General features: G+C 35.4%; 1 protein-coding gene and 1 non-coding gene across 3 annotated transcripts; both read right to left on the bottom strand.

The window, feature by feature from the left end:
- Positions 1-130,833: 130,833 nt before the first annotated feature.
- On the bottom strand, positions 130,834-247,308 carry LOC120625099 (homeotic protein distal-less). 2 transcript variants are annotated; one of them, XM_039892025.1, is made up of 7 exons: positions 246,823-247,217; positions 228,242-228,429; positions 136,242-136,371; positions 135,400-135,587; positions 134,711-134,794; positions 133,122-133,258; positions 130,834-130,989 (listed from the first exon to the last, which is right to left on the bottom strand). In XM_039892025.1, the coding sequence occupies exons 1-7, from the start codon at positions 247,151-247,153 to the stop codon at positions 130,971-130,973; spliced, it is 1,077 nt and encodes a 358-aa protein (XP_039747959.1). In that variant the 5' UTR covers positions 247,154-247,217; the 3' UTR covers positions 130,834-130,970. The 2 variants fall into 2 exon arrangements, with proteins under 2 accessions (XP_039747959.1, XP_039747960.1); XM_039892026.1 differs by lacking the exon at positions 130,834-130,989 and adding an exon at positions 131,538-131,622 and having other exon boundaries at positions 246,823-247,308.
- Positions 187,699-187,817, bottom strand: LOC120625484. Its single transcript, XR_005658811.1, has one exon. It is a non-coding gene; the product is annotated as a 5S ribosomal RNA (ribosomal RNA).
- Positions 247,309-281,153: the final 33,845 nt, after the last annotated feature.

Here is a 281,153-nt window from a genome sequence, read left to right as displayed (position 1 = left end):
ACATTTTAATATGTTTTTTTTCAAATTCAAATTCAAATTAAAAATTCATTTATTTCAAGTAGGCCTAATATAAGCACTTTTGAAACGTCAAGTCTGTCTGTGTGTAGTGACTCTACCACCGGTTCGGAAGGCAGATTCTACCGAGAAAAAGCCGGCAAGAAACTCAGCAGTTGCTCTTTTCCAACATTAACAATTTACATGTTACATTTCAAAATTCATTTTTCTATCTTGTGAGAGATGAAAGCGGAGCCGGATGCTTCCAAGCAACCTTGTCATTAAGAAATTCATCAATTGTATAATAACCTCGCTGTAATAAATGTGTTTTAACACATTCTTTAAACTTATGCAAAAATTACCTTAGGAATCATATTATAAAAGCGTATACTCAGTCCCACAAATGACTTCTGCACCTTTCCCAGACGATATGCAGATGTCACTAATTTATGACCATTTCTTGTAAGTCGACTGTTTATATCCACTTTTTGTTTATAAATGATGTGATTTTATATCTATGAGTCGTTGTCAGTAAAGGGATGCGCTGTTAGCGGCAGGCCAGAGCATTTTTTCTTTTTGGTGAGATCTCAGCTTGGAACCTGTTTCCTTGGGCACGATATCTAAACATTTTTTTTTAAATTATTCTGCGAGGTACCGAAACGTTGCACTGTTACGTTGTGAAAATACCATCAACACGTACGAAGCGTTTTGCTTCTCCATTACTTACCATCAGCTGTGATTGCAGACACTTGTCTATATATATTTAAAAAAAAAAAACAATATTCGGTTAAGATATTGTGCCCAAGGAATCAAAGGGTTTTGGCGGTTGAAAGTCCACCTTAACTATATTATGTATGTGTAATATTTAATTGAATTGTAATTCGCATAATAGTCTGTTACCGACATAATAATATTAATTCTTTAGTCTTTTAAAAAAGGACTATGTTCTCAATTATATATCTCAATCAAAATACAGTCAGTATTCTTTTTGTCCATGCTACTCGGTATCTCGAATCATATGTAATTTGATATATATTTCAATTTTGAACCGATTTTTATATTAAATACTAGCTGTTGCCCGCGACTTCGTCTGCGTTTGATTTTGTTTTTAAAGTATTCAGTATCGCTAAGCCTTACATGAGTATAGTTGTTTATACATATAACATGTGACTGTCAATTAATTATAGACAAATAATTTGCAATAAAATAAAATTGTGACTTTACTTAAAGATCTAAGCTATCCTATCTCTTAAGTTGGACCAGACTGCTCACGGTGTGCCAATTTAATTTAAAATCGGTTCAGTAGTTTAGGAGTCCATCGCGGACAAACATCGTGACAGGAGATTTATATATATTAAATATTATGAAAAGAAACTATCTATATAGGAAGTTATTCTGCTTCCTATATTAGGAAGATATTCTTAATGGGAATACCACAGAATTAAGAATATACAGAATCCTCAATCTGTATGCAAAAACAGTATATACGCCCCGCGCACGTTTCAGATTACACCCGCGGAACGTTGCTAGCTCACAAAATTTTTCTAAGTTTCCCATTTCCCATTACCATTTAACATTAGAGGTAAAATAATAACAAATAATAATAATAACATTCAACTGCTAGATGGTATGAAGCGACTAACAGTTTGTTCCAGAAACACTACTAAAGTGGAGTGGTTTTTGATGCTTCAATATGAGTCGTGTACACGGTTTCTGTATGTTCTTTATTCTGTGGGGAATTATGTATCGGTATTAATACATTGATTGAATTTATTAGTATGAAGACGTTGTTATGTTATTTCAAAATCTTATTAAATAAGAACTTAAATGGCTGAATCGAAATATTAAATGGTCGATTTCCTTGTAAACAAGATTATTTTCGAACACAAAACAGAGTAAAAATAACTTCCGTTTTCACTACATATTTTAATCGACATGCTGTCACACTTTACTTAACTTTGTCGTTGCTGCGTACATCATGAACGTGCCGATTTAAAGCTATAAAGAAGTTAAATCTTAAACTTAAACCATAGACTGAAAACTGACTGCCTTTTATACTTTATAATCTGTTAGTGCTAAAATTAACAATCTTATTTTAGTTTGAGGGATTTAAAACACCAGAGACAATAAATTTCCATGACATGTAAACATTTCAAACTGTAACCATAGACTGAAAACTTGATTTCGATTTTATACACTCCTAAACATTTGTCTTTGCCTTAGTCAAAAATATCAAAGAAAAGTAAATTCCGTAATACTCAAACAAAATAAGTACATTTAGATAATTATATTATTCGTAATTATAAGATAAGTTATAAATAATACCATTTTTGTAGTCATACTTTATGTGCATAATAAAAATTTTGGCCAGTGCTATGCTATTTTTGGCTTTAGAAAAATCAGTATTATTTTAATGAAAATTGTACCTTCGTGCTATTTTTGGTTGTTTATTTTTAAATTAAGAATATATTTGTCTCAAAATTTTCATACTTATTGGTATTAATTTTTATTAAAAAATATCCAGTTTCATAAGAAATATTATACTATTATATTAAAACTCAAAGATAAATGTATCAAAAGGTATAAACTTATTTTGGGTTGCTCGGTATTCTAAGAAAATTCTCACTGTGACATTTAATATGTACATTGATGTTATTGTTGACAATGTGTATTTTTATTAACAACTTTGTACAGTTAATTCTCTTAAAGTACTGATTTCAGGTAAGTGTTGTTGAACAAAAATGTTTCATTATTATGAAAACTGTATATTCTACATTGCCTGGCTTCAGTACCTTGTTCTTTTACAGATAGATTTATATATTCCTTTGAAAGTATTCCAGTGACTAGGAATGTCTAGCTTATATATGATATATTATTTGATATTGTGTCTATCAGCTAAACTTTAGGATTTATAAGTTAACATAGGTATACATCAAGCGGTATAAGTAACTCTAAAAAGTGCCTCTATATTAAAATACACTATTTTTTATCAATATAATACATCTACGAGATATATTTATAAGATATATGTTAATTTGTGTAGAAACAAGTAATTTCGCATTTATGGTTGTTGGCAGCCCTGAACTATGCGGAAGCTGACTTCAGGGCTGCCAAACTGTTTGTAGACTTTCCGAAGGCCTTGAACTAAATGCTTGTAGACTTCAGGGTTGCCATAAAGTTTTCAAACAACACTTTCAGAACGGCTCGATCTAATCGGAATTTAAATTCAGAACTGGCAAACAGTTTGCAGACTAATCTTTCCGAAGGCCTTAAACTAAACACTTGTAGACTTCAGGGTTGCCATAAAGTTTGTAAACAACACTTTCTGAATGGCTCAGCCTAATCGAGAGTTCAGTTCAGGGCTGGCAAATAGTTTGCAGACTAATCTTTCCGAGGGCCTTAAACTAAACACTTGTAGACTTCAGGGTTGCCATAGAGTTAAACAACACTTTCTGAATGGCTCAGCCTAATCGGGAGTTCAGTTCAGGGCTGGCGAACAGTTTGCAGACTAATCTTTCCGAAGGCCTTAAACTAAACGCTTGTAGACTTCAGGGTTGCCATAAAGTTTGCAAACAAAACTTTCTGAATGGCTCAACCTAATTGGGAGTTTAGTTCAGGGCTCGCAAACAGTGGCGTGCATAGAGGGTATGCACAGGGCATGCAGATGATATAAGATGAAGAAGATCTCCAGTATGAGTTATAAATACTTGAGGGTAGGCTTGTTATAACTCTTACAATGCCTATCCTTAAGTTTTTTATAACTCGTACTGGGGATTTTCTTCATTTTATATCATCTGAATACCTGAATAACTAATCTTTCTGAACGTATTGAACTAAGTGTTAGTAGACTTCAGGGCTGCCGGAAAGTTTGGAAACTACTGTACCTAAGTATTTTATTATTATACAATAATAATTGATGTGCTAAAACAAATAATCTTTATTAGCTAAGTATTTAATAGGTATATTTATTACCTATAAAGGTGAGATCCTGGCTTCGATACCCGGGTTGCCCAATCGTTAGGTGTAAGGTGCATAAAGAAGGAAGTGGAAAAATTCTTCTTTATGAGAAATACAAAAATTTTAGGGTAGGCAGTGCTTTCACGCATGTATGATGTGCACGCCACTGGGCGTAAACCGCCTTAGTAAAGAATAGATTTATAAAAGCAACTATTTCTTTAGCAAAATATACGATTATATAAATCTATTCTTTTATGGCGCGGGTCGTATTGAGCTTTCTGACCAGAAAATCGCGCCAAGTCGTGGGTCTCACTGCTGGACATCGGCCTTCGCTCTCATTGGAGATGGTTAACGAGCGTATACGCTGCTTATATGCGGGCTAGCGACCGATTAGATTGTACCGATATAACATTTGATAATAATCGTGAATGCCAACCAACCGTTGCTCCGGTATATAAGCTGCACATATAAGCTAAGGAAAGCACTATACCCCTTTTCCTATGGGAAGGGGGCTTGTGTGCAGGGGGATAGTAATTATACTGATGATGATGATTATTTATTTTAAGACTAACCGTAGCGTAAGTATAACATAAATATTTTATAATTGTACTATTTTTGTCTGTATTTTTACACATTTTTATACTCTAATATATAAATTATACAACAACATTGGTGTATTATTTTTTCTAATTTTTTTTTTAATTTGGTTTAACGAACGAATAGCCTAGTGGGTAACGCTTCATCTTTATTTTAGGGGAGACCGAATTCGATGCCCGGCACACACCTGACTTGATCTGACACCCCCTAAGAACGTTATGGAGGACTCTCAGGCAGTGGCGTGCACAGGGTTTTTCACCCCTTTTTCGGTTTTTTTCAAATGGAAAAATTCCCCTCCAATACGAGTTATATAAACTAATTTGGGTATACAGTGCTTTTGTGCATGTATGAAGTGCACGCAACTGTTCTCAGGCATGCAGGTTTACTCACGATGATTGCATGCACCGTTGATATTTTTATTGCTTTAAAAATAAACAATGCAAGTTCGTGGTGCGTGGCAGGGATCGATTCGGTCCTCCCCAAAGAGAGGTCGAAGCCCTAACCAGCCAACCTCACCAGTAGGCTATCACCAGTGGCGTGCCCTTCATACATTCACAAAAGCACTGCCTACCCTAACATTTTCATACAATTGGCAACCGTATTGTAAAATAACTAGGATTTTACCTGGATCGACGTCTTACATGGAAGGATCACATAAAAAATAAGTGCGACGAGCTTAATAATCCCTTTAGGAACTTGCTCTGGCTTCTGGGCAGACAGTCTACCTTGTCGCTTAACAATAAATTACTGGTGTATTGCTCCATTCTTAAACCCATCTGGCTCTATGGTATCCAGGTATGGAGTAGTACCTGCAAATCTAACATTCTGTCCATTCAAAGAGCGCAAAATAGAATCCTCAGAAGGATTGCAAATGCTCCGTGGTTTACACGCAACACTGAGATCCATCGTTACTTAGGAGTGCCAACAGTAATCGATGAAATTAATAGCTAAAGCCCTAAATATCGGGAACGCTTGGTAAAACACTACAATCCACTGGCACACAGCCTACTGACTGTGGAAAGAACCAGACGTCTGAAGCGGGCAGAAGTGCTCGATACGAAGTGCTGTACAGACTTGAGGACACTGGCCCTCATAACTGTCAAAGTCAATGAGAACTTCAAAAAATCAACTTATAGTCTATCAACTGATTGTAGATGACAAAAAAAAATATATAATTGGCAACAGAGGAGGATTTTGTCATTTTATATCCATTATATACCACTGGCTATCACCTTATTTAATTATTCACTTTATTAAACTACCAACAAATAGTTTCGAAACGGCGAACTTAATGCTAAAGCATTCTACCAGCCCTCATTCGAACGTGCGATAAAAATGAGTGAGGTTGTAGCTAAAAATTTAAGGAAGTAAAAACAAATTTTTTAAATGGGTACCCATTCAGAAATTACTCTGGATAACGAATTAACGACTTCGTATGTTTGACATTCATTTAAACATATCCTTGTTTACACGAACTAGAATTTAACTGAATAGTCAAATGCTAGTTCGTACTACTGTGCATCCATTTGGTGCTCTTTTTACGTTTTCGCATTAGCCGTAGCCATTATGTTTGTTCAATGACCTATCATAACGCTATCTATCTTATATCTTTAAACAAGCAATTCCTGTATATATATATATTTATAATTGGAATTATATCTCGATTCCGAGATTCCAATTATATATAATTGGAATCTCGGAATCGGCTCGAACGATTTTCATGATATTTAGTATACGGGGGCGATAAATCGTGTTTTATCGATAATCAACTTAAACATAAACTTATGAAAAAGAAAAATAACAAAAAGTTGGCGTTTTGGTAGTCCCTATTTAAACTGAAAAATATGACTCTTCCTGACATCTATTGGCGAATAATAATACTATTTTTTTAATTTTGATACTTTTTTGAATAAAAATCTATTTATTACGAAAGATAAAAAAATATTCGTTAAAAATCTCATGTATTACTATAGGTGTAGACGATGTAGCAGTACGCTGCATTCGAAATTTAGGCGGGCGAAGCCGCAGGGCATATCTAGTCCGCACTAATATAGTAACAAGTCTATATAGTTTTACCGTCATTTCAAAAGTCACAATATGGCGATGGCGACCAATTCATTATATATGCGAGCCCCTTAGTAATTATACTACCATATCGACGGGTAAGTTGGTCTATTTTCCGCCAATTACAGGACAAAATAAGTAATAACTACTTACCTGTTAGGTAATTTTACGTTGCCTTTCTTGTTATGATATGATTTTATAGTCAGAGAGCAAGGAGAAACGTTTACGGAAGTGCTTGATAAGGGATCGGTTGAAGTGTTGATGATGACGATAAAATTAATGACTGTATGTTACCATACATAAGCAAAATATGCAACAAAACAGTCAACGAAAGTCATTTATTTTCACCTTTACAAAAATAAGCATTAAATATGGCGTTGGCCGTGTCGTTTCGTAGTGGTCGATCGCTCGAGTCTATCTGAGAACCCCGTAGTATGGAAGCTGGCCCACACCGGTTTTCAGTCCCCGCGTTCCGCGCCTTCACACTAGCGGCCCATTTGAACTAGGCGCTAACTATGACAACTATCACTTTCATCATTATCATCACTTCAAACGACTGAGGTCCACTGCTAGACATAGTTTTTTGTAGGTACTCCCAAATCCAAAGCCATAGTCCTGTGCCGCTTGTTTCCAGCGGCTCACAGCAACTTGTTTTTTGTCGTTTGTCCATATCTGCGTTTGCCGATGCGGGTCGCTTTCCAGTACGTTACTACCCCAACATCGATCGGTTTTCGACTCTTTGAGTTATGCAGGTACTTCTACGGATTTCCTCATTTCTGATGATGAAATAGCAACCGCTGAGTTTCTTGCCGGCTTCTTCTCGATAGAATGTGCCTTCCGAACCGGTGAGAGTCACTACAAACAGACATAATTGACGTTCCAAAAGTGCTTATATTAGGCCTACTTGAAATAAATGAATTTTGAATTTTTGATTTGATCACGTAGATGTAGGTACTCCCAGCATAACTCTCTTCATATTCATAAGTGAATCTGAGCCTTATTATGAGACCTATAATAAGAAACCACGTTATTGAGCCGTAAGTCGTCACTGGCAACACCCATGTTCGAAGAATTCCATACGTACTGTATGAAATTCAGAATCAGAAATCAGAGATGAAGTATTTATAAAACATCAAACAGTTATTTACAGTTGCCACGAACAACGAATGAATTAGTTAAGTACATATTCGAATGTCACGGATTTACCCAGTCGTCGCAGAATTTTGCATTTCAAATTAATAATCAGCCTTCAGCATTCTTGCGAACATCTCTTCGACTATTTTATTAGTTAATTTTAGGTTGTCTACCACTTTATACATTATGACATTATATGTGCCGCCATTTTCAAATTATTTATAGAAGAAAACTAGAGGGTTATAGGTACAGTTTCAATTAATAGGCAGAAAATTAGAAATTTAATATAACGTAATGAAAAATAATTGGTTGATTTAAATGAACTGAAATTGGTATCCACATTATTTTATATGACATATAATACAGTACCTATCTTTATTAATTATATAAGAAATTATGTTTTTCACATTAGGGATTTCCACTGCTAACTAGTAGAATAATGGTTACTTTAATACCAGGGTTGTTCCGGATATCAAAGTGTAGCTATTGTAAGTAAGGGATCATTTAAATCAAACAAATAAATACCACGCGTGACCAAATATCATCACATCCCCACAATGAGAAGGGGTTAAGGCTGTAGTATACCACGCTGGCCAAGTGCGGATTGGTGGAATCAACACACCTTTCAGAACATTATGTAGAACTCTCAGGCATGCAGGTTTCCTCACGATGTTTTCCTTCACCGTTGAAGCAAGTTATATTTTAATTACTTAAAATGCAAATAACTTAGAAAAGTCAGAGGTGCGTGCTGGTATTCCAACTCGGCCTCGTGAAAGTGAAGTCGAGCTCCAATATTATGTTAACCGGCGATACGGTCACAATACCTATAGCCAGAAACTCTTTACGCGAGTCTAGTTGCATTTGGAAACGCGGCTGGTTGCATGCGATCTCGGAAAATCGCGAAGCGAAGCATTGCAGCTGGTAAAGACCCTTTAATTCCAGGGTTAACCCGGAAATTAAAGTAATCTTTAAAATAAAATAAGGAATAATTCAAATCAAACGCATAAATATACGTGCGTGCAGGAATATGTTACCTAAATCTGTCTTTGTTCATAAGTGTCATGTTTTAATTGAGTTCTTTTATATTTTTATGGCACTTTTTGCCGGGTACACAGGATCGCTTTAAATATATAAGCTAAAATATTTTTACTTTTGTAGGGTGGTAAAAATAAAATATAAACAAATACTCCGAGTATAGTTCTTCTGATTGCCCGCTTGCCCCGTATTTTATATTTTAGATTAATTTGTAAGCGACCCGTAGATACTGTTTGAATATTTTGATACTGAGGAGTTTTGGAAGGGAAATTTCAAAAGTTTTGACTTTGATATGTAGGTATAATTAGGTAGATATTCTATATTATAGATAGCTACGTTCCAACTGCCAAGTTTAGTAAAAAGTAAAGTAGGTAAATCAAAGAATTTATCCAACAAAACGTTCGATTTTGAAAATGGCCGCAGGCTAAGAATTACAGAATCAAAGGGAAAAATAGAGGTTTTGATTGATGACTCGCCCGGGAATCGAACCCCGAGGAAACGTCAGTGATAATCACCGCTCTTGCACGCGTGATTGATTTACGGAGTCTGCTGGGATCAAGAAAAATGTAGCATTTAGAGGATCTATACGTGCTTTTAAGCTTAAAAAAAAATAGGAAAGTTCGTGAAGATGTTATGGGTTTAAATAAGCATAAATAAATAAAAATATGCTAAGTGAAAACGTTCACGCTCTGACATTTAAAAGGTGCTGTCTTTTTAAGGACATAAAGCTGCGTTAGTATTTTGACGTAACGCCACGTTAATTAAAAAGGAGTTAGTTTTGTTTTTAAAATATCTTTATTAATTAAATAATTTTATTACAGTTCATATCCTAGTGATTAGCCTAGGTTAAAAAAATAAATAATAGATTACTTACAGTTTAGCAGGTACCAACACCTTTTAAACACTTGACAGCACATAAACTAAACATTTTTAACAACTTATTGAGCCACATAACAGATGATAATAACTTGTTTTACGTAGAACTTAGTACAGACGTAGGTTTATTAATAAAATTAAATGCATTTAATTGTTCATGATATTAATCCTATATTTATAATTTAAACGAGGGTAGAACTCGGAACTATCCAACAGTTACGTACAAAGCATTCACTCAGTCGTCGAAGAAGTAGTTATGTGGTAGTCGGTACCTATCGAATTATCGATTGTTCTTATCGATATATGATAGATAAGTCTTTATACTGGCTTTTGCGAATTGCGGACACAAGCGAATTTTTATGTTTTTTATTACAAACTATATAGAACTTTTTGGATTGTCCCAGTATGAAAGCTTTCAAGGTAGGTAATAAATAAGGAGTACCTACCTTCGAGTACATTATGGTGAACTTTCATGCTTGCAGGTTGCATGATGACGTTTTCCTTCACCGTTATGTCAAGTCATCGCTTAAATTGAAAACGCACTTAACACTGAGACGTTGGGTGCCGGGATCGAGCTATATACATTACCTATACTTATAATAAAACTGTAACTGGAAGATTTATGTGTATTTAATATACTTTGAAAATTTTGATCGGGGGATGCTTTATAATCGATACTGAGTCCAAAACAGATTTTTATTTATTTGAAGTTATACTTCTTTTGGCACGATGGAGAAAAATTATAAGAGTGAATTTTTACGATGCGCGCGCACACCTACACCTGAATTCTACATCTTAAAGTTAGTTCTAGATGGCATGATAATCGATAACTATGTTCAAGTTGTATATTCTAGTATTACGTTAATACTAGAATATACAACTTGAACATATTATAATATTATTACGTTAATATAACCTTTAATATTTAAATAAAATCTTTTGGATTCATTTTAATATTTATCGTTAATCACTACTGCATTTTAGTTATTTTTTTTCCATACGCCAAAGAAGTATAACTTCTAACACGCACTCCTTTTTTTTTGTGTGTCTGTCTGTCTGTCTGTCTGTATGTCTGTCTGTCTGTCCGGGCATCACGCGAATACTACTGAACAGATTTAAATAAAATTTGGTATAGTTAGTGATCCCGGTCAACATATGGGATACCTTTTATCCCGATAAACAATAAGTTTCCTCCGGGAAACGGGATGAAAAATTTTATCATTTTTACTTCATAGCGCCGTTACATTTGTACCGATTTTAATAATTATCTTTTTACTTTAAAGTGTATACTATAAAACATGTAGTGTCTAATTTTAATGAAGATCTGATAAATACTGTCGGAGATAAAGGACATAACTCTTCACAAATGGTAGCAGCAGCAAGTAGCAAGGGATATGGGACAACGATCGAATACATGCGTACCATACTACTTAATATTATAAATGTGAAAGTTTGTGACGGTGGATGTATGTATATATGTATCAATTAAAATAATGACAACTTAACTCAGTATACCACGTAAAATAATAGTAGGTACATAGTAACGATGTTTATGATGTTAGCATCTCATCTATTCTAGCTTCTCGATTGACTCATACGCGGACGAAGTCGCGAGGGTCCGCTAGTGTGTTATATGTATATTTAGTATATGTAAGCGGTGTGGCATATTAGAATACAGTTGTCACTGCACCACCTCGTTCCATAGTTTAGTCCAGTTATGGACTTTATGTACGTATACATATATACTTAGATATGCACCAAAACATAGGTAAGTCTAAAAAAAGGAACCTAGTAGGTAGTCTAGGTAGGTAAGGTAAAGGTAGCGTAAAGGTAGGTAAGGTTGGTAGGACAGAGCTATGTTTTTTACGCAATCTGCCTGGGAATCTTTGTAGCGATGACGTGACGTAGCCAAATTGTCGCAAAATATAGGCTGTCTTGTGTTTTTTTTCTATAGGTACCTACTTTTATTCGATGTACAATAAAAGTCTAAATTTCCTTTCATATATTTAAGAGTCGTCTGAAGGACTACTACCTATCTTTGTGTGATGGCATATGAAGTTGTTACTTTACTATTGTTTTCAATTGTGTATTAATAAAACTACTTTTATATATTTTGTATGTTTTGTGTTCATAAATTACATTTTTTTATTTAAATTATCTATGTATTTGTATACAATATTCATTTTTGGTATTTATGTATATTGTATATGTATATTAAAACACTCTTGGCACTATCCCGTTCTCTTGCTGCAAGTCCTGTCTACAAAGGTTGCCTGTAAGAGATTGCTTGCAGCAATAAGGCCGCCTTAGCATGTCTACATTGTTTACTGTATACTCCTTTATGTTTCTTTTGCTGTGTGTTTATGAACAATAAAGTGTTTCTTCTTCTTCTAAATTCATTCATTCATTTAACAGTGAAAGTATAACGACGACCTCCCTTGCGCAGCGGTGAACGCTATCTATGGTTTTAAGTTGGAGGCCTTGGGTTCGATTACAGGCAGGGGCAATTTGTCTTATCGGAGAGGCTAGTTACTACCGTACCGACAAAGACTAGCCGCTAAGCGATTTATCGTTCCATTACGATGTCGCGCAGAAACCGATTAGGGGTGGGGGTTAAACATAAAGGCCATACTCGCTTACAGGTTAGCCCGCTACCATCTCACACTGCATCATCACTTACCACCAGGTGAGATTGCAGTGAAGTGTGATTGTAGCGGCAGAGAAACCACGCCCTACGCTCTCGTTCTAAATTTACATACCTTCTTGCTCCTTATCAGCATTCTGAACCAGCAGCGGTATTGAAGATAGTTATTCGACAGATGCAAAGAATATCGTTTCAAAAAACGCTTATTAAAAGTCATAACTATTAAGTACCTGCATACTTATAAAAGTAATTATATTTTTTTTGTCCAGCCACATGGCATGCCGAAACCCGAATTATTGTGACCGCATCCTTTTGTCTTTTCTTTAATAACGCTTCAACGTGTGGTGCGAAAGTAAAACGGTAACCTGTCAACCTTCCTGGCGTAGTAATGTCTTATAAATGGGAAGTTTCGAGTTCGATTTCCGGCAGAGGCAATGCGTAATAACGAATATTCTTTTATCTTCTCTGCAGTGCTAGCACAGGAAAAATTTTTGTCATCCGATTATATCCCTTGTTACTCGTAAAAGCACGGGAACATGGAATATGAGAAGTTCACCTCCGTGTATTCACTCATGTATTATTTGGATATTATTTCAACTTGTGCGTTATTGTCTCCTGCACGGCTAGCATGGACAGGAGACAATTATATCCCCGGGGAACGGGTATAAATTATCTTCTCCCACAGCTTTATTAACTCTCAGAGCGCTGGGGCACAAATATCCAAATAATATATGTGTTATAATATACGGGGGTAAACTCCCCTATTCCATGTTCCCGTGCTTGAGCAAGTGGACACGTTAACTAGATCCCTTGTCAGGAGATATAATCGGGGGATATAATTTTTATCTCCCGCCCGTGGTAGCCCTGTAGCTCATGCTAGCCGTGCTGGTGGGAGACAGGTGGCTAGTTACCTACCAACTAAAATGGGATTATTATTTCGTGCCGCTAAGCGATTTAGCGTTCCGATACGATGTCGCGTAGAAACCGAGTAGCGGTTTGGATTGAATTTAACTCACATATGGATATATATATAGGTTAGCCCGCTAATAACTAACCACCAGTTGAGATTGCAGTCAAGGGCTAACTTGTAGTGTACCTAAAAAAAGGTAGTAAACCTCAATTGGCAGTGAATCTACCACTGATAAGGAACGCTTTAGGCCCATAAATCATAACACAGATTCACAGCTGAATTATAACACCGGTCGTGGATTCGATTCCCGGTAATTGCAGCCCCGAGGCACAGATTATCCACTTGCAATTAACCGCTTTTCATATAACCCTCTAAATGGGGTTTTTTTTCGAAATTCCTTTCTACGTCTGCAAATTGCTCTTGGTGATTTATCCCCTTTTTAAGCTCACACTAGAAATTAGTTATCAAAGAAAGAAAGTGAGAAAACTTCACGCGTATATACCAAACTTTGAAAAAAAAACGTGTGTGTACTTTTGTACACGCGTAAGAAGTTATACCTACTTTTTTGGCGTGACAAGATAAAAATCTTTTCAAAAATTTTATCTTTCGCCTCTACGTTTGTAGAAAAAACTACACTAACAATAGAATAAAAGGTATTTAATAAGTACATTGAAAGTTATCTTATTAGCGGACAACCAAGTTTCACTTAACATTAAAATTTAAGATCTTTGTACAATTGACCCAATTAAATCACCGGAATGGGCTCGCAGACTTTTACAATTAGAAGTGTACACTGTCAAAGATTAAAAAAATAAAATTGGTCGGTAAAGTCGGCTTACTGACGATAGTTGAACGTGACAACGTCGTAAGAATATACTGATGGAATGGTTGCATTTTTGAAAAGAAAATTTTAATTTTATTTTTTCGATAAATATTATCGTTGCTATAAACAATTGACACCACATTCACTTTTCACTGCACTTCATCCTTGCCGAAAACATGTAAATATATTATTGTATAGAAGCTGTCCAGGCGGACGCATCGCTCAATCATGTAGGAGAGAGACAGATGTCGAACGCGGAGGCCGACTGTGCCTCTTTGTCGCTCGTTCCGCGCTCTCGCTTTCACTTCAAGCCTTGAATGGAACGCCTCAGAGCGAGGTAACGCCGCATACGCCATGTTTATTGCGTGCAGCCGGCTCCATCGAATTATAAGACGTTGTCACGTCAAAAAACTAATAGGTTGACTATAGCTAACTTCAGCGTGTCGTTTTTTTTGTGACGGTGTGCGCGCATCGTAAAATTTTACTCTCATAATTTTCCCCTAACGCGCCAAAAGAAATATAACTTAAAAAAAAACACAACAATAATAAGTACGATGTGATCCCAAATTGTTGTTCACTCAGCATGTTTTCTATGACTGCTAAGACCCAGCGCTGATCTTCCGTTCAGCCAGACGTGACTTATATATACGTGATGTATATATTATATTTGTATATATAGGTTTATGCATGTTTATTTAAATGCACCACCTACCTCTCTTCTTGAGCTGTTTTTAACGCCTTTGGTTGCCTGGAAGAGATCGCTATGTAGCGATAAGGCCGCCAAATTGTATACTTTTTGGTAATTTTTTTTACTTATAATTTGTTATGTTTATGTGGTGTACAATAAAAGTGTATTCATTCATTCATTCATTCATAATAAATAAAAAAATAAACAAATATACTAAGACAATACACACATCGCCATCTAGCCCCAAAGTTGAAAGATGAATATTTGTATGAGTACATACATATAAACTTAGATTATACATATAAACACCCAGACACTGAAAAACATACTAATAGCGATAATATTTAATTTTCAATAATTAATAGCGATAGTAGTTCCCCTAAGCCAGGCCGCACTCCACACGCCATTGAGAACATTATGGAGAAATCTCAGGCATGCAGGTTTCCTCACCGTTTTCGTTCACCGTTGAAGCATGTGATATTTTAATTTTTTAACACGCACATATCTTATAAAAGTTATGTGCGTAACGTAGAGGTGCGTGTCGGAGATCGAACTGGGCCCTCCTAGACGAGAAGCGGAAGTATTAACCGCTATGCTATCATCTCTTTGGAGTACTGATCACTATAAAGCAATAGTTTTATTGCTCTAAACCACGACTGTCAATCCGAGCCCACCTCTATTTAATTACAGCACGGACGGTCCGTCCGTCCGTACGCACGACTAATTGCGGAGCGATTGGTTGATTATAGGGGGTTCGATTCCGCGCAATTCTCACGCGGCTGCTTGATATATTGGGGTGAGTGTGTAGTTTGTAGGGGGAGCATATATTACGAAGGTAAAGTGCATTTTTTTTAACAAGTAATCCTATAGAATATACTTTTAATAACGTAGTAGTAGTAATAAAGCTTTCTGTTACAGAGCTTGTCCGGGGAAGTACTATCGCTATGCTTATTGCCGCGTAGCAGCATTGTTGCAATGCTTGTGTATATTATGTATTGGATTTATAGGCGATGGTTTTCAATTTTTCTTATTTTATAGTTCCTATCTAATGTCAAATTAGAGGAAATATAATTACTGTCAACTGCTACAGTCAAATGGAATGAGGGAACTTACCGCCTGTTTGAGAAACACTACTAAAGTGGAGTGGTTTTTGATGCTTCAATATTAGTCGTGTACACGGTTTATGTATGTTCGTTTCACTTTTATTATGCTTACTTTCTTTAAAAACGAATACTGTGATTTTTCGGCGCTTAACGTTTTGTTTGTAGCTCGTGCGAGTTTGTTAAAGTCTAACACGATGATGTTAGCTTCCTGAAATGGGCTTAAAATGTATTTAATGTATTGTAGTGGTAGGTCGGCAGAAAACAGCAAGTGCCAAAGGAAACACGTAGTCAAGGGTGTAATAACACAGTATATTAGTACTTGTTTTTCTCTGTTAATGGTCCGTTCACGACAAGGGGGGTCCGCCTGCCGCAACGTAGGTACACTATTTAACAGTTACAATTATTATTAATCTATTCAGTAGCACTTATTGCCTGTACAAAAAAAAACTTTCAGAGGTAGCAACCAATAAATGGTGATAGGTCCGGTAGAACGTACACAGTCACATTGGGTTACATGACGCAAAAGATAAATTTACTCCATATTATATAGTTAGAACACAACGATAGCGCGAGACAAAGAACGAGTGGTGCCATCTAGTTTAAACTAAGGACTGCAGGAACGAAGTCCGTTACAGTATAATTTAAATAATATAAGCTGAAGCGGTGATAGCGATTTGGGTAGGAGCTCGACTTCACACCCGGGGGGCCGAAATCGAATCCCAGCACGTACCTCTAACTTTTCTAAGTTACGTGCTATTTAAGTAATTAAAATATCACTTGCTTCAACGGTAAAGGAAATAATCGTGAGGAAACACCGGTAGAGGCCGGTAATTGGTTGTTGTGATGAAGCTGAAAAGTGCCGAAAGGTTTCCACTTAATATTGTTTTTATGGGACGATTGGAAATCAATGAAAATGATAGCCACCCTAAAAAATCTGCTCGGCCGAAAACACAACGGTTTCAAATGCATGTTATTTCGGAATCGTGAAAATTTTTGATCTCAATAAATTGAACAGTGCAACACTCTTTTATTTTCCAAATAAATTTTCACGTTGCAGCTTCGATTGCTACAGTAATAAATGGTGGGTAACAAATAAAACAGATAATAAATGTGTGACCTATTTATCTTGGCTATCTTTAGCGTGCGATCTCTTAGAAAGGGCGAGTAATCAGCTATTAAAAGGAAATAAACCGTCTTGTCTAAAGTTAAGATTTCCCATTTTAGACCATACAATTTTCAAATATAAATTTTCTATTCCAGTCGCTGCTATTTTTTATATTCAAGTTTTCTGTCGCAAAAAAAACTGTTGTCAATTGCCCTTAATCCCTCTAAACAACTGACTGGCTGACTGACTGATCTATCAACGCCCAGCTCTAACCACTCGACGGTTCGGGCTGAAATTTATCACACAGATAGTTGATAAAACGATTTTTTGAAAATTCCAACCCTAAAAGGGTTGAATGGGGGATGAAAGTTTGTATAAAATCCTTCATTTATCAATTTATCTTTTAGACACAAGATACATCCATGTTTCCCCTCTAAGTTTGTTTTGCAATAACTAAAAACAAGGCTCAAGGACAGACTATCAAAATTGCCGGAATAGAGAGAAAACTGCGACTTTCAAAATTGCTGGAATAGAGAGAAAACTGACATGGGCAGTTTTATGTAGCTTGCTCACGCGTTAGCTTACCCAGTATTTTTCTAATAGCAGTAAGACATTTTTTTAAGTCTTTGTAGTTAATCTTTATCAAATTTAAAATTGAAGTTAACAAAGACAAAGTCAAAGTCAAAAATATCTTTATTCAAGTAGGCCCATAGGTGGCACTTTTGATGCGTACATAAGAATTACACGGTTCTGAGATGATGGCGATAACCACATTCGTAAACTTAAAACGAAAGCTACGAGGGTTCCAAACGCGTCCTGGTCTAAGAAGAAGCCCACAACAAACTTAGCCGGGTGTTTTTTTTTTGTTATCACCATCTCACAATGTCATTTTAAATTATTAGCAGAGCAACCTGGTTAGAGCAATAATTTACACCCAAGCTTATTTATCGTTTACGTAGTCCTTTATACTATGATAGGACTTTTCTATAAGCTTAGCTTTAATACAAACTTTGAACTTTTTAAGAGACATCTCCAACGTGAGTGAAGCCGCGGGCAAAAGCTAGTTCGATTATATCAAGAAGGTTTACTTCGTAAGTACTTTTTAAACGTCAAACATATTTGTTTGTTGTAACTCTAACACTGGTTCAGAAGGCGGCTACAGTGAAGAAGCCGGCATGGTACGATACTTTCTAAATCGAATGGCTTATTCTATTTTAAGCTCTTAAATGCATTTTTAATTGTCAGTTGTTATAATAATAGGTTATGATACCTATGTAATAGCACGTATGCTTAAATCTATTGTATAAGTAATAGTTTAATTGTTATAATCAGAGTAAATGGCTTCTGAAACGGTAGAGTGTTTTTAGAAAGTTGTTTGATTAGGAGCTTTTGTATCTACTTTATGGATAAGATACGTTTAGAATTGCATCACAGTGCGTTATGCGGTACAACTTAGTAACAATTTTTTTACGCGCATGTGTTTTTATAGCTCCAAGGGATTGAAGATTACAGTGCGTCATAGTATTTGATAATAATTCCAAATTGATACCACAACGAGTTTTAGCGAGTGAGGTCTTTATAGACATAAGTAGATACATTTATTTATATAGATATACAGATAAACAACAAAGTAATATTAAGGGTACATTTTTTCTTATTAAGGCATAGTACTCTACACATTGTTTTTATTAAATATGCACCTCCTATAAAGTAAACCGAAGATATTAAAAATTCAATTTGAAAAAACAATACGGGTAATTTTTTTTTTGTTATCACCATCTCACAGTAAATTTATATTTCGCTATGAAGTTTCGCAATTAACACCCTAGCTTTGTTATTGTTTAAGCTACTACTACTACCTACTACAACCGCCAACCCTACACACAGGGTAGTCCAACCCTACTTTAATCCAGCAGTTTCCTGTTTTAGGCTCTTTCCCCCGAATTAAGAACCCACAGAAACCGTGTACACGACTAATATTGAAGCATCAAAAACCACTCCACTTTCGTCATATTTCTCGAACAGGTTTTTCCTGCATTCCATTTAGCAGTAGACAGTAATTATTTCACCTCTAATGTTCTTAACGTTTACTATAAGATGGAGAAAATGAGAAAAGTTAGTGAGCTAGCAACATTCCGCGGGTGTGAAGTCAGACGTGCGCGTTTTCACTGTTTTTGGACACACTGCACTTCATGTAATCATGACTGAATGAGGGTTCTGTATTTTCTTTATTCTATTGTTTTAGGATGTACAATGTATGTGATTATTTACATTTAAAAATCCAAAAAAATTTGGAAAATCCAAAAGTGCACGACTACATACATAAAGATTAGGGTAGAATGTATGTATAATGCTCATTTAATTATCAAATATTGAAAAAAAAAAAAAAAAAATTTAAAACAGCTGTACTAGGAAAGTGATGTAAGTGATTAAAGTAGGGTAGGCCTAGCATGTATGTATAATGCTCATTTAATTATCAAATATTGAAAAAAAAAAAAAAAAAAATTTAAAACAGCTGTACTAGGAAAGTGATGCACAGGCGCCCCTGGTGGAATAAAATGTACATAATTTCTATAGATATAGATATATCACCATCCATGTTAATTTTACATGGATAAATATAGATATACAGTCTTGCAGTTTTCGTTTTTTATTAATTGCAATTAAACTACACTGAATTAATTAATCATTTGCATTCAGTGACCTACAATCGTCGATTAGAATTAAAAAAAGAAAAATTTAACTCAAATAATGGATTTTTTCACAAGTTAGAGTGTTTTCGGGTTTCACACATGACGGACAGGAAAATTTTTTGACTTATTTTGGTGTTTTTTTCCAATTCTATTGCAGTAAATCAATTTTTTAAAAGTATGGAATTAATCTTCATTAAATTATCTCGACAATAGTATGCAAAATATCTTGATTCCGTGAATTAACAAGGCTATAATAATAAAAATAGCCGCCGAAATGAGGCGAAAAAATTTTTTTGTAAAGTACGTAAAGCACTCTCTGGTGCTTCGCATCATGAGTCGTGCAATTCATTTATTTCAAGTAGGCCTAATATAAGCACTTTTGTAGTCTGTCTGTTTGACTCTACCACCGGTTCGGAAGGCAGATTCTACCGAGAAGATTTTAGCTACATAATGTAACTTAGGAAATGTTTTCGCAGCCATCTTGCGTAGATCGGATCGGGCGAGTAGGCAGAAGGTAGATAGCGTGTGTTGCGTGCATACCCGCAATTACCTTTGGAATTCATCATTCTGTTTCATCCTTACCTTTCTTTTATCTTTTAGTTTTGTCTTTTATTTGTATGACTTAGCTAGCGTAATATTACATTTATTCGTAGAATTTTACCATCCGCGTGTACCTACCCAGAATACGGTTGTAGGTCTTTATTTTTTATTCCGCTACAAGTTAGCACTTGATTGCAATCTCACCTGGTGGTAACTTATGATGCAATCTAAGATGGTAGCGGTGTTTGGGATTATGCCAGTTATACCAAATCCATATCCCCAATCGATCTTTACGCGACATCGCATCATTATGCTAAATCGCTTAGTGGCACGTTTTTGTCGGTAGGGTGGTAACTAGACACTGCGGAAGACTCCCACCATACTAAAGAAATGTCGGAAATTATAAATTCCCAAATAACCCCTGAAATTAACACCCGGGAATCGAACCCGGCTAAGTGAGAGGTAACTTAAAACCACAATCAAAAACTTTAAGCCTAGCTAGGCTAGTGAGGCAGGAGACAAACATTTTATACCCTGATTATATCCATTCACAAGATACAATTTACTTGTCTTTTACTTCTACTTCAATCGGGTTGTTATAAGTAAACTAAGAAAATTTTAAATTCATTTGTTCGGAAAAAAAAAAAATTATTTATTTATTTTTTGATTAAATATTTTTATGGGTGATCCCTCATGCAATATACTTATGCATCCTTCAACAGTATTTCGTAATTCAGTTACACATTATATATTATACAGATTTATTAAACATCTTAGGGCATATAGTTTGTAAATAACTACCGTATTTCAATTAAAAAAAATGAGGTGAGAGCGAACTTCCTACTTAAACAAATCTTATCAATAAAAAACATCTTGGGCTAAAGACAAATCACTACAGCTATGGGTTCTTACTTATGCACATTTTATTTGGTACACATATGTTTTTTTTAATGAAATTCGTGCCAAAATTAAAGAAATAGGTATACCTACTTACAGTAGCCTCGCAATATATTCATAATAATATAATCTTTATTAAACAAAACATAATAATAATTATTATAAACAAAAGTCAATATAAATAATCAACTTACTAGAAACGGACATAAATAAGTGATATCTGCATATCGTCTGAGAAAAGAACAGAATGCCTTTGTGAGGATGGGTACATGCTTTTATAACATGATACCGAAGGTGGTCAGATCTACCTTTACCCATAGTTTTAACAATATGTTAAAACACATTTAACCAATAGTGGTTTCCACGCGATGGCAGGCCACTCCGCTCTCATCACAAAACAGAAAAATTCGAAAGATAAACCATAAAACCAGATAATCCAAGAGAAACTATAAAATTATGCTTCTCAGTGGAATTTGCCTTCGGAACCGGTGGTAGAGTCACAACCAACAGACTGACTTGACGACGTCAAAAGTGCTTATACACTAGGCCTACTTGAATTAAATGAATTATGAATTTTGAATTTTTCAATTTTGAAAAAAAAATATTTTGTTCGCAAAGAAGGTTAGCTAGTCTGAAAAAGATGGAAACCTTCTGTCCAGTATAAAAACTCAGAACGTCTGTCTCGCTTATCCTGTATAGCGATACATATTTAAAATAAGGTAAGTACCTATTTATGCCAGCAATCATCAATAGCCCATAATAGACCACTGCTGGTCTAAAGGCCTCTCCGAACGGGGGGGTTTGCCAATAATCACCAGGGATGCAGACGGGTTAGTGATCGCAGTACATGGTAGTACTAGACATATATACAGTGGACTTTGCTGCCCGTTTTTCCTTATCTTTCCCACTTCTGCATTTTAATTGTATTTACATTCTGTATATAACTGTCATAATCTTTTTTTTAATAAAATATATTATTCTATAAGAGATTTAAACAAATAATAATTATAAACTAAAATTAATATTTACATTAATATAAGCCGTCTAACTGTTCACTTATGGGCATGGTACCCAAAATGCTGGCGCTATTGCCCCTTTGAAAAGCTAGACTTAGCCGTTGGGCTAAATAAGCGCCAGCTCTTGGGTAAGGACCAATTTTTGGGTTACGATGTTAATAACTGTCTTTATCTGTATGAATATCTGTTCTAGGCCAGCTCGTCTCCTCGATATGGGTACTATGAGTCAAAGCACAAAAAAACCACCGCGCGATATGAAACAAAAGGGAAATCCGATATCTACTATCGCTAGATCAATAGTTGATAATTATAACTTTGTATCGACATTACGTTCAAAAATATAGATTTATTGCTCCGATCCTTGATTGATCGGTGATGAATTCCATGTTGAGGGCAGGTACAGGGAAATACGTAGAGTCGCTAAAATATTTATTTTAGAAACTAGTCTATATTAATATTATAAATGCAAAAGTTTAGATGGTTGGATGTTTGTTATTGTACACGTCAGCACGGCGCAGAAAGAAAGAATCCCGGTTAGTATGAAAATTGGAACACAGCGAGAGTTTTTTCCTCTATCTCCAATCATATTCATTAGACCGATTACCAGGATAAAAAGCATCATAATATGTCCTACTCCTACCAGGTTGTATAAACTGAAATTTATGACAGAGATACGGACAAAAAATCAAGAAACGGTTTGGCCACCGATTAAAGAGTACCGTCCAAAAAATATCTTCAAAATATCTTGCATGTACAGGATTCGACCCGTTACAGTGCTGTTATAACTACGAGTATAGATATTTCTTACATTATCTACAAAAGTTTGTACTCATAGGTTATATACAGAGGCACAATATTTAGAATTTTTTTTTACAAAATCAGCTCTATAGATTCCTCTGTGAACATTTTAATTGATCGCCGTTTCTTATTTTCCGACATATTAATGCTCCGATTTCGGTACACCCGGTTGATTTAGAGCCCCGAGCGGCTGACGCGGTTCTGATAAAATTCATATCGGGAATTTATTAGTTCCACGAAAATCTGTTAATAACATCACGCTATGGAGCTGATAAATATTTAAACAAATTACTTAATTTTTTTTTTGTTATACCTGCGTGGGTGCCTAAAATTCATAAGTTTTTTATACCTCTATCTAGCTCTTATGGCTGTAATATATCTTTTTATAATTTTTTTTTTTTAAATTCACAACAGATTAGCCCATGTCTGTAATCTCAACTGTTAAGTGATGTTGCAGTAAGATGGCAAACGGCTAACCTGTGGCAGGGTGTAACAGTTATATCTATTAATCGGTTTCTACGCGGCACCGTACTGGAATGCTATATCGCTTGGCTTTGTTTTTGTCGGTAGGAACCATCCTAGTTACCAAACTAGCAACATTGGATAAAAGCAGGCGTCATTTTGCGAAATTCCATAATATATTATTAAAATTAAGCTTAATTCGCTTTACTCCGTGAAAAGCAGGGAAATCTATATGTGCGAAATTCCATGATGTATTATTAAAATTAAGCTGAATTTGCTGTACTCCGCGAAAGGCAGGGGAATCTATATGTGCGATATTCCATGATATATTATAAAAATAAAGCTTAATTTCCTATACTCCGCGAAAAACAGGTCAATATAAATGTAAAAATGTGACTTTGTGCCAGAAGAGGATAAGTGAGTGAGAGAGGGTTTAAGTGCCGTTACACAATTTAACATAAATCGAAAGTATTGAAACCAGGAGTTTGTTTAAAAGTTGATTGTATTAAAAATGTTTTAAATATAAATATTATAAATAATTTTGGAAGTAGCCCTTATTCATATCTTACCTACCCAAATAAAAATAGAAGATGAAACAAAACCTCTAAACCGCACCGAAATTTTTTTTTTATTTAAAAATCACGTTCAAAAAATGGCCCCTGGCATTCGGCAGTTCAAAAGTACGGTCAGGGCAAAAAACTGAATTTCTTTTATAGTTGTTACTTTATTTTTTTAAATATTGTATGAAAATTAAATTAAAAGGATGTTAATAAGTAAAGTCAGTATTGATGGTATCCTTTGGATGGTTGAAAGTAGCCTTATCATCCGTTTTGAAAAGCATGATAAACCTTTAAAGAATCTTGTAAGTAAGATCAAAATTAAGCTTAATTTGCTATACTCCGCGAAAAGCAGGAGAATCTGTGTGGTGTAATTTATAATTTCTTCAATCCTTATACCCCACACCAAACAGATCTTCGGCAATATACCCTCTACGCACGTTTCTTTACAATGAATAATTGTTAAGACATCATCATCATTGTAAAGTCAACATCTCCTGATGATGCTCCGGTTTCGGAGCGAAACGTGCGTAGAGGGTATATTGCCGAAGATCTGTTTGGTGTGGGGTATAAGGATTGAAGAAATTATAAATTACACCACACAGATTCTCCTGCTTTTCGCGGAGTATAGCAAATTAAGCTTAATTTTGATAATATATCATGGATTTCCGCAAAGTAACGCCTGCTTCTATCCAATACTTGTAAGTAAGATTTTCTGATGCACACTTTGATAACCCACTCTTAGGGTTGTTCAAATATAAATTTTGCAGTATTTTCTTTAAAACTACAACGACTGTTGAGCTTTATACAAAATTAAACACACTACGTACCTACTGATTAGTAGAGTTGGCGAAAAATGGCATTCAAATGATCTCTGTGATGTATCTACTCTCGGGATTTTGTAGTAACACTCATACAAATAATATGCACGGTACAATTTTATGAATTCGTCAAGCTTTAATTGTAAATATAAAGCCTATAAATCTAACCATTGTATACGAAAATTCCCCGAAGTCATCAAGCATGCGCAGAGGTTGCGTCTGGGAAAATCAGCTGTGATAAATATTGAAGTAATTAATAACTGCACTGTGCAGATTTGACTGGTTTCTAATTAATCACATGAGCGTTATCACAAACTCACGACAGAAACATCACACAGATCATTTAAATGCATTTTTTTTTGCCGACTCTACCAATCAGTACGTGGTGTACGGAATTTTCGTTAAGTCACGATTATAATAATTTTCAAAATTTGTAATTACAGTATCGGGCTACCGTTTTCACATAAATAATATCTTTTGAGTTTTGACCTTTGTTTAATATTATGAGGGCTTCATTCATTTAGTCAAAAAATATTGCATTGGGTAATACCAACTGAAAAAAGTATTTTATTAGAATTGCTAAGATATTATTTACTAGCTGTTGAATGCGTCAGCGCGAGATGGAGAGAGTCAAGCGGTGATAGCTCAGTGGGTAGGACTTCGACTTCACTTTCGGGAAGCGGAGTTCGAATCCCAGCACGCCTCTCTAACTTTTCTTAGTTAAGTCTTATAGTGTTTTAAGCAATTTATTAATATCAAAATTCAAAATTCATTTATTTCACATTTTACATTTTAACATTCATTTTTCTATCTTGTGAGAGATGAAAGCGGAGCTGGATGCGTCCAAGCAACCTTGTTATTAAGGAATTCATCAATTGTACACATACAACCTGCATGCCTGGGAGTGCTTCATAAAGATGTTATCCCATAACTTAGAAAAGTTAGAGGCGCGTGCTGGGATTCGAACTCGGCCCCCCGAAAGTGAAGCCAAAGTCCTAGCCGTTGGGCAATCACCACCTAAAAATACATATATAACATAGTTCAATCACAAAATAGATACCTAACCTACCGGATTCTTCCCAACATGACTCAAAAAATCTAATCGTTCTTTGTAAAAACGACCAACCCAAAGATAATTTTGTTCCGATAAATTCATAATTACGGGTTAGAGCGTATATTTATCGAATTAATCGATCTTCAGGCATCACATCAGGACGGGCTTCCGATGGCAGACGTGAGACTAGGCTTTACACCGGTATGCGTTTGATCTTTAAACCAATTTCTAAACCGAAGGTCATCAATACGACTATCTGATAATTCCTAAAAAGATTTTACGTTACACAAGCGTTCGGTCAACGCTTGTGCTTGCCGAATATACATATAACATTGGTATGATTATATACCTATGTTATATGTGTACTAGCTGTTGCCCGCGACTTCGTCTGCGTTTGTTTCTGTTTATCGAAAGACATGTGGCCTTCGATTTAGGTGTAATTCAACACATTTTATGTATTTAGGATAGCTAAGCCTTAAATGACGGGTTGGCTGCCGTCCGCTGAGGAGTTGTGTCCTCTATCTCCAATCACATTCTTCAGATCTACACGAAATTTGGGCAAAATTAAACAGACATTATAACCTCTAAAGCATTTATTTAAAACGGTTATAATTTCACGGCGTTATGTTGTAAAATCGTCAAAACTTCTAAAAAAACTGAGCTTAATTTCGGGATAAAAAGCATCCTATATTTAATTCTAATACCTTCAGAAATATGTTTACAAAGTTTCATGATGATCGGTTTAGTACATTCACATTACTTACATTCACTAATAATAATAATAAAAATATTTATTAACCACAATTGTGTAGCGTCAAATATTCTTAGGAATACAGATACAGCCACTGATAGACTAAAGTTCTCTCCCAACGGGAGGGTTTACCAACAATAAATAATCACCACGCTGGGCCAGCGTGTTGGTGATTGCGGGAGATCGTGGAAGTGGCTCGGAGGACGCTACTGCCAAATCTTCGTTATTGGTACATAATAGGGCAATACCGTTGCAGTGGCCCGGTAATGGGTCGAAAATGATGAATTTTGCCTTTAGTCTACTTTTCATCCCGGTAATTGTATGGTTACCGAGGTACAGGTTTTTCACAGAGCAAACATTTTCATTTCATAGTAACAGTTCAGGGGCCGGAAAATAACATAGGAACCTACGCATAAATCAAAATTTACACGAGATCGAAGTCACGGGCAACGACTAGTATCATGAAAGCGGACGTGTGTTTGTTAGTTTGGTTACGTTTTTTCACACAGCAACAGAGCAACTGAGCAAAATATTGGGAATAAATAATCATTTTTGATTATGATATTTGCCACTAGTAAGTCAAGAAGTTGGAGTATATGACATATACTTACGACCAATCCAAATTATTATTTTTAAATAGCGGAAACTACACAGACGTCTGACGTAAGCGTTGCTTCCACCAGAAAAAAATCCAGTCCCTAGTCGCGCCTAAAGAAGTTTTACTTTAAAAACTAACATGTGAATATTTTCATCATATTAATCCATTACCCAAAATCCCCCAGTGCCTGAAGACTAAAGTCTTCGAACAGTGCGTGTTGCCAGTGATGACTAACGGATCAGAGACACGGTCGCTGACTATGGGCCTCATAAGAAGGCTCAGAGTCACAGAGCGGGCGATGGAGAGAGCTATGTTAGGAGTATCTCTACGTGATCTAATCAGAAATCAGGAGATCCGTAGAAGAACTAGAGTTACCGTCATAACTCAGCGAGTCGCGAAGCTAAAGTGGCAATGGGCAGGGCACATAGCTCGGATACCGATGGACGTTGGGGTCTTAAGGTGCTGGAATGGCGACCCCGCACCGGTAAACGCACCGTAGGTCGGCCCCAAACGAGGTGGACAGATGACATCAGGCGATTAGCTGGGAGCCACTGGAGGCAAGCGGGTGGACCGCGTATTGTGGAACTCCTTATAAAATATCTATGTCTTTTGAAGAGAGTCAGAGTCTTTTGGTGGTGATGATGATGAGGAATCTATTACTAGCCGACTATAAGGCTCTGGTCTCCTCCCTCAGTGAGAAAGGTATTACTTATTATGTACCAATAACGAAGCTCGGGCAGCAGCGTCCTCCGTGCTACTTCCACCATCTGCTGCGATGGCGATATTTATTTGCCCATAGTCAGCCCAACGTGCTGATGATGGGCAAATAAAAATCAATAATTTATGTACCTACTTTAGGTAAGTAGGTACATAAATTATTGATTTTACAAAAAAACTTATGTACAAAAAAAATTCGTTGACCCATTTTGAACCCAAATTCTAAACCATCGATTTTGTGACTTACGCCATTGTTACTACTACGATATGGTGCCATGACTTGCGGTCAAAGGCACACATAAATTATTATTGGTTTTCAAAAAAAGAATAAGTCAATATTTTTCTCTTTAGTCCACAATTTCGTACTTTATACTTACTGTCTTAAAGTACAAATTAAAACAATACAATCGTTCGAAATAAGTTTCATTGGATTCCCTTATCATTTGTATCGTATAAAAATCTAGATACAAAGTGGCGTAAGTTATCCTTCGTTGTTTTAAAGTGTTCTTTATTTCTAGGGAGGTAAAGTTAGTTTTCGTGTGAAATACAGTACTTTTCAGTTCGGGTTAACTTGCGTTTGCTACCTCACGAGGTGTAGGTTCGAACCCCGCCTCAAGCGTTTTATGTACGCATGTAGCCATGAATTATTATAGAAGGGTGAATATTTTTTTGCTACTACCCAACGAGGGAATGACTAAGACTCTAAGAGAAGACATCTCTTTCGTCGGATACGCAGTAGTTATTGTATTTCACACGTAGCTAACAATTTTATTAAACTAGTGGTTTGCTTCGTTGGTCTAGTGGTTAACATGTTTAAAAATAGATCACAAGGTTCTGGATTCAACGCTCGGGCCAAGAATCTGTGTTTCGTTTCAAAAATCTCAGTACCAGGCTGTTAGAATATTGGCTGTGTCAAACCTCGTGACTTAGACAGCTTAGAACCGTTGGTTTTGCCTATAATACTAATATGTAATAATAAGCGTGCGTGGTGGGTTTATGTTTTGATACTCTTTCTCATATAAAAGAGGAGGTCTATGCCCAGTTCAGCTAACTGTGGTACGTTAATAGGCTAACATTAAGTGGTTTGTATTAACAATGACCTCACGTTGTAAGTTTTACCTACCTTTTAAGCAAAACATCATCCATCGACGTATAAGATAAAGGAGATTGCCGGACGTAGTATGGGATTTGGTTTCACATAGTACATAAAAGGTGTCTTCTTGGAATTTATCTCATTTCGAAGGTTTTAATAATTACAATACATTACCAAAAACATTAAAACTCGAGTTCGCCGGATTTCAGAGAAACAAGCAAATGAAGTTCGTAAATTAAGGTTATTTTTGACACATGCGTTTATTGTACCTTGTTTAAAGATATTGTTCACAATATGTATTTTTCGTTTTGTTTGCTTTATTTTTGCGTACACAAGTGACGTATCTCTTTTGATTTTTTTGTGTAGATTTAAAAAAGATGACGGAAATAATAGAACCACTAATTTATATCATTAAAAGATTGTTCAACCGTCGAAGCTAAGGCTTGGGATTTTAGAGGTTTTTCTATAAAAATAAAAACATAATTTTTGATACCAATTTGAATGAGGCAATCAACGAAACTGTGTTCCGGAATTCTCCTTTGTACTTATTCGAGTACTCTGTACTCGCTCCCTATTACAGAATACTCGAATATGTATGATGTTAAATTTGTAGTTCTGAGTACAGAATATCTATAGCATTTGTGATGTGGATTGTGGTCCAAGTGGTCTGATACTGTGGCGAACGCGAACGCGTTTAGCTTCTCCCTCTAAAGAGACCAGCTGAGTTTCTTTTTGCTACTTGAATAGACGGTAGTTTTGAGTTTCTTGACATGATCACAACATTATAATAAGCATTGACTGGTGGCTTGTCTAAGCGTTTTTGTTTGATTTCTTCGAAGGATTTAAGATTCTTAGAAAATAGATCGATAGCATAATATAACTAGATATTAGTGTCTATAAGAATTTCCGTTCCGTTACTACTATACTAATGTTATAAATGCGAAACTTTGGATGGATGTTTGTTAGTTAATCAAGCCAGAATGGCTGAACGTGTTTGAATGAAATTCAGCTAATCGATAGATCGATTATAGTCTGCAATTTAGCTCAAAAGCGGTGATAGCGCAGCGGGTAGGAGCTCGACTTCACTTTCGAATCCCAGCACCTCTAAGTTTTCTAAGCTATGTGCGTTTTAAGTAATTTAAAATATCACTTGCGCGGTGAAGGAAAACATCGTGAGGAAACCTGCATGCCTGAGAGTTCTACGTAACGTTGTCAAAGGTAAGCGGAGTCCACCAATCCGCACTGGGCCAGCGTGGTGGACTACGACCTTAGCCCTTTCTCATTGTGGGAAGGGACCCCGTACCCTGCCCTGCCCAAAATAGTGGGCCGGTAATGTCGGTAAATCGGTAATTTCAAATGCATATAAAAATAAATATATATTTTTATATGCATTTGAAATTTATAAAATTGATAACTCCTACAAGTGTAGGTAAAAACACTAATAAAAATTATAAAAATGAGGCATTTCGCTTATAGTCTACTTTTATCCTGGAAAATGTATGGATTCCGAGGGATAGATTTGTTTTCGTTTTTACAGAGCACAGAGATCGACATTTTCATTCCATAGTCGGAGAATAACATAGGTACATACTTATTTATATCAAAATTTACACGAAAACGAAGTCATGGGCAACGATTAGTATCATGAAAGCGGACTTGTGTTTGTTAGTTTGTTCACGTTTGTTCACGCAGCAACAAAACAACTCAGCAAGAGATAGTTTATGTATCGGAGTAGTTTACTTTATTTTGTGGAATGGCTTAACTTGTAAGTACAAAAGTGAATACTATGGTTTGTTTTAAATGAAATTCACTACAAGTTGGTCCTTACACCCTATGGTATATAGTAGCCTTGCCTGATAGCGCCACATCGTACTGGAACGCGTAATCGCTTGGCGCACGTCTTTTCCGGTAGGGTGGCAATTAGCCATGGCTTTGGCTTTTAAAAATTCCTTAATGTTATAAATTATTTATTGGACTTTTTTTCTTTATTTGAATTTTGTAATAGGTAATTGTAGTTTGATATTTATTTAAAATTTTGTTTTTTTATTTATTATATTGTCGTAGTCTGTATTTAATTATCCTCACACTTTTTTTTTGCTCATATGGGTATTTGGCCTGAATTAAAAGCATTTATCATTTGTTATTATTATTTATTATTACTAATGGGACCTCCCACTTAAAAGACCTACAAAGGATTATAGGATATTATAGGGTTTTATAAAATCGAAAAAACGCGAACGAAGTAACGGGTTACAACTTGTTATAATATAATATTATGTATGGCTCAACGGGTTATGGGCGGATTGATGTTGTAAAGGTCGTGGAAGGGCCTCAGACGTTGGTATATTAGCATATCTAGCACTTCCCTCAAATGGAGGGGAAACGGAATACGTGGGTGCTTTTTTAACACCCGACGCAAAAACGACGGGGTGTTATAAGTTTGACGTGTCTGTATGTGTATGTGTGTGTCTGTATGTAAAGCTGAATTGGTCTAGGGTGTTCTTAGCTATGTTTGTTTAAATACGGTCCAAAGGGTCGGCTCTTTATAACTCTCACAAAGCCTATTCTTAAGTTTTTTTTAACTCGTACTAGAGAATTTTCTTCATTTTATATAATGTGCTTACTCTGTGCATACCCTCTATGCACGCCACTGGCCGTAGTCCTTTCCGGATTGGTGGACTTCACACGCCTTTGAGAACATTATACAAAACTCTCAGGCATGTAATTTTCCACACTACGAGTAAGTTTTCCATAACCGTTGAAGCAAGTGATATTAATTGAAAACCCAGATAACTTAGAAAAGTTAGAGGTGATGGGAATCGAAATATAAACAGACAAAGGAGGTCTTTCCGAACCTAAACACACGACTAACAACCAAACTACTAAAACTAAGTCGGAAAAAACTAAGGACGGTAGTAAGTATGATAACAGGGCATTGCTCACTAAACAAACACCTTTTCATTTTAGGTATAACCGACAGTCCTCTGTGCAGAGCATGCATGGAGGCAGACGAAACACCGACTCACGTACTACTCCAATGTAGAGGACTCCCCAGCATCACTCCCTGAAGCACTTGGCGACCTGGGCGGCCTGCTAAGCTTCTGGAGTGAGCTCGGCTGGCTGGAGTGACCCAGCGGGGAGCCGCACCAGTGGCACTACGTACAACGGAAGGTTCCGGCCGACCAAGTACGGAGACAAGCCCAGAGGAAGAAGAAGAAGAAGAAGAAGGGAATCGAAATCAGCACGGAATCTCGATCCGAAAGTGAAGTCGAAGTCCTGACTACTGGGATAATACCGGTTTAGTCTTACCAAGATAATTTCACTCTCGGATAAATAGGACCTGTACACTGTAGGGAGTAATATATAAATATATAATATAAATATACTACGACAATACACACATCACCATCTAACCCCAAAGTAAGCGTAGATTGTGCTATGGGTACTAAGATGACTGATGAATATTTTTATGAATAATATACATAAATACTTAGAATATACATATAAACACCCAGACACTGAAAAACATTCATGCTCATCACACAAACATTTTCCAGTCGAAGTCCTGACTACTGGGATAATACCGGTTTAGTCTTACCGAGATAATTTCACTCTCGGATAAATAGGACCTGTACACTGTAGGGAGTAATATATAAATATATAATATAAATATACTACGACAATACACACATCACCATCTAACCCCAAAGTAAGCGTAGATTGTGTTATGGGTACTAAGATGACTGATGAATATTTTTATGAATAATATACATAAATACTTAGAATATACATATAAACACCCAGACACTGAAAAACATTCATGCTCATCACACAAATATTTTCCAGTAGTGGGAATCGAACCCACGACCTTGGACTCAGAAAGCAGGGTCGCTGCAAACTGCGCCAATGCAGTAATGGGTTGATAGGATGTAATTGTCTAGAGTTTGAATCGAAGATCTTTGGGTCACTGAGCCAACGGGGCCCGTAAACGCTACATATGCGATAATTATATCCAAGAAGCCGAAAATATCATTATAATATATTTCAGTTCGCCCCAAAACCGAGGCGTGGATGTTACCATACAGTAAACTCCCGGAATTTTCGTATACATAGTGTTCTGAATTCGGACCATAAATATACGTACTTAATTTTTTCTTTCTACTACTACTACTATTCGTTCTATATACCCAAAAATATTAATTTTCAACATTGTTGCTAGGCCCGTCAGGCCGCGCTTCTACACAAACTTTAAATACACGCAAAACATACACACACATTAAATACACACATAACATTAGATTACAACACGCAAGTGTTGTGTGTTACACACACTCAACAACATGCATTTACACATTTATTGGTTTTACAATTCCGTCGGTTCGGTTTGAATTATGCTATATAAACACGTCGATTGACATCTGTCAACGATAAAGGGGCGCGATATACCAATAACGTCACTCCTCCGGGGATGCGCCATATTGTTTATAAAAACACCACACATTCTACAAAACATGCTTCCGAAGCACGTTTCGCTACTGCAACGAAGTATCCTCAGGAGATATTGAGTTTACAACGCAAAATGTCAAAACGCACGTACGAAGTTAGGTACTTATACTCTTTGGGGTTCTCAAATACTCGCATGCAAATAAATTGGAATTGAGTAAAACAACATAATCGATTAAAAACATAACATAATTTATCTTTTCTTTATCTATACTACTATCCTACTAATATTGTGGATGTGTGGGTCTTTGTTACTTAACCACGCAAAAACAGCAGAACTAATTTGGATGAAATATGCCATGCATGTAGCCTTTGACATGGAAAAGAACATAGGTTACCCTTCATCCCGATTCCTTGGAGGAAGAAGTTCCTGAGGGAAAATTTGAAATTGTTTACGAGCTACGCCGCGGGCAGCTTTGAAATTTGGTATGCATGTAACCTATGCTATGGAAAAGGACATGTACTATCTATACCGATCTCTCAAAAAGTTCCCGTGGTAGGATTAAAAATTGTTAACGAACGAAGCTTTAGAAACAATTCTGAAGTCCATGCAGACAAAGTCGCGGGCAGAAGCTGGTTCCTATATATAATTGCAGAGTCACGATGTTTATTTGGAATGAACTCTAAAGCTACGGAACCGATTTAACCTTTTTTTTTTATGTATTTTGTTCTAACGTAAGAGATAGGATTGTTTATATCTCAATTTATAATTGCAATATTTGCATTGCGAGTTATTTGCTTCGTTTTTTTTCAGTTATAGTTGGCGTGGGAAACCATCGCCTTTAAACGTAGTAACACTTCACAGGACATGCAAGGAGCACGTCCTGCAACATGCCACCCTGTGCCCATCAATTTGAGGCGTAGGTGTTAAGCCTCATGTGCAGAAATATAAAAGAAAATAAAAGAAAACCACAGCAACGCGTGGCTGGGTCTTCTAGTAATTGTTACAGTAAATTTATAAACTGGGTAAATAATTAAACGTTAGATAACTATAAATTCATATTTGCCACATATTTTATTATATTGATTAGGATTTTTACAAAAAATTATTATTTTATTAATAGATAATTTCCAAGAAACAATTAAAAATATATTTGATTGACAACCAATGTTCATGACATAGTATTATGAATACATACGACTGCATTATCGATACCCTCCAGTCCTACATGGACTTGAACGATGCAAAGATACATCCCAGTGTGTTTGTTTACTTGTTTGTCCTTTTATTACGACCTAACTTAGCAACCAGTTTACTCTACTCTAGAATTGTTTTTTGGCAGAGAGTTGGGTTAAACGATGTAGGGTACTTTTTGACCAGGAAAACAGACGGTACGTAAAAAAAAAAAAAGTGTGTGTCAGCTCCGACGCACGACTGGAGTTTACTCCTTAAGTACGATTGTCGAAACATACACAAAAAGAGTTTATTTAACTGAATAAAGATTAATACCATATGAAAGGGTAAAATAAAAATCCTGTGCAATTTATTCGCACACGGCGGAAGTGTAACTTCTTAAAAGTAGCCTACGGGAGATTGAGGTGGATGTAGAGTATCAGAACTATTAGGATAAATGTAATGTTTATTATTAAGTTTCCATGGTAACTAGAATAGGAAAAAAAAATGTATAATGTTTTCTATCTCACTGTGTCCCATACATATATGTGTTTGTTTCTTTACCTAGATAATATACGTTGTCCTTGGTAACTTAAATAGGAAAATAAGTTAATTAAACGAAAGCGACGTTACATGTTTGCGCATCACAGTTGCCGGGCATGCAACGTCGCAAAGCGAAAACGTAACGAGGTCATTCAGTAGATTTTACTCCTCACATTTTTCTCATACCTGGATTCTTAAGGAGTAAACTCCAAAAACCATAACAATGTAAATGATGATGATGATTTATGATTATTTTCCATCTTAGACCGCACCATCACTAACCTCCTACCTAACCTTTTAACATTATAACCTTATTAACTAGTAAAATATTTTTAGACATTTATTTTGTAATGCAGTTAGGTATATATAAATGTAATTAATTTTGAAATTATTTTTAAACGTTGTGAAAACCTGTAATAAGCTGAACATTCACTTAGCTCGCAACGTAAAAACTTGGACAAGAAAAAATGTATTAGCGGTTAGTTTTCCTAAATAAATAAATAAAAAACCTCCAGTTGAGATTGCAGTGGTGGTGAAGTAAAAAAAAAATCTATTTACTAATATTCGGTACCTTAGAACGTTAATAAAGCACTCTGTATATAAAGTTTTCGCCTGCGGCATCCTCGTATGATACAGGACGGTATAATTACAGCTCCTTTCTGGGAACAGGCTTTGTTTGCTACCGTGATTAGATGCTGCGGAGATACCAGCAGGAATATTATTTCACCGACAGCATAAAAATGGTTAAACACCCACAAATGAGATGCATGATTCGAAATCATTGTGTGTCCACACCTCACCTGCGAGTGCGTATTTTTAAGGAAAAAATTCTTCTTTTTTTTAAATTCCACTACAAGTTCGCCCGTGACTGAAATCTCATCAGCACGGCTAGCAATGGTCAGGAGACAAGTATCACATCGGGGATAGGATAAAAATGTATCTTCTCCCACAGCTTTATCAAATCTCAGAGCATTATATTAATAAATAAATATACTACGACAATACACACATCGCCATCTAGCCCCAAAGTAAGCGTAGCTTGTGTTATGGGTACTAAGATAACTGATGAATAATTGTATGAATAACATACATAAATACTTATAATATGCATAATCACCCAGACACTGAAAAACATTCATGTTCACCACACAAACTTTTTCCAGTTGTGGGAATCGAACCCACGGCCTTGGACTCAGAAAGCAGTGTCGCTGCCCACTGCGCCAATCGGCCGTCGAATTGGCGCACAAGTGGAAATAATATCCGAATAAAAAAATATTATAGAGGTAAACTTCTCCTATTCCATGTGCCCGTGCAGGGTAATCGGGGGATATAATTTTTGTCTCCTGCCTGTGGTAGCCCTGATGGTAAGTGAAGATGCACTAAGGTGGAACTATTTTACTAGGTTCAACTATTAGGTTAGAACTTCCATCTAAGGTGGAAGCGGGCTAACCTGTTGGGGAGTATGGTAGGCATACCGATGCTTAAGTGCAAAAAAGATGCAATTGCTCTAACCAGGTTGCTCCTTAAATATTTTCTAATGACAATGTGAGATGGTGATATCAAAAAGAAGACCCGGCTAAGTTTGTAACTAATTTGGGTATGCAGTGCTTTTGTGCATGTATGAAGTGCACGCCACTGAACTCGTAGGTGGAGAATTTTTGCCGCTTTATGCAATTTTACTGCTTTATGCATACCCTGGTAAGAAACCCAGTGCACGCCACTGCTAAAAAAGCTATGTGAGTTATTTTAAATCCGTAACTCCTTATCAGCTTATCAGCCCATCGTACTGAACGCTTGGCGCTGGGCGGTACGTCGTAGTGGGTAGGATAAGTAGCCACAGCTGAAGCCCACCAGACTATATTTCAGATACTTCACACAGACATATATTGCACCCGGCTAAGTTTGTTGTGGGCTTCTTCTTAGACCAGGGCGCGTTTGGAACCCTCGTAGCTTTAGTTTTAAGTTTACGATTGTAGTTATCGCCATCACTACTCACTGCTATGTACACATTTTTTATATAATCAACGTATCAAAAGTGCCATCTATGTGCCTATTTGACTAAGAAATATTTGACTTTGACTTTGACTTACTTCATAACCAGTATTCACGCCACTGACTACAGGGCATGGGTCTTCTCCCTGAAGGAGAACGGGTTAAGGCCGTAGTCCACCACGCTGGCCAAGTACGGATTGGTGGACTCAATATACCTTTGAGAACATGGAGAACTCTTAGTTATGCTGATTTCATGATGTTTTCCTTCACCGTTGGAGTGAAATATTAATTGCTTAAAACGCTCATAACTTAGAAAAGTTAGATGTGCGCGCTGGGATTCGAACTCGGCACCCCGAAAGTGAAGTCGAAGTCCTACCCACTGGGCTATCATCGCTTCCTATCTTATCTTAGAAATACACATAGCATCCATTCATCCATTTTTTTACACACAAAGATTTAAATGGATTTATTATTTTAATTTTTATTTTAACTCTTGTAACTCTTACTAATCCTTATTTATTAGGATGTCCTGATAATTTGATTCGAACAAATCCTGGTTCCAGCAAAGTATGGAAACAAACGCTTACGAAGTTAAGGGCAACAGCTAGTTTAAAAAAATATCTATGCTCGTTTTACGACAGTTTAAAAACCAATAGATATTTACTATCAATGATTTGACCTTAATAAAAGTTATGAGCGTAAAGCATTAGAATAGTTAGACATCGATTACGTCGTAAAAGGCAGGTGTCCACCACGCTCCACGGCGAGGGGTCGTGGGTCACAAAAAAGGTGTATTCAAGATGAATTTTAAAACCCTCAGACTGCAATGGTATTTTAACTCAGAGTAGTGGTTTACTAAAGTTTTTTTTTGCAAAACTAGAGGGTAAGTAAACCTTTCTTGACATCGCTGGCGTAGTGCGGCTGAGGTTTCTGAGCGAGAGATCCCAATTCCCGGGTACCATCCATAGACACCCCGCAATTTTATAATTACACATTTCTTTGTAGTAATATGTAAAATTGTGATATTCTCGAAACTTTGGATAGAAGCAGGCGTTACTTTGTGAAATGCCAAAATTAAGTTAATTTGCTATGCTCCTCGAAAAGCAGGAGAATCTGTAAGGTGCACACAGATCTTCCGCGGAGGCTCTCTACGCATATTTCGCCCCGACACCGGAGCATCCTCAGTAGATGTTGACTTTACAATGAACAGTTGTTAAGTTCTTATTGTTAAGAAATTAAAAAAAAAAGGAATTAAGCATAGAGCGTTCACTGCGGAAGATCTGTTTGGTATTTTTAATATATAAGGGTTGAACAAATTGCCAATGAACCTTTTGCCACAAATTACTTCTGTACCTTTCGCAGACGATATACAGATGACACTAATTTGTTTATATCTGAGTCGATTCTATTCTTTTTTTTCTTTCTTTTGTTTAAAAAAAGACTGATGTTTTGTCTTTTCCTCATTTATTACTACCCATTACTGGCTCACTACACGGCGCGGGTCTCCCCTCAAAACAATAATATTTAAGGCCGTAGTCCACCACGCTCGCCCAGTGCGAATTGGTGGACATTTTGTTTATCCTTATTTATTCAGGTTGTTCAGCGCGGAAGTGCAGCTAATATTCTTGGCAGTATTCTAGGGCATTCAGGTTTATTTCAATAGTAAATAACTTCAGTTCAGTTAGTTAACTTAATGTCCGAAACGTTGAATTTTAAACTCTTTAAAAAAATATATTAGCTACCTTTAATGAAACGACTATTCGGAAAATAAGAACTGTTCTATTAAGTTCAGTTTTAGTACCTTGATGGCATGAAATAAGAAGGTTAAGGCTATGTTTTAAGAATGACCAGTAGCTTGGAGCATTTTAACTAAAAGATGATTTTTGTTTTATAATTTCAATTGTTATTTGACTAAAGATTTACGTTAGGAGACGAATAAAATATTTCAGCAAATGACAACATTCTCTTTTTATTCTGCTTGCCTTTTTTGACGATTTACACTGAAATTTACAGCTTACAAATGCTATTTGCGCTACCCACCAACAGATGGCGTCGCTAGTTGCCACTCTACACACCCGGCCGCGTCAACTCTTTTTGCTGCTTTAATTGCATTTAAATTGACTAACGCGAATACTTCAGCGGTCGATCCGGTTTTTTTGATCCCGAAGCGGTAAAAATGCAATATTCCCCGGGCTATTGAGTTATTACAGTTGAATTGTTTACGGTTTTAGTTTAGGAGGGGGTGGATTAAAATGGTTGAAAAGGGGGTTAAAAAGGTTAATTTGACGTCGGCGGGCTAAGACTGCGATGGATTAATTTAGGTTAATGAGATGTTATAATTAAAAAATGCCCATTCATTTACCGTTTAACGTAAGGAATGGGATTAAATTTATTAAAGGTTATTTTAACGACTTAGGTGCCTGCCTACTGTTAAAATTGCAAAAATGATAATATTATTGAGTTAATAATCTAGATAGCAATGAGTTACGCTGGACAAATACAGAGTGTGCAATACTTTGCTTAGACGTAAGAAACAGCTAAAACGAGACAAAGTTAAATCGCCGACATAAATCTGTCGCATTTTTAATAGACTTCAATTCGACCGTATGCTTTTATTATATTTGTTCGTGGATAACTTTGTCGTTTTGATGATTCTTTTTTTGTTGGAATAAAGTTATTTCAAAGGTGGTCCCATGGGGTATGGAAATCAGGGTATGATGATGGCAGACCAGAGAAATCGAAGGGACCTTCCGAAAATCGTCGGGGCGACTGGTGTGGTTCTAAGTTACTCAATAAGTATTTTATGTAGAAGGTTATGAGCAGTTGACTTACAAGAAATGGTCATAAATTAGTGACATCTGCATATCGTCTGCGAAAGGTGCAGCAGTAATTTTTGGGATTGAGTATATATTTTTTTAAATATGATTCCTAAGTTAATTTTGGACCTACCATTGCAAAAGTTTAAAGAATGTGTTAAAACACATGTATTACAGCGAGGTTATTATACAATTGATGAATTTCTTAATGACAAGTTTGCTTGGAAGCATTCGGCTCCGCTTTCATCTCTTACAAGATAGAAAATGTAATGAATTATAAAATGTAAATTGTTGATGTTGGAAAAGAGCAACTGCTGAGTTTCTTGCCGGCTTCTTAGCGGTAGAATCTGCCTTCCGAACCGGTGGTAGAGTCACTACACACAGACAGGCTTGACGTTTCAAAAGTGCTTCTATTAGGCCTACTTGAAATAAATGAATTTTGCCATTCGGCTATTATTACTTAGGTATGATTGCAAACCTACTGTATTTGGTTTTACATTGTACTTATAAGGTGCCTTCATGGAATTTATCTCATTTTGAAGGGTTTAATAATTACAATACATTACCAAAAACATTAAAACTCTAGTTCGCCGGATTTTAGAGTTACAAGCAAATGAAGTACGTGAATTAAGGTTATTTTTGACACATGCGATTATCGTACCTTGATTTATGGTACTGATCACAATATGTATTTTTCGATTTTTCGACGTAGGTACCTCTTTAGATTTTTTTGTGTATATTTAAAAGAGATGACGGAAATAATAGAACCACTAATTTATCTCATTAAATGATTTTTTAACCGTCGAAGTTAAGGCTTGGGATTTTAGAGGCTTTCCTTTAAAAATAAAAAAATAATTTTAAATGAGGCACCAAACGAAACCGTGTTCCGGCATTCTCCTTTGAAAGTAGACGTGCGCGGGGCGTTTTCACTGTTTTTGGACACATACAATAATGACTAAATTCTATTTGTTTTGAATTCTATTCAAGAAAGTTTTATATTTGGTGTTTTGCTCAATCAAAAATACCACATAAATTATCTATTATCTATGTACTAGCTATCCCGGCGAACTTCGTACCGCGGATAATTTTTTTTTAAAACATTTTCCAGTGGACCATATTGTTAATCTGAACCATCCTCGAATCCCCTTGAACTCACACAAAAAAATTCATCAAAATCGGTCCAGCCGTCTAGGAGGAGTTCAGTGACATACACACGCACACAAGAAATATATATATAAAGATTAAAATTATAATACTTAGATTAATTTACGTAGTGTTATCTACATATTACACTTATGTATGGAACCCGTCGTTGCCAGTCCAACTCGCCCGTAGTCGGTGTCACTTAAGCGCGACGTTTAGAACTTCATTGAATGGACAGTTTAACACAATATGAAATTGCCTTACACGATTAATGACTAATATAAGTTACATTGACGATCCATGGTGTAAAACCTTGCATAATCGACCCATCAATGTAGTGTTTTTTTATGTGATATTTAATCCATATCCAATCACGGCAAACGGTGTGACACTCTTGTATGCCGTCAATGCCACACTATTTGAGTGCGAGTGTATATACCATAGAATAATTTTAATTTTACAATTATGTATGGTTATGTATTCTTAATTTATTATAAATAGAGTTTTCGACGGCGTAGTGGGCAGTGACCCTGCTTTGTGTCCAAGCCGTGGGTACAATTCCCACAACTGGACAATATTTGTGTGATGAACATGAAAGTTTTTCAGTGTCTGGGTGTTCATCTATACATTATAAGTATTTATGTATATTATTCATAAAAAATATTCATCAGTTATCTTAGTACCCATAACATAAGCTACGCTTACTTTGGGCCTAGATGGCGATGTGTGTATTGTCTTAGTATATTTATTTATTTATATTTAACGGTGAATGAAAACATCGTGAGGAAACCTGAGCGCCTGAGAGTTCTCCGAAATGTTCTCAAAGGCATTTAAAGTTTACCAATCCGCACTTGACCAGCGTGGTGGCTCGAGCTCTGATACTCATTCTTAGAGAAGACCCATCCCCTGTAGTGGGACGGTAATGGATTGGTAATTACGATGATAAATAAGAAAAATGTATAGAGTATATTAACGAACCTATATTAGTTTTTAATTTTTCACTCCATATTTGGTGTTTTGGTTTTTTACCTTCTTCTTTAACTGTATAGGAAACTTTGTCCTGATTGACTGACAGACCAAACCGTCCAAATAGTATTTTCTTTGAGCAGCCTAGAGGTGTTGTGTCAAGAAAATATTTTTGATGTGAAACATATAGATGTTTCACATCAAAAATATTTGATTGGCGGAGAGTAAACCTGATTTTTGGCATGGTGACACAGGCCGTGGCGACGCATCGTCACGCTATATATTTGTATTTCGTATGTAACAATAGAAATTAATATTAATTTGGTAATAAAACAGTCATCATTAACCGACTTAGAAAAAGGAGTGGTTCCATTTGGTTGTATTTTTTTTTTATTTGTGGTACAAATTTGTAATGCTTTATCTTTTCATTATGAAAAATCTGCAATAACTTACAGAAAACAATTTCGATGATTCACATCTGCCAGGCGTCCCGGGACGGCTCACACTTTTTTTTTTTATAGGTATATTATTTAGTATTTTTTAAACAGGGAGATAAAGTTTAAGAAAGTCGGTTACTTCTTAAGAAAAATCAACAAAAATTGCAATATTGGTTCTTGGCTTGTGTTACAAGGTTTTACAAATTCCACCCGCGGAAGTTGTTGTGAGGATGGATGGATGGAAGTGGTTAGAAAATTATTTAATTTTTCAAGTTATACTAGTAAAATTTAAAATATTCAAAATTCAATTGTTTCAAGTAGGCCTAAATGAATTCATTTGTTTCTAGTATAGTATAAATAGAGTATCTACTATATTTTTAAATTTTTTTCGCTTTTTAGCTCTGCCAGTAGTTAGTTTGCTTTCTAGATGCACCGCGGGAAACTTTCTCAATCTGAGACATTAGAAATTCGCTTCCGGCATTTAATTATAAATTCTTGTATAATAAAGTCAGTATTTTAGATATCCCGGGCGTCCGTTCTATTTATTCCACTACCACCACAGTGGATGTTTACGGTGGAAGAGTTACTACTAAGACAGACTTGACGTTTCGAATGTGCTTATAGAGTAAGCCTACTTAAAATAAAATAATTTTTCAATTTTTTTATTCTTATACGAGTCTCGCACTTGACTACTATCACACTTGAACCGACCAAATTGATGTGGCAATGGGCAGTGCACATATGTCCAGCAGTGGACGTCAATTGTTTGACATGATGATGATGATGGAGAAAATCAGATTAAAAACATAAACAATAATTAATTAAAATCAGAAATTAAGTATTAAAATTAGAATACATTAAATTACAATTATAATTCAACTATTTTATATTATTTCAGTTTCGGCATCTGGTTTGTATGGTTTGTATTGTTTGGTCTGGTGGTACGCAACCATTGCCGAAGCCACGATACAAAGAAAGAAAATTTAGAAATTAATGAATTCCACTGTCTGGGATCGAACCTGGGAACTTGGGAACTGCTACTTATAACGTACCTATACCTTCCACAGCTATTACAAATGCGCCAGCGAGGCCGTCATGAAGTTTAGCTAAAGAAGAAGTCTAGTTCTAAAGCCAAGTATAAAGGTAACACATTATTTATTTCTAAATCTCCCTTTATAAACGTAACTTATTATTTATTTAATTCGGAATCCCAACCTCGTGTTATTCTGGGTTTCCTAATGGATGTAAAAAAATCATCGAGATCAGTGCTATTCATAAGCCGAACAAAGGTAACAAACCAATAAATAAACAAACACGCACACTATCGCATTTATATTATTCATATGGATTATAAACAGAACCCATCAAACTATACCTGCAAGTACAAACCTAAGGTGGTGCAAAGAAAATTCGATTAAAACTCAAGTGTAGAATAATATAGGGACCTCATAAAATTGACCACAATACCCCGCATGATCGGACGGACGAGGTGACGACGGGCTGGCCTCTCGGAATCGCCCGCAAAAACTCCCCGCGGCCCGTTTGGTTAGAGCGAGACGGTAAAATTGAAGCGAGACAGTGCTAACCTGCGCGGTCAGCGAGCCACGCATATCTGGGAGGTGGGCATAGATTAGAGTTGGAAAACAGACAGGTGAACTCCGAGTCCTAATGTCTTGGCCCCGGGACCGCACGGTGCAGCCATGCGTCTTAATACCATAAGAAATGAATGGATATTTAAATTCAAATTGAAATTCAAAAATGCATTATTCTGGCACTTTTGAAGCGTTCATACATTTAAGTTTCCTTTATAGTTACGTGACAGTGACAACTATATCTTTTTAATTATAACTAAAGCTACTCGTAGCAGGTTTCCGAATGCGCCCTATTGTAAGAAGAGTCCACAATAAACCTATCGGTTATCGGGTAAAGTTAAAGCTATTCATACCCACCCTTTTAAATCGTTTATGTCATTTTTATTTATATGTCCTTGTGACCAAGCCAAGTAAGCTGACACTAAAACAAACAAATATATTTTTTGAGTCGAAAAAGGGGTTTGTTTTCCAAGCATTGACTTTAATAAATAGAGCTCAGCTTTATTTGTTTATTTTAGCATTTAAAAAAAATACCCAACTAGTTAAGATTACTTTTAGGAAGTCGTAACATACCTGATTCTCTACAGTGTGCTGAATCTAGAAATAATGTGAACGATATGTCAAATTCAGCAACGTAGCCATTTAAAGACGATTTTCTAGAGCATGGTTCGTCTGTCTAATGAAAGAAATAGAGAAGAAGAAAGAAATACATGTATTCATGTTAAGTGTTAGAAACAGTACAATCAGTGTTTGCAGTACAATATTAGTAGTACAAACAGCTTTTCAATAGTAATAGTAGGTAAATCTAATGTATAATCCATAACAAGTTACTGCTGCTGCAATGCCCTTTATTGTACCGACGACGTAGCCAAAATATCTAGGATCTCTTGATTAAATTCATAAATACTATTAGTGTAGGGTAATCATCGATATGATTTAATTTCTTTAGTTGGTTCTGTAGATTGTTCTGCTAACAGTTCCACTAAGAACTCTGTCGCTTTTATTGTAATTTTTGTACTGTCAATTTCTTACCTTGTGTGAAGTACTTCTAAACCCTATTTTTCACAACCTTATCAGTTTGTAACCTTTGTGTTGTAGATGTGGATGATAACGATGATTTGGAGGATCATTTATCTTTTAAACTCAGATATGATTCAAAGGTGGGTAGGTATTAACAGTCGTTACGCGCCAGCGTGTAGGTTCTGTTTATTGTTTAATCTATGACATCAAAGTAGTTGCCGCTTTCGTTGTACCTACGGAGCAAAAACATCTAGATCGCCTAGAAGCCCTAGATTCAATTAAATGGCCATTTATGTGCGTACAAATAAAACCTATGGGAACAATGAGTTTTAAAGACCTCCGTGGCGGTATGCTTTGGCCTTTAATTGGCCTTGGGTTCGATTCCCGGATTTTATCATCAACATAATTGTCCATAGTCTTGCCTTGCTGGGAATTCGTCTCTCACAGGAGAGATGGAAATTTTTTATTGCAATTTTTGATCATTCTAGGAGTCGAGACATTTTATATTTTTATTAAAGTGTTTTTATCTCCGCGTATTTTTATCATTATAAATTAGAAGACAAGTATTTGAATAAATTAAAACAAACAAAATAGTCATGTATATATTTTTTTTTTCCAAAAATTTCATGAATAACTTAGCAAAGTGTACCGGAAATTAACTTAACTTTATCCCTAAGTTTCGAGATTTTTTTACCGAATCGTGTAAAGCGGACAATAGCTCAGAAAATAATGTCAAGAATACCATATTTTTTGTCCCTGGTAAAACAGTTTTCCTCTCACGAGGGTTTAGGCCGCAGACCGCCAAGCTGGCCAAGAACAGATTGGTGGATTTCACACGCCTATTAGAACATTCTGGAGAACTAATGTGCCTGCTTTCACTAACGACGCGCGACGGACAATGCAATGCCTTTCACCAATAGATTTTCACTAGGCATCTCATAACCTAACCTATCTTGTCTATGGTTCTTGCCACAAGGTTTGTGTTTGTATTTTCATATTTCTCATTTTACGTACGGAATTAAAAAATACCGTTTTTTCCATGTGTCAACTGTCAGATTACAAGCCCCTAAACTTTACTTTCCGCCGAATAGGTGTTGTAAGATTTCGTTACACGTTTTTTTTAGGAATCACCTAAATCACTAGGCATCCGATTAAGGCGATTCCTAGGTTTAGTGGAAACGGGCATCAGGCATGCAGATTTCCTCACGATATTTTTCTTCACCGTTAAAAAGCAAATGATAAAGAGTTGGTTAAATTGCACTTAGAAAAGTAAAAGTTGCGTGTCGGGGTTTGAACTCGGCCCCTCGAAAGTGAAGCCGAAGTCCTAACTATTGCTTTGGCACTAGTTAGGCACATTAAAATGTCTACGACTCTATCTATACTGGTTACGACTGTAGTACATACAGCAATAATTATGTGTTTACAATATTCTTTATAAATCTATTTTTTAACAATAGCTTAATCAAATTAAGCCGTCCACCGTACCGTAACGTCACGTGGCTTTAGGGGCAAAGGGGATAGTAATTACAGACTGTTTAGGGGCATTCATGTGCCTTAGTAGACTATATAATAATCTTATACTAATATATTATGTGTGGGGGTACCTCTTGATGACCTCCCTGGCACATCAGTGAGTGGTTTTATTGTGAGGTCCCAGGCTCATCCCCGTCTTTATATATCTCGTATGTGAATACTCTCTCTCTATGGTCGTTCCTTCATCACTGAAGATCGTGGTCCTGGTGAGATCTCAACTTCGCGTTGGTAAACTGTCTCCATCGACTTCTGTTGGAGGCCATTTTTGCGATTTGATAGAAGCGGTCTGAATTTGATTTTTTCAGCTGGTCTGGCTGGTCTTTGATTTTGACTATCACAATAGGTTCAGTGATTTTATCATATACATACATATAAATATACTGCCTCCTAACTTACAACCAGGTGACATAGCAGTCAAGGGCTGACCTGTAGTAGAATATTTAAAAAGTATATGGATTGCTTGGTTATTCAGTGAATTAGATATTTATTATCACAGTTAAGTTTTATTATTACGTAAATTAAACTGAGCTTATTTACTACGATTGGTTCAGTGATTTTCGTGAATAAATTATCAGCGAGAGGCGATTAAACCGTAGTTACAAAGAAACTAATTCGTGGCACGCGTTCATCTAAAGCTAAATGAGCGAATTGACCGCGGGGGGCAGTCAAAATATTTAGTTTAGGGCGATGGTACCATCAATAGCGGAAACAGTTTCGGGTGTGTTTGGATACGGTATTATCAATGGACTAATTCTATGTTTTATTTTTGAAGTTATGCTGCTTTTGGCACGTTATAAAAATCAGATGAGTGTATTTCATTAACACAACACGAAGTTAGTCTCGAATGTGAATAATTAGAATAAGTTATTTGATTACTAGCTTTTCGCCGCGATCTTCATCGCGTTTATTACGGTTTTATACAAATCCCGTGGAAACTGTTTGTTTCCCTGGGATAAAAAAGAAAACTAGGTTACTCTCCGGCTTTTTAACTATGTCTAAACCAAAAATGAAGTCGATCGATTGCTTAGTTAGAGCGTAAAGTGAGGACAATCAAACAAATAAAAAAACACAACAAACAAACAACAACAATGGATGTATGGATTTGAATTTAAATTTTAATATTTTACCTTTACGGCCCCAATAAAATATCTGACTTTGTAAATGTAACTTTTGCGAAAAGTAAAAAAATCCTTTACGGGATGAGCAGTTTAAAAAAAATGTTGTTCCATGGTTCCAATCACAATGCTTATGTTAAAGCAATGTGTTACTTTTTGGAACGACGAGGCTACAATACTATAGATAAATTGCTTAATGACAATGTTGCTTGGAAGTTAGTTTCACTAAATCTCTCTCCGAACCATAATCTTATGGTTCGGAGAGGGATTTAGAGATTTGCTCCGTTGCTGCGTGAAAGGAGGACTAACCAACAAACACTTTTGCATTTATAATAAAAGTATATTTTAACCTATTAACATGGCTGACGAGGAGCTTATTACTGACTTGAACTTCTATTTACATTAAGTTTATAACTTCTATGTCAGAGCCTAAATAAAATTAAGTACTATAAAGGTAATAATCGTGTACTAAATCAAAGTTGATGGGAATAACATACTAAATCATCCGATGATGCAAAAATATCCGATGCCACATCCAAATCATCTCTCAAAATTCCCAGATCCGACCTTAAATGTAATAGGCTTAGCACATATCGGTGCATCTCGTGGGATATGACGAGAGCGATGTGTATACCACCCTAATTATATTCCACAAGCTATTTAGACATAGTTAAGGAGTTAATTAATGATCAGACAGTTAGGTAGTTTTAAAAAAGAAGTCAAAGGTTTTCTATCAGGGTCATGTTTTCTTATTGGAGCCAAGCTCATTAACGCTTGTTCAAGGTGGTGACATAGCTCACAAAAAGTGAAACGAGCGAGCGAGCGGCAGTAGCAATTTTATTCACTGTACACCAAACCGCCTCGAAACTGCTTTAATTAAGAAAATTTATTTGTTTAAGTATTTTAATGATTGAATTTTTTTTTGTCCTTTTTTTAATTATTTTAATTTCTTTAGCTGTTTACAACAGCCAGTACAGTACCCAACGGAATTTTCGGAATGAAAGCTATATAATGTGTGCCTAATTTCTAATTGTAAATGCAGGGGTTGAGACGAACATAATTAATAAACAAACAAACAGACAAATGTGAAGTTGAACATATTAACCACTAGGCCTACGAGGCAGTTTCGAGGCGGTTTGGTGTAGAGTGAATGAAATTGCTGTACACTTGATTGGTTGCTCAGCTAGGGCGTAAAGGAAGGACAAACAAAGACATTAACGCCATCTGTTAGAATCTTATGGAACTAACAGATAATCATGACACCTGGTCATAATAAACAAGTAATTCGCAATAAAATAATATTGAACTTATAAATAATTGAGATATAAAATATCTTATCTAGTAGTTGTAGTAGCAGTAGTAATAGTAGGAAGAAAACAAAAAAAAAGTTAAAATCGTTACATCAAACATCGTGACACTGGAATTATGTATAATAGATGTATACCTATTGATGTCGTTACGTGGAACTGATTAATCTATTGTTATATCTCTATTTATTTTAATGCAGTTAGCGCCTCTACCGCTTGCCACGTGTCCCATGCACGGATTTATTCCATGCGAATTGATGGGAATGCGCCGGGACCGAATAGTTATTCTTATGCAATGGAACTGTGGCTGAACGGACGGACAAATGATTCTATTGTCCTATTACTCGTACAAATTTTTACTAATATTATAAAGAGGAAAGTTTTTTTTTATTGATTACTCGTGTCTTGTCTTGTCGCAATAACGAATGATCATCTTTTTTTTTTTTTTTTGTTAAATAGGTGAATAAATCGGTAGTTCAGCAGTACTTTTTTATAATGCTTTCTTTCTACTTTATGCCAATTTTATTTAATCCTTTAAGTACAATAAGGAATAAATTTTATTTGATACAATATACGATATCAATTTTATTTGATACAATTGACGGCCGATTGGCGCAGTGGGCAGCGACCCTGCTTTCTGAGTCCAAGGCCGTGGGTTCGATTGCCACAACTGGAAAATGTTTGTGTGAAGAACATGAATGTTGTTCAGTGTCTGGGTGTATATATGTATATTATAAATATTTATGTATATTATTCATTAAAATATTCATCAGTTATCTTAGTACCCATAACACAAGCTACGCTTACTTTGGGACTAGGTGGCGGTGTGGGTATTGTCGTAGTATATAATTTATTTATTAATTGTAAAATCTGAAACTAACATTTTTTTTAATATAATATGACTTTTGCTACAAGTCAAATATTTCTTAATTCAAATAGTTAAATAGATGGCACTTTGTGAGTAGTGATGGCGATAACTATATACTTTCGTAAAATTAAACTCAAGTTACGAGGGATCCAAACGCGCCCTGGTCTAAGAAGAAGCCCACAAACATAGCCGGGTGTTCTTTTTGTTATCACCATCTCACATTGCCATTCGAAAATATTTAAGAATCGAATCAAATCAAATACACTTTATTGTATTTGATTACATTTGATTCAGAATCAAAACAGAATTGAAAGAAAGGAAAATAGGCGGCATAAGAAGCAACCTGGTTAGAGCAATAATAGTTCATACCCAAACTGTTTTATCGTTACGTTATGCATTATACTATAATAAGCATTCGCTTAATACAAATTTTAAAATACAAACCTTTTTCTAAATGCTCATTTTCAGTAATTTAGAATAAGCTGGGATGATGGTTAGACACCAGAACGATTGACTCTGATTCTGTGGGAACGGGGACTTTTGTGGGACGATATATGCGTTGACACATACCAGGGTGACAGCATCAAGACCTGGAGCTGCAGTTGATATGGCTGGAAACGGACGTGACGTAACTACGCCTCTCTAATAAAGAGTTAATTATTTGTTGAGTTTCTTGGCCCAAGGAGTCTTAGTGCAAAAAACTTATTCTAGACATTACAGCGCGGTCAATTGGAGTGTTTATTGGAAAGCTCTGCGGAGATTGACCACCGTATCCGATATCGGTCGGGGCAAATGTTTGAACGATTATAAAAAAAAATAGCCTTTTTAAAAATATATGTATGTAATATATATGTTATAGTAAATGTATTTTAATAGTCTTTCGAACACATTGAGATACCTACTTACGATTTGTTTTAAATTATTTATATTGACTCTTTCGGACCCCTACCCTAATTTCAAGAAGTAGTTAGTTAGGTACCTAAAGCTAGACGGTGTAATTAAGGGGCAAACATCCAAAATTTCAAAAGCCCACCGCCTAATCGCCTCGCCGTAATTTTTTTTTTATTTTTTGCCGATTTTTCGGTTCCTAAATGACACGCAAGGTTCGAAAATCCAAAATTACATCTTTGGATGCGCTCCATCTATAATTTGGGACTATAATTCTGGACATTTTTTTGTTTGTTTGTACGTAATTATGTTTTGTTCGGACGTCGACAGATCTTTCCGGTTTTTTTTGGACTTTTGCATTTTTTTTGGAGTGGACACTCACGCCACTTGGACATGCGATGCTTTTGTAAACAATAAGCTGGTTTCTATTGTGCCAGCCCACAATGCTCTATAGCATCTCTGGAATAGTTATTTTTTACAAAAACCCCTATACGTATTTTTTGACCTGACCAAGGAATCAAATCTAGGAACTCGTGATCCATAGTTAAAGACAGTCAGATCTTAAGTACTAGGGTTTTGATTCCTGGGTAGGAGTAAATTTTGCTAGTTAGGTTTTTCTGCCAAGAAATTCTGTATCAATTTTGAATGAGGAAAATGGTCATCAGTACATGTCATCAGTAAGTTTTCTTTTACGTAAAAAAAGGAAGCATAAATAAATGAAAATTTAAAACACTGAAATAATGTATCTAACTTATATGTTTTCGCATATAAAGAAAAGGCATAATAATTAAATATAGGTCCATGTTTATATTTATTTGTCAATGGCTTGGTATTAGTATTTAATTTTACTGTTCATGGTCGGTAAAAAAAAAATCGATTCATCGAAATAAATAAAACAATTTAAAAGACACTATTAAAAACACTGAAAACAATCTAAAACATCCCCCTTTAAAAAAAAAAACCAATGGCAGATGGCATAATTAACTCGCGGTTGTAACAGGAAACCAAGATGGCGGGGAAAATTAAAACAATGGCGGCGGGAACAAAAGAGCTCTGGAGTACTCAGCGCGAGTGCTCGAGCCGGGAACGAGTGTGCTTGAACAATTTGCGCTCGATACCATCCATGCGACGGTGTGTGTATATTTTCGAGATTATTTTCGAGATATTTTTAACCGATATAAGAGCGTGGAGGGATCTGCGACGTACTAAAAAGTTGAGCGTGAACATCGACGAAAATGACTTTTTAATCAAAATTTGCTTTATTAAAAAGTAAAGTGCGGATTTGTACTTCAAATACGCCTCCGAAAAACAATGCATTCAGGTTTCCTCACGATGAACCAAGTGATATTCAATTGCTTAATTTAAAATGGCGTATAAGTGTACCACTGAACCAAAGAGGTTGCGTATAGGCAAAGAGATTTGTGTCCAGCAGTGGGCGTCGGTCGGTCAAAATGTAGACAATGCCTTATCTCAAAGGCGCGATAAATTCAAAAATTCAAATTCAAAATTCATTTGAGTATTTCAAGTAGGCCTAATATAAGCAATTTTTTAAACTTCAAGTCTGTCTGTTTGTATTGACTCTACCACCGGTTCGGAAGGCAGATTCTACCGAGAAGAAGCCGGCAAGAAACTCAGCACTTGCTCTTTTCCAACATCAACAATTTACATTTTACATTTTAACATTCATTTTTCTATCTTGTGCGAGCTGAAAGCGAAGCCGGTTGCTTCCAAGCAACCTTGTCATTATATAACATAACACCTGAAGATGCCTCTACATATTCAGGGGCAAACTTGTAGCCTTGTAATTCGACGCGAAAGATATCCCATCGCATATCCTCATATATCGAGACGATTTCGGAGATTCGCTTGTACAAAAGCAAAATTTCTAAACCACCTCGCTGAAATATTAAAAAACCATTGTATGTAAGTATATCATTTAAACTCAATCTGCAAATTGAATTAAAGTGGAGCGAAGCAGTTTTTACGATACGTAAAAATAATTTTGGGATAATAATTGAGAGTAAAACTTCAAGGTCACGGTTAAGAACATTTTGCTTCAGCGTGAGAGGAAAAAGATATATCGTGAAGAGAAAGAGATAGAGAAATAAACCTATTTAACAAATAAACAAACAAACACACTTTTGCATAATAATAAAGACATGATATTACTATGCAAAAAACACTGATTGTTTTTTTTCCTATGTTCGGCTCAACTACGTATTTTTTAAAAGAAAATTAAGCTTAATGTTCGTAGTAGACCACATAGGTCTTATCTTCTTAAGAACGCTCTCTGAAATATAAGTCAAAGTCAAAGTCAAAAATATCTTTATTCAAGTATTGGTATCTACGCACTTTTGATGCGTAGGTACATAACATGAGAAGTACTTGGTAGTGAGATGATGGCGATAACCATATTCGTAAACTTAAAACTAAAGCTAAGAGGGTTCCAAAGGCGTCCTGGTCTAAGAAGAAGCCCACAACAAACTTAGCCGGTTGTTTTTTTTTGTTATCACCATCTCACATTGTCATTAGAAGAGCAATCTGGTTAAAGCAATCATTCACACCCAAGCTACTATATCTTGTAGAATACCAATAGGCAGGCAACCTTACGATAAAAGCTCAAAAGTCTGAAGTTTTTATTACTAGGGCATCGATGAGTTCTCTAGCTCGGTGGTCCACTGAAGAGGTATCAAGCTGGTATTTGGCACCCCACTTAAAAGAGCAGTAATCCGTTCAAAATCCACTATGAGATTGTTACTTGCGATACATTTCTCATCGTCATATAGCCCCAAAGTACTAAGCGTAGCTTGTGTTATGGGTACTAAGATAACTGATGAATAATATAGATAAATACTTATAATGTACAGATAAACACCCAGACATTGAAAAACATTCATGTTTGATAGAAGCAGGCGTTACTTTGCGGAAATCCATAATATATTATGAATTTGAAGCTTAATTTGCTGTACTCAGCGAACAGCAGGAGCATCTGTATGGTGTAATTTATAATGACTACAATCCGTATACTCCACATCAAACAGATCCTCGGCAATGTACCCTCTACGCATGTTTCGAAGCATCCTCAGGAGATGTTGACTTTACAATTATTAATTGTAAAGTTTCATTCATGTTCATCACACAAACAATTTCCGGTTGTGGGAATCGAACCCACAGTCTTGGACTCGGAAAGCAGGGTCATAGCCCACTGCGCCAATCGGCCGTCGTTGTACGAAGTTAAGGTACCATTTGACCCGTCCACCGATCTTGATGAAAATTGGCACGGGGATAGTCTGCATCCTGAATTGAGACATAGGATGGACCTTTTAGCTCGGGAAAGCACGTACGCTCGGGAACCGTTCAGGCGAGATTTAACATAATAGACTTTGTTATCTTTGCGCGGCTTCGCAGTTAGCGGCGAAATTTATTAACGAATTCTTCCATAAGGATAAAGATACATCATCAAATCATCACCACATCATCATCATCATCATCATCACAGAGCACGGGTTTCCTCTCAAAATGAGTAAAGATTAGGCCGTAGTCCATCACACTTTTCAAGCGCTGATTGGTGGAGTACACACTTGAGAACATTATGGAGAACTCAGGCATGCATGTTTCCTTCACCGTTAAACCCAGTGATATTAAAATTACTTAAATTTAAAACGCACATAACCCCGAAAGGTTAGAGGTAAGTGTCACAAATATTCATCCTGATGATATTTTTAAGCACTTGAAAACTAATAGGATTAAAAGAAAAGCCAAACAAGGGTGAGCAATGTCGCGGGAATAGCTAGTTTAATATTTAACAAGGAGAATCTCTGCCGAAAATTATTGTATAACCCTATTACTACCTATAGGTAAATTGTATTCTTACTTAATGTCAATATAAAAAGTAGGTACCTAAAAGACCGTGCACCAACACAGTTCTTGGATATCTTTATAAAACAAATACATAATTGGAGGCACCCCACCCAACGCGGGTTGCCATGGCAACCGACGGGGCGGGCTGCCTTCGTAGGGGTGGTTGCACGTGGAAATTCTCAGTTTAATTTTCCTTTAGGCTGATATTTTACCTACAGTCACTTGAATCTAGTTTCTTAATTCGGTTGTTATATAAAGTGGCACGTGATATGCTCAATGCAGAATAGCCCGGATGAGCAGACCAGTGGCGTGCACTTCATATATGCAAGAAAGCACTGCCTACCCTAAAATTGATATATAACTCGTATAGAAGGAAAAATTTTGCCTTTTTTATGCAACTGACCAGCTGAATGCAAACTCTGGTAAGGAACCCGGTTCACGCCACTGGAGCAGACAAACATTTTTAACCCCTGGTATATAGATAATTCACATTTTGGTCACCGACATTTTTTTTTATTTAATTTCAAGTCCTTGATTGCTATCTCACCTGCTGGTAAATGATGATGCCATCTTAAATTTTAACGGGCTAATCTGTTAGGTGTATTAAACCTATTACCCTATATCTACGCGAAATGGGCTGTAACAATATAAATGTTAGAAGCAAAAATAAACTCGTTTTGCAGGTTACTAGGCTTCACAAAATTGCAAATTCATTCAAGGGCAATTGTATATTATTTTATAACAAATTACCAAATGAAATCTTTGAGATGTCTCTAAGTTTAAAGTTTATATAAATAATAAGTTCAAAGTTTATATAAAACGTAAGCTTACAGAAAAATCCTATTATAATATTAAGGATTACTTAAACGATAAAAAAGCTTGGGTGTAAATTGCTCTAACTTCATAGTTTAATATAAATTTACTGTGAGATGGTGATAACAAAAATAAATTAACCTGGCTAAGTTTGTTGTGGGCTCTTCTTAGACCAGGGCGCGTTTGGAACCCTCGAAGCTTTAGGGTTAAGTTGGCGAACGAAGTTAACACCATCCCCTTAAAATTATGTAAACATATATGTATGAACGCTTCATAAGTGCCTGTGATAGGCCTACATGAATAAAGAAATTTTAAAATCGCTAAATCGCTTAGCGGCAATTCTCTGTTGTTAGGTTGGTAACTAACCATAGCAGAAGCCTCCCACCAGACAAAAGACACTTAAATTTCTCTTTAGGCCGGAATATCACCGGGTAACGTTGTTGGAGAATAAAAAAATCATCTTTGTTGTTTATAGGTACGCGTCTTAGCAGCTAAAAAGACGACAGTGATTAACTCTTACTCATATTTAAGTATGTTTTAGTATATATTAGTTTATTATTTTTTATATTTATTATTATTAATATTTTTAGTGTGTAATTGTTCGTAAGTATGTATATAATAATAATACACCCCACCAATCGGTTTCCCTTGGTTTTCCTAATCCTAAGGTTGCCTGGAAGTGATCGCTACTAAGCGTTAAGGCCACCCTTTGTATCCTACTTTTTAAGTTTATTTTTGTAGTGTCCATTGTTTTTTTTTTTACTATTTGTGGTTTACAAATAAAGTGTATAAATAAATAAATAAATAAATAAAAATATCATGATAAAATATTGAATAAATATACCTACCTTGCATTCCTCCTGTTCGCGGTTGATGTCGTATGCAACAGTTGGTCAAGGACTTAAAAAAACGAAGAATTTGGCTAACTATATATTAGTAGCTCATTATCCGCAGCCTATTTACGACCTACAGGTCAGGACTCTACTCTCATAGGAGAGACACTATTAGAGCATACACCCAGAGTTTTTAATGAGTGAATGAATGAATAAACTTTTATGCACACCACAAAAAGTACATAAAAAAGAAAAGTTTAACAAAACAATGTATACAATTTGGCGGCCTTATCGCTTCATCTTCTATATATATATATAATGAAAATGGTCTTCGTTTGAGGCTCAATCACGCCTAAACCACTGATCGTATCGACATGAAACTACCACCATTCGATGCGAAATTTTTCCTAGATGGTTTATGGCTATCTATTTTTTGAATTCCAACATTCCTTCATTTTTTTATTGCTGTTTTACTTTTATGAACATTTATCCCGCTAATAAAAACAAAATATAAGCATTTTCTCTTGATTCTTTTGTTTTCATGGATTTCAACAGAGTGTATTAAACGGATTATGGTTTTTTACATTCAGCTAAGAATCTACTCACGGTAGTGGAGAACGGCTGGACCAATTGGGCTTTTTTTTTATCTTCAGAATTGTCAGGAGAAAGTTTTGTATGTAAGAAAATTTTAAAAAAGCCCGATAAAAAGTTAAAAATTTCGATGATAATCGAAGAATTCCCATCTATATAGTCACTCACCACGAAATCTCGGGAACCATAAGACTTAGAAACGTGAAACTTGGTAGGAATATTACTTTTGCTATGTAGAGGTCAGCTATGAATAGATTTTAAGAAATTCATTCCCCAAAGGGGATTGCGGGGGCGTTAACAATGAACAATTCCCGTTTTTAAACTATAGCTCCTTTAGACTTCAAATTTGGTAGGAATCTTCTGTAAGAGGTGTAGAAATAGGCTATGAAAAAATTTAACGATAGCTCACCCCACAGGGGGTTGCGGGGGTGGGTATTAACAATTAATATTTTTAATTTTCCAGCTAAAGCTCCTACAAGCTCCAAATTTTGTAGGAATTTTCTATAAGTGATGTAAAAATGATTTATGAACAAATTTTACGATATCCCACCCCAAAGAAGATTGCGGGGGCGTTAACAATGAAAATTTTCAATTTCCAAGCGATAGCTCCTATAGACTCCAAGTTTAGTGAGAGTGTTCTATATGTAATATAAAAATGATCTTCGAGCGGATTTTACAATGAATCACCTCCAATAAGGTTCGCGGGGGTGGGTGTTAACAATAAAAAATTCAATTTCGAAATATAGCTTCTAAAAATTCTAAATATGGTAGGAATCTTTTATTATTCACATAAAGAACATCTCAAAATGGATTTCAATAAAGTCTACTTCCGACAGGAATTGCGGGGGTGGGTGTTAAAATCTAAAATTTTTATTTCTAACCTGTAACTTCTACAGACTCCAAATTTGGTGGGGATCTTCGTGTATGTAGGGATATTCGTGTATTTCCTTACAACAATCGTCTTTTTGGCAGCGGAGAAAAAGTCATTGAGAGGTTTCAAAAACTTAACTTTACATGTAGCTATCCAATCAACGGACTAAGAATTTTACATTCATTTTACTTTTGCAGACTACATAACCGACGAATTCTTTTATTGCGGGATCGCGGAAATGTAACAGATTAAAATGAATGCATTTTCCAAGCACGAGATGTGGAAAAGAAATTTAGTTACTTATTCCAATAGAATTCATAAAAAACATGCACAATTAATTATCTACAAAAAATTGATGTCACGGAGAAAATTTTAGTTAACAGAAAATTCGTCGCACTTGAACCTAGACAGATTTCAACTTCACATATGAGACTTGCAATGACTTTAACTTAAACTTTCAATGCTCATTTCAAATTTTTTTCTTCATGTCAATTATTATTAATTTTTGGAAGAAAGGCACGGAAATGTTATAATGATTGCACATTGCAAATTACAATGAATATTAGTGAGAAAAATCACCTGGATGAAAGATACAGGCTAAATCGATGGAATTTGGAATTTGAGTAAGTCTAAACAATATCGATGCTTACAGTTCTATCCGCGGGGCCTATTTATGTTCATACAAAAATAAAAAAAAGGTAATAATAAAAATATGAAAAAAATAAATAAAAATGAAACATAAAATGTAATTTATTTCCTTTTTCAATTCGCCCAGCGAAGCGGGCTGGAAACGGCTAGTAACGATATAATACAAAAAATAGTTAGGTAGTGCATATATATATATATATACATATATATATATATATATACCGATAAAAATAAATATTTCATTACTTAAATAAATAACTACCAGTTTTATGTTTCTTATGTCAAGAAATTATAAGTATAAGCCCGAAGTTCAAAGATGTCCATCTCCAGGCCTCGTCAAGCAAGTTAGGGCATTCATCCCGATTTTGTTTTACAAATTTGATAAATATTAGTAAACCCACTAACCGCATTGGAGCAGCGTTGTGGATCTATAAGAAATAAATAAATATACTACGGCAATACACCTCGCCATTACGTACCTATTTGCAAAAAGTACTCATTTATTTATCTATTTACTCTTTATTTGCACAAAAATAAAAATACAGAAGAAAAAACAGATAACACCTCATGCTTGTGATATAAACTTTTTCAACCATTTACCGAAAAGGGTAAAAAAATTATGTATTTCAAAATAGGTTACGAATTTGGTTAATGAGTAAGGCATATTTTAATATTAACGAATATTTTTGTGACAAAAAATTAAGATCTGTCACAAAAAAATTCTAAACTCTAGACTCTAGAGTTTAGAATTTTCAGTGCAGTTAATAGTCATATGCAAAGTAAACTCGTATAGTATATAAGAGATTGCACGACAGAAAGTGGCAAACTGTTGGCACTATACCCATTTACAACACCAAAAAAATCACCAGTTAAAGCAATAAAAAATTATTCTATTATAGTCCCAAAGAAAGCTTAGCTTGGGTTATGGGCACTAAGATGACTGATGAATATATTTTATGAATGATATACATAGATACCAAACATAGAGCATTAATGTAATATCTTAATATATATAAATCTCCTGTCACGATGTTTGTCCGCGATGGACTCCTAAACTACTTAACCGATTTTAAATTAAATTGGCACACCGTGAGCAGTCTGGTCCAACTTAAGAGATAGGATAGCTTAGATCTTTAATTATAGTTGCAATTTTATTTTATTGCAAATTATTTGTCTATAATTAATTGACAGTCACATGTTACATATTTATATATATATATATATATATATATATATATGTATATATATATATATATATATATATATATATATATATATATACTACTATACTCATTTAAGGCTTAGCGATACTGAATACTTTAAAAACAAAATCAAACGCAGACGAAGTCGCGGGCCACAGCTAGTACATTATACAAATAAACAAGGTCGTTTCTCACTGCGCCAATCGACCGTCAAATACTCTATGTATAGTACTAGTAGTAGTTAGTAGACCTTTTGTGACTGAGCTTATCCGGGTAAGTTCTTCCGACCGCCATACTTTTTTCTGCTGCCAAGTAGCGTAACAACGTAGTGGGTTTATGATCCATGTATAATAGTTAGAAGAGCTTTTTGTACTGAGCTTGTCCGGGTAATTTCTTATTACCGCCATGCTTTTTTCTGCTGCCAAGTAGCGTAACAGCGTAGTGGGTCTATACTCCATGTTTAATAGTTAGTAAGGCTTTTTGCCACTGAGCTTGTCCGGGTAACTTCTTATTACTGCCATGCTTTTTTCTGCCACCAAGTAGCGTAACAACGTAGTGGGTTTATGATCCATGTATAATAGTTAGAAGAGCTTTTTGTCACTGAGCTTGTCCGGGTAATTTCTTATTACCGCCATGCTATTTTCTGCCACCAAGTAGCGTAACAGCGTAGTGGGTTTATGATCCATGTATAATAGTTAGAAGAGCTTTTTGCCACTGAGCTTGTCCGGGTAATTTCTTATTACCGCCATGCTATTTTCTGCCACCAAGTAGCGTAACAGCGTAGTGGGTTTATGATCCATGTATAATAGTTAGAAGAGCTTTTTGTCACTGAGCTTGTCCGGGTAATTTCTTATTACCGCCATGCTTTTTTCTGCTGCCACGTAGCGTAACAGCGTAGTGGGTTTATGATCCATGTATAATAGTTAGAAGAGCTTTTTGTCACTGAGCTTGTCCAGGTAATTTCTTATTACCGCCATGCTTTTTTCTGCCACCAAGTAGCGTAACAGCGTAGTGGGTTTATGATCCATGTATAATAGTTAGAAGAGCTTTTTGTCACTGAGCTTGTCCGGGTAATTTCTTATTACCGCCATGCTTTTTTCTGCCACCAAGTAGCGTAACAGCGTAGTGGGTCTATACTCCATGTTTAATAGTTAGTGAGGCTTTTTGCCACTGAGCTTGTCCGGGTAACTTCTTATTACTGCCATGCTTTTTTCTGCCACCAAGTAGCGTAACAGCGTAGTGGGTTAATGATCCATGTATAATAGTTAGAAGAGCTTTTTGTCACTGAGCTTGTCCGGGTAATTTCTTATTACCGCCATGCTTTTTTCTGTCACCTAGTAGCGTAAAAGCGTGTGGGGTCTATTGATTGACACGCTTGTCTAAAAGATTCCTATTTACTCTTATTTGAAGATATTCATACTAAAGGTGGTTAGCAAAACGGGAGCTGGAAAGGCAGTCCAGTTCTCTGATGTGCTGAATATATGAGAAACGATTCAACCTGATTCATTTAGAGTTAGACTTTGTCGGACGGACTCCGTCAAAGGTCTACGTAATCTAGTCGTTACTTTTCGTCAAACCACAATCCGAAGTTTAAAATATCAACTTCCCCAAAATTCACTTGCCTCTTAATCATTAGGGTAATGAAAAACCCAAGTGGAGTTTCAGCGTAGACAGATAGGTGTACTACGAACACTAGAGCAAAATGAAACAGCGTTTATTTCAGGCAAAATGCTAAATCCAAAATATACAAGAAAAGACAATATGAGATCATATATCTACTTAGTAATAAAATGCTTAATGAATTAATCAATATTAAATTAAATTTAAAAAAGTTCGTAATTAAACGGTTTTAAAGTTACTGTAATTTTATGTTATATATATCGTAAATTCGTAATTAGGTTACGTAGGTAAATTAAAGTGTCAACCAATGTACGTATTATGAATTAGATATATACCTACTAGTCAGTCATATATTCGTATTGATTTCAGCTTCTTTCGTTTTAGTTGAAACACCCAAATTATTAAATTTATTGATCCTAATATTCACTTTCCCCTTTATACATTAGAGCTGAAAAACCCGAGCGGAGTTTCAGCGTAGATAGGTAGGTGTACAACGAATGCTTGAGCGAAATGAAAAAGTGAGTTTACATTTATCGCTCGCGTTTAAAATTCATTGGAACTTATTGCAGGGGAGTTATTCTACGCTTTATAACATATATATATATTTCCACTACACATCAGTCCTTGGTAAGGACCTCTGGCAGTTATATTTCAAAGAAACTAGTTCTTAGCGGATACAAACAGCCTGTAATGAACTTACGCTCGAAATGTGTCCCTAACTTTGGAAACCATGTCTAATGCTCAAATATTGGTATCGTTTTCGTCTCACCCAGTAATCATAGAGAACTCTGCACACGAAATTGTTGTCGAAGATATGTACCTAGAAGATACATTCCAGTTACGTAGTCTAATTTAAGGAAAGAGGTAAGTCGTTGAATCCTTGTGAGCTTTTTCGGCTAAAATCTCTTAATGGCTAATATTTTTAATAGTGATTAGTGATATTAGAATTGCTTAGAACACACGTAACTTAGAAGAGTTAGAGGTGCGTGCTGGAGTTCGAACCCGCCCCTCCGAAAGTGAAGTTTTGTTCCTCCCTACTGGACTATCACCGCTTCATTATTGCCTATACTGTTGATGAATTCATCAGCCTTGTGTTAGGAAATTTACTCTATTCACTAAGTATATCAGAGGCCACGTTATTGGGTTGATGCGGATAAATCGGAGCAACGTAAAGGATTGAAGTTCTAAAACCAACATTATTGAGACACCCAGAAATGTTACTTTTTTATGACCTTATTTGTGTAGTTCATCTAGAACAAGCTTAGATGGTTGGATTGCATTTGGTCGGTTGGTAGTGGCGTGCACTTCATACATGCACAAAAGCACTGCTTACCCTTAATTCGATATATATATATAACTCGTATTGGAAGAGGATTTTGCTTTTTTATGCATACCCTGATAAGAAACCCCGCGCACGCCACTGTTGGTTGGTGGATGGTGTTGTGACTCGAGGGGGGGGGGGGGAGATTGTCAACCACCATTCAAGCGGTGGTGAAGCTTAAAAGCTCAATAAGTTTAAACTTTACATAAAACTTAAGCATATTATACATCGTTTGTACCAGGATAACATAAACGATAAAAGATTATGGCACACAATACTGCTAATTACTCAATGATGCTTCAATTCGGATTGGTGGGCTTTATCAATTATTATCAAAAATTTGGTTGGATCTCATAATCCTTACTCGAACATCCTAACTGAAAAGGGGAAACGTAGTATCAAGATTTCCAACATAAGAAAATCTTTACATAGCGTAAAAAACGTTTTCAAATAGCGTTGTTACACTCTACAAGTATTCTGTTTGCGTTATTACTAACCTAGTTATTTATTATCGTCTATTTTTACACCACTCTATATCCGTATCCGAAAGCAGAGCCTAATAAATCACATAAAGCAACGCCATTAAAACTACATTTACAACCATCTTCTGTCAACTCAAAGTAAATAAAATTTATTATACCCCATTCGTCATGTTGCAAACCATGAAAAATTACCCTATAACCAACCATTTTAAGTTGCACCTTCCTCCCCCATAAAGCTTTATACAGAAAAGCTTGACGCCTAAAGCTCTTATTAGAATGGTTATATTCAGTATACACAGCATTATGTCGTTTTAAATACGTATAAACACGTATATAGTTGTCTCTTTTTATCATATAGTAAATATTGTAATAGACAGTGAGGGGCGGTTAAGAGGGTCGCCATGCATATCATTATGGCACATCCGCGGGTCTCGCTAAACTATTGATATCTCTTTTTCACACATACACCGTACGTATTGCGTGAGAGGGACAGCTAATTTGTAATATGAGAGGCTCAGTATGAAAATATTATTGCTCGGTTGAAGTTCGTGCTTGGATTTCATTGAAGTGTACTGAATAATGTTTTATTTTGCCTTGCGTATGGTATAGTAAGCTTTTTTCTTTTATTCCACTCACTACATTCATTTTTATTAAGATCTGGAATGGTTTTACGAACCATTTAAGGCTGCGTGAATACAGTATTACAAAGGGATTTAGAGGGTAGGTATCTACTTACATATGTTTACAAAGCTTTGAATCAGTTAGATTCGGTGGGATGCAATTATCTCAGAAGATTGTTATAGCATTTAACCTAATTTCATTTATTTGTTATCTATGTAAACTAAGATATATTATATATAAACTGGTTTGTAGGTGTGTTTGTCCAGGGATCGCAAAGTTCTAGGTTCGATTTCCGGGTTAGGCTGAAGATTAATATTTATATCTCTTGGGTGTTTTGACCGTAGCCCGCCAAGATGGCGGATTGGTAGACTTCACACGCCTTTGGGAACATAACATAGAACACTGAGGCATACAGGTCTCCTAATGAAATTTTCTTCATCGAACATCACTTCATACGATTGAAGTCATAGGTCTTTTAAAGGGAGTTCCAAAATTCATGGTCCTGGGCCGCTTGTTTCCAGCGACTCCCAGCGACTCGTTTGATGTCGTCTGTCCACCTTGTTGGGCCGACCAACGCTGCGTTTACCCGTGCGGGGTAACCTTTCTAGCACCTTGGAACCCCTACGTCCATCGGTTCTCTCTGCTTTGTGCTCCGCCCATTTCCGCTTCATCTGATTTGATCAGGTAGAGATACTCCCAACATTGCCGGCTCTTCTCAGTGGTATCTCCCTTCCGAACCGGTGGTGGAGTCAACAAACACTGACTTGACGTTTCAAAAGTGCCTACTTGAAATAAATGAATTTTAAATTTAAATTTGAATTTAGAATTTAAAATTTAGAATTTGAATTTAGAATTTGAATTTAGAATTTGAATTTATAATTTGAATTTAGAATTTAGAATTTAGAATTTGAATTTGCTCTGAGTGACTGAGCCTTCTTATGAGGCCCATAGACCGTTAGTATGTAATATTAATAGTCAAAGCTCACCAATCTTTGTAGCAGCATGGAGTGTCCCTATATAGACACACGTCTTGTTGGTTTAAGAATATAGATGATAATGCTTTCATATAAAAGTTCCGGACATAATATTATATTTAGGTACATTTGCATAAGTTTAAACACTGTTTTGAAACACATTCAATACATCGTGTCGCCACGTGTCTTCCCCAGGTGACGTACGAGGCGACAAAGCGAATATAACGGTGAACGGACAGCAGCGTCCTCCGTGCAACTACTACCATCTCCAGCGATCACCGTTTAAATGATTATGGCCACAATTTATTAATTATTTTGAAGGTTTTTTTAAGAGAGAACTTCATAGCGTAATATAAAGTAGCTGACCCGTGCAACTTCGTTGCACCAAATCGGTTATTACCGAAAAACACAAAAAAAATTTCATTTTCTGAAAATGAATCCTAGCTAGATCGATTTATCGCCCCCGAAACCCCCTGTATACTAAATTTCATGAAAATCGTTGGACCTGATTCCGAGATTTCAATTATATATGAAATGAATGAAAAATTATTTATGAAAAATTATTTATTGTGGCAACATGATTACATTTTGTAATACACAAACAAAAAGTATGTACGGTCTCTGCTGCCTAATTTAGGTAACCCTGTGCTATAGGCATCAGCGACCTACCCTCCTTAATATTATATATACAAGAATTGCTCCTAATAAAAAATATAGCTAATAAATATAGCTCCTATTAACATATTGTCTTTTTATCCTGTCTTCGCTCACGTTAACTTCAATTTTTGATTTGGTAATTTTTAACTACAAAGGATAAGAAAAAGGGTTGCTGTTAATAGAAAAAATATGAACGTAAATAACTTAAAAAATCAGACACTTTTATATAAATTTTCATCCCCTATTTGAGTTGAAATTTATAAAATTTGTGAAGCACGTATTTCTTTATTTTCATTCGAAAACCTAAAATCAAAATTGGATGTAACTTGTATAAAATTGTATGAAAAATAAATTGATAAATGAAGGACTTTATACCAACTTTCATCCCCCATTTAACCCATCCCTCATCCCTCTTGGGGATGGAATTTTCACAAATCCTTTCTTAGCGGTTGCCTACGTTGTAATAACTATCTGTGTGCAAAATTTCAGCCCGATCCGTCAAGTGGTTGGAGCTGCTGATAGATCAGTCAGTCAGTCACCTTTGCCTTTTATATATATAGAAATGTTAGCCCTTGAGTGCAGGTAAACGGTGATGCAGTCTAAGATGGAAACGGGCTAACCTGTTAAGGTTATGGCAGTTATATTAAGCCCATATCGGTTTCCTATCGACATTGTACAGGAACTCTAAATCGCTAAGCGGCACGTCGTTGTCAGTAGGGTGCTCATGGCCAAAGTATCCCACCCGACCAGACCAGAGGAAGTTTATAATTCCAAAATCCTGTGCCGGGGATCAAACCGAAACCTACCACTTAAAAACTTCGCCTAAAAGCTTCTTCAATTAGGTCAGGTATAACTAGAGATACGACAGTTTTTTCGATAAGCGTTTTATATTCATCTAAGATGAGAAGTTAATCCAATGTCTGATATAATAGGTCGGCTATAAGGTATTTTAAGTCCGCCATTGAACTTTCCAATGTCATCCATTGTTCTGTACACATAATGGAATAAAGAAGTTGCTTCTCAGAACTATGTTGCCTTGACATACGTAAGTAGATTCAGATTCCTAGAAGCAATGGCTACTTATTTATCGTTAGGAGCTTTGGATAATAATCTAACTGTCATAATTAATTTATTGCTGAAACTATTGAATGCTGAAAATTGAATTGAATGCGTTAGAAGTTATATTTCTTTGGCGTAGCAAGATAAAAAAAATATATTTTTTTTTATCTTTCGCCTTATTCTACGTTTTTAGAACAAACGACACTAAGAATAGAATAAAGAAATTACAACATTTTAAGTTTTATTATAACGCATTATTTAGTTATCTCTTTATCGGACAACGAAGTTTCACTCAGCATAAATATTTGAGATTTTTGTACAATTGAATCAACTAAATCACCGGAATGAGCCCGCAGACTTTGACAATTCAAAAGTCAAAGTGTACACTGTAAAACCTTTTTTTGAAAAACTAAAATGTTGACTATAACGAACTCAAAAATCAGAGATTTTGTGACAATGTAAAAATGCGTATTGTAAAAATTTACTCTCATCTTTTTACCCTAACGCGCCAAAAGAAGTATAACTTCAAAATTATTTCCACTTGTGCGCCAATGCTCGGAGAGTTGATAAAGCTATGGGAGAAGATAAAATTTTAACCTTTCCCCAGGAAGAAAAATGTCTCCTGTCTATGTTAACCATGTTGGGGGTCATGAACGTAGGTATATCCCCACACCCTTACCGACTTACCCCATATTGCGCGCTCTATTGAACCCGCACAATTACTCTGATTGACAAGCAACCGACCCCCAAAAACTATTTTATATATTCACCACCCCCTTTATATACATAGCTGTCATTCGGTTGTGTCTTGTTATTAAAAAAAAGTACTCTGAGTATATAAAATAAAATAAAAAGCATGTAGCAAAACAAAACATATAGCATTCTTTTTTACATAAGCGAGTGACGAGTGATCTTAGAACTGCAAGTAACTTGGGGAGAATTATAATCAGTATGGCTGTCTATCTATTTTTGAAAATCCCGTAAGAATTCTGTGATAGAAGTACCCTTTAGTCTTCAGGATGCAGTATCATCGCCATATTTATCAACCAATAAATACAGGAAAGGGGTTTCTTTTCAGAAAGAATACGGCGCAGGCGTTAGTCCGCCACACTGGTCAAGTGCAGATTTGTAAACTTCACACTTCCTTTGGGAACACGATGTAGAATTCTCAGCATACAAGTTAAGTCATCTTTTTAGTCACAGTTAAGGCACAGTTAAGGGTATTTTATTGCCTAAAATGCATATAGCTCCAATTACATAGACGTGCGTGCCCCGAAAGCGTATCCAAAATAGATAATGCAAATGCATAAAAATAGACGACAAATAAACAAACAGACACACTTTCGTAATTAACTGTGAGGAATAAAATTATCGTATTTGAATTAACTACTTGTGCTACTAATACAATTAATAATACAATAAACAAAATATTTCCATTACTTGAGCACCAAATTCAAATACTGACGCGACAATGTCGTTTTATATAGGTTCGTTGTCACATATTATATCGAGCTTGCAGTACGGCATTGCAGCACGGCTATGGGACATAATACTGATTATCATCTGTATCTACCAGTCCAGGTGACCCACAGAAATAATTTTTCGGAAGCTGCTTTATGCCTCTAACTAAAGATAAAATCAAAGTATCAAATAAGCATTAAATCTATCCAGGGTCCAAAATTTTACTCGTTGATTTCATCACTTTAATCACTTCGACACTTAAAACCGTTTTGTCTCTACATCGAAAAACCAGTCAATCAGATCAGAAGGTACATTTTATTTATTTTAACATTTTGCTCTCCCGCCCCACGTCTTGCCCCCGCGGCGTTTCACGTCTCACTGGGCACGCACAATGGCGCTTGATTCGCGAACTACCCTCAATTGGTACTTACCAATGGAATAAGACAATTTTGTCGTTAAAACTAGTGGAAACATTTCGCTTGTTAGGCGCTTTGTTATTTTTTATGACCACTCACAAAATTCTTTGGTGAATGACGCAATTAGTATCCTCCGATCCTGTGATGTGGGAAAAATAATTTGCGTGCATTGTTTGTAATTCATTTATTAAAATTAGGGCTATGCATCTATAGCTGGCGTTTGATTTTTACTTATCATTACCATCAAATCAACCGATAGACGTGCACTGCTGGACATAGTAGGGCGTTTCAAACTACACGACTCCACGTTCTGACTCCAGGTATCCAGCGGCTCCCACCCACTCGCTTGATGTCGTCTGTCCACCTGGTTTGGGCTCGACCAACGCTGCGTTTACCGGTGCGGGGTTGCCACTCCAGCACCTTGGAACCCAAACGTCCATCGGTTCTCCGAGCTATGTGCCCCGCCCATTGCCACTTCAGCTTCGCGGCTCGTTGAGCTATGTTGGTAACTTTAGTTCTTCTACGGATTTCTCATTTCCGATTTGATCACGTAGAGATACTCCTAACATTAGCTCTTTCCATCGCTCACTGAGTGACTCTGAGCTTTCTTATGAGGCCCATAGCCCATATAGCCCATATATTTTTTTACTACGGTGATAAATTAAAAAATTTAAAGAGACAATATCTCCATCGTTTTGTTTTATATGCTCTCACTTTATTATGCTCATAAGTCACCTTTTTTCACTACTCTAGTTGGTATCTTTAGGTTTTCTTCATTCCACCAAATTCTGTCCCATTTTCCTATTTTATGGTAAACTTTTAGAACTTTAGAGGTAAAATAATTACTGACAACTGCTAAATGGAATGAACTGACTAACTGCCTGTATGAGAAACACTACTAAAGTGGAGTGGTTTTTGATGCTTTAGTCGTATACACGGTTACCTCGTGTTCTTAATTCTGTGGTTAGATCCCGTCCGCCCTGGAACTCTCGCTCCTATGAAAAACCAGTGCCCAGCTGTGGGTCGTTAATAGCCGAGTAATAAAATTTATTTCGGAGGTTCTTACTATCTTTAATAAAAATATGTAAGTATAGATACCTACCTATCTAATCCTAGAAATTAAATGCATTATAATTTTTAAGACGTTTCGATTACAAGAAAATGAACATTAAACGATTTAAAATTGTCCAGTGGGTTAAGAAAAAGCCTATGATCTATTTTTAATGATGGCCGCCGGGGACGCCATTACGTTCCAATTTTGAGTTCAAATTCGGAATTCAAAATTTTCGGAAAGGCAGGCTCAGGCGCCATGCGACTGGCGCGATTTGTCTGCGGTTTTGAAAAAAATACAGTCATTCCAGTTTCCGGGATAAGTAAATAAGGGGTTGCGTTCTTTGTGCCGGGGTGGTAAAATTTCTGCTTTAGAATTGTGGTTGCAATAATCAATAAGAATTGATCGATTTCTGGGGCATCGGCTTTAAGCGGAGTTAGAGCGGTAAATGATGATAGCCGAGTGGTAAATGTTTCGTCTCCCCTTTCGGAAGGTTCGAGACCCGACACGCTTGTGAATGTATGACACTTTTGGTTAAACATCCTTTGCTTTAAAGGTTAAGGAAGATATCTTGAGGAAACCTGCTTGCCTGAAAGCTCTCCATCATAGTCTCGAAAGCGTGTGAAATCTCCCAATCCTTACTTGGCCAGTGTGGGGGACTACGGTCTCAAACTTTCTCATTCTGAGACAAATAGACAAATAGATAAAGACTTTACAAAATAGATCTTTGTTCTTCTTTTTGTTGATATTATATACAAACAGTTTCCTCTGACTCCGCCGCTTTTGTTTAGGTTTTTAACAATCGTACGGGAACTATTTGTTTTTCGGGAAATGTATATATTACCTTATCCATAATTATCGTCATCATCGATTCAACCGATTGAGATCCACTGTTCATAGGTTTTTTTTCATTAGGTACATTTTTTATTAGGTAAATACCTTAATAAATGAATATAATACAAAAATACACACATCGCCATCTAGCCCCAATGTAAGCGTAGTTTGTGTTATGCGTACTAAGATGACTGATGAATATTCGTTTAATATACATAATTACTTATAATAAATATAGGTATAAACACCCAGACACTGAAAAACATTCATGTTCATCAGACAAACATTTTCCAGTTGTGGGAATCGAACCCACGGACTTGGACTCAGAAAACAGGGTCGCTGTCCACTGCGCCAGTCGGCCTTAGGGAGTTAAAAAGGAGGCAGTTTTCAAAATAGAAACAGATTTTACTTACATTTATGTTTCTGAAATAACTTCTTTAGATACATCATACCGAGTATCACTTGCTGTAACTTTACTTGACTTAAAATAATCAAAATGGCGGCCTTTTGGCAAATGAGAAAATTCTTACATTGAGCAAGTTTACGGATGATACAAAGTAAAGTTTATTTCCATTTCATTTCATTACATAAATAGGTACATGTAACATCTTACCCCTATACAGTCGGGTAAAAAAGGAGCCTGTTTTTCAAATAGAAACAGAAATTACCCTAATGTTATTAAGAAAAAACAAACAAAGCTTTTATTACGGGTAATATTATGTAAAGTTAATGAGTTTGAACCGCTTAGCATATCACTGCGGCGCCATATATGAGACGTTAAAATGCTTTATGCAAATGAACATGAACGGGTTTGTTAGTTGTATTTCGAAAAAAAAAATTATACGTAGATACGTTCTGGTTGAATTGGTTGAAGCGGGGTCTAGGAAATAAAGACTAACAAACAAAACTATACTTTATTGTACCGCAAGAATTTACCGACTAACAAAACTTACCTACAGGGTAATTTTTGGAATCTTACCAATTTTTTACAATTAGGATTTAGAGACGAGTAAATTATTAATTATATTTATACTTTTTTTATTATATATATTTTTATTATTTGTGCAATCTTGTTTATGTTTTTTTTTTTTTTTTTGGAACTTTTTAATAAACAGAAGATATAATTTTTATTAATACATAACTATAACCTAAAATAAACTATTTAAAAACTAAATAAAATATAAAACGTCCTCGAAACCTGCAGCGAGGCACAGTTCCTAAGATGCTGGCAGCATTGCCCCTTTGGATGGCCAAACTAATTCGTCGGCCAAGATAACTGCCCGCTCTAGGATCACCGGTAGACTCGATAACCCTTTTCGATAATTCTTTGAAAAGGGCTCTTGCCTCCGGACCCCACGGTCCCAAAGTCATTTATGTATTTGTATTTAGCTATTTGAATATAGGTTTATAATAATTTTACACCAACTGTCCGCGCTCGCTCATCTTGTCGTAATCCAAAGGTTACCCGGCAGAGATCGCTACTAAGCGATAAGGCCGCCTTTTGTATTCTACTTCTGTCTTTGTATTTCTATTGTTCTTTTATTTTCCTATCTTCATAGTGTTGTACAAATAAAGAGTTAAATAAATAAAAAAAAATTATAATTATTAAAAGCTTTTTGTTTATTTTACTCTTGATAAACTAATTAAACGCGGTGATAGCTCAGTGGGTAGGACCTCGGCTTCACTTTCGAAAGGCCAAGTTGGGATCCCAGCACGCACGCTCTAACTTTTCTGAGTTATTTTCGTTTTTAAGCAATTAAAATATCACTTGCTTCAACGGTGAAGGAAAACATCGTGAGGAAGCCTACATGCCTGAGAGTTCTCCATAATGTTCTCAAAGGTGTGTGGAGTCCACCAATACGCACTGGGCTAGCGTGTTGGACTATGGCCTTTAACCCCTTCTCATTGGGGGACCCGTGCCCTGTAGTTGGCCGGTAATGGGTTGATATAATGATGTTGATAATAAAAAAAAAAGCTGCCATTAGCAAACGACTTTATTAAAATAAATAAATAAATATAATACGACAATACACACATCGCCATCTAGCCCCAAAGTAAGCATAGCTTGTGTTATGGGTACTAAGATGACAGATGCATAATTATATGAATAATATACTAAAACACTTATAATATATAGATAAACACCCAGACACTGAAAAACATTCATGTTCATCACACAAACATTGTCCAGTTGTGGGAATCGAACCCACGGCCTTGGCTCAGAAAGCAGGGTCGCTGCCCACTGCGCAAATCGGCCGTCAATCGTCGTATTTGTGATATCTGCATATCGTCTGTGAAGGGTGCAAAAGCCCTTTGTGGGTAAGAAGGACTCTTGCACCCTAACCCAAAGGATGCGCTTTTATAACATGATTCCGAAGGTAATTCTGTCTCTAAAAAAGCATAAGCTCAAGATATATATGTAAAACACATTTATTACAGCGAGGTTATAGTTGGTGCATTTCTTAGCGACCTGCTTGGATAAAAAAAGAAAAAATATTGTACATATTTTGATGTTAGAAAAGAGAAATTAAAAAAGCAGTTTCCTTCCAAAGTTCTGCTGTGGTAGAGTAGGTAACTATGAGCAGACATACTGGACTTTTTAAGAAAGAATTTTTTTTATACTCGTACATAAGGTCGTTTAGACAATAAATACACCGCATGACATTTGTTTTTTTTAAATCCCACAGGAGTTACACCTAGGTCCGAACATAGGTTTGACGATCCCGTCGCCACGGCTAGCGATGTGAATTTAAGTAGGAGGTCCCGGATTCGATTGTTGGCAGAGGCAATTTGGGAATTTATAATTTCTGAATATTCTCTGGTCTGTTCTGGTGGGTGGCTTTGACCGTGGCTAGTAACCATCGTACCGACATAGACGTGGCGCTAAGCGATATAGTGTTCCGGTGCGATGTCGCGTAGAACCCGTTTAGGGGTATGACCAGTGGCGTGCATTGGGTTTCTTACCAGGGTATGCATACACCAGGAAAATTGCATAAAACGGCACAAATTCTCCTTTTATTCGAGTTATTTATCAATGTTAGGGTATGCAGTGCTTTTGTGCATGTATGGAGTGCACGCCACTGGGTATGACTACCATACTCCCTAACAGGTTCGCCCGCTGCATCTTTGACAGCATCATCAATAAACTGATAATATTGTAGACAAGGGCTAACTTACAAACAGGGATTCAATATATGTATGAACAATTTCTGAGAAAATTGCCAAGGTTCCAAAAGAAGCGTTGCATTAGCGATACCGTTGTAGACTTGGCACCCTTATCGCTTACACGATCTCTGCCAAGCAACCAAGTTTGCCAGTAACCAGCGTTTATCATATCCTCTGTAACTTAGCTTAGCTCTAATATTCTTCCGAACCGGTGGTGTATGGTCAATACAAACAGACTGACGTTTCAAAAGTGCTTATATATCTATGCCTAATTGAAGTAAATGAATTTTGAATTTATTATGATAGGTAATCATACAGTTATTGACTGTACACGAGGTCCTAGGTTCGATCCCTGAGCCGCACCACTGAATAGTTTTGGGTTTCTTTATCAAAAATACTTAGTATCAGCCTTGGGTATGGAAATTGGTGGTGTCAACCCCCGTGCCTCGGAGGGCGTCGTAAGCTTAAAGTATCTTTTCATAGTAGTCATTTTCAAGAAGATGGCCCACCTGATGGTAAGTGGATACCCCTCGTCTATAATAGAGCAACACTTCTCAGGACATGAGGCTGTTGGTTTTTTTGTTTAAGGTTCAATCGCGGTTATTATCACAAGCAATTATAAATAATTGTGAAAAGCACACCAATCCACATTGTAGCAGGGTGGTGGCTCTAAAACTATCTTGCCTATGGGAAAACAGGGCATGTTCCCAGTAGTGGGACGTTAACAGGCTTATGGTGATGTTAGCATTCTTCAGCCACATTATGTTTGAGCCATCTGCGTCCGCTTTTTTCCGTATTCTGGCCTATCAAGGATGCGAGTATTAATTTATTCGAAAAGCCTTCAAAGAGCCTTCTTGTAAACGATTTTTGGGACAGATGTGTATCATTATAGTATCCCACATTAGTCAAAGACTAGCTTAGTTTGGAGCGTATTAACATAATCGCTCGTTAACACAGACCAAACAAACGGTAGAGGTTACGAGTTTGAAATTTGAAATCCACTCTCCTAGGGGTCGAAAATTTGTATGAGACGTTTGCTATTTTCACGTCTGAGAATTTAAAAAAACAATAAAAGAAAATAGAATTGTCACAAGTATTGCGTAATTTACAAAAACTAGCTGAGCCGTGCAACTTCGTCTGCACCAAATCGGTTATTACCGGAAAACATAAATAAAATGACATTTTCTAAAAATGAATCCTAGCTAGATCGATTTATCGCCCCCGAAACCCCCTGTATACTAAATTTCCTGAAAATCGTTGGAGCCGATTCCGAGATTCCAATTATATATATACAAGAATTGCTCGTTTAAAGGTATAACATTAAGAATAAATGAAATCCCATACAAAAAAAAAATCATGTAAAATCTTGCTTAGACAAGACCGTAACAATCAAAACGTTATCATATCTCATGTAGAGCCAAAGTTCTAGCTCTGCACGCCCTATCTCTGAAAGACCTAACTTCACAAACTCAACAAGTAAGTCAAAATATGTGGCTTGACCGTTCGTTACTACAAGAACTATTTTAAAAAGTAATGGACAGTGGATACATATTCATGTTAATGAAGCGAAATGGCACAGCCATATATTATTATGACTACGGTGTAGAGTCAAAAGCTTGGCTCTACATGAGATCTGATAATTCTATGCAAGTCATATGATCTCGGCTTGGAAACGTTTTACATGAAAATGTTTTGGGTGGGATACCTACTTTATTTTTTTACACTTTCTATAATCTTTATTAATTACTGTAATAATATTTTGAAGCGGTGATAGCCTAGTGGTCAGGACTTCGGCCTCATTTTAAGGGGACCGAGTTTTCTAAGGTATGTGCGTTTTATAGAATTAAAATACCACTTGCTTCAACGGTGAAGAAAATCATCTTGAGGAAACCTGCACACCGAGTTCTTTATAATGTTCTTAAAGGCGTGTGGAGTCCACCAATCCACTCTAGACCAGCGTGACGGACTACGGCTTACATGGTCCATTATTTCTTTGTATTTTGTTTTCATCATTATTCTCGATATTCTTCTGAACTCTCTCCATGTTTCATCAATTAATTTACATTTTGTCAACGTTTTTATTTTTACTCATTAGAAATATCCGTACTTTATAGATTACTCTGTATTTTCTTTCCCATGTCAACACAATATAGGCACTATATGTTCAAAAAGTAAAGGGTAAAGAAAAAAATACATAATAATACGACCCCGCCATGTTCGGCCATACACAATTATGAATATTAATCGCGGCCCACTATATTCGGACATGGTTAGTCGTGTTTTAATGGTAATCATGATGTACAGGATTGTGTTACGGTTTTTGATCATAAGGCATAAAACCAGTGTACGCTAAGCTTCTTTAATACCAATGCAAGTAACTTTAACTCTATCTTTAGCTCTACCCTATCTATAAATGCTATTAGAATGTAGACTGCGATATGAATCGTTTATGAGTTATATTTGAGTTATTTGTTTTCACACTTGTCCTGCATCTAAAATAGAAGCTAAACTGCTACGTATCTTACACTTTTCTTTCGCAGACTGGAAACAAATGACTTGTATCTCCTGAAGAACTTCCTGAATCAGCAAAATGTCAATAAGTTGACTTTTTACCCTCAGACCCGTTTGGAGAGACCTTAAGTCGAGTTAGAGAGACCTTTAGTTGACGGCTATAGGCTATTCTTAATGAATTTCTTAAATACAAGGTTGGCTGGAAAGCCTCTGGCTCCGCTCAAAAGTCAAAATATTGAGGTTAAAGAACAAGTGCTGAATTTTTTTTCCCGCATTTTCTCGTTAGAATCTGCTTTGCGAACCGGTGGTAGAGTCACTACAAAGGGACAGACTTGACGTTTCAAAGTGCTTAAAAACGTGGTCTACTTGAAATAAATGAATTTTGAAATTTGAATGAGCCATGTTGGCTCGACATTAGCATGGTCCGCAACAAACCAATTTTCTTTTTAGTTTTCCTAATCTTAAGGTTGCCTGGCAGAGATCGGTTCTTAGCGATAAGGCCGACTTTTGTGTCCAACCACTTCAAGAGCCTTCCTTCTTTTATTTTCTTAGCTGGAGTACAAATAAAGATTATAAATAAAAAAAAAAGCACGAGGTATCGAGTCCCGGGATGACCAAATAAAGTATTGGGTGCGCTTTTGAAAACTCGCAGTAAAAACATATTTTACACTAAAAAGTTATAAAAAATCGACTACTTATAATAAAACAGGTTAAAAAAACAGAGCACATAAAATTTAGCAGCTTATGGTATAGCTTCAAGTAAACACAGGCTTTAGACTTTTGGTAACATCGCTCGCTGTGTAGGATATGGGAAAATGCCGCGGTATTTTCAAATTATATCGGCTGCGATACCTATATATTAAAAACCAAATTATACCGGGAACATGGCTCGATATCCTTATTCCAGAATGGAAATTGAAAAGTTTTTAATTCTCATGAGCTTTATGTATTGTTATATACCAAAAGGGTATAACAGTATTCAGTGGAACGAAAAACCTTTGTTTTACTACTATTTCCTGGGATCAAAACTTTTAGAGTAATACCTATATTTATTGACGGCCGATTGGCGCAGTGGGCAGCGACCCTGCTTTCTGAGTGCCGTGGCCGTGGGTTCGATTCCCAGAACTGGAAAATGTTTGTGTGATGAACAGGAATGTTTTTCAGTGTCTGGGTGTTTATATGTATTTTATCAGTATTTATGTATATTATTCAATAAAAAAATATTCATCAGTAATCTTAGCACCCATAACACAAGCTACGCTTACTTTGGGGCTAAATAGCGGTGGGTGTATTGTATTTATATTTATATTTAACTAGCTGTTGCCCGCGACTTCGTCTGCGTTTGATTTTGTTTTTAATAGCATTAAATTTATATGTAGATCTTAAAAAATTAAAGTATGTAGTATCGCTAAGCCTTAAATGAGGGGTTTGCCGCTGTGCGCTGAGGAGTTCTCTCCTCTATCTTTTTCTCTCTACCACAGTTTGGGAAAAAATAAACACATAAATTCGACGTTGATGAAAAGTGCTGCGTCCTTTAGTGTGCAGCTATATGGACTAGCTCCTATGTCACACATTTCTACTTTATCTAAAACTTATACAATGTTCTAATGACACCCCATTTGCGTGTGGCGATAATAATGATTTTTCTTTCTTTACATGTGTACAATATTGAATTAAGATCAGTGGCGTGCATAGAGGATATGCCCAGGGTAAGTACTAAGCGAGCCGATGATATAAAATATATAATTAAGACAAAAAATAGTGTGTGTACTTATGTACATGCATTAGGTGTTATACTTCTTTGGTGAATAGAAAAAAAAATACTAAAATGCAGTAGTGATTAACGATAAATATTAAAATTAATCAAAAAGATTTTATTTAAATAAAAAAAGGTTTTATTAAAGTAATAATATTAAATATTAGTGTGATTAAATAAATTTTATTTAATCACACTATTTGTACTGTTACGAAACACGATGTGTTCTAAATATAAAAATACTAAAATAATAAATATTTTCATGCCACCTAGAACTAACTTTACGATGTAGAATTCAGGTGTCGGTGTGCGCGTGCTAAAAAAATATAAAAATGAGAGTACTTACTTAATCTCCTTTTCTCAATTCATTACTTTAAATCCATCCCAACTTTTCTTTCCCGCCAATCTATCTTGTCAAACTCGCGTCTCCCGCCATAGATCCTATACTTTTCTTTGACAGTCTACTAAAGTCCATTATTCTATTTTCAATATAATATCAATGAGTATACAAACTATGATTTGTTGATATATTTAATATAATCATCGGGTTTATCATAGATAAAGTGCTGTAATTCCCTATTTCCTAACACGCGCGCATCGTAAAAATTCACTCTCATAATTTTTCTCCATCGCGCCAAAAGAAGTATAACTTCAAACACTTAGGAATAGTAAATAAATAAATAAATATACTACGACAATACACACACCGCCATCTAGCCCCAAAGTAAGCGTAGCTTGTGTTATGGGTACTAAGACGACTGATGAATATTTTTATGAATAATATACATAAATACTTAGAATATACATATAAATACCCAGACACTGACCAACATTCATGCTCATCACACAAACATTTTCCAGTTGTGGGAAATAGTAATAGTAATAGTAAGAGTAATAAGAAGCCTACGTGTTTATAACTCGCTCTGGAGATTTTCTTCATTTTGAATTATCTGCATACCCTGTGCATACAATTTATGCACACTGATCAAGATTGTTTTAAACTAGGTTAAAAAAAAAAAGGAGGTTGCAGGACGTGTTCCTTGCATGCCCTGCGAAATATTGCTCTGTTTGTAGGCAATGGTTTTCCACTTACCATAAGATGGACTGTCTGTTTGGTCTGTTAATAGTGTCTATAAAAAATAAGGAAACGGACATACTTTTTAATATTAATAAGTATGCATGTGGCTAAGTGGAGCTTCACAATCTTGTTCCTTCGCCACCGTTTTTAACCCCCGACGTGTGTGTGTATATATGGGTGTGTGTGTGTATATATGTGAGTGTGTATATGTGTCTGTTTGTAGCATCGTTTTCCCGGACGGATGAACCGTTTTTGTTTTTTTTTCTGAAAGGTGTAGTAGTCGCGAATTTTTTTCAAGAGTCGGGAGCTATGTTTGATAAAAATCGGTGCAAGATAGCCGCTTCTACGAAATGGCGGATTACTTTTATTCACATCTCCCGCAATATGGGTATCAAATAAAAAGAGCTTGACTTGTAGAATAATGCACTTGCACTATATTTAAAATCTAGGGTTTTTTATTTGAAATGTATGGATTTCACTAGAATTACTCTACATGCGTAAAGATTAGATTTTGTACACTATGATATAGTATAGCGTGAGATGGCATCCTTATGTGGTTACATACAGACAACTCGTACGTTGAGTTTTGTATTCAACTTCCTGAAGGTTATGTATATAATACACGCAGGATTAGTGCACACTAAGCATATAACACAAGCTCCGCTTACTTTGGGGCTAGATGGCGATGTGTGTATTGTCGTAGTACGTAATGCCCAGTGGCGTGCATATAGCTTTGGACCAGGGTATGCACAAAGCAGGAAGATGACTTAAAATGGAAATATCCTAACACTATACAGGGTTATATCAAAAAATTTGGGTAGGCAATGCTTATGTACATGTATGAAGTGCACGCGATTGACTAATGCCAGTTTCGCTGAACCTCGGCATCGCTTAAATCTAATATGCCTAACGATTAGGCGATAGGTACCTATCTGTAGAAAAAAAACGTTTCACCAACTCTTAGGTGATAACTAATGGTGGATGGGTGCCTAAGAATCTCTCATACTAGGCGTTACTTATTAATGCATTGCCTTTTATGTCGCTAGTGAAAACGGCTAAAGTATCATAAAGTAACGTAATGATAATAAAAGATAAATATCGATAAATATCATCGAACCAGTGTAATAAATTTCTTTAATTCGATTCTAAGCTGTCCCAACAATTTACTGCAATGATCACGAAGCGTTCATGACCGACAACTTTATGTTTTCCGAAGCCACCGCTGCGTGATGTGGCACCAGTGTGCTGGTTTTCACTACTCGGCGGTAGGTGGCGTTGATAAAATCGATTTAGGATTCGTGTGGTTTAATTTTATATTTAGCTTTCTGTTTTAGCTTACAAAATCATCATTATTACATATTATATATCCGTTTTGACGACCTCCCCAGCACAGTGGCGAGCGATATGGTCTTACAAGAATGAGGTCCCAGGCCCAATTCCCAGCAGTTGCAATTTGGGACTGGTCGGGTGAGATGCTTCGGCCGTGGGTAGCTATCACCCTACTAACTAAGATGTTCAGTGTTCCTGTACCGTGTACATACCTATAAGGGGTGTAGGTTTATTGCCTAATGTGCGAACTTGCTGTAAAAAAAAAACAAGTGAAGTTTAGTAATTAGACACCTTACCAAAATGTCTGTCTCGTCCGTTCAACGAGGATCTAGCAGTGACGGATGACTCCCAATACCTACATCTTCAGGCATTTAGAAGTTATGGTGGAATAGAATAGAATAGAATTTGTTTGTTTACCAGAACAACACACACAGACTTACATACGGAGTAACTTAAAATTTTAAACTTAATAAATATACTACGACAATACACACATCGCCACCTAGCCCCAAAGTAAGCGTCGCTTGTGTTATGGGTACTAAGATGACTGATAAATATCTTTATGAATAATATACATAAATACTTATAATATACATATAAACACCCAGATGCTGAAAAACATTCATGTTCTTCACACAAACATTTTCCAGTTGTGTTGTACTGGAGATTTTCTTAATTTTATATCATCTGCATACCCTGTGCATACCCTCTATGCACGCCGCTGCATGTCTATAATCATCGTCATCATATCAACCGACTGACGTCCACTGCTGGACAAAGGTCATTTAAGGGAGTTCCATATACTTCGGTCCTGTGTCACTTGGGTACAGCGGCTCCCTGTGACTCGTTTGATGTTATCTGTCCACCTCGTCAAGGGTCTATCTACCGGTGTGAGGTCGCCTGTCCAGCACCTTGAGACCACAACTTTCCTCGTTTCTCAGAGCTATTTGCCCCGCTCATACAGATCTTCTCATTCCTGATTTGATCACGTAGAGATACTCCTTACATAGCATATTTTAATCATTTTTGACGACTCCATAAATAAATAAATAATAAATAAATATACTACGACAATACACACACCGCCATCTAGTCCCAAAGTAAGCGTAGCGTGTGTTATGGGTACTAAGATAACTGATGAATATTTTTATGAATAATATACATAAAAACTTATAATATACATATAAACACCCAGACGCTGAAAAACATTCATGTTCTTCACACAAACATTTTCCAGTTGTGGGAATCGAACCCACGGCCTTCGGCTCAGAAAGCAAGGTCTCTGCCCACTGCGCCAATCGGCCGTCAAACACTCCATGGCGCCACGGTGAGCGCTGCGAATTTAAGCGGAGGTCCCCAGTTCGATTCCCGGGAGGGGCAATTTGGGAATTTGTAATTTCAGAATTTTCTCTGGTCTGATCTGGTGGGAGGCTTGGGCCATGGCTAGTTACCACGCTACTGACATAGACGTGCCGCTAAGCGATTTTGTTTTCCGGTGCGTAGAAACCGATTAGGGGTATGACTACCAAACTCCTAATGGTTAGCCCGCTATCATCTTAGACTGCATCATCACCAGGTGAGATTGCAGTCAAGGGCTAACTTGTAGTACAATAAAAAAAAAGCGCTCTGCATCGCCCGCTGTGCAACTCTGACCTTTTTTATCAGACCCATAGTTCGGTGCCATAAGTCATCACGACGCCTATACTATAATACATGAATCCAGACAACATTTCACCCCTTTATACATACGTGTTATAAATAATGAAGTTGAAGGAAATAAAAGTGAATTATGTTGAATATTATCACATGATGCACCAGTGTAAGTATTTACATTACAATGTAAAATATTACACAAATAAAACGATTCTTTACTTATTTACACATACTTATATAACGCACGATAAAAGAATAAATAACTAAAAAAAACATCAACAATTTAATTACCAATCAACAAAAGAGCTGCGGCGTTCATGTTTTATTATAAAATAAGTATTACTCAAATGAATTTTGAATAAAATTGTTCGCCATTTATTCTACAATAAATAGTTTCCATAACAGGTGGGCCATTGGTTTCGGTGATGCGACAAGCAGAGCGTGGTTCATGGCCTGTTTAGATATCAACTTTATATACCTAACCCATCAATCTTATTCTTGAAATTCCTTTTCAAAAGTATGTGGCCAACTTTTTCCGCTTGGGCGCTAATACGGCAAAAGAAATGTACCTTTTTTATCGTGGGGAAATCCTCATAGATTGCACCACACTACGGGGAGGTGCAGTGGTTATGCCGGACTCTTACCGACTGAAACCCCAAGGTGTTCCAACCCATCGTCTGGTGACTTGGGACATGGGAACGCTTTCGTATACAACCGCAACAAAAGAAATGTACCTATACAACTATATTTTCTTTAAGATAGGCTTGCGTTTGACTATTTTGCTTGACAGGAAGCATACGGGAGGTCAAGGTTGAATTCCTTTTTTTTATAAGATGCTCATTTACTATTTAGGTCTTACCTATATTGTAGATACTCTCTAATTTTAATCAATGGTCTAATACCATCGTCAATACTTTACCTTTCACGGCTTACCATCTTGGCATAATTTAGCATAGAGTTAATTTGCATTCTGGAGACCGATAAAGGATACTTTTAATCTCGGAGCAACTTACTGATCCCGAAAGATTATCAAGAACCAAGAGAATGAGAGCAACTGCTACTATTTCTACGTAGACAGGTCGTAGACCGTTGGGTTATACCTCATAGGGCGTTAAAGGGTTGGCCATACCGCCACATCGTAGCTGCTTTTTGCGAGGGCGATGACAAGACTCTTGCTCAAAAGCGCGCTTGTTGGTCTCGCACTGGACGCAATCTTAAACGCCGCTTAGGACGCAGATTTGACGCCGCGGTTTGGTCTTGCCTTAAAGCGCACAGCCGTGGCCCGGTGTTAAGAAATACTTACCCTCTAACACATCGATCTCGAAATTCCTTTTCAAAAGTATGCGGCTGACTTTTTCCGGTTGGGCACGCAAAAAGAGCAAAAGAGAGGTATGTCAGCTGTCTCTGTCTACGTCGCAATGAAATGGCGTGTGTCAAACGGCAACTCCCACGGTATTCCGACTGGGACGTATTCACTTCCATACTCCCATAGATACATATATACAAAATTACAAGCTACGCTTACTTTGGGGCTAGATGGCGGTGTGTTTCAAAATTCATTTATTTCAAGTAGGCCTAATATAAGCACTTTTGAAACGTCAAGTCTGTCTGTTTGTAGTGATTCTACCACCGGTTCGGAAGGCAGATTCTACCGAGAAGAAGCCGGTAAGAAACTCAGCAGTTGCTCTTTTCCAACATCACCAATTTACATTTTGCATTTTAACATTCGTTTTTCTATCTTGTGAGAGCTGAAAGCGGAGCCGGATGCTTCCAAGCAACCTTGTCATTAAAAAATTCATCAATTGTATAGTTTATTGTCGTAGTATATTTATTTATTTATCTATTTATTTTGAATTCATACTAATATTATAAATGCGAAAATGTGTTTGTTGCATATGTCCGGCTCAGCCGTTAAACCTATCTTGTTGAAATTTGGCACATATATAGCTTTCATCGTGAAGATGGGCATGTGTTAATAATTATACCGGAAAAGCTACTGTTAAAAGTTACCCGTGGCATTTAAAAATATTCATGGCTTGAGATTGCATCCTGGAGACAGCTATAGGATACGTTATGTCGGTAACATAGAGGGTACATATGGAAATTTAAAAACTTATCTAGCAAATAATTGAATGGTACAAGTATGCCAATCATTAGCCCATTCCTCTAATCGGTTTCCACGCTGCATCGTACGGGTACGCTAAACAGCTTGGCGGTTAGCCTTTACCGGTTGAGGGGTAACTAGCCACGACCAGACCAGAGATAATTAAAAAATTATAATTTTCCGAATTGCCTCCCACAGAGTTCACGACTGCGCCGGAAAAATTGGCAAAAATGTTGACTTAGTCTTTCTAAATTAAATCCCCAGTCCGGCCCTGCGATGCCCCGCGACATTTGGACAGAGCGGCGAGGCGACTCAGTTGCGCAAACTAGTTCTACCCGCCGGCGCTGCTCGCATATGTCGCAATTTATTCATATACTCACTTTGCAAAGCAATTTTGGAGTACCTATAATATTCTCTTTGTGCAGCACGTTAAGCTGCAGTTCCGGATATTATCACTTACATGTGATAAATTTCTTAAAGATAGTTCAACGGGTACATACCACGATAATATTTTGGATTAATAAATAATAATAAATATACTACGTGCATAAGAGCGATATGCGGAATCAAAAAAAGAGAAAGCTGCAAGCCATTCTTCAAGAAACTTAATATTCTCACTGTCCCATCCTTATACATATTTGAACTTGCTTTATTTCTAAGAAACAATGAGAATTTATTTGAGCGGCATAAACGAGAACGCTGTAGGGATAAGTTTAGGTTTCCCCCTCACAAAACCGCGTTCTTTAACAAAAGTGTCTGTGTGATGGCTATACAAATATATAATAAATTACCAAAGATCGTAAGGGAAAATAATTAAATTAATTTTAAAAAAGAGTGTTTTAAATTTTTAGTTAACAATACATTTTATAATATTAATGAATTTTATAATTAGTTTAAATATGACATTTAATGTACTAGTTCTAAATAATTAACTTTAGTCTGTAAAATATAATACCAAAATATAAAACCTACACTGTAATTGTTGCACGCCCAAAGAGGCAATATACATTGGGACTTCATACTTATAATTCTATCCAACCTGACCTGTAATATGCAATAAATGAATTTGAATTTGAATTTGAATTTACGACAATACACACATCGCCATCTAGCCCCAAAGTAAGCGTAGCTTGATTTATGAGTACTAAGATGACAGATCAATATTTTAATGAATAATATACATAAATAATTATTATACTCCCAGACACTGAAAAACATTCATGTTCATGACACAAACATTTTTCCAGTTGAGGGAATCGAACCCACGGCCTTAGACCAGATAGCAGGGTCACTGCCCACTGCGCCAATCGACCGTCACATTTGTCTATATTTGTCTATATTTCGACCCAGTTGCATGGATCGTGGTCACGACGGGACACCTAATATCGGGACACCAAATATTATCGTGGTATGTACCCGTTGAACTATATTTAAGAAATGTTGATTAACCACGAAATTCTTAGTATAATATCTTTAATTACATGTGATACAGCCTATCAACCTGCATTACAGCATCGTGGTGGGTTTTTCTGAAACTCTTAGGGCACACAGAGGGCCTGTGACAACGTAATAATCCTGAGGATGAAGAATATTTAATCTATCTACTTTCCACTTTTTTATCGGCTTCGTACGCTCAGGTTGCCTTTAAAACATCACTTTTAGTGATAAGGCCGCCTTTGCACCCTAGCACTAAGTACTATTACTGTTTCCTTGTATTTTTCCTATTGTGTTGTGTTGCAATAAAGTTTTTCTATTCTATTCTATTTCTTTATGTATATTACATCTCAATGGCATTTTTATCGGCATAAAATATCTGCTTTAAAACTTTATCAAAGAAATATTTGATAATGTCACAGAATATTTGTCCCTCAAATGACGAATAATAAAATTAAAGAACATTTTTTTTATTGTAATCTAACTATAAAAGAATAACCATTTAAAAGAAAACACTTTTACGTACTTAAATAAAAATATATACTTAATATATACAACATATCTGAAGTGTTAAGTTGTGTTTTACGGACCGTACAGACGTAAAATCTGTTATATATCAACAGATTTTAAATCTGTTATATATCAACAGATTTTAAATCTGTTATATATCAACAGATTTTTAAGTCTTTTACTTTTTATCTACACTTATGGGTTTTTGTGTTATTGTCTAGTATCGACATAAAAAAATTACTTAAGTTCACAAGTAATAAATAAAAACAGGAGTTATCTGTAGACAACTTGTTAACGGAATCTATCAACCAGTTTAGAATTTAGCCCTTGCTTCAGAAAAGTTGCACTCTTGGTTCAAGTCACATTAAACCTAAAAAACAACAAATTTGATAACTCATTTGTCAAAGTGTATTTACTTGAAAAGCGCTTGGGTGCTTCAAGCAGCATTATTTCAAAATTACATTTTGACATGAATTTCTTTGTAGTACCAAAAATAATGATTATTGTTTTAAAAAAAGGCCAGACATTGAATAATTCTGTTTTAATCGATGCTGGAGGCTTAAAACACAGTGTTTAACATTTTTGAACATGTTTAACAAAATAACTTGTGAGTAACACTGTAGTTATTTAACTACTTAATGTGGGGAAATAAATCATTCATTCAATTATTAATTTATCCATCCATTCATTGATATATTCATTCTTCGTCCATCCATTCAGTTTCCCACAACTGGGCGAACCCTGCTCTATAATAGGCGAGAGGGTTTGCTTTGAACCGATTTAACGATTCATATCACAAGTTAGTGATAATAATCTTGTTCGATAGCTAAAGTACTCCTCGTGAGAGGATAACGGTCCACTCGCGTGCCAATTTTTAAACTCCGAGCTGTCATTGATTTTTTAATAATTCCAATAGTTTTACGAACCTAGATTTTTTTTATACGTCCAGGAATCAAATTCACACCTCGTTATCCGTAATGGTTGAAACTAACACTACACCAATGAGGCAGTTATTATTAAAATAAATCTAACAATAAAGTTTCAATCAAATTACTTCTAGTTCAACGATGTATACCATTAAAGCATTATAATTCAGCTACTGACTGATAGATGGCGCTACAAGATAATCGACCGTTGAACGCAATACTGATCCAAATAATAATTGGTGTGAAAGCATTAGAGCTATCTTAAGTACTGGCTGTCAGCATCATTTTTATTTATGTCCTTCAGCTTCCAGGACTTTATTCCCTTCCAGGAGATAATATATAGGTATAAAAAGCATCGCGCTACTTCAAAGCGGGTTGGCGGGTAATGTTCTGCGACTATCTTTGAATTATGTATACGCGACTTTCATATTTTTAAGTTTCACTCTAAGATGGTAATCAAAATACCCGTCTAAGTTTGTTCTAGGCTGCTCTTTAGATACCAAGAAATTCTTATTACTTAGGACACATTTTGAACCTATTGAGTTTTAGTGTACCTGGTTATCACTAACTGCAAAAAAGCAATGGAAAGAAAAACCCACATGCCTGCACATAAAAATTGGCTTTCATGCATTTGAATAAATAAAACATTCAAATTTACTTTGTATTTGTAAAAAAACTAAGAATTTAATGTATACCTATTAGGTATCTACCTACTTAGTTTTTATATCTGTGAAGAATAATAATACTTTTTAGCTAACGATTCTAATACGGTGGGAATAAATGGCAGTGACAGTCTAGTGGTTAGGACAGCGTTTCGGACGGGCCGAATTCGATTCCCGACACGCACCTCTTACTTTTAAAGTTATATGCGATTTGAGAACTAAAGTTATTACATGCTTACTTGCTTGAGCGGTGAAGGAAAACATTGCGAGGAATCTTGCTTGTTTACAGTTCTCAATAGTGTTCTCAAAGCCGTATGAAGTCTACCAATCCACTTTCGGCCAGCATGGTGGGTGAACTACGACCTCTATTTATTCTGAGAGATAATTATTGAATGAGTGAATGAATATACTTTTATTGCACACCACAAAAAGTACATAGAATAAAAAGACAAACAAAACAACACTTTTTATGAATATGATGGAACCTTGCATCTATAGCTATATATTTTTTGACGGCCGATTGGCGCAGTGAGAAGCGACCCAGCTTTCAGAGTCCAAGGTCTTGCGTTCGATTCCCACAACTGGAAAATGTTTGTGTGATGAACATGAATGTTTTTAGTGTCTGGGTGTTTATATGTACCTATATTATAAGTATTTATATATATTGTTCATAAAAATATCCATCAGTCATCTTAGTACCCATAACAGAGGCTACACCTACTTTGGGGCTAGATGGCGATGTGTGTATGTCGTTGTTTATTTATTTATCTGTTAACGCCTTAATTGCCTGAAAGGGATCGCTATGTATCGTTGATTGTAAAGTCAACATCTCCTGAGGTTGCTGCGGTGTCGGAGCAAAACGTGCGTAGAGAGTACATTGCCGAAGATCTGTTTGGTGTGGAGTATACAGAGTAAATAAATAAATAAATATACTACGACAATACACACATCGCCATCTAGCCCCAAAGTAAGCGTAGCTTGTGTTATGGGTACTAAGATAACCGATGAATATTTTTTTTTTGTGAATAATATACATAAATACTTAGATTTTACATATAAACACCCAGACACTGAAAAACATTCATGCTCATCACACAAACATTTTCCAGTAGTGGGAATCGAAACCACGGCCTTGGACTCAGAAAGCAGGGTCGCTGCCCACTGCGCCAGTCAGCCGTCAAATTGAATTGAATTGGAGATTGATGAAATTATAAAGTAAAATAAGAAATTTAAAAACCCCCGATACAAAAAGTCAACTCTAAAAACTAACAAATAATATTTCTAATCGATCGGACATAATAATTTTAATTATTGTCTTTATTTATTATAATCTGAGTGTCTTTTAAATTCATCTTTATTTTAATCTCTCAATTTTGTATGTGGGTCCCCGACCGATTATTTTATTTTATTTATTTTTTTATTTATAAAGAAGTTGGGATCCTAACTTCATCAACCAGAAAAGAGCTGATTTTAAACGGCTGTACAGATTTTCATGAACACAACACAACACTCGGGATAAAATTATCTATGGCACAGAAAAGACTGAACAAAAATAGGTTTATCCGTTTGGCAGCTACGATACCACAGACGGATATACAAAAAGACACGTTAAACTTATACCCCTCTCTTTTTGCCATAAATTACACCGTACAGATTCTCCTTTTCGCAGTGTATAGCAATTTAAGCTTTATGTTCATGCACTGTCCTCAAACACCTGAACTCAAAACTGGCAACCTCGTGACATATCAAACGTTCAATCTCTTTTATTACCATCTTAAATTAATCAAATTGATTTGATTTATCACTGTGTTGCACCCCTTTTCCTGCATCGGAGGTCAAACGATACACTTCCACCCGAACGAAAATACACCTTAATACCCAAATTTAAAAGTCCAAAATCTATTGATCTATTCCTTGACAGTAACAGATTCGTTTCGTCCTAACTCGTAAAAGTGCGTGCATTAAAATTTTTACTTTATGTCTTTGCGTTAGGATTCAAATTTGAAAGGATATAGGATCAAGTGCAGCCAAATTGGAAGGAAGACCCAATTACTGTCAATTCTCTTGAATTAGACAAACAGTGGGATTTTCGGTAGCCCCGTTGTAGTTGTGAAGGCCGTGACTTCAAGACTTCCTAGATGTACTAGTATTATATTGACTACTTCCTTGGGATTTTGGTGCGATCGGGGACAGGTATTGAAGTGTTAACGCCTATATCCATACTAATAAAGTATGTCTGTTTGTTTGTTTTTTTTGTTCCACTACAAGCTAGCCCTTGACTGTAATCTGACCTGGTTGTAAGTGATTTTGCTTTAAAGATGGTAGCGGCCATTCCTTTTAGGGGAAGTTATATCAAACTCTAATTAGTTTCAAGTTTATGGCGATAGGGTGGTAACTAGCCTCAGACCAGACCAGACCGGAGAAATTCAGAAAAAATCATCTCGTTTATGTAGTTTTAAACTAGTTTAACACTATTTATTGCATGCGTTGTTTACGTGTAAGTATATTTACATTTTGTCTTCATACTGTATAAGCTACTTTCAATTGTTTTTTGAAATGTAAAGCTGTTGGTAACCCAAATAAAGAAAAAAAAATTCCTCATTGCCCGCGCCGGAAATCGAATAGGGACCTACTTATAAGTCCATAGCACTCACTACTGGGCCACGGAGGTCATAACTCTGAAGGTTAGAAGTGCGTGCCCGGGATCGAACTCCGGAAAGACTCCCTCCCACTAGACTACCACCGCTTTACATATACACTAGCGGTCCTTCGGGACTCCGTCCGCTTATAAGTCAACCTTAAAAAATAGGAAAGTAAGGAAAAAACAACCCCGATCTTTATCATATTGTATTAGTATGTAAAATTTTGTTATTATTTAGATATATTAAATATACTTAGTAGTTATGAAGTATATTGTACCTTTATTTGACCTATAACACAATTAAATCATCTTACTCACATCCTGGGGTAGCTGGAAGAGATCTCTTATAGACATAAGCTTTTCTTTGTACACTTCATGTATCTTATGTTCACAATCACAATTTATGGTACAAAAATAATAAATAAATAAATAAAACATTCTTCATTGGTGCTATGCTCCTAATAGTCTTAGCGTCATGATATATACGAGTAGCTTGTATCTTTATCGATAAATGGGCTATCCAAAACTGCATTATTTTTTTAAATCGGACCAGTAGTTCCTGAGATCACCGCGTTCAAGTACCCAAACAAACTTTTCAGCTTTATTTTAAGATTATTTCTAATAAATTATAAGATATATAATTAAGAGTTTTTATTTGGCACTAGCGGACCAGCCGACGTCCGGTGCCTGGTAAAGCAGCGCCATCGAGACAAAGATTGAAATATTGAAATAGAGAGTCTTTAAGAGATACATTTAAAGATGACGGTGCATATTTGAAAATTTAATTTATGTACTTAAGAATATAATAAAATTTAAAAGAAAATGGACTGTAACAATGCAGTTTACTAGGCAGCATAAAATTAGTAATTTATTTAAGGGTAATTGCATATCATTTTATAAAAAATTACCAGACGAAATCCTTGAGTAATTATCCTCTCAATAAGTTAATATAAAACGTAAGCTTATAGAAAGAAATTATTATAATATTAAGGATTACATGTATGATAAAAAAGCTTAGGTATGAATTGCTCTAACTTAATAGCTCAACAATAACGAGACTGTGAGATGGTGATAACAAAAAAAACCTGGCTACGAATGCAGTTATCACCATCACCTGACATTAGTGTTAGCATGTAAAATGTATGAATGCTTTATAAGTGATAAGGTCTACATGAAAAAAACATTTTGGAATTTGAATTTGAATGCACACACAAAATTTTTATCAGAATCGGTCCAGCTTTGTAAGAGGTTTTGGGTGACAAACATACAAACAGAATAATTACGTATATTGCTGTCGTTTTTTGTAATTCTCTCACGGTTTAAATCTTCCCTGGACTTTCATGATCTAGTTTTAGTGAGATATAGATTCTAGAAGTCTCAATAGATTTACTTACGACGTTAATTTACGTATTCGTACCTTTATTACAAAGTAAAATAAAGGTACGAAACAAATGAATATGCCATTAATGGGCTTAAAATCGTATCTATATTTTGGTTCAACAGCTAACAACATTAATAACCGAATTCGATATTCGAATGCTTTTCAAACCACTAACTAACAAGTATCACTTTATTTATTAACAATTTGTAAGCATACTTGAATCCCTTAAGAGCACTACATGTCAATGTTACTTAATTCATATTGCCGAAGTAAAATTAACCCTTTTACGTTAGAATAAAACATGTTTCTGGTTTAGCAAAAAATTGTATTCAATGCGACTCTACCAATTTTTTTGTTAACTTATATCATTGGGAATTCAACTTAAATGAATTGTAATACGGTCTAAAATAAATGTATTTGATGTTGTGAAGTAACTTCTATTGGAGTGGTTAGTTGTGTTCTAAGCACTTAAATACTTTTTCACATCTGTTAGGATTTCGTTTAAAACTAATTTTAAGTGTCTATTATAGCATTAGGTGTTGCTGTTTGATTTTAGAAGGCCCAGTTTGCGAATTTGTGATTTATCATCATCGAATGCCTAGAATGGGGCCCCATTAACCATAACCCCAACCCTAAGGGGTTAACCATTAATTATGTGACCACCCGAGCCCCTTGCTGAGATATATTGAGGTTTTGCCTTATCCTTTCTCCGGTCTTCTACTCAGTGCGTATACCTATTACGTGCAAATAATAATATATGCTAGAATGCGTTGGATTTATTAAAAAAATTAGATATAGATAAAAAAGCATGGGTATAAATTGCCGGGGTGTTACAATATATAAATTTGACGTGTCTGTGAGTGTGTGTGTCTGTCTGTGGCACCGTGTTTTCCGAACGGATGATCGAATTTTAATCGTTTTTTGAGTTTGAAATGTGCATTAGTTGGAAGTGTTCTTAGCTATGTTAGATAAAAATCGCTCCAAGATGGCCGCCGCTACAAAATGGCGGATTACATATATTTTTCACAAATTCAACAAATATTGAAATTTGGGGTTTATAAATTTTTATTTATATGCAAATAGTTTAAAATCTGAAATAACAACCGACTAAGTTTGATGTGGGCTTCTTCGTAGACCAGGGACCGTTTGGAAATTTCACTACTATAGTGTGTATTTAATACTTTTTATGTAACGTACGCATAATAAGTGTTATTTATGGGACTACTTGAATAAAGATATTTTGACTTTTGACTTTTGACTGTGACTTTAGATGTAGGTACACCAGTGGCTTGCACTTCATATATGCACAAAAGCACTGCCTACCCTGGATATTTATAAAGCTCGTATAGGAGGAGGATTGACCCATTTGTTGCCATCCACTGCTACTTTGTGCCCCAGTCAAAAACCTCGTGCACGAAACTGATTCACACCATTTTTTATGTAACGTCATCATCATATCAACCCTTTACCGGTTGACTACAGATCACGGGTCTAATCTCAGAATGAGAAGGGTTTAGGCCGTAGTCCACCACGCTGGCCAATGCGGATCGGCAGTCTTCACACGCCTTTGAGAACGTTATGCAGAACTCTCAGGCATGAAGGTTTCCACGCGACGTTTTTATTTCACCGTTAAAGCAAGTTTTATTTAATTGCTTCAATTAAAAACGCATATAAATCAGAAAAGAGGTGCGTGCCGGGGATCGTACTCCGTCCCCTAGAAAGAGAAGCCGAAACCTTAGCCACTAGGCTATCACCGCTCGATTCATTGTGTATTTAATTGTATATTCATTGTATTTAGACGGCCGATTGACGCAGTTTGCAGCGACCCTGCTTTCTGAGTCCAAGGCTGTGGGTTCGATTCCCACTGCTGGAAAATATTTGTGTGATGAGCATGAATGCTTTTCAGTGTCTGGGTGTTTATATGTATATTGCTATTTATTTATGAATATTATTCATAAAAATATTCATCAGTCATCTTAGTACCCATAACACAAGCTACGTTTACTTTGGGGCTAGGTGGCGATGTGTGTACCTATTATAGTATAGTATATACTACGACAATATATACTATATATATATATATTGTCGTAGTATATTTATTTATTTATATACGTGAGGTTTTAGGTTACTGCAAGCTATTTAAGACACAAGTTTTGTCGTGAAAAATATCGAACTGTCCAGAAGAACGTGTATTATATTGTGACAATTTATAATTTGATAGTCGATTCATAAGCCCCGGATGTGCTCTCATATTGTGTTTACAAATATCCTTATACAGCGTTGGGCTTTTGAACATCGCGTCGGCTTACACGGGGCGATTTTGGTGCTATCCTTAGCAATATTATTAATGCTAAAGTAAGTTCGTTGGTCCTTTCCTTTACCCAGGAACAGAGGAATGCATAAAAGACTAATCGTCAGAATTATAACGATACTTCATACTTCAAAATCTGATGAAGCATTTAGAAGAAAAATAAATAAATAAATAAATATACTACGACAATACACACATCGCCATTTAGCCCCAAAGTAAGCGTAGCTCGTGTTATGGTTACTACGACGACTGATGAATATTTTTATGAATAATATACATAAAATACTTATAATATACAGATAAACACCCAGACACTGAAAAAAATTAATGTTCATCACACAAACATTTTCCAGTCGTGGGAATCAAACCCACGGCCTTTGACTCAGAAAGCAGGTTCGCTGTAAACTGCGCCAATGTCGTCGTCAAATAGAACAACTTAACTGATATAAGTACATAAATATGTATATGAACCTTGAACTTCGTAAACACAGAGTGCCATATATAAGTGGTCTTTTTAAATACCTACACAAACAAGCTAGCCTTAGAGTTTGTTATAAAGTTTTCTCAGAGTCCTCCAATCCTGAATTGGCTAGCGCTGTAGATTACGGTCACAACCCTACTCATTTTGAAAAGTGACCCTGTAAGTGGTCTGATGAAATAGTAGCTGTATTATCTATATCTACTTTACTTATAATAAAACTGTAACTGGAAGATTTCTGTACATTTAATATATTTTGAAAATTTCGACCGGGGGATGCTTTATTATCGATACTGAGTCCAAACAGAGTCTGTCTGTCCGGGCATCACGTGAAAACTACTGAACTGATTTGAATAAAATTTGATATAGTGGTAGCTGATATTCCGGGTCAACATATAGCATACTTTTTATCCCGATAAACAATAAGTTTTCACCGGGAAATGGGATGACAAATTTTATCAATTTTACTTCAAATCTCCCTTAAATTCGAACCGATTTGAATATTTCTTTTTTGTGTATACTATCAATCATGTATTGTCTTATTTTAATAAGGGTCTGATAAATAATGTCGGAGATAAAGGACATAACTCTTCACAAATAAAAGTAATTCGCCGGGCATATGGGACAGCGATCGAATGCATGCGTACCATCCTACTAATATTATAAATGCGAAAGTCTGTGAGGGTGGATTTATGTTTGTATGTATCAACTAAAATAATGACAACTTACTAACTCAGTATAGCACGTAAAATAATAGTATACATGTAGCTAGCCACAATGATTATGATGTTAGCATCAAATCTATTCTAGCTTCTCAATTGACTCATAAGTGGACGAAGTCGCGAGGGTCCGCTAGTAATATAATAAAGTAACACACAGTACGTGGTGTTTTTAATCGACTTCCTTCGAAAAGGAAGAGATTATCAAATCACTTGTTTTTATTATGTATGTTCGGCCAAAAAATTCGTCATTTGTAAACAGATTTGCAAAATTGCTTTGTTGTCCGAGACGAGTTTATTACGGAATGGTCACATTTAAATTTGATATAGATCGGATGTAAAGTTACGGAGACAGACAACGGAACTCTTGAAAAACTTACAGCAAACCAAACGAGGTTGCTGCTATTGCATAAATGTGCATTGTTTACGAAATAACAATATATCATCACGCCTGTCTATATCAGAAAAGGTTACGGAGACTTCAGTTTATCGGGGTACACCCATATTTTCTATCAAAGTGTGTAGTAGTAGGTAGGTGTGTAGTGAAGCGGTTATAGCGCATTGGATAGGAGTTCTACTTCACTTTCGGGGGCCGAGTTCGGCCCAGCACGCACCTCTAACTTTTCTGACATATGTGAAGCAAGTGATATTTTATTTACGTTTTAAGTAATTGCTTCAACGGTAAAGGAAAACATCGTGAGGAAACCTGGATGCCTGAGAGTTCTTTATTATGTTCTCAAAGGCGTGCGAAGTCCTCCACTCCGTACTGGGCCAACCTGGTGGACTACTGCCTTAACCCCTTCTCATTGTGGGAGGAGACCCGTGCTCTGTAGTGGGCCGGTAATGGGTTATGTGGTGTAGTATTTGCAAATTATTCGCCCCTGAAAGCTACTTGAAGCCATATACTAATCAAGTTTGATTTATGCAAAAACTAGCTGTTGCCCGCGATTTCGTCAGCGATTGATTTTGTTTTTTGATATGGCATTAAATTTAGTTGTTGATCTAAAAAAATAAAGTATTCAGTGTCGCTAAGCCTTAAATGAGGGGTTTGCTGCTGTCCGCTGAGGAGTTCTGTTCACTAACTCTAACCACAGTTTGGGCAAAATTAAACACATGTTATAACCTCTATAGTACAAAAATAATTATTTAAACCGGTTATAATTGGTCGGAGTTATGGTTTAAAATCGTCAAACACTTTCATCCCCTTCCAAAGGAACCGAGCTTAATGTCGGGATAAAAAGTATCCTATATTACTTCTAACACTTCCAAGAATATGTGTACAAAGTTTCATGAGGATGGGTTAAGTAGTTTTTGCATGAAAGCGTAACAAACAAACTTACATTGACATTTATAGTATTAGTAGGGATAGGGATAGGGGATCTTGAATGGAAAGTTAAAGACGTAATACACAAATATTTGTCACCTAATGTGCACAGCACAGGTAGCATAAAGTAGGGCTTAACAAAAGGTACGCACTCGAGCGAGCTACGGTATTGTTAACATATTGTTGATGTTATGGTTTGTAGCGAAAAATCAGCGGCCAGTTGTGTACAGTGGACAGCATAACATATTAAGCATCTACACTAATAATAAAGAAAATCGTTTTTTTTTGCTTGTTCTTGTATGAACAACAATAAAAAAGCAAAAAAACGATTAGTGTTGCGTTTATATTGTGTAAAATAGGGGATGAAAATTTATTTATCACGCGGATGAAGTTAAGTAACCTGTTACCTTGCCCAAGAATTGGGCTGTCAAATGTAAAAATCGATTTTTCATATCAAACTTTTAGTTCTAGACATAAGCCCTAGTAATAATATATATTATACAATAGGTATACATATATAATAGATTTAATAATATATTTTGCGGAAATGAAAAAAATGAATTCGTAATGATCAATGTATAACGAATACATTACTTGGCACGGATCTCCTCTCACAAAATGAAATGGGTTTATTCAGGACGAAGTACACCATGTTGGCCAAGTGCAGATTTCTAGACTTCACGTGGGTATGTTCCGTATAGGCTCCGAAACGGCTGGACCGATTTCAATGAAACTTTCAGACAATCTCCGAATTGACCTGGCGAGTAGTCCTGTAAAGTTTGGTGACGATCGGAGCACTCCTATTTTTGAACTATCAAATACAGCTTTTATTTACCATAATGATATTCTATTGTTGGGTGTACATGGGTGTAGATAATGATCTTCATGAAGGTGAAGGGAATAGAAGAGAATGAATACGGAGAGAAATAAATGATTTAATATATTATGAGACTTAAATTAAAAATTTAATGATGTAAGTTTATTATTTAAATAAAATAAAGAAAAGCGGGCTGGGGACGCTAGTTATGTATAAATTTCGAACACCAGTGAGGAAACCTGCATGTTTGAAAGTGATATTTGGTTGCTCCGAGTTAGAGCCGCAAGCCGATGAAATAAGCCAGCTGTCAAAAAAATGGATGCCATACTTAAATATTCGTAGGCGACTGTACATCTATAACTTTATGCTATGAACAGATTATGACAGATTTTGATGGAATAAACAAAATCGCGTGGACAGCATTGTTCGGTACAATTAGGGTTAAACCCCCATTGTTGCGCCGTGGCTATAACCCAATTGTATCCCATGGTTCGGGGTTGCCAATGAAAATTTTATAAACTGCCTTTAGGTATGTTTGTTATTTTGTGCTTATAAGATTATATTTACTTGGTCAGCGTATAACTTCTGCTAGATTTCCCACACAAACTATTTTTGCTATTCTACACAGCATACGCCAACCTATCGCGTCGCGTCGCCCGCCAATGCTACGACATGATTTGCTTGTATCTTAAGGATGAAGAAGCTTAATAACCTTCCATAAGAATGGGGCTATCGAAGTAAAAGAATATTTTTCAATTATGACAGATGGTTCCAAAGATTAGCGCATTCAAACAAACAAAAATGAACTCTTTCCAACTAAACTTGAGTTTTGTTATATATAGAGACTTTAAATATTTATTAACCATGCTAATAAGTGTTATAAATTCGTAAGAAATCCGTTTTCCCGTTACTTTTGACCCCAAAACTACAGAACCACTACAGAACTACAGAAAATCCATAGCCAAATCTTAATATATATAAATCTCCTGTCACGATGTTTGTCCGCGATGGTCTCCTAAACTACTTAACCGATTTTAAATTAAATTGGCACACCGAGAGCAGTATGGTCCAACTTAAGAGATAGGATAGCGTAGATCTTTAATTATAGTCGCAATTTTATTTTATTGCAAATTGTTTGTCTATAATTAATTGATAGTCACAGTCACATATATATACCACTATACTCATTTAAGGCTTAGCGATACTGAATACTTTAAATACAAAATCAAACGCAGACAAAGTCGCGGGCAACAGCTAGTTGTAATATAAGTTTCGAATTTGTAATATAAGTAAGGTCTACACATGTAAAAACAAAAAGAAAACCTCTCTGTTTTGAAGTCGATTAACTTAATGTAATTCAAAACATTGACACAAATGCAAACCGGAACCATGGTTTCAACGCTAAAAAAGCTTTATTCAATCATAACTCTATATCCTAAGAAACACAATTCGACCCTATGTTTTGTTGTACGGGGAATCTGTGCATATTGAATTTGAATAAAAAACGACCTTACGGGTGAATTCCACTTGGGCCTTTTGGATTTGATCCGCTTTTGCATCGCCCACACGGCCTTTTATGTGCAAGACAAGCGAACATCACCATGCTCAAATGGTCACACTGCTGGGCAAAAGACCGACAGTAAAGTTCAAGCTCCTGAGAGCGAAGACCGTCAGCCTGCATCAGTGCACGGAGACACGGAGATGGAGTGCATTATTGACAGCTAGTTAGCGCAGTGGGCAGTGACCCTGCTTTCTGAGTCAAAGGCCGTGGGTTCGATTCCCACAGCTGGAAAATGTTTGGTTGATGAACATGATTGTTTTTCAGTGTCTGAGTGTTTTTCTGTATATTATAAGTGGATTATATTAATAAAATTATTCATCAGTTATCTTAGTACCCATAACACAAGCTACGCTTACTTTGGGGCTAGATGACGATGTGTGTATTGTCGTAGTATATTTATTTATTACATTTTAGAAGTCCAGATTGAGAATTTCTTTTCTGAGTAACTTTCTACTTCGTATTTCATACAGGGTTAAATAAAAAATACCAGAAAGTTGTCGCCTTGTAAAACCTAACATTAAACCGAACAACTTTTGTTCTACGACTTTTCAAAATTCAGTATTGATTTATTTCATACAAAAAAAAACATATGATTTCTGTAAATTGCCATTACACTGTGAAATCAAATACATGTCCCTGTCCAAACCGCTGCGAGCACGCACGATAGAGTCGCGGTTCGCGCGCTGTCTAATATGTTACATTAGGTAGAGTAAAATATTGAATAAGTATTGAATATTCCACAAATTATTGAGTAAAAAAAAAAGTTGTTAGTTTTTATGTAAACAACTACAGGCCGAGAGCTTTCTGGTATCTTTTATTTAAACCTGTATATACAATATATATACAATATTATAAATGGGAAAGTTTATAAGGATGGATGGATGGATGTTTTGTTCTTTTTCACGCAAAAACTACACAACAATTTGACGGAAACTTAGAATAAAGATATATTATACCCTGGTTTAACACATAGGTTAAACTGTATCCCGTAATACTATATTATAAAAAAAAAAAAAAAAAACGCAGAGTAAGCCGCAGGCGACAGCTAGTAATATCTAATTATACATAAGAATATCTTACTTAAGTTAAAAATTAAAATATTAGAAAATTTTCCCCACACACATACACACACACCAAATACGTTCTGCGATATATTTCCTTAATCGCCTCGTACGAGACCTGGGGGAAGCGGATGGGTGACAATTGTATTCTGTTCTGGCGTCACCACACGGCAAATACACAAATATGTGTACCTACTGTAGTAACTTGGTAGTACCACTTTCTACCAATAACGAATTTCAACAAAAAATGTCCTTGCAAAAGTACATTCCACTTGCGCTATTTAAATTCGCCCCAGTTACAACTTTAAAACCATAAAAGGTTTCACGGACCCGTTTTTTTATTGCAGATGTATATTTTAATTGCATTTTTCTCTCAAAATTTGACTTAAAATGAGATATCATTCTTAATTTTGCCCGCGTATGCCACTGAATAGTAAAGCCGTATATGGCACTGAAATTTTGATTAAAACTTTATGAATAATACATTAAAATCGATTAATGATATTATTATTGTGGGCCAATTTGTTGGATAAATCGATAATATGTCATGTCGCACGTCGTCACCACATTCTTATTGAGTCATTAAGCTAATATAGCTTTTATGTAAAAAAAAAAATACTCACGATCAAAATGACCAAAATACAGTTATTTCAATAACGAGTATCTATATACCTAATTGATTAAGTGCCCAATCATTGTTGTCATTATCATCATCACAATATCAACTGATGTCCAGTGCTATATGGTTTTGGTCGGCCGATTGGCGCAGTGGGCAGCGAATCTACTGTCTGAATCCAAGGCTTTGGGTTCGATTCCCACAACTAGAAAATATTTTTGTGATGAACATGAATGTTTTTCATTGTCCGGGCGTTTATCTGTATATTATAAATATTTATGTACATTATTCATAAAAAAGTCATCTTAGTACTCATAATACAAGCGACGCTTACTTTGGGGCTAGATGGCGATGTGTGTACTGTCGTAGTATATTTATTTATTAAAGGAGTATCAAATTCCACTGTGTAGTGCTGCTTTAGTACTGCAACACTTTTGATGTCGACAAAATCAGGGGGTTTACCGCCGCTGCGTTTAGTGCAGCTTTGTCATCCTGACACTGACACACAAATTGGAGGAATTTTGGGAGACCGTGCCCTGTAGTCTGTAGTGGCCATGTAATCAATCGTGTGATAAATATTATTATGTTGGTGAACTAATGAATGAATGGATACACTTTTATTGTACACCACATAAACATTTTATAGTAAAATTATAATTAACAATTTAACAAAAATTATACAATTTGGCGGCCTTATCAACCAAAGGCGTTAAACACAGCTCAAGAAGTGGTGTTGTAATTTTGAAAAAAATATTAATTGCGTCATACAGATTCTCCTGCTTTTCGCGAATTATAGTAAAGTTTAACATTCATTGTAATTCAGAAGTTATAAATTTCAAAGTGCCTGCATCGAACCAGGGACCTGGGCTATAGTCAATAGTTTTTTTTAATTTTTTTTATTTCGCACTTAGTTGTCCTCTGACATGGTGTCAGAGACCTTCTTTATGCGACTTTTGCTCTGAATAAGTGCTAGCTCACGATTGTCGTGATATGGTTATGCTACTTAGCCTTTTCCTAATTCTCTACCATAAAGGTTTGTCTGGAGGAGAACGCTCAAAGCAATAAGACCGCCTTTGCGCATCTTATATGTATATTTTTATTGTTTTGTTGTTTCTTGCTTTCACTTTTAATTTATGCAATAAAGCCTTTATCTATCTATCTATCTTTTTTTTGTTTTATACAGCCAATAGTGTTAAATATCTCCGCAGTCCAAAGTGGAACGCATCACAACCATAGCTTCCCGTGCCGTTCCGAAAAGCGATTCTTTCTTGAGGAGACGACGCGCACGCAAAAAACACATTTCTATATATCAAAGGCACCATCAAGTAAATTAATGTGGCGGTCTCCATACAGGAGCTGAAATGCGACCTTTTTGTTTTTGGCGGCTTTTTGGGTTCCGCAAAGGTGTTAGTTCTGGCTTAAAAACCTAGGTACTTTGATGAACTTTATATAATTGGACGTAGTGCCGTGTGGTGGCCACAGACAGGTCGCAACGGAGGTTCGTTTTGTCTACCCTTTGGCCCAAAGAGGGGGACACAATGAGTAGAGAGTTCTGTATGGCAGGTTAGAATACAGTTGGCACCATCCCTCTTCTTCAAACGGGTGTCAGACTAAGCGAATTTATCGGAGAACAGACAGCACCGTCCTCTGTGGTACTACAACCATCTACTGCGTTCACCAACCCGTCTGCCGAGCATCGTGACCACTTCCGTTGGGAGAGGCCTTTAGTCCGATGGACTATTGGTGAAACAAATGAGATGCGTCGCACATTGAAGTAATTTCGAGACACTTATGGTGTTACGAGTACAAAAAAATGTGACAGGGCCGCAGTGTTTTGTAACACTTCAGCAAGAAAAATACAGCTTAAGTATTAAATATATATATATGTATATCAGTAATATTGCAAAGAGAAGACAGCTGGAAAAACACAGCTTAAATATTAAATATATACATAAATAAGTAATATTACATAGAGATTCTTGCGTATTTACTTATACTTTTTTAAGTTATGAGGGCAGTATAAGAGAGAAACCTTGGGCCCAGCTAATGAGAAAGATAGTGTGTTATGAAATAGTATTTTTTTGTATCCGGAACCTTACAAAGATATGTAGGGACGGTTTTAGTACAAGAGGAACAGCGATTAGGCAGAGGTCACAATGAGAGACAGCGGGGCGCCGGGACAGCTAATGTAAGCAGGAGACGTGTGAACACGGGCTTACGATGTGGTCCAAGTTAATAGAATTTTTATTTATTTATTCATAAGACATACCAGCAATTAATTGTAACTGTATTCATAAAAAAAAAAATTATGTGTTATAATTACAAATTCTGTCTAGTGCTACAATTTAAAAAAAAATTAAAAACTTAAATAAGTATAAGTCGCACCGCTGTATTAAAATTGTTTCAACACGAAACAACTGTTTGTACATAGATAAATAAGTATATATTAATTGCCCTGCAGGCCTCAATAAAAACAGTTTCTCGACTTACTTATGTCATTGAACCTACTAAAATAGAGTTAAATCTTCTAAAGACGCTTCCAGATAACGTTAGTCGCTTAACAAGGCGAATATAAAATATTATTGCGGTATCTAAAGCGGCGAGTTTCGAGTCCATAAAAGATTTTTTTCCGGAAGTTCGTAGTTAAACCTAAAGGTTTGTAACAGCGTCACTGGGGGATGAGGCCGAGAACAAAAGCTCTTCAGGAGTTAAGTCCTAGGGCTCGATCTGGGTAGAATATTAGACGACGACAGGTCCTGTGAGCTGAGCTCAAGTTGAGATCCAAGCCAGATCTCAGCTTAAGTAATCGTTTGGACTGAGTGTTGGTTTTTGGACTTTGCCTGAAGGCCCTCGTGAACGTGGAGAACACTGACGTCTAGATGAAGAAGAAATCGGAGCCCAAAATGAAGATTAGTATGCTCTATTGTATTGAACTCGCTATCGCCTCCGCTTTCGCTTAAAGCTTATACCACAGAAGATGTTCTTTTTGTGCTACCGGCTTTACAATACGCCGACCCCTAATATTGTATGGCGTCCCACTGTGCAAAGGTGTTTATAACTATATTATTAACAGAATCACATCGATTCCGGATTAGGCAGGCTTCTATGCACTCATAACAAACAAATCAGCATTATCATATTCAGCCTATTGTCCCACAGCTGGGCTAAGGTCTCCTCTCGTGGGAGAGAGGGATTTGCAGGCAGCTCGGACTCAATAGCAGCAGGAGAGTTCGACCAGTATGTTGGGTTTCCAGGATTTAACGTTAACGACACACACAGTACACACACACATACCTACTCAATTTCACACATGCATCTTGCCATTTCCCTCATGTGATTATGTTACCCTCCACGCTGGCCCAATGCGGGTAGGTGGGTTTTAACGGTTAGCATCACATGCTAGTGATATAAACGTGGAATGGCATAATTAAAGCTTACTAAAAATAGTCTAAAGTAATAAAACACAAAATTCAATTTTTAGATCGGCATAATACATTTTTAATGGCTATTTTTTGTCCCGGATCACACCTTACTTCCGTAGGGGTCACATTTTTACCTCAAAAAGGAAGGGGCGTGGTGTCCCTTTTAAAAAACCACTCAAAAGGAGTCCTTACAATGCGTCTATGTTCACATTGTGCAAGAAATAAAACCTATAACATGCAATACTATAGCATATTTATGTTGTTATTATAAATGCGAAAGTGTCTGTTTGTTTGTTGCCTTCGTTTGGAAAACATACAGCACACGAGTATGTAAGCGGTGGACGTCTCGGTTCTTTCGCTTTTGCGAAGCGTGGGTTGGGTGTGTGGATATAACATAATTGCTCGGTCGGCTCGTCCGTTATCTAGCAGAGGTGGACGTCTTTTAAGAATTGTGGCCTTTTCCATGGCGACTTTCTTGGGAGGGCGCAATAGTTTTCCCTTGCCTTCTGCACCAGACGTTTTAGGAGTAATTTACAATCCCAAGGCCGCTGTAGCCTCTTCCAACCCGAGGTCTCTGTGGGTGTGTGGATACACCGCAATTTCTCAGTCAGCTCGTCCGTTATCTAGCAGAGGTGGACGTCTTTTAAGAATTGTGGCCTTTTCCATGGCGACTTTCTTGGGAGGGCGCAATAGTTTTCCCTTGCCTTCTGCACCAGACGTTTTAGGAGTAATTTACAATCCCAAGGCCGCTGTAGCCTCTTCCAACCCGAGGTCTCTGTGGGTGTGTGGATACACCGCAATTTCTCAGTCAGCTCGTCCGTTATCTAGCAGAGGTGCCACGTATAGGTAGCTTAATAGTTAGACCCGACTAAATGATTTTCGCCGCCGATTCTCCGCCGCCTATATCCAATGATACCATCAAAAATCAAGCACCATCAATCTATGAATCCGTTGCTGTGCGAAAAAGGGACAAACTAACAAACTCACTTTCGCATTTATAATATTGGTATTGCCTAGTAATTTGGTGGTATCCTGCTAGGCTTGTAAGGCTAGGATGCGCGCCACGAGAGAGTTACGTCTACCCATTATCTCGTCAATCTTTATAGAAAAAATACGAGTAACGGGTAGATATAACTATCTCTAGGCGCATGCAAGCCCTACTGGAATATTTATAAAAATAAATGTGCGTATGGTATGTCTGTAAAAATTTATAACAAGTTGCAGAATTTGAAAATCTGACTCGAAATATGTTTAATAATTAAACAAATTTCAGTCAGATTAGTAAATAGCTCTAAGAAAAATGTAATTACGAATTTAAATTTTCCTCAAGGATCTAATTTAGGACCTCTTTTTTTCAATATTTTTATTAATAATATTACCGATATATTTTTCAACAGCGATGCGAGCCTGTTTGCTGATGATTTAAAATTGACTCGAGTTATAAAGTGTGAATCTGATGTTCAGTTGCTACAGGAGGATTTGTGTAGATTGAGTGAATGGTGTGTGAATAATAAAATGTTCCTTAACATAAGCAAATGTTATCATATTAAATTTACTCGTAAAAAGAATAAAATATCATCTGCATATTATATAAACAACTTACGGTTGACGGAAGTTGATTCTATTCGTGACTTGGGTGTTATCTTAGATAGTAAACTAAATTTCATTCCTCATATTGATAAAACCCTTGACTTGGCTAACAGAGCATTAGGTTTTGTGCTTAGATTTTCTAAAAGCTTTAAGCAATATTTTACTGTAATAAGACTCTTCGGTTGCTACGTACGTTGTAGATTGGAATATTGCTGCTCAGTCTGGTCACCGTATACAAAAGTTCACACGAAAAGAATCGAGAGAATACAGAAAAGATTTTTGCGCCAGCTTTCATATCGATACAATAAAAACCTTAATAATTATATTGACAGGCTTAATTTTTTCAAGATGCAGAGTCTTGAAGATAGGAGGGGGACATTGTCTATGATGTTACTGTTTAAACTGTTCAATAACAAGCTGGATTGCTCTGAACTAATTAACAGATTTTCAATCAAAGCTCCGCGTACTAATACACCACGTTATCCTTGCAATTTGTTACATCACAGGCGTTACAGAACCAAATTAGGAAAACTGTCCCCTATACCTCGTATCTCGGATTGCTATAATAAGTGTGTGATTAAGCTTAATGACTTAGACATTTTTCATGACAGTTACATTGAATTTAGACGAAAAGTAATAAATATTTGTTCTACTAATTAACCTGACTTACATTTTAGTTTATGAAGTTTAAGTTTAATTTTATTTATTACTTTTAAGACATCAATATTAATTATTTTAATCCGCTTTAATTCATTTTTGTTTTGTTTTGTCTCCTAATAATTGATTAAGTTAATTTTTTTATTGTAATTTAGCTTTAAATATTTATACTTTTATACTTTTAAAGGTTTATATTAACTGACTAATTATTAATTGTAAATAATTTATAAGAATGACTTTTTTATATTTTAATGCATGCTGTGATAACCTGTAAATAGTTGAACATTTACTATGTGACTCATTCCAAAAAAAAAGCATGTTTTAATGTATCTACTGTTGGTTGTCCTTTATAAATAAATAAATAAATAAATAAATAAATAAATGAATATTTAATGTGACTGTCTTTTTTTTTTAAATTCGATTGATTATAATAATGGTTTTAATTTGTATTTCTCCGACATATTTAGTGTGACTTATATTGTGCTTTAACAATAATTGTTAAATCAATAAATAATAATTATTCTTTAGTTGAATGTTATGGTTTATTTATGAAAAATTGTAAATCCCTTTCGGACAAACATTCTGGCAGATAAATTATTATATTTATTTACCTTTCCGCCACAATAATATTTCCACCGGACCCAAGGATGTTATTGCAAGACCAATGAGACATACGATTATATTATCATACAACTACAGCCAAAGACAAGGTCAAATTCAAATATTTCTTAATTCAATTAGGCACATATATGGCACTTTTCATGCGTACATTACATGTAAAATATAACATAGAAGTGAGTTGATGGCGATAACTAAATTAGTCAACTTAAAATTAAAGCAATGAGGGTTCCAAACGCGCCCCGGTCTAAGAAGAAGCCCACAACAAACTTAGCCCGTTTTTTTTTTGTTATTACCATCTCATATTGTCACTTAAAAGTATAAAGACCTGGCTAAAGACTAAGGACCTTCAGCCTCTCCAAAATTGGAGGGTTTGCGTAATCACTACGCTGTGGTGACGGGTTGGGGATCGCAGTATATGGTAGTAGGGGCTGCCGCCCGTTTTCCATTATATTCTCTTAGTTCCCTCGTACGACGTGATTTTAACCTAACAAGAAAAGAAAAACATCTCACAGAATATTTTTACTACTCTGAAGAAGACTATGCTCAAAGATTTTAAAACACAACCGAGAATCAAATGCGGGACTTCACCTTTTACTCTTCAAAAAGAACGACACACCTTACAAATTCACACAATGGATCCTAAGCTGGCTATGAGAGTTATCAAAAGCGGTATAATACATTTTTTTTGACCACGCCCACCAAACTAGGAAGAGGGGTGTTGTGTTACCATTGTAAGTTGTTATTGTGCTCGGGATAATGCGTTTGACAAATGTATTCGCAGATTTTTTTTTAAACATATTTTTATACAGTATAAGTAGGTCTGCCACTTACATACTTATGACTATTTTTTTTTTACATAATCACTAGCTAGCTGTTACGCGCTGCTTTGACCGTATTTGTTTGAGGTTTGAAAAAGTCGACATAAAAATATCCACGACGAAAACTGTTGCATTCCAAAAGTTTGCGAAGAAAGGTTTAGCTGGGCAGATAAAAGATAACCCTAGTGCTGTTCTGGGATACCAAGGTTCTTTGCATCTTGAGAATTATCATACTCATTATTACCAGCCCACTAAAAGGCAAGGCACATAACGCTGATATTGTGTGCTGGGGAAAGGTCCCCCCGAAAGAGAGGCCAAGGTACCCACCACTATGTCGCCACATCTTCAACATGCCAGCTACATATATTTGACGACCTCCCTGGCGCAACAGTGAGCGCTGTGAATTTAAGTGGGAGTTCCCGGGTTCGATTCCCGGCAGGGGAATTTATAACTTCTGAATTTTCTCTGGTCTGGTTTGGTAGGAGTCTTCGGTTTCAGCTAGTTCCGGCGCGATGTCGCGTAGAAAACGATTAGGGGTTTGACTATTGGTATTCAAACCCCTTATCGGTTTCTATGTAGGTACTAATCGGTAGGTAGTATGGACTCCATAACAGCCCGCTACCATCTTAGACTGCATCATCACTTACCACCAGGTGTGGCTGCAGTCAAGGGCTAACTTGTAGTGGAATAAAAAAAAAAAAAAGAATGGATGTATCTTGTACAAACCACGACTGATGGCTTAACATGCTCTCCGGAGCACGGATACGTGTCTCCACGGTATAACAAAAATAATCACCAGACACCAGAAGGTTAGGTACCAGGGCAGCATAGGACTCATGAAGTAGACCGAAGCGAACGATTTCAACAGCCAACAGTATACACTGGTGTTATCCATAAAGTTTCAGCACACTTCTAAAGAAGGTGAAATCGTTATATGAAACCTAATACCGTAGCATTAAGTGTGTACCGTGGCATTAACGTTCTAAACCATACTCACTGCTCCAGCGACACGCGCCTAAAATACGATACGTAAATTACTGGGCGCCATTTTGTATTGTTCATTTCAATTTGACGATTATGATTATAGTGATTTCAAATAATAATTTAATAAAAAACAGTACTCAAGCTCTAATATCATCTTTTCGTATTATATATGCGTAATTTTTCGGCCGATACTTTCACGCAGCGACCAGCCAAGCTAGAGAATTCTACATGGTTCAAAGGCTTCCTATAAGATTGTTTTAAAGACTCCTTGTACTTAAATGGTGGGACGTATTTCAATGAAGGTAATAAATAAACAATAATGCAATGAAGCCATGCATGTGATAACAAACTAAGTGTAAGTTGGACTTGCACATTGACTTGCACACGGACTTGTACTCGGACGGATGAATAGACTGACAGAACGACATCTGAGGCTTTGTCCCGTTAACATCTTTCGGTTAGGGAACTATACAAAGGCTAATGTCCTAATCGTAAGGTGTGGAGCAGAGATCGCGTCTAACCGATAAATCCGCCTTTCGTATCCTACTTCAATCTTTCTGTCTCCCTCTATGCGTCCTTTATATTTCTAACTGTGTAGTGGTGTACAAATAAAGTGTTTAAATAATAAATAAAAACTATTTTTAAAAATTTGCAACAACGTGTTTTTGCGGGATAAAAGCATGTTATGTCATTTCCTATTTGCATTAATAAGTGCTCAGTTTCACGCAGCAACGTTATACATTAGTACGGAAGTTGGGATTCAATATATAAGCAGAGCTATGTTAATATAGTTCAGCCAGGGGCCGCCATTTTTAGCAGCGGGAGCAGTAATTTACCAATAACAGAACAGCGGGCTATATCTGTGCCACGCGACTCTCATTAGCTTGTTTGTCAATCCACATGTTTTTTTATTATGTCATTGATAATTAATAAGTTACTGAATACAAATGAGTAGGGCTTAAAAACATATAGATAACGAAGGATTTATTTTTATTGTTTTATTTATAAGCAACTGCTGACAACAATTTATCGGTTCTTGGCGTTGATCACTAAAAAAAAAGTGAAATTTTGTAAATAATCTAAAGAGATACTCTAAAGTGACTTATACCAGCGGTAGAGTTAAATAAATAAATTTAAATAATAAATTATTCCGATAAACAGTAAGTTTTCTCCGGGAAATGGGATGAAATTTTTTATCAATTTTACTTCATAGCCCAGTTAAATTTGAATCTATTTTAATAATTCTCTTTTATGTGAAAGTGTGCACTATTAAATAGATAAATAGATAAATATACTATGACAATACACACATCGCCATCTAGTCCCAAAGTAAGCGTACTTGCTGTGTTATGGGTACTGAGATAGTTGATGATTATTTTTTTATGAATATAATACATATAAATACTTATAATATGCAGATAAACACCCAGACACTGAAAAACATTCATGTTCATCACACAAACATTTTCCAGTTGTGGGAATCGAACCCACGACCTTGGACTCAGAAAGCAGGGTCGCTGCCCACTGCGCTATTCGGCCGTCAATAAAATTCTTACATTACCAAGATTTTAAATATTTCATACGAATCACATTCTTAATATTATAGTAGCTTGTAATTATTGCCAGCGGGAGCTGTAATTTACCAATAACAGCACAGCGGGCTATATGTTTGCCACGCGACTCTCATTAGCTTATTGTTAACCAATTGCCCCGTGTATAATATACCTATCATCATTTTCAGTACCTACGAGTATGGCCCACTCAGTACGGGGCACGGGTCTCTTCTTAGAATGAGAAAGGTTTAGGCCGTTGTCCACCAAGCTGGCTAAGTGCGGAATGGAAAACTTTACACTACCTTGAGCACGTTCTTTTTTTTTACACGAACTACAAACCACCAAGGCATGCCCCTCTCGTTGGCTTTAATAGACGACCGGGGAACCCGTTGTTTACTTCCCAGGCGTCTACCAACCGCCCCAACCGATTGCCAAGGCTACTACGCTAAGGAGGAGGGGATCAGGACAGCTTGACCCCCCCCTCAGACAGTAGGGAGACTCATATAGTGACGGGTAGCTAAATCCTAAGGTGCCCTAGTAGAGAACGTTCAAGAATACTTACATGCATACAGGTTTCCTCAAGACGTTTTGTTACAGTTAAAGCGAGTGATCTATCTATCTATATATATAAAAGAGAAAGTGTGTGGGTATGTTACGTATAGGCTCCGAAACGGCTGGACCGATTTTAATTAAACTTTCAGGGAATCTCCGGATTGACCTGGCGAGTAATCCTGTTAAGTTTGGTGACGATCGGAGCACTCCTATTTTTGAACTGTCAAACTGTCAAATACAGCTTTTATTTACTATGATGATATTCTATTGTTGGGTGTACATGGGTGTACATAATGTTCTTCACCCTCTCGAGAAGAGAATAGAAGAGAATGAATACGGAGAGAAATAAGTGATTTAACATATTGTGAGACTTAAATTAAAAATTTAATGAGTTATGTTTATTGTTTAAATAAAATAAAGCAAAATCTAGCCCGGCGAAGACGGCTGGGTACGCTAGTATTTTAAATTAATGATATTTTAATTCATCATCATCATATCAACCCTTTACCGGCCCACTACAGGGTCTCCTTCCACAAAGAGAAGGGGTAAAGGCCGTAATCCACCGCGCTTGCCCATTGCGGATTGGCGGACTTCACACGCCTTTGAGAACATTATGGAGAATTCTCAGGTATGTAGATTTCCGCACGATGTTTCCCTTCACCGTTAAAGCAAGTGATATTTTAATTGCTTAAAACGCACATAACTTAGAAAAGTTAGAGGTGCGTGCAGGGGTTCGAACTCGTTCCCCTGATAGTGAAGTCGGAGTACCACTGGGCTATCACCGCTTCACATTTTATATTCTATATAAAAAGATAGAGGTGCGTGTCGGGAATCGGACTTGGTCCACCCGAAAGAGTACCAAGAGAGCTGAACCCGTAGTCACTAGGATATCGCCGCTATTTACACGCCTTTTATTAGCTTCACCTGTATGTTTGTTTGTATGTATTTTAACCCACTCTTTTGAGCTTGATTTTGAGCCTCCTCAAACTGCCTGACTTCGTTCAAACTTTGTAGATATATCAAAGACCGATAACAATACACTCATTTTTCATTTTCAAGATAAGATTTTTTTCAATTTTATGTATAAATGGTTACCGATAATTTTTTTTTTAAAACAGGATTTTATTAAAAAACTAAACTTAAAGGTAGAAATTAGTTGAATTTTTTATTAAGAGCGTGTTTTTTTAGTTTCTTTTCACTATTAATTTTTTTATATATGTAACCCATAGCTATTAAAGACTTGTTTTGTAGTCCGTTAAAAGCGCAAATAAACCGGGTTCTGAAGTAAACTAAGCAAGTTAAAAACACATTAAATCAAGTACCCGTCGAGAATCGCACTCGGTAGTGGGACACGGTGCAGCTTCTATAAGAATGTAACAGTTTTTGTGAAACCCACTCGGTTTCCTGGCGTCATGTTGCGTTACAATAAAACGGTTGTTTTCTACTGGAATATATATTTTACTACCTCTTTGGTCTAGTGGTGAGCATGTGCGCTTACTGAAAAGCAGCGCATGTTGCTGCAAAATACTGAGTGGGCGACTATTATTTGGTCAGTGTGCCAAACAAAGCTTAATTACGTGACTGGTTGTTAGATACGTGTTATTATTCTGTAAAATAATTATGTACCATTAATAGCGTGCACTTCATACACGCGTAGAAGCACTGCTTGCCTAAAAAATTATATCTCTCGTAAAGTAGGATGATTTTTCCATTTTCTGCCAAGTTTCTGAATTATGCCTATCCTGGTCTTAAACTTTGTGCACGCCAGTGTACCACGAAACACGGAGTTTTTTAAATGATATTTTTGTGTTCTTTTACTTTTTGACATAGGTACAACAAATATAATAATGCTATTATAGTGTGCGTATGGCATCTTACTTTTCTAAGTTATGTGGGTTTTAGGTAATTAAAATGTAACTTGGTTCAACGGTGAAGGAGACCTGCATGCCTGAGAGAACTACAGAATGCTCTTAAAGGTGTGTGGAGTCCACCAATCCGAACTGGGCCAGCGTGGTGAACTACGGCCTTAGACCTTAGAGACCCGTGCTCGATAGTGGGCTGGTAATGGATTGATGTGATGATGATGATGATTGAACGAAAACAGAAAGTGTGTGGGTATGTTCCGTATAGGCTCTGAAACGGCTGGACCGATTTCAATGAAACTTTCAGGGAATCTCCGGATTGACCTGGCGAGTAATCCTGTAAAGTTTGGTGACGATCGGAGCAATCCTATTTTTGATCTGTCAAACTGTCAAATACAGCTTTTATTTACTATGATGATATTTTATTGTGGTATGTTCATGGTTGTAGATAATGATCTTCACCCGCTCGAGAATAGAAAGAATACGGAGAGAAATAAATGATTTAATATATTATGAGACTTAAATTATAAGTTTTAGATGTAAGTTTATTTAAAATTTAAAATAAAATAAAGCAAAATCTAGCCCGGCGAAGCAGGCTGGGTACGCTAGTCTCTAATAAGAAACAAACGTAAGGTTACTTTTAGTTACTTTAGCGGTGTTTTCGAGCAGTCTTGCTAAACTTTTACTACTACTACAAGTTAGGCCTTGGCTGCAATCTCACCTGGTAAGTGATGATGCAGTCTAATATGGTAGCGGGCTAACCAGTAAGGGGGTATGGCAGTTACATTAAACCCTAAACGGCTTCTACGGGACATCGTAACGTAACGCTTTGTCGGTAGGGTGTAAACTGTCCACGTTCAAAGCCACCTCGCACCAGATCAGACCAGCGAAAATTCAGAAATTATAAAGGTCGTCAAAACTTAGGATCTACGGTCCAAACGGAATTGAACCTGGGACTTCGAACAAGGCCACAGCCGTCAACGGATTGCTGACATAACATGCCTCTGCCGATGCTCTGAGCAAGAAAGAATTATTTTAGTGCAAAAACCTGGAGAAATACTGAGACATGCGCGGCGAGCTCAAAGCGTGCTTTATACAGAATGGACCCAAGAGACGCGAAAAATTGGCACTTGGAATGGAGGAGGTATTTATAATATTATTAATATATTGAAAAACCTTTACTGTCCTCTTTTGCTAGTACAAGTTGCGTTATTATTTATTTGATTATACTCTTTATTAGTACATACTAATAAAGATTTTAAAGAAATAAATAAAAGCCAAATAAGAACATTAAAAAAAAAAACAGACACCCAAGATACAAAAGCTGGCCTTATCGCTAAGTAGCTATCTTTACCAGGCAACCTTAGGATAAGGAAAACTAAGTAAAAGCTCCGTCTGTTATTAAGTAAAACTTAATTTTTATCAATACATTCATTACGTAAATCCCCAGCCATAACTAACTTAATTTTTTTTATATTATGAATGAGGAAGTGTGTTTGTTTGTTTCTTTGTTTGTGTAGCAACTTGATTTTAGATAGGCCTAGAGATAGGTAAAAGGACGGACATAGGCTACTTTTTATCCCAGGAAAACAAACGGTTCCCACGGGATTTATAAAAAAATCCGGTCCAAGAACGTTGGCTTAACGTGATAACTAAGTGTTTCAAAATAAATGCAAACAAATCGTGTTATGATAAAGGGAATATTATTTTTTATAAATTTTCCCGCATTTTTGTTCCCGTGATTATGAAAAAAAAATTGTTCAACACAAGTGCCGTAACGTTATTTTAAACTGTCACTCTTGATCATTGTCCAAAAAAGTTATCGAATCGCAAGAAGTTAGACTTCAGAAAGTATATACTGTTGCACGAACGCGTTGTACCTTGTCTACTCCGTTCGTAACTCCATAAAAACCAGTACCTCACTAAACCTCTTGATATTTACGCGACAATAAATTTTATAGACTCGAGCCCTGCGCCCTAAAATTACTCCCTACTGGCTCGGCCATTGATCAGCGCCCGGTGGTTAGGGCGTCATGATAGTAGTACCACGAAACGTATGACTGTTACATTGTTATACAAGTTTTGAAGTTTTGCCGACTACTATACGACGCTGTGAGCCTAGTACCCTCTATACGACGCTGTCAGCCTAGTATTGTTATACAAGTTTTCAAGTTTTGCCGACTACTATACGACGCTGTGAGCCTAGTACCCTCAATTTAAATATCAGTTTAACGAAGGATAAACATCGTGGTTAAACCTGCATGCCTGAGAGTTCTCCATAATGTTTTCAACGGTGCGTTAAGTCCGACAATCCGCAGTTGGACAGCGTGGTGGACGGCCAAAACCCTTCTCATATCATTCTAAAAAGAAACCCTCGCGACGTAGAGGCCCGGTAATGGGTTGCTGATGGTCATGATACGCAGTGCCGGATGAAACTACTTCTACTCAAGCCAGGGGTCTCGAAGTAGTTTGTAGGTTTAGTTTGAAGTATTTGAAAGGGGCTGAGTGATGTTAATTAAGGTTGAAAGAACTAAATCTATTAAAAATTCATGTGTATAGGTTTTCACATCGAAAAAAAATGTATTTCCACCTTTTTCTGACTAGGCGGTAGTACTTCCCCGGACGAGATCTGTCACAAAAAGCTGGAATACTACTAAAAAGAGACAGAAAGTTTTCTTGCACAGTCTAATTAGTTCAGTCAAAAAAAACAAAAGTATTTAGTATTTATATATTATTTTCCTATTATAATGGACGATGGATTAAACGATAAAAAAGCTTGGGTGTGAATTGCTCTAACTTCATAGCTTAATATAAATTTACTGTGAGATGGTGATAACAAAAAAACTTAACCTGGCTAAGTTTGTTGTGTGCTCTTCTAAGATCAGGGCGCGTTTGGAACCCTCGAAGCTTTAGGTTTGCGAACGAAGTTATCACCATCCCCTTACAATTATGTAAATATATATGTATGAACGCTTCATAAGTGCCTGCGATAGGCCTACATTTATAAAGAAATTTTGAATTTGAATTTGTATATAAGAAAATAATGAAAAATAACAACTAGTTTCATTAGTTTTCATAAGACATAATGTGAAGGGAGCATAGGTTCAGATGAAATTCGATAATAATTATGGATACCATCAAATAATTATGGAGCCTGGTCTAAATATCAACTTTATTATTACTAGCTGTTGCCCGCGACTTCGTTTGCATTTGATTTCGTTTTTTGATGTGGCATTAAATTTATTTGTAGTTCTAAAAAAATTAAAGTATTCAGTATAGCTAAGCCTTAAATGAGGGGTTTGCGGCTGTCCGCTGAGGAGTTCTGTCCTCTATCTCCAACCACAGTTTGGGCAAAATTAAACACATGTTATAACCTATAAAGTACAAAAATATTTATTTAAATCGGTTATAATTTGTCGGAGTTATAGTGTGTTCTTACACTTCCGAGAATATGTGTACAAAGTTTCATGAGGATCGGTTAAGTAGTTTTGTACGTAAAAGCGTTACAAACTAACTTACATTGACATTTATAATATTAGTAGGGATAGGCATAGGGATTATACATTCATCATATAATTAAAAAAACTATGTAACTCAGCGGTGATAGCGCATTGGGTAGGAGCTCGACTTCACTTTCGGGGGGCCGAATTCGAATACCAGCACGCATCCCTAACTTTTCTAAGTTATGTGCGTTTAAGTAATTAAAGTACCACTTGCTTCAACGGTGAAGGAAAACATCGTGAGGAAACCTGCATGCATGAGAGTTGCATCTAATGATCCCAAAGGTGTGTGAAGTCCAACAATCCGCACTGGGCCTGCGTGGTGGACTACGGCCCTAACCCCTTCTCATTCTGGGGGGAGACCCGTGCTCTATACCGGGCCGTTTATGGGTTGATGTGAAGATGATTATTAAGTTATTAAATATTAAAATTTATAGTTTGTATCCTCGAGACAGACATAGGATTTAGGTAAATTTCTATCAATTGCCGCGAAATTTTCTTAAACGCGTTTGAAGTCGTAGGCAATTGTTAGCTGGTATATAATAAGATGCAGAAGAAATCAAAAGTATTATGTACCTGGAAAGAGATCTGCGAGAGGCATAGTATGACCGAAGCCAGTTAAGTATAAACGTTTATAAAACCTGAATCCGACCTATCTCAACATTCCTTTTATATTACGTTTTCGGTTGAGGGAAAATTGCGTTGTTTCTTAAAAGTGAAACCTGAAATATTAATATTGTATAATATAAGTAAACAGTTTTTTTTTTAATTTCTCCGTGGTTATTTGGCAGATTTGCGTGATTCATAATTCATAAGCTGCATTGAAATTGCATTTAATCTGGTTGCAAATATTTTTTTCTATCATTTATTATTATTATTTTTTTTTTATTAATTATTAACAATGCTTAAAAATAAATTAAAAAACACTATTAAAAATTTATAAAAAAAAAACTTCCACCCTCCGCTTGCGGGGCTTTTGAATACCCAAGCAACCGGTGGTCAGGGCTCCAGAGTGAGGAACCTCCTAACAATACGCGCCGTTTCAAGGACTACTGCCTTCTGTATCCGACCCTAGATCCTACAACCAAACGAAAGCTTCTTGAGATGATGGTTGCAGCTTTTCGCGAGAAGACCATTGACTGAAACGACGATCGGAACAACAACGGCCGACTCAATATTCCACATGGCGGTAATCTCGTGAGCAAGGTCCAAGTACCACAAATAATTTCATTATTAGAGCAACAATATTAGAGTAATAATTTTAATTTTACATCCTGTATTGCGTTGCTCGATGGACGTTCGTGGCATTAACTTATCACATTTTTAAACTACCTGCTTTTTTATCCACTTAAGATTTTTGTAAATAGCAATAGCTATATTATTAATACAGTTATAGGATATAGTTTTAAATAAGATTGTTAGTACCTGCCTACCTAGTACCAATTCTAAACTTTAACCGATGTACCTATCTATTTATATTGAGGGAATTTTATTTATATGGAATATCTTGATTGACGTAGTGAGTGGGTAGTTAATTAATTTCCTTATATGTTACCTTTTGTCGACGACACGGTGGTGTACGGTAAAATTCGTAAGAATTTATGATTACACCATAATAGTTTTAAGTCTACTTGTGTGTATTTGGTTCATAAATTTATTTATTATTATTATTATTATAATAATTAATAATACAGGACAGTGTTCGATCCCCAGTCAACTATTTGTAGCTATGTGCGTTAATTTAACATCACTTGTTTTAACGATGAGGAAAAACGTGGAGAGGAGGAGAAACTAAATAAAAATATTATCTTTAAGGCGTGTGAAGTCTACTTATCCGCAATTGGTCAGCTTTATGAACTACGGCCTTAACCCTTCTGAGGAAAGACCTGAAGTAGGTTGGTAAGAGATTTAGAAAAAAAATACAATTATTTCATTTTTTTTTATATTGTGGTAAGGACATGAAAAAGATGGCGCGTAACAAAAAATATGGTACGCGTATGATAAAAATATAAAGAAGTTTCACTTCAAAAACTATAGGCACAAATGATTACGAAATTTCGTTTATTTGTGTTACTCATTTTTCATTTATGATTGTTTGATTTATAAATTAAACTTCCGAATTTGATGAAAGTTTTATGGACCAGAGGTGATCGCTTGAAAGCTCTAAATCCCTTCGTCCCATAAGAGAGGGTTAGTAAAATAATATCCCATGATTAACATGGTGTTAATAAAATAATAAATAAATTTTAAATTTAAAAGAATTCAATATGGTGAACATTATTCTCCTAGCCAGCACTTTCATTTCATACCCATATAACTTGCTCAAGTTTTGAAGAACAAATGTATTTCGCCATTGTGGCCATCTTGAACTTGAAATTTGACATAGCGTATAGTATTCTACTAGTCAAGGCCTTTAATTTGATACCAATATAAGGAGAGTGGTCTGTATTTTGTGGCGGAGGCCACCTTGGCCCTATTTTCATCAAACATAGATCTTTAAAAAAATAATGAAAATTGGTTCAACCGTTTGGGAGCCACGATGCTACAGACAGACACATACACACACTAAGACACGACAAACTTTAATGTCGTCTTTGCGTTTGGGCTTAAAACACTAAATGTTTGTTTTCACACACCTCAAGGGTATAGAAAAGGCGACAAAAGCTTGTATGCGCAAAAAATATACATGAGGAACAAACTGTACGCAGTCGAAGTCGCGGCCAAACGCCAGTTTCTCATATAACAGTTCTGCAATAATACACAAACTATATTTCTCTCATAAAACATAACATCTCACTTTATTAAGCAAGTACCGGTTGAAAAGACAGATGTCCGACCAAAAAAGCGAGCTCTTTTGAAAAATTCTTTCTGTATCAATGGGGTCTTATTATTTTTCAAAAAGGGGTTCCGTAGGCGTCAACTTCCGTTGCTGTTCTGTTGGCTGGGGCTCGTTTTTTTGAATTTTTTCTCTTAGAATGTGACACTCTATGTGTTGTGGGCGTTTTCGCATATGCCGGTTTTTATTAATTTAAATGTAGCGTTTTATTGTTTGAAATTCCTCGTTGGTCTAGTGGTTAACATTTTCAACTACGAAGCACAAGGTTCTTACCTTCTATTCCCGATTAAGGCCTACAATATTTAGATATTGGATTCTTGTATAAAAAATTCTCATTAGAACCCCAAAATTTTTGTTATCCCCCCTGTATGTTAAAGAGCACGTTAGCCCTCATCTTCTCTAACCTTCGCTTCGGCCGTGGCTAGTTACCATCCTACCAACAAAGACGTGCCGCTAAGCGAATTAGAGTTCCGGTGCAATGTCGCGTATACGGTTAGCCCGCTATTATCTTAGACGGCATCATGACTTACCATCAGGTAAGATATGACTCAATGACTAACTTGTAATGGAATAAAAAAAGCCTCCTCTCTGAAAGGAGAGATAGTTAAAAAGCATATACCCACCACTCTGTTCCAACGCGAGTTTGTGGTCTTTAACAGTTACTGTGATATGTACTATTCGAGGAGCCAGTGATGACCTATGGCTCTGAAACGTGGTCGCTTACTATGCGCCTCACAAAAAGTGCGATAGAGAGAGCTATGGCTTCGCTACGGGTTAAGGTCAGGAATGAGGAGATCCTTAGAAGAACCAGAGTTACCGACATAGCTCAAAGAGTCCCGAAGCTAAAGTGGCAGTGGTCTGGGCACATAGCTCGGAGATAGCGCGGAGGAATATGAAATTTCATTACAGAATGCTTATATTCTTTTAACTTATGCATATAACATACCTACTTTAAATTAATAAAAAAAACATTACATACACTATCATACACTTATTTAATAAGTGACTATCGTAATCATGTACTATGTAATTATAATAATTTTTTGAATCATAATTTCTTTGAAAAAAACACAGGCAAATTGACAGTGTAGCCTTGGCGAAATCTGTGATTAAGGAAGTATACTCTTTGTCATTAGAACCTTAATACAATTATAAATTCTAAATTAAAATAACAAATTATATTTGAATTTTGTACAGTGGTTATATTTGAACAGTGGGCGACAATTAATTATATAATAATACAAAAGGTGGTCGCTTAGCATCCACGTTTCTAATACGCATCGCTAGGATCCGTAAACTATAAATAAATAATAAATATACTACGACATTACACACATCGCCACCTAGCCCCAAAGTAAGCGTAGCTTGTGTTATGGGTGACTGATGAATATAATATACATAATTACTTATAATATACAGATAAACACCCAGACACTGAAAAACATATATGTTCATCACATAAATATTTTCCAGTTGTGGGAATCGAACCCACGGCCACCACTCAGAAAGCAGGTTCGCTGCCCACTGCGCCAGTCGGCCGTCAACTATATATTTAGTATATCTATTTATATAGGTATATCTATCTGAAGTGTGGTATAAAAAGGCTATAAAATGAGGCTACTTAGAGGTTAATGAGTAGCAGTAGTAGGTATGCTTATTTCTGTGCTTCGGTCTGAAGAGCGTGATTGCTTGTGTGATTTCAGGCAACGAGACCTAACACGTACCTCTTAGGTTGATGAGACGCGGTCGGCACATTGTGTGTTGCATCATTGCATGTCCTGTGAATTCTCCCGTCAATTATTACCTACTATTAAAAAAATACATTTAAATCAATCGCGCTACGTGTGGTGTTTTTATGGAGGAATGATATTGAGTAACATGCGTTTCATATTATTGCTCTTACAAAAAAACCGTTTCAAAATATGTCAAGAAGATTAACAGGAAAGTGATAATAAACAAACGCATAAATACATGCACACACACACACACACACACACACACATACACTGAAACCTAACAGGCTATCTTGGATTTGGAGCATAGTGGTGGCGTGATGCTGGAGTTCCCAGGTAGATTTTGCTTTGTCATTGAATCTATGAACACCATCATCGTTCCTACAGTTGCCATTTGCTTTCCTCAGCTAAAACAGGAGGCCATTGTTACCAGGGCGATACGACCATAGTCACGAGCGTTCACCAGTCGTGAGTTATGTCAGCCATACTCCACACATATGGAGCTGAGAGCAAAAAACTGAAAAATCCCTTTGCGCCGATGCCGAAAGGGTAAAAAACTTCTCAACAACGTCCCATCTGCGGGACGTTTCAATAAAGGTACATATAATTGGCTGCCGATCGCCATTTTAATTACAGTTGCTACTCTTTACTTGGGAAAGGGGGGGGGGGACCGAAACCGGACTGTTTAGCGAGCTATAGGATATAGGATAAATTAATAAAGGATGCTATGACGTTCCATGAATAGACGGAGCATTATCTATATATGTATATTAATTTCCCACTATTAGGTACTGCCAGAACATTAAGGCCAACTGCTGCGTTGGTCAGTGGTTAGGTTAGGTAAGGTTAGATTATGTTCAGCTTCATGTTGTTCAGGTGCGTGTCACCTCAAACCCTGCTCCGAGTTAGGTCCGGGGGTGTCGGCCTATTTCAGTCCACCGCCGGACCTAATTCGGAGCAGGGTGCCTTGGTCCCTGTAATTATCACAAATAATTTTTATTTAGAGCCCATGAACTCGCAAAGGAGCAGTAAGGTGGAACTCTGCTCTAAACCCCCTTTCATTGATAAATTACTCTGAACGGATAAATTCAGGGGTAACAAAATTACTAATAGTAAAAAGATCATTCACTATCTGAATGTAGGGTAATTACCTTGTTTTTTTAAAAGCAATTTACAACGCATCTACATTTATAAAACTTTACAAAACCAACTTAAAACGCGAATTGACAAATTCTATCGCTATGTCGTGTCTTTCTCTAAAAAAGCTCAAAAAGGTAGCTTTGACATATGTCACTGTCATATTTCTTGTATGATGACAAATATCTGTCACGATGATTGTAAACGTTATTGTTTAAGGTTAAGGTTTTGAATTCCATTTAAATTACAGTTGCTTTACTATTTATGCCGCAACCGGGCGGAATATAACATAAAGTTATTACGTTGATTTGAATAAAGAACTGTCTATAACGTAGGTCACTAAAATTCAAAATTGGAACGCATCTGAATTTTAGCTCAGCTCAGTGATCTTCTGGTGGAGAGGATCAAATAGAAAAGAAGTTGACCAAAGAAGTAGGGTAAGTAGTAAACAGCAGTGTAACTGCAATCTGCAGTAAATGTGTCGAATCACTTTTATCGAGAAGATCCTTGGCATCAAGTTTGGGGAGTGTTCATACCATCCTTTATCAGCATCTTGGAGTAAGGAAGGTTTTCTCCCATAGAGTGAAAAACCAGCTTGTGTGGATTGGTGTCGGTGAAACAAAACATCGAAACGTGTTTAAGAAATCTTAACTGGTAACGAAACATGGGCCTATCAATATTACCAAGAAACTAAAACTATCTCTCTGTCTTTATGGGTCTATTCAGAACAAACAAAACTGCAAAGATCTCGCAACGTTTGCAAAAAAATGGTGGCTAGTTTTATTTCACGGAGCACTTTGTCGATGTCAAAATTGTAGGTTCACTCGGATATGGTAAACTTATACCTACTGCAGAAGCATTGCCCAAGGTTTACAAGCTGTACGGGAGAGAAGCCCAAAGACTGGGCTCCTCTCCCGTACAAGAATTTGAGGAATGGAATAACGAAAACGCCCTTACACCTTTTATGCATACGTCCCTTAGAACAAAGGCCTTTATAGAAGAATCTGGTGTCGAATAATGTTTCGTATACTGCTAATATAATGCTACACCAACTAAAAGAATAAAATAAAATTTTGAAGTCGGTTTCAATTAAATGTAAAAATTACTAGATACCTTCCTAGCTACTAAAGCGAACGGTATACAAAGTGCATTAACACCGAACGAAAATCATCAAAATCGGTATATAATTAGCGGAGTAATCGCGTAACACGCACACAGAGAAAAACACAGTCAAGTTGATGAGAACCTCCGCCTTTTTTTAAAGTCGCTTGAAAAGTGATTTTTAAAATGCTGTCATTTGCTGCATGCATTTTTGAAACAATCTAACGACACCTTGTTACCCTTATTCTCAGAGGAGACCCGTGCAATGTAGTACGCCGGGAAGTTGATGACGATGCATAATATACTTACCTATAAAAGTATAAGTACCATTTCAAAAATTAAATATCCCAACCAAGAATGTACTTTAGAATATTTTTATACCAAGGCCAAATATTCCTAACGCTTAGCCAGAAAGGTACCTACCACCCTCTTCTTAGTCAGTACTTTATCGAAGCATAAAAAAGAATCGACAATTATACCTAATCGTTAAGGTACGCCAATCCGAATGGTAGACACGAAGTTTAGACTCTCTGAATCTAATGAGGGAGGAACCCTATGTCCATCAGTGTGACAATAATAAAATCTGTCAATATGATGATAAGAATATGCATAAAAATATTGCCATATTAAACGTTTTCTATATTTATACAAATACAAATATTATAAAATGGATATTCTGTGTTTGTTTGTTTATTTGTCATCGATAAACTCTCAAAGTAAATAAAAAAATCACTAAAACGGTGCAGTTTTAGTGATTTTTACACCATTAAAAAGCTTTTTTATCCGATAGACTGACAAAATAGCATTTGTAAAGCAAGCAGGAAGAAAACGCGCTTGCTTTATCCGCGCGCGCCGTCTAAATGATTTGTCACACGTAAATACTACGTTCCACAAAAATAATTGTCTTTAGTAGATTTAAAATAAATTCCGAAAGTCCATCCCTACCTTTTATAAATAAGCCACAATAATGCATTTTATGAAGAATTTTTTATAAACTAAAATTAGTTTTTCAATAGTCGATCTTGAGACATTTTACTGACAGGACAGTCTTGTGTGGATAAATCTTGCTCTTTATAGGTTAGTTCGTTGCGCTTATTATTACGGACGCAATACTACCGAAGTTAATATTATACACGTACGGGAGGGGTATAGTGTATACACTATTCCTAGCAGAGCCTAATTTCGAGCCAGCGTTACATTCTTGAAACTATTACGGTTATCAGCTAAACACAATCCGTAAAAAAAGTTTGGAGTACCAATATTACCGCAAGGTGGCGTGCGCCACCTAAACCACTCAATTTGGCTGCGATTAACACGCTGTTATTGTTGATTCTTCTCATCATGACATTCGCTGATAAATGGGCTGACCTTTTAAGTCAGATCCTACATTTTTGTGAGAATTTATAATATGTACCTACTATATACATTTTCTTTTCCTTTTTTCCTTAATTAATAAATTTGTTTATAAAGTATATTGTAAGAATCAATTAATTTTATAAGTCAAGTATTCTAATTCATTTTATTATACAACGTGTAACGGAATAACGAAATACTGTTGAAGGGTGCATTAGTCTATTTCATAAGGAATCACACTGTAAAAATATTAAATCTGAAGAATCATATTTATTTTTCCATACAAACTAGTTCAAAACATTGTAAGTGTTTCTTTATGACAACCCTATTGAAGATAAAAGACCGACACGTGCATGGTACCTACGCTACGCGACGCTTGCAATAAAGTGGCAGGAGTCACTTGATTTTACTTTTGCGTGAGATAATAGGGTTGTATCTGATTTATTTCAGTAAAAACTATGGCAATGGTCCACTCAAAAACTATTAGCGTTTCGTTTTTACAGATAAGTCTCAGAGACAGTAAATAATGTACCTCTAAAGCCTGTGAAGTATTATTTCGGTTTACATTTACACGTTGTATATTATATTGCAATCGATAAATTGTATTAGTGTAATCGGGCTTGAACCGTTTCAGTTAAATAATTATAAATTAATTAATAAAATAAATATATGAGAAAGGTGTCTGCGTGGCCATTAATATATTACATGACAACCTTTATCGCTGGTGAAACCGCGGGGAACAGCTAGTCGCGTATAAAGAAGAAATATAGTACTAAAGGATACCAGCTCCAGCTAACAAGAACTAAAGGTCTCATGCTACTTTGCATACCGAGTGAGCTACCCAATTTGTCATTCCTGCTTGGGAATTTAGACGTAAAGCTGAGTGCAGACCCTCGTACTAGTGTAATTTGTATGGCATCGAATTATAATTCCATGCGTTTATAGTTTACGCTATTCAAATTGTTTTTATACTTACTAATAGGTATTATAAATGCGAACGAGTGTTTGTTGGTTTGTAAAGACAGTGCAATGTGTTGATGTATTAACGAATGAACGAATGAAAATACTTGAACTCTACACCGCTAAGGACTATGGATGGAAAATTGAAATAATGCGGACAAAGTTGTTCAAGAAATAAAAAAAAAAGAATCCTAATATGACAAAATGTATACCATGCCTTACTATCATATTCAAATGAGGCTACAACTTCCAGTTGGATTCTTGAAGGTTTTTTCTACGTTATCTGTCATCCCGTAAGACTCCATGTTTTTCGCAAATTACTTATAAAAGAATCCTGTTACTACAACCTTTGTTATTCCGCGCCTTTTCCGAGCATCCTTTATCCCACGGAGGTTCAATATGTTCGCAATACATAAATATATATATATATATATTGCCTTTGATTTACAGAGAAGTTTTACATCAGTACATCATAGATGTAAATTTTATTGAAGTAAAACTTCTTAACATAAAAAAAAGCGCGACTAGGGAGTAACTCAGAATTTTTTTCTGACGGAAGTAACGGAAGTTGTACGTCAGACGTCTGTGTAGTTTCCGCTATTTAAAAATAATAATTTCGATTGGTCGTAAGTATATGTCATATACTCCACGCTTCTTGACTGATACGCGAGCTAGTGGCAAATATCATCATAATCGATTGGGATTATTTATTTCGAATATTTTCAAACGGATCAATTGTGAAAAGCAAAGTGAATAAAAATTCAACATTTTTTAAATAAACATTAAAATTATAACAGTTCAATTTTAATGTTGAGAGAAACTTCACAATTCTATTAGTGTTCCAAATTAATTATGATTTTTATGTCCATTTCATTAATTATGTAGATATTCTTTTTGTGTTATTTAAATAAACTTTATTTAACTGCATAATGCGTTACAATAAAACTTTCAATGTCAGCTTTTTTCTATTGTCTATGACGTTTTTTGACGAGTAAGGCGCAAGATAAAATTTGAAAAGATTTTTATCTTGTTACGCCAAAGAAGTATAACTTCTAACGCGTGTACATAAGTACACACACGTTTTTTTTTTAATTATAAATTTATAATTAATGTTATTACAGTACTTACGAGTGTGCCCAGGAACTTTACAATCATTTTCCCCCGTCGCGATTCTACCATAGAACAGCGTGACGTCCTGAGCGGTGGCATTCTTATGAGGTTAACATCCAGCTCACACGTATCAAACGCGTTCCATCCATGTTGCTGATGCGAACCGCTAGAGTGAGGAAGGCTTTCCCGGAATCTGTTTCCGGCCACGTACAACTTGAATACCTACTTTCAAGGCAAAAGCGAATAGGCACTTTCAAGGCAAGTGTGTCTTAACCTAGGCCTCGCCATGGCTTTCTGTCAAGCATGACAATCATCAAGTTCAAGTCTATATTATACAAGTATATCTCTTTGTTTGACGTGATGGAAAATCTTCTTAAAAGATCGGGTATCTTTTCTCTGCGGGAGAATTCGGGTTACCTCGGTAGGCAGCTTCAGTACATGGCTACCGAGGGGGTTTTAGCGGTATATTATATACCTACTAGTTGTAGGAAGTTTGATGTTATTATTCTCTGGCCTGTGAGCTACTGCTATGGAATACAACATGTAGATATCTTGTTGCGAGAAAAAAATAAACTGCCCCATAGGAGTCGTTCATTATTCCAGGATAAAAAGTAGCTAGTACTTTTCCAAACTCTAATCTATAGCTGTGCGCAACTTCAGATTTGTTCAGCCGTTCTGGCGTGAAAGTAACAAACATCCATCCAAACTTTCGCATTTATAATAATCATTTATATTAACAAATGATAAAATAACAATAATAATTTATATAATCTATATAAATAAAAGGCAAAGGTGACTGACTGACTATCTGACTGATCCTTCAACGCACAGCTCTAAACCACTTGACGTATCGGGCTGAAATTTTGCTCACAGATAGTTATTACAACGTAGGCATCCGCTATGAAAGGGTTTTTTTTAATTCCAACCCTAAGAGGGTTAAGTAGGGGATAAAAGTTTGTATAAAATCCATCATTTATTAATTTATTTTTCAAGTTACATCCATGAAACTTTTATTTTTGGTTGTCGATTAAAAAAAAAGAAATACGTGTTTCACAAATTTTTAAAAATCGAACTTGGAGTTCGATTTTTTAAAATTTGAGTCAATGCATCAAATAGGGGATGAAAATTTATATGAAAGTTTCTTATTTTTTAAGTAATTTACCTTCATATTTTTCAACGAGCGCGAAGCCGCGGGTAAACGCTAGTACTAAATATAATCTCAGATCTTTTTTTCACAACTCCTCCAATGACTACAACACAGAATAATATAGTAGGTATATATATATATATATATACACCTACTTTATTATTCTGTGTTATCTTAATATATATAAATCTCTTGTCACAATGTTTGTCCGCGATGGACTCCTAAACTACTTAACCGATTTTAAATTAAATTGGCACACCGTGAGCAGTCTGTTCCAACTTAAGAGATAGGATAGTTTAGATTTTAATTATAGTCGCAATTTTATTTTATTGCAAATAATTTTTCTATAATTAATTGACATTCACATGTTATATATATATATAATACTACTATACTAATTTAAGGCTTAGCGATACTGAATGCTTTAAAAATACAAAATCAAACGCAGACGAAGTCGCGGGCAACAGCTAGTATATATATATATAAATATAAGAGTGAGTTGAGTTTTTGTGTATTCATTTAGGTAGTGCAAAAGATCATTCATGGATGATCTTTTGCACTGATATATATATACAAATTTTCAGGTCTTCATCAACTTATTTCAGGCTTAACAAAAGCTTCTTACTAACTCTTTTAGGTCCGATAGATTTGAAAATCCGTTGTAATTTTTTATAACAAGTCCGACCATCTTAGACTGCTTCATCACTTAGCACGAGGCGAGATTGCCAAAGGATAACTTGTGGTGGAATAAAAAAAAAATATTCGATTACCGAAATGGTTCTTAACTAAACATATGTATATATATGTATACATACAAATGTTCAGGTCTTCATCAACTTTGATTTCAGGCTTGACAAAAGCTTCTTACTAACTCTTTTAGGTCCGATGGATTTGAAATTCCGTTCTTTTTTTTTTCGGTGGTACTTCCAAGACATGTCGTTAATTTTTTTATGGTGATAGAATATGGCTCTAAGGTCACCTTAATTAAGGCTTTGCCGTGATATGGCATCTACATCGCCACATACATCCCATTATTACCTTCGGTTGAAAAAAAATGATAAATTAAAACACATAAGGTAATCTTTTTCACTTTTTATTTGACAAAGAAATTAATTCACTTTTTTTCTCATTTCCGGTTTCCTTATAATACATTGTAGTTATAAAGTAATTATACTATCTAGACTTTATTTATATGTATATTTTTATTCTCTCTATATATTACAGAACATATTTACAAAATCATCCCCGTAAGACCCATTCTAAATATATACCTACTATAGTCTATTTGAAGAATATTGATGAAATGTCATTATTCTATTCAAGAATTCAAGTATTTTATGACGTCAGATTTGACACATTATTTTTTATAAGCAGTAAGCACAAAGGTAGTGTGACGTTTGACCCAACCAAAAGTGTTATTTGATTTTTAATACAAAATTGAACAGATTTATTTTCTAATCGAAGCTTCAGCATTTACAATGTAATATATTATTTTGGAGCAAATATTATGTATAGTTTACACTAAAATTCAAGAATAAATATTCTTAAAAAAAAAAAAAATTGCGCATGTGCACTTTAATCCCTAGCCAGTTAAAACAGCTCAATATTGTATCGATAAGCAATCAAATTGAAATATTATATCATTGCTTTAAAGAGAGCTTTAAATGAATAATATAATTTTATTATTACAATAAATATTAATTTGTATACTTTGTGTCATAGTATTACTTTGAGCTATTGTTTAAAACATAGCGTGTCAATTTTAAAATCAATAATTTTGTAATGACACAACATTTAACGTGTTTTTTAATTTTTAAAGTGTTCATTTTATTTGTTAGGTCATCAATGTCAAATTCTGGGTGATTCAATAAAATAAAGTTACAGCTCAACAATCACACCCTGTAAGGAATACGATGACTTGAACCCTGGTTATTTAATTTCTCCTTACTTTTGGATAATAGAAGGGTAACTGTAATATGAATTTTAAGTTATCCTTCTAATCTTTACTTTATCCGGTCAAGAAATAACAAGATAGTTAGTTTTATTTCCTTTCTATTAAGTCATTCGCGTATCGTCCTTGTTCGTTTAGAAATTAAGTCGTAGGGAGGTCAGCGGTAAATAATTATTTTTACGTTTATTAACTAGAAGTAGAAAAACGCTTAAGGCGAACAAAAAGTAAGGAAAACATTTTTAACCTTATCGCCAGCAATCACTTACAACCTTTAGCGAGAGATCTTGTTCGACTTGCAAAAGATTTTATTTCATGTTTCAACCGCTAACTAACTTAGTAGTAGCATGGTGGGCCAATTTTTCAGTTCGTATCATTACATGTACGTTATTTTATAAATTGCACGAAGAGTTCTCTAAATAGACTATAGTATTGTTTACAAATAAACTCAGTTTGAAATAGAAATAAAAATAGCTTAAATAGATTTGCATTCAGAACACAATTTTTGCACAAACATTATGTAATAAATACATTTTTTTTAATAGTTCACCAAAACAAATTATATTTTGTCTAAAACTTAAAATTATGTATCACAACAGACTGGTTTGTGTTTCCCGTTTGATTTAATGTTAATCTAAATAAATAAACACAATCATGTTTTAAAGCTTAGTTAATAAAACAAAATATATTTCCATAAAGTATGGTAGAATTTCATAAGCCATCATTTTGAAGAATACAAAATAACTGCCTGTTTATTTAATTAAAAGTCATTAAATAAATTCGACTTTAATTATAAAAATTGTGTTATAATTATTCAGCACCATAACTTCATTTCAGGTGTCATATTTAAAACATAGAATAAAATAAAATTAATGTTAGTTAAGAACGCAATAAAAAAAATGTTAAGTGACTTTACATATCTACGTAACTTTGACAAAAAAAAAAACAGAAAAAGCTGTTTTTTTCGAGTAGAAGTAAAAACTTAGTTGAATACGTTTGCCCCAAAAAAAAAAATATAAACAGAAACGTTTTTTTTGACTGACAAAGTTACATCTTTATGGAAAGTTGTCAAACATGGCGGTTTATTTTGCAATAAAAAAATATTGGGTACGATTTTATTGACGGCTGCATAAAATATAACTTAAGAAAAAAAACAGAAAATCCCTATAAATAAATTTAATACTCCTGGGTTTTTCGCTTATACATTTACAACTTGCCGCTTGCATTCCGTGACCACGTTGTTCATTAAAAAAAAAATACAATGACGCCGGTAATACTGGGTTGAATACACAAACATAGAACTATGATGAAGAACATTTAAACTATGTAGAAGATCTCATTAAAATTACATGAATTTATTGCACAATTAAACAGTTTTACACAAATACAGACATTTACAGCTTAGCTTTTCATTATGATTTAACCTATTTACAATAACGGGAATTTTAAAAATACAAAATAATATAGGATACAACCACCTTTCACATATTTTTATGTACATCAGTCAAAATTGCATACGCATTTTTGAAACGATTAACTATTTCTAAGATGGATTCTAAACTTTAATGGCATACACAACTTTGACACTAAAGATATAATTCAAATTTGTTACCAAATTATACGTGCTAAAAACAATTACGAATCTGACCAACGTGGTCACTGGAACTATTTAAATTGTGTATTTATTTTAATGATCATTACCTAAAGAATTTACAGTAACATTATAAACATTTTAAACCTATTGTATTTATATTTTAGTGTTAATAAAAAAATGTACAATGATTTTTATAACTATTAAATAAATTTCTTAACAATAATATTGGTTGTGCCGTTCTTTTATATCTGTTAGGATATTATACGCCGTTAATGTGCGCTTTTTTGTGCGCCATTTTATATTTAATTTTAAGTGAATTATACTTGCAAATTATTTATTTTTTAGCGTGTGTTTCATTTTGTTTTTCCGATGGTCGTTACACGGCAGGCCAGACCCTGTTGACAAACAATTTTCTGTTATTAATGTTTCTGATAAATAGCCAGACCAATTCAAAAAGGACATCATTCAAAATCTATTTTTCAATATACTCTGAACTGTATTTAAAATACCTTTAACGAAGTTAACTAAGAAATAAATTAAAACCTAGAAATTTAGATTACGCGCCTCATTTTTATAAGTAACGATAAACAAAGTAAATTACACACAAACAAATATAATTTATTAAAAACGAACGGTAATACAAGACCATCTGGGAAAATAATATGATAACGCAAGCTATCGTAATATCGTATATGCCATTATAGTATAGAATTTGGTAAACTGCACAAATTAAAAAAAAAATATTGTTATTGTGACCATAACAATCAAATGTAACAGAGTGGTAGCGTTTGATATCATTATGTTATCTTAGTAAAACTATATAATAAGAACTTTTAAGAGAGAACTTGGCAGGTGTATGCTTTTTGCTAATTGTAACAGTCACAACTTTTTTCTAGTAATTACTATTGTAGTTTTATTTATAAATTCTAGACTTATAAAATCTTCAGCTGTCATAATTATTTTGTTCATTCGATCCCAAGAATTGACTTCTCAGCCCCATCCGGTGAAATAACGCTAAGCCGTTTTCACTGTAAATAAATTAGTACATTTTAATCTAGGTGTTTTTATTTTTTTTATTTGCTATATTATCATAATTTTTTAGAAAAATATTTATTTCCTATTATAAATATAATATGTTGAATGTTGTTCTTCATACAAATATTAGTTATTGCGTTCATAGGTTTGTAGTAGTTTATTAGGTTTATCTTTTTAAAGTCTTTTAATATTGTTTTCAATCAGACTTTAAGATTACCTCAATAACTTAACCGAAGACTATCTGGGTGGTGTAATGTTTGTCTAACTGTAAATGTGCAGGTATCTCATGTGTCTGTATCCTCATGTTGATGAGGTTTGGACACAGGATCATCATTAGAAGACGTGGCTTTTAAAATGAACTATTGCGTATCATATATTTTTTTTAGGTGTTAAGGCAACGAAGATAATACACCGCGTATTTTTTATTTTTTTTATTTTTGACAGTTTCAACTCAAAATAGCTTCATTTTTAATTATTTATATAATACACAACATCGTTCCACTAAGTTTAATTGAAATTAAATGTTTAATAATCTATTTCATTGTTTTATGACCGAAAGGTATTGAGTCTTCACCACGAGTTTCCACAGGACTGATCAGATATTATGCGCTGAAATTTATCAGACGCAAAACGCTACCAAACTTTTTAGAACTATGCTGCGGAAATGCTATCATTAACAAATTATTTTTTATAGTTTTAATTTACTGCCCAGGCAAATGACCAACCTGATGGCAAGATCTAGAGAAACACTTCGAAGGTCATCGACCTGAGGCCTTAGTCTCTTCACATCAACCCTTTACCGGCCCGCTATAAAGGCCGTAGTCCACCGCGCTGGCCTTGTGCGGATTGGTGGACTCCACACACCTTTGAGTATATTATGAAGATCTCTCAGGCATGCAAGTGTGAGTGATATTTAATTATTTAAAACGCACATAACTCAGAAAAGTTAGAGGTACGTGCTAGGATTCGAACTCGGTCCCCCTAAAGTGAAGTCGAGCTCCTACCAAATGCTGTCACTGCATCAGTACCTTAGCCTCACCGCCTTAGCCTCATTTGCCTGTTATTACACCGGCAACCACGCCCTTCATGGGGGTAGTACTACCCAGGACGAGTTCTATCAAAAAAGCTTTAAAACCACTAAAACTATTAATATAATACTATTAAATTCCTGTATATATAAGAGAATCTCATGAATTCTAATGGCGTGTTTTTGAGTTGAAACAGTTTTGATGAAAGGGTTCGTAGATGTTCTTCATAATATTGACAAACAAAAAAAAAAAAAAAAACACCCGGCTAAGTTTGCTGTGGGCTTCTTCTTAGACCAGGACGCGTTTGGAACCCTCGTAGCTTTAGTTTTAAGTTTACGAATGTGGTTATCGCCATCATCTCACTACCGTGTAATTCTTATGTACGCATCAAAAGTGCCACCTGTGGGCCTACTTGAATTAAGATATTTTTGACTTTGACTTTGACTTTGACTATTGATACTTACGTTAAAAGGCCAGGGTTGGCGTCAGCTTGGTACCAGGAGTACTGGGGTACGTAGGGGGGGTGCGGTTGCGGCGCCCCCTGGTGGTGAAGCGCGTGAGCATGCGCGCCCTTCATGTCCCAAGGGCCGGGTGGCGCGCCCTGTTGGCAAGGGAAGACGATAAGTTAAATCCTAGAAGCGAAATCATAATAATAAAAACATTACACACAGGACTCCTCTCCGAATAGGCCGTACTATAAATGCGACTTCCCACGCATTTTTATTTTTTTATATATATTTATAATTGACGGACCAAGCCCAACTGATGGTCAGCGGAAAACTATCACCTATATTCACTTTGCAGGGCATGCAACGAACACGTATTGCAACGTGCCGCGCTGTGCCCAACCTGAAGCGTAGTTGTTAAGCCACCATTAAAGCAATCCCCTCTACTGCGATCACTAACCCGTCTACTCAGCTTGGTGATTAAGTGCCAACACTCTTGTTGGGCGAGGCATTTAGTCCAGCAGTGGACGATAGGCTAATCGAACAAGATCGTGCAGTGGTTTAATGGTCTACAATTTCGAGTGCAGAGTGCGCAACGATTACTAAATCATGTTAATTAAAAGTTCTAACAATTTAATCCGAAATTATATTGTCATACGGCTTCGCGTGACAGTGTAAATAAATAATCACACATGCGTGTTTGTATATAGTTCTATACCTGTAAGTGGGTATGCGAAAGGCGTGCCCACCACACCTGGCATTTACATAAATTGTTGTTTATTGTATTAAAGGAGAGTCTTGGATAATGGACAATTTTAATCTATGAAATTGTGACGTGGGCGCTGGACATTCGTGAGCTGTGTACATAACATCCCTAACTAATATTTCTAACTATTTTCTGTATTACTTTTCTTCGCCATCGGTTGCCTGGAAGAAATCGCTATGAAGCGATAAGGCCGCCAAATTGAATACGTTGTTTTGTTATACTTTCCTTTTTTTATGTACTTTTTGTGATGTGCAATAAAATTATATTCATTCATTCATTCATTCATAACATGCGGCCAATGAAGTGAGATATTGTCTGAGTATTGATTGTCATATTTGACAAAGAACTCTGCTTATTTGATGGCTTCTTCGTCTATAAAATTTGCTTTCTGAACTAGTGTTAACCGCAATAAAAAAAATACTAAAACGTCTAAAATTAATATTTTTTTTTTTATAGAAAGTTTATAACATGTTTTCATCCAAATATACGACTAGAGTAAACAAACTTAGTCAATGTATCAAATGAGCATCACCAGGGAAAGCAGGGCAGAATATTGTTGGTTTTTTTTTTTGTTTGAAAACTTACATTGCACACACACACACATTTTTTACAAAGTAAACACATACACAGAAGAAACTTAGAATAGATAATTAGCGCGTGCAAAGGTATCCTTACCAAACTAATGGTTGCATTAAATAGATTCAAATGTTTAGATATCGATATGCTTAATCTCCTTTATTGCCTTAGTCTCCCTTAAACTGATTCATGATTTTTAGATTCTAAGAGCAAAGTTATGTAATGTTCTTTATATATTAAGGTTGTTTGAAAATTTTTCACTTACGTATCCGACCCTTGGATCCCACGACTGCTGGTGTGGAGGCTTCACATCGCAGGAAGTGCCGTCCGGGGACCGGCCTGCCGTTGGCTGTAACAAACCATCATTTTTAAAATCACATGAAAATACACGAGTCAAAAACTCCGCCCAAAATTCAGAATATATTCTGAACTCTACTGAATTCTACTCATTTTAGAACTGCAAAAAAGTTATTGTTACATTGTTGTTCTTTCACGCAGCAACAGAGCAACGGATTGATACGGTTTTATGCATTGATATCGTTTATGGGTGATAACAAGACTCAGGCAGCTTTTAATTCCGTAATAATGCATGGTTTTGCTTCATTATAATGAAATAAGTTTTTAGTTTATAACGTTAGTTTTAATTCTGTCTTTTCTGATTGAATATGACAATGAAATGAAATATTGCCTGGCAAAGATCGCTACTTAGCGATAAGGCCGCCTTTTCCATCCTACTACTTGAAGAGTATGATTATAAAAAAAAAATTAAGTAGTTGAATTATGGCTGGTGCAAATTATGCACTCGAATCGTCGCGTCGCGCGTTGTGTTTTAATGTTTAAAACTCTAATGGCTATAAACCAAGGCCAGTTGCTTTAAATATAATGTTCTTTAACCTTGTAAAACCCTAGTTATCATGCTCGTCAATAAAAATAGGTTTAATTAAAATCTCTTACATATCCAACCTTTACGTCCCATGAGGGTTGCGGCGGTTGCTTCACGTCCCATGGCGTGCCCGTGGGCGACAGGCCGGGGGAGAGCTCCGACACGGGCGTAGAGCTGGGCGTGGGCGAGTGGGCCTGCGTGGGGCCGCTCTGGTACGCGGACGGGGAGTGCTGGGAGCCACTGGAACTGCCGCCTCCGCCTGGGAACAAAAATAAATATTATTTTATCATATTTTGGCGATCCCCGGACTTCGTCGGCGTATGAGTTGGCCTTAAAAGATAATACGCTGTCGCGGACTTTTATGCAGTGGGCAGCGACCCTCCTTTCTGAGTCCAAGGCCGTGAGTTCGATTCCCACAAGTGGAAAATGTTTCTGTGATGAACATGAATGTTTTTCAGTGTCTGGGTGTTTATCTGTATAATTAAAAGTTTATTTATTTATTAGGAAGCCAACGTGTATACAACCTATCTTAATATATTACACACACATTTAACAATTGTTTTATAATGCTGTACACCCCACTTAAAGGCTAACTCAGCATACAATAACACGAAAGATATTCTTTGTTTACCACCAAATTAAAAAAAAAAGTTTATGTATATAATTTATAAAAATATTTATAAATCATCTTTGTATCCATAACACAAGCTACGCTTACTTAGGGTCTAGATGGCAACGTGTCATTATTGTCGTAAAAAAAGGATCAATTCCGCATAAACTCTCAAAATTAATATTTTTTCCGTTTTATGCAACACTTTCATTGTACTCCGCTCCTAATGGTTGTAGCATGATGTTTTTTTTCAATCTCTGGTGTTAAAATCTGCAGATTAATAGCATAAATTGCTGTACTCACCATGTAATAGTTGATTGTTATTGGGGGGACTTCCGGGGGGTAGCCCGAGCCCGGGGGGAACCGCTCCTACTTGCGCAGCCTTCATCATCTTTTTGTATTTACTGCGCCGGTTCTGGAACCAAATCTTAACCTGTTGAAGAAAATCTACATGTTAATATGTGAAGAAAAACTTTGTATTCTTATTTCCAGCTTATCGTAGCTGTTTACGATTTGGGATAGTTAAAGTTTACACAAAGGAGTACCGAAAGCTTTATCTTATATTATCCAACTTATGTTTCGGAATCTTTTAATTTACGTAATTAAAATATAACTAGCTTTAACAGTTAAGGAATGGATCGTGGGGAAATCTGCAAGCCGGAGAGTTGTCTATTAAAATTTCAGAGGTCTACCAATCCGCACTGGACTAGCGTGGTAGATTACGGCCTAAACGCTTCTCATTCTGATTGGAGAGGCAATAGATTTATAATGATGATATTGGAATGTTAAATATCGTCACATGAGGAAAAAGCGTAGTGCGAAAATTATCGTCAAGCGGTAGCCGCCATATTTTTTCACTGATAGGTGTCCACCGATCAATTTTATAAAGTTTTATTAGTGCTTCGACACAAACACGAATTTCAGCAATACAGTCAACTACGCAGCACAAAAAAATCGTACAATCACGCACAGGGTGGCGTGATCGGAGGCGGGGCTAGGTGAAACCGTTGCTGCTCTGTTAGTGTAGTGACGGGACACGATTGTATCGATATTGATTATTCGTTTTTCCACTACAAGTTGGCTGATATCCCGCCTAAAGTGATGATGCAGTCTAAGATGCTAGCGCGTTTACCTGTTAGGAGGATCGCACTTATATCAAACCCGTACCCCTAATCGGTTTTACACGACATCTTATCGAAATGTCTTCTCTGGGTCTAATCCTGGACTTGCCATATATTAAATTAACAGCGGTAGCCACTGCGCCAGGGCGTCTTCAAAATATAGTCAAGGCAATCTATATTATATACAATGAACCCCAATTTGCTATGATCAGACTCAACTAACCAAATACGCACTTTTTAAATTAAATTTTGTACTTTTCTACTATTCATAACAAAGAGGCAGGCACTTAAGAGTACGTAGAACAGTTAAGGCAGGCGGACATAAAGAAAGATTATATACTTTCAACGGTGGGACTACAAGCAAGTTGTGGTGCCGTTATTTTACCGTTAGAATAGAGGTGAGTTACCGAGAGTTATAAGCCACCGAGAATTATATACGATTGTCATGTCACATCACTATGACAGTTGTCAACGATTTACGGCTTTTATATTTTAATCTATTTTAAAAATGACCATTGTGTTTAAAGTCACTATAAAGATGGCAATGTATAAATCAATATCAAAATAAACCGTAATAGTTATTAATATCCATTATATGATTTTATTCTTAAGCTGAATAATTATTATTCACAATTTAAGCAATTTAATAAAGTATCTGAGTAAAAAATACTGATGCACCCACATTACACGCAAATTATTGTAAAATGAAATATATATCCACATAATATTGAAATTATAATTTGAGAACAATAAAAGATCAGGAAAACCCTGTCGATAACATGTTCTCAATTACGACTGAAATTAAAAATTGACGTTTTAAATTATATACCGCGGAAAATAATAATTATGTTTAATTATAGCTGTCAAGTAAATTAATAGCCATTTAAAAATACATAAAAATCACGATTACGTGAAACAAAAAGGTGCCATAAATTAAACCTAAAATAAACTTGAAACAAGCTCTTGACACTAAATTGGTCAATTTAAAATACAGCGTTCATAGTGTGTTCAGAGTTCAGAGTTTCCTGACCTTTTGGAGCCTAACTTTTAAAAACTTAAGCTTTGATCCTTCTAACATTTGAGATCACGAGATTAGGTTAAAAATAACAGGACCTAACTTCAGTTACAGCAGTGCTAAAAAAAATGGAGATAGAATAGTTTAATTTGGTAAATTTTAATTACAAATGACTTAGTGTATTATTGTGCTAAGGTAAACATACATTAATGAGACTTAAATTGAATGCAAGTACAGAATAAAAAAATGATTATTTTGCCAAGATTCATTTAATAATGACTTATATTGACCGGTTGATCAATGAAATGAGCTGTATTTTAAACGGTGCGACAGCCGTATTATCGATAATCGATACATCAGGATAAATTATTTACGATCACGGTAACAGGTTGCTGGGTTGACATTAAAACATGTTGCATTTAAAACTTATATAACTCGACGTTATGAGGTTACATAATATTATGTTTACATTGTAATATTGTTTATCTAGTTAACTGGAGACGCTTTAGAGTTGATATAAATGAAATAAAATCTTTATGAGAAACTAACTTAGTTATAGTTTTATTATTATGATAGATTTTTTTTTTATTTAATAGTTCATATAGCTATTAAGAAGTTGAGAATATAAGATTTTAATCACAAAGACAGGTCTACTAAATATAGCTGATTTAAAAAAGTGCGCTGATTTCTTCATAACAATATATACAATCTGAGTTGGTTTTTTTCATGATTTAAGAATTCACATGCTTTATGGCTTTTTCTTTTTAAGGATCTAATGTCAGTCACAATGGACAACCGCAAACTTGAAATCAATGGATTAGTTATCACTTCTTGCATTATAAAAGTAAATATCGATTTTCTTGATTTGTACTTCTCTCAATTAGAAACTTTCTTATACTTTGAAACATAAGTTAGGGAAGTAGGAAAACCGTTCACGGGAATAGTGCACACGAAATAGCTGTTAATAAAGTTAATAATATGTAAAACATCAAAGATTATTGTCATAAATCCTTTTAATTTTCTAAAAAAATATACTTTATTGAGGTTATCGATATCAGGCGCATCGCATCACTACCCTCAACTTTCACCCCACCCTTATTAGCGGGGTCGACCCATGCCTTAACCTACCTAACCTATTCTATTGGTATTCTGCTCCAATTGACTTCCTTACCAAGTTATATCTAAAATTGCTTTATATGTTTTTTTAGTTTTTTTTGTGTGAACAATCGAATGCGGCGGGTCAGACCGGCTGTTGGTATGGCGAAGTACAGTTGGCTCAATTAAAATCAGTGGGCATATAATTGAGCTTCCCTATGATTCTAATAATAAATAAAAACACGCTTGGTATAAAAACCAAAGTAGTTTTTACCTTTTAGAATATTCGGTTTATAAAAGCGTTTTTAGTTTTTTTTAAACTATTAGGCACTTTTAGTACAGCAAAATTAATCGGTAACACATGCACCATCAGATTTGTTAATATTAAAGGAATAAGCTAAAGATAATGATTGAAAATTAAAATTAACATCATTCCAGCCTGAAATTTCCAAGATGAAAATTATATGAATTGAAATATATTGATAAAAATGGCAGAGTCTTATCAAATTAGTGTATTTTCATCGGTCCTCAATATATCTACAAAGTTTCAACGAAATCAGAACGTTCGAAGAGGGTCAAAATCAAGTCCAAGGAAGTCGGTTACAAACGTACAAACATACAAACCAACATACAGGTGAAGCTAATAAAAAGGTAGTAAAAACGGATTATTTTCTTTTAGAAAACATCTTATTTATTCTTTTCATAATTAAAAATTATTTTTACTCTATAAGCACTTTCGAAACGTTAAGTCCGATTGTTTGTGACTCTACTACTGGCTCGGAGGGCAGATTCTACCGTGTAGAAAGAAACTCAGAAGTTGCTCTTTTCCAACATCAATAATTTACATTTTAACATTCATTTTTCTATCTTTTGAAAGATGAGAACGGAGCCGGATGCTTCCAAGCAACCTTCATCAATTGTATTTTTTTAGTAACCTCGCTGCAATAAATATGTGTTTAACATTGTTTAAACGTATGCATTGTATTTTAAATAAAATATAATAAAAAATAAAATAGCTTTGTATAGTTTTTGAACAATGTTGTACTGACATTCATGGAAATAGGTATTATTGAAAATAAAACTGCGGTTGTCCATATGTTGCGGACTGCGGTGGCAGCCATCTTGCTTTTTGTTTTTTTAGGGCTATTGTCATGCAACGGTTTGGTGTTATTCAGCCAAGTTTCGAAATCGGTTTGTGTTTTATTTTTACTTTAAATTAATTGCTTGTGGTTTGTTTTTGTTTTTAATGGAAAGTCAGCGGTCTCACCTGATGGTGAGTGACACTGTAGTCTAAGATAGAGGTGCGTAAATAATCTGTAACGTGAAAGTTCCGTCATCATCATTATCTCAACCACAGGATGTTCACTTCTGGACTTAGGACCCTTGTAAGGATTTTCACACGTTACGGGCTTGTTGTGCTTGTATTCATGTACTCTCTGCGACACGTTTTATGTCATCGGACCACGTTATGGTGGCTTTTTTAACGGTGCGCTTTTCTGTGCGGTTGTCAATCCAGCTCCTAGAGCTCCGTTTTTCGATTCTCTGAGCTACGTAACCATCTCCAATTCAGTTAAGCTACGTGTTTAGTTAAATAAACAAAAGCATATGTGGTAATCTATGTTCTATCGATCTCTTTAATTATAATAATTATTTATTACCGTACGTGTCAAGCCAAAAATTATAAAATGGCTCCGCCAATGTGATTTCTTTATTGGTTTCTTTTGACTCAGAACTGGGATGGTTTTGAAAAAAATCGACAAAAAAAGGAACAGCCCATAATCCAAAGAAAGACCACATCGGATTACTTTTATAGATAGCGTTCGTTTAGGTGGTACGAAGTTCACCGGGTTCGTCTGTTTGTCGTGACTCTACCACCGGTTCGTAAGGCAGACTTTGCAAAGGAGAAGCCCACGAAATTACATTGGAAGCGTGAAAGGTCAAACCAGACATGTCTGCTTTGAGCCAAATGGAGTCGACATCACAGCTAACATCAACTTTGGTAGATCCATAGAATCTAAAGCCCAAATTGCCACCAAAACACTTGGTATTCTCAATAAAGTGAAGCGGTACTCAACGCCCCACCAACTGGTTACCCTATATCAGGCTTAGGGTCGGTCTTGCATGGAGTATTGCAGTCATCTTTATGATGGCTCAGCCAAGTACCAATTGGTCGCTTTAGATGCTGTGTGTAAGGTAGCAAGTTTGTTTGATGTTCTGTGTCTGAGTCTTACTTCTAATAACCTGGGTACCTTAAAAAAAAAGTGAAAAGGCATCGTTTGTCAAGTGACTCCCATCTTAGGCCACATCTGCACTTTCAATCAGGTGGTCAAGCGCTAGACTAATAAAAAAAAAACTGTGTGTCTATGCCTAGCAGTGGGACATAAATGGGCTGATGATGATGACGATTATCACAGAGATTGTAAAGGAGGCAATATAAATTCATACATTAAAAGAACAGGTACTTAAATACAAACTGTTAAATCGCTATCAAAAGTTCATCTTAAATAATCAGAGCACAAAAATTTCACTTTTCAAAAAGGCCTTTTGCGATATCGCTAAGTCTTAAGAGCTAGTGGGAATCTTTGGTAAGGTAGTACATAAAAGAATAATTTACGAATTATGTGCTTACAAAGTTCCTATATATTGGTCTTATCTTCTTACTCTAAGAGTAAACAACCACACCACGAGACAGATGTCGAACGCGGAGGCCGACTGTGCCTCTTTGTCATCGTTCCGCGCTCTCGCTTGCACTTCAAGCCTTGAATGGAACGCCTCAGAGCGAGGTAACGCCGCATACGTCATGTTTTTTCGTGCGTGCAGCGGGCTCCATCGAATTATAAGACGTTGTCACGTCAAAATGGAAAAACGACAGTACCCTGATCGTCGAAACCAAACAGTGCCCACTAAGCATTCTAAATTGTACCGATTACCTCAGTCGCTCTATTGAATTGTCATTTTTGTTATTTTTCTCTAAGTTGTACAATACGCGTTAGCACCCAGTTTTTTCGATTTAAAAAAATCCGTACTCAATTAGCACACGGGTAGTTCTTGGGAACACACTAAGCCATAGGTATAATTACTATGCAGTAGTTAAAGCCCATCAACCCCCATCAGAACAACGTGGTGGGTATATTACAGAGAAAGCCTGACACTGTTATGTAAGTGCCCAAAATTCCCCGCCGGCTCTCGGTGCAATATATTTGCCCGGTCTCACCGAGTCCGTTCCTCGGGACGACGGTATGCAATACCGACATAGTTATAAGGACGGCATTCTACATACAGGGCGGTGAGTACAAAGAAATATCGGGCATAGAGAGCATAGCACTAAGAAATGGTGCCTTGGCGAATACAGCTATTCCACCACTCGGCTGGATGGTTTTATGCAGTAGGCAATTATTTTATTTTATTAATTAATTAAATTTAGTTATCTCAACATACATATACCTTATTGTTACAGTGGTTAGTACTTTCAACTACAGATCACTTGAAATCCCGGGTTGACCCAAAAATTGTTAAGTATCGGTTTTTTTTTTCAGTACTAATTTGAAGTTAGGAAATTGATTTCCACCCTCGTGCCATTATGCCGTTGGTCGCGGATATAATTACTAACGTATAAAATAAATAATTGTAAATTTTCGCAAACCAGTCTTTGCTCTAAAACCTTTTCTCCTATGTGAGACGTTAGGCTGTGAATGATGTATTGGGCTTAACGTTGTAAGTTTTTAAGTTCAGTATAGTGTTTGGATGTTCGACTCAGGGACCGAAAGTGGTAGAGGAATAAGAGTTATCAACCGGTAAAAATATGGCAACCGTTTATAATAGCTATTCTACCGTAATGTTATGTCTGTAGTGGAAAACAAGTGATTGGCCGCATGGTAAAATATTGTAACCGTGTTAGATCGGACTCATCAACTACGGATTACGAGGATAATTAATACTACGACAATACACACATCGCTATCTAGCCCCAAAGTAAGCGTAGCTTGTGTTATGGGTCTGATGAATATTTTTATGAATATAACACACATAAATACTTTTACTATACAGATAAACACCCAGCCACTGAAAAACATTCACGGTCATCACACAAACAACAAAAAAATATATATTTTTTATACTTAAATTGCTGCACCAACCCGTTCCTTCGTTTTTTTTTTCTAACGTCAAAGGTTGTCTGGAAGAGATCGCTTTAGTGATAAGACCGCCTTTGCACGCTCTATTTTATTTTTATTATTTTAAGTTTCATCTGTATTTGTGTTTTATTTATATAAAATGTGTGTGTGCAATAAAGACTTAATACCAACAAACAAACAAACATTTTCCAGTTGTAGGGATCGAATCCACGGCCTTGGACTCAGGAATCAGGGGCTTTTATATCGGTCGCGTTATATAACTTGTTATAGGTCGCCAACCCACATATAACCAGCGTGATCTAAAACGCGCACTAATCTATTGGATATTATTAGCGAAAGAACTGATGACTGGACTCTGCCAATTATCTAACCTTGAGCTGATATTAACATTTTTTTCGTGAAAATACCTATACAATTTTTTTGTCAGATCCAGGAATCGAAAGCAGGACTTAGAGAGTATATTAATAACTAGACCAAAGAGGCGAGGTAGATCACGACGTACATCAATCAAATAAATTTCTCAATTTGAGAATTAAATACAGAACAAATTAATAAATTATATCAAAAAGTTATTAATATTTATGCTTTGACCGGTCGCGCTTGACGCAGTTCTTATTTTTTTTTGTAAAAAAAACAGTAGCCGGTACAAAATTGCATGGCACACCCTGGCAACCCGTGGAGTTGATTGCTTTATTTTTAAAATTGTCTCCTATAGAGGAAAATCTATAGAGGAAGGTGGATCTATCGAGGAAAGTTGTCTATGGTTGGAAGACATGCCAACCCGCTGACTCAGTTGGTGGCTTCATTTTGAGCGAATCTTGTCGGCGAGTAGCGCTTGTGCGTGCTTCCTAATGACTTCTGAAAGATCTGCATTTTTATAATTGTCTCGCCTAAACTTCGTTATTAATTATTTTAAAATTCACATTTCAACACTAATCCGTGATAGACCGACAGATCACGACCTACATCAATTAAACAACGGCTCAATCTTCGAAATAAATATACAGAACAAATTAATAAATAATTAAAAACATATCAATATTAATGCTTTGTCCGGTCGCGCATGACGCGGTTCTGTTTTTTTATGGTAAAAAGCAGTAGCCGGTACAAAACTGCATGCCGCGGCCGGACATTGAATGACGTGGAGTAGATTTGTTTTATTTTTGTCTCATATAAAGGAAGGTAAGTTACCAACATTTTCTGTATTCCTGTAAAACTTATTAATTTGTTTTAAATTATAAATAAAATTAAGCTGAATTCGGTACAATCTGCAGAAATCTGACAAAATGACCTAAACCAACCAAATCAACGGCTCAATCTGCAAAATATATCCACAGAAGAATTTATTCCTTGTCCGGTCGAGCGTGAAGCGGTTTTTGATTGTTTTCCTGTAAAAAGAACAGTAGCCGGTACAAAACTGCATGACGTAGTACTTCGGACATTGAATGACGTGGAGTGGTTTGTTTTATTTTATTATTTAAACTATTGTATTATTAATTTTAAAGACGTCGTTGGTTTTATTGAAATAGTGTAAAGAATATTCGCATTTAAAAATAGAATGATAAGTTAAATTTTTATTTCAACTTATTGACTACTTTTGACTTTTAAAGAAGCAGATTGTAGATTATTGTATGCATGTACAATGAACTTTAAATAATTAATAAAGAAAGCATAATTTTCTTTAATCCGCGACTGCTAGAGCTTTAACCACGGCTTCCGTTTATTAAAAGTAATAAATAATTAAAAAGTTATCACTTTTTAGGCTCTGCACTGTCGCGAATGACGCGATTCTTATTTTTTTCTGTTAAAAAAACAGTAGCCGATACAAAACTGCATGCCGAGGCCGGACATTGAATGACGCGAAGTATATTGTTTTATTTTATTTTTTAATCGTCTCCTATCGAGGAAGATAAATTAGCAGTACTTTTTTGATTGTATTTCCTTGAACTTTGTTCTTTTTTATTAATTTAAGTTTAATATGCATATCTAATCTTGTTTTGGTATAATCCGCCAAAACCCAGACAAGTGTCAAGTGTGTGATGAAATTTATTGTAGTATTTATATGTGCATATAATATTTTCTGTTGTGTGCTTATGTATTTTTATACACCCAACACTCTTACATTTACGCTTTTAACTAACTCAACTGGAGATTTATTTTTGTTTATTTATTTATGTATATGTGTTTTTTTTTTAATCGCTTAAAGCTTGACGGGCGTCCTGGAAAATCAAGGGTGTGCGGACAATTCATAAGCGAAGCTTTCAGTACGGCAAATTATCAACTATGAAATATTGCAGATCGATGCCTCGCTAATTGGTGGTAGAAAGGTAAGTGTATAATAAACAGGGTTTAGTATACAGTTGTCACAGCGAAAGATATGGAGCTGTTTTTTAATATATCTTTGAAGTGAAAACTTCTTTAGCCGCGTATAGCGATTAAAGAAAAAAGACTACTACTACTACACTACTAATCTACTACACTACTACAGACTACTAATCTTTTCGCGTCACCGTTGATCATGACATCCCCTTGACATAATGCGCCAGACTAGCGACGCGTAATATAGCGGTATTTATAAACCATTTCTTATTTGTTGTTATAGCGGTAATCATATATACATTCTGTAAAAATTACAGAACAGGTACAGCTCGCCGACAGACAGGCAGACGGAGGCTTAGTTGACAAACAAACACATGCATATATATATGAATTTATGTATGCATATTTATTTGTGCATGTGAGTTTCCTTTTTACCCTGAAAATATTATTAGATACACATCTATTCTCGTCAATTGTGTAATGAGTATACAGTGTTTTTTTATCGTAAAACATTGACAGTTCTTGTAATCTATCCGATCTACATCAACTCATTAACAAGTCAAGCAATATTCAAAATAATGGAAGTTGAATACACCAGTTACGAAATTAAAACTTTAATGTCTGCGTATAGAATTTTGGAAGCAGCTAATTGTAAGTATATGTTATTAAAATCTTTTTCTGCTGCGTGAATTGACCACAATTGGTTAAATCAATACAGCCACCGCACCACCGAGTGACACTCTATATAGGATATTTCTTATACACCTAACTGTTAATTAAATTTTCTTTATATTTTTATATGGTTTATTATTTGTGTTTTCTTTTCGTATTTGTTTTTCTTACTAATTTTTTTGTGTACACCCTGACTCTATACTGTAACCTTTCTCTTGTCCTGTATAGGATGACTGGAAGAGTGATAATGCCGCCTTTTGTACCTGCCTAATATTTCTTGTTAAACTTTATATTATGTTTTGGTGAGTGATTTGAATTAACTTTTACCAAGAAAAAGTAGACATTGCTTTTCTTGGTAGCTATGATAGTGGTAAGGAAATCGGCTTCCCTTGTGCGGGGATCGAGTTCAAACCCTCGCACGCACCTCGTCTTTCCGGAGTTAAGTGCGTTTTATGCAATTTACTATCAGTTTTTTCAACGATGTACACATTGTAAGGAAACCTGTACGCCTGTTCTCCACAAAGTTCTTAAAGCTATGTGAAGTCCACCAATCCGCACTTGGCCAGCGTGGTGGACCACAGCCGAAGCCCTGCTCATTCTGAGAGGTGGATTGGTAATGGGCTGATAATGATGAATACACATTGGTCAGATTAAATATCACCGTGAATACATAAACACGATCAATTGGCGCTGTGGGCAGCGACCCTGCTCTCTGAGTCCAAGGCCGTGTGTTCGATTCCCACAACTGGAAAATGTTAGTGTGATGAACATTACTGTTTTTCAGTGTCTGGGTGTTTATATGTCTATAGACATAAAAGAGAAAGTGTGTGGGTATGTTCCGTATAGGCTCCGAAACGGCTAGACCGATTTCAATGTAACTTTCAGGGAATCTCCGGATTGACCTGGCGAGTAATCCTGTAAAGTTTGGTGACGATCGGAGCACTCCTATTTTTGAATTGTCAAACTGTCAAATACAGCTTTTATTTACTATGATGATATTCTATTGTTGGGTGTACATGGGTGTAGATAATGGCCTTCACCCGCTCCAGAAGAGAATAGAAGATAATGAATACGGAGAGAAATAAATAATTTAATATATTATAAAACTTAAATTAAAAATTTAATGATGTAAGTTTATTGTTTAAATATAAGCAAAATCTAGCCCGGCGAAGCTGGCTGGGTACACTAGTATATTATAAGTATTTATGTATATTATTCAATAAAAAATATTCATCATTCATCTTAGTACCCATAACACAAGCTACGCTTACTTTGGGGCTAGATGGCGATGTGTGTGAATAGTCGTATTATATTTGTTTATTATTTATTTATAAACACAAATCGATGTCCCAGCTAACATATTAACTATTAAGCGAAAAGTAAGTGAACTTTTTCTAGTCACCATAAATTATTCCCTACGTTAAGTGGAGACAGGAAACATACCTAATGGTTTTAATACATGCAACACTTTCGTTCATATGTAAAGTGCGAGTTGGTGAAAAAACTACACACCATTTGTCTTACTGACACTTTTTCTGCTTCAATAAATGTAAATATAAGTCGTGTAATGTAAAAAGAGTACTTAGGATCTTCCTGCGTAGTCAGGCAATTTTTACAATGGACTCGATTTTTTCTTTAATATAGTGGAATAATAAATGACAAAGTATGTTTGTTTGTCGTTCTTTCTCGTAGTAATCCGTGCTGGATTTAATTTATTACAGATGGTTTATGGTTTGATTTTTTTATATAGGAATATAATTCAGATCATGGCATATGCCATCAACAGAGCGCAAATCATCAGAATTATAAGATGATAGGCAGCCCATGCTTGTCATAGTTCTTCTTATTTATGAAATTGGCAACCTAGAGACGGCTAAAAAATACTTTTTTGTACTAGGAAATTATAGCATTTCTGTGGGATATAAAAAACACTTCATTGGCCAATTATTATTGTAATTTTCAAATCAGACAAATAGTTTTGTAGATTAGCAGGTATAATCGTTTAGCTTTATTATTAATTTATTTATTAAGTTTACGTACTAAAATCGTAATCTTTTGCATTTGCAAGTGGTTAAATATTTCATTTCGCCGGTCAATACTCAGCTCCCTTTTCACATGACACCAACTATACTTTGTTGAATATTCTAATCGATTGTATGATCTGAACGCTTTTCACTTACAAAGTGTATATCTGAGCATATAATGCTTGCTTTTTGTTTAACACTTATTGTAATGTAATTTGTATATAAAATTATGTGAATACTTAAAATAAAGTAACAATTTGTCTTGCTGACACTTTTTGTGGCTTGAATAAATGTAAATACTTCGATGTTTCAATACTTGTGCAAATTATCATGGAATATTAATTTTCATCCATACTAATATTATATGCGAAAGTTTTTCTGTTTGTTTGTTTGTTTATGTATTTGCTTTTCACTTATGTTCAGGTTACTTACACATATGCAGATTTTATCCTGTAAATGGACATTTATGAAACATTTTAGCACGATAAAACTTGTGGGGAACCGCTCCTGCGGTTCTATAAAAGCTTTGTTACCTATGTACACTTTAGCTTAACTAAACTTTGTAGAATTTGCACAGAGTTAGATTGCACCTTGGGCATAAATCAAAACCGTGGAGGCCGATTGGTGCAGTGGGCAGTTATCCTGCTCTCTGAGTCCAAGGCTGTGGGTTCGATTTCCACAACTAGAAAATGTGCAATAAAGATGAATGGTTTTCAGTTTCTGGGTGGTTTATTTATCTTAGTACCCAGCATCTTAGTATAACACAAGCTACGCTTGCTTTTGGGCTAGTGTATTGTCGTAATATATTTATTATTAAAACTTAGTTAACTATATACATTGTTATGTAATTTATGATTATGTAAATGCTTAAAAAAGCAACACGCAATTTGTTCCACTTTTAGTACAAGTTTCTATCGATAAATAATTAAAAAAAAGTGTTTTTTTTTCGGTATTATAATAGTAAATTTACTTTTTAAAATGCCTCGATTGACTATTAATTAGCAAGTTTGGCGATAAAGGGGTAAGGCCAATCGGTTATTTGTTCAGAAATTTTTGAATTATTAAATGTTGTTTATTTATATGAACCAACGAAAAATATATATTTCTAGGGAAATAATAGATAGATAGATAGATAGATAGATAAATTCTTTATTGCACACAATTTATAATATAAATTGAAAACATAAATATAAGACGAATAACAATGCGCAAAGGCGGTCTTATCGCTTTAAGCGATCTCCTCCAGACAACCCTTAATGAAAGAAGAACAGGAGTATGGAAACCTATTGCCTCAGGGAGCATGTTAGTTTGTCGGTTCCTATTATTATGTATAACATGCTATAGTAAGAGTTAAAAACCGGACGATGTCCGGGTCTAAGCTCTTTAATATTGTCTTCAATAAGAAGGAGGTCTGTGCCCAGCAATGGGACATAGTAGGCTGATAATCTGGTTAATGTATTAGTTTTTATTTGCATGTATATTACTTAAATTGAAAAGTGTGATTGTTTGTTTGTTCATCCTTAACTTAGCAACTGTATTAACTATAATTTTGAAACACCGCTACTTGAAATATCGGAGAATAACAAAGACTTCTTTCTATCCCAAGAAATATAGCGGTTCCCACGGGATTTAAAAAAAGACGTAATAAACGCGAACAAATAACGCATGCCACACTTTTAATTAATGATGGCTACGGCCGACTTCTGTATTTTATACTTCTTTAAGATTCTGCTTCTCTTTTTAATGTGCTTAACTTGTCAAAGTAAAGAGTTTTAAAAAATGTGTAGATATCAAACACTTTTATCGCATTACAACTCACTTTTTTGTACGGTCTAATTCACTCTAATACTAAACTAAAAAAAGAACAGCACATTACACTGTAAAAGGGCAGTTATCTTAATTTAATTAGCCCTCAATGATGTTGTCAAAAATGTGATAATTAGTTTTTCCCGATCGCCTAAAATAGGTAGCAACTGATCGCATCGCCATCTTAATGGGACGACCGCACGGGGTGTGTTCGGGGAAAAAAGCTAATCGATTAAAAGTTTGATCTTTGATCAGCTCACTTTTTGCGTGACACTTACTATACTTTTTTTAAACCGACTTCAGAAAGGAAGCAGGATTCCTCGTTGGACTGTATGTGTTAATATTTTATTTATTTTTATTTAAACTGTTTATTTGTACATCAATACACAGTTAGGAATATAAAGGAAGAATAGAGAGAAACACAAAGATCTAGTAGAATATAAAAGGCGGCTTTATCGCTTAGAAGCAATATGATTTTAATGTATGTTCCATCGATCTTCGTGAAATGTGAATTGATTTCGAAATTATTTTTTTTACTTAAGAGGGTTGTATGCTTTCGACGTTCGAAGTAGTCACCAAGTCCTGATGCAAGGATCTGATGAGGGGATCCCATGGGATTTGAGTAAAATCCATAATTTGTGAATGTCATGTGCAATGTGTGTTTTGAACTCTGTCAAATGAAATGAAATCCTTTAACGATTGAGGTGTTTGAGTGCCAATGGAGTTTCTTTTTTCTTTAATTCTCTTATTTGATCCTGTAACTTATTAATAGTCAGTCGAAGGCTTCGCTTCCTGTACATTTGCATACAGGGAAAAAAGGTATAAAATTCACTCTCAAAGCTATAATATGCACAAAAATTGGTATTTTGGCTTTCGGTTAAAAGTAAGACGTCGTAGGTACGTTTTTAATCTCACACAGATTTGATAAATCCAGAGAATAATTGTTTGTGGAAAGGTTTTTACATGTTATAGCCATAAATTTGGTAATTTTACTTTTATTTGTTGTACTAGCGGAAAGATAATGCGACGCGGTGGGTCCGGGATATTGCATGGAGCATTAGATGGAAGAATTATCTTGAAAATAAAAAATATTACAGTGGTATGAATGTATCTGTTGAACTATATTTAAGAAATGTTGATTAACCAAACCTTAGTTTAAAATCTTTAATTAGATGGCAGTTTGTATGTGAAAAAGTTGACAGTGAAATCGCGAGGTAAGGATTATTTATATTTAAAAAGATTTAAAAAATATGGAATCCTTAAAGATTTGTTTGTTGATACTCTTTAATATATCGTAAAATGAAAATTAAAACTAAATGCCCGTACCTTCGTTTATTAAAACTAAATTCAAGTTATTTTACGTAGGTACATTTAGTATTTTATCGTACAGTTACTATAATTAGTCATCAATGCAATCGTAAAGCAATCTCCACGGCTTTCAATAGCCGATTGGCACACATACGTCAAGTGGTCATCGTCGCGGTCACATCGCTTGCCGTTTCCAGTTGAATTTGTCTCTTATATTATAAAATAAAAGTTTCCGCCGGAGAAGTAGTTTTATTGCGCGGCGCTTTGAACGATCGAGTTGTAAGTTTCAACTAAAAGGTTTGTTTGGGTTTTGTTTGTATTGTTTGTGACGTTTATTTCATTATAGTTTCGCCGACTTTAGCTACTGTGGTGGCATTTTAAAGATCTATTAATTTTTTTTGCTGCCTCGATCGTTCAGTAGTTAAGCATGTTCGCTACTGATTACGAAGTCCTGGATTCGAAGTGACTGGGACCGATGGTTAATGTGCTCTCCGAGGCTCCTCGCTCCTTTGTCAAAAACATGTATGTGGAATACATGTTTTTGTTTACACAATTTATTTCGACACATTTTCTCGTTTTATCTCATAGGGATAGAAAAAGAGAGCGCATGTGAGACTCCAGGGCTTATTACTTACCAACAGAACACCGGTTCCGGTTTGAATGTTTTATGACTGCCGTACCCCTAACAGGTTAGCCCTTCACCATATTAGAATGCATCATCATAAACCACCAGTTGCGATTGCAGTCAAGGCTAACTTGTAAAGAAAAAAAAAACGTGTGTGTACTTATGTACACGCGATAGAAGTTATACTTCTTTGGTGTAACAGGATAAAAATCTTTTCAAAATTTTTATCTTTCGCCTTATTCTGCGTTTGTAGAAAAAAAACTACTAAAACAATAGAAAAAGGTATTTAATACATTGAAAGATTTATTATAACGCATTATCTAGTTATCTCATTATTGGAAATCTATGTTTCATCATTAAAATTTGAGATTTCTGTTTGTAAAATTGCACCAATAAAATCACCGGAATGAGCCCGCACACTTTGACAATTCAATGTGTACAGGGTCAAACCTTTTATTGAAAGACAAAGTTTTTGAATATAGCTATATATGTGCGCACATAATGCGGCGGGGAGAATGATAGCCTGGAAAAAATTATAGTTACGGGCAACACCGAAGGCAAAAGACCTAGAGGCCGGTCCCCAACAAGATGGGCAGACCAGCTGAAAAAATCAAATTCAGACCGCTTCTATCAAATCGCAAAAATGGCCTCCAACAGAAGTCGATGGAGACAGTTTACCAACGCGAAGTTGAGATCTCACCAGGACCACGATCTTCAGTCATGAAGGAACGACCATAGAGAGAGAGATATATATATATACTAGCCAACCCCATCTGTCTTGCTGATTTGTGAATCTAAACCATCCAGGGTGCCACCCAAACGCATACCGAAAAATTTATTCAAATCGGTCCAGCCGTCTAGGAGGAGTTCAGTGACATACACACGCACACAAGAAATATATATATAAAGATAGACTTCAGGGTGTCGGCTTTTCGTGACGGTGTGTAAAAATTTACTCTCATCATTTTCCCCTAACGCGCCAAAAGAAGTACAACTTCAATAAATAAAACATCGTCCAATTGGAGCCAGGGCCTCGTGTAAGTCGAACCCTCAAACCACTAAACCATCGAAGTAATTAATTAGATTTCAACAGTTTTAATAAAGTCAAGTCTTTCATCGATGCTAAACGTTCATGAATAAGAAACGGCAAACCAAGTGTCGCTGCGAGCGAAAGATAAATAATTTATCGACACATTGTGTATGGTGTAAAACAAATTTGTAATGAATTAAAGTCCCACTCTTCTTTGAACACGCAAAGCTTGACGACTATTGATTGCTAATCACATTTATGGTGTATCGATGTCGATTGTCGACAAACGGTTTTTATCGAATCACGACCGTCACTAATGGGTTACGCAATGTGAATTTATGGCGGTACTTTGTTGTGACTTGTTGGGCGAAAGGTTTTTCGATGTAAGCTTCGACAGATATGCCAATGTTCAGCGCATTGGACATATAGTGTTGGATAATTTGATGACTAGTTATTGCCTTTTTGCAATCTCATCTGATGGTGACGACACTTTTTTACGATGATTACGCATAAGTGTGGTATGGCTTTTAAATCAATTCATGCTCCTAGTTATAAAGCACACAAATTAAATTATACGTAATCGAGGTCTGACACTATTTTATGTTGGTTCAAAAATGGTTGTATCGCAAAAGGTTTTATAATAAACAGACTAAAAATTTTTTTTTTTATTAATCTTCTTTGTAAACACCATACACCATAATTAAATACGTAACATAACAGTTAGAAGGTAAAAATATTATCTCTCAAAGGCAAGATCAAAATTCAAAGCGATGTTGTTCGATTTTAGTCACTGATCGGATAGTCTCGGAAACGTGTTGGCTCATCTGTAGATGGCTTAAGAGAAAGATATCTCGTTAATGAGACGCTCGCGAATTTCACGCGTCATATCGAGGTCGGCCATTTTGACCTTTCCTTAATGTAGAGTTAACCTGCTGCTTATAATTTACTTTACGACCTCCCTATTGCAATGTGTGCTGTTGCCTTATAAGTCGTCTTGGTACGATTCCTGGCGGGGACCATTTTTAATTTATTTTTTAATAGCTTAGGTTGTGGCAGCTCTCTCGAAGAAAGTTAAAAAAGTGTATAACTGAACGAAAAAAGATGAAAGCGTCATCCTTAGCCTATTAATGTAGTATGTGGAGGGAGAATTTTAGATATTAAATCCATATAGCTGCTCTAATCCTGTTTCGGACAGTGCGTGTTGCCAGTGATGACTTACGGCTATGAAATTTCATTGCTTAATATACTGAATACTCTAAAAAAGGCTTAGTGTTAATCAGCTAGCGATGGAGAGAGCTCGGAGTATTTATACGTGATAAAATCAGAAATGAGGAGATTCGTAGAAGAACTAGAGTTACAGACATGGCTCAACGAGACGTTAGGGTTCCTAGGTGCTGGAATGGCGACCCCGCACTGGTAAACGCAGTCAACCCCCAACGAGGTGGATAGACGACATCAAACAAGTAGCTGTGAGCCGCTAGAATCATCCGGCCCAGGGCTATAATTCAAAGAACTATGTCCAGCTGTGGACATCAACCTTTTGAGCTGATGATAATGAATCCAGGCTGGTTGGCTTAAAAATTATCATGACGATACCAATTTCCTTACTTGTCGTGATCTTAACAGAAAAATTATATGCATAACGGTATGCCAATTATTAGATACTAACCGGGGCTGACGTAAATGTTTTCTCTGAGCTGCGAGAGTGGACGACACCGATTTCATAACTCTAGTGGGTAAGACAAAAAACAATATCAAAGAAATTGTTGTCTCGACCAGGTAATCGAAATTATCACCGATCAAAATTCTTACCACTAGAACAACGAGGCAGCCACCCTTGTATTTGTAACCTTTAGCCGTAATATATATCTAGCTACGAGTACCTGTGCAGTAGAAACATGCGCAGTGTGAGGCGTAATGCTCCCGACCACAACGCCGCACCCCTCAGAAGACGACCCAATCGCGTCCTTTACGAACTGGACGATCAAATTACGACCGACAACGCATCTCAAGTGAAAGCAGATACGACTTCTGCATAGCGTCTTCGGCGAAGACGAGGTTCCCGATTACTAACGTAACATCAGCACGTGGATCTTATTGCAATCGTACTTATTCCGAAAAAAAAATAATATCGAACGTTTATCCAACGTTTTTTGAAGAAGAAGAGTTTATGGCAGAGCTTGTTCGGGGAGGTACCCAACTAGATTACGCTACAGTCGCTATAAGACTGATGTGAAAGGCATATACTAATTTCGGCATCGACGGTAGGAGAGCCATAGCTTAATTGGAGAAAGCGCTCAGGCCGCGATTGCCAGAGAGTCGCAGGTCCAAATCCTGTCGGTTCCGAAAATTTTTAAATGCATTTTAAAAAACTAATAAAAATTATAAAAGATATGATTGAATATAGCTGAGAACTATCTTGTTTTAACTTTTTGGCATCAAAATAACCAAGGGCGCTATAGAACCCTTTTTATACCGGAAAGAAAAAATCACGCGGATAAAATCACGTGCAAAAGCTAGCAGTTTACCAATAATGTATGAGCGCTTTTTCAAAATATGTCAACATATTTGGCAGTGCTTTGGAACAAAACTTTTTCGATCATACCATTATATCGAGTTAAGGTCGCGAACGCGGGCAAAAAGCGGCCAAAACCTTTTTTGCCTATAGGTGAAAGCCCTCGAATCTCCCGCAAAATGTCTTTATCCTCGCCGACACAGTTTTATTACAGACGCGCGGGCATCCGCGTTTTTCCCCCGCGCCGGCACGGATTGATCTTTTATCGATAAAAAACAACTTAATTGTGTACATCACTAATCATTCTTGCGAACGCGTTCGTCATAAGTTGACAGATATGCCTCTTTTATGGCCACTCCACATGATTCCAGTGGCATTCGAGTCCAATAAGATTTACCTTGTTATATAGAGCCAGCATTCATGACGGAAATATTGTAAAGTAAATTTGAGAAGAAATCTAAAGTGTAGAATTAATTACAAATATAATTACCTTACATTTAATTTCTTCGAAATTCTAGTGTTGTGATACTACAAATAACTACTTGGGTTCGTGCAAATCTCATGCTAAAATTGGATTTATGTTCTATTAATAAAGCATCTTAATTTAAATCAATAATTTTTTTACAATAGCATCTGTCCCTCTTTGGGACAAAGCAGACGGTTAGGAATCATCCCTTTTATGGCTTGAGCTATAAAGTTAAAGCTTGGTCTCGAAAAAATATATAAAAAACACATTTACCTATGGAAAATTCACATGATTCTCGTAGTATTCATATTCAACTGCTAACGTTGTGTTAATAACTGTTAGGTTTTATTCTAGGAGAAAGAGCTACTATCTTATCTACATACAAGTGCTTACTTTTTACTATATAAATATAATATCATAACATATACAAAATAATATCGTATCATTTGATGCAACTAGAAGAATGTGAACAGGTCTTTAGAGCTGGGAAAGAATTCATAATTTCACGATTAATGGTATCGATAATAATATTTATTTCTCACTCATTGCCTTTTTCGATGGTACAATAAAACAATAAATGTGTAGATGGATGGCATATATTTATTACTTTACTATATAACATATACAGTTTTCATATACTTGTGACCGCAATACTCAAAAATTGAGAATTAATGGAAAAGTTAGAAAAAGTTGTATTTCTAAATAATAGTGGCACTACGACGTCAGAAGAAAAGCAAGCCAAGCTATAGGAACAGCCAGTAGTGCCATGTAAAAATAGCTTTCGAAACTATTAATATTTGGGTAGTGACATTATAACCGGTTCTGAAAACGGATTCTACTAAGATGCCGGAAAGAAACTCTGTGGTCACCCTTTGCAAATAATTTGTCGCTCCACATATCTGGAGTCGTTAAGTATAAATTTTTGTCTAGACCTATTTAAATGTTATATATATCCAACAATTATTGTCTTAGTTATTTTAATAATAAGATTAGTTAGATAATATAGTCACAGTCAATAACATAAGCCTTCAAACAATCGATCTAGATGGATGGCCATGTGTTAAAATGATTAAATTGCATACTTCTAACTGGTTTAAATACCTCGGATACCGGCCGGTAAAACTGGTCTCGCTTATAAATAAATCTTTTTTGCATTAAAATAGGTATATGATTTATGTCTCCGCCGATGCAATCAAAATAAATTATGTTGTTGCGCTTATGAAAGAAGAAATTGGTTATTTACTTACTGGAACACTTATAGTGATCGAGTGAGATGGCTTTTTTTATCGATAACCGGTTTTGACTAAGATGTCACAGCACTTATTTCGATTCGTTATGGCTTTTAAATTGTTCATTTTCGTCAGACTATAAAACTCCCTCTGCTGTGCAGAAGCATTACAAAATTTAAAGCAGACCAACTAACTAAAATTTTTTTTTTTATCGAATTATAATTTAAAAAATCCTTTTGGGACCGCTAGTTTCCCCGGAATAAAAGTGTATTGTGTCAATCTCTCGTCAAGTCTCATTCTGAGAGGAGACCCGTGTCCTGTAGTGGGCCGGCAATGGGTTGATAATGTCTGTCTGTCTTTTCATAACAATTCTAGTAAGCCCACTTTGCGACAGACATCCATTTTGCCGTATGAAACCAAAAATAGAAAACTATGTTAATAAGTGCAGATACTGTCTCATTAAACCTAGAAAACAATAAATTAACAAAGCAACAATTGCACTAACGTCGCAAAAATTCAAGAAAGACGAACGACTTGGCCTGTTAAAAAATCGATGAATATTTATTCAACGTAAAATCGAATTTAACAGTCTCCATAAGCATGGCTAAATAATTCCGAGATAACTTAGTTTTTACAACAATCGAGAGTTGACACGGTTGGCTTGGAGAACAGGATGTATATGAATTATTCATTTGGAAGTTTTCCAAAGAAATGTCGTCTCTATAGTCCATATTACAGTCTACGGGATTTGAGGAATGGGGATGAAGTGTTTGGTGGAATTTTGGGTCAAAAACTTGCAATTGCTGTAATTGAATCCTTGTTATCAAGAATTCTGTGTGGGAAGTTTCAATCAAGGTGATTTCAGAATTTGGTTTGAAGTTTATTTTTTATTTGACGGCCGATTGCCGCAGTTTTCAGCGACCCTGCTTTCTGAGTCAAAGGCCGTGGGTTCGATTCCCACAGCTGGAAAATGTTTGTGTGATGAGCATGAAGAGAGTTTTTCAGTGTATAAACACCCATTATATGTATATTAAAAGTATTTATGTATCATTCATCAGACATCTCAGTACCCATAACACAAGCTGCGCTTACTTTGGGGCTAGATGGCGATGTGTGCGTCGTCGTAGTATATATGAATATGAATTTGGATTCAAGTTTGCATACTTTTAGTTTAAGAGACGGAAAATAACATAAGCACAGATATAAAAATCCATGTGAAAGAAGTCGCCGGTAACAATTAGTTACTGTTTCTCGTTATGTCACGATGACATTAGTCATATTTTGAAAGACGTTAATAATTTTAAAACACGCTAAAGATGATTTTTAGAGCGATTCTTCGACCCAGGCGATTTTGGGGGGGAATTATTTGGATCAAAAACTTGCAATAAATGATCACACTACTTATATGCATTCCTGATAAATTGTAAATACAATAGATCAATTTACGTAGAAGTTAGCAGGTAAACTTTGGTGAGCTTATCGCTATATACATAAATAGCGTCTCTAGCGTCCACTGCTAATTAGGTATCTCCGAACAAGACGGTTTGCCCATAATCACCAAGCTAGGCAGACAAGGGTTGATGATCGCAGTAGATGGTAGTAGTGCACAGAGGACGCTGCTGGCCTACTCTGTTAAATTCCCTTAATCGCCTCGTACGACACCCGCGAAAATCAAACAGGTGACAACTGTTTTCTGATCTGCCGTCACCACACGACACATAAGAAGATAAAATTTGAAACATCATCATATCATCATATCGAGCCATTGCAATGAGAAGGGGTTAAGGTTTAGTCCACCACGCTGGCCCAGTGGACTGGTGGACTCCACATACCTTTGAGAAAATTATGTAGAACTCTCAGGCATGCAGGTTTCCTCACGATGTTTTCCTTCACCGTTGAAGCAAGTGATATTTTTATTACTTAAAACGCACATAACTTAGAAAAGTTAGAGGTGCGTGCTGGGTTTCGAACCCTCCGAAAGTGAAGACGAGTGGGCTATAACCGCTATACATATACATTATATCAAATATCCAATTGCACTCTAAAAATTGCTACAACACTTGCACTGTTGAAATAAAAAGTTTTCCTCGGAACGTTTGCTAATTTGAGAGGTGTTTCCAAGAAAATATCGTCTAAAAGTTTTTCTTTCTCACATTACTCGAGTAGCGTAGTGTGGAGGTTGGGTTTAGTTGATAGATTTTCTCTATAACGCAACGGCAGTAAACAGTTACTTTGTGCGTTGTTATAGGATTTCTTACAAAGATTGTTTTTTTCTTTTCAAATTGAGATGATTGATGTTTGCATGTGAGCAAGTATATCCGTTAGATGATTGGGAATCATTATGTTGTTTCATGGTTCCTGGGTTACGTAACCAGAGGGAAAGACCTGTTGCAATAGCGGTTAACAGTAATGACCAGATAGATAGATAGAAAGTCTGTATTGCATATAGAGAAAAAAAAACAAATAAAACAAAACAAAAGATAAATCAATATATACGCGAAAAGGCGGACTTATCGCTTACAGCGATCTCCTCCTTTGATTGATGAAGCATGTTAGATAAGGTAAACAGGATAGTGTGACATTTAATTTAAAAATTAATAATTTATTAACACTACATAGTATATTTTACATATATACAAATATATATATCATTACTTTACAACATATTGGATAGGAAATAGTGTTTTAAGCGCGATTTGAAGATGTTTAGAGATTTCGACTGCCTTATTTCCCTAAGCAGTTCATTCCAAAGGTTAACCACCTTAACCCTAAAAGAACCCGACCAGATTCGAATCACTTATACTTACAGTTATAGGTAAACTAGCGACCCACCCCGGCTTCGCACGGGTGCAATGCTGATACTAAATATATTACAGAATATTTTTATATACAATGTTCACTTTTTTTTTTATAAGCACGCGCCACCGCGCCGGCCTGATTGGCTTACATTTTAAATCTGTAATATCTTCGAAAATGTTTCTTTAAATAACATGTTGTAAATGGCCATATTGAGCAATATTAAACACACATTATTGGATAAGGATAAATCGCTTCGAAGTGGAGCCAATATTCCACGTAAAAAATAAAGGATAAAAATGGTTTTTGTGGATTATCCCCACAATTATATGGACAACATTCATCCATCGTCCATTCAGCATTAATCGTCCATCCAAGTCTACAATACTGTAGTACAATACTGTAGTAGGTACATTATTTTGATCTATCTTGTACGATTCAGCCTAATAGTATCGGTCAAGACTATTCGGAGTTTTAGCAAGAGTACACAAACGGAATTTATGTTTATTACAAATAAAAGATATATATGGTCCAAGGATTGGATGGCTTTTTATGAATTGCAACGATTCAATTTTGATCACAGAGAAACCACTACAGTAATTATAATAAAACCCCCTTCTCATTTTTAAATTGGGTTTAAAAATATACGCTAATTTGAAAGATGAACAAATAACACGGGGGTAGTGAAATAATGCAGTTAATTGTAATTGGGAGGTCGACTGTTATTTACGAAGCTATGGGGGGTTACTATGGGGACGCGCTGGGAGCTAATTCCGACATACGCTCCAGATTTAGAAACCATTGGGGGTCAAATAGATCAAGTGTATAGGGTTAATAAAACGTACACGCTTTTGGTTTCAGCTCGTTAGTGAATAAAAATCTGTTAAGTGGTTCAGTTTTTTTTAATCTGTTGATTTCCATGCATATATTAAATTTGAGAAATTACGTCCGTTTTTTATCTAAATTTTGATAATTCAGTGCACTTAAGTGGAATAAAGACACTTTTTATCCCGAAAAACGACTACAGGGTAAACAAACGCAGCTAAACCGGTCGTAGCAAAATTTTGCATAGAAGTAGCTCACAAACTGGACAAAGGATATGGAACACTTCTTGAACCAGGAAAATTCCTGCGGGATATACAAAGCTAGTAATCCTACTAATATTATAAATGTAAAAGTGTGGATGTTTGTTACTTCAATCACGCAATAACAATGAAGCATGAAATGAAAAACATGAAGCCTTAGACATGAAAAAGATTATAAGATACCTTTCATCCAGATTCCTTTAGTAGATCCTGAAGGAAAATTAAAAATGTTAACGAGCGAAGCCCAATTCTGAAGTCCACGCAGACGAATGAGGGAAGAAGCTAGAATATAATAATTTAAACTTCTTATGAATAACTCTATCTTCCAAAGTACAGAACCCTTTATTGCGCAAATCAGACTGTACTTGCCAGTTTTATTTGCTTAATGTATAAGGCCAAAAACTATTTACTTGTTCATATACAAACGGATCTTAAAATAAGTTAGAAGACACAGTGTCTCAACACCAGTGGTAATCATAATAATAAATAATCGTTAAGAGCCCACCAACGGGCATTGGAGCAGCATGGTGGGTTAATCTTTCTCTACCATGATACAAGAATCCTTTACCCAGCAGTGAGAAATAAATAGACCGATGATGCATTAATGTTATGCATACATTGATTATTGCTTAATATGTTTTGCTTAATACCAAGGCATCATATTCTGTAGGGTGTTAAATTCAGCAGCTTGTTATTTTGCAACGGGACTCCTTCCCAGTTTAATAGTTAGCAATCGAAGGGGTGACTTGTTTGGCGTACGGGAAATTATGGTGTCAAATTTGATTATGGAGAAAATTGGGGAAAATAAATTTTCAGATTTAGGGTTCTGTATCGGATTTATTTTGGGATCGCTTTGGGGTCGTTTCATCTTGTAATTACGACGGTGAAAATAATGACCAATTTTATCGCTATGCGAATATGTTATCCAGTTATCATGTGGAAACATCTATAGGCGAGGGTAAACTTGATTGTTGGCGTGGCGATACTTGTCGTAGCGACGCATCGCCACGCTATATGCACTATACGTAGTCTATACGTAGTAGTGTGTATAGTATATACAGTATAGTTTACTATGTTACACATTAAAGATTTTAAACTAAGGTTTTTGTGATTAATCAACATTTCTTAAATATAGTTCAACGGGTACATACGATCCATGCAATTGGGGCGAAATATCGACAAATCCAAAATATTATCGTGGTATGTACCCGTTTTAACAATAAAATATGTCTGTCAGCGAAAATGCAGGAAGTGAAAGTGTGCAAGCTTCCTACAAAGAAAGCAAAATCACATTATGATTGTAATGCTATATCTTTTCAGTATGCTATATGTAAGTATACTTATACAAAACATTTTCGATGTTTCACATCAGCCCGTCGTCCCGGTGAAGGCTCACCCATTTACAATTATTTTGTATATTTATATGAAAACCAATGATATGGATGGCCTTCTCTTTTTAAGTCCATTAATAAATAACTTCCGAGGAAACTATGTAAATCATTTTTACTATTTCCTATTGGATTTCAAGTGACATTCCTCGTTTAAACCCTGTACAACTAAAACGACCTGCATACACGAACGAAATTAAAGGCCCTAGGATTCATTTCAAGTTCGAGACACAATGAATACTTGTTTCTAAGAAATAGTAGACAATTTGGTCAAGAAAAGTTAGGCACCAATTTTCCAGCAGAGCAAGTTTTTCTCACGGCCAAGCGACAAACCCAAAAATCTCAGTATTGTGACTAATTCGAAAATAATTACGGAACCCACTTCCGTCTTATGAGAAAAACCACAATTGCCGAGTTGCGTGTCAAACAGAAACGTTGTTGTAAAAAAAGCGTCAAATTTTAAACAAACTTTGGACTCTAACACATAGAATGTAAAGTTCAACTTAGATTGTGTTTCAGCTGTCACAATTTTACTTATGTAAAACCGATTCAAAAGTGACGTTTCTCACGCCATCTTTATTTTTTTGATGTATTGTTATTTCAATGTATTATTTTAAGTAGGTAGGTACTTATCGATTGCTAAACTAACTATTATTTTGTTTAAATTATTACTATTTCATTATAATTAGAGTGGAAGGTTAAGATAGGAATAGTCAACATTAGAACAACAGGGATTTTTTTCATTTTATTGTTCAGCTTATACCGATAGATTTCGCCTTCCGAGCCGATGGTAGAGTTGTTACGAAAATACAGACAACGTTCAAACTTGCCCACTTAACTGAAAATTTTGATTTACTTCTACTACTATAAAAACTAAAACTATCTAATTCTACTACTCTATTCTATTATGTATGTAAGTATTTACTTAGTAAAAATTATTCATCTTAATAGTATATTTAAGAGTTTCCTAACTGAATTGAAAATAATTGTGCGAATCTGAAAATTAGCACAAAAACATTAAATTCGTATATTAAAAAAAAATCCTTATAAAGGCCTTTTTGAATAAGTAAATATTTGCCTTTGACTTTCAAATTACTTCGCTTTTTAGTTAAATTACTTCTCTAATCAAAATCATCACTAATACATAACCCAGTTAGTTTATCTTGTTATATGAACAATTATTAAATATTATCGGTAAAAAAGGATTTAAAATCTAGGACTTGCGTGTCAGAATAACCAAAATGGTTCAATATGAAGCGGAGTATCTAACTATTTAGTATTTATAGTCTCCTAGTACCTAAACAACACAGCAAATCATCGCTCTAGGCAATACTTAATATTATGTTGGATTGCGAATCGTGAGAAAATCTACAGAGTCCTTGATACGTCAACTTCTAATTTATCTAATGATACTACAAGTAAGTATCTACGACTACTATGAATCTTGAAAATTATGTGATTTCGTACATTGAAAATGGCTTTGAGAAAGATGACAGTAAAAAATTTTTTATTTGCCCGTCATTCTTCCAGGATCTCCCGCAATATTATGATGGCCTGGTAAATGATTGTTTAAAAAATCCTTGAAATAAATAAATAATAACAACCGTCAATGGCCTCTAATTACGATGGACATCTAGCCTAGATTGTAGAGTTAAGACCCACCACGCTGCTCTAATGTGGGTTCGTGGCTTATCAGGTATTAATGATAATAACAAAGTCAATAAAGTTATTGATTCTTCACATTATAATGACGAGTATTTAAAGTAAGAACACAATATTCTATATTTTGATCTGAAATAATATTACGAGGTGATTAATACTTACTTTAACGAGGTAACTATTATTTTACTATTTTACTGTTTTACTCGTTAGCACATTTTTCTATATGGAAATATAAATAATGCCTTTATAGATTAAGGAAAACGATGTTATCATAATCTCCTTGGAGACCGTGTTCGCCTGGTACATGCACTACTGATGGACAAATGATAAATAAATACGTTTTGATTTATGCTTGTTTTAAGTAAATCATGTTTGTTGTGCGATTTATTTTACGTAATGAATATAATGTGTTCAATAGTTTTAATTTGTTTATTTAACTTTTATACAATATATAAAAATTCAATATAATAAAATCATTCGTGTCTGCCAAAAGAAATCCACTTTGACTCTACGTGCCGGCTAGTCAACAAGGTCAAAAAGTGTTAATTTTTGGCGAAGCTCCTAGAAATATGAGCGATTGCTCATGCGATTCGAAATGCTGTCTAGAAAAATGTATCTAAGGTAAATTTAATTTTTTATTTTTAAATTTACATAAAAAATTGCGATTGTTATTAACAAGTTAAAATAAAAAAAAGTTGTGTTTTTAAAAGTTAAACTATTGTTAAATAACTGTTTTAATAACTGTTTTAATTTTTTTTGGCTTCGTGCAGCCCATCCTATGTCATACATTTTACGATAAAAGGTAATTAAAGTCTTATATTTTTTTTTTGTTATTTTTTTTAATGAACCAAAAATTCATAAATTTTGAATATGTCAATTCGAATTTTGAAATAATTTTTTAGTTACTTGGCCAGTCCACTCTTGCCAAGTTCTATAAAGTAGAGTTATGCATTAATCTTATAGGTGTCCATTATAATATCGATAAATTGTAGTGTTTATGTCCTAATAGACCAACTGATGAGTCTAGAGCGACACTGTGTCTTTTGAGTACCTTTAAATATGTCTGAACCGATCTTCGTGCATTTTGGTAAAGACAGATTTTACTACAAGATTGACAAATCATTGCTATTTGTCAACGAAAAGTGGATATAAATAACCGTAACTGCAAATAATTTGTGGGCTTTTTTAATATGATTCTTAGGTAATTTTGGACCTACCAATATATTAGTTTCTAAACAATGGGTAAAAACACATTTATGACAGCGAGGTTACTATAATGTTTTTTTTTTTTTTTAATAACAAGGATGCTTGGAGGCATCCTTTTCCGCTTTCATCTACCGCAAGATAGGAAAATAAATATTCAATTGCAAATTTTTAATGTTAAGAGCAACAGCCGAGTTTCTTGCCGGATTCTGCCTTTCGAACTAGCAGTAGATTAACTAAGCACTACAAACAGACAGACTTGACGTTTCAATATTGCTTTTAGAGTAAGGCTACTTAAAATAAATAATAATTGAATGAAATGAATTTTGAATTTGAATTCAGGCTTTCATTACAGGTGCCGCGGAAGCATAATATTATCTTAGTTACAAGAGAAAAAGAAACAGATATTGGACGCAGGTAATTAAATGTATAAGTTTTGTCATCGGTTTATATTTAAAAATTCTCATTTCGCACAAATATTAAAAACTTTAAAGAATTTTTGTAATATTCCTTTTATTATCACCGATGCTGCATTGACCTTATTTAAATGTGGCATAAAATTCGAAAAATATAGTAAAAGTTGAATATCTTTTTTCATATGCTACGAATTTTGCACTTTATTCCACATTATAATAAGGTATAAAATCGTTTGAAAAGCAAGTGTCACTGTAGAACGGAGCGTGGCATTTTGCTTGCGGTATTTTTGCCTCACGTACACGTCGAGATCTGTCATTATTCTGATAACACTGTCTGTTTGTACGTGCGAGAACCGGCGGTAGGGTCGGAGATGTATCGATATATAGAAAACGATAAAAATATAGATGTAATTGAAAAGAAATGGGGATTTCTTGGAACAAAATGGAACAAAACATAAAAAATTAATAACATTTAAAATTTAGCAAGAAGGAAAAAGTCTCCTTTGTATATTTGCGATTGTAGAATGCGAGATCCAAATGGGTAAATATCCATCAATGGTAGCGTAGTATTTATATTATCTGATAGACTGTCATATTCAGATAATTAAAAGATGATGAGAATTTTGAATTGTAAGCAATGTTAATAAAGTTTGTCTTAAAGAAACAATATGATTTCACTAAAAATCAATTTCTACCCCTTCCTATTTTCATTTCCACATTACGTAGTGTCACTTGTTCCGCGCGGAGGGTCCAAAACATACTCCATGCAGTATTATTTTTTCATTCATCAAATTTTTAATGCAATGTGAAGTTAATACACACTATACTGTGGAACGTTGACCTTCTAAATTGTATAGAGTTTTCAATGTAGTTTGACGTTTAGACATTCGGCCGTCTAAATTATAAATTGTTACATTATTGCCGAAATTGATTTTACAAGTGTAACTATCTGGCGATATAACAAAAAACATGCAAGTTTGAGAAGGCCCCTTTGCGCAGATATTTTTTATATTTGGTTTTTTTAAAATTGTCTTACTTGAATTTTTGCAACTAAGACTTTTATCATTCATTTAAAAGAATGCCTTCGGTCGGTTCAGTCAGGCGATTCTTATTACTTATATAATTTATTGTTCTTTTATAATTTTTCTCTAGGATATATCTTTCTTCTCTGTCATGTTCCGAAATTTGACTTTGTATTCTTGCCAAATATTTTTTTTAAAGTACTACCTAAGAAATTTCAATTCGTTAATAATTAACTACTCGATAACAGTAAAACATTCGCCTCATCACTATCCCACTGTACTATAGCAACTAAAGATACAGCGTTGTGTTTGTAAACATATAATTACTTGGTAGGTCGATGCATATCAGCTTTCCGCGTGTGTGTGTTTATGAAGTAACACGGTGTGTGTTCATACGCATTCTGTTTGCGTGTGTGTGTGTGAAACTAGTTCCGCGAGAATATGAGTGATCGTAACGCGTTTTAATTCGCGACCACACAAGCGATGTTTATTAAATTTATTTATTTGTTATTTTTTCGTCGATTGTCGATAATTTCCTAATTGGTTTTTGAACATCACTTATCATCTAATGCCGATCGCACATAATAGTTGAACTGAATCGCACTCGGTTATGATGTAACCGAACGCATGGAAGTTAAAATTTTTACCTTTTACACTGTGTGATGGTGATAACAAAATCAAAACCTGCATAAGTTACTTGGTTCATTTGTATAAGATCAGGGTTGGTAATAAGTCTCTCTGTGAGGAAATGATATTCAAAATAATTCCTTGCCAAGGTTTTAATTGGCCACAGCGTTTTTGGAACCCGCGTACTTTTAGTACTAGTCACCATCCCCTCACAATAATGAAAACAAAAATGAAAATATTAAAGAAGCCAGAAGAATTATTATACGACAAACACAATAATATGATTTAGAAAGAAATATAAAGGTTTGTCTACTTTTAGAGGTATGATATTACCTACCTAAAATAATAACAACTAGGCTGTATGTTCATCTACCTTTGCCTAAAAGAACACATACACCATTAAACCCATGTCACCAAATACGAAATACCTAAATAAAAAAAACAATGTCTATGCTCAGACAAACGTATCTATTATTAAATGCCTACACGGGTCGTTAGTTATGCAAAATTTGAGTTTAACACATTATCACTAAATTACAACAATTTACAACAATTACACACTAAATTGTTGTGATATACATCTGATAAACAATAATCGCGCTATTAAAAACAATCTAAACCGTTTAAAATTTGAGAGATGCAATTTAATTATCTGTTTTAGAAGCTACGTGTATCGTAATAAAACGAATTCTATAGTCTATTATATTCATCATATAAATCCATTATCGATCCACTAAAGGGCTCGAGTCTCCTTTTACAATGAGAAGGGTTTCAGGCCATAGTCCGCCACGCTGGCCCAGTGCAGATAGGTGGACTCTACACGCCTTTTAGGACATGATGGGGAATACTCCGGCGTGCAGGTTTCCTCACGATGTTTCCCTTCACCGTTGAACCAAGTGATATTTTTATTGCTTAAAACGCACATAGCTTAGATAAGTCAGAGGTGCTGGGATACGAACTCGTTCCCCGAAAGTGAAGCCGAAGTCCTAACCACTAGGAAGTGAATGTAAATAGTAAAACAGGAGCAGTGATATGCTCCTGTTTTACTATTTACATTCACTTACTTCTGTCATATCCTTATTCTTTTTAATTAAGTCCGTTCGTCTTCAATATCTACTGATGGAAAGTATTGCAGCTGTCTAAGATAGCGTCTACTTAGCGTTTCTGTATATAATACCTTAGGCTATTAATATATATGTCAATGTATTACATGTGATTATTTTGGTGGTGCTTTGTATAAATAAATAAAAAAGATGGTAGCGTACTCAGCAGTAGGCAGAATTATTAAAGCCCTAATAGGTTTCACCAACCCGTCTGCTCAGAGTGGTGATTATGGGTGAACCCTCCTGTTAGGACAGGCATTTAATCCAGTGGACTGTTATAGGCTATCGATGATGAACATCTGTATCACCTGAGGAGTTACTTATTCGTTTCCGGCTTTTACCTAATTTCTTTATTTGCCTCTTGAACATTCGTATTCGAAACTATGAGAGAATACATTAGCTGCTGGAAGATTGTTCTCTTTTTGCTAACTATGCGTGGTAGAATTATTTTTATTTATCTATTTTATTTTTCGTATCGTCACTCGGGTCTCAGCTGAAAATCAGCGGCATGAATGTACCTAAAATGCATGGCAAATGCTGAGCTGTACACCCTTTCTGTCACAATATTATTATAAGATGTACTGTTTGTAGCACGTGACATGAATAAATGTATTTTCTTTCAGAACTCATCTTGTATAAAGCACAAAGTATACCAGGAATCTGGTATAAGGAATACCAGATCCACTCCAGGTGGTGAGGAATATATGTTTCTCCAATTTCATCTCTCGCAAGACAAAATTATGATTGTAAAATTGTGAAATGCTGATACTGGAAAAGAGCAGTTGGGTTTACGGCTTCTTCTCAGTAGAAGCTGACTTCCGAACCGGTGGTAGAGTCGCTACAAACAGATAGTCTGGACGTGTTAAATGAGCTTGTATCTTTATCTACTGAAATAAGTAAATTTGAATTACAAAAAGAGTGAACGGAAAGTGTCAAAGGGCAGAAAATGCGAAAAATCTTGATAAGTATCACTAATTATAATAGTCGATGGAATACACAAAGACAGCTAACATTTCTTGGGGGTTTTAAAGACCAGGATGCTGGTAAATCTAGGATTTGGTGACTTTCATGCCTGATAGAAAGCAATGCTCTAGGTTGGGAAGCGCTTCTGTAGAAACACCCATTATTTTTCTCTTTAACGTAATTATCTTACCTATCATCAGGATAAACCTATTACCGGCCAACTAGAATGCATGAGTCCCAAAATGAGATGGGTTTAGGCCGTTGACCACGCTGGTCAAATGCGGATAGGTAGATTTTATACGCCTTTGAAAACATACCTGAATTCAAGTCATGAATTTCTTTCACTTTGAATCTTAAATACTAGTCGAAATCGTGTGTCGGCTATTTTTATCTATGTTTTCCATAGTTACAGGCCTGTTAATTCGGAACTAAGGCTTTTTAAATTCAAAAATATTATTTTTTGCCGGTATTACAAAAGTTCTTTAGATGTAACAAATATGTAGTTTTAAGATGGTTTTACGGACCATAGTATTGGTATTTTTTGGTTCTTATTGCTTGAAGCATACATAACTCCGAAGAGTGCTGGTACATCTATTGCCGTTGTTTCTGCCTTATTTAAACTTTTTAATTATTCAGTTCCATTAACTCAGTAGATTTCGCAGTTCCTCGTTGTAACTAGGTTAGCATTACATGACGAAAGTGATGCAAGTCACAATCTCGCAAAATCTAGATGCTTACAACTTTCACCGTTGCTTTTCAACAGAATTGGTGCAAGTCGAAAAATATCAAAATCCAATTTTATGTTTGTAGCACGTACTTATTATTTTCGATAAAGGAGCTTCAGTCAAAAACTCGCAAAGTTTTTGCAAATTTTAATTTATCTTAGTAAAATTTTAGTCTAGGTATCTTAAGTCTTCATTCTTTAGTATTGCTGCGAATTAGGTATTTCTATTACCAAAATATGTCGGGGTTTTAATATATATAAATACTGTGTTATTATTTTAGGATGCTGAGATATTAGATCATTTAATGCGTAAAGAGCATGTTTTGAAAGATCTCGGAATGTGTCTATAGGATAAATGAAAATAAATGGCACAGAACATAGTCTGGCTGTTATTGATTACAGCAAAATACACTTTATATTCATTGTGGGTAGGTGCACTTTGGCAAAGTTACGAACTAACGACCTCTCTATTAATATATAAGGGATATAATTCAAAATCCAAGCGCTTAGCTCCCATTTTTTTAAATTCCACTACCCCTTCATTGTAATCTCACCTGCTGATGAGTGATGATGCAACCTAAGATGGCAAGGGGCTAACCTGTTACGTTGATGGCAGTTATGCTAAGCCTATACCTCTAATCGGCTTCTAGACGACATCATACCGGAACACTAAAATCGCTTAGCGGCACGTCTTTGTCAGCAGGCTGGTAACTCCGCTGAAAAGACCAGACTAGAGGAAATTCGGAAATTCCCAAATCCTATTCAGTGGATCGAACCAGGGACTTCCTACTTAAAACACATAGCGCTCACCGCTGCGCTAGGAAGAGTCTCGTTGAATCAAGAAACATCTATTTTATGGATTTTCAATACGTTAAAAAATTCGCAATATTCATATTTGTGTTTGTTTGTCCGTTTAGGTACAAAATGTCCGGCTCGTTAGCAAGACGCATGACCTCCGAATGTTTGCCCTCGGACGGTTCCGCGCGGTGCTTTTATAATTGATGTGCATGTACACACCGGATTATACAGGATGATTGCAATTATTCATGTTTAGCTTTAAACCAATTTCAGACTCTTTCTTGGAAATAATAACGTTTCTTGTTCAAACTTGAGGACAGACCCTTCTGATTTTCCGTTTAGTTAAAAAAGAACCCAGCGTTAATTTTCACCCGCAACAGAAAACATGCTAAAAATGTATTTTTTTATAGTCTGGAAATCTTAGAGGATAAAAAGTATTGTATTTTTTTTTCTTTTCAAATCGCAGCGTTTGCAAACTCTCTATTACGTGAACGGCCAACACTTAGCGAATCACAGGTAGTCTCTGGACGCAGAGACCACAAGACTGGTGTGTGAAAATTTCTACAATAGATTCCTATGTTCAGCAAAGGACGTCAATTGATTGAGTTTATGATAATAATGGTGCAAGTTTATTATTTGGACCTACGAGGAGTGAATAAAACAAGCTATTTCAGGCAAGACGTTAATATATTTAAAATCTCAGCTTTTCATATGTTTTTTATAAACGTATTTTCCTTTGGCCATCAGGTTATTGCTATCCTATAAACAATTTTATGCACAAGAGCATAAAAAGCTGTTTTAGTCAAATTACACTTAACCTTAATAGCATCAACAACTTTAATAATATAAAATATACAAAACAAATAAATACCATTTTTGTTTTTACCAAACCGACAATCATCTATTCAAACCGTGAAGATAAATATAGATATTATGATATGTAAATGAATAAACCACACACCGCCTATATAAGCGTAAAACTAAACTTTTAGAAAGTAAACGCAGAATTCTCATGCAATTAATCAATCATCAAACGAGCATCCTATATATACACACACACGCACGGACACACACACGTAAACATAGCTTGTCCAACAGCGCGTGAACTTATTTTGTATGAACAAAACTGTTATTTTAAAATAATAATTGATGTGCAGTCACATTGTCCGTCTGTCCGCCCGCGATTGTCAATGGTTTGTATATTTTTTTTCTTTTGTACCCCCCTCGTCTATAATTGTCGTTGGTATGTAACGTAAATATGGCGTTTTCCGCTTTAAAACTTCATAATTGCTAGCATAAGTGCCTTCGTTTAATAAAAAAATGTATCTTAGGAATGACCAAAATTATTGCTGCGTGATATTAACGTGCTTGCAATACTGCCTTCGCATTTCCTTTTAGTTGAAAAAAAACGGATTGTCGCATTGGCAAAAGTTATCATGCATAATCTTTGCATGATCGTAAAGCTACATAGTTATGAAAAACAATTCGATGGTATTCTAAAAATAATCTAAAATTTTGAGAAGTTTTATTACGATTTTACACCTGTCGCAATTAATATTGAATCAAATCCAAAATTCTGGTAGATTCAATTTAGTAGTGCTACACTCTACCTTCGGTAAACGCAGCGTAGGTCGGCCCCCAACGAGGTGGACAGACGACATCAGGCGAGTCGCTGGGAGCCGCTGAAGGCAAGCGGCCCAGGACCATGTATTGTGTAACTCCCTACAAAAGACTGATGTCCAGCAAGCAGTGGAAGGCAATTGGATGAATTGATGATGCTGATGACACTCTTCCTACTCTTCGCTATAGATATGAATCGCACTACTAAATTCAATCTGCCATCTGAAGATATTGGATTAGATTGAAGAACAAAGAGATAGGAAAGAATATTATTTGAATAATATGCTTCGGACTAGTAAATATTTTAAGATGAAAATCTAGTGATTTTAATGTTGTACGTACTTATGTTGTCTAAAGTCTTCGTTGGCTGTAATTTGTACATGAGTTTAATTAACTCAATATAATGGCCTTGCTTCTGTGTGGCATTAGAATAGTTCCCTACTGCAATGTATGACGTCAAACAGTTGACAGTTCTTGTATAAAGTTCTAGCTATTTTAATTGCAAAAACGACTAAATGCTAGAGCGTCTGTTCAGCCCCTATAAAAGCTTAAAATCCCGTTTGAGGCTGTTGGCATAGCGTCACACAGTGGGCGTAAAATCGAGCTTTATTTTTACATGACTTTTTAAAAATTAAAAGTTTACTTTACAGTATACCGTTTAGTCAAGACAAAGAAAATTCTTTAATGGGAAGTTTTTTAAATATACTATGTGTGACGGAATTACGAAATACTGTTGAAGGGTGTACAAGTACATTTCATAAAGAATCACCCTGTAAAAATATTAAATCCAAAAAAGCATATTTTTCCATACAAAGTCAAAACATTTTAAGTGTTTACTTATGACAACCCTATTGAAGGTAAAAGACCGTCACGTGAATAGTACTTGCGCTTCGCGATGCGTACTTAATAAAGTGACAGGAGTCACATGGTTTTATTTTTGCATGAGATGTAGGGACTGTATCTGATTTATTTTAGTAAAAACTATGGCAATGGTTTACTCAAAAACTATTAGCGTTTCGGTTTCACAGATAATTCTCAGAGACAGTAAATAATGCACCTCTAAAGCCTTTAAATTATTATTTCCGTTTTCATTTACACGTTGTATATTATATATATGTTTGTAGGTTTCTTACTAGTTACTTACTCCAGACAACTGACAGGGGAATACTAAAAACTTTTAAAACACGTTGTTTCAAAGACATGTATATGTAAGTGATAGACGTTACTAAATTATCACTAGCATTGAACTCCATCGCTGTACAAAGAACGCAGACAAAACCTGTAGTCAGAAAAACGTGACTTTCAACTTTAGCAACAAAATGTTAAAATAACAACATATTGCTAGCCTAGCCGTCAGCCATTTGGCTTGAAAAAGAAAAAGTCTTTTTTTTTATATAAATAATGCCATCAACCCCTATCATGGGGTAGGGGTCATTAAAATCGCATAAATAAGGCCCCGAACTAAACACATCTGTTGGTATCGACGTGTGCTTTCAATAGTGAAGACGAGCTTTGACTTTGAAACGTCTAGAATTGGCTGAATTTATTCGTTTGTTTTGTTTTATTCGTACTTGGATAGAAGCTGGTGTTTTTTGGAGATGCTTTATATATATATTAAGATTTTTTTTCATTTCATATTTTATTGTGTTTTTAAGGTAAACTTGGTCGCCATAAGACTGATAAAAAGTATGCCTTTTTTTAATTATAATTGGTTTAATAAATAAATCAATATACTGCGACAATACACACATCGCCATCTAGCCCCAAAATAAACGTAGCTTGTGTTACGGGTACTAAGATTACTGATGAATGATATATATAAGAACATATATATATACAGATAAACATCCAGAAAAATATTCATGTTCATCACACAAACATTTCACATCCACCACACATCCACCACAGCACCAAACGGCCGTCAATATGGTTGGAATGGGAACTGTGGCTTAATAAGTAAAGCAGTTATCCTGCGATTTGGGTTTAGGCAAAACCACTGGTCCCAAAATTTTACGAGCATTCTATATATTTTTTTCCAAATCTTACTACTGCGAATGTATGGATGGATTTATATTTATTGGCTGTAACGGCTTTGAGGATCTGGATAATATTTATTTATTTATTTATATTCTTATTCTAACACTTAAACAGAATGCTTAAACCTAATGCGATAGTGTAAATTAAAAAAAAATGATTAATAAATTTGGCACACAGATAATTTGAAATAATCTACTTTTTATCTCGGAAAAACTGTCGGTTTATGTGCGTTTTCAAAAACAAACTGAAAAAAATTGCGGACGAAGTCGTAGGCTATATATCTTCGACCACCAGACAAACATGTACGTATATTACGCTGTAATTTGTATTTCAACGCACACTAATCCTGCAAAATACGATTTCTACGCGCATTTCCGATACCCGAGCATCCTCAGGAGAAGTTAATGGCTATACAACTCACAATTATTGCGGTTTGATTGCCTAACATGTATGTTCATTTTTTTATTCATAAGACGTTAGTAACATATTATATCAATGTTCATAGGTGCCCTTTTGTATGTTTACGAGAAAAAAATAGGAAAAGAAAGGATTTTTTTATATGAACCAAGGTCGAATGGAGTAGAGAATGCATTAGCAGTAAGTTCGCCTTTTGTATTTGCTTTTACATTGTATTTTTTGGTAGTTTTTTTATATTTGTCAACTGTTTTATCCAGCTAAGCAAAGAATAGTATACAAAATTAAATAAAGCATGAAACGGTCACTGTTATTCGACTTAGTTGGGTGTTCATGCGGAAAATATGAGTTATTGCAATAAACATGAAAGGAAATGGAATAATCCAACAGCAGTACGAGTAATGCAACTTGAATATAATATTATGTTTTAAGTTACTATGTCATACTACGAAATGTTGGACAGATGTCATTAAACGACACATTGTAATTAGATATTTTAGGAAAATAGGAATTTTAATTTCTAAATTTATAATAAACGAGTATATATAACATGTGACTGTAAATTAATTATAGACAAATAATTTGCAATAAAATAAAATTGCGACTATAATTAAAGATCTAAGCTATCCTATCTCTTAAGTTGGAGCAGACTGCTCACGGTGTGCCAATTTAATTTAAAATCGGTTAAGTAGTTTAGGAGTCCATCGCGGACAAACATCGTGACAGGAGATTTATATATATTAAGATATACGTTATGTAAAATTAAATAATCGCATTATTTAATATGATTTTCTTGACATATCACAGTAATTTTAAGATAATTTAATGCCTAAACAATTGGCCGACCAATTATTTAAAATTATTATAGATTTATTAGCCTTACGATCTTTTAATTGTGTCTAACTATTCTAACATGAATATATTTCTACTAAAACTAATTGAAATCCTAAGACAGGACTAAAATTCCTGCAACAAATCTACGTCCAGTGTTGCGAACATTATGAGAGCAGGACAAAGAAAGAGTTGGAAAAAAAAATCGTAAGAGTTTTTTAAATATGACACGTCTAGTCAATTTATAAGGCTTTAGCAGTTTAATTGGTGTACTTATTAAGCCGCAAGGTGTTTGACATCGAGTATGAAGTTGCTTAACAATAACATGCCACAAATTATATACGAATTTGTTAAATGCTTTCTTAGGACACTTTCAGCGAAGTCCTTGAAGAACCAAAGCTTTATTATGCCCCACGGCACCTGTTGCTGTAACTTTCACGTTCGTCTAGTGGTCCGTATGTTCAAATACGGAGGACGAGGTCTTGGGTTCGAATCCCAAGTTGCGCAAAGAATTTTTCTGCTAAAATTCTCGAAGGCACGGGGGATTTGCATGGTTCTAAGATGCCCCTTATCAGTCTACGCGGCATTGTACCGGAATTCTTAATCCCTTGGCAGCATATCTTCGTTGGTAGGCTGATTACTAGTGGTAGCAAGGTTTTAGTAGTAGTGAGCATTATTGTGTTCTACATCTACCCGAGCGAAGCCGTTTGCAAAAGCAACTTGCCATCTCTAATCAATACATAACTCTATAACCCATTAATTGTTATAGTTATTAACGCACAAGGTGTTTGATATCGGCTGTGTTGTTAAGTGAACAAAAACATTGGTCACTTTGAAAACGTAAAATACTTACTTAGCACACTTTCAGTGCGACACACCTAACGGATTCTTTTTTCGCGCGATTAATTTTCGATAACAAATTGAGTTTATGATCCGAAAGTACCGCTTTTTTGAAAGACTAATAAGTAGAGGTTTATATTTTATAACGTTTATGTATTTATCTTCTACTAGAAGTTACCACGGCTCGCTCGCGATCCTTTCGGTTTTTTTGAAACTAGAAAAAGTCTCTAGAAGCAAATCTTTGCATCTTTATGCAAAACTTTCGCCAAGAATAGTGTTTTAGTATAAGCCAAAATCATATACGATGTTCGCTAAAAACAAACAAACATATTTTCGTATTTATAATATTAAGAAGTAAGGATTATTTCCAACTTCTATCTCATCACTCTTCTGCCTCATTTGAATGGGTCAAACAAACCTACGAATACTATTTTATAATAGAAGATGAGAATATTATATGCATAGATTAAAAATAACGTAGGCATCATTTTATTATCTGTGGCTGTACACTTCCTGTCAAAGTAACAAAAACCTTCTTGCGTAACGAAAAAAACGGAATTTATAAAAAAAATGTGAAACCAATTTTGTTTCGCCATAGTTTTCCCACTATTACAAGCTAGCGTGGTTAATAGACAAAATGGCGTCGTTACGGACGACACACACGGTAATGGGTTTTATCTTAAGTGTGGCATCAGCCTTAGATGCACCGACGATGCGGACTTGGCCTTAAAATCACGCACGGAGACATATGTAATGAAAATCTATACTAATATAACTTTTGAACATTTTTTTACATATTTGTTTGAAACTTTTGTCCGAGACAGATATACTCATACCAGTCCCATTATTTAATAGGTTAAATATATATTAATAAACCGAATTATTATAATTTTATTAATTCATCAATCTTCGTTAGATACCATTTTTCAGAGACAAAACTTCACACTATTCCCAGTAAGGAAAAAGGTGGACGGGTTTAGCAAATGCATTTTAAATTGGACTGATAAAAGCTATTGATGATGTGTGGAATATTGCTGCTAAAACGAAAATATAAAAATTTAATTAAATTACAATTAAATTATGCTTGTTCTTTTATTATTTTTATCATCATCATATCTATGAAATGGGGTTAAGGCCGTTGTCCACCACCCTGGCCCAGCGCGGATTGGTGGACTCCAAACATCTTTGAGAACTTTATGGAGAACTCTCAGGCATGCAGGTTTCCTCACGATGTTTTCCTTCACCGTTGAAGCAAGTGATATTTTTAATTACTTAAAACGCACATAACTTTGAAAAGTTAGAGTCGCGTGCTGGGATTCGAACTCAGCCCCCGACAGTGTAGTCCAGGTCCTACCCACTGAGCTATCACTGCTGGCTATTGTTTTAATATATATTTATTTTATTGTATTTCATATACCGTATGGAACCTTACGTGTGCATCTGCAAATTGCACTTTATATACTAAGTTTAATCTTTATTACCGTTATACTAGAAAGTGATGTTGATATGTACCTAAGTAGGTAGGTATAGAGTCAACAGTCGTATTTAGAAATTAGTAAAAACTTCTAAACATAATTTACTTTTTAGCGTGTGATTCATACACAGTTCACGTGACCACCGGAGCGTTGCGGGTTTGATTCCTGACTTGTGTTAGATTTTTATTAATGTTACGTTAGAAACTACGGACCGGTAACTAGAACTCAGATAAGTGCAAAAAGCAAGATATCCCTTTCCAAGTATTTCAAGAGTAGAACTGTTGTTTGTACCACCTGAGTTATTTGTGACTTTTGCCCATGGTACATTTAAAATATTGTTGTTATTATTCACAAAAATATTCGTCAGTCATCTTAGTACCCATAACACAAGCTACGCTTACTCTGGGACTAGATGGCGTAGTTTGTATTGTCGTAGTATATATATATATATATATATTATGAGAATAGCAAAATAAAATAAAAAAATATCCAAACCTTACGCTTAATTACAGGGTTCAAATTATAATTTCTTCTATCTAAGTATATTTTATTTTATTTTTGTTTATGTTTATGATTTGGTATACAAAAAAAAAGAGTTCAATAATAATAATATAGGTACAACCCCAAACAGATCCGCGAAAAATGTATTCTCTACGCACATTTAGCAAGTGTTAACTTAGCAAATGAAGATTGTAAGGTCACCATCTCCTGAAGATGCTCAAGGGACGGAGCCAATGTACACATAGAGTAGAGTAAAGATTACAAATTGCACCGTGTAGATTTGTCTTGTTTTTCGGATTGAGAAAAATTAGAGTTAATGTTTATCGTATAATAATCATGGAATTGCGCAAATTAACGCCTGATTATATCTGATATAAAAAATATCCATAAGATGAAAAAAAAGTAAATAATTACACTGTAATTTGACTGCCAAACCCATTACATTGTGTTAAAAACAAACAAGTTTGTCCAACAAGGAATGGCACTTTTTGTGGTAACTAGAAGCAATAGAAACAGGATTCCAATGAAATACTCTGACTCTCAAAGACATAGTTTTATGTATGTCGTAAACTTGCGCTCTTTTTGTGTGACATCTCGTACACTGTACAAGACACTGTGGACTGTAAATTTCTAATCGTCCTTAATTGTGATTCACAGTGTTTCTATTGGAATTTTATAGAGTTCAGTCAACCAACAATTAGTATTAGAAATAGTGTCAGAACCTCGAAATTGACAATGTACGACTTAGCTCGGTTTCAGTTTATAGGATGGCAAAACTGCTTGAAAAAATTCGCTCGCTTGGTAAACTTCGTGGATACCTACTTTCTAAAAAAACAAGCATAGTTTTTGGTCATCTTGCTAAACTAAAATTAATCTTGGTTAATGAATTTTAGAACATGGTACCTAAAGATTTCACTTAGTAATTTTGATTTTAATCTAGAAAATATTCAATTAAAAATTTTGAGGCAGCAGTTATAGGCCTGTATAAGTAAACTGAAAACGGACCGAAACCGAAAATAAGTAGTTTTTTTTTAATTTGTGTTTTAAGACACGGCACCCAAGGTTTTGACTTAGTAGTTTTTTTTTATTATTTTAGTCTGGAAAATATTTAATAAAAAGAATATATGGTTAGTGTTTATGCTAATGATAATGTTTATTAATTTGGATAAGTCGGTATCAATATCAGTAAAAAATAATACAAGGGAAAAAAGAAAATTTTAAAATAAGTAATATCAAAGTATGACATTATATTGCAATCCAAAGATTTCATACTTATACGCGCCAGCATTTTGGATACCATGCCCATAAGTGAATGAATAAAATAATAAATTTAATATGAATGCTATTTTGTAAATATTATTGATAGAGTGATATTATAATAAAAAAAGAATATTGGAAACTAAGTGAGTTTTCAATATACAATATTCATTATTAAAATAAATACCCCTAAAATGAAAAATATGAAAACAAATTAAATAGATCGGTAATTTTATATATTTTTTTTTTATATTTAACTTCTGTTGTGAACTCCAATTTAATTAAGTTTAGACATTTGTATATTTTAGAATTAGATATTTGTTTAGATTAGGAAAAGTAGCAATATTGGTTACTTACAAAGTATTAAACTGAATAAAATTATTTAAATTAAACACATTATAATTATTTAAATTAATCAATTACTTAATTATTCATTCGTAAAATTAAAATAATTTATTAATCAATCGTTGCGACTTTGAATTTGATTTTAAATTAAATTTATTTCATAATTCCACGTAAAGAAGCATTTTCTTTAAGGAAAATGTACATCGCTAGTGAATACAAGGAAAAAGCTACAATGAATAGAAGTAAGAAGGTAGGTAGCAATCTAATAAAAGTACTAATTCATAAAATTATAAGATTGCATTGTAATTGTAGGGTTAGTATTTATTACGATTTTCTCAGGATAAATCGGGGAACAATTATGTGAAGTGAAAGCAGTGGTTAAGACTTTAGTTACCCTTTCAGAGGGCCCGTATTCGATCACCTATAACTTTTCGGAATGCGTGTCTTTTAAAATATCACCTACCTTTAGCGATAAAAGGAAACAATGTGAGGATACCCTTTATAAGCCTAAGAGTTCTCCATCATATTCTCAAAGGCCTGTGAGCAAATGGCCAGCAGTAGAAAAAAAAAAACAGAGTGACAGTCAGTTAACGTTTGGTTGCTCATGAGACGGACGATTTAATACATTAGCGTGGATGTGATGTTAGTTTACGTGAAGCTTACAGTCATGTATACGGTAACGTACGGAGATGAGTTTTGGCAAAATTTGGGCACGAAACAAACCAAGATTTAATTCAGTAACATCACGTAGTGTAGTGTGTGTGTAGTGGCGGGTTTATATGTGTTTTTTGGATTGGAACTGCGCAAATTTAATGATTTTCTTGCAATAATTTGAAGTTAGACATAAATAGAGATTAAAATACTATTACAGTATATTAAATTCATTAATATTATAAAATAATGATGTTTATTAATGTAAACTCAATGTTTATTTTAGTTTATAATATAATTTATATTCTGTATTTCTGTAACGAACTGTTTGACAAAATGAATACATACAAAACTTTCCACAAATAAATAATTCGACAAAAAAAAATGCCCGTTAATGAAATATGTCAAGGGCAAAATGGGGTCAAGATGGCTACCCTACAGTATACTCACGTCAAGACGAAAAAATTGTGCTACAAACCTTCTCTAACTCTTAATTTATTACACCCTTCACGTACCTGTAACAAATGAAAATTGATGAGCATTATGCAAGCAATCAGAGTTAAAACCAACAGATAAAAAAATGTAATTAAGTTACGACTGACATTTGGCGGCAAAACAGACGCGGGCGGTCGTAAATTCTAGTCCAATAAAAAACCTATTTAAAAAACATTCAAATTTGAAAAGAGAACTTCTCTAAATTGAACTGGAGGAATCGCCAGTGTGGTTGTAGCCGTTGTAGGGTACGGCAGTGTTCTTATTGCTATAGGCTTACGGTTTGAAATTAAGTCATGGGTGGTTCATTTTTCCATGGTTGTGGTTGTAACCACGCGAGCGTGACGTCATCGTTCGGTAACCACGCTCGATGCACCGCGTTATAACTTCACTATCGTGAGATTATCGGTGTACTGTTCTTTTATATTTCGCATAAAATTGTGTTCTGTACGAACTAAAATGTCTGTAATAACCATTGATATAATATTGTCTACTTAGATACATACCCACTGTCCCATTGGCCTAGTGGTTGGCATGTTAAACTACAGATACCTAATAGCCAAGTCGAAACAAAATGTGTACAATAATCTCAGTACCAGCTCAGAATTTCATTCATTCATTCATTCCACACGTGATAATAAAAGTTCAAGCCCGCCAATCTGCATTGGCACATTATGAAAAACCCCCTCCTATGAGAGAAGAGGGCTGAGGCTAGCAGTGGAACTTGAATAGGATTATGACGTTGCTGATGACCAAGATACATATATAACTATGATTTAATTAAATTGATTACGCGTTGTTGATTATTTATATACGATCGACTATTGAACTAAAATATCTTCTCATTTCTTATCACGTTCTGGCATCTAGTTTGAAGAGTCCCGTCATTTGAAGTGCAATAAAACACTGCTTAACTATTATGACGTAACGCTAGATTAATGGATAAGGGGGAAAAGATGAAGCCGGAGTAGGAGAGGCTGATAATAACTAACTTTTAATTTTTGCACCCAAGCATACCTACTATAAGGCAAACAATTAAAAAAAAGCTTATTACAAAATTTGCTACCAACATTTTATAGATTGACCTATCATGAGTTTCGATATAGTTGTTGTGGAATAACACAATTTTAGCATTAGAACAAATATTTCGAATCACAAAGAAAATATCTCTTTCTTTTCTGTGTCGTTATTTATTTTATCACACTTGTGTTTCAAACTATTTTTCACTTACAACACCATTTTTCAAAACTGTAATATTATAGTGTCACCATATTACAATTTTGATAAAAAAAGGAGTGCATCCACATGAATTATTAAGCTTTGATGTCCGCTCATATGTGAATCACAGTAATTATTGGTGGCATTCGAGGAGTTTGTTTATCCATCCCTCGAAAACCCCAAAAGACACTAATATTAAATCATTCGCCTGTGCATCTGTGCGTACTATATATCAATGGTAAAATCATTGTTTTGTCTCAGATCGGTATCAGCTGTACGGTTCATTTTCTTATATGGCGCTTACAAGAACACTGATATGGGGAAATAAGGAGTTGCGTTTTTGCAACACTCTGATTTTGATCTGTGTTCGAGGAACACGATTTAATGTAGGAAAGTTGATTATTGAAACGGGAATTAGCGTTTTAAGACCCCATTAGAAATTGACAGTTTTCTTATAGTTCATTATTACTTTCTGGAGGATCGCAATAGAGTATCTATGTATGAAATTTCATAAAGTCAAAGTCAAAGTCAAAAATATCTCTATTTAAGTAGGCCCTTAGGTGGCACTTATGATGCGTACATAAGAATTACATGGTAGTAAGATGATGGCGATAACCACATTCGTAAACTTAAAACTAAAGCTACGAGGGTTCTAAAGCATCCTGGTCTAAGAAGAAGCCCACAACAAACTTAGCCGCGTGTTTTTTTTTGGTTATCACCATCTCACATTGTCATTTAAAATTATTAGAAGAGTAACCTGGTTAGAGCAATAATTCACATCCAAGCTTTTTTATCGATTACGTAGTCCTTTATACTATAATGGGACTTTTCTATGAGCTTACGTTTAATACAAACTTTCAACTTTTTAAGAGACATCTCCAAGATGTCAATGGGTAGTTTATTGTAGAATTGTATGCAATTCCCTTTAAACGAATTATGATATACTCTGTTAATGAAAATTTCATAAGCAAAACAACTTTTAGCCTTAAAGATATTTTAGCGATGAGACCTCCAATCTTACACTGCCAGCGCGGCGTAGCAACTGATTTGGGATAGGTAAGGGTTTAATAAAACCGGTCTAATAAGGGTTAAATAGGGTTTGATTAAATCTTAAGACCACTAACCATAGATTGCATTCAATGGTTTACTTGTCGAGGAATAAAAAAAAAGAAACAGCGACATTTTGGATTATGGGTGTATTATGCACACAGCAAAAATTAAAAACTAAAGAACTATATTATATTTATCGTAATTATAATGTTTCCTATAATTATAAACTATACTTAGTTTAATCTACGCTATAAGTATTTTGACGGCCGATTGGCGCAGTGGGCAGCCTGCTTTCTGAGTCCAGGGCCGTGTGTTCGATTTACACAACTGGAAAATGTTTGTGTGATGAACATGAATGTTTTTCAGTGTCTGGGTGTTTATATGTATATTATAAGTATTTATGTATATTATTCATAAAAATATTCATCAGTCATCTAAGTACCCATAACACCAGCTACGCTTACTTTGTGGCTAGATGGCGATGTATGAATTGTCGTCGTATATTTATTTGTTTATATTTATTTTATACGTTTTCATAATTAAATTTGCACTAAATAGTAAATGATTATTGAAAAAATGTTATCAACGAAGAGAGAGTTTTAGAGAATAAACCCACCACGCTGCTTGAATGCTAGTGTTGTTCATCATTTATAAACAAATAGGTTAAGGTTAACGCAACGCAACTGTTTTCTTAACGTACGAAATTAAAAAAAAAAAACGATATAAAAAAAACAACTTTCCGAGGCGAACGCCGCGGGGCATGACGTGAACTTACAAAAATTTCGACATTTTGACATTTCCGGTTCCAACCTGTCAGACTGACGTCGCCTCGGCACAATAATACAGCTCTGTTGCCTTAGTACAATCGCTCGCTTGCTCACAATCGAGGAGTTGTTAACGCATGCCAAACTCTGTATCGTCATAGTAAAATGGACTCAAACTTTCTTATTTTAGAGTCGCAAATCATGTACGTCTGATTTTTGTTTTACTAACGTTCCGTCGAACTCCCCGGCTGAAGAATTGTAGACAAATTTGAGTATAAAAACAATGAAGATAAGCTTCTGTTTACTGTGGTTTTTAAGTGATGCCGTACTCGAAAGCGACTCCTCGATTGCGAGCAAGCAAATCTTATACTAAGGCTGAGTTCTAACTGAGGTGAATCCTGCACGGTTAGGAGTCGCACGCGCCGATTGTGTACACAATAAATTTAAGGAAAATCAACTACGTCAATCATGCTCCGTCCGGGCCTTCAGCTTGTGCTCTGTGTAGTAGTTTTAGTAGTAGCAGAGCTTTTTGTGTAGTAGTTTCCGTAGTAGAAGAGCTCGTCCGGGGAACTGCTACCGCAATTATTATTTCTGCCGATAAGCAGCAATCTCGTGTTCCATTGCTGCAGCATTGCTGTATTTCAGTCTGAAGGGCGAGATTGCCCGTATACATACAGGCGCATGAGTCTTAACACCTATGCCTCACCTACACATGTATTCATGCACAGCATGCCACGTTCTGTTACGTTTGGATTTTATGTTGTTCTCGCAGGTTAATCTAATTTCTTAAACAAATGTAAGCTTCCTACCTTGAATCCTATGTTTCTTCTATTGCCTATACTAACAACAGAATAATTCGTCTTAAAATTGAAAAACATTTCCTGCGTTAAGGAACAAAGAATACATACTACGTTGAAGTCGCCACCGCGCGGTTTTCGCCACAGTCTGAACAGAGCTTTATGTGTATTAACTCCTATAGTCCATTGCATCCAATCTTAAAATGGAAACCTTCTTATAAGTAAAGTCATTATATTTTGGAAAATATTCGAACACAATTTTTTTTTTTTCCTTTAATAACCTAAACAACCTATTTATCTACTTAGATAAATATTAATAATATTTCCGAGCAATTGTTTCTTAAAACGCATTTTAAATTTAAAAGTATCAGAAAGATTTATATTATAAGACGGGGGAAAATAAATGAACTGTGTTTACTTATATGACGTGTTTACATTAATTAAAAAAAAAAACAGTTCATGGCAACATTGCTTTTCTTATAGGTTGTTGTTCAAGGCAGATTTTATTTTTAGCAATATCTTTTACTTATAGTAGTTGTTATATTTTTATTGCCCCTTAAATAACTTTTTACGGCCTCTATGGCGCAGCGGTGAGCACTGTGGTTTGTTTGGAGGTCCCGGGTTCTATTCTCGACAGAGGCAATTTGGAATTTATAATTTCCGAATTCTTACACCGGATAATTTCAATAATATTTTTATGACAATTTCATTTTGATTATCGGTACGTAAGATATGACGGCGTCCCTTGCAGAAGCAATAATATTATTGAAAAATAACAAAGCTGGCAGTACACATATTTGGGTGCGTAGATGTTAAATAACCATAGTCACACTTTTATTTTTTACCTTATCTCAATCTTACGTAATAGAAGGCCAACAAAAGACGATATTCAAATTTCGAATTACGGAATTATGAATGGTAGTTCGTTCATTATATCATTCGTTCAGGAATGATTGATAGGTGCGTTGATGTCTTTTTTGTGCGTTACGTCATTAGTGCTTAATTAGTTGTGAACATAGATGTGTGAAATGGTCTGTGATATCTTCAAGCTACTGTTCGGTGCTGTAAGAAAAGGATAGCAGAACATATTTCGAGAAATACAATGCCTTTCCTGTATCTTTATAAACACTTTTGAAACGTCAATTTGTAGCAATTCTACAACCGGTTTGGAAGGCAGACTTGAAAAGAAACTTCAAAGAAAATTCAACAATTATTATTTTATCTTGTGAGAGATGAAAGCGGAGCGGCCTGCTTCCAAGCAACCTTGTCAATTGTATTAAGTTGCGATAAGTGTATTTGCTGATTTGCCCTTCTCTCACGCAGCGAAGGTGCAACTTTTGCAGTATATACACAGCCTACGGTTAAAAATGAGTAAAAAAGGTAACGAACTATTCCAGTTTTTTTAATTTAATTGTAGAGTTATGTAAGAATATGATGGATATGAAGAGTGATTGATAACAAACTTTCGTTCATTAGTAATTATTAGATAGTTATACTAGTGCAATATTTCATGCTATTTGACGCAGCGGTTTTAGTAAGGTTGTGATTATTCAGTTTAGGAACTTTAATAAGTATTTAGATATTAAATTTCTTTATAATTATGTCACCTGGTCCAAAGAAAATCAACACAGCTAAGCTAATAATTAGCTCTGTTAGAAATTAAACAAAACCATACAACATAATTTATTAATAAAATTCACTAAATGATGTACCTAATTAAGTAAAACTTAAAAAGTTTGTACCTCATTACTACGACTGTTTAAATCTCTCACTTGCATTAGGACAACATAATTCTTATCTGCGCAAACCGCACTATAAAACCTATCATTGTAAATCGATCATTTGTTGTCATAAATGTTAAAATTATGTTAAACTATTATACTCCTTAATAGTTAATACATAAGAATTAATTCCGTTTAATTACACTTATCAGTTTGTTAGCTGTATAAAGGTTAGAGGGAAGCAGGAAAAAGTTTAACAGTTCAGTTGTTTCTTACAACAGGAAAGATATAAGGTTTTATAGTTTGTAATCAAAATGCTTGTATCCCAGAAGGTCAGAGAGTCCTGAATCTTTTTAATAGATTCGCGTTTGAGTCCAGCACCTTTTTCTTTATCATCGTAATAAAAACCATAAATAACTCAAGGTTATGTACCAAACCTTTTTCTATCAGAGGTAGAAAAGAAGTATATGTGTATTACACACGTAAAAAGAGAAATTTCTTTATACCAAATTTTATTTTTAATTTTATATAAAACAAGGTAAAAAAAGCCATAAAATTGACTTCCTTATTTTTTTAAGATTCTTTTTAAAACAAAGCAAAAAAGCCAACATCACGCGGTGTTCCCAGGCGGTCACCCATCCAAGTACTGACCGCGCCCGATGTTGCTTAACTTCGGTGATCGGACGAGAACCGGTGTATTCAACATGGTATGGACGTTGGCAACAATTGCTTTGAATTACACAATCATAATATGACAATATTTTAGATAATATAAATGCACATCAATGGTAGCGTTAAACGTTCAACGCAACCTTGTTGGAAGTCGCATTAGAAGTTTCAATTCAACAAGGTAGGTACTAAATACAGGTTAAAAAAAGAAAGTAGAGTTCATCGTTTATGGTAGTGTGAACCCTTCTTACGTAGGTACCAACAAATTATTTTATACAAGTCTTTTTTATTTCAGATTCTGCAGCTGAAATAATACTTTTCTGACGTCTGTCACTTGGTCATTATAAAAGAACTAGATTGTTGTGTTAGGTATATCAGCTTAAAATATTATATATTGCGCTAAATTGAATATTAAAATATGTGAACATAATATAATTTCTGTTACAAGGTTGCAAATGCAATGTGTGATTGTCTGTTCTGCCTTTACTCCCTAAATAATAAACCAATGGACTTGATTTTAGGCATAGAGTTAGTTAATGAACGTGGACGCAGTCTGCGGCTAACAGCTAGCTAATAAAGAAACTCAGCTTATACCTTCCTTTTTTAGGCAATAGCGTTAAAGTAACAAAAAGCATACATAATTAATAGCTACGTTACCTATTCATAATATACAACATATCACAGTGTGAACGCTATATAACAATAATTAATGACACTGTAACGTTGGCACTCAAACAAATCGATTTTTTAGTGTTGCCATTAATCATATCCGAGTACCCATTTCCTACCACGTTATACACACAACGTGAAGCTACTGTTAACTGTTAACGGATAAGGTAAGGTTTATTTTTATTACGAAACATTGTTGCTATACTGCTAATAGAGTAAACTGATATGTGTTTATTAACCATTTCAGTTAAATGTGAGTGTTTATTGTGTACTTACAGTTGTAGAGGCTAAAAGGGGGTGTGAGGGTAGGCCACTCCACTCGTAAATCTTACTTCAGGTTTTAGTGCAAATAAAAAAGAATAACAACCTAATGTGTATGTGAATTATTGTTTTAAAATTATCTAGGACCATCATGTTGCCCTAGTACTCCGTGACCCCAGTTGACCTTAAATATAAACACAGCTGATGTTATGGCTGTCACTGCGTATTTTTTTATATATTGTTCTCAAGAAAACGAAAAGTTTTTTTAAATTGTAATAATTGACGCAGCAAACAGATGTACCACCTGATGGTAAGTGGAAAACGGAAACCAATAAGGGAGCAACACTTCACAGAGGTGTTAAGCTTGATGTGCCTGTAATTTCACACACACACAGCACAGCGTTGCAAAAATGTTGCTTAGCGGCAGAAATAAACATTGTGGTAGTACTTTCCCTGACGAGCTCCACAAAAAGCCCCGCGACTATTATTAAATACTGTAATACGCCATCGGCTTAGTACCGCCTTTCCAAATAGCTTTGTATGGTTTTATAATTATTGGTATAGAACCGAAATTTATATAAGCTTTGCATGGATGGTTAATAACTGGAAGTGGGCAAAAATTTGTGAGTGATTTCAATTTCGCCAAACCTAGGAAGCCCATAACATATTCATAAACACTTGCAAATTATTGCCAACGATTTTATAAAACAAAAAAAAACAAGCGATCCAGGATCAACCTTGACACATAATATATTTAATAGATAGGTATTTAAGGAAATCAATATTATATGTAGTGATTTCAATTTCTCACATCCTGGGAACTACACCGATAACCGTAAATTATTATTGTAATATTACTAAAATTATTGCAAACAATTTTATAGAACGTACACAAAACTAAGCGATCTAAGGTAGGTACACCAGTTACCTTGATTACATAACATGTTCAACGGATCAAAGGGAAAACGTATTGAAGGCCATATTTTCGACGCAAAGTTGCAAAACCGACAGTTAATCTATACAACTACAAGTTACACCGTCTTAAGCAAGCATCCGGCTGGATCAATGAAGCTAATATACCGACCAAACCAACAAGAGCCCCCTTAGGGTACCAGCTACACCGAATTGTATCACTGAGATAGGTCTTTATTAACTGGTTTTAGGATATACCAATGTAGTGACCGATTTCAATTGAGCCATCTCGTACTGTTACTACGGATCTTCGTCGTCCGTTCCTAAAGGGACAAGAGGGGGGAGGTGGGTCAAGTTATACTGGTGGTTTCCAACGAGGACGTCACTTGAGCACATTAGGGTTTAATCGGGACTTCCTACTTATTGCAGGAGCGTATGCCGCCGAGATTTGTTCCAATTTTAAATTTGTACGGTTGATTTTTGTGGCAGCTTCATGTTCCATTTGTTTTTTTCAACAGTTGGATTTACAGGCAAAGGTTTGAAGAGTTTAATCTTTAAATCTCAAGGTGTGTCCACACTTGTGCATACAGGACTGTTGAAGGACCGGTGCAAAAGTATAATATTTTTAAGTAATATTTTAATGGCATGGTGGGTTTCAGCCGTTGGCAACGTTCTGCATACCTTGTGGTTCTACCTATATGTTTGACTATACGTCTATGAAAATAAGTTCCCTCTTCAAGCTAACTCATATACATTTACTCTTGGTACTACAGTAAAACTTATCATCATCAGCCGATGAAAGTCCCACTGCTGGGAACGCATTATAACCACCACGCTGCTCAAATGCGGGTTATTATCACGAAATTTTAGTAATTACAACCGGGACTGACAGCTTAATATCATTAGTAGTTACTCCGGACTGAAATAAGATTCGAACCGGAGACCTTGTGTTCCTTAATATATCCTGCAAACCACTTAACCAACAATGCATTTAAAATAATACAATGTCAATAATATGTTTCAGTAATTTCTTATAACGTGCTTATCGAGTAATTAATTAATGCTTAATTGTTTATTAATTGGCCGGTCCATTAATAGTTAATTGTTTTATTTTTAAACAACTAACCGACTAAAGGGTCCCTTTAGGTAATATAAGAAACTCTGTAAACTAATTATAATAAATAACTTCATTATTCCCTAAAATATATTAATATTGTATTTATTTGAATTTCAATACAGGAGATAGTATCAAACACGTGTTCCATTTTTAAATATTATAGATATATTTTAATGTCTATGGAAAAGTGATATTTAATTGATAAAATTAATAATATGATTTATAAATATTATTTACACTATAACAACATAGTTTAACAAAATTATCAAAATTAAGCTTAATTTGCTATACTCCGCGAAAAACAGGAGAATCTGTGTGGTGTAATTTATAATTTCTTCAATCCTTATACTCCACACCACACAGATCCTCGGCAATACACCCTCTACGCACGTTTCGCTCCGAAACCGGAGCATCATCAGGAGATGTTGACTTTACAATGAATAATTGTTAATGTCATCAAAAGTATTTTGTTGTTATACAATATATACAACAATATTCTTTTGATGATTTGTAATGGTGCTCCCACATTGCCGTTAGAAAATGTTTAATAACGTTAGTAAACATTTGTTAGCAAACATTTAATCACAAATAAATTTTCATGTTAGAAAATGTTTAGTAATGTTAGTAAACATTTTATAACAAAACAAATTATAACAAAATAAAACATGTGTTATCTTTTGTTTGTAAACATTTTATAAGGGTGATGGCAATGCCAATAAGAGCGCTTTTTCTTCTTTTTTAAACAAAAAATAAAAGCTATTCCAATGAGCAAATCTTCTTCCATTTTCGTGTAGACGTCCTCAGCCCTCAGAAGGCGAAACCAAACTGCGAGCCAATACTAGATGTTATAAAATGTTTAAACATTTTCCATCAATGTAGGAGCACTTATAACATGTAACAGTTTCTAACAAAGTGCAACAATTGTTAACATTTGTTAGTAAATGTTTTGGTGTTATAAAATGTTTACAAACATTTTATAACGGCAATGTGGGAGCACCATAATAAAATAACGATATAAAAAGGCAGAGCTCGAATGTAAGGGGAACAATTGTGTTTTGAATTTTGAAGTGACACAAACGTCAATTGTGAGCGTCTTTATTCTCTTGTTCTACCGTTATTTCTAGTAATAATGAAGTAATATACGTACAAGTAGATAAATATACTTCCATACTAATATTATAAATTCGTAAGTGTCTTTTGTTTGTTGAATATGTGCAGCTCAAGCAATGCACCGATCTTAATGAAATTTATCACACATTGGCTTGATTTCTTATAATTTAGCACACAGGGTAACGTTCTTGGGGTGTGATTTAAAATAATATCCTTCGTTATCTTTGTATGAATCTTGGGGAAATCGATTTCGCAAGACAATATTCGGGGATAGGATACTATTTATCAAGTAACGGTTACCGCGAGATTTTTAAGACACAACAAATCTGGAAAGAAATCACAAAAAACAGTTGGGTTATAAAATAAATTAACTAATCCAATCAAATCTATTCTATGACAAATATTATTGGTCCTTGCAAAAGACATTTCTTTATTGAGGCAGCTTCGGTGGAAACGATTTCGATAACCGGCTCGTATCTCTAATTCTGTGTTCTTAATTTAAAGTGTGGAAAACATTGACAGGAAACCTCCATGCCTGAGATTTTTTTAATAAAATCCTCAAGGGCGTGTAAATTCTACCAATCCGCACTTGCATCCTAAACCATTCTCGTCCTGAGCGGAAACCCATCAGATATAAATGGATGGTGATAACATTCCATGGCGTAAACGTGGCGAAAAGGCCAGTAAATCGTAAGTCCCTTAACTTTCCAAAGTAAGATCGATCTCCCAAGTGTGTAAAGTAAAAACATAATTACTCAACACATGTTGTATGTAATCGTGACATTAAAACTTATGCAATTATACCCGAGTGACCCCCATGATGATTGACGGCTTAGCCCACAAAAACATCGACATTTTAATTTACCTTTAGACCTAGACCTACAGGTTTGCATATGCTGCATTTTGATACTACAGGGTTTTATACTCAACTCTATACTCAGCTGTTTTGATGATTAAATAAATCAATACACACATCGCCATCTAGCCCCAAAGTAAGCGTAGCTTGTGTTATGGCTACTAAGATGACTGATGAATATTTGTTTTGATTTTGTGAGATGGTGATAACAAAAAAAAAAAAAACTCCCGGCTAAGTTTGTTGTGGGCTTCTTCTTAGACCGGGACGCGTTTGGAGCCCTCGTAGCTTTAGTTTTAAGTTTACGAATGTGGTTATCGCCGTCATCTCACTACCGTGTAATTCTTATGTACGCATCAAAAGTGCCACCTGTGGGCCTACTTGACTAAAGATATTTTTGACTTTGACTTTGACTCTATTGATACTTACGTTAAAAGGCCAGGGTTGGCGTCAGCTTGGTACCAGGAGTACTGGGGTACGTAGGGGGGGTGCGGTTGCGGCGCCCCCTGGTGGTGAAGCGCGTGAGCATGCGCGTGTTAGAATATCATAAAATAACAACTTGATATTTATCATATTTAATTATGATTTATTGTAAAAGTATATTTCAAAGTTAATATTAATATCCTCACATTAAATATAAAGACCATTTTTATTAGTCAACATTCAGTGATGTCTGTCACTATACCGCTGTCAATACAAAACTTTCATTATACAGTTTTGTAATTGTATTTTAAAAATAATATTTAGAGTAAGTGAAATTAATATAAAACCATTGTTGTTAAAGTCATCATACAATGATGTTATTATACTTTAAGTATTAATATTTGTTCATACAATTGTCATTATACAATTGTGTCACTATACTTTAAAATTAAAGCTTTCCGGAAATTGATATTGGTAAAACACGTGATGTCGAAAAGTATAAAACTAATGTGCCTTGTCAAAAAAGGGGGCAGTCTCTGTTTTTGGCCAGCAAACAGTTGGTCCTTCACTGAGGCCACCACGCTGGCTGAAATACTAAAGTTAAGTACTTTGCAAAATTACTATATCATTTAATTACTTTCATACGATAAAATATGTGTTATAAAATTAAAGATATATAAGAAATAATAATAATGAAATATTGTAAATCTGATATTTTAAAAGAAGGGTTGCTCTGGAGTTTCTTTCGCCACTTCTTCTCTATGATATATGACCCCTTCCGAAGTGGTAGTAGTTTAAAAAGAAAATATTAACGAAGAGATTAATGTGAAATATATTACCATCATACTTTAACGGAGTGTTCCTTGTTTTATTTTTATCTCATTTAATTTGGGTTTAGTTATTACTTCAATCAGAAGAATAATAGTCCATTCGTTAAAATAAGATCATTATATCAAAGGCCTTCCTACCTAAATTGATAAAAATCTATTACGCGCGTGACTTTGACTTTATTTTTATGATTAATATACATAAATTTATGTTCGTCACAAAAAAAATCCAGTTGTGGGAATTGCACCCACGGCATTGGACTCTGAAAGCAGTGTCGCTGCCCACTGCGCCAATCGGCCTTCGTTCAATGCCGGGATCGATTATTTGCCCGGGCTGAATTATAAATTGGGTTTGGCCGTTACGAAATGACTGGGAGAACACTTTGAGCCTCCAGTGTCTGTTCAAAAAAAATTCATTTATTTCAAGTGGGCTTTATTAATAAGCATTTTTGAAACGTCAAGTCAGTCTGTTTGTAGTGACTCTACCACCGGTTCGGAAGGCAGATTCCACTGAGAAGAGTCGGCAAGAAACTCAGCAGATTGCTGAAGTTTAACAATCTTTAGAATTTTTCTGTTCATCATCGTAATCAACCCATAGCCGGTCCATTACAGGGCAGGGGTCTCCTCTCATACTGAGAAGGGTTTAGACCTTAATCCACCACGCTGGCCGAGTGTGGATTGGTATCATATAGGGCGTGTGAAGACACAAGCCCTATAAAACATGATGGAGAACTCTCAAGTGTTTTTTAAGCAATATTTAATTGCTTGGTCACTTATATGTGATACAAATTGTTAAACCCCGCCAAGCGGCATTCGAGTTGCAGCGTAATGAATCAAGATATAATTTCAATAGTTCGATATTTATATACTGAAGATGGTGATAACAAAAAATTCAGGGTTCAGTGGTAAAATAACATATCTGTCAGTAATTTTAACTTGACAAGTTGTCAAGTTTAGTAAAATTACTGAGAGATACAATATTATTAACATCCAGACACTGAAAAATATTCATTTTCATCACACAATCATTTTAAATTTATAGAAATCGAACCCACCGCCCTGGACTCAGAAAGCACGGTCGCCGCCTACTGCACCAATCAGCCTACAAATTAAATTCTATTAGTAATATAAGAGCTTTTTATGATAGGGCTCATCCGTAGAAGTGCTATAGCCATTGTAATTTTTGCCGCCAAGTAGCAGTGCTGTGCTCTAGTCTAAAGGGAGTGGTTGCCGATATAATTACAGGCACACAACCAGGCACACAATAAGGCACACAAATAGGTACAGCACCAACACACAAACACACACACACACACACACACTCACACATTTCCTTCACACACACTTCCGTCGTGTGCCGTCTACACGACTGAGGATGTATTCCTTGCGAGCTCTGCGAAGTGGTGCTCTGGCACCACTTCGCAGAGCAAAGATGAGTGGAGATCCATCGCTTATAAGCCAGAGCTTATAAGCGATGGATCTCCACTCATCTTAAGGTAGGTGCATTTGGTAACATGCCAGATGACATGGGATCTCCGTACTTACCTGCGTATGTAGGTATATGGACAACCACGCGCCGAAATTTGTACGGAACCTCAAGAACAACAATCAAAACTCGACTTGTCTCAGAATGCCAGCTTGGGAATAAACAAACTCGATGCGAAATGTCGACATTGTTCTATTTTCCGATGAATAACATTGTTTTGCTATTATATAGTAACTTCATTGTGGTTTTTAATGCAAGAATAAAGACATTAACTGATATAACGGTATGAGAAAATCAATAATAGTAATCGTACAAGCTTATTACATACGATTCGATTAACCCCTATGACGAAGCGGTGCGAATGTAATAAAAGGTCTAACGTTTAATATAAGTGTGTTGAAACTACGCTAAGTAACTATTATTGGTTCATCATCGTCATTATTAACCCCGGCTCATAACAGGGCACGAGGCTCAGAATGGGAAGAGTTGAGGCAGTAGTCCACCGCAATGGCCATGTGCGGATTGGTAGAATTCACACGCCTTTGGGAACTGCATTAACTCTCTGGCATGCTGGTTTCTTGAACATGTTTTTCCTTCACCGTTTAACATGTTGTAAGTGATATTTTATTTGCTTGAATTAATTGTTACAGTAAATTTATAAAGTGGGTAAATAATTCAACTTTTGATATTCATGACATTATTTTGATATACATACGACTGCATTATCGATGCATCTCAGTCCTACATGGACTCGAACGATGCAAAGGTACCTCCCGGTGTCTTAGTCGTTTATCATAATTTAAAAATCTTTTATTTCGATTGCACGAATCAACATCAACAGCCCATTACAGTCCACTGTTGGACTAAAGTCCTCTCCCAACTGGAGGACTTGCCCATAATCACCACGTTGGGAAGGTGGGTTGGTGATCACAAAGGATGGTAGTAGTAGCACGGAGGACGCTGCAGCCGCTCTCCGTTAAATTCAGAATTCAAAATTTCTTTAGTCATGTAGGCCTATCACAGGCACTTATGACGCGTTTATTTATTTATTTATTAGGGAAAACAGGGCAAACAGACAGACAGACAGATCATGCACAAAAATAACAAAAAAGATATCTAAAAATAAAATAGCAGTGGCACAAGACCCACATCATTGTCCACGAATGACTAAACTTATATTAAAAAATAGGGCTACATGAAAAATTTAAAACAGATTAAATTATTACAAAAATAATTCATCACTTAAAATGCAAACTAACTAACTACTTAATACGACTTATTATTTAATTTTTTTATATTCCAGATTGCTTATTACCAACTTCTTGAAATTACTACACACTACACTAGTTGCATGAATGTCAACGTCGCCAAAGCGTTCATACGTATATGTTTAAAGTACATATAACTTCGTTCGCCAACTTAAACCTAAATATACGAGGGTTCCAAGCGCGCCCTGGTCTAATAAGAGCCCACAACAAACTTAGCCTGGTTATTTTTTTGTTATCACCATACCATCTCACGGTAAATTAATATTAAGCTATGAAGTTAGAGCAATTCTCAACCAAGCTTTTTTTTTGTTTAAGTAATCCTTTACATAATTATAGGATTTTTCCCGTAGTGAGTATTCTTCCCTTCTCTTCTTCTTTATATTCCCTTAATCGCCTCGTAAGACACCCGCGGGAAGAAAAGGGTTGGTGACAACTGTATTCCGATCGACAGTCACCATACGGCACGGTTATTGGCAAGGGACGGCCGATTGGCGCAGTTTGCAGCGACCCTGTTTTTTGAGTCAAAGGTCGTGGGTTCGAGTCTCACTACTAGAAAATGTTTGTGTGATGAGCATGAATGTTGTTCAGTGTCTGGGTGTTTACATGTATATTCTAAGTATTTATGTATATTATTCATAAAAATATTCATCAGTCATCTTAGTACCCATAACACAAGCTACGCTTACTTTGGGGCTAGATGGCGATGTGTGTATTGTCGTAGTATATTGTCATAGTATATTTAATATATTTTCGGTACAACAGCTGTTAAGCTGAAGTGGAATGTGGACTTTTTGGACTTGAACTCCCAAGTTGCTGAAGTGGTGTGAGAGGAATTGTGTGCCTATCGCACAGAAGATTTTTATATAATGCTGTCGTTTTTTTTTTCTCTTTTTGGGACACGATAAAAATAAATGAAAAGACAAACTTCATTTGTAAATTATATAAAAAGGAAATGTGGCCAGCAGGGGACTTCCATTGTTTGCAATGATCATATCCATGATATCTGCGGGACAACTGGGTTGAGGCAACTCTAAAACCTTAAAGGTCAATTTCAACAACAACAAAAAAAGTTTATTACTTACGTTTTATAACTGACATACGATTACAATTTAAGGCCCTCACATTGCGTAGATTAAAAGGCAGTAATGTCATTATCTAGGTAGCCACAAAAACTATATTAATCCTTTACGTAGTACCACACAAGTTACTATCTACAGCCTTTATTATGTCACAGAAAAGTAGCTTTTGTGTTAATAGCGATAAAGGTATTTATTCTGTAAACTTTTTTTAACTTGCCTATTTAGTATTCGTTTGCGTGCATTTAGGTTTTAACTTTTTAAGCCCGGGACAGATGCATTTAAGATGCTATCTTGTGTTTTAATACATTTTGATATTTTTCGACGATAAAACTGTTTTTATTCCGCGACAGGTAAAGGAAATAAAAGTCTTCGTAAATATATAAATTAATTCATGATAGAACGTCGAAAACCTTCCATGATTAAAATAAACCTTTCATTACTTAACTTCGCAACGACCAAAATAGGTCCGTTGCTGCTTGAAAGAAGGATAAAATCTCGGGGGCCGTGTAACCACGCGCCTTACTACTTTATAATATAGTGGTTGGCACGTGTATAAATTATTGAGATTTCGAAAATGTTCCCGTGATAACCTGTGTTGAGCAAATGTAATGTGTTTTTTGTTTTTAAATTGTAGTGGATAAGTTTTGCCCGTTTGCCCGTCGCGGTACATACAGGCGGTCAAATAAAAAAAAAAGAAAGTAGTTCTACGACTTTTTAAAATTCAGTATTAATTTATTTGATAGGAAAAAAATCTCAAATAAGTAAACCTTTAAAGGCTCCCTTTTGGTAGGACCCAATCCTCAACAGGCACCTCTTACTTTCCGGAGCTATGTACGTTTTTAATTTAAGCATTTATAATATCACTTCCTAAAACGGTGTAGGAAAACATCGTGATAATACATATCATTTTCAAATGTGTTGAATTCCAGCAATACGAAATGGGTGGAATCCGAACTAGGTGGAATTACCAGCGTGATAGCAGCCCAAATCGTTCACATTCTTAGAAGAAATCCGTGCCCTGTAACGGCCTGTAATACCTTGAAAAATTTTATTTTCTCCATCTTTTAGATGCAAACTATTCGTTTAAAAATTTGTCAAGATGGGTTTAGCATTAGTCTAGAAACTAATGCTAAACCCATCTTGACAAATTTTTATAACATAACAACGTTTCGGATTTACATTTCTATTACCCGGACGTTCAAATAACGACCGACAAAGCAGCTCAAGTAGGACACACCTCTACATAGCGTGTCTCCGGCTAAGACGAGGTCCCCGATTTGTGACGTCATCCGGATGTGGGTCACAAGGTCCGAGCCTCATAGAACTTGCCCTGGTTGAAGTTCCCTCGTTCGTCACGAGACGACGACTCTCTGGGGATCAACCCGTGGCGAAACGTAAGGGTTGCCCAGTGACACTGTTAAAACCTTTACGGTGGGTATGAGCTACATAAAAAAATGTAGGATAAAGGATATAAGGTAGTATCTTTTCTTCTTTACATAGTATAGAACAAAGTCGCTCCTGCTGTTTGTATGCTTAGATATTTCAAACAACAGGTTTTCATGCAATTTCAGAATTAGATAGAGTGATTTTAAAGAAAGGTTTTTAAACAGTAAACATGAGAAAAGCTAATCAACTTCAAGGTTTATAATGTGATGTCATACTAAACATATTTTTGGGTGTTTACTTTGCAAACGCTGGCTTAACTTTACGAGATAGATTAAAATAATGTACTACGGAATTGTATTATTGATCACATTGCATGCGAAGCCGGGTTGTCGCTAGTAATAGTAGGTAACAGGTAGGTAGGTATAATCATTGAAGTACGTTAGTCCTCAGATTGGTTTACAAAAATCATTTTTTTAAAATTATTATTTAGAATGACCAGAAGCATTCACTAATTAGAACAAATAAAAAAAAAATGTATTTCAATATGCCTCTATGGCAGTGGCGTGCATAGTGGGTATGCACGGGGTATGGAGGGTAGAGGTAAGGAGGATCATCTGTGTATATGAAAAAGTGTCGTCAAAATGTATTAAATTAGGATGGCGCCACATTTGCATCAACTCTTAAAAGAAGCGCCAAACCAAATATTGTTAGAGTAGGCTTGAAAAATAAACAAGGAAGTAAGGTTATATTTACCACAATATTTTGTACAACGTAAGTTGTTGAAATTCTCAATAATTAACTAATCGATAATGACATTAAATTTTTTAACTCGGCATACTTCAATTCATCTACGATTGCTACATTCATACCATACCCTGTGCATCCACCAGCGCCATTGTGGAGGATTGGACACTTTTTCAACTTTTCTCCCATATAAGATGACTCTCCTTACCTCTACCCTCCATAGCACAGGGTATGCAGATGATATAAAATTAAGAAAATTTCCAGTACGAGTTATAAAAAACTCAAGGATAGGCATTGTAAGAGTTATTAAAATTCTACCCGTCAGTATTCATAACTCGTACTGGAGGTTTTCTTAATTTTATATCATCTGCATACCCTGTGCATACCCACTATGCACGCCACTGCTCTATGGTTACTCTTGAGCTATTGGGCCCTCTATATTTATAGAACGCGCATAAAATGCGGGTTTCTAGTTAGAAATAACCGTGTTAATAGTTTTTCTTTGCATTCTTCGCAACTGGTAGATATTTCACTATTATGTTTATGTAAATAATTCAGTATAATGGTCTACTTTGCCCGCAGTTTTGGTTTCCAGAAATTATAAAAAAAAATTACAATAAGATATATCGTTATTAAGTTTTTAATGCATACGTAAATATGATTTAATCGATAGCTTTTTAACGTCCTGCGGACAGGGCGCTCTTAGGAAGGGATAGGGATTTGAATTATACACCCTCCACGCTGTTCAAATGCGGATTGGCGGGCTTAAAATTACCACATATGAGTAATCACCGGGGTCGATGGCTTAACGTACTTTCCGAAGCATGGTAAATGCCGACCTCGATCTGACTCTAACTGTAGGCTGAAACTGAGAGTCTGTTGTTAGATAAACAAAGTCCCTCTCTCTCTACTACGTACTTCTGATTAAGAGATACATTAGTCTCTCTTAATCAGAAGTAGGTAGTAGAGATTTTTGTGACAGAGCTCGTCCGGGGAACTATGGTCGGTGGCAGTGGCGTGCATTTCATACATGCACAAAAGCACTGCATACCCAAATTATTTTATATAAGTCGTATTGGAGGGGAATTTTATGCAATGTACCTGCTTTGCATACCCTAGTAGAAAATCCCGTGCACGCCACTGGTCGGTGGCAGTTGTTCCAAGATATATTCCCAAGGACGTAAAATGTGTCAAAACTAAAAAAAACTAAACTTCAGACCTGAAGAGAGACCAAATTCTTCGCATTTTGTTAGACCCCACTTAACAAATAATGGCAAAAAGATGATGATGAAATATTATTAATCAATTGCTGTGCACTACATTTAATTATGTCATATTTTTAATGACCTCCCTGGCACAGCGGTGAGCACTGTTGTCTTATAAGTAGGAGGTCCCGGATTAGATGCCCGGCTGGGGCAATACTGAAATGTACCAATTCTGAATTTTCTTTGGTCTTGCCTGGTGGGAGGCTTCGGCCGTGGTTAGTTACCACCCGACCAACAAAATCTGCCGCTTAATCAAGCATTCCTGTACTTTGTAGAAACCAAAGCGGTATGTGTTTAATATAACTGCCATACTGCCATACTAACCTAACAGGTTAGCCCGCTTCCGTATTCGATCGCATCGTTATTTATAAGATCATCTGGTAACATGCAGTCATGGGCTAACTTGCAAGTTGTATAAAAAAGGTCACCTAAGGTAGTCGCTGAGTACTTAAGTACTTATGTAAGTACTACTATGTTGTTTAATGTACTAAAGTATATGAATGGAGCGGGCGGTCTCCCCGACCTCCATAGAACGGGTACTGTCGTGATTATAAATCTCCGCGGGTTTTAATTAATTTAATATTCACATCTTTAATGTTTATGTTAATGATTTAATCTTAATGTTAATTAGAAATAATTAATGTGGTTGCAATTTAAATAAGCAAGTTATTTTTATAGATTCTAAAATCCCTACTAATTTTTATTATAAATTTCAAAGGGCCGATTGGCGCAGTGGGCAGCGACCCTGCTTTCTGAGTCCAAGGCCGTGGGTTGGATTCCCACAACTGGAAAATATTTGTGTGATGAACACGAAAGTTTTTCAGTGTCTGGGTGTTTATATGTATATTATAAGTATTTATGTATGGTATTCATAAAAATATTCATCAGCCACCTTAGTACCCAAAACACAAGCTACGCTTACTTTGGGGCTAGATGGCGATGTGTGTATTGTCGTAGTATATTTATTTATTTATTTTAAAGGGTGTACAGGCAGGCTTAGAGTTCTTGGGCTGGAGAGTGCCATAGACTATTTATTTTGGAAAAGTACGCCGTTCTGGGATTTAATTACTACTTCTTCAAATTATAAATTTAAACAGATCAGAGTTTTCCCGTTATTTGGCAATAAATTTGCACACCTCATTGAATCAATCCTTACACTGTACCTCCAGCTTTTAACAGTTCAATAGATTGGATAGTATTTGGTATATAAGGTGAACAGCAGGCATATTGTTAGTAAGTAAATATCATAAAAATATTTCTTAATTTATTTCAAATAATATATAAATATAGCTGATGTGAATCTCGAAACATAGACCGGTCCGGACCGGTAGAATGTCCCAATCCCCGGAAAAATTAAGAGAAAATAAAACGTAACTTGTAAGCGAAGATAGAAACAACAGAGTTCACTACGATTCTGTTCTATAGGTTCTAGCTGTCCGTGACTACGTCCACGTTGATTACTGTTTTTTTTAAATCCCGCCAGACGTTTTGTAGCTAATAATAAGTACATCAATCAAGCAATACATAACTTTCATATACCATCGAAGTTATCTCAATGCACTCCATATAATGAGCAAGCAAATTTTCGCCAATAAATATAGGCGAAAATTTGCTAGTAGTAGATTACAGTATTGCAATCTGCTATAATTCTAAAAAATATTATAGCCTATGATACTTCGTTATAGTTTATCTTTCCATTGGTACAAAAATGGTTAAAATTGGTCTAGTAGTTTCGGAGCCTATTGAGTACAAATGAAATAATAATATAAGTATAGATCAGCTGCACTTTTCACTTTTATATCCACTTTTCTTCAGCAATAAGTAATCATAATTTCCATCTCGCTACGAGTAGTTGATAGCTGATAGATTCAGAGAAAGGCTATATTGATAAGAGGCGACCGTGCGGCGCCATAGCTTTGCATATATTAACAAAGTACTTTGATCATAAACAAAATAATATTTTACGCTGAAAGTTAAATTATACCTTAAAAGTTAAAAAAAAACATTTGTTTCATTTTGTTTTTGAAGATCTACTTCTCTTGGCCTGCTTTAAAAATCAAAAGATTTTTTTCCAAATGAAAGGCTTCGTGTCCATAGAGGATACAAATACAAAGTTATCAAGAATCTTTAGACACATTTTTAGTGTAAAGTATGCTTTAAATATTAAAAAAGAAACTAAAAAGACATTCTTAAAGAAAATCTTGTTTTATTTTATTGGCATTATCTTAATGATTGCACTTTTCCTATTTTTCATACCTATGTTATGAATATTGGTAACATAATTGATACTAATACAAGTACAAAAAATAGAGCATACCAACATAGTCTGAGCAAAGAGGATCTGAACACCATGGTTCATTCAGTTTTTTATTATTTTTTTAGTGTTTAGCGATGGTTAACTTTTCAACAACATCTTATCTATAGTTTGTTACAATTCCACCTTTGAGTTGGATTTGTAACTATTCGGAACTAAGTGAGTAGTTTTAAAGTATTACATTATATAGCGGTACCACAAACCATCGTGTGAGAAAACGAGTCAGTTATTTTATCCAATACAGTGTTTTTTCCAAATTTTCCACCGCGGCTGTACCATCTGGTCTTTCAAGATTGCCAACCTTTAACTTTGGCTCCGTTTTTTATCAATGTCGATTAAAAGTCAAAGTCGACAAGTGCCCCTACCACTTTCTCTTCATTTTGCCGCGTTTTATGTTTATTTACGCAATGTACAAAAGTAAAACTTATAAAAATGAATTTAAGTGCTTTTGCGAAAGTAATTTGTTATGCATGGTATGAATGCGAAAGTGTTTGATTATTTATTTATTAACTAAATTCGGCTCAACAATTTCTTGGATATTGATGAAATTTGACACATATATAGGGGTTTTTTTTCCTTGAAATGCATTAAAATTTTAAACTCGAATGGTGTCGCGGATTACTAAGGAAACAGCAAAATGGTTAAAAATCAAGATAAGATTAAAGAAAAATAATTCACATCATTCATCCGGAATCCGTATTTCATCCGTACACGTGTCAATGCGATTTCAATTTATTTCACATCAAATACTTAGTCTCTTTTTTTCCAGATAGCCTTGTATATTTTATCCCATAGCGTATTTTTTCTAGATAAAAGTGCCATAGATATGTCATTCTCGCGCAATAAAAAAATATAAATTTAAAATTCCCTCGATTTTCAATATAGTGTACATTATTTTACTAGTCCAATCTTTTAATTTGGAGCCCATATTTAGGGGGTTTTGAAAAAATATGTAAACCGCCATTTTGTAGTGGTGGCTATCTTGGACCGATTTTCATCAAACATATCTTAATAAACTTTAATGTAATAAACTTAAAATATCCCGTCGTTTTTGCGTCCAGGCTAAAAAATCTTGAAAATCCGTTGCTCAGTTGCTGCGTGAAAGAAGGACGACTATGCCAGCTTATTAACATGCTGAGCACAGTGGTCTCCTCTTAAAGGGAGAGATTTTAAGAGCAAAGACCCAACACGCTGTTCCAATGTGGGCAGGTGGGCTGGTGCAGTCTGTTTTTATCAACTTAACGTGCTCTCCTAGGCACGAAGGTAGATGGTACTTATTTTCTAATTTCGATCTGGTACTGAGCATATTTAGTATACAATTTTTCAATTTTCTCTACTTTTATGAGAAAGGGAATCAGAGCATGGACCCACCAAGCTACTCCCATGCGAGTTGGCGTCACATTTAGTAGAAAAAAATCATTAACATTGAGCCTTTAGAAGACTGCAATAGTATTGTACCGTAGCGTAATTTATATCATTACGGGAACGGGGCGCCTATCACACCGTGACGCAATCATTAATCATAATTATGCACGTAAATAGGTCTTGTGCGAAAATATTTGGGTTCTTTGTTAAAGCACTGTAACATTGAATCCTTCCGTACACAGAACATAATATTACTCTATGTACTTAATAAAACTTTAAAAGGCTAAACAGTCTGGAGTAAGGCAGATCTAATATTATGTAGAGTACTTAGTCTCTAAGAAAGATATAAACAAATATTTCTAAGAGCAATAATTAAAATAGATATCATTCTGAATATCTCAATTTTTATAACGATAAATGGCAGGCAGTTGTAACAATATTCATAACAGGTAGGTTTAATGATTATAAACATACAGTATCTAATAAATTGAATGCTTATACGCATGTCAGTCGCTCACTAATATTATTTATTTGATATTAGGCATATTAAAATAGCAATATGTCATTATTGCTTAATGAGCAATAATTAAATCATCCTAAATGCGATTTTAGATTAGTTTTTTTTATATATAAAACATTTCACAGCTCTAGAAATAAAAGCAATGTCATTTTGTTTAAAAGGAAACCGTTTGAAACCTGTTAAAAGAGCTTGCAATAGTTTAGAACACATTTACATTTAGTTTAGAATTTGTGAAAAACCGCAAGGCGTCTGCCTTGTGTGCCTATTTTCATGAATTATAATTAAAATTACGTTCGTTTTGGTGTAACACCTCACCGTATGAGTGTAAATATGACTGCATGTTCGCGATGCGAAAATTAACGGTGTAAACGCCTCCTGTCAGATGCTACAGCGATTTATGACTGGAAAAAATGTTGTTATTCAAATAGCAGTTTTTTTATATACATATATTATATGCATGTTAAACGTGACTAATGTCCCCTTTTCCACCCTAATAAGTTGACCTGCGAGTGGAGTTGAGGTGAGTTATGTCATAGTCCAATGTATAGACTTTTATAAATTGATCTTTGATAACAATCCATCCCCCAAACCGAAGTCTCAACTTTGCATTCTAAATACTTATTTATTTTCGTATCTTACATACGTTCAAAAGGATCAAAACAAATAAATTATTTTAATTTAAGGCCCATAGTGTAGGTATGATACTGTATAACATAAAAAAAATAACTTTAGCACATATAAAGTAAGTAAAAAATAACCATACATAAGAACAAATATTTAATCATACGGATAAAAATAGAAAAAATAAAAAAAAGGACTAAACCGTTTTTCCTCTAAAGGATTTATATCAAACCAAGGTACTAGGCTATCATAAAAGAAAAGAAATAGCTTCAAATACTTGGAAATCAAGAAAACAACGCCGCATCCAATTATTGCACAATAAAACACCGTGTCGAACACAGAGTGACTGCCACACAGGTTGGCAAAGAAATTACCGACACGGTGTTACTAATGGAAAACGCGGGCTAAGTAAACGTTGATTGCCTTGAGGCTGCATTGAATGTCTTGTCCCTTTCTAACTTTAGATATATTGAAGATAGCTGTCTTTCTCTAACAACTGTTACGAAACGTTTTTAAAGAATGTCGGAACGTGTAGATTGACGGCCGATGTTTTCTAATAATGCGATTTTTATACTTCTTGCAGTGCGAATAAATCGAATATTATACATATTAATTTTTGAGCAAAAAATAAAGTAAGCTGTAACATAGACGTAGATACGGAATGAGCGCGTGTTCATTTTACGAAATGTCAACGAGTTTTAAACTTCGAACGACACAGTTCCAGGTTTGAGTTTATTTGACGAAGTGCTTACCTATATGTGCTTAACATGAAGCAAAAACTTTGTACCTCTTTTTAATAAAATCGCGCGTACGTGGGAGTAGTATGAAAATTCCCACACTATAGTTTACATAGGGAAGGAGTGCATAATACCTATTATTTTATTGTTTTAATTATACATTAAATCAATAAAAAAAAACATTACACATTACTACGGTATTTGACACAAATACGCATAAATACCTACTCTTTTTCAATTAATTTTTGGATCATTTGTTTTAAAGAAATAGGCAAATTAACAGTTTCGGTTCTTGGCCAAATCTGTGATAATCTGTTATTTACAATTAATTTACAAAATTTTGACCACTGCGGGACCACTAGTTTAATTAAGTCCATCATTTATTATATGCATTGATGTTATAATGTCCTGGTACTTGAAACTAGAATACCTGATTCTCTTTCATTTGGAATCCTATCCATCCCCAGATATTGGATAATAGGCCATTAGTATGTTAAAAATTCTTGCTGTCTTTTTTGGTAGAATCTACTTTCCGAAATAGTGGAAGAATCCCTTAAAACAGCTAAAAATTTGACGTTCAAAAGAGATTGTAAAGTAGGCCAAATTGAAATAATCAGTTTTGTATTTTTATATTTTCTTATTTACACTTAGTAATATAACTTGGCCAGACTCTGAGACATTTGCTAACGTACCATGCACAAGTAATGTTGGTACTCAGACTATTCTGCTGATTTTTTAAATACTCGATTTGCCTACTGGTTAAATAGCTTAGTAAGACTACATTGGCGTGACAAAAAACTCAGAGTCCCTAAGATGGAAAAAGTCAAATGAAAAGTGAAAAGATTTGTAAAAAAAACCAAAGTTACTGATATTGCTCAGTGACTTTCTTTCCTGAGAAACATTAACCTAAATCCAGCTAAGTTCGATCTTAAGCATAGACTAACTGATACTTGAGAGCTTGTTCTTAGCTTGATGTCCGATTATTAATTAGGGCCTTAGTGACGTTACATGCTCTATAGAATATAGAGTTTCGAGGATTTGGAATGGCGTCCCAAGGTGATCTGAAATCGCAGGGTTTACGACGATACCAAAATATTCGGATGGAACCCTTGGATATAAGGTACCTAACATAAACAGTCTTGGAAAAGACATATAATGTCTAGCAGTAGACGTATGTCGGTTGTTATGGTTATGATAATTACAATCAGTTGGAGGCTTTTACCATTTTATATAATATTATATGTATGTTGATATGTTAAGCCAGCCAATGTTGTGCCAGCCAGCCAGTATTGAGTCACATATTGGATCATAATGACGATAGTTTGAAAGGGGTCGAAACATGTGTTTCTTAAACTCATACCAAAAAAGTTAAAAACAGTTTTAACTTTTTTTTATTTTAATTATTATTTATTCTTTAAAATAATTGTTTCATAAATATTACCTAAAAAAACTATAATTTATTTAATACTAAATAAAATCTAAAACGTCCTCGAAACCACCGCAGCGAGGCACAGTTACTATGATGCTGGCAGCATTGACCCTTTGGCTTGCCAAAATAATTCGTTGGCCAAGGTAACTGCCCGCTCTAGGATCACCGGTAGACTCGATAACCCTTTTCGATAATTCTTTGAAAAGAGCTCTGGCCTCCGGACCCCACGGTCCCAAAGTCTCTACTCCAAAAGGCACTAAAATGAAGCTGCTATCCAGGTTTTCATACTAGTTTTATTATTATTATTTTATTTTTTCTTTTATTTATTTGTGAACAATAACATAACTTTACCGCTTATAAATGAAACGATGATCACTGTAAAAGTTTGAAACTTCGTAACAGTGATCACGCCCAACTCCAAAACTTAAAATTTACCACTGTTCACTGGATATGTATCAAGAAATCTAAATACATTCAATATATTATTTCAAATAAAATAAGATAAAAAAAAAACAACGATCGAAAGGGATACATAAAAGTCCTTTCTTAATACACATCTGAGGTGCTCAAAATAAGTAATCTCTTAAAACTTCAAGTTTCTATGTTCAGCAGTTTCAACTGAAGGTTTCTTGTCAGTAAGTACAAAGCATTTTATAGTTATAGATTTACTTACATTTAATCTTATTACATTCTTTATGTTTCCGGTGCACTGACTCAGTGTTAATAGTAAAGTAATAAAGTCATTCATTACGCAATCGCTGGCCGCGTAGGTATGTGATTATATTGTTAGATATGGCCGTGAAACGGAACGGTCGTGGATACAATCCCGTAGCATTTTATTAACCTTTGCATGCAGTGTTATGTGTCTATGGCAATATGACACAGATTCAGAAAGGATACAGAATAAAATAAGCTCGTGGGACAATTAAAAAAAAACTCTCCATGTGACTCTACTTGACCCGTGCAAATACTTCACATAGCTCAAGTAGTGCTCATACTGTTACTGTACTGTGATACTTTTCTATTTTAAGGGAATCTTCAAAATGTCGTATCAAAAATTGTACCTATACAAATAGGTACGCCAGAAAAGAAGATTGCCATTCAGTTTAACCGATTGACGTCGACTGCTGGTCATAGGACTTTTAAACAGAGTTCCAAGATCCATGGTCCTCTGCTGATTGTTAACAGCGGCTCCTAACGACCGATCAGCAGCCGACCTACGTCGCGTTTACCATTGCGGGGTCGCCATTCCAGCACCTTAAGACCCCAACGTCCATCGGTTCTCCGAGGTATGTGCCCCGCCCATTGCCACTTCAGCTTCGCAACTCGCTGAGCTATGTCGGTAACTTTAGTTCTTCTACGGATCTCCTCATTTCTGATTTGATTACGTAGAGATACTCCTAGCATAGCTCTCCTCACCAACCTCTTTTCAGGTCCGTAAGTCATCACTGGCAACACGCACTGTAATAATTTGTTGTACAGAAACATCCAAAATGCGTAGATTATAAAAACGTATGTAGAAAATTACACTAGGCACTCTGGTAACCTCGGAACGTCTATTCGAACTTGCTACCGACTCGACCATAGAGGTTTAGGTACAAATCGGTTTCGAATTTTCATGGTGAATCTATGTAAACATAGCATAATAATGGGAAAACCCGGAGGAAATGACGTCACGAACAATACTGCGCATGGCATATAAATATACTTACACATATATTCATATTGTGTTGAATAAGAAACTTCAAAGCCGTTTAATTACAGGAAACGCACACATTGACAATACAGCTTTTACTCACACATAGAACTGAAGTTGATAAGTCACTGTTAAAGGTGGTAGAGATAGCAGAAAAGATTAACCGATTTAATACAAAATTGGGTCAATTCTTCTTAATTATATTTAATTCCAACAAATGCTTTGTATTTCTTTTCTAATTTCTAAAATATGTTATTTTTTAAGTGACAATATTTTGGGACAAAAGTATTTTTTTTCATACCATTTCCAGTTAGCCCTTGATCCCCTGGTGGTAAGTGATGATGTAGCCAAAGATAGTAGCGGGCTAACCTGTTTAGGAAGTTAGGTAGTTATATTAAACCCATAACCCCTAATCGGTTTCCACGCGACATCGTACCGGAACTCTATATCACTTAGCGACACGTTTTGCCGGTAGGGTAACTAGTTATGGCTGAAATCTCCCACTAGAAAAGAACAGGGAAAGTTCGAGAAATTATAAATTCCCAAATTGGCCCTGCTGGGAATTGAACCAGGATCCCCCACTTAAAAACCACAGCGCTCATCGCCAGGGAGGTCCTCAAAAACAGGCGCACAATGGAAACGGCCGTAGTCCACCACGCTGCCCCATCTCGTATTGGTGGATTCCACACGCCTTTGAGAACGTTATGGAGAGCTACAAGGCGTACAGGTTTTCCAGGGTGTAGGTCGTACCACCACGCTGCCCGGATTGCGGATTGGTGGACTCCAGGTTTCATCACGATGTTTTCCTACACCTTTGAAGCAATTCCAATTTTAATTGCTTTAACAAGAGTTCGAAGTCCTAACCAAACCGAAAGCCAAAGGCTATCATCGTTATACTAGGCTTTCGCTGAAGTTGTAATTTCTTATGTAAAATTATCACTTAAATATCCAAATTTAAGAGAAAACTGGTTTAAAAACATCTCACTAAAGAATTTATCATAAAGTTTGTAAATAAGATTGAAAAATTAATAAAACTTGCATATTTTATAGTATTTTTTGCCCACTGTACTACGTTTTCCTGCTATAATGAAATGCATCTAGATTCAAGTTAAAATGTACAAGATATGAACGCGTCAAGTATGATAAAATATTATAATATTAACATTTATAAATATACAACTTATTGCCCACTCATAATGCATATCGATCAAGTGAGTTATGATATTATTATAAAAATCCCATTGATAATGCAAAAGCTACGGACAGGGTTTTAACGCCAAAACAAAAGGCTACTTTGTTTAAAAAAAACGATTAAACGAGCAAGTTGATTGATTACCTGATGTTAAATGATACTAGTACATACCGCCATCTTAAAAACATCTGCATCAGTTACCAATGCGTTTCTGACTTTAAAAAAAATGTTTCATTAATGCCCCTAAGCAGCCCCAAATCATAGCTTAGGGGAGGGGGAATCGTCTATAAGGGACAATAACAATATTCTAGGGCAGGGCAAAAATAATCTGATATAACGTATATAGAGTACCAGGCGTCCAGAAGATATAGGGGTTGTTACATTTTCTTATGACATCAGAAACGGTCAGCGAACAGGCGTGGTGATATAAATGTAAACAGCTCTTGCTATTTAAACCGGAAATAACGGATCTTAAGGCAGTTATGCAGCCACCCGATGCTTTATCCTAACCTCCAATTTGTGACACCAAAGTAGGTGCATAAAATGAAGGGAACAAAATGTATTTTGTGAGCAGTTGAGACTTCAATGTCATACAACATCTGTGATTATAAAATGCGCTCATAACTAAGATTCCTCAAAAGATACTTTCAAAAGTAACTGTTAAAATGTTGTTTTGAATCGCAATTACCGGAGCGGAAAGGCTTTTTTACACTCATAACACATACAAACGAGTACCTACATATCTCCTTACATTTCCTGCTGTCTTAGTGCTATGGGAATCGATATACGATTTGCATTATTTTAGCATTTCTACATGACTTTGGCCCACGTAAGGTAATTTATCAGGCAACTGATAAAAACTAACATATATAAGATATGGGAAAAAACACATTTATATTATGAGAAAATAATAGAGCTAAATTTTGCGAGGGCGATGCGACGCAGTGGGTCGGAGTATATGATCTAGAATAGCGGACAAAGTCGCTGGGTACCGCTCGTTAATTATAAAAGTTAACCTCGTAGATTTAACATTTACTAGTAAGAATTAGGTACCTGACAGTCCAGCCCGAGATCTTAGTTCGGGGCGACTTCATGTCATCGTACCGTAACGCTAAGTCGCGTAACGGTACGGCGACTTATCATGAATAATAAAGAATTAGTAGAACAACATAACAAGTACCTGCGTACGCCGTTCGCGTTTCCCCTTGGCCCAGCGACTTTTTGTAGGCCCTAACTACCTACTAAATCATCGAGCGAAACGGACTCGGTGACCACACGTCTTAAATTTTATTTTAAATGTCCTTTTGTTAAAATTTCTCACTATTTGCTCGTTGTGTAATTTTTCCTGTATAATTGAGGAAGGCTGACTACTGAAACACAGTTTATACTAGTTCAGTAGTCAATGAACAATTGGATTGTTTTTACAATTGCACATAGGTATTTTGCGATGTAAATGTACCTACCTAATAACCATAACCTATAAATATTATACATCTAAATAATTTGTTTTTACAATTTTTCTATTTTGTAGTTATGTGTACGATATGTAATGAAATAAATAAATAAATAAATAATAATAATACAAACGTCTATATTTCGAAATACGTTCAGGACACTTTTTGAAATGACAACTTTCAGCTATTTTTGGGCACGGGCAAAATTGACAAGTTCGCTTGACCGACATGCGACATGTTAAAGTATCGTGTTGCGCTTGATATGAGACGCGTATCTGTCGGTGTAGCATCTTACACTTATACATTGTTTACTTTGTAATGGAGAGTGACCGTAATCGAGAGATACCGCACTTGCAAAAAGTGGAACAATCTCAATGTAATAAATATTCAAGTGGCTGGTAAATAATTGCGTTAAAACCTAGCAACGCATTGGTGGTTCCTTCGGTCATACAGATATTCTTTGGCATAGGTGATTACTTACTCGTTTTTCCGCGATGTATGTAAAACATATGTAGCTTTAAATAGTGGCAATCTCACTTATTGTGGCAATCTCCGTTACTTTTTTTAATAAAAGAAATTTCTTTCAACAAGTTAGCGTTTGGGCTGCACTCCCACCTTATGGTAAGTGATGAGCAGATACTGGATTAATCTGTTAAGGGTATGGAATGCCTTTATGGCTTCAATTTCGATTAATATTGTATACTGTTCGATTTGCACCGTTACCTATACTATGGCTACCTTTTTAACAAGACTGATCCACGATAGGCGGCATTTTCCTGTACCACCAGCTGTGATTTATATGAACTCTTTGTAGAATAATTTTAAACCAAAAAAATTACCAAACCTTGACAACAATAGAAAAATATATTGTTAAAGACTTCAAGAGTGTTTGACTTACGAGTTTTTAACAAAAACTTGGTCACCCTGTATCGCATTTCGGAACAGTACTATCTTACTACAGTTCAAAATAACCTCAATTCGATTATTATCTGGGAATTGTCTAGCAATAACCAAAAGAGTGGTGACCATAGCACCTATATCCCAGGATTACCATACAATAGGCTGCGTCCTTGGCTGTTTATCTAAGCATCTTCCTATCTTGTGGCAACCGCTTATCTTTACGCCTTGCCACTTGCCACTACGGGTAAATACTAGTTTTTTTAACTTTCGCTCCTGCTTGATATACTCTCCTATTACTCTTTGCTAATTTCACAGGTAGCGGGAAGGGTCAGGGAATTATTGAAGTTATACTTTGGCGCATTAGGGAAAAATGATGAGAGTAAATTTTTACGATGTGTGCGTACACCGTCACAAAAAACCGACACCCTGAAGTTAGCTATAAGGTTTGACAGTGTACAATTTTAATTGTCAAAGTCTGCGGAGGCATTCCGGTGATTCAATTGTTTCAATTGTACATAAATATCAAATTTTAATGTCGGTTGTCAGATATTGAGTCTATTAGTATTCCAAATTTATTTATGTTTATTACGTTCATATCTTTAATTATATAGAAATATTTTTTTGTGATATTTAAATAAACTAACTAAATAACTAACTGATATTGCGTTATAATAAATGTATTATCGAATTTTAATGTTGAATACCTTTGCTACAAACGTAGAATAAGGCGAAAGATGAAATTTTTGAAAAGATTTTACATTTTTATTCTAAAAGAGTATAACTTCTAACGCGTGTACATAAGTACACAAACGTTTATTTTTTTATTCTTTTCATTTCATACACTTTTTCCTACACCAAAACATACTACAAAGTTAAACTAGAATTACATAAGAAATATTAGGCACGTAATAGGCAGCCTTATCGCTAACAAGCGATCTCTACCAGGCAACCTATCACACATTATTTAAACAAATACGTAACATTTAGGTATTTTGAACACAAATCTTTTCCTTACAAACTTATTTATGAACTAAGCAAAAACTACTCTTAGTCCTTACGAATATTGTAAATGCAAAGTGTGCTTGTCTGTTTGTTTGTTAACTTGTTCTTCCTTAGCGCCATAACTACTGATTTTACTTTTGCATGTGATGTTATTTATAGAGGGGACGCCTGCCATTGCCAGACGGGTGATCAGTCCTCTGTAAGGACTATTCCACCCTCATAGTACATGCATGCATGTGATGTTAGGGCTGTATCTGATTTCTTTCAGTAAAAACTATGGCAATGATTTACTCAAATATTTTCGGTTTCACAGATAAGTCTCAGAGCCAGTAAATGATGTACCTCTAAAGCCTCTGAAGTGTTATTTCGGTTACCATTTACACGTTGTATATAATAAGAACCTGTCACAAATAAACAAGAAAAAACTGATTTATTTCGTTTTAACAAAGGAAGTGAAAATTAAATTATATGATCAAGTATAAAAAGCAAGTTATCGCACGCGGCCTTACTTATAATAACTTCATTCAGTTAATTACTTGATAATAAGTCATTACGGGCCGATTTAATCGCGATTAAACGTATGTATGTATAAGGAAGCCTGTAGAAGAGTCACTCACGGCAATTGTCGCTATATGTACCCACCTACTTTTGTCAAACGATAGAATGCATAATATACAAGCCTGCACAGCTTGCATGGTCAGAAGAAATTCCTATACGGGGAAGGTGCCAAATGTTTATCATCTCCCAGTTAGAAATAATCCTTATCGTTACTTATTTGTTTGTCCTTTATCCACGCCCTAACTAAGCCTACTTTTCAAGCCAAGAAAACAAATGGTTCCTATAAAATATTATGTCAAAAAGTGTAATAAACAGTATGGGAGCTATGCCTTTTGGGTATACATAAACGCACAGTATTCATAAAAATAAAAGCTTTTGTTTCACAACCTTTTCCTAAGATCAATACTTTTATAAAAGTAACTGTTTTAATAAAAAAATACGCAGTGACAGCCATAACATCAGTTATATTTACGTTTAAGGTCATAGTGTAATATCAAAACAAAAAATTATACACATGTGCACATGAGTTTACATCTCATTTATATGACACGTGTAAAATATGTAATGTGGACTCATACATCAGTTCATTAGGGTTGTCAATCTTTGTTTAATGCATTTTTATATGGAAATAAAAACTAAAATAAGTACTTAGCTTCTTAAAACATGCTATTTAAAATTATAATTATGCGAGTATCTTGCAATTAGAATTGAAACTACCACAATATTTTTGACTTTCGCAAGTTTATTAGGATTTTTAAAATCACCGACCGATATTTGCCAAGCAAACGACGGAATTTGTCAGGGTAAATTGTGTAAAACAGCGCTTGAATGTTTGTACGGAAACAATTTACTTGGCTATATGGGAGGTTGTATTCAGACGACGTCTCTGGGTTCTGCCATTTCTTTATTTTTAATCCAAAAAATGAATATGGAGGTCGGTCAGTGTTCATGTAAGTTAATTTTAGGGAAGTATTTTCTCTACTTCAAGTAAAGTTTAATTAGACAAGGAAAAATTAATAAGGATAGAGTTTAATTAAAAAAGAAAATAAAGATTAAAATAATATATCTAGGTAAGTGTCAAGGTATAAAATTGATAAATAATTTTAATTTAATTTAAGTTTTTTTATAAAATAATTATTATATTCAATAAGTAAAATTTTGAGACATTTGTTTCGATAAATATTATATTCCAAGAAATAAATAGTTAATCTTTTATCACTTCTCGAAAGTCATTTAAAACGAACCAGTTTACTAGATTTTCTTAGTTTCTAATTAGTATTAAAGATGTTATCACCTCATATAAATAGGAAGCGGATAACTAACTGATGTTTTTGTAATTATCTGTGTTGATCGCTGTTTATAACTCATTTAACTGGGGATTTCTTAATCAATGTCAGCGGATGTACCGTTATCTTGCACGTAAGCTCTGTGCGTTTAGAAATTTCCAATATTGTGGATACAAAAATCGTTTGGTTGGGCTTATTAAATTACCATTATTATTCGAATAATGGTAATTTAATAAGATATATTTCGAAAAGGTTCGAAACCACATTTCTTTTGCGACTGTAGTCTGTTGTTGCACATTAAAAAAAAAACATTCCACCGTAAATTGGAAAATCGTTTTCAATTGTTAACAATTAACTGTAATTGACGATAAGTTTGTGAACCAATTGTTAAAATAAACTGTCCTTCGTAATCGTAGTACAACAGAGTAATAGAGTTTGTATGCGTTTGGTTTTGTTTTTAAAACATATTCTTTAATATTTTTGTAAATAATAATCGGGTGCAGTTTTAAAAAATAACTTTTTCAAGTAAATGTATCTCTTAAAATAACTGTTTCGTTTCAATATAGACCTTACATTTTTTAAACTCGCGGCAACTTTTTACTTAAATGTCCGATTAGAAATAATTAGAAAGTATTTGTTGCGACATAAATACCCTTTATGATAAAACTATTCATTTTAATAATAAATGCTATTGTGACTTAACTATATTAGTTCGATATACTTCCTTGCGATTTTTTTTTGAAAATAGAATTCAATCATGTAGTACATAACTTTTATGTATTACTAATATGTAGTTTTCTAAGCGCACGCCAAATAATTGATTTTATAGGAAAAATTATGCTACTTTGGGTTACGTTATTGCAACTTTTTTTTTTAAGTCTCCCGAATCGAATAAAAATGCCAATGTAACTTCCTGGTTGTTTTTCTATCTTTTGGTGAAAAAATAATTTAAACAAACAAACATACAAACAAATATCAAAATCTGTATTCATTTTTGAGTCGCAAATTCCATATTTCTGATTTTTATTTTACAAATATTCAGCTAAAAGCACTTGCAGGCCAATTTGAGCTTTAACACGATACTTATAAGATCCACATTTTACTCTGATGTTAAGTATTTCGATACTCGAAAACGACTCCTCGATTGTGAGCGAGAACTTCTTGTTCCTACTAAGGGTAAATTACCAAAGGACGGTTATGCACTGCCAATGCATGAGCTTAAACAAATCAAATTCAAAAATTCAAAATTTAAAATTCATTTATTTCAAGTAGGCCTAATATACGCACTTTTGAAACGTCAAGTTTGTCTGTTTGTACCACTCTACCACCGATTCGGAAGGCAGATTCTACCGAGAAGAAGGCGGCGGCTTACAAGAATTAGATTTTACATTTTAACATTGTAAAACAATTAGATTTAGATTTTACATTTTAACATTCATTTTTCTATCTTGTGAGAGCTGAAAGCGGAGCCGGATGATTCCAAGCAACCTAGTCATTAAGAAATTCATCAATTATATAGTAACCTTGCTGTAACAAATGTGACCACATGTCTAGGATAACACCATTTGGTGTCAAAAAATGGTAACTATCAAATGTGTTACATAATGTCCATCATATTTAACAATTATTAAAAAATAAAGTTAAAATATTACCATGTAATAATAAAAACTATTTACTTAAAGATTACCAATTATATTTAAAACTCAATGATTAATATAAAAAACTTTTACTTAATTATTGTCAACGGTAAATTATTACCTACTATGCCTCCACCGTCCGTCGGTCGGTATGTCTGTCAACGGGCTGTATTTTATGAACCAATATGTAGAAAGGCAAATTTCAGAAAATATACTTCTACAGCCACAATAATGACAAAACCAAAATAATAATTTAAAAAACCAGCGAGTGAGAGATTTTTTGCATCATAAGACAAATTTAAAAAAAGGAGTAGGTATATATTTTTATTCACCTACTTAGGAGTTTACAAAACTTACGATCAGAATCAAACGTAAGAATTCGAAGATAAATGTGTAGTTAAAAGCGCATACGGGTCTCCCAGTTTTTTTAATTGATGTATATATAGAAACCTGCAGACTAGTTAAAATTCCAGGAATGTTCTACGTCGTAGAAGGGGGGGTCTGAGTCATATTTATGTAGTGTTGTATCATTGTAGTTTTATAGTTTCTACGAAGCGTATATATAAGTTTTCCATAGCAGAAAAAATATTGAGTGTTTAACAATAGAAAAAAAATGGTCAATAACAAGTCAGAAGCGTGGTAATGGTTCCATAGCACAAAAAAAAAATCATCACACTCGCTCGTAACTCGCATCTTATAACATCGATATAAGGCTCATAATCCAAGATATTAAACACATTTGTTTTGTAACCACTCTTGTGCTAAATATAAATCGATCGGAGTTTCATTGGTACCTATAAAGCCTTAGTTTATTTTTGTTTTCAATACTTTAACAGTTTAAAATAAATTATAAATACATCGGTTTATTTAAAAGGGCAAGCGTCTGACTGACTCACTAATCTTCAACGCAACGGGTTGAAATTTAGCATACTAATAGCTTTTACAACGTAGGCGTCCACTCAGAAAGTACCTATATTTGAAAACGTAAATTTTACAAAGGCATGTTGGTGACAGGCTAAAGTGCAGGCACACTAACGTTTGGAAGATACTGATTGCCAATAAAGATTTTCTCGTCTTAACTTATTAAAAAAAAACCTGCGATCTTGTTTAAAATCATTAGCTAATATTTTAAATTTTTATTTAGTACTTGTATAATATAACGTGTTACGGAACCCTAAAAAGCAACACACTCCGCACAAAGCGGAGGTGTGCGCGCAAATTAATTATACAATATTTCTTAAAAGGTATGCACCGTTGATAAAATAATGCTTAGGATTTCTGCTTTAATGGCGACGACGTATTGATCTCTAGCTATGTGCTGATTTGTATATGAATGTGTTATAATATATCCATCATCAAGTGTTTAACCTCGTTGGTTTAGTTGCTAGCAAGTTTGAATACGGATTCTGAGATTCAGGGTTCGACTTACGGAGTCAAGCGAAAACTTGAAATAGTTTCTCTGTTTAGCTATTGAGTACTGCTTTATGATGTTGAAAGAGCCAAAACTAAAATTAATGTAAGCAGTTCTTCATAAAAAAAAATCTTATATTTTGCTTAATAATGTATGCAGTACATAGCAAAAATATATATTCTGCTCTTGATCGCATTTCTTACTTTATAGCTATTCGCTTTATACGACTCAGTACAATTTTATTTGCAAATAAGGACCTACGATTTTCTAACTTTTTTATCAAAATTTTGTAAATATAATAAAATAAAATAAATACTATTTAAGTAGACTATGCCTACATTAGCATTAAGGTTATATTATTTATTTATTATTTAGCTTATATTAATTTGTATACACTACTAATTTAGATAGATATTGCCTTGAAGTTTCGGTACAAACAATTTATACTGGAATCGATCAATCCCAGAGACCTAGAGAAAATTAATCAAAAAGGATACCTTATGGCAAATTGCAACGTTATTCTTTTTGAAGCATCACTCAAAAGCTAGAACAGTAACCAATTATTCCCAGAGTTCCATAGGGAATACGGATATAACTACGCTGCTTTTTTCTTGGGTTGATAGACTTAGGAATAATCAAGTTAAATTTATCATCGAGAGTTTGTTCGCGGAGCTCAGTAAAATATAACATTAACAAAGTCAGTTGGAAATCTCAACTACCGCACCTCTCACCTCTATAAAAAACCTCATCACAGATCACCTTCGTGACTCGATAAAAAACCTTGCCACTTTAACAGGAGCCGCCATTTTTTTGTACTTTTTTATTCCAATTGTCTCTGAAACGCAAGTCATCGTATTAGACGAGCCGCCATTGGTTGCTCTGACAACTTTGACGGCCAATCGGCAGGGCGACTTTGAAATTCGAAAGTCATCATTTCTAACATTTGAAATAATAGGTACCGGTTGGGACACTTTATATTATGTACAATTTACTATGTGTATGATGATCTCTGGTGTAGCGGTGCGATTTGACCTTATACCTAAGTGGGTCGCTATCCAGCGTAGAAAAACTGGTGGTGTGGTGGTGATATAGTCCATATACGCAATCATAAAATCAGTTTATTATGAGGTAGTTATTTGTAATCACAGATTGCATTTCAGCTTTATTTAATTTTATCTAAGTTAAACTGCTTAAATACCAGGTCCTGAAAAAGGAAAATCTCAAAAAACTTTATTCCACACAAATTACCTACTATTATTACAAGTACAACACATTACTGGATAGGAACTAGATATATTAAGAGCTCGTTAAAATAGTAAATTATGATATATCTGCCAATGTGCTAAGAATGCTTTTACATTTTGATTATATCGGCTCAGTTTTAACTACAAATTTACGAAAATCCTCTACACAATAACTTAATTTAAACGAGGTGATAAAAAAGTTTAACAAATGACCAAAAAGTTTGTTTCAAAGTTGCTGATATAATTAAAAAAATGTAGATAAAAAACAGAAGCCGCGATTCTGACAAAAGATAATAAAAAAAACAACTTGTAGACACAGATAACACAAGGTGTCACTGAACAATGGGTGAAAAAAAAACAACATAAAGGCCACCGCACACTCGAGTGTGTCGAAAAAACTCATTTGTGCATCGGAAGGCGTCAGAACGAAATGATGATGGATGGTGGCTTTAATTCGTTATGTGAATGAGGTGTGTGACGAAAGGTGAGGTTTTATATGTGTTTCTAGTAATGCTGTTTACCGGTAACGTGTCGTATGTGGGTATAGGTTGTACTATGTACTTACACATCAATGCGGTAGTTTAAATCAATGTAATAAAAAAACATAGAAAGACCTATAAATACCACGCCTATCTGCACATATATTGCGTATTGCGTCTTAGTTTTATATATTATGAAAATTTAGCTTAACTTGCTATACTCCGCGAATAGCAGGAGAATCTGTATGGTGTAATTTATAATTACTTCAATCCGTATAATCCACACCAATCAGATCCTCGGCAAGGTACCCTCTACGCACGTTTCGCTCGGAAACCGGAGCATCCTCAGGAGATGTTGACTTTACAATTATTCATTGTTAAAACATTCATTCAAGTCATTGTAAATTACACCACACAAAGTAACGTCTGCTTCTATCCAACACTTAGTTTTATATATGCAAAGCTTAGTTCTGCCGCTAAGAAGCATTGTTGCAGCGCTGTGTTCCGGTTTGTAGGTCGTGGGTTCCGGTGTAATTACAGGCATATGAGGCTTAGCACCTACGCCTCAGGTTGCTAGACACAGGATGTCAGGTTGCAGGACATGTTCCTTGCATGTCCTGCGAAGTGTTGCTCTGTTTATAGAGGATGGTTTTCAACTTAACATCAAGTGAGTCATATGCTTGGTCCGACAATTGTAACTTTAAAAATAATACGGTTGTCTGTAAAGTCGGTTTACTGACGATAGTTGAACGTGACAACGTCGTAAGAAAATACTGATGATTCCATCAGTATTTTCTTGCATTTGCACAGTATTTGGTTGCATTTTTCAAAAGAAAATTTTAATTTTATTTGTATGATAGATATTATCGTTGCTATAAACAATTGACACCACATTCACTTTTCACTGCACTTTATCCTAGCCGAAAACATGTAAATGTATTATTGTATAGAAGCTGTCCACGCGGACGCATCGTTCAATCAAGTAGGAGAGAGACAGATGTCGAACGCGGAGGCCGACTGTGCCTCTTTGTCGCTCGTTCCGCGCTCTCGCTTGCACTTTAAGCCTTGAATGGAACGCCTCAGAGCGAGGTAACGCCGCATACGTCATGTTTTTTCGTGCGTGCAGCCGGCTCCGTCGAATTATAAAACGTTGTCACGTCAAAAAAAGTTAAACTAACCAAGTTTTAAGTAGCTTGAAATGTAGAAACCAAAACTAAGTATCCAGTTAGGGTTTCTACATGGTAACATACCTAAATACTAAGTGTAAAGGTATTGTGAACTTTTTAAACCGAAACAACTTCATATTCCCAGAGACAATAGGCAATAAATTACGCCTAGACAAATCTAGATTTATTGCGACAAAAAAGGAAAAGCATAAAAATAACCTTATTACCTTTTATTAAAGTATAAAATTGAGTATTAATCATAAAAATAACTGATCCGAGAGCTGGTGGGAAGTTTTAAGGAGGTGCTCGATAAAAACCTAAACATTATGAAGCACTTTTCATACTATTGTTAGTTACAATAGAAGGCCATTATCAATTGGCAAATGGTTGCCACCTAAAATAAAGTCAAATGTTATGTTAAATCGTATTATTATAAATGCGAAAATTTGCATGGACGTTTGTTACTCAATAACGCTAGAATGGCAAACGGAATCTGTATGAAATTTAGTACATAAATATAAATCAATAAATATGCCACAACAATACATATAACCCCAAAGAAAGCTTGTGTTATGTGTACCCAGATAAATACCCAGCCAATAAAAAACAATCACGTTCATCACACAAAAATTTCCCGTTGTGGCCGTCGAACCCACAGCCTTGGCTAAGAAAGCAGGGTCGCTGCTCACTAGGCCGTCAATATATAGGTAGTTTATATCCAAAAAAATGTACGGTTCTCGTGACACGGGATACATACACGTTAAAAATTCCACCCGAACGAAGTGCCGGGCAGCAACTGGTATTCAATAGATTAAATACTATACATAATATGCCTAAATTAAGAAATTACTAACGTTTTAAAAGGACGCAGTGATTTAATAAAGATGTTAAAATAATTAAAGAATTTTTGGTTTTATTAAACCCCTATTTTAAATTTACCATCACCTCTGCGGCTATCTATTCAGTTGATAAAAATGCGTTTGATTATATTTTCGTCAGAAAGAGATAGCGATTGAGGTGAATTCATTTTTTTGGTTGTTAATGAGGTATCGAATCGAGATAGATATAGGAAATAGGGGTCAGCTAGTGCTGTCCGGTTTCTATTTCTTTTTAAAGAATCGATATTTTAATTACTTTATTGTTATTATAAAAACACGTTTAATATAAAAATACATTACCCTTGATATAGAACTTTAATGCATCCGTCAACAAAACAATTTCTTTTACTTTTTAATTGAAGTAACTTTTAAGCTTTTTTTCTAACATTTTTATACATTTTTACTCATGTCATGAAAATATTGTGACAACTGCGACTTTACATACCTACTTACAATTGACTAAGACCCTAAATGTTTTTAAAATAGCTTAACATGGGATCATTTTCTTTTAACTACGTCCAAATAATTGGAATATTTCATAATCTATTACCTAATTGTTAAAGTCTGACAAAGTCAACGAAATTTTTAATGGAAACTATTTATGCCCTATTCATATCTTTACAAGTGCCTTGCAAATGTCATGATATGAGTTGTATTTATATTGTTTAAAGCAATTTAGAAAAAACAAGTATCAACTAAGATTCAAACCTCGTAAATCATCATTTAAATGTGATAGTGCTTACTGCATCTATAATTATTGTCATCTTTTTGATTCTTTTTTTTTATTGTAGATTTTGCCAGTTAAGCTTAGTAATCCACGCTATTGCGTAACGTGGACTTCCACAAAGCATGCCTAATTCTATCTAACGAATAAAAAGGTTTTTTCTAAAACGAAACTGAAATAGAAACTATCGCTACATATCCATCGCTACATCCCATCACTACCGCCGGCTCATCAAAGTCAGCCATACAGACAATAACTGAGAAATATTAAATTATAATAAAATTAACTTAAGATTACTTTTTATACCGTTAACGCGCAGCGTTCAGCACTCGTAGAGCGGGCATTAATTTATCGCATGGTTTCTTATCGATGTTAAGTTATTAATTATTTTTATAATATCTTTATTAAAAAGATTAATATTTTATTCATATTTAACTATATTGAGTGAGTGTAATTTTAAATGATTAAACGTATTTAATAGTGAGATACGTAATTAAACATTGTTCAATATTTATATTTTTCCAATGTTCATTATATTTACTAGTCGTATTATGAATCGTAGGTTTAAAGTTAGAAATCTCTGCTCACAACAAGCCTTCTCACCTGTGGGACAGGAGGCCTATGATGAGCTTCAGGCCTTAATAAAATAAGGATAATAATTGTAGGGCTACAGGAAAGAGTTTAGATTTTTAGTCGTTTGACTCAATAAATTTAAGTTTATTTTTATTTAGTCTGAAATGATGTTTATTTAAGAACTTACTCGAAATCAAGCTACCGAGCTCTGAACAACCCGCATTGCAAACTTTTTCAACTTACTTAACGCGTAGGTACACTTGTAAATTTTATTAAACTACCTCTTAAGTTAACTAGTAAGCACTTAAGATAATTAATTTAATTATATGACACCTAATTTGTCATGTCTTATGTTAATACAAAAAAAAACTTATTCATTTTGTCACAAATTTAATAATTGTGGTTGAAAAAAAGTCATGCGTGTGAAATTACGTCTTTTACCTCTACTTGCCAGCTATTATGGCAAACTAGGTAACATGTTTTTTTTTCTTTTAATAATAAGTAGGTTTACCGTGCCTATATTAGTGACAATGTAAAAAATTGTTATGTCTTCATTAGGCATCTAACACGAACGCAGATGCGAACAAGTTCTTTTTAAATGTAGTTAAAAATAGACCTCATTGTGTATTCATATTGTACTTTTAATTGGATTTTTCAGAAACAAGTTAGAAATAGCAGCAATACCTGTATTCCGTATATGCGTGAACATCTTTTATTGCTGTTTCCTTTTCTTTTTGGGGTTCCACATTCAAATAATAAGCTCTGTATTAATACTATACAATTGATCTTAAAAGACAATGACAAGGTTGCTTGGAAACATCCGGCTTTCATCTCTCAAAAGATAAAAAATTAAAATTTGAAATATAAAAGGTAAATATTTAATGTTGGACAAGAGCAACTGCTGAGTTTCTTGCCGGCTTCTTCTCGGTAGAATCTGACTTCCGAACCGGTGGTAGAGTCACTACAAACAGACAGACTTGACGTTTCAGAAGTGCTTATATTATGCCTACTTGAAATAAATGTATTTTGAATATTTCCGCTAGCCACAACTGTATTGGACATTTTTCGCTCCTGGCACTAGTTGGCGCTAAATATAACTCCTCAATATGAAAGCTCAACTAGCGGGCTTTCTACTTTTTATTTACACCAATCTACCCTTAAACGAAAATGTAAGCTAAACAGATTGCTGGCTTGGCTGATTTACAGTAATATCCGAACCCTAACTCTCAATGTTACTACGATACCAGGATCACGTCTATAATTTTTAGGAGATAAGAATTCAATAAAAATCAAAAAACACGACTCAAAGTATAATTTTATCATTTTATCATTTTTTGGATTATAATAAGAAGTCCTTCTTATTCTTACTCAAAATCACGAAAGTTTATTAGAGAGAAAAATATATCTATAATGTATTGAGTCTGGATTTTTGATTTTTACTAAACAAAACATTTTTTAAGGTATAACTACCGAACACTCATGTTCGTTCATACTCAGTTGTTTCTTTACCGGTCATATGCGCTGCAGGATATAAGTTAACACACAAATAGGTACGACCTTAACGAAATTTTCTCTTTTTAGAATAAGAATTTAAGACATTTAGTTTTTTTAATCGATGACCAACTTTGGAGGTCTTAACTTGGCCTTGTACTTTTCTCCATGCTATGGAGAGCAGTTCAGGTAATTATCAAAAAGGCTTCATAAAAATCGTTACCTAAGCTATCCTTAATTCAAACAACCCAATGGTGTAAAGTTATTTATTCCTGTCTCCTATGAGATGAGAGGAGAGAAGACAGTAACGGTACCATCAAGCAAAATAACTTTTTTTATAATACTAGCGTACCCAGCTTAGGCCAGGCTAGATTTTGCTTTATTTTATTTAAACAATAAACTTACATCATTAAATTTTTAATTTAAGTCTCATAAAATCATTCATTTCTCTCCATATTCATTCTCTTCTATTCTCTTCTCGAGTGGGTGAAGATCATTATCTACACCCATGTACACCCAACAAGAGAATATCATCATAGTAAATAAAAGCTGTATTAGAAAGTTTGACAGTTCAAAAATAGGAGTGCTCCGATCGTTACCAAACTTTACAGGATTACTCGCCAAGTCAATCCGGAGATTCCCTGTAAGTTTCATTGAAATCGGTTCAGCCGTTTCGGAGCCTATACGAAACATATACATACCCACACACTTTCTCTCTTATAGATATATATAGAGATGATCTACATAAATTAATATGCCGCCTCTATACGTTCGAATGCTTCGCTCCCACCGGTACGTAACGTATGCGTTAACGATTATTCATTCTACACGGTGACACATGACGAATCAATCGGTCACGAACTGATCCAATCGTAGTCTCCGACTCGTATAGGACGGTATGGATCGAAAACATTATAATAAAATATAACTTTATAATAAAAACTGTCCGCGACTCCGTCCGCGTGTTTTGATTTTATAACAATCCCGCAAGAACCCTTTATTTTTCGGGGATAAAATATATCCTATGGTCTCCAAAGTGTAAACAATCTCTTTGTAAAACCTCACAGGCAACACATGCTATTTTTTTAATCTTTCGGGATACTTTTAACATCAGATTTTCCGGGATATAAATTATCCCGTTAAAAAAATCAGTTCAACGGCTAAGATGAATTTTGCATTACAATTATGTTTGGATAAATTAGAATATGCCCACTACCTCGATCAGATTATGTCGGATTTCAAAAGTTTTAGAAATATTTTTAATTTTGGTTCCACACAAGTAAAAATTTGACGATTCCCGTAGAAAAAAAATATTTTATCAACTTCAAACTACTTAATTTTGTAATATAAATATTTGCAGTTATAAAGCGGTTAAATAAGTAAAAAACTATTTTGAAGATCAAATCTTACTAATAAATAGGGTTAGCTTTGACCCACCTCACTTTAAATTGGTTTTGATAGATGATACAATACGTGTATGTATTAACAAAAAATGATACGCAATATGTACATTCAGATGCTTTCACCGAAATATGTAAAAAAAAACTAGAATCACCGTGTTCTGTGTCAATGTCGTTAAAAAAAACGAAAAAAAAGAACTCTACGGACAGAGCATTCTTCCACGTAGTAATTATGTCGTGTACCCAATAATTAAGCAAGTGTGTATGTTCGTTTATATTTATCTATTCTAAATCAGTAACAAAGGAAATTGTACTCTTTAATGCAGCATATAAAACACAAAATCGCGTCGATCATAACTACAGTCAGTAGTACATTGGAGTCATGAGGTATAATTAAAAGACAGGTTTTTTTCGTATCTAATCTGTGACGGATGGCGTTTAGAAATAGCAATTTTGTCTGTGGTATATTTTTATTTTTTTTATGCTATTAAATATTTTAGAGACAAAAGCTTTCGATGTTTGTTTTATTGGAAAATGGAACTGCTATTTCCCGCGTCGTCGATCGCTTGGAATTATTGTTTTATTTATTAGAACATATAGCCTAAATAATAATAGGTATAGAATTATTATTATTAGGTAAAGCTAGCCCATGTTCCAAACTTAACCCGCTAGACAATTCCTAGGGCAAAGCGTAAAATATACTTTTACATGTTTAAATGATTTATTGTATTTTTATGTATTCAAAATTATTGAGTAAATAATTTATTTAAAGTAGATAATTCAGTTAAATTTCCAGTACTTAGTTCTATATTTCACGGCTTCTGGACTGAACCCTAGTCCAAAAATCATGAACAGTCCAGATATAAACCTTAACCTCACATGACAGGACTTAGGTCGATGTCGTGGAGCCTTGGAACAAACCCCCACTAATTTTGTACAGACGAATGTTCAAGAGAATTACTGGGAATACAGGTTTTATGAGCTATCTATACCACTTACCTGCGTTTGCGTTAAGCCCAAGCTCGCCGCCAGCTCCGCTCTCTCGGGCAGAGCGAGGTACTGTGTCCTCTGAAACCTCCTGTTCAACTGCTGAAGCTGAAGGCTTGAGTATATCGTGCGGGGTTTCCTCATTTTCTTCCCCTTGCCGTTCACTCGGAGGCCCGGGTCGTCTGACAGACCACATTTTTCTGTAAACAGTCATTGAGTTGTATTAACTGTACTAACAAATACTCTAAGTACCTAAGTACTGAGAGTATTCCAACAAGGGATTCAAAGAACATTTATACTAAAATTAAATCTATGATGTTCTTTACAATGAAAAAAGGTATGATATTTTTGACCACATTTCTGACTGAATGTTTACTCAGGTAAAATTTTCTGTGCAGGCAAAAATTTAAAGCTACCTGTAACTCAGGAAAGTAAGTTTTTTTTTAAAATATTTATTTAAAAAAGTAATATGTCGTAATTAGTCTGTATATTTTTATCTAGGCATCTTAACATTGAAAACATGGAAAAGTACACGGATTGGCCACGTAGCATTTTACGTTTTCATCACACAGCCAATCACAGATGGCACTAAAAAGTTCGAAAATCATTCAATCATTTATGATTCATACTTTTTCGAACTTTTTAGTGCCATCTGTGATTCAAATTGTATAATTTGTTCTTAGATTATTTAAATAATTATAACTTATATTATACAAGCGAAAGAGTGTCTATTTGTTTATTTGTCTGCGCCCTAATTTTGTAAACAATCGACTTGATTTTTAGCATAGTTAGTTGAAAGGACGGATAGTAAGATAGGCTTTTATACTTTTTATCCCAGAACAATCCGGACGACGAACGCGAGCATCAGCTAGTATTCAATGATAAGACAATATTTGAACGCCTAATTCGTGACAAAACATGCACAGGCCGTTATTAATGTTGTCTATGGTATTACTACCCAGGTTATCCAAAATAACCCCCTCGCCTCACCGTAGCGCAATGTCTATCTGCGAGGATACTATCTTTCAAAAAAGACTTCAGCTAAAAGTTTTTAATCAAATAAATAAGAACGCATGAACTTTTTAATTAGAACCTAACTAAGTTTTCGATCATAAACCGTTTTTTAGCGAGCGAATAAATGTCAACTTCGTGGCATAGGTTATGAAAGGTGTTTTAAAAACACTTGTAAATTATGACATGTTTATGATCTGTGCTTTTTAATACCATCGATAAAAAGTGGTCCAACACCTGCAGTATAATAAAAGCGCGTCCTTTAATATTGTTATTAATATTAACTTGAAGGAAGCTAAGCCTCGAGAAGCATGTTATTAAAGGGCCCATAAAAGCAGCGATCGATTGCACGCAAATCGCAGCGATGCATCGCATTAAAACTGTCAACATCAACATCACAGGAAGCTCGTGAAAGTAGAATGCTCCCAATAACTTATGCAAATAGCACGTGCTCCTCGCTTGCACCAGTAACTTGTGCTAGTAGCATCTGCACATACTACTAGCACACTGTGGCTACTGTAGCTTACACCAGTAGCTCGCACCATAACTTAGCTTAGCTTTACCAGTAGCTTGCGCCGGTAATTAGAGTTTGCACTTACGCGAGTGTACTCGCAGGTGGAATCGCGCCAGATTTATTGTAATTTCTGAAGTTGCCTTCGGCTATGTATTATAAGTTCCGTGTGATAATACAACATTAAAGCCCGCCAAAGTATAGCATTGGAGCAGATCAGAGACTCTTAAATATAAATCTGTCTCTCTCTCTCTCTCTCTTCTATGAAGGAGAAGACTTATTCGTTAAACGCATGGCGCGTATATGTAACCACAAACAGTAATCCCAATAAATTGTATTGAGGGTTACTCCTCTACCATTTTTTTTTCCAGTACATGTAGTACAGTTACAGTTAGCTTTTGACTGCAATCTTACCTAATGAACATGAGGCAGTTTAAGATGATAGTGGACCATATATATATACATATATACAACGTGTAAATGAAAACGGAAATATTATTTCACAGGCTTTAGAGGTACATCTACTGTATCTGAGACTTATCTGTGAAACCGGAAACGTAATAGTTTTTGAGTAAACCACTGCCATAGTTTTTACTAAAATAAATCACATGTGAAATTAAAATCATGTCACTCCTGTCACTTTATTAGGTACACCTCGCGTAGTGTAGGTATTATGCGCGTGTCGGTCTTTTAACTTCAATAGGGTGCCATAAGTATAAACAAGTTGTGAATTTGTTTGTAAATCCTATAACATAAATTCGGATTTTTGTTACACGTCGTATATAAGGGGGTATGGCAGCTAACCTAAAACCTACCCGTTCGGTTTCTACGCGAACATAAATGAGGATGTTATGTGAATTAAGGATTTTGTATGTCATCTATGAATATGTATTCATAAACTTCCTAAATGCTGGCTGCTAGTAAGTTTCTGCGTTCAATATCTAAAATTTCAATTAAATATGCCTCGTCACATAAACCTGTGTGGTCTGTGACGAAGTGAGTTATCTAGCTGAAATCAGTTGTTTTCATCTAAGTTGATCAATAAAATAACTAAAAAATTATTATGCATACGTATTTTCCATAGCATCGCCATATTGCTTTTTTTACTCGGTTGAAAATATGACGTAGCCAAAATTTCGGAGCGTTATCAATCAAAATCTTTTCAAGTCGGAACCTCAAAGTCGGAGTACGTTAAAACGTTGGTCCGTTGTTCGCGGTCGCCGAAAAAATTCTTAAAAAACAAAAATGATATACGAAACGCTCACAAAAGCTGTCGGCCGATCAGATCGCCCGATATATACCCGGTAATTACAAGTTACCACTGACTATTATCAAGTAGCGAACGCCTTTCATATATTTTACAAGCCTTCACGGAGCGCGGAATATTTATACTTTGGATTTATTGCGCCGTTTCGGCGTGTTGATTTACGGGTACGGATATATGGAACTGCAGCGATATGCGTGCACCTTCACTCTAAATTACGTTATGCAGAAAATATCTTTATTTGACTACCAAATTGACTTGATTCGTTTGCCTATGAAATCATCCGCTTGGAATCGGTTTCCCGGGATAAAATGTACCCTGTGACACCCTTTAGATCTTTACTTTACTTTACTACAGTACACTAAGCCTAAATAATCTTTCAACATTTGCTGCCAAGCGATTTAGAGATTCAGTACAACGCAGCAGTGTAGGAACCCCTTCTGCGCGACTAGCATGGGCCGTAGACAATTATCTGCCCGGGGAAAGGATAAAATTTATCTTCTCTTTATCATCTCTAAGAGCACTGGCGCACAAGTGGAAATAATATCCAAATAATATAATAATGTGTAATAATAACCGGGGGTTAACTTCTCCTATTCCATGTTCCCGTGCTTCTGCAGGTGGACACGTTTATGATATCCCTTGTCAAGGGATATAATCGGGGGATATAATTTTCGTCTCCTGCTTGTGCTAGCCTGACAGGTAAGTCTTGACAGGTAACCTGACAGGTAAGCCCTTACAGGTACCTCGCTAAACATCTTATACTGCATCATCACTTTGTTATGAGACATTGCTGTCATGGGCTAACTTTTAGTGGAATAAATATTAAACAATATATGTTGTTCCGGAATATCTACATTTTGTTGGTAGCGCGACGGTTTACGCTGCCACTAGCGTCCTAGTGAGATAGTGCTTTAAGACATAATTTCGCTCAGTCGAAAATGTTACTGAATATAACGATGCATGTAAAGATTGTAATCCGAAGACTAAAATTTTTTATCGACTTAACTATCAATGCCTACTTGTTACTAAGTTGCTAATTGCGTCAATGCAAAAATTAACTTCAATTAAAACGTGCAATTAATTGACTCAACAAGAAAGTTCGTGTTATAAAGTATTGATTTTTGTTATCGATTTCGATTATATCGATCGAAACAGCTGTGGCGTGCAATTCTTAAATGTGTTAACGCACTGCCTATCCTAAATTATAACATGAACGGATGGATAACGTTTGGTAGCGTATTAGTACAAGGGCTGGGCTCCTAGTTCACAAGTAGTGAAACGAGCGAGCAAGCAAAAACTGCTACAGCTCTTTGCCATGAGCAACGTGTAACACAATCAATGGTGTCTGTAACTGTTGGATCTTACGCCTGTTTTTTATTTTGACGCCTAATGTCAAATTTTAATCTGTGATTAAATGCAAGACAAAATCTTTCATTTAATCACAGATTAACGCTCAGCAGTTTATTTAAAAATTTATACTGTGACTGGTTTTTATCTCCAACATCTGATAAAACTCGTTAGTGAACTGCCTCGATGGCCTAGTGGTTAGCATGTGCGACTAAGGATCACGAAGTCCTGGGTTGGATCGGAAATCAGCTTGTAATATTATGAGGTACTACTTTGTAAATTCTCGGTATCAAACTGGAGTATGGCAAATGACATTGGTTTAGACAATGCCTCGGAGAGCACTTTAAGCCGTTAGTCTCCATTGTTATCACTGACTTGAGATAATAATCCGTAACACCCACCATCCTGGACTAGAGCAGCGTGGAGATCATAAGCTCTATAAACCTCTCTTATAAGCCAGAGGGAGATTGCAGAACAAGAATGGCTTTGGATAATGAAGAGTCAGAGTTAATTACCTATGCCTGCCAATTCGCAATACAACAGCGTGGTGGGTAATAGCTCTATATCCCTCTCTCCTATAAAAAAGGAGGCATGTGCCCTGGAGAGAAACATTAATAGACATTGCTGTTGAAGACACACTGTTTATAAAGACGAGATACAATACTTCTGCGCCTTTGAAAGACATGCCGCTAAGCGATTTAGTGTTCCGGTGCAATATCGCGTAGAAACCGATAAGGGGTATATGACTACCATACTCCCATCTTAGACTGCATCATCACTTACCACCAGGTGAGATTACAGTCAAGGGCTTACTTGTAATAAAAAAAACTTACTCTGTGCTGTTATACAGCTTCGAGGCTGTGGGTTGGATTCCCAAAACTGGAAAATGACTGTGTGATAAACATAAATGTTTTTCAGTGTCTGGGTGTTTATATGTAGGTGCATTACAAGTATTTATGTAAATTATTCATAAAAATATTCATCAGTCATCTTAGTACCCATAACACAAGCTACGCTTACTTTCGGGCTAGGTGGCGATGTGTTTATTGTCGTAGTAGATTTACTATTATTATTATTAGCTTTTATAGAAGCCTAATAGAGTTTAAATCTCCGTGCATGCTAGTAACGAAATAAGCAATAAATCACCTTAAACATAAACGGTTACTTATTCTTTTTAAGTAGTCATGTCTTAAAAGACTCCATTGACCAGCTTTCTTGAGATTCCCATGCACCGTCTTTATATACATATAAGTATATCCATTCAAGCGGCCCTCGACAGACAGACGGACAAAACAATGCGTGCCTCAGGTACGGACACACCCCTGGATAGTAGTGATGGGCATAACAAATTGTCGATGTCTTTTAGGGATGTACAGTTACGGGTACCGACCTTTTTCCTTATAAAGCGTGTATGAAACGAAAATGTATTTGTATTGTAACTATTTATTTATTTAAGTGTATTTTTATTTGTAGTGCTGTGTTTTTTTAAAAGTTCGTCATATCACAGCAGGTCACGGGTTTCCTTCTACAATGAATAGGGTTAAGTTTGTAGTCCACCACGCTGGCCCAGTGCGGATTGGTGGACTCCACACACATTTGAGAACATTATCGAGAACTCTCAGGCATGCTGGTTGCGATGTTTTCCATCCTCGTTGAAGCGAGTGATATTTGAAACATAAAACGCACATTACTTAGAAAAGTAAGAGATGCGTGCTGGGATTCGAACTCAACCCCCCCGAAAGTAAAGTCAAGCTCCTACCCACGGGGTTATCACCGCTTCGCAATTTGAATAATTTTGCTTCATGGGGTGTACACAGTTAAGATTATCGACCTTTTTTTGAAATTAAAATCAAGAAAGTCCTCTGTAACGCTACTTGACCCAAATCTACCTTACCGAACTAACGGTAGAGTCACTATAAAAATAATAACAGACTTCAATAGTGCTCATAAAATAGGCTAGACTTGAAATTATTGAAATTGATTATACTAGCTCACCAACCAACATTGGAGCGGGTCTATGCTCTACAACCGTCTCTGCTATGAGAGAGGCTTGTGTTCAGCAGTGGGATGTTTATAGCCTGCTGATAATGATGACGACGATATCTAAATCTCTAATATATATCTACATAGTAGTATATTTATTTATTATATTTATTTATTGACGTGACAACGTCTTATAATTCGATAAAGCCGGCTGCACGCACGAAAAAACATTACGTATGCGGCGTTACCTCGCTCTGAGGCGTTCCATTCAAGGCTTGAAGTGCAAGCGAGAGCGTAGAACGAGCGACATTGAGGCACAGTCGGCCTCCGCGTTCGACATCTGTCTCTCTCCTACTTGAGTGAGCGATGCGTCCGCGTGGACAGCTTCTATACAATAATACATTTACATGTTTTCGGTAAGGATGTAGTGCAGTGAAAAGTGAATGTGGTGTCAATTGTTTATAGCAACGATAATATCTATCAAACAAATAAAATTACAATTTTCTTTTGAAAAAGCAACCATTCCATCAGTATTTTCTTACGACGTTGTCACGTTCAACTATCGTCAGTAAGCCGACTTTACAGACAACCAATTTTTTAATAACTAATATCAATTAACACTAAACAATTATTAATTTCGAACAATAAACAATGAAACCTTTCGAAAAGAAAAATTAAATATATCGACATAGTCATTCATATAAAATGCAATGTAGTTTAAGGCTTCATGGCTTTATGCCGTTTTTAATATGAAAAAAATTATTATAAAATAAAAACAAAAGCATATTTTCCCAACAACATATTATTGTTTCGCAATTCAAAAACAATACATAATAAATCTTTAATAAAAACATCAAGTTTATTTTCAAAATACATTATTCATAGAATTTGTATTGTATGTTTTATTCATATTGGTATTACAATTTTTATGTTGGAATTATGTTATTTATACAATTTTATATTTTATAATGTCGTCTTTCAAAGCGTGTGGACAATTAAATTATCACTTTAATTGACAGTTATTTTTGAGGTTATTTGTATAAGTTACATTTGAATTTCGTTAGGCTTAACTATGTTTATTGTACTGAGGCATTAGCACTCAACAGAAAAAACCTATGCATACTAGTGCGAGCGCTTACGGGGCACTGTGGGCTTAATAGACACATGTTCAACCTAAAGCTGCAGGACACAGATCTATGTAGACTCTGTAAGGAGGCTGCGGAGACGCCGCTGCATTTGATCTGTTCCTGCCCCGCGCTGATGCATAAACGCAGCACTCTTTTGGGGAAACACATAATGCAACCAGAGGATGCTAAATTTCTTCCAGCAAGGAAAGTGCTGCTTTTCCTGAAGGCGACCAACGCTTGCTGGGAGATCTAGACAGCGGCGTCACAATAGATCGTAGCCGGTCGACGTGACACCAGGGATCAGACGAACCTGAGCCGCAAGCAGAAGAAGAAGAAGAAAAACTATGTTTGTTTTAAACATTTATTGAACTAGTGGTCGCCCAGTGGTCAAAATTCGACCATCGTTAATTTTAATAATGAATTTGAACATTATTAAGTTTCTATTGTCAAAGACTATACCAACTTCTATAATTACAGATGTTGCCAAGGCACCGACACTGTTAATTTATTTTTTCACACAAATTATCATCCAAAAAATGATTTAAAAAGAGTATACATAAACGTGTGTGTGCGTCAAATGCGTGGTAGTGTGTACATTTTTTTTTATTGATTAATAGTATTTATTATGCAGTAGGTATCAAAATAAATATTAATATTCTGCACTACTTCTCTATATAAACTATTAAATGTGACAAATTTCATACTGCTCCTTCTTCTAACTAGTTTTCGTAAAAAGGGGTACAAAGTTTTTTCTTCGTGATATATAAGATTCTTAAGTTTACAATTATTTTTTAATCTTTATCACGTTATTAACTTTATTAATTTCTTAATTCAAATATCGTTTCGCTTCACTATTCGATCTTATTTATAGCAATGTTTATATATGTATTTTGAATACCCGTTAAATATTCTCGTTTAAAAGAACGCCCAAGTGCAAATAAGACGCGCAAACTGAGGGTTCCGTACTTTGGAATAAATGGTACGAGTAATTAGTTCTTAGAAAATTTAGATAGATTACGTTAAAATATTTTTTTTTGTGTTGCAAATGATTCGTACTCTTTCACGCAGCAATAGCGCACTGGACCGACTACGTGTTATGTTGATAGTGACAAGGACCGCAAATATTCATCATAAAAAAATTATTTATTTAAAGCTTACCTACTCTATACCTAAGCACTTTTGAAACGTAAAGTCTGTCTTTGTAAAACTCGAATTTTCTTAGTGACTCTACCACCGCTTTTGATGGCGGTTAATACCAAAAAAAAACAGCAAGAAACTCAGCAAATGCTCTTTTCCAACATCAACAATGTAAGTAACATAGCTATTTTTATTTCAAAAACATTAGCGGGCGAGAATTTTTTGACTTAGAACAGTCTTTTCGTATCGTCGAAGTCGGTTAGTCACTAAAATAACTCACAGGCATTGCCGCATCGTACCGCACCGCGTCGAAACAGCCCCGCCCACCGCGCCGCCTACCGAAAAGCGGAGATAAAACCCACCAAAAAACAATAAGATCCTCTCTCCGAACATTTAGCCATCGACAAAACACTTTACAAGTGTATGGGGTACACAAACTTGCGATGTTTTTGTCTTGACCCCGCTAAAGCTAAGAAAATCTGAGCTAATATTGTCTAGTTGTGATTTTTGTCAGACACAAGGCTGTAGCATGTTTACTAGAATAAAGAGTGGTGTATATATATGTTCAGACCATAACAGAAAAAAGAGATAAAACTAATAAAAAAAACAATAAGACCGTCTTAAAATTTAGCCATCGCCAAAACACTTTAGTAAAGGGTAAAGGGTACACAAACTTGCGACTTCTTGTCTTGACCCCGTTAAGAAATAATAGAATAACTGATCAAAAATTTCTTCTTGGTTGTTGGTGTATTAGAACCCAGTCGGTAGCATGTTATTTAGCATGTAAAGTGGTCTAAGACTTAAAATACCATTGGTATTATGCCCATAACCGAAAAAAGAGATAAAACTGATAAAAAAACAATGTTATTCCTCCCGAAACTTCAAGCCATCGACAAAAGAATTCACAAGTGACACAATTTTTTACTCTTCGAAACTTGGTTTGGTTTAAAACAAAGTTAGTCAAATAAAACATTAATAAAAATTTAACGAAAAAAAATTTTTTTTTTTGAAATTATATGAAAGCGGAGATGAACTTTACGCCCGCAGTTTGTCGCCACGCCAACGACCGCTCTGACCCGTAGCATCAGTCATTGATAAGACCCTCGCTCAAAACAGTTATCCATCGACAAATCGCTTTAAAAGGGTACGGTATGGTGTGTAGACAAACTTGCGTTTTTTTTGTCTTGATTTATTGTGGCTAAGTCGAACAACAAACAGAACGTCTGAGTAAATGACATCCCTAATAGTGATCTTAATATAGATACACGGACGTATTTGAAAGTCAAGGGTTTTTTTTATCGCCCGATGCGTATACAGATGTTGATACCAATTCTGTTATATAAACACAAGTCGATAAACTGAACTTATAGCAAACTAATTTCGCAAGTTCAAAAAATAGTGAATCTGTATAAGAGCAAGATTCAAATGGACAGCTGTAGGTACTTTTAGACCTGTCAATTTAGTTTAAGTTAAAAGATTTAGTTGAACTGAATTGGCGTCATTATTGGATCGTGAGATGGACTTGAATAAAACTATTTTTCCACTGATACTTTTGTTTTATGTTTGAGCAGAGATTTGCCTTGTGTAAATAAATGTTCGACAATTCATTCTTCAATCACATTATTTTACGTTTACACGGTCTGGTGTGGGGGAAGGCTTCGGCCGTGGCTAGTTACCACGCTACCGGCAAAAGCGTGCCACCAAGCGCTTTAGCGTTCGGGTACGATGCCACGTAGAAACCGATTACGAGTATGGGTTTAATATCCTAACCACTTACATGTAGTGAAAAAGAAAAGGTACCGATTTTGATGCGGTTTGTATTAATATTTAACATTGTGCATGAAACCCAAATGTCGCCCGTCTACCTAATCCTATAAAAAATGCCGTATCCGATGCGCCGGTTTTCAGTCATAAAAAAAGGTACAAAATAATGTACAAGAAAACTCATATGGGAATCGAATTAATTTTTAATTACTTTCACCTCTCATCATATTAACTTGTTAATAAAATTTGGTTAATATCAAACTGAGTCCCTACGATCGTTTTGGTAATCATTCTTCATCTAAGCGGTACGCCCACTATTGGCGAATAAAAGTTGTATTTTTTACTAGCTCGCCCGCGGGACGCGACCACGTTCTTGGTTTTTTTCTGTTTATTAAAAATCCTGCGGACCGTTAGTTTTCCCATAGACATAAGGACGCGCTGAACAATATCTCATCAAGATTCATCGTTGTAATGGTATAGGTGACAAATAAACGGTCACAGATTCATATTGATAATATTCAAAAATATATGTAATGCTTACGAATACCTAACTAAAAGCTTATATTAGGTAGGTATATTGTTTCTTGCCATAAACTTTTTCTTACTAATATCACGAAGGTCTTAAGGCTAACGAATATCTTAACTAGATCTTAATATCTTATGTTATATAAATAAGGCTCGAAATTATCTAAATGAAATAAGGGCTTTATTTAGGGAGTGATACATAAGGTTTTTAAGCCAGCTTCATCATCATCACATCAACTCATTACCGGCACGGGTCTCCTCCCCTAGTGAGAAGGGGTTAAGGCCGTAGTCCACCTCGCTGGCCAAGCCTAGGCCTTATTATTATTATTAAATTCTTTATTGCACCCACAAAAACAAAATACAAAGAAAAAAAAAAAGAAGTTTAGGTGTGCAAAGGCGGTCTTATCGCTATAGCGATCTCTCCCAGACGACCTTTGGCGAAAGTAGTTGTTATAAGCAACGGGTTGGTGCGGCAATAAAAATTTATACCTAAATAAAAATATTGCATACTATACTACATGTTATAAATCTAATACTACACATATAATTATTATAAATAATACATATTGTTCATACATATAATAATAATAAAGCCTTGTTAAAAATTTATAAAAAAAAACTTCCACTCTCCGCTGGCGGGGCTTTTGAATGCCCAAGCAACCGGTGGTCAGGGCTCCAGAGTGAGAAACCTCCTCACAATACGCGCCGTTTCAAGGACTACTGCCTTCTGTATCCGACCCTTGATCCAACAACCAAGCGAAAGCTTCTTGAGGGGCGAAGCTTTTCGCGAGAAGACCCTTGACTGAAACGACTATCGGAGAAGACCATTGACTGAAACTACTATCGGGCTATTATAGAAATAATAAGATAAAGCCTTGTTAACATTATGTAGAACTCTCAGGCATGCAGGTTTCCTCACAACGTTTTCCTTCACCGTTGAAGCACTTTCGCACTTACTTGGCCAGCGTGGTGGACTGCGGCCTAAACATTTCTCATTTTGACAAAAATGTAATGGTTTGAGAATGTTGATTGTATCAATAATAGCCTGGCCTAATGGCCTGGACTATAGACTAGTAGCAGTCACTAGCCGCCGCAGCCTAACCTGCTCTTAATCGATGTAAAATTATAAAACCCCCTTCGAGATTCGAACCTAGTACCTCCCATTAAGTCCACAGTACAAGCTACGCCAAAGAGGTCGTCACAAAGAAGGTGGAACCAAAAAGAATAAAGATAAAAGATAAAAGATTCGTAGTAAAAGGGGTGGGTCCCTACGCCTTAGGAACTCAGTTAAAACTGGACCGCTTTGCTCGTTTTGAAAGATAGACTGTTGTGCTCGAAAGAGTTACATTTCATTAAGTTAATTATTTTTACAAAGTGTATTTAGCAGATTATGCTCAGCAACTATTTGATTAATCTCTCCAATTCTAACGTAATTCTGTGTTTCTGTCTTACCATGTTTGTTTTAGATTCGGCACTGCTTGACCGATTTTGACTTTTTTAGGTACTTCTTTTTCCAGAAATCTGCGATTGCGGACTGCGGGCTGAAAGATTATTATTATATTTCTGTACCCCTAATGAGAGTCCAATGTTTTTGAAATTGGAGCATTAAAATCTACGGGGTTTTTTAAACCACTCTCAAGGTCGTAGAATTGGGGATAAAAGTTTGTATTACAATATACACGCAGAAGAAATTACGTGTTCGTTAGTCCAGTATATGCATAGGTATTCAATTGATAGCCGACGCCGTAAGGGCGTTGGTTGAAAAATAGAAAGTAGATATTCAACACAAAAAGTAGAGAATCGAACCAACCAAACCACTCAAATAACTAATAGAATTTCACCACATTTTAAAGAAAAGTGCGTGCAATCAATCAATACAAAGAAAATGATAAAGTGATTAATATGCAAATTGTGTAATTATTCACTGGTGTAGCCAACTGTACCGAACACGTGCTTTCGCTAGGGCTGTCAACGACAACTTTCGTTCAATTCGAATATTAAATTATGAAATTTCTATTCAAACATTATAAAGTTTAGCAAAGAAATTATTTACGTATATTACAGAATTATTATACGAGGACATATTTTTCTGCCTCCTCCGGCAGGCAGAGTAGATTTTTGTTTGCTCTGTTCAATTGCATACTGCAAGCAACCGCTGGTCAAAATTTCGTGAAATTAGAAAATTTTTAAAAAACTATTTCCAGCGAGGGACTACCCTATCTTCTTTGAAACCATCCTGACTTATCGTCGAGTTGGGAAGAAGATTTTCGAGATTCAATTCACGGGTTGACCAAGAATTCATTTAATAAACGGTTTACGTTTTCCCAACCAGTACTATCAATAGCTTAAAATCCAGAGTGCATAGGCATCTTCTAGAAAAGCGCGCCTTAGGCTACGTTGCCTGTTGTCATCAGGTTTGTATTTCTGATAGTTAGATATGACTAACGTATTGTGATCGTAATCGTGACAACCCCACGAACGGTTTGCTGCTGCTTTAGATCGAAGAACCACGCTGCTCAAATCAGCATGGCAAGTCTATGATCTAAAACTGTCTATGATATAGGAGATTCCAATGGGCATTTAAAATAAGACGTTATTAGTCTGATGATATCCAAAACATCGATTGAAGCTGACAACCCTACGCTCGTGCCGCCAGCGAGAGTTTTTCTTCGAAAAATGTTTAAAATTATAAAATAGTGGGTAATAATTAAAAATGTCTGTAACGTTGTATTAGAGGTTTATAATGACGCCCGGGGCGAAACAGTTGTGCCTCAATGACGTGTTGCGCTGTTCCGGGTTAGAGAAAGGTACGATTGGAAAAAAAAACTATATTTTTATAAACCTGATGCTGAGTATTTAAAAATTAGGCTCAAACAATATTATATACTATTATTTAATATGAATTTCTTCATTATATATAACCTATAACAATCCACTGCTGGACTGATGTCCTCTTCCATCAGGAGGGTTTTGTCTATAATCAACAAGCCAGGCAGATGGGTTGGCAATCGTACTTCGAGTGCCAACGGTAGAGATGGTAGTCGTAGCACAGAGGACCGTCCGCCCGTTCTCTTTAACATTCCCTTAGTCTCCTCCTATGACAGCCGAGGGAAGAGTAGGGTTGGTGACACCTATCTTCCAGCAGCACACAGCGAAAAATTTCGATTCTGCTGTCAAATTCTTGATTAGCGTATTGCAATCCAACGTAGATACGAGAAAAGAAAATTCAATGAAATTATTAATTTCATGAGTTCTCGTTTCCAACAATCATGACAGATGGCAACACTGAAATCTACATTAAATAAAACATTTACAATAAAACGTTTTAATTGAAAAATGCCCGCATTCAAAGTGAGTTACTAACTACAGCTGTTATTATCTAATTCACAGACAACAAACACAAATAGTAAAACAAATGACCGTAAACACTTATGTAATTAGCTAGTTTTAATGTTAACTTGAGATTTATGTGTTCAAATATGGTAAACTGTAGGCAGTTAAAATTTAACTTTACGATATTGTAATAGAGTATGATATATTATACTAATGAGTAATGCCGAACAGTTGTCTTTCTATTAGTTTTAATGCATTAATCCTTGGAACTACTAGTTCTATTTATAAAAAATCTTTTTGCGTTCCATTACCAAGTTTTATGATGGGTGTTCGTATTATCAAAGTAGAGCTGACACAGACCTGGACAATTTGATAAAATGATACGAAGTAAATTGAAAGGCGACGAAAATGATAACTACACGAAGCTTGATACGGAATCATACCTGGATCCGGAATCGGTCTTTACGTCACTTCATGCTAGAACGCTTAGTCGCTAAGACGCAAGACGTGCCGAGGAGTTTAAATCTTGCCTTATTTATTAAAATTTCATACAAATACATAATACATACAGAAATAAGACTCGTTTTGATCAATATAAGCGACCGCAAAAGTTTGCATCACGTCGTTTCATGTGTTTTAAAAGGAGTCCTATTTTTAAGGAAATTATAATGAGAAAAATCAATATGTCCGCACCATGTCTGCGCCAAGTCATTTCTTCGTCAGTGTGTCTGGAGCTGGATATCACCTTATCTTCGTCGGTAAGGTGATATCTAGCTCCAGACAAAATTTAATAGACCTAGGCAGGGTATGCACAGGGTATGTAGATGATATGAAGTAAAGAAAATTTCTAGTAAGAGAAAAAACTTAAGGATAGGCATTGTAAGAGTTATAAAAAGCCTACCCTCCAGGATTTATAGCTCGTACTGGAGATTTTCTTCATTTTATATCATTTGCATACCCTGTGCATGCCACTGGACCTAGGTATAAAACAAACCTGCAACCTTCACAAGTGGAAAGTAGAAATCACAGCATAGAGAAACGGGCGGGCAAAGGAAAATCGGCCTTGATAGCCACTAGCGTCGGCCGCCCGGAAAACTGTACGGAAATTAACAATTTTCCGATGTTTTGGCGGGTTTTTTTTTGACGTTTGCGTGTTGAAATTTTGTCTGTGAGTGTCATAGAGTAAAGTGGATTTTTCGTAGGTTTGGATAGCTGACCTCTATTATTCTATCTTCTATCTGTGGACTTTGGCAACCATTGCGTTTTTATCTCGTAATACCAATGGACCATGGACCAATATGTCCAAGGAACTAAGATTTAAATTACTTAAAGCTGTATATAATTTAAGTTCCAGAGATAACCGTATGTCAAATGTGGCGCTGGAAATGGAGGCAATGTTTCAGCTGTCATTTGTAAAAAGACAGTCAGTACATTCATTTTCTACGAGGTTAAGATAACAAATGACAATACAATGACATAACACAGAGGGTCAGTGGGTTTTTAATCAAACGCAGGTCAACTTATCGATAAATGTGCGGTTTCTATGTAATATCATTATAAGCGCAATTTTATAACTTATCTCTATTTTTCAGGATGAAAATTAACTCAGCCGCCCATTAACTATCTCTTTGCCAAAAAGCACATATTTTTTTTTTCTACGACAATACACACATCGTCATCTAGCCTCAAAGTAAGCGTAGCTTGTGTTATGGGCACTGAGATAGCTGGTGAATATTTTTCTATGATTATAACTTTTTATCTCGTGCGTGCAATGCTTTTAACAACAAATATTGTGAGACGGACATTTTTCATGTCAAAATTGGCACGTTTAGAAAATTTATTTTGACAAAATAAGTACTATAGCTTTAAAGTTTTTGTTTTTCATTTTTGTTTTACTTACATTATTATTATTTTTTCTTTTTTTTGTATAATAATTGCTTGCTAGGTACTTACTCCTAAGCAATTGTGGTTAATGTTATCGTGTTATATGTATAACCAAGTTGTGGAAACTTTATTGGTCTATGTGATACAAAAATACGGCATTACTTTTATGTATAATTATACTGTTTGTTTCCCTTGAAAAGCTAATAAATAAATAAATAAATAAATAATACATAAATACTTGTAATATACAGATAAACACCCAGACACTGAAAAACATTCATGTTCATCACACAAACATTTTCCAGTTGTGCGAATCGAACCCACGACCTTGGACTCAGAAAGCAGGGTCGCTGCCCACTGCGCCACTCGGCTCGTCAAACCGCTCGGTTTTGCGTGAAAGAGGGACCAACCAACACTTCAGGCACTTTCGGTATAACAAATAATAAAACATATTTATATCGTTTTCTTAGTAACTAATTTTATTATAATGTTATACGTTCCGCCTAGTAAACATGTAATATTTACTCAATGAGTTTGCCTCGCAAAAAATTGAACTAATGCAAATAATAAAAATTCCATATCAACCATAACGACAAACTTCAACAGCGATTCTGTAAGCCGAAGTGTTTCGGTTATACTTGAACCTCTCTTGGTGGAATGTCCGACATAGCGAGACTCTCCGACACTAACCATCTCTAACGTAATGTTTATCAAAATGGGCATTTTTATGTTTAAACATGATAACCTGTACTTCATTTTCTTGAATTTATTAAATAAAGAAATAATAATAAATAGGTGAATTACTTTTTGCTACTTTGCGACGTTCGTTCGCACCGAAAACCGGGAAATCGGTCAATTTTAACTTCTTATAGACCAAACTAAATAGAACTTGTAACTAGAAAAAAAGTTATACCTAATCTTGTAGGTTAAAGAAATGGTCGTATCGCGGTCGTGTCGGAAACACTTGACATAATGTCAAAACAGTGTCATGCGCTCGAAATGTCTACTTAATATTTCAAGGCAAGTCGTCTACACGCGTACAGTTCAGCCTTGGATACATTTTTTATTCCACATTAAGTTGGTTGGTACGTACATAACGTGTGCATTTTAATGTATATTTTCTCGCATTACTTATTCTTATGTCGGAGCGGAGAAGGTAGATCCTTTGTATTTCTTTTAATCCACTCTAAGATTATAAATGCAAAAGTGTGTTTATTTTACCAATATTCGTATCTACCACTAAAGTTATCTTGATAAAATTTGGCATTTTTTCAGATTGCATCCTTAAGACACCCATAGGCTATTTTTCAGTCCGCAAAAGCAACAGGTTAACGTGCCCATTGTGCAGTTAAATTTATAGTTCCTAATTTTATACTAGATGGCACTGTGCATCTTTTAAGTCACGCTATCAACTGTAATTTCATATAATGAGCTATTGAAGGCAATACATGATAATAAATGATGATAAATGTCTTCAAACAAGATGTCTCCTCAAAACCACCTCTTTTATTTATCACAAATCTATCGGGTAGTGTGCGATATAGTACCTTTACACCCGGAAGCCCTTTGAAAATAGCCTTTTGTTATGAACAGCTTCACAGTTAAACCTATATAGGTAAAATTTGCATAAAAATAGTTGTCCTGGAGATGGACATAGGATACTATCTTTACCTCACTACCCACCTTTAGAATTCGTGAAGATGCAAATTTTTACGTTGCGGAGGCAACCAGATCGTATACTTCCTGAGCGTACTCCCCGAAATATTTCTTGTAGAATAATAGACGACCTTGTTAAATGAGTATCTGTCACCATTTTCTTGAAAAACATAAGCAAGAATTGAAGCTTTTAAGAACAATTTTTTTTAATACTTTGACGCCTGTGAATAAATTATCAAAGTACTTATTATAATCACACCATTCCGTATTATCTACAAAATAATAGAACACGGTTTTATTTTTTTACCAGAAAATTATTGGTTATAGGATGACATAATTCAAGTAAAATTTAAGCGATAATAAAATTCTACACAATTATTTTTCAAGTAGATAATAATTTTACAACTTTATTATTTCACTTTCTAAGTGTTTGAAAAACAATTTATTTGGTTTTTCTTAAGAAATGATATTTTATTGACGACTATTACCCAACTTAAAGTAATATTTATCTACTCTATTTAAAATACCCTTTTAGCACGAAAAGGGTTAATAAGGTTATAATATAATTTAGTTGTGTGTTTATCCGTCCGTCCGTATTCCCGCTTGATTGTATAACTTAAAACTTATAGTTGATATTAATGAAATTGAAACATTTACCGTTAGATAATGTATCTATCAATTAATGATTTTATTTTAACAAACAGTTATGTTAATCAAATAATTACCTTCGTTCAATCGTCAATTTAGTTGCAGTTTAGAGAATGGTATACGTTTCGGTACTATGCCGCGTGCACAGGGTTTTTGACCAGGGAATGCCATAAAGAAGGAGGATGGCATAAAAGGGATAAATCCTTTATAATTTTTTTTTAGGGTAGTCAGTGCTTTTGTGCATGTATGAAAAGCACGCCACTGCGCGTATATACCGTTTACCATTTAAGACTGACGATGACGCGAGTTCCATGATTTTTGTTCACAGAAACAAAGGTCGATGCGCAGGACTTTCTACTTCAATAATATTAGGCATGCAACAAAAATTATCCAAACTTACCGTCTTTGGGCGGACTTGCGCATTGCGGGGCATAGGAACCTATGTGATATCCATACGTATTTTGATGCATGGGAGGAAATGGATAACCTAAGGATCTTGGACTCGGAAACCCCGAGGCTTCATGAGGGTTCTGCTGACCACCCGGGCTGCCGAAATGGTGGGGATGTTGATACCCACCCTTAAAAGGACCGTAACCGTGCTGCTGTAATTCTATGAAAGCAGATTTTGAGGACACGTTTGTGGGGGTTGAATTCGTGGAGTTTGATATGTCGTGGGGGGTTTGCGACCCCCCCAAGTGGTGATGTTGGTGGTCTAGCTCCTGGGTGGTCATGGCGGGTTGCGGCGTCGACGGGCCCCCCCCGTCCGTGGACTGAGGAGGCCCGAAGGGATCTGAGAAACTCAGCGTGGTGGGTTTGCTGTTTGGGGATTGAATTCGGGTAATTTTGAGGGATTTAGGGACTGCTCCGTCCGCTAGCCGGCCGCTTGTCGCGCCTGTGAAAGAAAACAGAAAATTATTTTCACATCTATCAACCTATAAGCCAGGTCTAATCGCCAAAAAAAGAAATATTTATTAGAAATTCCATCAATTGTAGTTCCGTATTTTAATTTTTTTTTTAATTTTTATTGTTAACAACAGATAGTTGTAAACAACAACAACATAATAATTAAAGATTTTTTTGCTTATACCTCATATAACTCCAAAAAATTAGATGTGCGTTTCGAGGATCAAACTCTTTCCCCCAAAAAGGAAGGCTGAAGTTCTAATCACTAGGCTATCACCGCTTCTCCACTACGTTCAATGTAGGTATTTTTTTTATTGGACATAAATTTTGTGTGGAATTTTGGAGTTACGTGTGCGCCTAATAAACATCCAATAACTTCGGACCGCTCCGTCGATTCAATTGACCATGACGTCCAAATTGTTTTCCAAAATTATTCGACCTCGAATGACCCCATGTGGGTGAACATAGTATAAACCTCCATACAGTCTCTAATTTATACCTTCTAGATGTTTTATTCGTATGAAATCCCTATCTCTACTAATATTATAAATGTGAATGTAAGTTTGTTTGTTACGCTTTTACGCAAAAACTACTTAACCGATCCTCATGAAACTTTGTACACATATTCTTGGAAAGTTAGAAGTAATATAGGATACTTTTCATCCCGACAATAAGCTCGGTTCCTTTGGGAGAGGGGATGAGTATTTGACGATTTTCCACCATAACTCCGTCAAATTATAACCGATTTAAATAATTATTTTTGTACTAAAGAGGTTATAATAAGTGTTTAATTTTGCCCAAACTGTGGTTGGAGATAGAGGACAGAACTCCTCAGCGGACAGCAGCAAACCCAATTAAAGGCTTAGCGATACTGAATACTTTATTTTTTTTTTAGATCTACAACTAAATTTACCTAATGCCACATAAAAAAACAAAATCAAACGCAGACAAAGTCGCGGGCAACAGCTAGTTTTTATATAAAACATTAGTTTACTCAAGATTATGAGTTATATAATATGAAGGAGTAAGAAACAATCTATCGCGCCATATATCAGAAGAGATTCTTCATTATTACCATCATCTTGCTGAGCTTAATATCCCGAGCATAGGCCCTCTCTGTCAATAGAGAGTCGTTTAAAAAAATCAGGGAAATCGGTCACGGACAAACTCAGAAATCGATCTAGGTACAAAAAAGAAAGTGCTTAATTTAGAATGTAGGTATTATAACCTTTTGAGAAATCAGTATCACATAGCACGGAGAACCGATGTACGTTGGGGTTCCAAGGTGTTGGAATGGCGACCCCGCACAGGTAAACGCGTTGGACAGACGACATCAAACGAGTCGCTGGGAGCCGCTGGAAACAAGCGGCCCAGGACCGTGGATTTTGGAACTCTCTACAAAAGACCTATGTCCAGCAGTGGACTTCAATTGGTTGAAGTGATGATGATGCCTGGGCCTAACTGTGGGATTCTAGGCTGATCAGGATACTGCCCCTGTGGTCTAATGCTTAGCATGTTTAACTACAGATCACGAGATCCTGGTTTCGTTTCTCGTGTCGGTCAAAACTTGTTAGGTATTTATATTTTCTGTTAAAGAATTCTCAGTACCAGCCAAAAGGAAGGAAATTGGCGAAGTGTACAACCTACCCCCACGGAAAGCATGATAAACCGTCGTTAAAACCCACCGACCAGAATTGGAGCAGAGTGGTGAGTATTTACTCTAAAACCCTCTCTTCTGTGTAAGAGTTGACCTGTGGCAGCAGTGGGACGTTAGGGAAAGGTGATGATTATAACGATGATTAGAAATACGAACTCGACTCCAGGTATCTAATATAATACAAAATAACTAATTAGAAACAATCGTTAGTTATTCAAGTAATTTTGGTATTTGCTTTGTTTAGTTTATTAATATTCATACACACATAATTCCGGTTAAGACAGGGGTTGTAAATGTCACGAGGGTGGTTCCATTATGCAGGTTAAACGTCGTTGACTGAACCAGTTTTCTGGATACCATTTTTTATTGCTACCAGCAATTATAGATGGCCAGTAATCAGACTAATCCTAGGTTTTAACGGGCTTTGTAATGAGATGGGAAGTGCAATTTTTTATTGTTACGATTATAATGAGACAATAAAGTGTGACAGGTTATTGCTTGTTTGAAATAGAAGTTTTTTTTTATCAAAGCCTGTCTTCCTGTCTTTTGATTGATTGAAATCTTGGTTAATGGTAATTGATGCGACTTTGTTTCGCAATTTTTCCCTGGAATTGTCACTTCTCTTAACACTTCTAGAGAAGTAATTATGCAAGGTTGTTAAAATAAATTACGCAGTGACAACCACAAATTCAGCTGATCATGGTCATATTGTATTTAGTATTGATTGACTGTAAATAAAAAAAAATGTCAAAAAGAAAATAACTAGAATATGAACTATTGTAATTCAATGATTTAATTAACAAAAAAATTTTTTAAACAAAATAAAAAAGTAAGAAACCTATTTGGTGGTCCGTGTTAACCCAAAAGACTATGGTGTGTTCCTCATTTATATTTATTGGTCTTATTTCATTAGAAAAAACTAATTGGGTCTCGCCTCCACTCCATTCAAACAATTTCTCACAAAGCTAACGCGAGAAAAGTCGGTCCTTAAAACAAATGACCTTATGCAACCCCAATACATTCTCGGCGTGGTTTGCAACATCCTTGAAGCAAAAAATGGCTAAGTGCGACTTACACTCGCATACGAAGGAGTATTATATATTTCGTATCACTCAATCAATCAATTTTTATTTGAAGTAGCATGGTACAGCTTTCGATTTATTGAATATACATTGAATTCATGATATATTGAATTACATTCATATTTCGTCGTCACCGACGCGACGTACCAATATTTGAAATAAAAATTTGAAAAGACTAGCGGGGCATTTTTGGTGATTCTATTAGATTATTAAAGAAATGTTTATGATCAAGGATTGAAGTTTAAATTGGTCATTTACTTTGGTTTTTAACAAAAGAAAATTATGTTAATTAGAATTTAATGTCCCTACGGTTCATGAGATACAACCCACTGATAGACAGAAGCACGGATAGACATCAACGGAGGCTTTGAAATAGGGACCTGTTGGAAATAGGGAATGTCCCACTTATTGCCATAGGCCTATTATATATTGGGATTAGAGCATAGATCCACTACGCTTCCTCAATGCGGGTTAAATAAATAAATAATAAATATACTACGACAATACACACATCGCCATCTAGCCCCAAAGTAAGCGTAGCTTGTGTTATGGGTACTGACCCACACCCAGACACTGAAAAACATTCATGTTCATCACACAAACACTCTCCAGTTGTGGGAATCGAACCCACGGCCTTGGACTCAGAAAGCAGGGTCGCTGCCCACTGCGCCACTCGGCCGTCAACGTCGGGTTGACGGGCTTTAACGATTATTATCACATGTAAGTCATAATAACAGAGACTGACAACTTAACGTGCTCTCCGAGGCACGGGGATTTATATGCATTTTATTGATTTGAAAAGTGGTAAGATATTTGTAATTAGCACAAACCACTTCTTTTTATGCTATTGTAATACTTACTACGACATTGTATTTTGTAATCTTACAACATTTGCTTACGATACGTCTTCAACGAGAATGTGGAGGGCTCAACAGAATTGGTATCGGAAAAAACCCTTTTCGGCAAGCTCTTTGAGTTAATTACTACATCTCCCTCTCCCTTTCTGTGCTCAACTAATTTATCTATATCCATCTTTGTCTCACATCGGTTTCTTTTTATACCGACGGCGCTTGTGAAAGGTCGGGTCAAATCGTTTTGTTATTTTTTTTATGTTTGTTTGTTTGTGTGCCCGTTGATTGCTCATGCCAGTAATAATAATGTTTAGGGCATGCTAATTGGTGTAAAGTTTTATTGAAAATTATTACTCCTTGTGGCAATGTCGTCGGTCAGTTTTGATATTAGACCTCTGCCTCTTTAGCCAGAAAAAAAAGTGATTGATGATTTTTATTGAATTTTCTTTTTTACTCTACTGAATAAATCTACACAACGAAAAAAAAGTTTGCTTTAAAACTTGTTATGCTTTTCTAGTGTCTAGTAATAAAATCATTCTTGAAAATCAATGAAAAACGAAAACCTTTTCATTCATAGCAAAAAAAACAGTACTTGTCAACAACAAATGAGCAGTTTCATCAAATTGGTTGTTTTTCTTCGCTTTAAAATATAAAACATTAGACGTAAACAAACGTCCGCACACACAAACACCAAATGTTGCTAGCTCACAAACTTTTTCACATTTATAGTAAACGTTTAGAACATCATCATAATCATCATATCAACCCATTACAGGGCACGGGTCTCCTCCCACAATGAATAACACACACACTGGCACACTGGCAAAGAATATTAGAGGTAAAAGAAATACTATCAACTGCAAAATGGTGTAAAGTGACTAATCGCCTGTTCGAGAAGCTACTTAAGTGGAGTGGTTTTCGACGCTTCAATATTAGCCGTGTAGAAGGGTTCTGGATGTTCTTAATTCTGTGATCGCCCTCTGATGAAGGAAAGCAGACTTTACTGGATTTTACTGGTATTCAACATCTTACATTGTAACAATGAAAATCACCGAAGCAATTGCTCATTTTATAAGTCGACATAAATATTCCCTTGCACAAAAGATACACCCTAACAAGTCCACGTAGACCAGTGAACCAGAACGTAGCATGGGAACTCAACTCCATATATATATGGGGGTCAATAAAATACCATCAAATATTCATTAGTGCAAGGAGCTCGCACGCATCATTGCTTGGGATTCGATGCCAATTGTTCGGTTTATAGATGTTTTTCTATTGTAAGATAATATCATTTATTTCTTAAAATTCTTACTGATAATATAATTCGAGAGCAATAACTAACTACCAACTAACCAAGAATATAAATAAATAATTAAATAAATAAACTAAGGACAAATAAACAACAACTTTTTTATTTGTCCTTAGTTTACGCCCTGAGCATCAATCGACTTGATTTTTGACATGGAGTAATATAGGCTACTTTTTACTCATGAAAACAAACGGTCTCCACATTTCTAAAACACCTTAATTTCATAAACACGAAACATCGTGAGGAAACCAGCATGCCTGAGAGTTCTTCATAATTCACTCAAAGGCGTGTGGAGTCTACCCATCCGCACTTGGCCAGCGTGGTGGACAGCGGCATAAACCCTACTTATTACGAGAGAAGACCTGTGGTGAGACTCTATAGTGGGTTGGTAATGGATTTATTTTCAACTTACGACTAGGATTCCAGGGTTTTTCTAGTTCACTAGCAAAGACTTTAATATCTTATCTTATCTTTAATATATATATATATAGGAATCGGCTCCAACGATTTTCATCAAATTTTGTATACAGGGGTGTTAAATCGATAGAGTTTTAGAAAATGTCATTTTATTCGTGTTTTCCGGTAATAACCGATTTGGTGCAGACGAAGTTGCACGGGTCAGCTAGTTTTGAATAATGCAATAAATACACGACAGAGCAACTCTAGTGAGTTCAGACAGAGTAAGTACAACAGAACAGATCCATTGTCTCCTGACGTTAAGCGTCTTGTTGAGACAGTAGGTGAGTCCGCGCGGCGCCATATCTCGAAAATTTACTTAGAGAAGTCATCCGACATCCATACCCTCTCATACCTGCGGCTTCTTTTAACTCACCCAACGTTAGCGCCACTCTTAAGAAGATGAGGCCTAAACATATCCTTCATGACCCCGTCGATAAGATTACTACTGACAATGCAGGGAGCATCTGGACACACAATCAACCTCTAAACAGCGTCTTTGTTAACGAAGACGAGTTCCCCGAATTCTGACGTCATCTGGACGTGGGCTCACACCGACACCTCGGAGGCGTGCGGACTTATCACCGTCCGAAATTCCGTCAATCCAATCGTCGCCAGAGCTGAGGTTAGGCCTCATATGAGGCGCCCTAATCGGACGATCCCTTCGCTTCTTCGAGCCCTAGGGTTCAAAATCATCCAGGCAGAACAGAAAAAGCCCGCGTTACGCTGTTAAAATCATTACGGTTAGTCAGCTACAGACAATCCGAAAAATGGCACCGCCAGCAGTTCTCGCGGTGTTTCCCCTGTGAATATTAACTACTTCCCCGAACAAGCTCTGTAACAAATAGCTCTACTACTGCGTTATGATGATACCAATAAAGAAACCTTTCTTTTTTTTATTTGTGGCTGACCCGAACATATAAACGTATTCAAAAAAGGATTAAAATGAAATAGTGTGATTTCATTTGGTATTATTAGATTGAAAGTTTCAATAGCCATACAGTAACAATTCTCACTAAACTTTTGAGGACTAGCCGGTAGAGTTCTGCCCATCACTTTAGTATCGGTAATAGACGATTGTCATCCGTCATAGTTAAAACTTTATTTATTCAATAATTAACTATGGTACTTCTAGTGTATCACTTCCCAAAGATACTGGTGGCATTTCCCCTTTGAATAGTACTTGGACGAGTTCTGTCACAAAAAGCGCTACCAAGTTGCTTTTTGGAAGTTCGCTGCAGCGACGGACAGCTCTACATTTCAAACACATTCGGATGGCAATACCACCAATTTATTGAGACTTGAGCAATTGAGAGCCATTCATCTAATCAGCGTTTGTAAAATCGCAGAATAAAGCTATTTTGACACTGCAAAAAATACATCAAACTAATTCAGAACTGAAGAAGCAATTGGAAAAAAGCAATTGAATGCAATAAAAACATCAAAGAGGCCAAAAGAGAGTAACGTCATTGTATATCAATAATAAGAATTAAAGTAATACCAAAAAAAACGATTGAGACAACTAGTAATTGGCATCGCCGTTGCCCCGAGTCACTCGATAAAGGGTGTTTCTTACTGCAGATTTTTTACTCTATTTCTAGGTTACTTATTGAAATGTAGCTTTATCATTTTCCTTATAAATCAAAAGATAATGGACTTGTCATGCTACCTCATTCGTACAAAATTTGCACGCCCTTATATTGTGCGGAAGAGATAGCACGATATCGGTTACCTAATGTAACTCTATTCTTTAATGGCGCGGTTATACCTTTGATCAAAAACGCCGGTACACTGCACCGGTACGGTATTACAGGCGGTACGGACCGTGGCAAATCCACGATTTTCGATCGTAAACCTAGCACGCGAGCTCGGCCATTCGATTTTTATTGTCTCTACTAATTAATACAAATCGAGTTTTTTTTTGTGGCATGCAATTAAATCTGTGTCACGAAGATTTCTTGGATATGCGGTTAATTAGATAAGTTGTTTTTAGGTCTTGCATTAGACTCCGAGTGTCTACAACTACTATTGGTTCGTCCACAATAAAAATTTAGCCCTTGACTGCAATCACACCTGATGGCAGGTTAGTGATGATGCACAGTCTAAGATCGTAGTTAGGGGTGTAGCAGCTTTGCCAAACACGTAAAAGTATGGCTAATAATTCTAAAAAAAAACTTCTTTATGGAAATGATTATCACATATACTTCAGAATAATGATTGTAAAATTGCAAAATTATGTCGTTGGAAAAGAGCAACTGCAGTTTTTCTTGCTGCCTTCTTTTCGGTAGTGAAAGTGTGAAAGATTCAAGACAAATAGACTGACATCTGACACTAAAAAAATGCTAATATTTAGGCCTGCTTGAAATAGGTAAAGAGATATAATTTTTTTTGACAACTGAACAACTGACTATGTTACAGGTACCGAGTAGCTTTCAACAAAAAGTACAATTAAAATACACACAGTAAAAAAATCTATTTATCAAAATAAGTAAAAAATATCACACTCGTAAAACCCTAACCAGAAATTATGCTCACTCTTTTGCACAGATCTCTTTTACAGGATAGTTCTAGATCATACCACCACCAAGCTACAAAAAACTAAGTAAAAATGGGCAGTAGAAACAAAGAAATGCACAAACTCACGTGTCATGGATACAAAAAAGTTAGCTCCAAGCGGACAAAGTTGCAGATAACAATTAAAAGGCAGGACAAGACCAAGACCTACAATTTCATAACAATTGTTAACCTATAATTAGAAATTGTCCGTATTGATAAATACTTTGTCGGCGCGTGAATGGACGGCTTCGGAGCGCCATTTTGCGTCCGCTGTCATTATTATTGACAGTTGACAGTTGCATTGAAATGGCCGCTACTTGTTGAGCGCGGGAAACGTCATAATACAGACACTTCGCTTGAGAAATTGTGGGAAAGCTGCCTTATGGATTTTCACCAAGGAAATTATAGATTATGTCATAATTTGTCTTCAGTTATACAGTAGTTGTATTGAAGGATATAATTTCAGGCCTTCTATACTACTACTTTTAATATACTAGCAGAATAATGTTACTTGGTATTACGTTTAATATTAGCGTTATTTTTTAAATATTCGAAACAAAAATTAAAGCAGACTGACTTCTTAATTGACCAATTGTATGTGGATTCCTTCTTATCTTGTATTAAGTTGAACAAATTGTAATTAAAAGAATAGGTAAGTATAATGAAAATTTGATATAGATACATGATAGGCTTAGGTTATTAACAAATTGTGCATATTACATTTGGGAGGCGCTTGAATGGACTGTATTTGCGCACCATTTTGCGTCATTATTATTGACAGTTGACAGTTACATTGATAAAACCGCTACTACTTGAGATATAAAGTGTGGCTTCACCTTTTTAAAGATGGTTTAAAACAATATAGAAGATCAACGTGCTCCTGAGCCTTGTCTCCTCAGCATCACACCCTGAAATACTCGGTGAACTGAGCGGTCTGGTAACCTTCTGGAATGAACTTGGCTAGCTGGAACCCAGCGAAAAGCCGCATCATTGTCCCTACGAACGGATGGTGACAACTGACCAATTTGGAGACAGGCAAAAAAAAGAAGAAAAGCAATATACTCAATTTGAATTCCGAACGGTGTATTTAGATGCTGAGTATTCCAAAATTAGGTTTAAGCAACATGTACTCGTACTATTATGAAATCTACGAATTTCTTCGCAGCGCAAAAAAATATGTCCTTCTTAACCATATATCTGACTTAAATGGTTTTCTGATGCGGGTACTCGATGGGCTCTTCTTAGACCAGGGCGCGTTTGTAACCCTTGTAGCTCTTAGGTTTAAGCTGGCGAACGAAGTTATCACCATCCCCTTACAATTATGTAAACATTTATGTATAAACGCTTCATAAGTGCCTGTGATAGGCCTACATGAATAAAGAAATTTTGAATTTGAATTTGACTAAGTATCTAGATATTTCTTGACCAAACATATTTTAAAGATACTAAGCTTTTACACAAATTTGCTGGAAAGTTCTTAGAAATCCTTACTAGTTTTATAAATGTGAAAGCTATTGTTTTTATTTCTCGCCCAAGCGATCAATCAACTCGACTTTTGGCTCAGAGAGGACGGAGGCTAACATAGGCTACTTTGTATCCTAGGAAAACAAACGGTTCGCATAGGATTTGTTAAAAACCGCAGCGAACGAAATACGTGGGCATCAGGTAGGTAAATGTTGTTTTGATTTGATTTTAGATTATTTAATTTAATCATCTAAAACTTGTAAGAATAGGTGGAAATAGAAAAGTATACGAAGCTCCACAGTTCAACAAATTTTATCCCTTTTTTGGTTTGCAACGTGCTGATATCCAATCTGATTATGTGGCCATCTTAACGATTACAACTCGTACTACAAAATTAATACCAGCGATGCCTCTCGTTTCTAGTTGAAAAATGAAAATGGTTTATCTTTCAAGTGCTCTTTATATTGTTTTCTTAAAAGCGTTATGAAGCAGACTACAAATTGTAGCCTACCTATTCAAGTGCAGGTTAGTTTAGTTAAATTCAATATTATTAAGAAGCTTACTTAGGTCTGAATTTAATAATCTTAGTTTTTTATTTTACTCATATCTTAAGTTTAATGTTGAATGAAGATTTTTTCCACATTCCAAATCCAAGCGATTCTTCGCCATAGTTTAGTGTTTTTGATCCAATTTCATAAGAGCAAAATAATAACTGACTAACTTAACATAAAATAATAAAGATTATTGCCTAAAACTAGCGAAGTAAAACGAAATTTATAAAGAACTTTTCTTTTAAGACGTCAAAATTATTTACGAAAGCATTTAACAAAAATTGACTTTCTTATTAATTATGTCTATTAATCTTTAGTATTAATTATTATCACTATCGATATATTTTATTGTAAGTTTATTATATGTATATATTATATTTGTATATATAGGTTTATATGCATGTTTGTTTAAATGCACCACCTTCCTCTCTTCTTGAGCTGTTTTTAACGCCTTTGGTTACCTGGAAGAGATCGCTCTGTAGCGATAAGGCCGCCAAATTGTATACTTTTTGTTAAATTTTTACTTATAATTTGTTATGTTTCTGTGGTGAACAATAAAAGTGTATTCATTTATCAAACATTTGAAGAACACCTGAAAAGTATAAATGTTGGACGATTGCATGCTAGTTGTGTTTTAAAGATACGTCGTTATAAAGTCTGCAGTAAGAATAATTGACAATTGACAAAATATACCGGTAAGTAGAGTATGAGTAGATGCAATCATTAATCATGATTTAGGCAATTATTCTTATACTCTGGCAGTTCATTAACATTGAGAGTTGAGGCCAATTAAAATGTGAACGAACCGTAATTGTGAATTGACTAATTACTTTGCTTTACCTAAAGCAAGCGACAAACTTGTTGATCGCTGAAATAACATTTAAGTTTAAACTATAGATAATACTCATACATAACAGTAGCAATAGTGCTCAGTGGATAACAGATCACGAGGTTTTGATGGGTTCGATTTCCGGATCAAATAATTGATAGGAGTTTTTCTGTTAAGTTTAGTATTTGTCGGGGTCGAAGAGCAGGTTAAACCGTAGACCTCGGGTATCAAATCAACAGCCTATAACAGTCTATGGGCAGAAAAGTTAGCGATCGCAGTATATAGATAGTAGGCATAGAACAGAGGACGCTACTGCCAGTTATCTTTTAAATTCCATTAGTCAGACTCCTGCGGGAAGTGAAGGGGTTGTGACAACTGATCTGACGTCACAACACAGGTCATCACTAAGATCTATTTACTAATAATAAAGTTAAACTTTTTTTCTGTTCTTTTGTTTTTGAATGCGCTAACATTTGTCGGAATGAAAAATGACATAAAAAGCCCAAATCTTGAGGAAGGGTACGTATCATAATCATCATCATAACCTCAACCTATTGACGTCCACTGCTGGTCTGTTGTAGAGATTTCAAAAATTGACTAGCCTTGGCTGCATTTTTCCGGCGCTTCCACCATCTCGGGGATGCGGGATCGCACTTACAGCATCTTGGGACCCTAACATCCATCGGTCGCTCGAGATATGTGCCCATTACCACTTCAGCTTCGCCACTCGTTGAGCGATGCCAGTAATTCAAGGTCTTCTGCGGATCTCCTCATTTGTGATTTGATCACGTAGAGATACTCTGATAGATACTGCATTGTTTCTGACTTGTCTCATTATATAAACAATCTTTTCATTACTTTTTTGTAGTATGTTTTAAAAATGGAAGAAAATAAATGTGTCGAAATAAAAAACATAATAAAATAAAAAGAGATATTCTCTATAAATTTATGCCTTTATTTTTTTCATATTTGAAAAACGATATTAACACTAAAAAATAATTGAAAGATTGTTTCCAGAATAAGTCATGTAAGCAGAAATTGAATGTAGAAGATGTTCATCTTGGGATGTAGATGAAGATAAGACATTAGTAAATATTTCTTTAAACCACTCGTTTCAATAAGAAATCTACAATTGTTATGTATTGTCAATTAATAAATGAGTTTTAAATAACGTGTGAAAACACATTCGCAAAATCGAGGTTACTATGGAATACAAAGTTGCTTCGAAACAATCGAGACTGCTTTCATCTTCATACATAACTAGCTAGTGCCCGAGACATCGTCCGCGTCACTTTATATAACTCATCAGCGTAATCTTTTATAAATTTTAAATATCTGAAATATTTTTTCTCAGTGCACGCAAAATAATGAACTTTATAGGCAAAATATTTGCTATTTTTGGTTAAATTTTTAGAATTAACTCAAGGATATACCTACTTAAGGATTCGATCGATTGGTTGCTTAGAGAGGTGGTGAAGTAAGGACAAACAAAAAAACACACTTTTGCTTTTTTTTTGTTTTAAATGACTATAAATTTTTTATAGCTATAAATGACGGACCAAGGAGGGGACCAACCTGATTGTTAGCGTAAACCATTGCCTATAAACAGCAACACTTCACAGAGCATGCAAGGAGTACGTTCTGCAACATACGGCATCAATTCACCATCAATTTGAGGCGTAAGTGTTTAGCCTCATTTGCCTATAATTACACCAGCAACCGAACCATTCAGACCGGAACAAAGAATTGCAATATTGCTGATCAGCGGCAGAAACAAGCACGGCGATGGTACTGCTCCGGACAAGCTTGGTCACAAAAAACTCTACTACTGCTATGTTACATTATACTAGCTGTTGCCCGCGACTTCGTCTGTTTTTGTTTTATGATGTGGCATTCAATTTAGTTGTAGTTCTAAAAAAAATTCAAGTATTCAGTATCGCTAAGCCTTAAATGAGGGGTTTGCTGCTGTCCGCTATCTCCAACCACATTCATCAGATCTACATAGTTTGGACCAAATTAAACACGTATTACAAGTACAAATATAATTATTTAAATCGGTTATAATCTGTCGGAGTTATGGTGTAAAATCGTCAAACTCTTTCGTCCCCTCTCCCAAAGGAACCGAGCTTAATGTCGGGATAAAAAGTATTCTATATTACTTCCAAGAATATGTGTACAAAGGTTCACGAGGATCGGTTAAGTAGTTTTTGCGTGAAAGCGTAACAAACAAACTTACATTGACATTTATAATATTAGTAGGGATAAGGATAAGGGATTATATTAGTTAGATATTGGATAGAAGCAGGCGTTGCAGAATTCCATGATTTAACACTGAGGTTATATTATGGTGCTCTAATAATGACTTAGTAATTGTTGATTGTAAAGTCAACATTTCCTAAGGATGCTCCAGTGTCGAAGCTAAAAGTCTGTAGAATATATTGTGGAAGATAATTTGTTTGGTGTATACTCCATGATTGAAGAAATTATAAACTACATTTATAATAACAAAATATATTTAATCTGTATCTAAAAAGCTTTATGTTAATTGAATCTTAGTTAGGATTATAGACAACCGCTTAAATTGCTTTTCCATGCAAGTTTTTTACTAGTTACCTATTACTACAACGTCGATTCTAGTTAATTCTTTTACACATAAAAATACAGTTACACCGAAGATTTACTGGTGCAGTAAAATTTCCATTTTTAATTTATTTTGATCGTAAAATTCTCAATAATTTTATGCAGCTGCATATGCAATATGCATCTGAGGTCTAGTTCTGTTTTATGAATATAATAATATAACAACGTTAGTTATTATTTATGTGCGGTGACGGCAGATCAGAATACAGTTGTCACAACCGCTTCAAGCCGCGGGTGTCGTACGAGGCGACTAAGGGCATGTAACGGATTACGGGCCGCAGCGACCTCTGTACTGGTAGGTACTACCATTTACTTTGATCACCAACCAGTCTGCTCACAGTGGTTATTATGGGCAAAGCTTCGAACTTTATTTAAGCTTTCATCACAAAATTAAACTATGATTTTTAAATAGCAAAACGTTGATTTTAGAAAATAAAGAATTGAAAAACATGTTGGCAATTCCCTTTTAGCATCTTTTTTTTCAGTTACTCCAAACAGACTGACTTGACGTTTCAAAGTACTTATATCAGGCCTTCTTGAAATAAATGAATTTTGAATTTGAAATAACAAAGTTTTCAATTGCCTATATTGCTTGGGTGTAATAAATTGTTGATTCTGATTCTAATGCATATCCCAATAAAGTAGGAACTTGTTATACGTATGCCAATTTAGAAATGGACATGTCTGAACCAGTTAATTGGAGTGTTCGTAAAAGTGCAGAAGTGAATTAACTAGCATTTCTCAGTTTGTGGCCGAACGTCGCGTCGCGTGAGATAGTCATCTCAGATATCTTTACAGACAAAAAACGTATTTCTTCATACTCATTACGTTTTATAGCGAATGAAATTGTCTTCCTCAACATTATACCTACCATTTTTGAAGATGTGTTTAGCTTCTTACGCTTTTAAAGGATACCTATAAGGGGTTTAAAGCCTCTTTTGCTTCCTTACTATGTATTTCCTACTGTCTTTGTTTCCTTGTATTGTTTCTTAGGGTTTTGTTGCAATAAAGTTATTCTATCCATCTATCCGAGCGTTCCTGGGTTCGAATCCCTGGTAGGGCCAAATTATATAAGTGTTGAGTATTTTCTATTAAGCAATTTTCGGTATCAGCTCGGATTAAGCTTATGAAGTTTGCGGTTTCAGCCCCCGCGCCTCTGAGAGTACCCAATGCCGTCGGTCCCAGTTATTATAAATTTTTTGTTGTAATATTTGTTAAAGCCCACCAGACTGTATTGGAGTTCAAGCAACGAGGCCTGTACCCTGCCGTGGAACTTTAAAAGCCTACTCATTATGGTGATGATGATCTATCTGTCAGTATAGGTACCCGAATAATAACAGATGTGTGCCTGCTGGTTTATTTGTTAGATAGCCATACATATTTGACACATGGACCCTTCTGTGTAAGGAACGCAGGAACGCATTCTGGGGTAAAAAATATGTTTTTTCTCAGAAAACGTCGGAGAAAACTAGTATCCTAAAACACAACACCCAATTGTTCATAGAAACGGGAATCGACCTTAAAACTACCAAGATCCTCGAGCTAGGACCTACGCCCTTGATGAATTAAAACGCAAAAACCTAACGATAAAAAAAGGTTCAGATAACGGAGGTATCACTTAAAACACGCATAAACAGAAACAAAAAGAATGTAACAAATTCAGTTCTTCCAATCTTATTTAAGTAAAAGTAACGAATTTGTTCAGTGAAAATTTCTTAATTCTCGCACGAAAAGTGTTCGTAACTCGTAAATCATTCAATAATTCATAAACAATTAAACGTACCGTAGCTATTACGATTTCAAAGAGACGTCTCAATCGGAAAACAATACAATGCACTTTATATCTGCAATTACTGAACGCCATGTACGGCTAATACGACAAGATGGCGGCAGCGTTTGACTTTTGATTAATTGACGTTTTACGTAAACGTCAAAGCTATTGGCATTCTGACTTATAGCCCTCAGTAAATCCAAAGATTTGTGTTATTTAAAAATAAAAATTTTAAAAATCCAAAGAAAAGCTAAGTTTTGTAAAAAAAATAAAATTGTGGCATCACACTTAAAGTTTGCAAATAATTAAAGGTAACGCTCTCTTTGCGAAAGTAGTACTTTTTATGTTAACATTGAAAATGTAAATTTGCATAGAATGCACTGGTGAGATAGGAAAGATTTAAGTTACAATACGACAAATCTGTGCAATTTCTTATTTTTAACATTAAGCACATACATCCAGCAAAAAGGGCTTCGTAATTTCCACTATTAAACCGAAGCGCTATACTTAAGACGATTTTGCGCACTATTGCAATTATCTTTACATCTTGTTTAATGTTCATTATATAATATCTTGGACTTCCATAAAACGTCTGCATCATACAAATATAGTATCAGTCATCATTCAAAGTCCACGAACTTTTTGACTTTCACATTCTAAGGTTAACACTTTTGATTTGATTGAAAGAAACGTCTGAAAGTATCTATGAAATTAATTGTTAAGTCAACCTTTAGATTCATCTGCTTATTTTATTATGCTTCGACCTGTTTATCAAAGTAATACTTATGAAAGAAAATGCCGTAAAAACGTCGTTTAAATAAATGTATTAAATAAGTAAGTAAATTTATTTTTGTAATGTGCAAAAAAGTATTAAAACAAACAAATAAGGAGATAAGATAATAAACCTACGTTATAATTATTATAGTCATTTCTCTAAAAAGGATAGCAGTGAAGCTTATTAAAGGCAATGAATTAGTACACTCTTTCCAAAAGGCTTTGTACAGGTTTCCACTCCATTGTAACTGCACCATCTTTTACACTTTTTTTTGCCACTGACCATCCGTTGTTTCCAGGTGCCTGATTGATGTATAAAACACTTCAGTGTTAAGTTCAACTTCAAACCTTAAACCTTATTGTAAATTTTCATGGTAACGAACGTCACATCTCCGTCAGTGTAAATCTGACATTATTTTAGCAGGTACAAAAAGTTACCATATTCATGCTAACTTACTTCATTTCACTAATAACTACTATTGCGGGACGAAGTTTTAAAATAGGCATTTTTTTTAGTTCGTGCCTTTTCCAAGCTACTTGACACTAACAGTGTATATTGTGCTGTTTTGGCACTACGGAAAGTCATAAATCAAAAGAAGAAGAAGAAAAAGTTACCATTTGGTAACTCCGCACGAATTTGACAGATTTATTGTACTTCAAAGTCAAGTTTTTTAACTGGATAAGCCACACTTCTGATCCAAAGTAAAGCATAACACGCTTATACTGAGTTCTTTTTACTTTAAAGTTAATGTCAAAGACACACCTAACTTCAAACAGACCTATTAAGAGCAATTTTTTACACCTAGAAATAATATAGAGTAACATTATTATGTTATTTTTGTTTAAAAATTATTTCTGGCATATGGGTATAAAGGTTGGCTCAATTAAAACAAAATCGCGAAGTTTTACTTTATAGACACATTAGATGTAACAAATATTTGCATTTTTATGTGAACATTCGTATTTATGAGGGTTTGAAATAAACTTAAATAAAAACTCATAATAAGACAACCGACCGCTGATTACAAAGGAAATTAATAAACAATTAATCAATCCAATCCAATAACTATAGATCAAACAATAGAGATAAGTAGAGCCATCCTTATCGACAGAGAAGTATAAAAAGAAAAGCAATACTAAAAATCTTAGTTAATTATTTATTTCGTTAGTCAAGATTTGTATAAATAAAAGTCACTGTGAGTGATGGAGATACATATAGAGATATAACCGGAGTAACTTCATGTGATTGACAATAAAAATACCTAAAAAAAATTATAACTAAAGTCTCATCACTGATCCGTCGCTACTGGTGATAATATTCACACAGCAAGCACAGGACCGTTCTTACTGATCCGTCGCTACTGTAGGATATTCGCACAGCATTTACGGACCGCTATTCCAACGTTGCTGGACTTTCGTTCTTCTGTGTATCGTCTACTTTCTACGAGGATGGACGTTGTAAATGACGGCCTGTGTGCATCACGTGCCCCCGTGCCACTGCCAACCAAGCCGCGGTTTCGATCCAATAAATCGGATCAGTATTTCTGTTGTTACTGGATCCGGAATACTGTCATGTGTGTGAACTGGCCACAACTACATACGCTAATAACATATACGTTTAAACGGACCTATAAAACCGATTGCTGCTTATTCTGTCAGATAGGTATTTTTTACTGGATCCCGAATAGTTTATTCTGTGTGAACTCGCTCATAAAACTACATATGCTAGTAACATACACGTTTAAGCGGATCTGTAAAACGGACGTTCTATGTTAACGTGCCCTTAAGTAGCACAAAATACTCTGTCTCTTACTCTGTCTTAGATTTTCTATGACAACCTAATTCTGGTTGGCAACCTTTCACGAAGATTATCATGAGTTTTGTGATGATAACCAAGATGGACTGGTGAACATTTTATCTAGCTTGATATGTATTTATATCTCTGTAACTACTTTTATTCTTTGGTATACAATAAAAGTGTATTCATTTATTCATTATCTCTAATTTTTCAACTTTCAACTTTCTAATTCTTTTTTTTATAGTTGATAGCGAAATGATTATCACCACATATTAACATCAATAGTACCAGGGGGAAGCCAATGTGTGGCCGGCTTTTGAGGGATTTGTCGATCAATCCCCTTAAAAAACCCCCACATCGAAACTTAGGGAAAACCACGCAGATCAAAGCTTCTACAATGTGGATGAAAAAAGGTACTCGCAAAATATACGGTCGCAGAATACCAGCTATTCAAGAGTTTTAAATAATAAGTAACGTATGACACTCTCATGAACTACGAGTACAAAATATAACGTCAAACAGCAGCTCTGTTGCTGGAACAAAAAGTAACAATACAAAGAAAAACGTAGTGTTAGGGTGAAAAGGCGGCCTTATCACTGGGCGTGTGTATGAGTTTTAGTTAAGTATCGTCATGTTTGCTTATTGTATGAACATCACGTCTTCATATCTCTGTGCAAAAGTGCAAAAAAGTTACGTCAAACCGCTGGTTGTGCTGTGTGAAAGAGTGACAAACTACACACACATTTACGCTCCAAGAATAAAGGAAGGGATTATGTTTAGTTTCTCGTGAGAAGGTTTCTGCGCCCAAAACTAGTATTCGCGGTATGAAAAATTTTACTGTAGCATTTCGACGGCATTTTTTATGGAAATTAACTCGAAATCTATATTATAACGTTAAGTTAAAGATATAATGCCCCTAGCGCATTTTTCTACGTACTTACTTAGTACGTATCCGAGTACTTAGTTTAATTAATCGTTATTCTATGGAACTTTTATGGCTGGCAGATGGTATGTGCCTGTTTGGAAAATATATAGGCTATCTTCCTTATACACATTTTACGAGCTATATAGCATAGACGAGCTAATGTCTTGTTAGAGGAACGTTCCCGGATTCGAGTTCCTGCCATCATCATCATCAGTGGCGTGCACTCCATACATGCGCAAAAGCACTGCCTACCCATTAAATTGATATATAGCTTACTCGAAGAATTTTTTTCATTTATTGCAATTTTCCTGCCTGGTTTTGTGCCGTTTGTATGCAAATAGCTTCCTGCAACATTGTGGGGCTCTATCATTACTAAATAGGTATGGTTTGGTTTTCACTCAAACACCCTAGTTCTCTTAGGTTGATCGGATATATGAGCTATGAGTCTCACCTATTCCACTTTAGATTCGCAATTGATGAGTTATGTTATCGGCTAGCCATTCAAGCAGTTGGCCAACGTAAAGAGAAAAATCATCGCCTACGACACTTCAGCGCAGGGTATCCAATGAACACGTCCTACAAAATTCCGTCCTGTGTCAATCAATCTGATGCGTAGGTTTTAAGCCTCGTGAACCTATGATTACACCGGCAACCATGTCCTTTAGACCAAGAACACATGCTGCTTGGTGTCAGAAGAAAGCACGGCTGTTGTATTTCCCCAAACGAGTTCTGATACTCTGAGTGTAGCTTTATCTCTGACCCGCTAAATGATTAAAGCCTTTCTAACCAGACCCCAGAGTTTGCAATCCTTTTTTAAGCCATAGGAAATTAATAGCAATACGCATCGTTCGAGTGATTTGATCTTCAGTTTCCAATACTTTGCAATCCATATTAGTTTTGTCAATTATAATAACACCGGCCATCGATGCCTTTTCACCAGTTATAGAAGACATGAAGACCCTCCACGCCGCCGCAATTCCGGTTGGTGGGCTTTTAACGGTTTTTCAATAAGTTCGTTATAATAACCAGGAACGATAGTTAAACGCTTCGAGTTACAGAGCAGTCAATTTAAGTAACTCTGTGTCAGGGGTTTTACTGAGATTTTTTTTAAAGAGCCAATGACCGCCAACTTACTGACGGACACGTTTGGAACCCTCCTTGTTTTAAACTAACTCTGGGTCAGGGTTATTGCGGTTATTGCAGAGGATTAATGAAAACAGGAATGCCAACTGACTGACGCGTTTGGAACCCTCTTTATTTTAGTTTAAACAAATTCGAAAAGTAATCTCACCTTCCATATTTTTCAACACACATATTTTTCCATTACATTATTATTATTTTATTATGCTAAAGTGTTTTCTTAGATTTATATGAAAATATAAAAACACGACTTAAAATTTAAATGGCTACCCGATAAAAGGGTTTTCTAAATTCCCGAACGACCTAGTAATGCGGGATTTCCATTTTTAAAATAAACGCCACAGAAAAAGTCGATTGCTAACATTTATTTATCAACCACTGTCCATTCCCCTCAGACAAACTGTCATGTCACAGTTAATTTATTATTACTAGACACTAGACATAGTTATAGGCATGTACGGGGGACATGTTATACTCCATAAATTAATAATTACTATCGATTTGCATCCAAGCTACACTCTTTAGTCGAAAGCGGTATTTCTGAATTATAATTGCCGTAATAAAACCGATTGAGGATTATCTTTTAATCGGGTAAGTTTCGAGTTTTAAACAGTATTTATAACGTATCAATGTGTTGTAAAACTAACTTAAACATTGGGAGTTTGTCGGTGATAAATAATTTGATTAAAGTTTTATATCTCGTCATTTCAATCGATGGACTTCAACTGCACTTAAAGGTGTCAATAAATAAACCTAAATCCACTTTTTACAAGTAGGCCTACTTTTGAAAAGCAAAGTATGTCTGAATATTGGATAGAAGCAGGCGGCTACTTTGCGGAATTCCATGACATTAATTTTCATAGTTTGTCTATTTTTAAGTGATTGTACCACCTGTTTGAAAGGCAGGTCCACTTGAAAAAGCTGATAAAAAACTCAGCAGTGGCTTCAATATAATTTTTTTACGATTTTTAAATGATTGTAAAATAAAGAATTTTGAGAGATGAAAGCGTAACTCGTTTTAAGAATAGTATTTATAAGAAAATTAATCAATTGTATAGTTACCTCAATACTGTTTAAATTAATGATTTAGATTAGGTTTATTGTAATCATTGGAATCGTTTTATAAAAGCCTAAAACTCACAGGATTTCTACCTTTCACAGATTCATGCCCTTTTCTAGTAAGCCACTTTTTTGTTATAACCAATAGTTTGTCTCACCAACACACTGATGTTTTTTCCATAAATATATCATCGGGTATTCAAGTAAAACAATTTATTTATATTGAAATTATCCAATATAGTTATCTCACTACAAATTAAGTAACAGTCGACTGAGCTACAACAGATGTTAAGTCGTAAGTAAAGTATAAGATCGTTAGAAGATACTATTTTGTAGGGATTTTTAGGTTTGTCTTCTATTTTTTGGGAGTTCCCAATGTTGAGTTTTCCGATGCGGGGTCACAACTCGATTCCTAGTAGAATATTGGACCAAGTTAAATAAGAGTCACTTGACGAGAATATGTATTTAAAAGGTTTTTATTACTGGCTGGTTTTTGCCAGCTTACAATTTTAACTGCTGATGGTAGGTCTTGATACGAGAGATTCTGAGATGCGACGCGATAACTTGGAAGGGGCATTTTATAGGCACATATCAACGTAGCTGTTTTTTTTTTGAGTTTTTGATGAGCATGTTCGAACTACCGATCACGAGATCCAGGTTTAAGAGACTTCGTGATGTCTAATATATTTGTTTCTTCTCTAATTGAGCTATCTATAGCTTTCCAAATAGTTCCACCATTATTCTTAGAAAAATATCTACCTCCCTTTCTTTTTACTTTCAAATTGCTTATTTACTGGACGTCTATGTCTTTTTCAAAAGATTAGCATTCTGATTGTACCTATTAGTTTATCATCATCTGGGCTGAGCGCGTTTTCTCTCTCACAGGAGAGATGGATATAGAGCATAGAACCGAAACTTTGCTCTTAGTTGGGTTGGAGATTGGGATTGTTAGATGGACGGACGCCTTAAGAACGCGGGCAACAACCAGTATGTCACCATAATCTTCATAAAATTCACTGATGGATTATTTGTATGGAGTTCCAAATTACATGGTCTTCTGTGTTCCAATTGATTAGCACACAACAATTTATTAAAACTCAATAAACAAATTTTCAAACCAACCCCAACCCTATGGGGAATTATCAACGAAACTTTTTGAAATTTTACTTTAACAAATCTACTCATATATAATATATGCGAATGTGTCTTTCCACTAGTATGTGACCTTCAGGGGCCAGAAAACCAAACATTCTATGCTGAAAACGCTAGTATACAGGTGTTACTTTACTCGATGATATTCATTAAATAATTAATTTAAATTTTTAATAATTATAGGATTGTATAAATAAAAATTTAAAAAAAGCATTTGTATGTGAATTTGAAATTTGAATGACACCAAAGCGAATTAAAAAACTTACCCTTAAACCTGATCTAAATTATTAAGTAAATACCTACTAAGTTCATATTTAATAAGTACAAGAAAAAATTATGAGAATTTCAACTTAAGGTGTTTCTATAATTTTTACCAAGTATGAATACTATGCTTGACTATGTTGGATTTTGTTTTATATTAGGTAATGAAGTAGGAAGGTTTATTACTAAGAATTATAGTTATAGACAGTTAATTTGGTGTACCCGCATTAATTAATAAGATATATAAGACTACTGGCCAAGTTGGTAGGTACTATACGTCCCTTTATTTAATATTATAATTATATAATTCACTTGATATTATGAAGAATAGAGTTCTCACTCCATAGACTGATTATAACTAGGACTCATACCAGTTTTCACTAAACGCCTAAATCGGATGCCTAATGATTTGAGTTAAGGGGAAAAAAACTTTTCATCAACTCTTAGATGATGATTTACGTCGTTAGGCGCAATCTAAAACTACGACACTGATTTGATGATGTTTAAAGTACTCGTAAAATGACATTAGACAGATGATAAAATTTAAATTCGGTTTTTTTAAAAACCTTCAATCCATACATAAAATTAAAAATATGATAATACAAATAACCACACCTTATGGCAAGAATCATAGACAAGTTAGGTTAATACCTGTAAATAAATATTTTTCGGCCTTTTTTTTGTTTTTTGTGTAGCCACTAGCAGGAATAACCTTAAATTATTTAAAAGCCATCTTTATTTATGTATTTATTAACTGTCTGAGTAGCAAATAAGATTTTTTAGAAGAAATTTTCGAAAACTAATCCAAAAACGACGGTTGTAACAAGGGTCAGATATTTAGGTACCTACATAATTTTGTGATTCTAAATCTATAGGCGGTTAATAGCATATAGATATATAACTACTTATTTTTTATTAATAACATGATTCTTAAAAAAAAAACTAATGCTTTATATGATCAGTTCAGTACCTACCCTAGCTACAGCCATAGGTAATTGGATTTCTGAGTTTTTTTTTTTTATTTTGAAATATTACTTGCAAAAACAACGATATCAAAAATGTGGAGTATCTAACTTACTAGAACAAGGTATAAATTAGGTAAGTTAAAAATCGGGTTAGTCATAATTTTGTGTTATATGGACACAAGTTCTTATTAGAATCTTATTAGGCCTACAGCGTTTGATAAATAAGCACAATGATATTAAAAATTAATAACTACAATAAAATAAATGGTTTGTAAAAATAATATTGCAAGTAAATAGGCACCTACAGAAATAAAAGGGTCTCTACATTTTTTTATGAAAAACAATACAACACTTATTAAACTTTAGTATTAACTTTCTTAAAAACATTTCTCGATTTAAACAACTTAGACATAATGCCAAAGTAAAATTAAAAAAAGTAAAAACTTACGGTTTTGTGCGGCCTTAAATCTGGGAACACAGCATCACTGTCACAATTTTTGAAAAACACAATTGTTTTAAAATATTATAAAAAAAAACACCACTTGTCTATTCACAGCGTAGCAGATATTAAAAATTCCGTTTTTTTTTTTCTTTTAATAATGAATTAGTTAGATTAGTGCGTATTAGTTATTTTGTTTAATAACCGTTATTTTTTTTATAATCGCTAAGAGTTTAATTTAAAAAAAAGTGATAGTGAAAAGGAAATTTAAGTTAAGAACGCCACTGGATGTGTGAAATCAAAATATGATTGACGGCAATTAGCGAGAGCAGGACAGAAATATAATTATAGATTAATTAACGATCCATAAACAATTTTGCAATTATAGAGCACGTGGCGTCATTTTAAACTCAGCGCGTAAATCGCCCGCGATTCCGATATCACCTCACTGATGTCATTTTTAATCACAACCACAATCGGTCCGACCGAAATCCGCGGTATCAGTCCTAATCGGCGCTCATTTTCGAATCGCAGAAATCACTGACTATCACCACACACTAAACAGGAATGATAACAGTCATCAGCTTTCGAAAAAACGGCGGATCGTCACTGACAGTTGAGTAAAAAAACCGAGAGATACGCACACAAGCACAAATTTCTGTCCAATTAAAGGTAATGTTTGTAGATATTTTAATAGCGTTGCCCCTCCGAGGTAACCCGACACAACCAACTCGCGATGGATTTAAACACTTAATGATCGGTTGAAGCAAATTGTCCGCGAAACGAACGGTCGAATGTATGCCGCTCTCTCTCTAATTAGTACGGATCTACGCCGCATGTATGGGTTTTACGGCGCTAGTGTCGCTTGGTGGGAGTGGCTTATTCAAAGGTGGAACGTTTTGTGGGTGGAGCCTGCTACTGATTGGTGGATGTAGATGGCGCGATTTTTTCGTTTGTACGTGCGAAGCGTTCGGGTTGGTGTCGTTGCATCGATCGTCGGGCCCGAGGTTGCCATTACGTTTTTTATGGATATTTTTTGGCGGCGCGCTGTGCTTTAGTAACCTGTTAGGGTGACCACGCCCAGTTGGCTTCGGAGCGTGCAGACTGATTTCAATCCAGACTCCGGCCGTAGGCTTTTCGACTTTTTTTTTTTGCGAAGTGTTGTTTTTTTTTCGTGACGGTGACTTTGATTTCAAGTGTGGTGCCAGTTAGGATGTTCGGTTGACTCTTGTCCTTTTTTTTTAGTTCATAAACCAGTGATATGAAAATTGCATCGTATGATATTATCGATATTATCGTATATTTGGGTCTTTCAGTTGCATTTAGGAAAATGACACCAAAAATGGTATAGTTTCTAATATTGTATTAAGTATCCTACAAAATACCTATCTACAAAATATAATTACAAAAAAATTGTATCTACTGTTTTTCCTGTACTAATATGATTGTGGAGTTGTAAAAATAACTCTATCATAAGGTAGATACGTGCGCAGTTACAGGACAGTTATTTAAGTTAAGTTTATAGATTACATCAGTGCTTAGACCTATCGGTATACCTAGATGTATAGATAGCTACGTATAAAAAAAGAACAATAATTCAAGTCCTATTTAAAACAGAATTTTCTTTAGTAGGTACATACTCAACACATAGGAAAGAAACACGGAAATACCCTTCTGCAATACAACTTTTAAAAAACTTCAAAGTAGTCAGTGCTTTTATGCATATATGAAATGATACCTTTCTGTTAAAAAATTAAGCTATTCATGCTATTTACACACCGAAAGGCGACGTTATTTCCTTTGAAATGTATCAAGGTAAGAGGATAACTTAGTAGCCTATTATATAATACCTACACTAGGTTTCTTATAAAATGCTGTTAGTATAAAATTTACTCTGGCATTCCTGCCAATCTTTATGTAGGTATAAAATTCATTTCCATATGTTACTACTAGTAAAACATAAAGAATATTCGATAAATCAACTTGGAATTTTCACACGTCCTTGTATTTTATTTGTTTCTCTAAATTACCAAGGAAACGGACCTCAATATCGACTGAGCTAATAGATAGCTAAGCGTAGCTAGGTTAAACTTAATTATGACAAAATTATAAATACGTTCATAGCTATAAATCACCTTTCATTAATTGTCATTAAACTATATTTATTTCAACTCCTATTGGAGAAAACTCTTTTCCTTCTCATTTTAAAAAGCTCGTTTTATGCTAGGTTTAACTATAGATACCTATAGATAACTATAGACTAAAACTGTTCTTATGTTAAAAAAATAAATAAATATACTACGACAATACACACATCGCCATCTAGCCCCGAGGTAAGTGTAGCTTGTGTTATGGGTACCTACTAAGATGACTGATGAATAATTTTATGAATAATATAGGTACATAAATACTTATAAAATACAGATAAACACCCAGCACTGAATAACATTCATGTTCATCACAGAAACATTTTACAGTTGTGGGAATCGAACCTACGGCCTAGTACTCAGAAAGCAGGGTCGTTGCCCACTGCACCAATCGGCCGTCAAATGTTGTTTTGCATACCTAGGTGTTTATTGGTTAATTTGAAATGAGATTTCAACTTATGTCATAAATGTAAAGAAACATGTAAATTGCCTATACTTAGGTTCCTACCCAGTTAATTCTACGTGAAGTTTTGAATTTTCCAAGGCAAAATGTAGCGTATGTGTTAATTCTATCTACATTAAAATTTTCAACCAAACTTAAAATAATTGTGTCAAAAACATACAAACTTATTGTTAATAGGTACGTATGTCAGAAAAACCGATAACTTCCACAATTTCATACACATAGATAGATACCTACACTTGAATGTACATATGTACATTAAAAACAACACAAATACAGCAAAATAATTTTATTAAAAACATTCGTATGCAAGAGCGGTCTTATTGCTACAGCAGGCTCTTCCAGACATCTCTTTGGGAAAATCTTATGTTAAAGTATAGCGGCGCCATGTACAAAGATACTATAATCATAATATAACTACTACAATTTATATATTTACATGTAAATATCTATTACAAAGATAATATACCTAATCACTTAAAAAATTAAAATTTAATTGCATTATTGTTATTACATTTCATTTTATGTCTTCACAATTGAAGGTGTGCAAAGTATTGTGTAGCTGTAATATACACGGTTTTAAAACCTATTAATTTATCCTCACCTATTTGACATCGGTTGTGGTTTATATATGTAATGTATCGGACAAAATTTATTGCCATGCACTTCATAAAAGTGGTAGAACAATCTACTATTTTTAACTTACCTATTTAAAAATGACTCTTAAGTAAATTTTTTATCAGTAAATATATAAATCTGTACCTTTTCATATCATAGAAACGTTAAAATCTGGAAAATTACCGGACAAAAATAAACCGTAAACTTCTTTTAAATAAAACCACCCTTCAGTGATAGGCAAAGATCTAAAACCACACGGCATATTCTATAAGAAATGATATCTGTTTAAAAAGTTCACAAGTGACACACTGACATATGTCAATGTCAAAAGTGACAGCTGCAAGTTGTGCATAGGAGGCAATAGGTAATAATATGCCGCCAATTACGAAAGCACTTAATAAATAAACTATTATAAAGTTATTTGTACTCATACGTAATGGAAGAAGTTGGTCTAAATGTTAATTTAATACTGTTTGTTTTAAAATTATTATGATGTCGTTACGTAGGTACATGGTTTAATAATGTTTTATATAGAAAAATGAGACGGATTAATGCATAAGTAAATCTTCAATTTTTTAATTTATTAGCGAATTAGTGTGCGCTATTTTCGGTTTTATAAATATTCCGCAGAAATCGTATTTTTATCGAGGTTAAATCCGTATGTTATTCTAAAACACCCCAATCCACTGGCATACAGTCTACTGACTGATGTTGGAAAAGAGCAACTGCTGAGTTTCTTGCCGGCTTCTTCTCGGTAGAATCTGCCTTCCGAGCCAGCGGTAGAGTCACTACAAACAGACTTGCAGTTATATTGTTTATGACGCTTATATTAAGGCCTGCTTGATATGAATGAATTTTGAATTTGAATTTGATTGTGGAAGAATCAGATCTGGAGCGGGTAGAACTGCTCGGTACTGTACTGACTTGAGGACACAGGCCCTCATATCTGCTAATGTGAACACACACTAATAAAAATCTGCTTATAGTCTGTGGACTGATTGTAGATGTCATTAAAAGAAAAATTATATAAGTAGCAACCTATCCCCTCTATGACGTTCTTCCTCAAAATCCCCCGTCCTTTGAGTGTTAAATGTGTGTTAATGTTTGTTTTCAGTCCTTATTGTAGATTTTTATGTAAATATATAGTAAGTAATAAAATTAAAGTATAATGTATAAAAAATATCCGTGTTAGATATATATGCATGTGTTGTCTGTGCTGCCTTAGGTTAAAGAACTAACTAGCTAATCACAACTATTTCTTGGTACATATTCAAAATTAACTTTTCATTAGTTTCACCGATCAATCTCCTTCGTGCCTTCTTCATCTACAAGACATTGGCGAAGTACCTTGTGCCCAGTTGGCACTGACAAAAGCCATAAACAAGAATTGAATTGAATTGAAGTAGCAACCTATCTCCTATGCATTTTTTTTTTAATATTTATAATTATCGGACCAAAGAAATTACCAGCCTGAACAGTCTATGGAAAAAAGTCACCGTTTAACAGAGCAACATGTCGCAGGGCACAAGTCCTACAAAGAACCGCCCATTTTTTATCAACATGAGTCGTAGATATTAAGCCTCATCTGCCAGTACACCGGCTAACACGGCCATCAGACAATTCTGCAATTCTGTTTGACTGCAGAAATAAGCATGGCGGTATTACTTGCTTTGACGAGCTCCGTCAAAAAGAGCTACTACCGTAGCTCTACTTCTAAAATTCTACCAAGATTGGTTTTGTGATGGAAACGTGCAACTACTATTCTTTTTTTTTTATTGTTCAACTTAAGAGTAAAACAATTTACGACAACTAGGTCACTCACCTCATCTCAAACCACACAGAGTTTATGTGACAAGGTATAGATTAATGATATTCATTTTAAAAACAAAAAACATTTTTTTATTATTTAAGTTGCTATCACAACCCTACCAGTAGTAAAAGCAGCAGTCTTAAAAAACCCCCTCAGAAACACCCAAATAGCTGCTACGCTAAACGAAAGAGACGCGTTTTTCTTCTATCGGCAATCCCAGAAAACTGCTCCGCGTTTTTTTTTTATATTTTACACTTAAGTTTCTTCTGGAACGGATAAAGGTTACTATAGGGAAAATTCTTATTTTCACGTGAATTTAGAAATTTTACGCAAAAGAAGTCGCAAAGCCGACACAATTAAATAACAAAATCTCTGATTAAATATTTCAATACTTTAATTAGGCCAATTCTGGTGTAATTCAATCTGTAAATTAATGCGAAAGGGAATTTAAAGCTTTGGCCCTCCACAAAGGCCTCTGGAAACTGCTGAAAATGTTTAACCACAATGGACCTTTCTAATTAAAGTGTGGAATAAATAAATAAAATTGTATTGGTCACCACATAGAAAATTGTACAAAAATGCAATGAAGCGATATGGAAGAAGCTACAGTTTGGCAACCTTATCGCTTCATAGCAATCTGTTCCGGGCAAACTAAAGCGTTAAAAGAAAACGCTGTAGTCACAATATAGTCACGTAGTGTTCTTCACGCACTGACATTTAAAAGGTGCTGTGAGTTGAAGTGTGACACGTGTGACAACTTCAAGGGTGATACTGCATAACTATTCTGGCGTTATGCCGCGTTTATTTATCTATAAGTAGATAGTTATTGAGCTTTTCCGAACAGAGCTCGTCCGGGGAAGTATGCTATGCTTATCTGTGCCGCCAAGAAGCATTGCATTACAGGCACATGAGACTAACACATGGACAAAGAGCGGCATTTTCTAGGACGAGTTCCTTGCACACCCTGCGTAATATTGTTGATATTAAATGGTCCGTCAATTACAACTATAAAAAAAAATTTAAGGCCGTATGCGAGAGATCGATGATGATCGGATGATAGCCCAGTGGGTAGGAGCTCGACTTCACTTACGAGAGGACCAAGTACGTCGGTACCTAAATTTTACCACTGAGTTATCTGCGTTTGAAGTTATTAAAATATCACTTGCTTAAACGGTGAAGGAGAACATCGCGAGGAAACCTGCATGCCTGAGAGTTCTCGATAATGTTCTCAAGTGTGTGTGGAGTTCACCAATCCGTGCTGGGCCAGCGTGGTGGTCTACTACCTTAACCCCTTCTCATTGCGAGAGGAGACCCGTGCACTGTATAAGACCCGTTCACATTTATTTGAGAATATTATGTAGAAATCTCAGGCATGCATCATGCACATGATTTCCTCAGGAGGTTTTCCTTCACCGTCGAAGCAAGTGATGTTTTCGAATTACTTAAAACGCACATAACTTAGAAAAGTTAGAGGTGCGTGCTTGGTTTTCGAACACGGCCCCCCTGAAATAGAGCTTCTTAAAATACAGTAATAATCTAAACAAAATCAAATAAATTACATGAGATATTAATATTAGATACACAAAATAGTTACCTACAAATAAGAATGCCTTGCCTGCCTTTCGGTATTCTATAGGATATATTTCGGAGAGTGTGCTCAAGAACTCTAAGAATTTGATCTAGTTCCCCCCTCGCCTTTTTACCATCGAACCGCGAGGCACCATAAGGATCTGTATCCCTACGTGGTCGATATACCGCGGACGCGTACGAAGCGCTTCGCATCTTCGTTTCTGATCCGCACCGCTAGGATCTGGAACGCGCTTCCAGCTTCCATTTTCCCCAGTGCCTACAATATGAGTACCTTCAAATCAAGAGTGAATAGGCATCTTCTAGGCGCGCGCTCCACCTTAGGCTGCATCATCGCTTACCATCAGGTGTGATTGCAGTCAAGCGCTCGTCTATAAATATTAAAAAAAAATCTGCCTAATGGCAGCCTTATATAGAGTTTAATAAATAGCTTGTAAATTGGAGAGTCGTATCTATTTATTAATGCGTTCAGGGTGCTATGCGTTTCTTCTGATGGCAACAAAGTCATCAGTATGAGCTCTCGAACGTTACAGATGTAATTCAATAACGTGGTAAGCCCAGCAGCATTCTGAAACCATCAATATACCTAACTCGTAGGGCGTTTAGCGATGCCTGTGTATAGCTGGTCAACAAGGATCCCGTGTAAAAGGTTTGGCAAAAGGCTTTGTACAAACTAACTTTTGCTTCTTAGCTGCAACAGGCAAACCTGTGCACCAATATATTAAAGGGCCCCGCCAAAGCTTACGCTCTTGTCTACATCACCTTAAGGATAACAACATTTATTTATTTATTTATTTATATTCTTATTCTAACACTATCATTACAGAATACTTAAACATATCCTAGATATTTAAAATATAGGAGTTAAAACAAACAGGTAACAAACAATAGATGCACATTTGCGTTTACAATATTAGTTAAAAAATTATACCGTTAAGACTTGTCCAGTTGATAGCAAGTTAAATTTTTTATTTCTTGTTTATAAAAAAAAAACATAATTAATTAGTTAAACTTACAGATAACGGTTTAATAAAAATCACAATAAAATACAATTAATGTAGATAGTAAAGTTTAAAACTGTACACAAGTCATGTTTATTTTTAGTTTTGAAAATTAAATCCGTAAAGTTGAAGGTGTCATCACACCTGCCCGCGTTTTGCGGCGTACAACGATTGATTCCGGACGTCTAAGTACGGAGACAGGCCCAAGAGGGAGAAGAATAAGACTTTCCTGCAAGGCATTATTTATTTAACTTAATATTTTTATTTATTTAGAGATCGCTACTAAGCTATAAGACCGCCTTTTGTACTCTACTCCAATATATATATAAATAACTTACTACCTTACACCCGCGGCTTCAACCGCGTGGTTTTTGAAAACTTTGTGAAGAGGAATAAGACACCGACCATAAAGAACAGTGCACTTATTAAAGGCGCTTGTGTAAACCACGGTGTCTTTCCATTAACCTGTTGCATCTTGTGTTACTCTTCGTCCTTTTAACTAACTCTAAAATGAAGTCGATTGATTACTTAGTTAGGGCGTGAAGGAAGAACAATCATACTTACTTTAACATTTATAGTATACGTTAGGGGGGAGCGACCGGGTAACATTTTATTTTTACTTAACGTAATTTTATTCGTCAAGTGCAAGTGGTAACCAGATACAAATTCCAATGTTTAGAGATTGACCTCAACAACCAAATACCCTTTATAAAACTTTAGTACCTACCAAAGTTCATAAACCAAATTAGAATAAACATATTATTTAACAAAAAACTGCATCTATCAGACAAAGGTGGATAAGCTACTTATAACAATATTTTTATTAAAGCAACGCCACTTTAAAGTCCGTTCAATCACAACTTGTCACTTGAAAGGATTATTTAAACGGCTCTTCTTTAGTGGATAGCAGTGAGGATCGCATTTGTCTGAGAGTTGCGTATGCAATTTTGATTTTAAATAAGATCGTACCCAGCACTATTACCGATTTCTGCGATTAAGTGTGAGTTGACCCCCAAAAACTTACGAAAACCTGCCAGTATGAGACTAAATGTTAATCACCGTGATAAATTGATTTATACGCGTGGAAACAATTAAATTTATTATTGATGGCAAAAATTCTTAAAATGTTTGATTCTTGTATTAAATCTTTGTAAAAGTAACACAGTGATATTTTTTTCTAAATATGAAACAGGTTTGCGATTTTTTTTTTTATTCCTTTGAATAAGCAACCTATTTCTCTGTTTCAGATACAGCTACGGCAGTCAAAACAATTCACCATCAATAGTAGGCTTTTGAAACGTTGGAAGAGACCTTTAGGCCTATTAAGTTTGTTGTGGGCTTCTTCTTAGACCAGGGCGCGTTTGGAACACTCGTAGCTTTAGTTTTAAGTTGACGAATTTAGTTATCGCCATCACTTCTCACTACTATGTATATATTTTGTGTGTAATCAACGCATCAAAAGTGCCATCTATGAAAAAAGAAATATTTGTCTTTGACATACCTAGTTGACACCCGCGGGTGTGGTGTGCTGTGCTGCTGTAAAGGCAGTAGGGAAGAACTGGATGCAGCTAACCAGCAATAGACTGAGATGGCGTGCAAATGAAGAGGCCTAAGTCCAGCAGTGGACTGGGATAGGGTGATGATGATGATGATGATTTGTTACTTCTGATACCTTAAAGAATACGTGTACAAAGTTTCGTGATGATCGGTTTAGTAGTTTTCGCGCGAAAGCGTAACAAACAAACAAACTTACATTCGCATTTATAATATTAGGAGGATATTTGTAGGATAATAGGATTAGTAGGACTACCATTTTTGATTTATTTATTTATTTATACTCTTTATTTGTACACCACTCAGAAAAACGAAAAAAAGAACAAACACATGAAGAATGAAGCAGTATAAAAAAGGCGGCCTTATCGCTAAGTAGCGATCTCTGCCAGACAACCTTAGGATTAGGAAAATTAAAAAGAAGAACGAATAGGTTGGTTACACTATTCAGTACATACATACAAATATCAACATACTAATACATAAACCGGACTACACAAATACAATAATACTATTGATAAATATAAAAAAAAATATATACTTATACACATTTAAACATACCATTGATACTTAAGTATTAGTTTGAGTAGATAAATAAATAATAATAGTCGTCTTTACTGAGCGAGATAATGAGCCTTAACAGCATTTTTAAATATGCCCAGTGACTTCGACTGTCTTATGTTCAATGGGAGTGCATTCCACAATTCAGTAGCTTTGACAGTGAACGAATGCTAATAAAACTTCGTTTTGTGGAACTGCAAGTCAGCGTACGACTCGATCTAAGTTTGGAATGCACTCCAAGAAATTTAAACTTCTCCTTAAGATAAGAAGGAGTCTCAGGTCTTACCATCTAAACGGAGAACAGAAAACAATGTTCTTTATGGCTATTACTACCATCTTCTGCGATTCCCAACACGGCTGCCCGGCGTGGTAATTATAAAAACCCTACCATTTGCTAAGCCTTCAGCC

The sequence above is a fragment of the Pararge aegeria genome, chromosome 7, assembly GCF_905163445.1.
Source record: "Pararge aegeria chromosome 7, ilParAegt1.1, whole genome shotgun sequence".
NCBI lineage: Eukaryota > Metazoa > Arthropoda > Insecta > Lepidoptera > Nymphalidae > Pararge > Pararge aegeria.
Note: the sequence above shows the minus strand (reverse complement) of the source record. Positions and strands in the feature narration are given on the sequence as shown.

What these genes read in the sequence shown, in the direction of transcription:
- LOC120625099 (XM_039892026.1), bottom strand. Translation starts at nt 247,153, where the DNA reads ATGACCACCCAGGAGCTAGACCACCAACATCACCACTTGGGGGGGTCG. An exon ending in GGGACGTAAAGGTTGGATAT is followed by an intron (nt 134,795 to 135,399) that starts GTAAGAGATTTT and finishes GGTTTGTTACAG; the next exon opens with CCAACGGCAGGCCGGTCCCC. An exon ending in GCCAACCCTGGCCTTTTAAC is followed by an intron (nt 131,623 to 133,121) that starts GTAAGTATCAAT and finishes ATTTATTTACAG; the next exon opens with TGAAAACGGCTTAGCGTTAT.